The sequence below is a fragment of the Rhipicephalus microplus genome, chromosome 4 (genome assembly GCF_043290135.1).
Source record: "Rhipicephalus microplus isolate Deutch F79 chromosome 4, USDA_Rmic, whole genome shotgun sequence".
Taxonomy (NCBI): Eukaryota; Metazoa; Arthropoda; class Arachnida; order Ixodida; family Ixodidae; genus Rhipicephalus; species Rhipicephalus microplus.
The window spans coordinates 136,259,972-136,548,329 of NC_134703.1; the positions used below are offsets into that span (position 1 = coordinate 136,259,972).

Consider the following 288,358-nt stretch of genomic DNA (forward strand, 5'->3'; position numbering starts at 1 on the left):
AATCACTTGTTCTGACGCTTCTTATGTATAACTAACTCTTAATGGTGACCTTTCCGAATTTATTGAAAAGCCTTATATTCATAATAAGCCCTCGTCTTTGTCAACCGTCGCTTCAGTGCTCTACGCAAGTAATTGTATGATTGTTCCCCAAAATTCAATCAGTAATGCACCCTGCTTCTTCGATGTCTGTCTTTAACGCCCAAAAATAAACAACTTACTAATCCTTCACGAACAATTATTTTTGGTACTATATTTGCAAACAAAGAGTAAATAATGACTGAGATTGTGCCAGTTTATTTCACGTCAAATTTCTCACTGCGAAAAATTTGAGCTGTTGTGAGCCGTCCACGTGATAGCTTTGAAACCTATTCTTATATTTCGACCAAATTGAGCAATACACTTTCCTTGATTATGCAACGTATATGATCATGGTCATGTCTACACAGTGTCCGTATAAAGTTAAACAGGAGAAGTATCTTCGTTTTCTAGCATAAAATGGGAAATTTCAACGTTACTAAATGGGGTTTTTTAGAGCAAGCACGTTTAATTATTTATATGAGGCGTCGTACTCTGCCATAAAATGAAACATAATGAATAAATGTATATTCATTATACAATACTTCAACTAATCCTGTAATAACACAATGATTGCAATATAGTTCGCTTTTATCATTTCAAGTATCGCGAAGGTGACAAGACGCTTTGTCATCTCAATCATTCCTTACACTTAGAACATCGCACTACCGTTGTTTAAACTACAAAAGAGCGGCCCATCATTTCCCCTCGTTATTTATTTATCGTGTTCCACACGGCAGAAGAAAGATAAATAGAAATATTCTTTCTGTGTTTTAACGTTTCTGCTTCGTCTCATCTCCAAATGAACAAATCCGGACTGCAAACGGTGAACAGAAGTCGTTAATTTTATTGAGTCATCGTTTCATGTTTCATCGCTTGGTTATATTGTTTCAGATGACCCACTTTGCAACCTCTTGCGTAGAGATGACAGAGTGAGTACTTCACGCTGTCACAATACGAGCCTTCCCTGTGTGCAGCCAAAGGGCTCTCTCCTTAGACCCTCATTCTGAAAGAGAATGAAGAGGTGAGAGTAAAGCCCGTAAAAATCATCGTTATTTGACGAAAAAAAAATAACGCGTTAGCGTCACGAAGTACATGATTGATTTCGCAAACATTACACGCTCGTCTTTCGTCATCTCCTCCATCGTTCAGTGTTGAGCGGGTCACCACCGCAAGGAGCGTAGCAAGGCTACATGTTGCGTCCACGGCACAAGCGGTCACGGTAAAAAGGTAGCAAGTTTTCAAGGTGACATTAGGTGATCAGGTGTTCATTGAAGAATGTGCAGAAATGTTTTCCCTTCTACTACTCTCTTACGAGGCCTATGTATGTGGTATGGGCAAGGCCATGAACTCACCACGCTGTATGCCATCCAGTAAAGAACAATAACAGCGAAACTGTGGAGCTGGTTTAAGGCTTTTGGTCGGAATAGTATCAAAACGAAAGTTTCATTCGCTCATTTTCTGTAACTTGGTGTACTCAGTATTCGCGATCATTTCTACCTAATTCAGCTCAGAGGCCCTTCACAGATTTTTTCATGCCTGGAAGCGAAAAATCATGGTTAAATTCGGAGATCGTATCTAAAGACCGGGAATGGACGATCCGCCGGATATGAAAAGCAGTGCCCCTGACAGTGGCCATGCTGTGTTTTAGATGCGGAGCATCTTATACTCGCGCCTTGTAGTGCGCCGTCCGCGCCGTCCGCACCGCTTCTCGAACATTCGACAGCTGACGCGCGCGCATGCGCCGTCGCGCCGTCGCCCACTCTTCCACCATCTGTGCATCCCTTCCTCCTCTACACACCGCGCGCGCTTCACTCCTCCACCATCTGTGCACCCTTCCTCCTCTACACACCGCGTTCGACATCTACAATTCTCCTGATTCTCCAGTGGAAGCGCATGTGGCGTCGCGCTTCGAGAACATTCAACAGCTGACAGTGCATGCGCCGTCGTGCTGTATATATACTCAAGGTCGGCGCTCGCTCGCTCAGTTGCCGCTCGTCGGTTGGTTTGTACGGCGCGTCGACGTCCAAGGTCGCGGTGAAATGAATTCCAACGAATCCACAAACACAATGATCGACGTCCCTTCGACCAGCGCCGCCCTTTCGCATACGTGTGTATGTGTTCACTCATTTAACACCCCCTCCTACAACCACGTTAACCAATTTAGCCATCGACCCAAGTAAGTCGCAATTTAACACCCCATTTCACAACCACGTTAACCAATTTAGCCATCGACCCAAGTAAGTCGCACTTTAACACCCCGTTAACCAAATATATGGTCCGCATCCTCCTCAGTGTTCCCCCGAGGGAAGCTGCGGGCAATTTTTTTAGTGAAGAGGAATCACGGCTAGTGAAACCTGGGGGGAGGTTGGTGTAGAAAACCTTTCCTAAAAAAATTAAAGGACACTTTGGAAGTTCCTAAGTGTGTTCGGCGAAAGGATGTGGCCATTCGACTGACTGTGCCAAGTCTCTTGCTCATTATTTTGTCTGTTTTTTATTTGTTTCTTTTTGTATTTTTACACTCTCTCAGCAACGCCGCGATTCTTGAGAGAGTGTGAGTAGGAGAGGCCACAATCAGCACCATTTCAGGGCACGGACAGGCGGATATAAAAAGTTTAAGGTTTTCGATTTAAATTATGTGTGAGGTGCGATGTCTGTATAGGATGCATTTTATAGTTGGAATACTCTATAGGGCCTTGTACACTGAAACTTGTCCCGTTGGGAATGTCTCTTATACTTTCTTTCATGAACGGTCTCTTAGGTACCGTGTTTTCACCTAAATTTGGGTGTCCGCTTGCGATGAACCCCTTGCCTACTGTCTGGAACAGGCATTATGCAAGGCAATGTTAAACTTTAATATTAAACATGCATACACTTGCTCAGATGAATCTATTGCCTCAAAATGTTAAATGCAGCGTTAGCCAGAGACAGTACTTTGGCTATATAAAAATGCACGCTTCGAAACTGACGTTAAGAAAATGGAGTCAGTGAAGGAACATGAATTTGAGCATTTCAATGCATTTTATGTATTTGCTGCCACACCACCTTAGCGATTTTATTTTCATTGCCCCTGTTTTCATTGATTTTTTTGGTTTCTTTTCTTTTCATTGATAATTTTTGTTTTAATTGTCCTGGCCTTTTCTTTCATTTGTCCATCTCCATGTTCTATAAACCACGTAAATAACACAATACTTTCCTTGTTTGCAACACCACTCGTCTTGTTCTTTCCCGAGCAGATTTGCGACAAAATCAATACTTATGGTTCCCATGTGAAATTTGTGGGACCATTCATGGCTGTAGCAGCGCCATCAATCTGCTTAGTTTAACAGCTTCCATGCGGTTCGGTTTTCTTGACGATTACATAAAAATAAAATTGATACAATAATATGTGTACTTTATTGATTTACACCGGAGAACATGAGCATGTTGCAGATACTCCAAGAAAGGAAAGATACCGCGAAGGATCGAAATATATCTGCTCGCGAGTCGGCATCTGAAAACAGGCTCGAAAGGCGTCAGAAACTTTGAAAAGTAAGAGCCTGGCAACAAATATTCATACGGTGCGAGAATGCGCTCGGTAGCGCCACGGTGGGGCTTGATAGATGGCAGAGCGGATTGAATGTGCGCCCGTGCTTTCTTTTCCCGGACATCGACTGCAGTTGCGGCGGAGATGTATGTAGAAAAAAAGAAAGAACATACGAAAAATTAAAATTGAGAGGCTCTAACAATACGTGCGGAGGAATGGGCAAAGAGGATGGATGTATGGCGCCAGCTGGTTGGCGCACCCGGGGAAGAAAGGAAAAGCTACAAATCATCGAGAAAAATGACGACTCGCCGTATTCAGAATTTGGCTCGATATTTCATTGCTCGCGTATACCTCCGCGACCCGGCTCCCTACACTCAGAGAGCTATGTATATTTGCTTTTTGTCTCAATGTTTTGTTTTTTAATACGATGTGCTTCTCTCGTTATTTTAGTGTGCATGTCGGGAATAAAGGTTGGGCGGCGTTCCTTTAAAAAATGGCGATATCTTACAAGCTCGCGTTTCGAAGGCTTTACGAGTGCAGTTGCGCGGGTGTTTGCACAACCAGCACAGCGTTGGTTTATTAGAGAGTTTTAGAATACCACCCGCAATGCTTGTGGGTGTGTTGTTGCAGCAGTCTCCGCAACGTTGGTTTATCAGAGAGTTTGGACGTACGCAAAGCTTCTAAAGTGGCTGCTTGGGCGTGATTGCACGACGTATTGGAAGGAAACTTAGCGAAAAACGAGAAACCAGACAGAGAACGACAAGAAGGAGGCTCTATGTATGTGTCCTTTGTTTGGTTTTTCGTTTTTCTTGCTGTTTACTTTTAATACGCAGAGCTTGTAGGTGGTGCGGGTGTATAGCGGTAGCGTTCTTCACTTCACGGCAGTCCGCAAGAGCTTAGCGTATGACGCGTGTGTAACGGTTTCAAACGCTAACGCAAAGCGCAGCGTCATGCTATTCTAAAACACTCTATCAAAGTGAAAGGCTTAGATGCCTCATAAAACTTGAAAGATAACTATCGCCCGCTGGCCTTGGCGTCAGCACGACTGATGCCAAAAAATCACTGCCACATCCACTAAGTGAATGACGTTAGTAGAGCTTGCTCAGAGGAACACGGGGTGTTTCTTGGGGAGACCATTTCTGTAGGAAGGCTTGTAACGAGCCAGCGCATGTCGCGTACGTCAAAGGCAGCGTTGTCAGCCAGGTTCCATGGCGGGCACTGTACAGGGTTGGCCACGCCGATCGGCACGTTAACCACCGGCCTCTTTAGGCCATACTGGCCGCTGCCGTGAGTCAAATGCCTAACGCTCATAAATGGCAGACGTGGAGCTATCACGAATTCCTCAACGGGGTTGACAGCAGGCACCTAAAAAAGCGCTTGGGAAAATTTCGGTGCCCGTGAGTAGCACTCATCGTAGGAACTTGCCACGTGATGTCACGCTTACGAAAAGACGAGAACTAAATGGACATAGTCATGAGGAGGCGAGCGGGCGGGCCAACAAAAACCGACTGTTGGCACTAGTGGGTACTGTTGGAATTACCGGCGAGGTGGCCGGGGCAGCGGCCTTGAGCGGAGACTGGAGAAGTATACACTGACAACAATGGTGCACATGCTGGCAGCCGCTGGACAAGGCGCGAGCATGAGAAGCTTGCCGAGCAAGCTTCCAAAATCATAGCGTGATGGTTGCCATAATTTGCAAAGTCATCATGACGTCACATGGCGTCATGTCATCACATTGCGGCTAATTCAAAAGTGGGCCGATCCCAGAGGCACTTTGCACTCTGCAGGCTCTAAGCAGGCGAGGTGCAAACAGCATACGATGCATTTGATCTCGGAGGCATTGCAAAAGCGTGTTAGGTGCAGAAGGTTTTCGGGAGAGGGATGTGGGGTGTGTATCATTGCGTCAATCATGCGATCAGTATTGTTGCTGCCTGGCAAGAAAACGAAGATCTCATTGGCCTTCCAGTCACCTGAGGCAAATTAATAATAAAATTTGTGAGGCTGTTCTTTCTTTACAAAAAAGAAAGTTGCGGTTGCCATGAAACATCCGACCGTGTCATGCAACACTGCATAGTATTCGGCTATGCCTAGAGATGGCTTTGACTGATAGTTACAGCTATTATATGAAAATCGATGTCACGCATATGTGCGTAGGACAATCAAAAGTAATTGTGTATCATGTCAGCAGCCATTTTCTTGACTAAGGTACCAAGCGACACACCACGTAAGATTGGCAAGCGACACACGTAAGATTGGCAGTGGATGTCACTGCCAATCTTAAGGCAGTGGCATCCACTAGACTCTTGCACTAATGGTAGTCCTCGCGAAAGTTCGAAAAGACAATCACTAGTAGTTGCTCGCGCTTGCCTTGAACATAGACCGATGATAGCAACAATCGTTGTAGAATACCGTCCTGAAAAGACATCGTGGATGCAGGTGACGAAAGCATTACTAAACGTTCTTCAGGACCACAGATTTTCCCCGGAGGTTGGAGACCGATGGAGATCTTAGGATTGTGAGGAGTGTGACCTTGCGTGTGTGTGGGCTTCCTCTTCTGGCTTTCTCGCTCCAGCTTTCAAATTGTTCAATCACTTCTGTCGTTTAATGGTTGAATGCCTGTATGATCAGACTAGCTAGCAACCCCGCTATTCTTTCTCACTCCTGTTACTTCCTTCTTAAAGTACGTGAGATCTCATATATGATTTCTTTGACGAGATACTAAGTTCCTTGATGGGGACGGAAAACAAGCGCGTCTACCGCCACTCTAAACAACCACGATAAAGAATCTTCGAAATTCTTAGGTCATAAAAGCAGAAAGATACATTTGGGTGCCAACAGTGTGCATGAATTTGGCTATCACAAAAGTAAAATCACAGCGACCAGTGAAAGCCGATAAAATAATATTAAAAAAGTTAATAAAGTATCTTTGCAATTGAGGCCCGCATGTAAATTAGGTGATGGTCAGCTGTCATAAATAAATTTTGTGTTCGTATGGGCACAATGAAGCTGGCCTACTAGACCCTTCTCCATCATTTCAGGTAGCCTGCAGTGGAAGTCGTAGCACGAAGGAACAATAAAAGAAGTTCCAGCTTTGCCGCAAAGGCGAAGCAATGAACGAGATTGCAACAAATTGGAAGGTCAGCGCAGAATGGCAAGCAGATCGGAGCGTGCCCCGCGTTTCTCACGCACAAATAACGCGCAAAACGTACTCACAGGTACAGATTAGCGCGAATAAGCTTCTCAATTGTTACTTCGCTGTATCTCAAAAGCGCGCCCTTTTCGCAAACGAAGGCTGTGCAATGATTGCAGTGACCTTTGTACGCACCGGTAACTACAACAGCATCGTTCCGACGAAACCAACAGGCTACCGAAGACGTACGACTCTCCTCACTGCAAGATAAGGGCGCGTGATCGAAAAACACGATATCCCCCCCCCCTCACCCCCACCACCAAGATGCCCACAAACAGCGGTAAGCGGTATGTACGAATAGCTGGCCGTTTCAACGTTGAAGGAGGTACCTCTCGGTGGCTCAGTGGTAAACGCCTCGCATTCACGAGGTGGAGGTCTCGCGTTTTATTCCGTGCGCCGGAGCCTTTTTTTTTTTTCTGGGATCTTTTTTTCTTTTTTGCGTCTCTCTCTATATAGATACGCATACATATACGATGCATGATAGCAATGCCAACGCCGACGCCGGTGGCGAAATCCAGCCGAGAGTGTCCACATAATTGCTATCGCATTAAAATTGCTAGCAAAGGAAGGTTTATTCCGCAAATTCACGCAAATGCAGAACGCATTTACCTACTCCGTAGGTACTTGGAGAGAAATGAGGGAAAGTGATAAATTAAAGAAGATAGGTAAGAGGCCTTTACTAATCATATGCACTACCATTGACCGTAAAAGTGAGGTCAAACGTGATGAAAAAAATTCAGCAGGTCCCACGTGCATGGGAATCGACGTTATGCGAAGCATGCGGAGCGAAGGGGACCATGTCGGAACTTTTTCATTGAACAACACATCAAGAAATGATATGTACAAACGTTGCGCACACAGACATATGTTGAAAAGTTGCCGAGTTTATATAACTAGTTATTTGCACTTGCTCAACGGTGCCAACTAGGACATACGTATTATCAACACCAGAAGTTGATATGAAGCGCTTATGCTCGCGAGGATGCTTTCTGGCCCAGAACACTGCCACATAAATCAACATCTGCGCATGGCAACTAACCACAATTGACGTTAACCTGACGTGACGGATGTATGAAAGGAGCACATGTGTAATGTTTCTAAAATTGGATAGGCAGTACTACAACCACTGCTGACGTTTCACGAACATTAACGTCTATTTGAAAAGTAGTTCCGAGACCTGGCGTAGCTCTGTGGTAAAATGCTTCACTACCACGCAAAATGCTTGGGTTCAATTACAGCTGGGACCCTGACATTTATTCTTTGCATTCGTCGGGTGGACGCTACCGATTTCGGTTATTTTTTAACGCTCGCACGTTAAACTCGCCCATGTGTGTTCTCGTGTGGTCCTGGCAAACTAAAGGAGACGCGCTTGGACGCCGGAGCGAGCGGACGCGCGTCGCATGCGCTCCGCCGAACGTGTGCTCTCGTTGACCGGATTACTTCAATATCGTCGCCGGCACTGTGTCGGATCATCAAGCTTTAACTGTCCTGGGAACCGCACACCCTTCCCGAGGCTGTAGAGCATCTCCATTTTGCTCTATCGCCTTCAGAAGAACCCATGTGAGCGCTGAGCCGCTGGGCCTAAGCGTCGACCCAGCTCGCCTGTGCGAGTACGGGTGACTAGGCCTAACGGCGGGACCCCTTCCACAACAATATGGACGCTAGCACTGCGCCAACTGCTGACGTGACTACTACCGGATGCGTTCAACCTGCATTCAGCCCCAACGACACCCATGTTAACACGGAATCTCTCGACCTCGACGAGCTCGCCTCGGCAAGCGAAGATGAAGTTGCCGTGCACCATCCGACATCGTCTGCATCGCTGGGACCGGCGAGCGACACCGACGCCAACTGGAAACTGGCGATTTCCCGTCGCCAGCGTGAACGCCAGAAAAAATTCGACAAAGCTTGAGCGGAATTGATGCAGCCGGCCGGTCCTGCAAGCACTCCGCCCAGCCACGTCAACGCCGGGGCAGCTGCGGGTGCGAGCGCTCCTGCTGCGCAGGCAGACGCGGCCGGCGTCGCACCGGCGCGAACACCACCACCCATAACGAAGCCGCGCCAGCTACGACGGAAGCTGCCGCCGCTTCCACGTACGGACATAAAGATCATCATGCGCCCGAAAAAGGGCCTGGCCATTCGGAACTTCACTACGCATCAAATCTCCCGAGCTGTAGCACTGGCGGGCAATTCACGACAACATTGTACTGGTGATCATTTCATTATACGTACTCGCCCCGGGTCGAACATCATCATTGCCAGCACGCCACATGTTGAGACGGCCGAAATTCTTCGTCGGATCACCACCCTCACGCTTGAGAGGAAGACCTACGAATTCAATACCTATGTCGCGGCCCCTGAGGGCACCTTGGGGGGAGTTATTCATGGGATAGACCCTGGCACAACTCCGGAAGAACTCACCGCCAACCTACGCGTGCGCACGCAGGGAGTGACAGTGCACAGTGCACGAATGCTTGGTGCTACCAAATCTGCCGTGATCACTTTTGAAGGCCCCCTTCTGCCCCGATATGTACTGTATCACGGTGGGGAGGTGGCCTGCCATCCGTACAAGCCGACGCGACAAGCTTGCCAAGTCTGCTTACAACCGGGGCACCGCTCAGACGTATGCCCCACGCCAAACACTCCCGTGTGTCGGCAGTGTGGTATCCTCAACCCCGTTGACGGTCACCCTGTGCTCCCAAATGTCACTTGTGTGGAGATGCCCATCTAACGGGCACGAAACAGTGCTCTCAGAGACTGAAGGCCCCGCGCCCACGGCCACCTCCTCAACCAGCAGCGCCAGCCAGGGGTCGCTACCCCCATCGTAACCCACCCACTCCCAAACGTAGGTGGTTCAGCAAGGAAAACGAGACCTCATGCAGCCACTCCCGCTCACGCTCGAGGTCACAGTCCTTCCCGCCCCTCCCTTCTGTGGAACCTGGCCAACAGCAGCAACCACAGCAGCGACAACATCCGAAGAACCAGATGACCAAGGGGCAGCAGCAGCAGCTGCAACCCACCTGTCAACAGTCCCAGCACGCCTCCAGCAAGCATAATGAGAAGCCCAATCCCACTCCATCAGCCGGTGCCGACAATAAGGTGAGCTGGTCAGCAAATGTAGATCCTCCCATTGCTCCACTCAATACCCTGTCCACCGCATACGAACACCTTCTCGCGGAAAACATAAAACTCAAACAGGAGCTGGCGGCCGTCATGGCACGTCAAGCAAAGGACAGTTCTCAACTTCATGCCCTAATGGCACGTCTTGGATCGCCGCCCGACTCCCCCGAAACCCCCCCCCCCCCAACCTCCCCCAAGAGACAGAAGACCCCTAAAACGGCGCTATCAATTCCTGCTGCATCGGGCACCACAGTCACACGCGAAGAGTTACGCGAAATGCTCTAAACGCTCGCGCAGCAGCTATCGCAACAATTCAGTGCCGTATTCACGCAGTTCGGAGAACGCCTCGACTCTCTCGAGACACGCTTCGAGGCGCAAATTGCTGAAACAGGCGAAAACATACGCAGGAAGAGGGCCACTCGTAGCACGCACGCCACGACAGATCAAGGTTACCATACACTAGGATTGGAATCACATGCATCCGAAATCCTCGCTACCCCCGCATTGACACCCAGCGCCCTCACCCTCACTCCTACATCGGCGTCGCAAGCCGAGATTCCGATACCCACGCTTTTCCACTCAACGAATTAACCATGGGCAGCACAGCCAAACTCATTGGCGAACATTTAGAAGTCTGGCAATGGAACTGCCGCGGCTTCCGCAGAAAGCGGAGCCTCCTGCAACAGTACATTAACACACACCTTGCTCGGCCAGATGTCATAGCGCTTCAGGAGCCCGGAACGCCACCCATATTTTCAGGTTATGAGTCCTATAATAGTCAAACAATGGGCAAAGCGGCCATCCTGATTGACAAAGCGCTAACCGCAGTTGGCTTAGACAATATCCCAGACACCAACATAGAACATGTGATTGTGGAGCTAGTTCTCAGACAAAAAAAGAAAGGAGAAAAGCGAAGTATCATCATTGTCAACGTATATAGCGCCCCAAAGCAAAAAAACACTGATTTCGATGCCCTCGTCCAAGGTGCCTGCCGATTGGCCCAGGGAAAAGAACTCTTACTGCTCGGCGACTTCAACGCTCTCGACGAACGCTGGGGTTACAACCGTTCGGATGTCAAAGGCAAACAGCTTGCGGCTGCCACTGAAAAATTTCAGCTTGAACTGCTTACGGATCCTGCGTTCCCTACCCGCCCCGCCACGGTGGTCTAGTGGCTAAGGTACTCGGCTGCTGACCCGCAGGTCGCGGGATCAAATTCCGGCTGTGGCGGCTGCATTTCCGATGGAGGCGGAAATGTTGTAGGCCCGTGTACTCAGATTTGGGTGCACGTTAAAGAACCCCAGGTGGTCAAAATTTCCGGAGCCCTCCACTACGGCGTCTCTCATAATCATATGGTGGTTTTGGGACGTTAAACTCCACAAATCAATCAATCATGCGTTCCCTACCCGGATCGGCAACAGTGTGTGCAGGGACACTTGCCCCGATCTCACCTTCGCCCGTGGCCGTGCAAACTATAACTGGGACAACCTGCAGGAATCCTTGGGCAGGGACCACTTCATTCTCCGCACAAAAGTTACAGAGAGCGCAGCGCGTCGGTCTATTGGAGAAGCACGCATCACAAGCTGGGACGCCTTTCGTCGTGAGAGCGAATATTCACTCGACAGCCTCACAAGCCTCACCGACTGGTGCACCCAACTTAAAGAAATTCGAGAGCGTTGGACCACCACCAATAACAGAACACCTGCACTGCCGGAAGTGGACGGCCATCTGCTACATCTGTGGGAAGCCCGAAGGAGCCTCACCCGCAGATGGAGGACGCAAAAACATAACCGACGCCTCAAGCTAAGGATCGCCACACTCACCACTCAGGCAGAGCAGTACGCTACAGAACTGGCGCGACTCAATTGAGCCCAGTTTAGCGACTCTCTTCGAGGCTCATTGGGCACGGCCCGCACGTGGCACATTTTGCGCGATTTGATGGACCCACTCGCACAAAAAATGAGACGAATAAGTCAGTCATGCGCCTCATACACGCCTTTGAGGGTACTGACGATGAGCTGCTGGATCAAGTCCGGCGAAAATGCTTTGGCGATTTCTACCCACCCGCATCTCAAGCTGCGTATCGTGGACGTGCCAATGACACTCTCGACCGACCAATAACGGTGGACGAAGTTTACGCAGCCATTCGCAGCAGCAATCGCAACACAGCTGCTGGGGCAGACGGAATCACGTACTCCCTTATCAGGAACCTCAACGACAGCGCCGTACAAGAAATCACGGCGTTTTTCAATGATCATTGGCAACGTGGCACGCTTCCTCCTGAATGGAAGCACGCGGAGGTCATAATGATACCGAAGCCGGGCAAAAAACTTCAGATCGAAAACCTCCGACCAATATCCCTCACTTCCTGCCTTGGTAAACTCTTCGAGCGCGTCATCACTAATCGCGTGCAAGATTACCTCGAAGACAATGACCTTTTCCCGCACCCAATGTACGGGTTCCGGGCACATCTTTCAACGCAAGATGTACTGCTACAATTAAAAGAAGTCATTGATAACGCCCCCAGCAAGGAGAAAACATTATCTTGACTTTAGACATTAAGGGCGCATTTAATAACGTTAGCCGCCAGGCCATACTTGAGGGCCTCGAGGCCCTTCATTGTGGGCAGCGCGTCTACAGTTATGTTCACGCCTTCTTGTCGGACTGCACTGCCACAGTCGGTCTCGGCTCCATCCGATCAGATGTTATCAAGGTTTCGAACAAGGGCACCCCGCAGGGCTCAGTGATTTCCCCGCTACTCTTTAATGTAGCTATGGTTGGCCTGGCACATGAACTCCACCGCATCGATGGCATCCATCACGCAATGTATGCGGACGATATCACCGTCTGGGCCACGCGGGGGTCCCTTGGAGAAAAAGAATATAACCTGCAGCAGGCAGCCACATGCGTCGAACAATACGCGCAGGCACGAGGCCTGGCCTGTGCAACAGAAAAATCTGAGCTTCTACGAATTTATCGACGCAAGCTCCCACCATCGACGCAGAACAACCAAGGCTCCCGCCTCCAGGTTGTCCTTGCTGGCAAACAAATCCCAGAGAAATCCACCATTCGAATATTAGGCATGTGGGTACAGTCGAACCGCCATGTGAATCACACACTTTCCCTTCTCCGCACCACTACACTGCAAGTGGCCCGAATGATATCTCGGGTAGCCACTCGTCACCATGGCATGCGCGAGGAGGACACCCTGAAACTCATACGTAGCCTCGTGGTCAGTAGGGTGACATACAGTTTGCCCTACCAACGCCTCACCAAGAGCGAACAGGGCCAAGTAGACGCAATGCTCCGCAAGGCCTACAAAGCGGCACTCAAGCTACCACCGGGTACTCCTTCTAGCAAGCTCCTCGCATTGGGCCTACACAACACCTTTGAAGAACTTTGTGAAGCGCAACTCGCCACACAACTGCAACAGCTCAAGCAAACACTTACAGGCCGTGACCTGCTCCTACGCCTCGGCTACATCAGCCAGTTTCACGACGCAGCTCATCGCAAGCCCATTCCGGACCAACTTCGTGCCACTTATAAGGTCGCTCCCATCCCCCGCAATATGGATCCCCGACTACATCAGGGCCGGAGGGAAGCCAGAGTGGAAGCCCTCGAGCGAACTTATGCACACAAAAACACTACGTACTATGTTGACGCCGCCAACTAAGACCATGCAAACAATAAGGCTGTAGCCACAGTCGTGGACCACACACTCACAGAACGTACCAGCGCTTCCGTGCGGTGCCGCAACATCACCGATGCTGAAGAAACTGCCATCGCGCTCGCTCTCGCCCTCGGCTACAGACAACGAAGGTCGCTGACAGTTCTCACGGACTCTCAAGCAGCTTGCCGCAACTACCATCAGGGGCACATCAGCCAACCCGCTCTCAGCGTCATCATGAGCGTTACAGACACTGGCGAGCATTCCATTACACATCGACTCAGAATTTGGCATCGGATTATATGGACTCCGGGCCACATGGGACTGGAGGGGAATCAGGCAGCGGATAGGGTAGCTCGAGGGTATGCGAGCCGAGCACCTTCCAACTCCGCGCCTGAGGAACTCGTTCTGGTCCCTTGCGACTATTCGGCCATCCTAAACCATTACAGAGGACTTAGGAAAGCTTATTCGCTACCACACCGAACACTAAATAAAGAGGAATCGGTCAGCTGGAGGCAAATTCAAACCGGCACGTTTCCAAATTTGCACATCCTGAGTAAAATGCACCCCTCGGCATACTCTCCTATCAGCCCATGGTGTTCAGCTAAAGCCACTCTGTACCACGTCACGTGGGAGTGTCAGGCCATTACAGCCTTACAACCAGTACAAAATCCAACAGCGGAGCGATGGGAGGAGCTGCTGGCCAGCGAGAACCTGGAAGATCAATTGAGTCTGATCAACCGGGCCCGCAGAGCGGCTGCTGCAAGCGGAGCCCTGGACTAAGGGCCCCCCCACCGCAAGCCAAGCATGTCCGACTACTCGGAGCTTCTCCGCAGAAAACTTCATGTAATTAAATAGATAAATATGTTTCCACCACTGGCAAACGAAAATGTTATGCAAGAAATGAGTTAACGTGTTAAGAAGAAAATGCGGAAGGCCGTAGAGAACATAAAGAACTCCATGCTCACCAAATATAGCGAATGATTCAGAACATTCTGTTCTGTTTCACGGGAAAGCTCTATGCCGCTGCCCCTAGGTATCACAAATTCTGCTATGGCAAATGGGAAAACACCCTACAAAGGTGTCAAGAAAGAGAGGATGCACGACTCAGTATACAACGTACCCTCCTATGCGAGAACGATAACTAGCTCCACACAATAGCTAGTGGAAAGTGTAACCAAGCCCCTCTGCGGAGTGCAATTGAGATCGCGTGCATTAGTACAGCCACATGAGAGAATGAGAGAAGAAACTGCGTATGAGGCCCTCATAGATAAATTTTCTCATCGGTTATACCTTGTGTGAATTGGGAGGCCTCCTGCGGCTGGCATTATCGACGCACACCCTGAACATGGATACATGGCTGCGACTATGAAGGTATTCTCTAAAGAGGGGGGGGGGAGGCGCTCTGGTTGCCGAGCTGAGCAGACGTGCTCCGAATGAGCTCCGCAGTTTTCGCTAACTGTGCCACTTTAATTGCTTCCAATCGATTGGAAATCATCACTGCAGTGTCCGTGAACATCCCTGGACTCGATTCATACCATTTTTGGTCCGGCCAACCGGACGTTTCGTCAATTTTTGACCTTTTCTTCACTTGTGCGACGCTAGGCCTAGCGGACCACGCCTAGGCTTAGCACGAGTAGGGCCGGGGTGCGCAGCTGCGTCTCGGCCGCCCGGTCCGGCTCGACGCTCGACTCCTCATCGCCGAAGATGGCCTCGGCCTCATCGCAGCTCAACGCCGTTTCCCACAACCGTTTCGCGGCCCTTGCTACGGAAGACATGGACTTTTGTGCTAGCGGCAACGACACTACGACCACCGACACGATCAACGACCAAGAGGTGCTACGCAGCACCGGCCGCACCGCAGTCGCGGTGCGCGGCAACGACTTGCACCCAAGCGACATCGTGGGATGGAAAACCTCCGGAAGACAAGTAAGCCAACGACTTAATAAGCCCCAGCTTAACGAAGTTACCCAAAGCAGCAAGCCAACTCCGCAATTTAGTGAAGCTCAAGCAAAACGCATGGTAGTGAGAATCACTAAAGCGTCCCGCATGCCACTGAATTTTGCCGCGGGAAGAGCAGAAGATTGTAATACGACCGAGAGGAGGGCTATTCCTAGCGAAACTGGAAGCTGACATCGTAATGTCCGCAGTCATAACGGCAGCCAACGTTCCCAAGACCGCAGCGAAAGCGGATACGATCTGTACTAATCCCACACAGAACATCATCGTGATCAGATGATTGATTGATTTGTGGGGTTTAACGTCCCAAAACCACCATATGATTATGAGAGACGCCGTAGTGGAGGGCTCCGGAAATTTCGACCACCTGGGGTTCTTTAACGTGCACCCAAATCTGAGCACACGGGCCTACAACATTTCCGCCTCCATCGGAAATGCAGCCGCCGCAGCCGGGATTTGAACCCGCGACTTGCGGGTCAGCAGCCGAGTACCTTAGCCACTAGACCACCGCGGCGGGGCATCATCGTGATCAGCACGCCCGATGATGAACGAACACGTTACTACGCAAGCGTACGCTCCCTGTACATTGGGGGCCGTAGCTACGAAACGCATGCCTACTGCACCGCGCCTCACGGCACAGTGAAAGGAGTAATTCGTGGCATCGCAGTAGAGAACACTGCCGAAGATCTGCACGAGAATATCGTTAACCAAGCAAACCCGCAGGCCCTCGAAGCGCACAGGATTGGAAACACTACCTCGATCGTCATTTTGTTCGCAGGAACAAAGGTTCCCAACTACATAAAGTATGGCTTCATTAGAGTAAAGTGTGGATTATACAAACAACACCACAATGTATGCAAGACATGCGGCAAAATCGGCCATCGAGCCGATGTATGCCCCACGCCGGAAACCAAGATCTGCTTTAAACGTGGCGCGCCTAACCCGACGGCAGACCGCGCGGCGCCGTGCAAGCCACGTTGCAAACTGTGTAACGGAGCCCACGCCACGGGCACGGAAGGCTGTACAAACAAGTACAAGGTGCCCTTCGTAGTTACTCAGCGCAGATGGGAGTGCAGAAACGCGGCGTCAACGTTTTCGTCGCAAGACTTCCCGCAGCTGCCACCGCAAGAACAGAACGAAGCGCATCTATCAAAGAGAGGACGCAGCCGCTCGAGGAAGCGGGACAAAAGCAGGAGACAATCGGCGAGCCGCGGCAGAAGCACCGACGGCAAGCGCAGCGAAAACATGAATTACAACCGCAACCAGCAGCGACCGGGCAATGTGATAAATGGGGCTCAGGCAGTCAACCCGCAAGCGGCTAACCGCAATCCGCTCAACCACATAGCGGAAGCACAGGACAACACCATCCAGTCACTACGCAATGAAAATGACCAGCTCAAGCGATGCATCGCTGAACAGAGAGCTCAAATGCAAGAGATGAACGCTAAGTTGAAACAACTCATCAACGCACAGCAGCAGCAGCAGCAACAACAGGTGACTCCGACTCCGCCACCGCCACTGTCACCGCCGCAGAGTCAACCAAGACCCCCAACGCCAACGGAAAACAACACAAACTCAGCCATTGAGGTACAAGTCCCAGTTACTAAGGAAGCTAACAACGCAGAACCCGAAACGATCGACGTTGCTAGGACAAGCGAACCGGCACCCAAGTAGCGAGCGCTCGAATACGCGCGTGAACGAAGAGTCAACGCTAGGCTGGACAGCCTAGAAGAACGCCAAGATCGACTAGAACAGACCATGAAAGCCAACTACGAAACCCTGAGCCAAGTCCTCAAAGCTACTAACGATCGCCTCGATGCTACTAACGCACGCCTCGACACATTGGTGACACCCGTACATGGCATGCAGTCTACCATACAAGGAATACAGACGTAAGTTGGATTCACTAATACACGCGCTGACGGCGTCAGGACTAATCCCACAACAGGCCTTCACCCAACCGCAACAATGGACGGGACAACGGCTACAGGCACCGCTAACCACAGAAACAGAGCACAGACACAACAGCATCATCTCCTTATATGGCAATAGAATCCCAACGGCATACAGGGGAGAAAAGCATCGTTACAACAGTACATAAAACCAAGCACCAAGAGACCCGACCGTTATAATACTACAAGAGACGCACAGTGAAACCCCACCGACGTTACCGGGGTACAGATCCTTTGCGAAGCCCCCCAGCGCACGAACAGTTGGGAAAGGCGCAGGGCAGGGGGTTTGCACCTTGGTAAAAAAGAATCTAACTTCAATAGATCACGAGCTGCTACCCAACGGCGCCATCGAGCACAGAACGGTCGAAATCGTCACCGGGAAGCGCAAGCGCCATGAAAGCACTTTTATAATCAACGTGTACAGCAATCCGAAGCACTTCCAGCAAAAATTCCGCACCCTTGTGCACAAAGCGCAACAGCTCGCGGGCTCCAACGTAACCCTATTGTGTGGAGACTTCAACGCTCAACATACGGCATGGGGGTATCCATACACGACGGCGAAGGGCCACAGTCTCTACGACGAAACAATGGACGCAGGTTACCAATTGCTAAACGACCCCAACGCACCTGCGAGAAACGCAACGTCGTCGCAGCGAGACACAAACCCGGACCTCGCTTTCATAAGCACGGCCTCAGCACTGCGTGGAGTCCCGTGGCGGAACACAAGGGAGACGCTGGGAAGTGACCACTGCATACTCGAAATTACAATACCCATCGCAGAGAACACGCAAAGAGCACAGCAACAGCAAATCGTCGACTGGCACAAGTACAGAAAGAAATTAGAAGATAACGTTACGGAAACCATTGAAAACATAGAAGCATGGACCAACATGTTGAACGCCACGACCAAAGACGCCACTCAGACGGTAGAAGCGGAGCCGGAGGCTACGATGCTGGACAGCAGACTAGCGCACCTCATGGAAGCCCGCAACTCGCTGATACGGCGCTGGAAACGTCCACGCCACAACAGAAAGCTACGCAAACGTATAGCACAACTCAACAGAGACATCGAGCATCACAGCGCAGTCCTCTGCAGAAAGCAGTGGCACGCGGTGTGTCAAGAAGCGGACGGTCAACTACACAAAGGCAAGACGTGGCGCCTGCTACGCCACTTGCTCAACGATCAGACAACCAAGGGAGCTCCGCATTACATGCTGAACAAGACAATTCACAAAGCCGTCAAAGAAATGGGAGAGGCTGAGGTGCAACGACGCCTGGACGCCAAGTATCTCCCCGTAACGCCAACGGACCCACTCCCCAGCTACGAAGGGGCAACCAACGAGAGACTAGATGCCAACATCGAAGAATGGGAAGTGCGAGCGGTTCTGCAAACAATCAACTGTAAATCGGCATCCGGACCTGACCACGTCACCAACAAGTCATTGAGGAACTTGAACGACACGGCAATCGAAGCCCTCACCAAGTACTACAACCAGTGCTGGCGGACGGGCAAGCTACCGCAACAATGGAAGGCCACGAAAACGGTCTTGATCCCCAAACCGGGCAAACCACCCAGCATAGACAACTTGAGACCCATCTCTCTAATGTCGTGCGTAGGCAAGGTGCTTCAACACGTCTTACTCAACAGATGGCAACGTTATTTGGAAGAATCCAACATATATCCACATACAATGCTGGGGTTCTGGGCAAAACTGTGCACCCAGGACGCCATGCTGTTGCTCAAGAACGAAATTGTGGACAGACACTTTCCCACGTTGGATAACAGAGCGGTGCTCGGACTGGATCTCCAGGGAGCATTCGACAACGTACACCACTCGGCCGTCCTTCGGCAGGTGTCCCACTTCAACATGGGAGAGAGGACGTTCGCTTACATCAAAGATTTCCTGACCAACCGCACCACGCGGCTTGTGGCAGGAGAACTACAACTACCGCTCAAGCAGCTGGGGAGCACAGGGACACCGCAGGGCTCGGTGATCTCCCCTCTGTTGTTCAACCTTGTCATGATAGGCGTTGCAAGAAGATTGGAACGCGTTAGAAACACCAAGTACACGATCTACGCGGACGACATCACGCTGTGGTCAACGGGAGGAAGCGACAGCCAGATCAAGGCAGCCCTCGAAGAAGCCGTCGCCGCCGTAGAAGAACACCTACGACCCACCGGACTCAGATGTTCACCAACCAAGTCGGAACTGCTAGGGATCTCACCGCGAAGTGCGCGACGCCCGACAACGCAGAACATAAACGTGGTAACCCAAGACGGAACGCCGATACCGCACGTGCAGACGCTCAGAGTTTTGGGGCTGCACCTCCAGGACTTGAACCGCAACAACGTGACGGTACAGAAGCTCCACGCAAAGCTCTCGCTGGCAACCCGCCTCAAGAAGGTGGCCACGCGGTACCAGGGCATGCGAGAAGACAGTCTACTACGACTCACCCAGTCGTTTGCAGTCAGTCACATCTCCTACGTAGCGTCGTTCCACATTTGGAAAGCGGCGGATAAGATCAAGATTGACGCGATGATCAGAAAGGCGTACAAGACGGCCCTGGGCTTATACCCCCACACCAACGCGGAACGCATGCTCGCGTTGGGCGTTCACAACACGCTGGAAGAAATCGCAGAAGCCCAGCGAACGGCGCAGCATCACCGCCTGTCCCACACCAGGACGGGAAGAACGATACTACAGCGCATCGGAATCAACGCGCCAGCGACGTCTCCGGAGGTAGCAAAGCAGCTACGCCGGGACGTTCTCGAACGACTGAGGGTTCCACCCTTACCGAAGCACATGCATCCACAAGTACACCAAGAAAGAAGAACGGCGAGAGCCACGGCCCTCACAAAAGGTCACGCCAACGATCCGCGCGCGTACTACGTGGACGTGGCGAAGTATCCCCACCGGCCAAACACTTACGCAGCAGCAGTCATCGCAGCAGACACTGGAGTACTCACAACGTCGGGAAGCATACGGTGCATGTCACCCACGCAAGCCGAGGAGTTTGCAATCACACTGGCACTAGCGATCCCGGATTGCCGCACGGTCCTCAGCGACTCGAAGACGCAATAGCCAACTTTGCTACAAACAACGCCCATGGAACCACTGCAAGAGTATGTTCAACTATAGCAAGACCGGAAACCAACATTACCATCAAGTGGTTCCCTGCGCACGCCGGGGAGCTGGACGTGGGCCCGAACCGCAACGAGGAGGCAGATACGGAGGCACACGCGCTAACTAGCCGCGGGTCTCTGTCAACGCATTCCTCGGAGCCGCAACGACCCGATGCCGAAGACGGAGAGTATTTTATCACAACCTACGCCGACGTTCTGCAGTGGTACAGAACGAGCAGACGCCTCTACCCACCGCCTCACTGAGACCTACAACGCAGAGAAGCAGCCACACTACGGCAGTTTTAAGTACAAGCAATATGGACCCCCGTCTGGGCAAAGCACGTTTGCCCGGAGGTTTAAACCACTGATGTATGCCAACACTGCAAGAAGGCGCGAGACACCCAGAGATACCTCCTTTGGGACTGTGCACCACCGCCGGGTAACCAAGATGTAATGCCAACTGCCATAAGCAGCAAAATTATCAGCCGAGAGCCAGGCAATCAAAGAGACGTGGTCCAGCACGTGCTTAGAATCTTGGAACGCCAGCGGCCGAAAGCGGTGCCCCCACGGGTTTGACGCGAGTAGGTTGCTGCTCCGGGACGTCCGAGCACGCTAGTGTCTCGCTTCAATCCCCCTACCCCTTCCCCCTTTATGCCGGATCGTCAATAAAGTTGTTTCACTCACTCACTCTAAAGAAAAACCTTCATAGAAATCTTATTCACATTTTCACGTAAAATATTTTACAATAAAATTTGAGCCACCCGCAGGGCACGAGCAAATGGCAAAAGCAAGATAGCGCTGACCAACTGTCCCAAATTAAATGTTCTCATTAATGTTTGCTTCTGCAATTGATGGCTGGTCCCTACTTTTCGATTTCTAAAGACTGCAGATCGCAGAAGAAGCTTTCAGAGCAAAATAAAAGCTTGTTTTGTGTAATGCTAAACAAATAGCTCGTTATGTGCTGCTTCAGTACAAAGTGAACTATCGTGGCGCGACGGACGCATCTAGAAATAAGTGCCTTCGAGGAGCCCGGGTCAGAGTAAACTTGTATACGGCCTCTGAATAAATGGTGGCAAACCGAATCCATCTCAATCCAGCACTACTACCATGCAATACAACAGTGACGTAGCACTCATCTTTTCTTTACGTAATTGCACTTGCACAAAGGAAAGCCTATCGAACAGATGCACGCCAGCACTAGAGACAATTATGCAATAAATATGTATAACTAGCTTCAGTATATCCAGAGTCTTACAATACTTTTCACCTGGCCAAGAAACTCTGGCCGTTATTTTTAACGGGAACAAACGGGGACGTCACAGCCGCCGCCGTGAGCAACAGGTGGCTGATCTGTGCGTTTGGAAGGTAACTGATTGATATGTGGGGTTTAACGTCCGAAAACCACCATATGATTATGAGAGACGCCGTAGTGGAGGGCTCCGGAAATTTCGACCACCTGGGGTTCTTTAACGTGCACCCAAATCTGAGCACACGGGCCTACAACATTTCGGAAGGGAACTCGTGCACATAAGTAGGTGGTACCAATTAAAATAAATCGCCGGGCTCTTTTTATCGAGTTTACCAACTGAACGTAACAGTGGTGGAGAAGGCAAATAGGAGGAAAAGAACAGCAGGGAGGTTAACCAGCCTATAGGCAGCCGGTTTGCTACCCTGCGCAAGGGAGGGGTATGGGGGAGATGAAAGATTGAGAGCAGAGAGAGAAGATAGATAAACACAGCACATTCAGCAGCTCACGCGCGCACACTCAGTCATAGTCGAGTCTTGTCTTTCGCGGCGTGTGACATTGCTGTTACAGGCGCTTGCTCAAGTCTGTGTCGCGTAGGAATTTCAACAGAGCTTTTGTCGCCTTCTGTTGCAATGTCTTCTCTCGGGCACTTGACAGAATAGTGTCCACAGACATTTGGCTGTTGTTGATACGCACAAGAACGGACGCCAGTGACTGTCTCTGGATGTCATACAATGGACAGTTATACAGGATGTAGTGTAGCGTCTCTTCGCAATGACAGGCATTGCAGAAGATAGCGTTGTCGGCCATTCCTATGACAAAGAAATAAGATTTTGTAAATGCCACTCCTAGCCATAAGTGATGAAGAAGGGTGGCTTCTCTTCGGTCGAGCCCAGTGGGCATGCGGAGATCCATCAAAGAGGACAGGTGGTGTTGACGATTCGTCTCGTTGCTTTGTGGGCACCATAGCGTAAACGTGACTTCACGCGCAAGTTGTAGAAGAATGCTGGGTGCATCGGTCCGCGAAAATGGTATGGCTTCTTCTCGTGTTCCTTCAAGAGCTGCCCGCGCGGCAGTATTGGCATGTTCGTTCCCTATGACGCCGCAGTGACTTGGCAGCCACTGAAACGTCACATGATGCCATTTTTTGTGTGAAGTGGGGAGCAGGCATCGAATTTCGAAGACGCGCTGTTCGTACGGCCCGCGACGCAGTGATGAGAGCACAGATTTTAGGGCAGCCCTTGAGTCGCTGAAAATCGACCTTTTTGCGGTGGTTCCCGATTGACCGCACAAAGTGCAGCGCGCAAAGCAGCTATAGTTCCGCTGCTGTAGATGCTGTGAAGTGGGCAGTTCTAAAGCTGATGTTAACAGCTCTTGCTGGGACAACTCCTGCACCTGACAGTGCAGTGGTGAAGATTCACCAAATAACATAGCAGGTCAATGGTTTACTATCTCGAGTAGATAATTTTTAGCAATTATTCATCCAAGGCTGCCCCTTAAGTGGAGCCGTTTGTCTTGCACTCATACCTACACCCACGTTTCTTGAACCGGGTGGGCTGTTTAATGTCAAGCCTAAGTTTTTTTATAGCACCATCAACTGGTCTGCATGACCCACAGATTACCATCACTTTCACTAGACCAGGAATTAACATCAATTTCGCGAAACGTTATGTGGACCCTATCCCATGCTGGCATTCCGCAGCACTCAATATCTTGATAATTTTCTAGAACAAGCAAGCCAGAACATGAAGTTATCTTGGTACAAGCATAAGCAGCTCTTGAATGAGCATGCTAGATTTAGGTTCTGAGGGAAAGTTCTTGAATTTATACATGACATCTTCAGAACAGTGAGGAATCCAAGCTGCGAGATATTTTTTATATATCATTCACGTTTAGTGTCGAAGTGACGTCGATTCAAAGCAGGTGTTGCTATAATATATCCGACGTCGACTCACTTCCCCAACGCTCAAACTTACTCAATCGGATAGCTTACGGCGCAAACACGAAGGACGGAAGAAAAAAAAAGTAAGAAGAAGGGCAGACTTCACACTGAGGAGGGGTCGCCGTTGGCAAGACTTCGAAGTACGCCCTGAAAATATGGTGACAATGGCCTCTGGCAACTGCCTTTCTTGGACACAACAAAGCATAAATGATAGCCAATTTCATGTTTTTGGTACGCGCTGCTATAGGTCACACAGACACAGAACTTTATTAAGGTCCTCAGGAACACCACCAATGAAGGAGGTAGAGCAGCGGGTGTCACAGAACGAGCGCTAAACAAGAGCGCGCCGCCAAATCCTTGCGACAACGGGCGGCAGAAACGCCGCGAGGTAAAAAGAAAAAAAAAGAAAGCAAACATCCAGGGCTCCCGGGTGCGCGCTCTCCCCGCAGAAGCACGGCTTCGCAGACGATCCTCCTCACCCCACATCGGCGGCCCAGCAAGACCGCGATTTTTCTAGAACGAAGGAGGCGGGGTCAGACCGAGTGAATCATCCTCGGGAGAGGGCAGTCGAACAGTCTCGTGCCTCTCCCCAGCCTTCGCTGCGTATCGCGCCGACGAAATGACGAGAAACATCTGGAAAGTCGCGCGCAAGGTATTTAACCGAGCAGCCGAGACGAGAAATCAGGAGGAGACGGAAGTTAACGCCAGAGCGCGTAGGGATTCCGCCGTGTAGTCGGCGAAGGTTCTGCCCGTAGTGACAGAACAGGAGAAGACGGAAAGTTAGCGCCGGAGCGCGTAGGAATTCCGCCGTGTAGTCGGCGAAGGTTCTGCCCGTAGTGACAGAACAGGAGGAGACGGAAGTGAGCGCCAGAGTGCGTAGAGATTCCGCCGTGTAGTCGGCGAAGTTTTTGGTCCGTAGGGACGGCTCGAGCTACAGGCAAGAGCGTGGGTTTACCGCTATCGAGCGAAGACGCGGGCAACAGCTGCGTGTGTGAAGCCGACGGATTTCCGGCGAAGAAGTTTGAAGCTTGGAGAGTGGCCATTTGAGGACGCGAGGTTTCCTGGAAGAGAAACTTTGAGAACTACGGAACGACAACAACGCTGGACTTTGAGTGAGTGATTCTCGGAAGAGTATCATTCAGACTTTTGTTCCAAGGACTTTGGACTGAATAGGTTTTCTATCTCTTTAGTCCTTAAGTGTCTTGGTTGTTCAATGCATGCGACTGCATTGTAGTGCGTATTGTTGTCTGTGTCCGTTGTTTTGAGTGTGGCTGATTGTACTGTGTAGTACGTTGTCTGATTGGTGACGTATTGTATGTAACTATTGTGGAGTGTGCATTCTTGTGTATTGTTTTCGATCTGCCATTTTTGAGAATATAATATTTGTTTTGTTTATCAACTCTCGACTCTGACTTGTTCTTTGGTCCACAGCCGGCGTCCGCTGGCGCACCAATAAGGACCACTTCTAAATTGTCCACGCTTTCGTGGTGCGGTTCGGGGGGCCGATACTTCGGCTCTTGGAACTAGCCCGGCGATCGCCTCCCTAATAAACGGGACAGGTGTGACAATTAATCTGGCGTCCGCGACAGGACCTTTTGGTGCACAGTGTGTCCAAAGTAGTGAGAAAGAGCCTCGAGTTGTTGATAGTGCTATCGGAACGATTTTGTGTGTTGTTCAGTGTTCTCGTTAACGAGTGCAGGAGAGTGTTCCGATAGACTGATTTAGGCAGATACTTTTTGCACGCGGCAAGGTTTTATTTGCGAGTTACGAGACACAATGGATCTCGAAAAGTTAGTTGCTCTTGGTGAGAAGATGGGTCTTTCTGGCGCCGAACTACGGAAGTGGGTAAGCCAGAAGGAGAAAGAGGCGGTGGAGAGAGAAAGGCTGGCCGCTGAAAGGGCGAGAGAAGAAAGAGAAGCAAAGGAGCGACAGCTGAAAGAAGAAAGAGAGGCAAAAGAGTGACAGCTGAAGGAAGAACGAGAACAGCAATTGAAGTTGGAGCTGGAGCGAGAAAAGTTGGCAGCCGAAAGGGCGAGAGAAGAAAGAGAGGCAAAAGAGCGCCAGCTGAAAGAAGAAAGAGAGGAAAGGGAGCGGCAGCGGCAGCACGAGATGGAACTCGAGCGGCTCCGTTTGCAACAGCGAAGTGAAACTCCCGTCCAAGCTAGAGTTGAAAGCAGCGAACGGGAAGATCACGGCTTCCGCTTGAACCCAAGCAAGCTGCTCGTAGCGTTTGATGAAAGGAAGGACGACCTAGACGCGTACCTCCACAGATTTGAGACGATTGCGAGGAGCCAGAATTGGCCCGAACAGCAATGGGCAACTGCTTTGAGTACTTGCTTGACTGGTGAAGCGCTCAGTGTGTACGGTAGGCTGACGCCGACCGATGCAGCCAACTTTGCAAAGGTGAAAGCTGCTTTGCTGAAGCGATTTAGATTCACTGTGGAAGGATTCCGGGACAGATTTCGGACAGGAAAGCCAGCTGACGGTGAGACGGCTACGCAGTATGCCGCCCGACTTTGCCATTATTTCGACCGATGGATTGAACTTTCAGGGACAGCGCAGGAGTACGATGAGCTTAGAGAGCTCCTAATTAGAGAACAATTTCTTACTAGTTGCCACCCGAGCCTGTCGCTGTATTTGAAAGAGAGGAAGGCGGAGTCATTTGAAGGAATGCTTGAATTGGCTGATCAATTCTTAGAAGCGCAAGGAGGAACTAATTTGGCCAAGGTCAAGAAGGATTGTCCCGATGATTCGAAGAAATTGGCTCCCGAAGAAAAGAAGCGTGCACCAGAGAGCATTCCACGATGTTTTCTGTGCAACCGAGTGGGTCATCGCGCGAAAAACTGTCGAACGATCTTTACGAGCCCTCCGGCAGTAAAATGTTTTAAGTGTGGTCAGACTGGGCACAAAGCAGACGCTTGTCGGAACGGAGTGAGTCAAACTCACCAGGTATCTTGTGTGCAAGCGGCACCGAAATCTGATAATAATGCCGTCACTGATGGATTCGTAGAGTTGAAGAATGGGGAGAAAATTCCTATTGTGGGGGCTGTAATGTCAAAACAGCCAACCGGTGTTACGAAGGGAATGCCAACGCTTCCTGGAACGATTGCAGGCGAGAAGGTTACGGTGTTAAGAGATACCGGCAGCTCCACTGTTATCGTTCGGAGAAATTTGGTACGGGAAAGAGAGTTGACAGGCAGAACGAGACCGGTTTGCCTAATTGACCGTACGGTCCGGATGCTTCCCGAAGCAGAAATTGAAGTTGAAACCCCGTACTTCAGCGGGAAGGTTACTGCTTTATGCATGACGACCCCCCTGTATGACCTTGTCATCGGAAACATCGACGGGGCGCGAGGGCCAAGTGATCCAGAATGTTTAGGAGAAGACCCGAAGATAGAGCCCTCGCCAACACAGCGGCCGCGAGATACAGTGGAGGAACATCCCGTGACGGATCTCACTAGAGCCCAAGGTGAAGCTGCGGCGCAAGAGACAGCGAAGGAGAAGACGATCGTGTCGAATAAGTTCACGGGCCGAGCAACCGGACTGACGTCTGCACGACCTCAACCGACCGACAGTGTAAAGGAGACGGAGTTGGCCCGCCGGGCAAAATGTAGAGGCATGATCAAGCGGGTAAATGAACAGACAGGACCCGTCGAATGTAATGACGCGTTAACGGTGTCGGAAGAGACAACGATGGCTGAGACGACGCCTCAGATATCGTCGTTGGAAAGGGCTCGCCGAAAAAGAACGTGGAAGCACAAGAAGAGATCGAGCGAGCACCGCAAAAAGGGGCGCAAGCGCTGTTCGAAGTATTCAGGATAAGTGCTGAGGTCGAATCAGAATGTGTTGGGCAGTGCTGAGTGCCATATGTTGTGTTAATGTTCTTGTTATCCTGTGTCTCAAGTGTATGTCGAGTGAGTCAGTGTTCTGTGCGATGGTGCGATGTATAGTGTTGTATAATTGTTGTATAGACAGAACTTTGTACGTTTGTATTGTTTAGAATGTGTGATGAAGTGTTGTAGGCATGTACCTGTGGCTATATTTCATGTGTTGTGGAATTGAACTACAATGTACGATTGTATTGAGAAATATATTGTGAATGGGAAGTGTCATGAGCGACGGATTGTGTTACAGTCTGTGAGAATGTGTGGTGACTGTTCGCGCTCGTTTGTGTGGTTTTGAATATTATGGGATAATATTCTTAAAGTGGGGGGCAGTGTCACAGAACGAGCGCTAAACAAGAGCGCGCTGCCAAATCCTTGCGACAACGGGCGGCAGAAACGCCGCGAGGTAAAAAGAAAAAAAAAAGAAAGCAAACATCCAGGGCTCCCGGGCGCGCGCTCTCCCCGCAGAAGCACGGCTTCGCAGACGATCCTCCTCACCCCACATCGGCGGCCCAGCAAGACCGCGATTTTTCTAGAACGAAGGAGGCGGGGTCAGACCGAGTGAATCATCCTCGGGAGAGGGCAGTCGAACCGTCTCGTGCCTCTCCCCAGCCTTCGCTGCGTATCGCGCCGACGAAATGACGAGAAACATCTGGAAAGTCGCGCGCAAGGTATTTAACCGAGCAGCCGAGACGAGAAATCAGGAGGAGACGGAAGTTAACGCCAGAGCGCGTAGGGATTCCGCCGTGTAGTCGGCGAAGGTTCTGCCCGTAGTGACAGAACAGGAGAAGACGGAAAGTTAGCGCCGGAGCGCGTAGGAATTCCGCCGTGTAGTCGGCGAAGGTTCTGCCCGTAGTGACAGAACAGGAGGAGACGGAAGTGAGCGCCAGAGTGCGTAGAGATTCCGCCGTGTAGTCGGCGAAGTTTTTGGTCCGTAGGGACGGCTCGAGCTACAGGCAAGAGCGTGGGTTTACCGCTATCGAGCGAAGACGCGGGCAACAGCTGCGTGTGTGAAGCCGACGGATTTCCGGCGAAGAAGTTTGAAGCTTGGAGAGTGGCCATTTGAGGACGCGAGGTTTCCTGGAAGAGAAACTTCGAGAACTACGGAACGACAACAACGCTGGACTTTGAGTGAGTGATTCTCGGAAGAATATCATTCAGACTTTTGTTCCAAGGACTTTGGACTGAATAGGTTTTCTATCTCTTTAGTCCTTAAGTGTCTTGGTTGTTCAATGCATGCGACTGCATTGTAGTGCGTATTGTTGTCTGTGTCCGTTGTTTTGAGTATGGCTGATTATACTGTGTAGTACGTTGTCTGATTGGTGACGTATTGTATGTAACTATTGTGGAGTGTGCATTCTTGTGTATTGTTTTCGATCTGCCATTTTTGAGAATATAATATTTGTTTTGTTTATCAACTCTCGACTCTGACTTGTTCTTTGGGCCACAGCCGGCGTCCGCTGGCGCACCAATAAGGACCACTTCTAAATTGTCCACGCTTTCGTGGTGCGGTTCGGGGGGCCGATACTTCGGCTCTTGGAACTAGCCCGGCGATCGCCTCCCTAATAAACGGGACAGGTGTGACAGCGGGCCACTCATACGTCGGGGCGTGTAGGTCGAGCCTCATCGCCGCGTCACAGGCTCTCTGGATGATCTGGTAAAAAATTTGTAGCTCACTCAGAAGCGCTAAAAATATATTGTGCTACTAAGGCTCACTGGGACTTCCCAAAAATTTCTACTAACGGTCTCACTCAGACTCATGCTCACTCCAAATTGTCTGAATGACTCACCTAGAGCGAACCTCTGAAGCGTATTACTCCGCCGTACTCACTCACACTCACGGCTTCACATGGGCCTCGGTTAGCCTTTGTGAGTCAGCTCATAAGTCCGTACGAGTAAAATTAGCTTTTTCGATAATAGGGCCAATACTCTTCATTGCCAATATCTCTTACAACCGGTTCTCCACAGTACACCTTGTGTCCTTGTACATTCAAATACATATTACCAGCGCTTTCAATTCTAGTGAAGATATTTTTCATTCAATACTCAACTCCCACGAAACAATTTTAAGTAGAACTTCCAATACATCTGTTTGGGGAGTGGGGTTATAGCCTCCATTCCTATAACTAGCACAAAGCAAAAATACTGAGGCAGCGTTTGAATGCTTGTGTGCTAGATATGTGTGAATAAACATCCGTCGGCCACAAAAGGTCGGGCTCACTCGGATCTACTCAAGAGATCTATTGCGCTCTCAGGACTCACCTGGACTCAGTCTCTAAAAACTTTTCTGTAGCCACACTCACTCGCACTCAAACTGACTAAAGTATCACTCATCCGGACTCACTGACATTCGACTCATGGGTAAGTTTGCCGACCTACGCCCCCAACAACTCATCGTATCTGAGAAGGGCAGTGGGCAGGAAATGTGGTCACTATACCTGCAAGTAATCCATTCTACGTAAGGGCAGACCCCTTGTTGCGCACTCCACATATATATTGACGCCTGGTGCGATTCTCCCACGCAATATTTTCTGCGCTAATGGTACTTTTTCAAACTACATGACACTTTGCAGCATTAATTTTCGAATCGCTTTCAAGCACTGACTCGGATATTCGTGCTAGAACATATCCTTATGACGCAGGAGGTCTTGCTTAGATTCTCATTCGGAACGGAATGCAGGTTTTTTCAATCAAGTTATTTATTTACAACTATGTCGAATTTTTGCTCCCCAAGAACGCCAATCTTTCGCTCACAACCAATGATGCCGACACCGGACTTTTTGCGAAACGACCGCTGGCACGCTATTGCGTTCAAACTTAGCAAGGCTCGGCATGCATAGGCTGTGCCGTAATGTTCGGGAAGCTTCGCGATTGACATAATTCTGGTAAGATTACGCACAGGATGCGGATAGTCCGATTCATTTCAGAGCTTAAGCGAGCAGCAGGGATAACGCTGCAAGGTTCCATGACTGATGCAGTATACATACGACGACGCCTTTCACGATGATCGAATTACCAATGGCTGATGCGGCGATCGCAGCTATCAGCGCAGAGCGTGCAATAGGTGACCGGTAATATGGGCAATCGCAGAAAACTCTGGGATACGCCGGCTTCCGGTTCAACGCACCACGTGGGTTAGCGGAGACACGCGCGCATTTTTGTACCGCTCCGTTGAAAAAAGCCCCTCTCCGTGCAATGTCAGTGCTTTCGAAGTTGTTTTTTTTTTCCTAACCGCGATTTTGACGATGACAAGCTACGAAAGCCATGAACGGTAAGGAAAGTTCGTTATCTCACTAAAAAGATCTGCAATGCTTTTATGCTGTGCGGGGGTACTGTTAGTTTGGCTAGAAGATCAGTCGATACAGAAGACAGTTTTCATTGTATGATACGTTACTGCAGATAAACATTCACCATTTTGAAAATCTCAGGGGATAGAGATGACTGTGGCAGTATGCTAAGAATTCATTTCGGGATCGCTGCTTCGGCCGACATCGTCGGTCGATCGGTATGAAGCTTAATACTTACTGAGCGCGTTGAGATACCTTTTTTTTTCTAGGCTTCAGCGCACTATAATATGCATCTCTTAATCGAAGCCAGATGTTTATTTGAACGCTGATCTTGGTCAAGCTTCGTGGCATGGCGGCACATAAGCAATACAGTCAGACTTAGACGGCACCAAATAATCGAAATGCGGCGATTGTTTAACGCACTTCTTCCTTGAATTGCCGTCCTGGCGCACAGTTTGACCAAGATAAACGGAAATGGGCTCGTCCAGCACTTCATGTAAACTCAGTCTGGAGCGAAGGTTTCGCGTTTTTTGACATATATATGGGTGCAATGGCCAGCACTCATTTCGTATGGCAGGTAGATTTTGCCCACGCGTTCTAATATTGTTACAAGGTTTCAGCTGATGATAACAGGGCATAGTGGGACATACCCTAAAAGGGCGCCTCAAACTGAAAGTGAAGAGATGACGTTGTTAAAGATCTGTGTTTTGGCTGCGGACTGTCTACTGTTATTTCCACGTAACAATATTTTTTCTAAGCGCGCCTGCGCGACAAGTTCTTTCTCGATATATTATTCGCAGCGAATTAATACGTAAGCTTTTTATTAATGCAGAATACACATGTACTTGTGATAAAATAATGGTCTTTACACACTCTGGCTTCAACGTTCGGTACAAAAAGGCTATAGTTGTCGCTGTCGCTCTCTTCACAGCCACGGCCCACCTTATTTTTTTTTCTTCATGCCATGGAAATGAACACCTGCGGTTGCCTTTCACGCTCGAATTGGAGCAGCCAACGACTGAACAACTGAACGTATTTGATCAGGAGAAAGATAAATGGGTGACCGCGTGCGCGAATCCCAAATAACCTGAGGCTTGCGGCGGAGTGGTTCGCCATGGTCTACTCTTCTCGAACTGGAAGCCGGCAGCAGACGGTGTATCCCACACTCCCTCGCTCTTTTACTGGTTACCTATTGCTTGTACATTGACTTTACGTTTCTCGGGCACAATTTAATCCGAACAAAATATTTTGTCTGCTGCCGACTGCTGCCTTCTTCAACGTCACGACCACGTAGGAATTTATTATGTTTTAAAGAAAATTCTAACTTGTCTTTTCCTGTCATTTTGTTTTTGTTTTAGACTTCCTTTAATTTTGTAAAACCTGAACCGGTGGTGAATATGCGGTGCAATAAAAAAGTCTGAAATGTATCTTGCTACTTACTGCCCAAGTAGTAAATGGGGGCAGAACTGCAATGGCGTGTAAGTCCGGGGTGAAGGCCTCGTCAGGAGACATACGAGTCTCCTTTTGCCTTGCCTCGTGGACATATTTCATGTCATGTAACTATGTCCGAAATAAACTGAAACTGAAACTTCGTGCGCTGACAGCCCATTCGGCCTTGGTTGAGGGGCCCAGACCACGGCATATGCCAATATCCTCTCTTAAAGAAGAGCTCACCAAATATTTCTATGTGTGACCCTTTCACGACATCTCCCCACCCTCTCTGTAGATTGCAACCGGAAATAAATGTCTAGATAAATTTGTTAACGATTTGGAGCACTTTATACTCCAATATGGGAGATCATACAGCCATTCCGTGGGCCTCACACTTGATGAGGCCATGTCGACAATAATGACGTGCCTGGAGCTTAGACTCAAAACGACGACACAAGGTGCATGGCACGAATTGTGTTTAGAAAAAAATATTGAACGATTTTGAGTAGTTGGTACTCAACTATGGCAGAGCAGTAAGCCATCCCTAAATGCCTACTCCTACTGTCTATGAACCCAGTAACAACACATACTGCAGAGGAATGGTACACTGGAAAGGTTCAGAGCAGGCTCTCGTTATAGATAGGTGATTTTGTAAATACGACTAAATACTATTTAGTCCAAGCTGAGGTACACATACAAAGAGAGGATAATTTAAGTTTTATTGATATTTGTTATACAAACATCTCTCTGCATAAGGAGACGCTGTAGGTGCCGACCAGTGCGGACGCGCGAAGATCGGCTCCTGCTTTCAAGAATGCTTTCCTGTGGTATTCACGAATTTGTCGCCGAGTTTTTTTTTATTTATTTAATATACCTTACGGGCTCTCGTTAGAGCATAGGGTAAGGGGGGCTTACAGAAAAAAAAGAAAGAAAAATGAGAACGTATACAGTTGAAATATACAAATAAATGCAACATAACAGCGACACTAATAACAGTAAGAGAACAAGGAAAATACAGTCACCAAGTATATGCACCTCCATACAAATATCTATGAAATGATGCTAGATATAGTGAGAGAGTAGTTTCTCGCAGAACACGTTGTTGTTGAAAACACTAAAACTATCTCGTCGGGAAGATCATTCCACAGTGAGATTGCCTGTGGCAAAGCAGATAAGTTGAACGCGCGTGTTCTGCCAAAAATACGCTTAAAGCTGCGCTGATTTCGCATGCGTGCAGACATGCGATCCGGAGTGTGTAGAGAGAAAGCGCATGGATTTCTGCTATTAATGTACTTGTGAAACAACACAAGGAGGGCTATCTTGCGGCGGATATCCAATGGTTGTAAACCGATCTCGCGTTTAATTTGAGATACACTGCTGTGACATTGGTAGTTCTGAGTGATGAAGCGGGCTGCTCTGTTTTGAATGGCTTCGATCATCTGTATCAAATAGTTTTGATAAGGTGACCAAACTGGTGAAGCATATTCTAACTGTGGACGTATTAATGTTAAATAGGCTATTTTGGGGACGCTCGATGTGGAGTAATGGAGATTTCGACGTAAATAACCTAGTGTTTTAGATGCCTTGGAACAAATGGAAGTTATGTGGGAAGACCATGAAAGATTAGAGTCAATAATAACCCCTAGATATTTGTATGATGTGGTTCGAGATACTTCAATATTTGTAATTTTGTATGAAAAAGTGGAAATTGAGGTTTTTCGGGAAACCGACATTATTTTACATTTAGAAGTGTTCAAGATCATTAACCACTCATTACACCAACTGAAAACGAGGTCTAGGTCACATTGAAGGGCCTCATGATCAGAGGGAGATGTTATGGTTCGATAAATGACACAGTCGTCTGCAAACAGGCGTATACGAGATGAAATGTTAGTCGGAAGATCGTTGATGAAGATTAAGAAGAGTAGAGGGCCAAGGACGCTACCCTGCGGCACTCCTGAAGTGACTTCTGCGATATCTGAATGATGATAATTTGCAAATGTGAGCTGTTCCTAAATTAAAGAAAATTTCGAAGCCATGATAGCGTTAAGGAGTCCAATTTAAAAGAAGACAGTTTGGAAATCAGACGACAATGGGCGACACGGTCAAAGGGCTTCGAAAAATCGAGGAAAGCGCAATCTGTCTGTGGGTTCAGGTCCAAGTTAGTCTGTAGATCTGTCGTGAATTGAAGTAGTTGTGTATCGCAAGAGAAAGCTTTCCTAAAGCCATGTTGGGTGGAACTAAAAAAATTGTTTGATTCAAGATGACTGTAAATGTGAGAAGCAATGATATGTTCCAGTAATTTACAGCTGATAGAGCTTAACGAGATTGGACGATACTTTTCAACCTGATCTTTACATCCTGCTTTAAATATGGGAATAACTTTTGCGACTTCCCATTCCCTAGGAAGCTGACCGGTACACAAAGACTGTCTGAAAATGTGAAATATTATTTGAGAGGACGTGGGAATTGTATTTTTTAGTATCTTTGAATTGATATTATCTAAACCACTAGAAGTAGAAACTTTGAGGTTGTTGATTAGTTTAGTGATAACCTCAATGTTAATATCTACGGGTGCCATGAAAGGGTAATCAAGTTCCGGAAACTCAGGAATGCTAGATTGATCTCCCCGTGTGAAAACGGAAGAAAAAAAATGTGTTAAATGCAATTGCACACTGGTCTCCTGGGAGAGGTAATTTGAGGATGAGAGATTTTTGCCTTTCAAAGTAATATCTGCCACAGCAGAAGCAGGTGATAATTGTTGCCAAAATTTTCTGGGATTGCATTTTAATAATGATGGCAGGTCATGTTTAAAGTACTTGTCTTTAGCAGTGAATAACGCAGAAGTATAACTTTTAAGACATTCCTTATATGAATTCCAAGCAGAGGAATTTCAGTCCCATCGTGTGCCTAAGTTCTCAAAAAATCAGCAGATACCACCTTTGTGCTGGCGAGTGGACTTTTAAACCATTTTTGGGACATTTTTACACGACAACGCCATCGGGAGTTTAAGCCTAACCAAGGAGGCGACTGTCGCCGATGCGCCAACCCGGTGCCAACGTGACTCAACGCCCTGCGCGTTCGAGGACCTGCAACTGAGAATGGAATACCAAGTAGATGGAGAGGACATCCCTCCAGAAGATTGCACGGAAGACATGGGTTGGAAGGAAGCCGAAACGAGACGCTCAAGGAATAAGCAAGCCGTGGTTAGCGTTCCTGCTGCCAAGGGTTCGACTAAGGCTGGCATTGCGGGAGACGCTCGAGCCAGTCGTAGTAGCTATGACACCAAGCAGACAATCGTGCGAGCTAGACGCATGCCGCCTCTACCCAAGGAATTCAGCAAAATTTTGCAACGACCACGTGGAGGATTAAATATCTCGAGAATTGGCACTGGAGCCGTGGCAGACGTGATAGTACTGGCGGTCGGCGTCATAGAGGAGGAGGCTATGCAGGAAATCATCTGTTGTAACTTGCAGAACATTATGGTGGCAAGCACTCCGGACCAAGACAGAGCTTCAAGATACCTCAAGGTCAAGCAAATTGACATTGGAGGCAAAGTTTTCGAGGTTAGCGCGTACGCCACGGCACCCCACGATACTTGTAAAGGAGTGATTCACGGGATCCCCGTAAGCGATACTCAGGACATTTTGACCTGAAAGATTGTGAACGCAAACAACCTGCTCGCGCTGCAGGCCAAGAGAATCAAAGACACCGGGGCAATCATCGTAGCGTTCGAAGGACACAGGGTGCCAGATTCGTGAGATATGGACCTTCACATTTGCAGTGCTTCCTTTACCGCAAGAACATCGATATTTGTTACGTCTGTGGAAAGCTGGGACATCGGTCTGACGTCTGTCTGAACCCAGCTGTAACCATCTGTAGTGACTGCGAGATCAAGAACCCAGATAGCCTGCATCAGTGCAATACAAGATGCAGGCTGTGCCACGGTCACCATCCCACGGCAGACAAGGAGTGCAAGAACAGGTTCTTAGTGCCATACGTCGTCAGACGCAGACGTTGGGAAAGATCGCGAGCAGCCGCAGAAGCCCGGGACGCATCAATCACATCGAGTCCAGACATCAACAACAAGCAGCTTACTCCAGCCTACGGGACCCAGAGCATCCAGACTACACAAGAACAGGAAAGGCGGCCCCACTCCAGGGGGAGGTCGCGTTCCAGAAGAGGTTCTGGACCCAAGGCCCGCTCCCAATCACGGGGGCGCTCGAGTTCTCAAGGTCACCATCAGGGTCGAGATCAGCCTGGGCGGCACCTGAACGGCCAGCTGCCTGGCATTCAGTTCGAGATCACGGCTTCCAACCCGGGGAGGACGCCTGCAGTTACATCAAAAGGCAGCTGGGCTGAGCGAATGCGCAACGGCGCGCAAGAGGTGATGACAGGTAAGCTGCCAGAGAATGATAGAATTGCACAGCTAGAGCAAGAAAACGCGAGACTTACAAAATCTAATGAGAGGCTATCAGCTGAGTTAAAGGAAATAGAAATTCTTCTCACTAAGCTAACCAGCGCGCAGTCTTCACAGTCAATGCCTCAGCCAGTTGTTATCCCTGTGGCTGAAAACGTGGAAGACTCGAGAACCACAAAAAAGAGGGCAGTCATGGCAGAACACGTGGAAGCCAACCAAACAACCATGTCAGATACGAAAGAGGTCTTTGACACGCTCAGCAAAGTAGTAACCAATCTTATCGAGCAGATGGGTAGGCTACAATCAAGCGTGGCGGTACTGTAAGAGCATATGACTTTGCGCATTACAAAGCTCGAAGCATTTCTACACAACACAGCCAGGCCTTATGCACCAAACTCTCCTCTTCGGCCACCTATACTACTGGTACCAAACCTGTCGACAGGTGCAGCATCACGCTCTGGCCGCCCATGTAATAACCATGATGGCAGCGCTACGTGAAGCATTTCGTATCTGGCAATGGAACTGTAGAGGTGACCTTAAAAAGAAGGCAACCGTACAGCAGTATATCAGGAGCAGCCAAGAAAAGCCTCATATTATATTATTACAAGAGACTCTTTCACCGCAAGCAACGTTGCCTGGATTCCGGCCTGTATTAGGGGATACTGAAGGGAGGGGAGTCCGCACCTTCGTATGTAACAAACTAACGCACGTAACCCACGACCTGAAGATAGAAGCAGGCCGGTTGGAACACGTCATGGTAGAGATTGTGCCTGGTACCAGCAACCGTCACAGCATTTTCATTCTTAATATATACAGCAGTCCAAAGGAACAAAAGCAAGTGTTCAAGACGGTTCTAAAGAAAGCTGTTAATATCACCGGGGAATGTCCACTCGTCATAGCAGGTGATTTCAACGCCCCTCATCATACATGGGGTCACAAGTGCAACACTGGGAAAGGAAATCGACTTTGGCAAAGTGCCAGTGAACTTGATCTCACCCTAATCACAGACCCCAGCCTACCAACAAGGCTTGGTACATCTTGCTGCAGGGATTCCACCCCGGACCTTACATATGTAAGGCACATCAAGAAGGCCCAGTGGATGAACCTTGCTGTAGACCTAGGGAGTGACCACTGCATTCTTGCCACTACCTTCTCCGTGGAGCGTGAAAAGCAGAGAGAATTACACTTCACAGACTGGGATAAGTTCAGGAAGATAAGGATGGAAAGGGAACAAGATGGCCACAGACAAGGCTTGGAGCAGTGGGTCAAACAGATTAAGGAGGACATCAAATCCGTCTCCTCCACCATGACCACAAATTTCCCAGTTGAAAGAATGGATAGCCGGCTCGCTCATCTTCTTGAGGCAAAGCAAGCAGTACTGAACCGTTGGAAGGGTCAGCGCCTGAACCGAAGACTGAGGAAGAAGATAGCTGAAGTAAACAGGTCAGTCGATACACATAGCGCTCGCGTCTTTCGTGTCCTTTTTGACTCTGTGTCGTCGTTTTGTTCTCGCGCTATAACTACTGTCATGCCACACCAACTAGCCCAAGCTGCCACACTTGGGCTCTTGCGTTCGTGTTGAACTATCGTAGACCACCAAGGCGGCGTCTTGGGTCGCCATCGAAACGAAGAAGACGCAGCGCGAGCCACTGTGCCGTACAGCCCGCGTCTCACATAATTTTTAATTTGGCCACGGGTGGCAACCCGGGCGTTTGAGCCAATGCAGTCGGCGTATGACCCAGTTATCAAACGCTGCTTATCCTCCGAACTCAAGAGCAACCTACACAACGCCGCTTGGTGACCCAGTAACTTGGGCCCCCAATTCTTAAACTCTCTATTATGTGCTTCACTTGAGTGTACGCATTAACTTAGCGCAGGGTGCCCGAGCACAACGGAACTTTAACCTCCGTATTCAGAAAAGCTCCTTGACTTGAACTTGACTTGAAACCGCCATCAATGCAGCGCGTTTGAAACACGTCTGTGCGATTGTACTGCTTTGGCACGGCCTCGAGACCGCTCGTTCGAAACGCGTTTGTGCTGAATTGAAGTCGGTGGAGAGTCAAGATCAAGTCAAGCAGCGTTTCTGAATACGGGGGTAAGTCGACCCATGTGCTGCTTCGCATGCGAAGCAGGAGACCATGTAGGAAACTAAAAAAAAAAACATGAGTATACCTATTGTTCCCCTTAGTGAGAGATGGTGTAGTTTTTAAGTCGCGTAAGCTGTTATGTGCGCGCATTTTTTTTTTCCTGAGCAACAGAATAATGTGCCTCAAAGCATCCTCCCCCCACCCCTGCAATAGGCTAATGCCCACTAATGAATCCCTATGAAAAATAGATATCGAAACCAAAATGAAGCTGGTCGGTTATGGTAAATGTTGTATTGAATTTTCACCTGTTGCTTCAAAGAAATGCATATTTCAACGATTGATGTTCCCACTGACTTGCCTAGGAGATACTCCAAGATCCCTCTTGCTCCCAACAGAACTGTAGCTTTAATAAATACATAGGGCAGCACTGAACTTACTCTAGCCCAATGCAGTTGCCGGTCCACAGGTGAAACGTGTCACTTACGAAACTGAATGTCGAAATATGCGAGGTTATTCATCTTCCGAAAAGTTTCAATTGGGCCAATTTATCTCTTGATAGCATTGCATTCCCGTAATTTGTTAACATATTTTTATACTCATATCATATGATGTGAACTGGAAGAATGTAAAGTTCTCACCACAACTGCAGTGCGTCAAAGAAATTCAGTCTTTTCGCTCCAGCTCTAGCAGCGCATCAAATATTTGTCGCTTGTGCTCACTTCCTAAAATATACCATCGCATCGTGCTTCACGACCTGCTTGTTTTATCGCCGTTATATATTTCTCGTTCTTTTAATCTTTACTCTAATGTCATTCTATTCCTTAAAGCCCGAAGCATACTATAGTGTGATGGAAGTCTGGTAATTGTCCTTTTATTGACTATATTCTAATTCCTTTTCTCTTCATTCACTCTCTCCAGTAATGATGATCTTAGCATTGCGGTGCGTAAATAAATCAATCAATCACAAATACTAATAAATATATCTTTAGTATTGTTTTCACTACTCATTTGTGGTTTCAAAAGCAAGAGAAAAATACATATTTTCTCTGATTTCTACGTTAATGGCTACTAAATGTAATATTTATTGTATAAATATTCTAGTCATATTACTGCATTACTCTCACGTCACGGGATTGAATACCGACTGCGGCGGCTGCATTTCCAATGGAGGCGGAAATGTTGTAGGCCCGTGTGCTCAAATTTGGGTGCAAGTTAAAGAACCCCAGGTGGCCAAAATTTTCGGAGCCCTCCACTACGGGGTCTCTCATAATCATATGGTTGTTTTGCGATGTGAAATTCCACATACCTACTGTATTACTTCATTTAGCTTTAATTTAGGCAATAAACTTCAATGGCCGGGCTACTTTGGCTACATTTAGGTTGAATTGTGACTCGTTTCCGAATCTACCCAACGGCGACCCCTGCTGCGTGGCGTATCAATAATACGGTTTTCTTTTTCTTGCTATTGACAAATAAATAAGCGTACCTATCAAATGACCCCATGTTTCCAAATAAAAGCTAAGGCAGACCTTCAAGCAATATCCTGGCAATATCCATGGTGGGCAATTAGGGTGCCGTGCCATTGTACCTGATAGACAATATGTTTGATGATTGAAACTTGGCACGTTAATTTTCTTGCAACTATAATAGATGTTTCAATAAATGTGTCCACAATTTTACCAAATCAAAGAAGTGCAACATATGTTTTGTGCCTTTCCAACAAGGAGTTTCAATGTTTCACCTTCACTTGTTCTGTGTTTTAAAAAAAATTGGCAGATCGCACGTACAGTGAGAATCGACGATATGCGAAGCACGAATGAGAAATGCAGATATGCCACTTTAAAATCAGCACAATGTTACGAGGTGGAGGTAAATGATGGCGTACATGACTTCCGTGTCATGATTATCATGTTTGAATCTGTCGTTTACCTTCGTCGTCTATTCACGCCACGTCATACCAAATTCAGTATATGTGGATCCAGCCAAATGGCCGTGAGCACGCTATGAGCGTGATATGTTGTCATGTTCTTACATGACACGCGTGTCAGGATTATCATGTTTGCACCAGTCATACGTTTCGTCATCTATTGACGTCACGTAACAACAAGCAAAACGGCCGTGAGCGGATCACGAAGGGCCCAATATACTCTAATGTAGCGTTGTCGCACGCGCACGCTGGCCGCAGTAACGCTATACGTTAGCAAAACGCGAGCACTTAATCGTCTGACGGCAAGTGCGACCAGCGTCCGTCGGCGCGGCCCGATGGCAACCGGCGCAAAATGTGACATCCTGCATTTCGCGCTGATGCGTAAAGCGCGAGACAGACGTGCGGTTTTCTCTGCGATTCGGCGTGCGGTGCGACGATGCGACTGCCGGAGTGGTGACGATTCGTGACGTTTCGTGACGTATCATCGCGTCACACCGCCGCATAGCCGCTGCGGCGAGCATCAAACCGGCCAGAAATTTTCGTCGCAGCATTGCCCCACCGCATGACAGCAGCCAATCACAAGACGAGCAGACGAGTGACGTCACGCTGCTAGTGGCGCCATCTCCTTGTAGCCACTGTCATCACCCGTGATCCAGGCCAGTTCAAGCGATTCTATGGAGTGGTGCGAGCGTTGCTTTGCTGGCATCGCTGACTGTGGCGGCGTGACAAACGCCTAGTACATTTCCCTGGTGACGTGATATTATTTCGGATTGAATAAAGTGATGTTTGAAGTGTGCCATTTCTGCACGACAACGCCCGTTTTGAAACCGCTAGCGAGATCGGAGATCGTGAGCAGCGATGCAAGGCCATTTCGCAGGTAAACACGGCTACCAGGCGTCTCTGCGCTGGCTCGCTTCACTTCCACCTTTGCTCTTCACACCAATGTATGCTAACGCGTTGCATACGACTGCAAAGCTTAATAATGTTGTCGAACACAAACACTCGATGAAGAGCTCGCGTGTGAACGGCGTAGGCGATGGCCGGCGCCCACGATGCTAGGCCTACTTGTCGGAGTCGTGAATAATCAGCTGTGGCCGCTGTGGCGGCGTGCTTGTCGTTCACGAATGCGATTTATTATATATTTTAAGTGTGAATAAACTTTATAAGCGACCCCAAACCATCCACCGGCGTCGGCGGCGTCCGCAGTCTTCTCTCTATCTTTAAAAGAAAGAGGACTTGGCGGGCCGCAGCGCAACGCTCTACCGAATAAGCCACGGACGCGACGCTGATATCGGTGTCAGTAACGCGCCTTATTTCTTTAACGCCGCTGCGCGCGTCCCCCTCCCCCTTCGCTAGCTCCTCCGCTCTCCTCGCTAGCTGCAGCTGCGCGCGCATCCCTCTCTCTCGCGCGCCCGCCTTCTCTCTCAGTCTCCCGTCAAGAGCGGGTCGTGCGATGGATGTCCCGGAGGCAACGCTACCATCAACAACGAATGCAGTACAACCGAATGCCAGCACTGCACCCGTCGTTGGAGGTGACGGTACCGCGGTGGTTTCGCCGACGTTGGAAGACAAGGCGGCGCTGCGAAGGGCTCGTGAGACCGAACGTAAGCGGGCGAAGCGTGTAGCGGATGCCGAACTGCGTGCTCGCGAGGCCGAGTGCAAGCGGGCGAAGCGTGCAGCGGATGCCGAACTGCGCGCTCGTGAGGCCGAGGACAAGTGGGCGAAGCGTGCAGAGGATGCCGAACATCGCGCTCGGGCGAAGCATGCAGCGGATGGTGAACTGTGCGCTCGCGAGGCCGAGATGAGGCGTCAGCATCGAGCCGCGAACGCGGCCCAAGAAGCGGAACGACAACGCAAGCGTCAGGCGGAGAAGGGCGATGAAGGCCGGCGTCAAGACGACGGATTTTAACTTTACTCCCCCTCATAGCATCACCCCGTGCATTCGCACTTAACCATGTTCACCCTCGGGGAAATGCTTGGAAGTTTTTTATGGAACAAAGCGTGCCTGTGCCTTGTTGTTTGTTTTGAGCCTCATTACGAGGATACCAAGTCGTTCGACCCTGCATGGCGAGGCGCCGCATGGGGGTGGAGCCTGCCGCTGGTACCTCCTTCGCCCTCGTGTGTCCCGAAACGTCGCATGCGGCACGCCGCATTGCACGAAAAATCGCACGTCTGTCTCGCGCTTTACGTAGACAACATGCGTCTCCCTCGTTTCGTGACGGAGGGACGCTGGACGCGCAGAAACGCGCATGCGTCAAAGCAACGTCGTGCGGCTCGCGCCTGCGAGTATAGGGCAGGACCGGCGCCTGGCGTGGCAACGCTGGCGCGGCGCGACGAAATGAACGCCGGCGAACACGCACACCTCGTCACGTCGAAATGTATTCGCGTCTTGACTGTGGCATGTAGTCATGTTCTCACACGACACGCATCTCATGATAATCACGTTTGCACCAGTCACCTACCTTCATGATCTATCGGCGTCGCGCAATACCGAGTTTGGTACATGTGAAGCTAACAAAACAGCCGCGAGCGCACCATGACCCTAACATGTAGTCATGTTGTTACATGACACGCATCTCATGTTTATCATGTTTGCACCAATATCATACCTTTGTCATCCATTCACGTCCCGTACTACAAAATTTGGTATAAGTGAATCTAGCAAAACCGCCCCCAGCGCATCATGAGTGTAGCATGTAGTCATGCTGTTACATCTAACGCATCTCATAATTACCACGTTTGCACCAGTCACGTACCGTCGTCTTTCATTCACGTACCGTAATACCACATTTGATATATGTTACGCTAGTGAAACGGCCGCGAGTGGATCATGAGCGTGACATGTAGTCATGTTACAAGACACGCATGTCACGATTTCCATGTTAGGATCTGTCGCTTGTGTTCGCCATGCAATCATGTCATACCTTACCAGTTTTGCAACAAGCCATTTGAGCGAAACCACTGGAAGAGTTGCAGGACCATGACATGTAAATCATGACATTCATGACAAACTTATCATCATTTTCATGTTATGACTAGTCAAATATATTCTCCATGCAGTCATGCTATGTTATGGCAAGTTTGGTATCGATACCTATATTTAAAAGGCCAGGACAGCTAAAAGTCTTAGGCGGCTAAATAGATAGATAAATAGATAGATAGATAGATAGATAGATAGATAGATAGATAGATAGATAGATAGATAGATAGATATGCTCAAAGTCGTCGAAGTTCGCTAAGAAATGCTTCGCATTTAAAAATGTTTCATGATTTAGAGTACTCGGTACACTACCATGGGAGAGCTCCAAGACATTCCTTGGATCTCACACTAATGAGGATCCATACCATGACACCACTACACAATCAAACTTGTTTGTTTAGAAAAACCGTGTGCTTAGAAAAAGTTGTTAACGATTTAGAGTATGAAGTACTCTACTATGGCAGAGCATAAAGCCGTCCCTTTGCAATCCTATAGTTCCCGTTCAACTAATTGTGTTTAAAAAAAGAGGAAAACGATTTAGAGTAATATGGGTACTCTACTATGGCAGAGCATGAAGCCATCCCGTGAAGAGTTGAAACGAATGGCCAAGGTTTCAACGGCTTGTTTCGAAAATGGAGGTAACAATTCAGAGTACCGGGTATACTCTACTATGGGAGAGCTGAAAGCCTTCGCGTGGGCTTCCCACCTAATTACTGGCAAAAAAATTTTATTGCAGACACCTTGCAGCAAGTCAGTCGCGCGTGCTTCGAGGATTTCACACTAAGGATATACGCTTATATTCCTCGTTGTATAAACGAAACTTTGAACACCCCTAACTAAACTAACAAGGATTCTTAGAAGAGTACTCCGCCACACGAAGTATTATAAATGTACATGTCCGACTCTTATTTTCTAGTATGCCTAGAGAGTAACATTAGCGGTATAAATTGCGCTCCGTACTTCGCTCAGTCTGGCGCGGTCACGCGTCTATCTTTACAGACGTCGATCAGCACACGACTCACCCATATCAACCAGATAAACAAGACATGGCATTTAAAAAAGGGAAGCATTGGTTCAATGGGTCAAACAATCCTGGTGGGCCCGACACAGCAATAAGACAGTAAATACTAATCTAGTGTAATGGGCTTTTCTCAGGTAACTAACCTTCAACAACCTCGGCGGTGAGCATGGCATCTTTGCTGCGGTCTGGAGTTTCAGGTCGATCGTCGGCAACTGGCGCTTTTGGACTGCTGTGGTTGTTCCATAGAAGGCGGCAAAGCCAAGTTCAGGTTGCCAGCACACATTGGCCCCAGTGTGATTCCGAGTGAATTGCTCGTGTAGTCCAACAGACAGCTCTGGAAGAGTGGCGGCGAGAGCAGAGTGGCTTCGTCTGGGGCATGAACTTGAAGTCGTAGTGTTGTCGCAGGAAACGATCACGAAGGATCTGTGCGTGAATTCGCGTGCAGAATAAGACCATTCCGGAAGGGTGTCACATAGTAGCCTCACGGGCAGCATGCGCTTATTCATTGTCGAAAACGGCTTTTATAGCCAGGGGGAGAGAGGGGATGAGCGCACTGCTTGGTGCCTACGTGCGGCTAGTTGTGCAGTGAAGTGATAAGCGGCGCCGATGGCAGCAAGATCGGTTCAGCTGCTACAAGCGCTGTCCACGAGATGCAGGTGCCCGGAACGGAGAAGACGACAGCCCACAGCTCACATAACCGCAGCGTGCAACAACAATGGTGGTAAGCGTGACACTTTTGTTGCGGTGTCGAGCTTCATCTGTCATTCTTTTTAATTTCATACTGGAGTTACACGTTGTTATGCCAGCGAGTCCTCGTCAAACGTCCGTGCCTCTGAAAAAGACAATCTGGGTCAAGGCCAGCCCGCAGTCCGCCTGACGCGAACATCTCAACGGCGTGAACACGTGCGGCGTCTCTCTGGCCCACGTGCATTGAGTCAGCGGCGCACGTGACAGCGAGCCGGCGTCCTCGTGTCTGGTGGTCTGACGCATGGCGCGGCTACCCCATTGGAGGAATCTGCCCTGACGACCAGCGGCGCTTCTGATTGGACATTTTGGTTGGACCCGGTGTAAATAAAAGAAGCCCTGCGGCGCGTCGCGATCGGAGGTCCTATGAGAGAGGAGTCCCCATGTCGGAGAGCCGACATGTGTGTGAGTCAGCGGTCTTAGGCGAAAACTTTACCTATGTATTATAGAGGAGAGCTCGGCTCTTCGAGTCTCTGTCGGCCCCAGTGCCGAAATTGTAACGCCTCTGTATATATGCTGTACATAAACCTTGTTTAACTCACCGTCGTCTCGTCCGCTCGTCTTATCAGCTCTGCGCAGAAGCAGTCGCGGGCTGAGAAACATACGCTACCAAACGGCTGGTGACCTTCCCGGCGGAGTTGAAAGCAGTGGCGCCTTCGGGGCCGTGTTGACGTCGCCGTCTTTCGCAACAGTGGTGACTTCGGTGGGATCGGTCCGTCTTTCGTAACAGTGGTTGGCAGCTGCGGGATCGGCCGGCGTCAGCGACATCGATGCGGTGAGTGCCTGATGTTTTCCCCTCAGTTCACCAGACTACTCTAGCTCAGGTTGTAGTAGTTTAGAGAAGGGCTGTGTGAAGCATTGAAGGGAGCTTTGATCGTTTCAAGCCAAGTCGAAGCGCTTTGAAACCAAAGTTAATGCAGAGGGGGTAAACACGGGAGAGTTAAAAGTTGCTTGCGCGTCTTGCTAGTTGACTTATAGTGGGTACGGCAAGTAGATTCTTAACAGGGGCAAACAGCAAGAGGCTAGTGTGAACGATGGAGAACCTTAAAGTGAAGGAACTCATCGAAATTTGTGAGGAACTCGGCATTACTTTGGGCCGTGCGAAACGAAAGCAAGCGATCCTTGAGATCATGAAGGATGAGGGAGTGTCGGCTGAGGAAGTCGATGAGGCCTGGGCGGATATCAAAGCACGCCACGAGGAGGCCGAAATGCGAGAAGTTCGTGAACGTGAGGTAGCCGAGAGACAGGAGCGCCTCGAGTTGAAACGAATAGAATTGGCAATTCTACAGTGTTCGCAGGCGCCTAGCGTAGCTTCTCCGACGATTCAGGTCAGCGGTTTTAGAATTCGGGACCAACTGCCACCGTTCGTAGTAGGCGAGGACATGGCGAAGTATCTCGTCAAGTTTGAACACGTCTGTGAGCGAAATGCTTTGGAGCGGTCTCTTTGGGCGCGGAACCTGTTAGCTCTTATTCCCGGCGAAGTGTCCGACGCGATAACTTGCTTGTCGAGGGAAGCGTTTGAGAGCTATGACGAGGTTAAGGAAGTGCTCTTGAGACGTTATAAGTTGTCACCCGAGGCTTTCAGGCAAAGGTTCCGGTATGCTAAAAAGGGGAATGAGTCACATGTTGACTTCGCGTTTCGTCTTAAAGCCGATTTAATTGAATGGCTCAAAGGCGAAGGGGTTTATGACGACCGCGATAAAGTGGTGGAATGCGTTGCATTGGAGCAATTCTACCGCTGCCTCGAGGAGGATGTCAAACTTTGGCTGCAGGACATACTTGGTGAAGTACAGCTAAACAAGGCAGCAGAGTTAGCTGAGGAGTATTATACTCGCCGAAAGTTGCATAGCAGGGCAGTGCGCGTTGAAAAGGATGAAAGAAAAGAGGGCTTTTCAAAGAAACCTGATCAACGGAAACCCGCTCCGCACCGTAATTTCAAAAAGGACCCGTCTCTTACGAAAGACACTGTAGAGGAAGGGAAAACAGAAGCGGAAAAATCGAGTGAGGTTTCTAAACAACGCACTGATACCACACGGGTGTTTGAATCACGGAAGCCACTAATCTGCTACAACTGCAAAAAGGAAGGGCACATCGCGATAAACTGTAAGCAAAAGTTTGCTTTTGCAACAATTAGGGAATCGGAAAAGAACATGCGGTTGTTGGAGCCGTATATCCAAAAAATTAGTGTGAATGGGAAAGCGTGTCGGGCACTTAGGGACTCCGCGGCAACCATGGATGTTGTCCATCCTTCATTGGTGTCTCCGGATGACTTTACAGGAGAATGCGCGTGGATCAGGCAAGTCGCCGAGGTGCAGAGTGTTCGCTTACCAATCGCCACGGTTGTCATTGAAGGCCCGTTCGGTAAGCTTCGCACCGAAGCAGCTGTGTCTGCCGCGCTAAATGATCGTTTTCCTTATCTTTTCTCCAACAACTCGGAGCAGCTCCTCAAAGAGCAGGGCAAATCGTTCTTCCCCAGCTTTGCGTGCATGGCCCTCACGCGATCGCAAGCGCGAAAGCTTTCGCGGAAGCTTGACCTTGTTCAATGCGGTGAACTCTCAAGTGACCTTGTCGGCGGGTCGACGGAACCCCAGAAAGGAAAGTTTCTGCATGAGTCATGTGAGCAGTCACGCGAGCGGCCCGTCGCCGACCCGACCAGCGCGGTTTCCGGAGAAAGGGGAGACGACATGGCGCCATTGAGTCAGAGCGACAGGGCTGCAACGCTCTCGCCTGTAGCCGAAAGTTTGAGCGAGCTGCCGAGAGTTGATCGAGAGACGCTCATTCGAGAGCAGCGTGAGGATCTCTCGATTGAAGCGCTAGTGGAAAGCCAAATTGAAGCGCTAGTGGAAAGCCAGAAAAACGCGGCAAAAGTGCTGTCGAAGGAGCACTATGAGGAATCGGTGAAGAAGCGCGCTTTTGAAGTTGATAATCAGGTAATGCTGCTGCAGCCGTCCAAAAGGAACAAGCTTGATGTTGATTGGGAAGGGCCCACCAAAGTAGTATCGAAGCCTTGCGATACAAATTATGAAGTGAAATCAGGAAGGCGGCCGGACAAAATTTACAACTTGAAAGCAGTCGTAAATTTACTTTTAAGTGCTTCAGAGGAAGAGGGAGCGGAAGTTTTGAGTTCTAGTGAGGTAATTGAAGAGGGATCGAAAGTAATCCGGGAGCAGATAAGCCTGGAGCCTAGCTTCAGTGAAGGAGGACCTGAGAAAGAGGACCTGAGAAAGATTGGTTCCGAGTTTGAAGACGTGTTTTCGGACCGCCCCGGAAACACGAGGGTGATCGAACACGATATCAAGCTAAGCGGTGAGGAGTCAATCCGTAGCAAGCCGTATCGTTGTTCCCCTGTGCAACGTCGAAAGTGTGAGCCGCTCTTGGTGCCGCATAGGTATCGTCGCCTAAAAGTGGCCGGTTACTGAGGTGGAGCATGTTGCTCCACAGCGCAACTTTGACGTTCGCTATCAAAAAAAAAGGGAAAGCTAAACGCTAATGCAGGTGCATTGAGCAGTGCGTTCTAGCTAGTACCTTCTCAACCTTTCGGTTTCTCGCTGGCGATTCGGGGCAAAATTTTGACCTCATCACGACCTTAGCTGAGCGCTCTCGTTTAGAGTGATCTCAAGGGGCCAACTTTGTGGTATTCTAATTCGTTACGTTGTTGTACGTGAAAAAAAATTGAGTTGTCATTTTAAGAGTCTTGTGCCCCACATGTGCCTCTTGATGTAGAGGGAACAAAATTCCAATAAACACGTAGATAGGTATATGTTGTACTATACTTTGTCTGGTGTTCTGTCGGGTGACCGAAGGCACTTGCGTGTGTCGTGTGTTGTCTGTTGTCGATCCGTTCTTGGCAAGTTGCAGAACCATCGACAAGTGCTGAAACCGAAGATGGTCAGAAGAGACGAGTGAAGCTGGTCGACAAGTTGTGGCGACAAGCCAGTGGAGCTGGGATCCATCGTCAAAAATGGGACGTGTTCCCGGAACAGTCTGGAGCTGTATTCTCCCCATGGCCCTGGAGGCGAACCTGGAGGGACCTGGCGAACGAGCGCACCTGACATCCGAGCCCCGTGGAAGCAGCTCGTCTTTCCGGTGCATTATCTGGCGGCGGGGGTGCTGTTATGCCAGCGAGTCCTCGTCAAACGTCCGTGCCTCTGAAAAAGGCAATCTGGGTCAAGGCCAGCCCGCAGTCCGCCTGACGCGAACATCTCAACGGCGTGAACACGCGCGGCGTCTCTCTGGCCCACGTGCATTGAGTCAGCGGCGCACGTGACAGCGAGCCGGCGTCCTCGTGTCTGGTGGTCTGACGCATGGCGCGGCTACCCCATTGGAGGAATCTGCCCTGACGACCAGCGGCGCTTCTGATTGGACATTTTGGTTGGACCCGGTGTAAGTAAAAGAAGCCCTGCGGCGCGTCGCGATCGGAGGTCCTATGAGAGAGGAGTCCCCATGTCGGAGAGCCGACATGTGTGTGAGTCAGCGGTCTTAGGCGAAAAGTTGACCTATGTATTAGAGAGGAGAGCTCGGCTCTTCGAGTCTCTGTCGGCCCCAGTGCCGAAATTGTAACGCCTCTGTATATATGCTGTACATAAACCTTGTTTAACTCACCGTCGTCTCGTCCGCTCGTCTTATCAGCTCTGCGCAGAAGCAGTCGCGGGCTGAGAAACATACGCTACCAAACGGCTGGTGACCTTCCCGGCGGAGTTGAAAGCAGTGGCGCCTTCGGGGCCGTGTTGGCGTCGCCGTCTTTCGCAACAGTGGTGGCAGCGGTGGGATCGGTCCGTCTTTCGTAACAACGTACAAAAATTGCCAGCAGCTTCCCTCGGGGGAACACTGAGGAGGATGCGGAGCATATAATTGGTTAACGGGGTGTTAAAGTGTGACTTACTTGGGTCGATGGCTAAATTGGTTAACGTGGTTGTGAAATGGGGTGTTAAATTGCGACTTACTTGGGTCGATGGCTAAATTGGTTAACGTGGTTGTAGGAGGGGGTGTTAAATGAGTGAACACGTACACACGTATGCGAAAGCGCGGCGCTGGTCGAAGGGACGTCGATCATTGTGTTTGTGGATTCGTTGGAATTCATTTCACCGCGACCTTGGACGTCGACGAACCGTACAAACCAACCGACGAGCGGCAACTGAGCGAGCGAGCGCCGACCTTGAGTATATATATATACAATGCGACGGCGCATGCACTGTCAGCTGTTGAATGTTCTCGAAGCGCGACGGTGCATGCGCGTCCACTGGAGAATCAGGAGAATTGTAGATCTCGAACGCGGTGTGTAGAGGAGGGAGGGTGCACAGATGGTGGAGGAGTGAAGCGCGCGCGGTGTGTAGAGGAGGAAGGGATGCACAGATGGTGGAAGAAGGAGGAGACGGCGCGGCGGCGCATGCGCGCGCGTCAGCTGTCGAATGTTCGAGAAGCGGTGCGGACGGCGCGGACGGCGCGGACGGCGCACTACAAGGCGCGAGTATAAGATGCTTCCGCATCTAAAAGGGTGGCCGAGGGATGGTTTAAGTGCAGCTTATATTGTTTTCTTAAATTATCAGCTGCACAGCCCAGCATGATATCAGCAGCTGAGCACAATAGATGACCACTTATTGCCGACAAACGTGTGAGAGCTGTTAATAATAATATTACTGTTATTACTATCGTTATGGTTACTTTAAACGCAGAGCAATTCTTAGTCGCACGATTTCACACTTCGACATCGACGGTGCCCTCTCACTGCCACTGCGCATGCTCGCGTCTCGTGCCCAGACGCACATGCTCGGATTTCGCGCCGGCCCAGAAAAAAACCCGAAAAACTGTCGCTCTAGGAGACAACAAAGGATAGGACACCAACGGCCGTTCAGCAAGCCGAGCACGCGGAGAGGGGTTGCTTACCTTTCCCCGTACTCCTCTTCCACAAACGTGGGTGGTGTGTATATAAGCGGTCGAGCGCGCGTTCATAATTGTCACGAGCGTCATCACTTGGTTTTCGCTTGACTATACACTTTGCTTGCCTGGAGTAGATGCGATGGAAGCAGCAGTACTATACGGCCGCTGGGTTACCTTCTACTGCAGTATTGGGGCACAACCCAACATTAGCTTCCCTCCAGATATTGAAGGGAACGCTTCTCCTTCATTCAATAAATAAGAAAACTAAAGACAAAAGAACAAGCGTAACTACACCATCCCCAGTTACGCAGCATTTACGCGATACCCCAATCACTATGCGGCGCTTTGCTTGCGTTACCCCCATGGAAAGATGCGGACGTTTTCTTGTTTTTTTTAAAAAAAAGAAATTGAGGCTGAATATATTACAGAGCCTACCGTTATAGATGGAGTTTAATCAAAGCCACGTGATACTTTGTTGCTCAGGTCATGTCCCAATACAACTACTCTCTCCTCTGTGTATGCGAAAAATAACGTTATGAAAGGACAAGTATTCTGCGGCAAGCGAACTCATTGCTTTAAGATAATGTGGGCTGTTACGTTTGGCCCGGCGATTCGTCTGGCAGACGCCATTGTGTGTAAGCTGGTCTACTGGGGAGGCTTTCTATCCCTTCGGTGCCTAGTCTGCCAGACGCTGTCGAAGATTTCGGCAATTACCCAGACCTTGTGGCAAGCAAAGGCGAGTTCCTGCCTTTCAACTACGGACCCTATTGTCGTCCCTTCGAGCAGCAGCGGTGACTGATGGCCTCGGCGACTCATCTGGCGATGGGGAAGCTGTTGTGACCGGTGCTAGAACTGACAGGGGAGCAGCGCTTTTTTAATCCTCAATCACGTAGCCGACCGGCGGGCTGCCTATGCCCGCCAGGCATTGTCCCTGCTAGCCCGAGGGTGAGACGTCGTGTCGCCACGACGCCGTTAACCATTCGAGAGAGGACAACAAAGACAGCATCTTCCTTGGAAGAGACCGTGGCGGCCGCCGCAAATCGCCCCGCTAATTAAGCGAACAAATCGACGGACACTTTGATGTATGCTGTCAGGATCTTGGGACCTCTCGACTAGCAGCACACACACGACGAGGAAGAGCCCTGCTGGCGCCACCTTGCAGTGCAGTGATCACGACTCAATATTCAATATTGGATGTGCACGTGGGCCGATCATGCTCGTCCCCCTCACCTGTTGTGTGTGTGTGATTGGTGTTCCACTCAGAGAGGAGGAGCCCGACAGGGCTTAAAACGACGTTGCAGAGTGCTGGACGTCACTCTGAACCATGTAACGGTTCAACCACCACACTCTTGGTTTGTGAAACCACTAATCTTTCTTCGCCGTAAATAAGTGTAATTAGTGTCATAAACCTGTTTGTTTTCGTATCCTCTTCTTGTCAGCTTTCGTTTCCTCCACCCGGTTATACCACGCTACCACAAGAGACCGGGTAGACCCCTATTCGCTACAACTGGTGGCAGCGGACGGATTGCCATCATCACCGATCCTCCTTCCGAACCTTAACAGAGTGTGGCTGCACACTGAAGTTATGAAAGTTTATTAAAAGATACAATGTAGAAACATAAATATATATTGGGAGGGCCCACAGTGAAAACTGTCGAGGGAGCCTCCTAAAAAAATAAATAGGGTTTACAAGAATATCAGCGAACAGCGAGCTATGCATTTTATACCATATGAAGTGTGTCTATGGCAAAGGGGAAGACTAAACACAAAAATATCTATACGATAATCACAACGACAAATAGACAGATTGAAAAAGTAAAACAGAATAAAGTATAGGTAAATTCACACAAGAATAAATGGCACGTGCAACCAGCAAGGTGAAGACGCATCAAATATAGCCGAGCTTTATAGATAGGCAAAATAAAGCACCTAAAATGCACAAGAGTACGTCAGAAAACCTTCCGTAGAAAAAAAAAAAACGTAATAATTTTTATGCGTGCGACAGAGTGTTAGCTTTCATCTCATATTCCTCTTCCTCCTCAGAAAGTCGTGATGATCAATCGAATATGTAATATGGTTATCTTCAGTGCTTTTTCTTTAATTCGGTATTTAGTTCGCTATTGTGCTTCTTTTTCCGAACATTAGATGACGCCTACACGAAAACTGTACTGCACATAAGGGCTAATGAGTTTAGATAAGGTATAGTTTCTACGTGATTGTTTTCTTTGCTCCACTTCGACATAGCAAAATGTAGTTAACGAACCACATCAACTTTTAGCTTCACTTCGTTTTAGCGAATCGGGTATTGCCCGTTCTTGGACTTGCTCGTTCCTTTGAAATGTATTTTTATAACAAAGTCGCCGACGTGATCTGGAGCTTCATTTCATCAATGGCACCGCAGTTATTTTCTGCAGAAAAGAATGTAAGAAGAACAGCGCGATTTCGCTGCTGTAGCTTGGGAAACCACTCGAAGTGCAAGAAGCACAGCAAAAGGATCATTGAGCGGGAAGAAGCGCTGCTATGTGCTCGAAGCAGTAGGCGGACGTGCTGCCTTGATTGGTGCAGATTCGGCCTGGTGATGGATGGTCTCTCGGTAAGCGTTGAAGGGTGCCACCTGACTGACGACCCCGCCGTTATTGAGAGTGTGGAGGCCCGACTGGGAGGCATAGGCTGGCGGCGTAACTGATCGATGTTGGTACGCGCTACAACTTTTTTGGTGGGCATTAACAGCAACAAAAACGATGAAAAATAACAAAAAACTATAAATATTGGGTTGAGGGCTCCAGACAAGACTTAGAATTTACACGAAAGCACAGGCCAAGCGCAATAAGTGTTACATGTTAGGATTTGACGCCCCAGAACTACGATATGATTATGCAGGACACCGTAGCCGAGGGCTCCGTTAATATTGTTCTCCTGGTGTTTCTTAACGTACACTTAGATCCATGTACCCTTTAGAAGAAAATAAGAGCTGCATCTCACCGGTACTTACCTACAGAGGACAAACTTGGGAGATTGTAAAGAGAGTCCAACTTAAGTTGAGGACGACGCAGCGAGCAATGGAAAGGAAACTGAATAGGTTTAATCCTAGGGACAAGAAGTGAGCAGAGTGCATCAGTTAACAAAGGGGTGTTAAGGATATCATAGTCGAAATCAATAAGAAAAGGTCATGGGTAGGGCACGTAGCGCGAAGTCAAGATAATCGCTGGTCATGAAGGTTCACACACTAGACTCCAAGAGAAGGCAAGCGGGTGAGGGAGAGACAGAAAGTTACGTGGGCAGAGGGGATTAGAAAGTTTGCGGGTATAAAGTGGCAGCAGCAAGCACAGGACTGAGTAGACTGGTGGAACGTGGGAGAGGCCTTTGTCTTGCAGTGAGCATCGTCAGGCTGATCATGATGGTGATGATGAAATCTATGTATAGAAACCTTCAGAACTTTCCCTTCATCAAAGTGGCTTCGTCGCGGATGAAATGCAATCTCGTGACGTTTGGCTCAGCAGTAAAGCAGTAGATCGCGCACAGGGTTGGCGTAAGTATCGGATGAGGAGACGAATTCTTTAGCCATGATCACACAGTGAACGAAGCGATGAAAAAAATCATCCCGCCACGATGGTCTAGTGGCTAAGGTACTCGGCTGCTGACCCGCAGGTCGCGGGGTTGAATCCCAGCTGCGGCGGCTGCATTTTCGATGCAGCTGAAATTGATGTAGGCCCGTGTGTTCTGATTTGAGTGCACGTTGAAGAATCCTGGGCGGTCGAAATTTCCGGAGCCCCCTAATACAGATTCTCCAAAAATCATATGGTGGTTTTGGGACGTTATACCCCACATATCAATCAAATCATCAATCGAAGAGATGAATGTTGACAATTGCGGCTTTTACACTGCTGCTATGCAAAATAAGCACTGAATTTGTGTATCAATATAGGAAAGGAAAGTACACAATAGACATCTGTTTCTTCTTATAATACTTTGACGAATTCAGCATTTGGTTAGTTTGGTGAAGTATTTGAGACCTTGATATCTAAATTCTCGAGCCTTATTGTCTGCAATAGCAGTTTTGTAGAAGATGTGGTAAGGTACAGCCACTGGATGAAAACGCACTGGGTGTGCTTTTTGATCCTGTGGCAGTGGATACAGTAACATAGTGTGCTCGGTTCCAGGTAATGGTGGCATCTCAGTATAGACGAAATGCAGCAACACCTATATAATCGGATTCATATGTTCTTTACAACAGACACTAGATGTTCATAAATAATCCGAAGCCCTACAGTAGCACGTGCCTTATAATATTAATTTGTTCTTGATCATGAAACTCCTGAAACACTCCTGAAAATAAGTGTTAATTGGAACTCAATTTAGTAAATCAAGTTTTCACTTGTCGAGGTCCGTAGACCATGCTTTCGGAGCTGCAATAAATTTTGTATTCTCTGTCCAATGGTTGCTTATAGAATGCAGATCTGCTGTGGTACCGGTACTGTTTCTGTGGAGACCCACGCTCAAAATGATGACAACATAAATACTACATAGATTATGAAACTTTTGAGTAGGCTCTACGGTATTGAGTCTTTCAATTCTTGCGTTGAGACTAGTCATCCAACATTTTTGTTTATTTGTGACACAAAGCGCTCACACCCGCAGGCGATAAAACCTGTCAGGAGGTCAGGTGACCAAGGGGAGGTACGGGGAGACGAAATGCCCAGTGAGAGACAGGTGATCGACTGCAATGAAACCTGTAGCATCGGTGGCAGGAAAGAGGGAGTAATTATGGTCCCGTGTCGTCCACGTTGATTTCCCAAGGTGCCCCATTTGCCCCGCGGCCAGATTCAATTAGCCTCCCCTGCGCCTCTATGGCAGCCACATCGCTCTGATAGGTGGCGCCATGGCGGCTGTCTCCTGTGCCTAGCGTCACTCCGTAGAGTATTCAAATCGGCCGCCACCACAGCCGCGCGCTCGCCCCTTATTGCCCTCGCATGGCTTAATTAAACGAAAGGTCACGCAGCTTTCCTGTCCAGGCCACCAATGAGCCGTAGCTGCACGAACCCAAATATTCCGCACGTAGTTCCTGTTGTTCACAGAGCGGCCAATGTTTCAAAACCTAGGGTTGAGCTCCTGAAATGCTGTGCAACCTTTCAGAAGCCGTTTACCTGGGAAATTTCTACACGGGAAAACACCTTCATCTCAATAAAAGAACGTAGGGTGGGGCAGCGTCGTCACTGCAGTAGTGCTTACTTGAAGTGAACGTGAACCGATCGAGGCTCCGACAGTGCTGCAGAAATATTTCAGAATAAAATGAAATAAAGTGATGCCATTCAATGCGACAACGTACGGAACATAAAAAAAGGTGGAGATTTCACGGATTTTGGATTGTAGAAAAGGTAGCCACCTTTTCTACAATTCAATAGTCGTGAAATCTCAACAACGCTTTATGTATTTGCATGCTGGCAAGTCGAGTGCAATATATTTAAAAGTGACGCATGATTACTTCCCGAATTTCGACATACCATGACATTTTTGTACTTTATCATCACCTCGCGTGACTGCTGTGGAGTTTTCATTCTTCTATTCCATTATTTGAGGAATACGTACTTTTTTAATCCTGTCCAAAATATCTGTGTTCAGTAGCTAAGCGAAACAAGAAAGCTAACAGCCATCTGACCAGATAAATCTTTTATACTGACATAACCGAGAACAAAGCTCCCGCCAATGTTCGTGTGTGGCGTATCTGAAGATGGCGCACTAAACGCGAACTGCGGCAGCGAATTTGCGATTACGCCTTTTTTGCTACGGTCAATTATGCAGAAAATCACGTTAGAAGTTGCCGTTGTCTCTCTGCCTCGTAGTGGCCCGCTTCTGCATGCATTGGACGAAGCTCGCTGGTAAAAAGGGCAGTTTCTCCGGAATTTCCTCATGGATAAAATAAAAACAAAAACTGAAGCAGGACGAAGACGTCTGACAGGCGAACGCCTCATTACCCGTAACCGATGGCGCCCGCATCTAAATGCAAATTCGCAGAATGGGTCTTCCTTTCACTCCATCTGCTTGGAAAGAGCGATAGCTCCTTAAACGGCGTTGGTTCCCGCCTTCCCTTTGCAGCAAGTTTTTCCTCGTCTCGCCTTGAGTGTGCGCCCCGCACTTGAGGAGCCCCTTGTGCGTTGTATTTCCCGTGCCCGCTACGCTGATCTTGGGGGATAATTAACTTCCTTCGGGAAGAAAAGGTAAAGAAACAAAGGGACCTCTTGTACATCGATGCAAAGTAAAGGTCAACAACCTTGCTTTTGTTTGCGGGTACGTACGGGTGACTTGCTAGCCCTCTACGTATTGCCAAAGACCAGCATTGGTGTACAAAGCTCCTTGGCTGCCACGCCCTTTGGTCTTTTTTAAACGTAGATTTGTTCACGTGACTGTGCTTGAAGGAGGAGGTGAATATAGTATAAAGATGATTTGGAAGTGTAATTGCTTCTGATTTGCTTCCTTCATGACTCGCACGATTCAATTGGTAGACCGAAGACTGCAATAGAAGTGTGATTTGAGATCCCGTATTTCCTGACCGAGCTGCCTTATCCTACTCGGCATTACGCTGTTAAGATTCGATCACTACTCGCGGCACTTGGACTGTTCCATCGCTGTCTAGTCACGTTTTGCCACTATCCCCATTTTTTTCATCTCTTTTTATTTCTGCACTTTCTTTCTTAAGATCGTTCAATGCTGCTGTTTTTCAAGAATAGAGGAAGTCAAAACTAGAAGCTTCAAGTTCCCGAGCTTGTAGTGATGGACTTCTTACGTACTTCGGCGCAGCGTGTCTTCCGCCTGAAAGAAGGAGAATCTGGGCTGCAGTCAACGCATTCGGATAGAGGTAGGTGTATGTTAACGCATCTGAAGTGGGCGAAATGTCTGGACACCTCCACTACTGCATATTCGTATTGTATTGGCACGTAGGACTTCAGGTATTGTAATATCAAACAAAACACTCCTCCAAAAGCTTCTGGTGGAAACTGTAAGTTCATTTCATATAGTTTCAGACTTAGACAAGTTAGCAGGCCAATCATTCATGTACGTGCTAATGCTACAAAAAAGTTAGGTAACGGCGTCATTTGTTAAGTAACAGCATTCAAGTAATAGCAATCAAGTAATAGCATTCAAGTAGCATCATGCTTTTGTTTTTCTTTTACACTTGCAAGAAGCACACAACACAATTATAAACTGCGAGTAGTATGCGGCTCGAACTTTCTTTGCGTGAAAATACCGTTCACTTGTCCGTAGTTATCAGGCGTTTAATAATCTGGTAGCCAAATTTAGCTGAAAGAGAAACACATTACTATCCCTCGCTATCTCCATTTTGCTATTTTCTTTCCGTTGCGTTTGTCGCGCAACTACTCATAGACGCTTATAACTGAAGGAATTAAGAGTTACACACACCACACATGCCAAGGCAGGTGAAGAATAAGCGCCGTTTCCGTCCAGCTTCGCTCGTGAAAAAATCGACAGGCCGATAACAGAGATTGTTCCGAGCACCAATACCGCATGCGGGATTTTGCGCATAGTCCGCTAAAATGATTATGAAGTACAACGAGAAAGTTTCCTCGGGCTTCACTCCTGCATCTGATCCATCGATACCCCCTTGGTGTCCTATTTGACCCAAAGTGCATCTTAGTGTACCAGGGATCCGGAGGAAATCTCAGCTTTATCGCCCTTGCTGAAACAACTGTCTCTTCTTCTTTTGCACGAGAAATATTCAGACAGTGTACATATATATACCAATGGCTCCACGTACCACCAGTGTTCGTCAGGTGCAGTAGTCGTCCCAGCAAGAGGTGTTACCATCAGCTTTAACACTGACCACTTAACGACATCTACAGCAGCGGAACTAGCTGCTTTGCGCGCTGCACTTAGTGTGGTCAATCGGGAACCACCGCAACAATGGTCGATTTTCAGCGACTCAAGGGCTGCCCTACAATCTGTGCTCTCAGGACTGCGTCGCGGGCTGTACAAACAGCTTGTTTTCGAAATTCGATGCCTTCTCCACACTTCGCACGAGAAAGGACATCATGCGACGTTTCAGTGGCTGCCAAGTCACTGCGGCGTTATAGAGAATGAACATGCCGGTACTGTCACGCGGGCAGCTCTTGAATGAACACTAGAAGAAGCGATACCACTTTCGCGGACCGATGCAGCCAGTAATCTTCGACGACTTGCGCGTGAAAATGGTGCCCACCAAGCTACGAGACGATTCTTCAACACCACCTGTCTTCTTTGATGGCTCTCCGCATGCCCACTGGGCTCGACCGAAGAGAATCCACCCTTCTTCATCGCTTATGGCTAGGACTGGCATATAGAAAATCTTATTCCTTTGTCATAGGAATGGCCGACAACGCTCTCTGCGATGCTTGTCATTGCGAAGAGACGCTACACCACATCCTGTGCGATAGTCCGTTGTATAACATCCAGACACAGTAACTGGCGTCCGTTCTTGCGTGCATCGACAAGAGCCAAATGTCTGTGGACACTATTCTTTCAAGTGCCCGAGAGAAGACATTGCAACAGAAGGCGACAAAAGCTCTGTTGAAATTCCTACTCGACCCGGGCTTGAGCAAGCGGCTGTAACAGCAATGTCACACGCCGCGAAAAACAAGACTGGACTATCACTGAGTGTACGCGCGTGTGCTGCCGTATGTGCTGTGTTTATCTATCTTCCCTCTCTGCTCTCATTTTTTCATCTCCCCCATACCCCTTCCTTGCGCAGGGTAGCACACCGGCTGCCTATAGACTGGTTAACCTCCCTGCCGTTCTTTTCCTCCTATTTTCCTTCCTTTCATTTCATTGGCGCTTGTATCCAACAAGTTTCGAACCCAGCGACTGCCGGTACGCGGTTCTTGTCCAGTCCTCAGCCGGCCGATCGAGTGCTCTGGACAAGTCCGATTCCGTCTCTACTTTATTATTTGTACTTTCTTTCAATATTCTTACACTTTCATCGTCTGTTAAAGCATCGGGACGATGCCTTATAAAGAGGTAGTCTTTCTTGGGGGTCTTGAACGCAAAAAAAGTTTGCTCTTTCTGTCTGTACACTTGTATGTTTGTCCGCCCTCAACGGTACCTATAACGACACCAAACGTTACCCCAAACGGTGGACCCCGTCCGCAGCGCCCACCACTATTGCTCAAGTTATAGCGTTCATACTTGTACAATTGTCAATTGAAAAGCGATTGTTGCGCATATCCAAGGCACAATAACAATACGTAAATATTCTGTAGGTGTGCCTGTATACTAGAAAACACATACATAAGTAATTCTAAGGACCGTAGCGTTTATCACGCTGCGCTGATAACGCAACGCTTGCACGAAAAGGCTAGTGTTTCCAACGCTTTGCTAAGGCGACACGGTGGAGGCACCTACCCGCCGTTTTGCGTTCTACACCTTATCGCCTCGAATACAGGTGCGCACATCACGCACTTAGTTTGCTAAGATAACTGCCAGATAGCGCTCATGTCTCACATCTGACGTGACCCGATGTGCTCATTCGCCTCCGCTGCACGATCGAGGCACTCTGACGCAGCGCCTTCATATTACCATTCACCAATTTTCTTGCTCAGAACATCAAATAAAAATTTTCTTCACTCCCTCTAGACGCCAGACTATCGTGTAGATTCGGGGCCAATTTTTTGAGAGGGCGGCAATGCCACGTCCTTTCCTCCAGTTTTCTTATCACTCTGTTACGATGTACGCGATTCTCAGCGCAAACCGCGCTTACAGTGTTCGAGAAGCTTCATGGCTGCCGTAGATAATTTTGTTGAGATTACGCCCACGTCGTCAGCATTTCCGATTATTCTGGAATTGACGTTGCCGCTTGCGATAACGCTAGAATGTTCAATGGCAAGTGTATAAATGCCAACACGCTTCGCCACTTGTCTGTTGATCGACAGCCGACGCTCTGCTCGCCGCTATCAGCGCATGTGTCTTGGTGCAAGCTGACTTTCTTTTTACGTGGCCACAAGTTCGGTCGGAATAAACAGTTTATTATTCCACCTGCAGTAGGCTCCCTTCATCCACGTCACAACGCCGTGACAATATCAATTACAAGGACAAAACGTCCCTGATACTTTGCCCTAAGTGCGAGATGGCAGAAAGATATAGACGACTCCGCCATTCATTTATTGCTCTCAGGCCAGGTACACGTGCGAGTTCGGATTGAAGCGGATGATCGCTTTTACACAGAGGCTGCCATGTTGTCATAGCAACTACCGGCAGCTGCTTCTACAATAATCGCATGCTTCTCACGAGCTTGAAAATAATGAATAACAATAAATGGGGCTTTACGTTCCAAATCCAAGATATGATTATAAGATACGACGTAGTGGAGGGATCCAAAGGTCTTGAACAATTTTTGTTCTTCGTGCACTGACACCGCTTTGCACATAGCAAGGCACGCATGATTGCCAGTCCACCGTGGCGGACAAGGAATTATGATTAGCATGTCCCGAATTGCTTGGATGTAGCACGTGCCACACGAAAGTGTGTGGCTTGCTTACTCCATATAGGTTCCACCATGCTGTGACGAGCTTGTTAAATATAGATATGGACTTCTATATCGAGTATAGTTTTGTTTCGACTATTATGCAAATATTTATATGCTCTAGGTCATGATCACACTAGTGTTGCATGTGCCTGACGGATTGGTGGTGAACATATTTGTGCACAGATGCATCGAATATCTTAGTCACGAGAACAGTGATTAGTTCTTTTCTCTTGCGTTTTTCTTCTTTTTTTGTTTTGATCGTATACCGCAGTGGGTTGGTGTGCCTCGTTCTTTCTAACTCTTGTTGTAGTTAACTTTGCTGGATTCTAGTGTATTTTGTCTCTTTCATTATCTTTTTCTATACAAGACAATACTCTAGACACCAGCCACTTAGCATTTCTGTCCTCCTCCTTCGGTACGAGTTTGTCCGCTGTCCGCGCGAGTGCTGCGGCCTTAATAACGGCGCGTTGAAGCTCGGGGCAGCTTTTTATGGCTCCCTACGGTGCCACCAGCTGAGCCCACCAATCTTAAGAGCTTCGCTCTCCCCGACAACGACCCAGCCTCGTCGAAGACCCGGCAAACACCAGCAACAATGCCAGAAGGTCGAAACATTCGCTCACTCTTTACTTAGTCCTCTAACTTGTTTTCGAGTCTTCTTCCTGGTACGGTTTCTGGGCCTCTTCACGTGAAATCGGTAGCCCGTCGCCGTTAGTGCGGCGCGTTCCGAGAGGCCTTTAGGCATGGCAGTTTCTTCGGGGTGGCGGGAAATCTCGCGAGTTCTCGCGATGGGGAGGCTGATCCCCATGCTCGCTCGCTACCATTCTCCCTGTTTCGACTACGCCGTTTATTCCCTACGTCTTTATCGCTGGCAGCCATCGCTAGCTACGCCGCATTTCGGCGGCTCAGTGGTTCTGCGCCAAATAAATATCCGCCCACTTTTCTTGGAACCGGTGCCTCTCCTGCACAGTCGTTTTTCTCTCCCTGTTCGGAAAAGGAAAGCCTCGCTCCAGCCATCACGTCCGGTCTTAAGGACGGAAGCAAGGAATGAGGAGGGAAAGAGGTTGCACAATACTGCGTTTGGGTTTTCGTATACTTGGAGTTTATTTTTACTTGCGTCCGCTTATCAAAGTAGCTTAGCCCGCTAGGCTGTGCTCTAGATGTCATTTAACTCGATAGCGTTAAAGGGCTTGTTTCAAAGAAATTTTGATGTCGGCGTCGTTCGCTGTGCGCTAAAGGGAGCCTAGGTAGTGACTGAAAATTCAATACATATACAGATATATAGTGAAAATCTTGGGTTTTAGTGAGGACTGCTCCCAGCCTTTTTTTTGTGTGTTCTGCATGACAAGTAGGCGTTTTGCTATGAAACAATGCCAGTACTTGAAATCACTTAAAAAGAGACACGATGCGACTGTCTTGTGGTACGACGAGTTTCCATACGGCATATTATCTTGCATTGCAGAAGAATACCCTGTGCCAGAACATGCCAATTGGCGCAGCGAGTGTTTGGTTAAAGGCCCTCCGCAAAGCATCATCAAAGTGTGCCGCCGTGCAGGAGCGTGTGTTGCTTTACGAATGCATAGTAAGTACTTCGCCAATCGCAAAGAAAAGAATTAAGGCGCAGCGAGCCGTTCACAACTGCTCTTGCAGTAGGCATTTTTGGATAGTTTGAAGACAGATGCTGCGTCCTGATTTTGGCGCCCTCCATGAAGAGAAGTAAGGCTAGCTATTGAGAAGGCGATGTGAACGGCGCCTGATCGGCGAGTGCCATTCTTTTCTTGAAGGTGAAGTTCAAGCGTAATCCACTTTTTTTTTTAAAGTAATACCCTTTATGTGCTCTGCACTCTACCTGAGTAAACTTTCGTATGTTCTTGTAAGCTTATAATAAACATCTTATCCTTCAAGACAGCGAGTGCAACCTCAACAGCGAACAAATTATCGAATCAAAGGAGAACGTAGCATTCCCAAGAAAGATTTCACAATTGTTTGACAGACTCATACTTGCACTGTAGTTAACCATTCGATAATAAGTACCCTAAACAATGCACGCGGTACTCAGGCGTAAGGTGCGGGACAATTCAACGCACAGGGAAGCTGCCGCTACACTACGCCGACGACGGCGTCGTGGGCGAAGACCATCAGGGAAAAACTGCTCTACCGATAGAGAGATGTCATCCTCTATCAAAGAGGCTGACCCACAAACACCGAGCTCACTGAAGACGGATACTGCCAAACAGAAGAAAGGGACAGCAGTCGCACCTTCCGAACAGTGGCCCTCACTTCCACGAAGTCAACCAACTTCGGAGCTGATCAAATCCCGCCGCCCTCGACGACCCCTCAAACCAGTGATGCGATGAATGAAGATCAAGTGGTAAGCTTGCTGCAATCGCTGATGAGTACCATGCGTGCCCTACTGAGTAATATGAAGACTTCGGCTGCGGAGGACTGAAGTCGCACATGTCTGACTTTAGACAGTTTGTATTTGTGAACCGCTTCCCTATTATCATGATTTGTGAACCCAACCTGTGTGCTTCAATCAAGCTGTCAGGATATGAGTGCTTTATGTCCTCCACTCACAGAGACTGCAGCAAAGTTATTGTAATCATGCGCCATGACCTCGCTTACGTTCACCACAGAGTCTCGCCTGATGAAGGGAATCAGTATGTGTGTCTTACTGTGAAGAGGGATAAGGTTGCTTTCACAATTATCGGAGCTTACTTATCTCAATCAAGCCGCCTTGACTGTGAGCGCTTACGCGGTATTCTGACATCGACTCCAAGACCGTGGCTGATCACTGGTGACTTCAATGCCCACCATTTTCTATGGGGAAGCTCCAGGGACAACTATAAAGGGAAAAATATTGGTGTCCTTAGCCTCACAATACGAACTCTGCGTTTGTAATGATGGAAGCCCTACATATTTTCGCGGATCGGCCTATAGCAGCTGCCTGGACCTTACATTGGTTTCTCGCTCACTTACCAGGAAAGTGCACTGGTTTTCGGATCTGGAAACGCGGGGCAGGGACCATATACCAACTTACCTGTGTATAGAAGGTTTCACCAGCTCCAAGTCCTCAAGAGGTCTCAAATACACGGATTGGCCGAAATTCAAAATGTTGATGGAAGACTGCTGTAGCGACGGCTCATCATATAACCTAGAAGACTCGATAAAGCATGTCTTGCTGAATATCACGCATACACATTTGACTAGTCCCAAGCGCACCGATTTCGACATCGAGCTTGAGAAACTTCGCGCAATACGCCGTCGTGCAGAACGAAGGTACCGACGAACAAAGTGCATGAATGATTTGAGGCTGGCTAGACGCATTCAAAAGAAAATGTAGCGGCACATAGATAAACTGGCTAGGCGACGTTGGACATCCTTTTGCGAGTCGTTGGATACACGAAAGCCCCTATCACTGATATGGCGAGCTGTCCGAGGTCTTAGCATAACCTTGGGTCAGCGACACCCGTTTACATCTCTGGCACTTCACCTTCGCTGCAGAGAGATTGACATCGCAGAATCTTTCTGTAGAAGAATTGCCGGTTATTCTGATTTCACTGTATCAAGAACGGGAACTTCTGACAACCCACCGCCCTCACGTGATCCCCGTATGGAATGCCAGTTTGCTATGGATGAGCTAGAGGCGGCACTGGCACTGTGCAGACGTTCTTCAGCACCCGGACCTTACGGCATTACCTATCGTGCCCTTTGTAATCTTGGAGACAAAGCTCGGAAGGCACTCTTACGCCTATACAACGACTCCTGGCAGACTGGTATGGTTCCCCAGGCATGGAAGTCAAGTCGCCTCATTCCACTTGTAAAGGCTGGTAAATCTCCTTTGGATATTGCCTCATACCGTCCTATCGCACTTGCCAGTTGTGTGATAAAAACGATGGAACGAATGATTCTAACACGAATGGAGTGGTACTTAGAGCACTACGAAATCTATCCAGTATCCATGACCGGATTCAGGCACGGCCATTCGTGAATCGACAACGTTGTTGATCTGGTGACATATGTTCAACACCAGAAAGCCTGTAAGAGACTATGCGCCGCCCTGTTTCTAGACGTTAAGGGGGGCTTACGAAAATGTCACCTATGAAGCCATCCTTAATGCTTTGGAAAGAGTAGGTCTTGGTGGCAAGATATATATGTGGGTGTACAGCTACTTACAGCTGAGATCATCTTACGTGATGACAGCGAATGGCCCAACACCTGATTATTACAGCAGCCGAGGAGTTCCTCAGGGAGGAGTGCTAAGCCCTACACTTTTCAACCTAACTCTCATTGGTCTAGTCGAGTAGCTACCTAGCACTGTAGAACTTTCTGTCTATGCTGATGACATCTGCATTTTGACATCAGGTGTGACAAGGCCTTCAGAATGCTGCTACAACGACGTCATGCTACCTTCGTAAACAAGGCCTCGAGGTGTCCTGCGGAAAATGTGCAGAGGTAGCGTTCACGCGGAAACCAATGTCTACTTACAGAATATCAATTAATGAAGAATACATATCGTTCAGCAGAAGCCACAGGTTCTTTGGAGTCATAATAGAAACTTGTGGACTTCACACGTGAATTATGTGAAGAAGCGGCTGATCGCAACATGCCACATGTTCAAATTCCTTGCAGGAAAGAATTGGGGAGTGCCCATACCATCCATGCTACAACTGTACAGAGTGCTGTTTATCGTATTCTTACGGTGCAGCTTACCTGCATTATCTAACACCGGCAAGACCAACCTGGGCGCAATTCAGTGCATTCAAGCCCAAGCACTTAAGATATGCCTTGGATTACCCCGCAGTGCTTCAACGGCTGAAACCATTGCCATCGCTCAAGATCACTCGATAAAGACCAAGACAACGCGCATGCACCTCAGGCATTGCCAGGACCCCTTCTCACCACCTGGCGAGCCTAGCTGCTCAAAGGCCTCGCACGACATATGGCACTATTGTCTACAAGCATCGTTCATCGTTTGCTGAGACATACGCACCTGCATCAAAGCCACTGCTTCCTCCTTGGAGCTTGAGCCGGCCGCGAGTTCACTTAATGATTACAGAAATGAGGGGAAAATCGGACTTACCGACACATGCCCTGAAACAACTGAGTCTATTCCTACTGGAACAAAACTACAGTAACCACGTGCACATTTACACGGAGGGCTCTACTACGCCGTCTAGTTCAGGTGGAGCAGTGGTTATACCGTCACAAGGGGTAACTCGGTGTTTTAAGACTTCACATGTGACAACGTCAACGACGGCAGAACTCGAGGCTCTGCGCAATGAACTGGAATTCATCAATTCAGAAGAAAGACCAGGTAAATGGGCTGTCTTTTCTGACTCAAAACCAGCGTTACAGTGCCTGATATCAGTTCTCCGACGCGGATGCCACGACCAGTTGGCCTACCAAACCATGAAACTTCACCACCTTTTAATACAAAAAGGCCATGACATCGTCTTTCAGTGGTTACCTGGGCATTGTGGTATAGGCGGCAATGATTCTGAAGATCGTGGTGCTCGCACGTCACATAAAGGAGCGAACAGCGTTCTGATTCCGCTTTCAAGAGCGGATGCGGCGAGGCAGATTCGTCAACTGGCCCGCAGTCTTAAGGCTGGTGCACACCGGCGACTAGCAGCGGTCGCGCGACCATTTGCGACTGGTCGCAACCAGTCGCGAACGGTCGCAAATGGTCGCAAAGCGACTGCGTTGGCCAGTCGCTTCTTGACCGATTTTTCAGTCGCGCGACTGCAGTCGCAAAGCTGCTTAACCAATCAGCGATGCTCAATTTTTTTTTTTCATTGCGCTGGCTTCCTGCCGCCAGATACAAACGAGTGCGTTCCTCTAGGTCTGTGGCACCATGGCCACCACGGAATACTTGGCTTGGAGATGGCGGGCCGCAGCAACTCGAGCAAATTGTCGAATTTACGTGGTGGCATTCGCAAGAAGCTAAACACCGTCAAAGTAAAGAGAAAATAAATTGTGCACTGTCTTTTCCCCGTATTCGGAAACTTTTTTTTTGTCTTGAACTTGACTTGTCAGCGCATTCAACGCAGCGTGTTTGGAAGGCGTTTGTACTTCATTCCTTGGCAACGACTTAAGAATCCACGTTCGAGACGCATTTGTGCTGCATTGCAGGCTGTGGCAAATCAAGGGAAATTTAAGGATGGTTTCTGAATACGTACGACTCTTGGAAATACTCCTCGTCGTGTCAGCGCAGCTCTGAAGGCAGGCGGCTTGCATGGCCGGTCAATTCCCGCGATCGAAAGGATGGTCACATCCACTACCGGCTTTTTTTTTTCTTTGGAGGCATCTGTGATACCAGCGCTGACACCATGGCACAGTGCATCAGCACCATGAAATTGTCTTGTTCTTCGCTTGAATCGAACTTGACGCTGTTGGGAACGCTGAGCGAGAACGGACTCAGCTGGCGGCGATCAGCTGAACGCGCCGGTCTCAGGAGTTCTCGCTCATAACGAGATCCGGACGCGACTCTCCGGTTATGCGACTTCCGGTCGCTCGCATGCAGCCTCTGTCGGTGTGAACATCAGTCGCTTTTTGGTCGCCAGTCGCGAATGGTCGCGCGACCGCTGCTAGTCGCCGGTGTGCACCAGCCTTTACACTGACTGAGTGGAATACACCAAGCATACGACGTACAAAACTGCACGAGCTCGACCCTTCACTATACAACTCCGGCCTCCACCCAGCCTACATCGACGTGCAGCTTCGCTTCTCTATCGCCTTTGGCTGGGAGTTGTTTTCACGAAAGCCTATACCACGTTAATCGGAATTACTGACAGTGCGGCGTGCGATGTTTGCGGCACCGACGAAAATACCGAACACCTGCTGTGCCATTGTCCTCGATTTGCCTCAGAGAGACAAGTACTTGCCAACGCAATGCGGCGACTGCATGATCGGCCTCTTTCTGTGCAGGTGCTATTACAGCAACGTCCACATGCCTCGACAGCCCACAAGGCAGTGAAAGCCCTGCTGTGTTTTCTGAGATAGACAGGCGTGTGTGAACGCCTCTGACATGTGGTAGAGTTCTACACGCTGCAGTGAAATTACTGTGAGTCTCTCCCCCGCCCTTTTTTTTCTTTTCCCTCTCTTCCCTCCTTCTCGTCTTTCTTGTCCCCTTCCCTATTCCCCTAGTGTAGAGTAGCCAACCGAATGTCTTTCTGGTTAACCTCCCTGCCTTCTCCCTTTTGTTGCTTCCTCCTCCTCCTCCCTAAACAATGCTTAGAGTTGGGTCCTGTAAAACTGGCAAACTACTGTGAAACCCGAGACAATTTTCTTCCCATGCAATTATCGACGTACGCTTACTAACAAAAGTTACTGTGACTGTGTTTGGCAAGTTTAAAAGAAAAATAGATCGCATTCTTTTTTGGCCTACTAACATTGTTTCGCAATGGCAATGTACTGTTATATGATTGCTCTCCTGTTGAGAACTGAGCGATTGCCTCAGATTCAGTCCCTATCGCAATAAAAGATCAGAACTGCTGTTTTATTTGCATATTACGTTGTGTTGCTTTTATTACTGAGCTTTCCGTTTTTCTTGTAGCTTATTTACAAATATCTCATACCAGAGCTGTTTGTGGCCAAACATTCCGGAATGATGGCATTTTAAGTGACTATGCCGTATTTTCATATATGTTATGCAAAAAAACGAACCCTAAATAACGAGATAGCTATTACATGAAACTGGAAGGAGTGTGGCGAACAGTTAATCGCTCAGACTTGAGTAATTCGTCATATAGTTTCCCGAGATGGTTACTCATAACTGTAAATAATTACATGTTTCACCAAAATGATTTTATTACTGATTGCTTTTTGTTACGTGTGTAATGGACACTTTGCGAAAATATTCAAGGCGGTCTTCCCGTAAGGTAGTTCACCAACCAAAAACTCTCGTTCACAGACTGCTCATCTCGCTCATTGTGTCTTTAACTCTCCTAATTCTATTGAAGGCACACAAGTTTGAAGGCGCACGAAACGTTTTTTTCCCTCCCAACAACTACTGTGGGATTGTCCCGCTTCTTACGCACCCTCAGGCGTCGCATGGAGGACGACATAGCACTTCTCGGTCGAGAGGAAAAGGGAGAAGGTAAAAGGACAATGGGTGAGAAAAGTAGTGCATCAGCGAGATTTTTTTCGAAAAACTACCTTACGGGAAAGCCACCTTGCACATTTTTGCGAAGTGTTCAATAAACTACGAGAAAATGAATCTAGTCGCTTTCCTGAGTGCCAGTAGAGACAGAAAAAAGAGTGCCAACACCAACTTTTGTTCTGAGATGTGTTTCAATACCAGCAGTGTATACAATGAACTACCATATCTATGCACCACATGCTCAAGTCTCGTGCTGCTTATTCTGCTTTTTGAGTCATCCTTCAAAATGGCTCCCTGTCCTTGCAATAAGTAACATGACTATCACCATGGTAATAAGAAAATACCAATACTACTACTACTAATAATAATAACAGTTAGGCTTTTACGTTCCCCAGCAGTCATATGAGGCAGGCCGTAGTGAAGAGCTCCGGAAGCTTTGACCATCTGGTGATCTTTAACATGCACGGACATTGTGTAGTACAAGAGCCTCCAGCATATCGTCTCCATAAAAGCGTGACCAACGTGGCCGGGATCGCACCCACGACCTTTGTGACACCAGCAGAGCACTGCAACTGCTACAACGGCACTGCTTACTAAGTAACATTCGGTTTAGACAAATGAAGGGCGGGAAAGCGGTACATAGAGGATAGCTTACTACAGACGAAGGACGCCTCCAGAGGAGAACTAACCCGGAGGTAGTGGTCATCATTGCCAATGTTGATGAAATTCCCTCTCATCGCAGACTGCAAAAGCTCAAACATTACTTGGCATTTAGTACTGCGGTTGATCGTGTCCTTCTTTTTCACGCGTTTCTCGTTTAACTTTAGCATCCAAAGAAGCCCTATCTCCATTTGTTGTGGCAGCATGGATTAGGAGCAAGTACAAACCATGTGCACTATCTGCTGCTAATAGAATGCGAACCGCGGGAACCAGTTGAAATGGCGTGCCATCCCGTCATCACCATTAACAATAGCGCAGCTAACACTTCGGTTGGACAGCACTGCGCATGCCGATGGTGCGTAAAAATCCACGTAAAATGGTGCGCAAAAAGAACACGAATATAGACAAACGACCGGAGAACTCTAGATGGAAGTGAACAGCCGCAGGTTTTGCATTCTCTCACTGCCTTAATACTTCCGAACACCTGCGGCTTTCTTCGCTTTCTTTTGTGTGTTGTCTTTCTGATTTCTCCCTCGTCTATTCCTGCCTTTGTGGTTTTGCCCTGAGGGTGGCGTACTTCCGCCAGTCCATTTCTCGTCGGCGCCGCTATTCAAATGCGCGCGGAGGGTTCTTCGATGACTCCGGGCAGGCGTTTCCGTTTTGACGGCTCTTCTTTTCGAGTTCTACGCAGTGGCTAAAACCAAGTCTTGATAGAACATGCAAAAGCTGTGTTTGGTTGCTGTGGGGTGCTGCTGTGAAACTTATAAGGAGAAAATCAGGGAGCAATGCGCAATGGCGTTTCATGATTCGCAGGTGGCACGTGTGCTTTCGGCTGTGAAAAGCGTAAATAATGTTTGTTTCTTTTTTGTTTCACGTTCTCTGTGGTAGCCACTCGTAAAAATGAAAAAAAAAACGCAATAATTTACGAGGCACGCTGACCGAATCTCGTTTACCAAATACGGCAGCGTATGTTTCCACTGCTGACCCTCATTCCACGTACTTTATTCTTCGTTATATAGTAGTGACATTTCTCATGAAGTTGTCGTAGAACAGTAGTCGACGCTCCCAACGGCCACGTTTTTTGTATGCTGAGGCTACTGCCTTTAATAACAGAATCGCAATAAATCTGAGACGTGGTGATATCTATTTGAAAGTAGCATGTCCCGACCACAGTGTAGGCGTCAAAGTCAGCACATTTTAAGAAGACGCGGCGTTGCGCGCATAGCGTACCACAGTACGATGGCTTTTCTTTATTTTTCCGTTGTGTGTTCAGAAAAAGTATACGATTCAGAGTACTTGGAATTCTACTATGGGAGAGTCAAAAGCCGTTCTGTGGGTATCACTTGTTATAACGCCGTGTTGACAAAACTCTGCCAAGTAAGAGATCATGGAAGAGTATGTTCAGAAAACGTTGTTAACGATTTAGAGCTTAAAGCCGTCCCGTGGAACCATCGACTGTGACAGCCATGCATATTGCGGGTTTCAATGCACAGAAAGACGCGGGCGCTAGCGAACGTAAGGTAATGCGGCCCTAGAAGATCCGCCAACCCACGTGGTTGGCGGATCTTCTACCAACCAGTGTATGCGCCGTGTTCAAATCTTTGATGCTTTCGCCATCGTGGGCTCGTCGGTGATCAGACGTTTCTGATATTGCAATCTGATATTTTATATAGCTGACATATCTTTTCACGCTGCCGCATTTTGATTTTTTTGTGGATACGAATGCATTGAGGTAGTTGTCGCCTATTGCAAAGTAAGTGTTGCGCTGTTAGGCATGTATGAATGAAGATCCATTTACACGATGCTACAGAACAATAGAGCACTGAGCAATGAAAAAGAATGGAACAAGAAAATAAAGGTCAGAGCATGAGGATGACCTTCGAGAAAATATATCTATAGGTCGAGCGGTTTATTTCGACGCTTGGATCATCCACTTGCAGTGAGAACTTAACGGCTGCTGTACTTTTTTTTATCCATTCGCAAATCATTTATTTCAATCTAGGCTGCGGTACGTGTAACAAAACAAATAGTGAAAGTATCATTCTTCTCCAAAAATGTTCGTTACGCCTGCTAACTGCCTCGTTCCCCACGAATATGTCTTTTTAGCGTTGGATTTCCTTAAGCCATGAGTCGTGCGTCTGCGATGTATGTAGTAGTGGTAGTAGTAGTAGTAGTAGTAGTAGTAGTAGTAGTAGTAGTACGTATCCACTTCCAGAGCTGCACTAGAGGTGCGGCACGCGCACACTCTTTTGAATTGAGGAGGAAACCCAAGCACGGTAGTCATAAATAAAAAGAGCTGTTTCTGATGAAAAATCTGAGAGAGACGAATATAGGTGACTTAAATCTCTAATAAAGTTTGCCTTGAATTCGATGCTTAATAAAGAAACTAGTAACAGAAGGACGCACTTTGAGCACTATCTGACAAGAAAAGGTTGCCTTGTTAAACTCACTGGGCGTAGCCTCCTTGGTTTTAGGAAGATATAGCGAGGGTCAAAGTCTCTAAAAAAAAAAAACTAAAGTAGTCTCATTTATGTCAATTTGCAGGCTCCTCTCCCCTCACGTTCATAGAAGATAGTAAACGAGGCTAGTAGAGGGACTGTATGGCTCGTGGCCGTAAAGATGGGCGTGTGCTCATCTTTCCGTTAAAGCTCATCTGGGCACTGCGGTTCTAGGCAATGCACCCAAAGAGTGATTGGAAAAGAAAAATTCTGAAAAGTAACGGTAAATAAAACGATGTGACTTGTATATAAGCAAGTGGCATGTAGTGGCATAACACATCACCGCAAGCACGCAATACTGAATACGATAGAACGCCGTTTGCGTGCAGACGCGCTCAGCGGTGACGCTCTCTATGGCAGCGCCACTGCTGTCCGTGTAAACTCGGTGGTGCTAATAATCTGCAGCATGACGCACTAGCGTTTGCGAAGGCATCGCAAACGCCATATTGTTTGTCCACTTTCGCAAACGCGTGCTCTAGGAACCGACGCCACCGGCGTGTACCCTTTCAGCATACCAGAGGCAGGGCAGCTCGATGAACACACGGCGCAGAAGTGCCCGAGCTGTCCAAGCACCTGGCACATCCAGGGTGCCCGCGTGCTTTCGCATTCGTAATTTTCTGGTGGACACTCTACAGGCACTGCTGTGTTTGGTGGGAAAGAAGGCGGAGGTGAATGAGTGCGGTTGGCGCTACTTTAGTTTTTAAAGACGATTGTCTTCTTTGGGGGACCTTCGATGCTAAAATTTTGGTCTGTCTGTCTGTCTGTCTGTCTGTCTGTTTGGCCGCCCTTAACGGTACCCTAAAAGGCACCAAAGTGACCAAATGTTACTCCAAATGGCCGACCCATTCGCAGCGCCACCAATATTGCTCAAGGTTCAACGTTCATACTTGTGCGACTGTCAATTAAAAAAGCAGTTATTGCGCATATCTCAGGCACTATGACAACACGTCAACATTATGTACATGTATTTTATACTAGAAAAGACATACATAAGTAATTCTAAGGACAGCAGCGTTTATCACGCTGCGCTGACCATGCAACGCTTTCACGATAAGGCAAGCATTTCCAACGCTTTGCTAAGACCACACGGGGGTGGCACCTACCCGTCGCCTTGCGTTCTACGCCTTATCACCTCCGAGATGGGCGAGCACACTGCACGCATCTTTTTCCAGGATAACTGAAAGATAGCGCTCATGTCTCACGTGTCACGTCACTTGATGCGTTCGTTTGCCTTCGCTGAATACTCGAGTTACTCCAACGCAGCGCCTCCAGAATACCAATCACCGATTTTCTTGCACACAACATCAAATAAACGTTTTGTTTACTCTCTCCAGATGCGAGACTATCGTCTTTCGATGACATTTGCAGTGTAACATGTAGATACAGGGCCAATCTTTTTTGATGAACTTTAGCGAGGGTTGGGCCGCAGTGCCACGAACTAGCGGCGGTCAAATGTGGGAACTAGACACGAAGCGCAGGTCGTTAGAGAGCGTGCGCGTGCAGCTCTTCTTGTCCGGCTGTGCCACCTCTCGTTTAGTCCTTGGAATGTCCAATGGATAGCGGTACTTCTATACAATGAATATATGATGTAAAGTTACGAGATGGCGGCACTTGGAGTGTCAAATAGATGGATGAACGGACAGACAGATGCACGGACGGACGGCTGGACATACAGAAGGACGCGGGGATGCACGCAAGTACGGATGGACGCATGGACGGACGAATGCAGGGGCGCACGGACAGATGGACGCACAGACTAACGCACAGACGGTCGCACTAACAGACGCACAGGCGGACGGAAGCGCGGACAAACTGACGGACGCTTCGCCCCATTCACCATCATGCACTCTTTGGATATCCTTGCGAATTTTTAGGGGTGAAGCTTCTTAAGGCATAGGTCTGTAAATCCTCTGAGATATGTAGTTGTAGTAGCAGGTAGCCACCCCTAGTTTAGTTGTTGCAGTGTTCATTAAATGGCGGTACTTGTAGTTGATGAAAACACGCCAAATGTTCTAAAACTAGATGGTGGTACTTAAAATGTTCGCTGGACGGCGGTACTTGTGGGTGGTGTAAAGATGTGATGTGAGATGTTATAAAACTAGATGGCGGTACTTGTAGTTGATGATGAAAGATGCGAGATGTTATAATACGAATGATGTCACATATGGTGCGTGTACTTGGTGGAAAGCAATCGTTCGATTTAGTGCGGTGACGTATGCTAGGGAGAGAGTTGTAATAAAATTCGTTCGCTGTTGGCGCGTGGTCGGAATCGCCGGATAGATAAGGCTGCTGAGCGGCGAGCGCCAGGCGGCAGCATCGCGTGCTCACAGACAGAATGTCGCTGTGTGAGCCCGCGAGGCAGAAGCATGTTGTGAAGCTGCGCGCCACCACCGCCAAGATCCCGCCGCAGGAGAACACTAGGCCCAAGCGGCATGGCCTACACACACAGCGTTTCACACGACTTAAATGATGATCAACAGGGCGAATTACACGGAAGATTCACGGTTTACCGACGACTCCCTCCTGAGCTTCGCCCACACGTCATCGTTCACCCCGTGGATACGCTGTGATTTTTTGGTGTGCATAATGTTCGGATATTCCCAGAGTGCTATAAGGTTCACATCCATGCCTGTTAATCTATAAAAAATTAAAAAAGTACTTTCACAGTTTTTATGATACACACTTAGCAGAGACCTTCCATATAATCGTCGTACTGCTACGTTTGTGAGGCCAATTTGTCGGACTAACTATGGCGTACAGTCGATTGACAACCGAGTTGTTCTACTGTGCAACACGAATCCTGAAGATATCGAATACGCTAGGGAGACTAAAAACATAAGAAAATTAAGGAAGCGTGATACGTATGTAATAATATAAACCCACTTCAGTACTTGGGTGCATCTTCTGAAGTGGGGTAATATATGTAATATATTTAGTGTAATCACTTCTTCATCATTGTTTTTAATATTACACTCAATTTGTATGCATATCACTATATGTTAATAGAGCTGATAATGCCTTTTGTGTTTATCGCTACGAAACGGCTTTGTTTGAATACTTAAATGATTTTTTTATTGTTCTGTGTTCCTTGTTTACTTATTATTCGAATGCATGGTATTGAATATTTCTATGTACTGTATTGCTTCACTCTCTCCTTTTGCCCCCTTCGTAGAAATTCTGGGAAATGACCAAATCAATAACTAAAAAATAAAAATCACAACATATCCACGAGGTGAATGCTGATGAGTTGGCGAAGCTCCGGAGAGAATCATCGGTAAACCATCAATCTTCCGTGTGATTCGCTCCAGTCGATCATCATTTAAAGACCTGAGAAACGCTGTGTGTTGCAGGAATTCGACTCTCAGTGACGAGTCGTATATTCATTCCTATCAATGATCGAACTGAGATTCGCTCAGCGATATCCTCTCATTAACCTTTTGTTTCTGCTTCGCAAGCTTTCCATTAAAAAGCCCTGCCAAGGGCAAGTGCCCGTAGAAATACAACGATGGCCTATATATCGTAGACATAGAAGGGCGTGTGTTAATTAGGGCCAAAATTGTAACTTACTCTTCAGAATTAAATATTTGTCTGCATTTTTCTCACCGCAACGTTACAGCATTTCACTATTGTTTCACTGCTTTCCCACCAGCGCTTTGACTAAAAAGCGCTAATCAACCTCACTCATGCATCGTGGGCTGGTAACTGTTACACGCGACAAGAGCAAATTGTTAGACAATGGGAAACTATGAAATATGCCAACGCAACAGAAGACGCGGAAAGAATAATTAACAAGTACCTGAAATCTTAAAAAGTATTGCTGACGAACGCCAAGAAAAAAATTCAGCAGATCCCACGTGCCTGGGAATCCACTTCATGCGTAGCATGCGGGAGAAAGGTGACCCTGTAGCAATTTTTAAATGCGAAGCATTTCTTAGCGAACTTCAGCGACTTCGAGCGTATCTATCTATCTATCTATCTATCTATCTATCTATCTATCTATCTATCTATCTATCTATCTATCTATCTATCTATCTATCTATCTATCTATCTATCTATCTATCTATCTATCTATCTATCTATCTATCTAGCCACCTGCAACTTTTAGCTCTCCTGGCCGTTTCGGTAATGTTATGGATACCAAACTTGGTATGGCATAACATGATTGTATGAAGAGCATATTTGAGTAGTCATGACATCAAAATCATGACATGTATGTCAAGAATGTCATGATTTATATTTGATGGTCCTGCAGCTCTTGCGGTGGTTTCGTTCACGTGGCATGTTTCAAAACTGGTATGGTATGACATTATTGCATGGCGAACACAAGCGACGGACCTTAACATGAAAATCATTAAATGCGTGTCATGTAACAACATGACTTCATGCCACGCTCATGATGCGCTCCCGGCGGTTTCCTTAGCGCCACATATACCAAATTTGGTATTTTACGGTACGTGAATGAATGATGAAGATATGTGACTGGTGCAAATATGATAATCAATAAATGCGTGTCATGTAACAACATTATTACATGCTACCCTCATGATGCCCTCACGGCCGTTTCGCTAGCTTCACATGTACTAAACTCGGCATTACGCGACGCGAACGGACGTCATAGGGTGTGACACATCCAAACTTGATAATGACTACATGCGTGTCATGTAACGACATGACTACATACCACACTCATGATGCGCTCGCGGCCATTTTGCTAGCTTCAAATACGCCAAATTCGGTATTACGTGACGCCAGTGGGTGACGAAGGTATGTGACTAGTGAAAACATGATAATCATGAGGTGCGTGTCATGTGTGAACGGGACTACACGCCACAGTCAAGGCGCCAATACATTTCGATGGGACGCGGATCGCGTGCTCACCGGTGTTGAGACGCCAGGCACCGGTTCTTCCATATACTCGCAGGCACGTGCCACGCTGCGTTGCTTTCACGCATGCGTGTGTTTCAGCGCGACCAGCGTCCCTCCGTCACGAAAAGTGGGAGACGCAGCGTTTTCTGGAAATTCGCATCGGCGCGAATTTCGCACCGGTTGCCGTCAGGCCGCGCCGACGAACGCCTATCGTGTGGGTCGCGCCTGGCGTCAGACTAAACAGTGCTCGCGTTTTGCTAACGTAGCGCTGCTGTGCCCAGCGTGTGCGTTCGTCAACGCTACATTGGAGTATATAATTGGGCCTTTCATGATTGGACCCCACATACACCGAATTTGGTGTTACGTGACGTGAATGGATGACGAAATATATGACTGGTGCAATCATGATAATCCTGACACGCTTGTCATGTAAGAACATGACAACATACCACGCTAATAGCGTGCTCACGGCCGTTTCGCTAGCTCCACATATACTAAATTTGGTATCAATTGACGTGAATAGATGACAAAGGTAAACGACGCATCCAAACACGATAAGCATGGCACAGAAGTCATGTACGGCATCATTCAACTCCACCTCGTAACGGTACCCACTTTAAAGGGACATATCAGCCTTTCTTATTGATGCTTCGCATATAATCGATTCCCACTGTACGTGGGATCTGCCAATTTTTTATTGAGCGACTTGTCAAGAAATGGCGCTAAATAATGTACAAATGACGCACACACAGACTTATGTTAAAGAGTTGCACATGTTTATGTAACTAGTTGTTTGCACTTGCGCAACGATGTCATCTGGAACATGCGTGTTAGCAACACCAGAAGCTGATATTAAGCACTGATGCTCGCAAACATGCTTGCCCTGGACACCGCTACATGAATCAACTTCAGCGCATGGCAACTAATCCCATCTGACGTTAACCTGACGTGATGGCTGTACCAAATAGTCCATATGTAATGTTTATAAAATTGGTTACGCAGCGCTAAAACCGCTATTACCATTTCACGAAGATTAGCGTCTATTTGAAAAGTAGTTCCGAGACTTGGCGTAGCTCTGTGGTAAAATGCTTCATTGGCACACAGAATGCTTGGGTTCGATTACAGCTGACACTTGTCGGATCGATGCTACCAACGTCGGGTATTTCTTAAAACTCGTGCGTAAAAATTGCCCATGTGTGTTCTCGTCGCTCCTGAGCACGTACAAAGTGTCAATCACCTGTGGCACAACCCGCACCGGCGCATACCCGCCCGTAGGTATGTGCCGCTGTCTGATAGGAAGTGTTTGTCGACGTGTGTTTAGAAAGAGTGGATAACGATTTCGAGTACTTAGTACTCGACAATGGGAGAGCCTGAAGCCGTCCCGTGGGCCTCACAGTAGAAGCTCAGACGTTCAATGCATCATATTGACGACGTACGCGACGGGATTGTGACATTATTCGTGACTTGACATGTCATTATTCATGTCATTATTCATATCAACATTTTGACCTCCAAGGTGGTGCCGGTGAGAGATTTCTTCTGTGCGTTGTTGAACAATAAAAGATAGTGCTCCATGTACATGCCAATGGCTGCTAAGGGGGAATGAGAGACAGGAGCATTCGGCATTTAGTTAACGCGCACGCTGCGATCCCCATTAGCAGCTGTTGGCATGTACATTGAGCACTATCTGACAAGAAAGGGTTGCTATGTTATACTCGCTGGGTGTAACCTCCTTAGTTTTAGAAAGGTTTAACGAGCGTTGAGCCGCAGTGCCATGAAAACAATGAACTAGTATATACCATGAACTCGAGGTGGTTAAAGGTGGAAAGTAGACACGAAAGGCAAGCCGCAAGAAAGTAAAAGCCGAATTCTCCCGTCTCTCATTTCCTATTAGTAGCCATTGGCATTTACATTGAGCGCTATCTGACAGGAAAAGGTTGCTACGTTATACTCGCTGGGCGTAACCTCCTTGATTTTAGAAAGGTTTAGTGAGCGTTGGGCCGCAGTGCCATGAATACAGTGAACTAGTATATACCATGAACTCGAGGTGGTTAAAGGGAAGTAGCCCCGAAGCGCAAACCGTATGAAAGTGTGAGTGTGCCACCTCTCGTTTAGTCTTCGGAATGTCCGCTGGAAGGCGGTGCTTCTATATGGGGAATATATGATGAAAAGATGCGAGATGGGGGTACTTGAAGCGTTGAATAGATGGACGAACGGACACACTACTACTACTACTATAACTACTTATACTACTATTACTACTACTGCTGCTACTACTACTACTACTACCGCTGCAACTTAGAGTTTTATTGAACTCGTAATTTGCGAATAAACAAACGAAAAATCAGTGTATCTCCACGAAGTGAATAATACGAGTGCGCGAAGTGCCGGGGATCATTCGAGTTAGCGTGAATTCGCCGTGCATTGCCCACTCAAACATGAAAATGAGTGAGAACACGCGTGTACAGTACATACATTGCTCTATTATTTGTCGTATGTGGTGATGAGGTGCCGACTTCGCTTTACACGTATAGCAAGCGAAGTATACTAACTGTGACCGTCATCACCAGCAAACTATCATTGCAGCACAGCAAAGGCGTCAATATGGCACTTATCGTTTTGAATGTTGGTGGTTTTCGTCAAATCACTGCCAAACCACACGCGATCGCATACCATGCAGTTGTTACTGACACTCCGGTCAAGAAAATCAGGTTGAAACAAGCATCAGCGCCAGCAATCGACCGTGCGCTGTTTTGCCACCATGTACCACGCTCTCGCCGCCTCCGGGTCTGCTTGTGGGCGTCCAAGTGATGCTGCGGCTTCCCGTACATTATTCTCTCAGTCCGCTTGTTGTCTCCGTCGCCGTGCTGCTGCAGCTTCATGAGCCCTCAGCTCCGGGTCCGCTTGCTGGCATTGCCGTTTTTCTGCAGCTCAACGTGACTTAAACCTCGAGTCCACTTGTTGTGTATGTTGCCATGCTGTAGCAGCTTTATGAGCCCTAAACTGCACTTGCGCTTGAGCTGCCTCTCCACTCATAGTGGGTGCAACTGTCCATAACTGAAGAGAGAAAAAGAGCACTAGTCAAGAGCAAGCGATTCACCCGCGGGGCACCTCGGCGCCTCTACTGGACTCCATGCACAACCAGGGCGTGCATAGGGAGTGAGCACTGGCACTGCAGTGAATGCAGATCAGTACTACGGAAAACGGAGGGACAAGGCACAACCCCAAGGTGCTTTGTCCATCAAAAAAATTAAACAGGTTCAAACAGCATACACATTTCACAGATGAACACAATAATACAAATTTGCCTGTGTGTATTGAAAAAAATCTGATTATTAAGAGCACTATATACTGTACTCTGGGATAGCGAAACAGTAATTTTAGTTGACGCTCCTTGGTTATACACGGTGGTTCACATATGGCTAACCGTTCATGACAGGCAATGTTTTTCATGTCCATAGGTTCCGTACAGTATGTGTTTAGAATGAATGGGGAGCGCTTTAGAGCACCATACGCACTCGTGTGTATGTGTTTGCAAAATAACTTTTAACGATTCAGTGTACTATTAGGTAATGTACTCTGAGTGAGTGGTAGATGAAGTTGCATAGCAATGTTTTCAGATGTGTTACAAAAATTATCACTAATTATGAGTACTTGTTACTGTACTACGGAGAGCCGATATTCGTCCCAGTCGATCTGCAAGTAACTGTTTTTAGAAGGAGTGTTTCATCAATATGAATACTTCGTATTCAACTATGCAATGGCAGTGAGATATTCCTAAAAAATTGTGAAATCGTACGTACTGTGGGAATCGATGATAGGCGAAGCACGAATGAGGCAGCTTGATATGTCAATTTAAAATCAGCACAACACGAGGCGGGCGTAACTTATACCGTATAGGACCTCTATGCGATGATTATTAAGTTTGCATGGGTCACTTACCTTTGTCGTCGGTTCACGTCACGTGATACCAAATTTAGTATCATGTGACGTGATATGTGGAGCTAGCGAAACGACCACGAGCACACAATGAGCGTAGCATGTCGTCCTGTTTTACATGCCTTGCATATCAAGATTATCATGTTTGGACGTGTCATTGACCTTCGTCGTCCATTCAAGTCACGTAATACCAAGTTTCGTACATGTTGAGCTAGCGAAATGGCCACGAGGACGCTATGGTTGTATAGCGTGTAGTCATGTTTTTGCATGCCACGCATATCATGATTATCATGTTTGGACGTGTCATTTACCTTCGTCGTCTATTCACGTAACCTGATATCAAATTTGGTATACGTGGAGCTAGCGAAACGACCAGGAGCCCACCAAGAGCTTAATATGTACTCATGTTTTTCATGACACGCTTGTCATGATTATCATGTTTGAACATGTCATTTACCTACGTCGTCCTATACCGTCTCGTAATACCAAATTTGGTGTATGTGAAGATAGCGAAAGGGCAGCGAGCGCACCATGAGCGTGGTATGTTGTTATGTTCTTACATGCCATTCTTGTCATGATTATCATGTTTGCACCAGTCATGTATCTTCTTCATCCATTGAACTCACGTAAGACGAGCTTTGGTATATGTGAAGCTAGCGAAACGACCGCAAGCACACCATGAGCGTGGCTCGTAGTCATGACTAGTCATAACACGAAAATCAAGACATGCATGTAATAATTTCCATGTTACCCTATGCAAAACCACGTGATGCAGTACGCTTTTTGGCACTGGTACACGCTGGAAACACTGGGACACGCTTGTAATCACTGGCACTTCGCTGGGCGCTCTGGGAAAAAGCTGTGTCGCACTGGTATAGGGGCGCTGGCTCAACCGCTGTGACGCTGGTGCGCACTGCGAAGCTCTGGAAGCACTGAAATTTTCACTAGCAAGTGCTGGTGAATACTGGAGCACGCCCTGTTTCTACCAGCGCAGCGTGCACATTAATGTAGCGTGTGCCGTGGTATGGTTCGGTGTTGTTGAATATAAAACGCTTGATTAGACGGCACGCAAAGATGCTACCCTAACAGATACCGAGCATACGTAATGTTTGCGGCGCACGTATGTATTGCTGCAATTATAATGCTCCTTTTCCGCATATGCCCGCACATATATCGGCCATATTCGCATCATCCGTGAATTGTTGTAACGATTCCAAGTTGCAGTGTTTGTGAGCCTGGAGCTGCACGCCGCTCCTAACAGGGACGGGAATTTGTTTTTGCCGCATAGTTGACGAAACGTAATGAGATCTCTCGATCGCTTCGCAAGATTTCCCAGCGGAGGCGAGAAAAAAGCTGTCGTTTGATTCCGCCACACCGCACAGATGTATGTCTGGCCATGCTTATCCTTCTACTTACTTCTGGTAAAAGTTAGAAATGTTCCGAAGCTCATATGCAGAATCTTAAACCATCCCCATTTACTCACCGCGTCAAGAGTGGTCTTACCCATTGCAGTGCCCGCGAGAATTAAACCTGTCGTGCTGGCCACGTTGGTATATATGTTACCGGTACTTCTTGCTTCGCGTACACACAACTTTAGAGTGTGAGAATAACTGTAAAGTATAGTTTAGACCTCTATGAACCTAGATCAGCTATTTTGTCTTGTTTCGATGTTCGCACAAGGAGCGCTGACGATCGAACGTCGCGCCTTCAGCTACGCAGGCTGTCACCGAAAGCTGCCGGCCGCACTTGGGTACTTCTCTGACTTATATGTAATGCACGCAATTTTCAGTTGGTAATTTGGTACGCCTTCGTGAACTGACTCCCTGGTATACGTTTTCAGTGGATTGCAATGGTATTTCTATGGGTGTTTTTTTTTAATTGTCGCTATTGATATAAATGCATATAACTGTGCACTGGCACGCCCGCTGTATACTGCCATGGAGGCCAGAAAAACGGCTGTCGCTCGGCATCGCCACTCCGTAAATGCATTTCTGGCATTGATTGACCTTCCACTTACTTCAGGTACAGTTTAGGTAACAGTTAGGATCGTTGCAAAGCTTAAATGCAGAAACTTGAAGCATCGCAACTCAGCTGCTTCGACAGCAGCCTTACCCAGTGCCCCGTCCCTGCAAGGCCTATCCTGCCGCCCGCATCGGTGTACCTGCTGCCGGTGCTTTTCACTTTAAGTAGGCACAATTCTAAAGTGTAAGAATGACTGTGAAGTACAGTTTAGACATCGATGAACCTAAACCGACTATTTATCCGCTTGTGCCGTGCCCGCACAAGAAGCGGCGATGATCGATGTGTCGTGCTTTCAGCTACGTAGGCTGCCACCGAAAGCTTCCTTCTGAGCGCAGGTGACGGTACTTCTCTGACTCGTGTATGTAAAAACACGCAATTTTGAGTTGATAATTTGGTACGCGTTAGTGAAAAAACATACTGGAACTTTTTCAGCGGATTGCGTTAATCATTTCTTAGGCGGTTTCTTAGTGGCAGGTATCGATATAACTGCAAATATGTAATCAGGCCCACCGGATGTGTACTGCTACGTCGTTGCTTGCACGAAAAAACAACAACTCAATATTCACACGTGTGTGTTGATATCTACCAAACAAGACATTTAAATCATCTGTACATATTGACCAGTAGCAAGTGCGAGAACCGACTATCAAAGGGGGGAAAAAAAACTATCGGCAGCAACAGCTGACGATCCGTGGCTGCTACTCCAGTCCACTTGAGATTTTTCAGAGTTAAGATGTGGATGCTTGAAAAAAAAACTTTGCACTCTTGCTAATATCCGCACGTCATTTGAAGGCAGGAAGTTGTGCGTCACTGTTGAATCAAGACGTAATTGTTATTTGGAAAGGAATAACGTGTCAGTCTTGACTGTGCGAGTTGTAACATGAAGTTGAACGGCGCGTTTTCTGTTTGGATAAATAGTCCGTTTACAACCGCACATGCATGTTCTGGTGTCGCGTAGTGGGTAGCGTACTTGGTTCAAAATGAGGAGGTGGTAAGTTCAAATCCCATCTAGGACCATTCATTTATTTCCAGTGTAAATGCGCGTTATTTTACTTATATATTTATTTATTTATTTATTTCGAATAGACACTCCCGTTTTAACCCTGTGAAGCCATTTTGCGCAGAGTACTGGAACGCTGCCGCTCCAGCGTCCCAGTACCTGCGCTGGGAGGCGCTGTTACCAGCGCCATACTCGGCCCACAACCAGGAATGGCGCTGGACGCTGGTACCCAGTGGTGCTTGTTTTTGCAATAGGGTAGGGTCTGCCACTTATGTTCATCATGCATTCATACCTTACCATACGAGTTTTGCAAAAATGTCATGTGAACGAAACCAACGCAAGAACCCGCCGCGGTGGTCTAGTGGCTAAGGTACTCGGCTGCTGACCCGCAGGTCGCGGGTTCGATTCCCGGCTGCAGTGGCTGCATTTCCCATGGAGGCGGAAATGTTAGAGGCCCGTGTACTCAGATTTGGGTGCACGTTAAAGAACCCCAGGTGGTCAAAATTTCCGGAGCCCTCCACTACGGCGTCTCTCATAATCAAATGGTGGTTTTGGGACGTTAAACCCCACAAATCAATCAAACCAACGCAAGAGTCGCAAGAACACGAATAGTAAATCACGACAAAAATGACGCACCTTTCATGATTTTCATGTTGTGACTAGTAAAATATGCTCTTCGTGCAGGCATGTTATGCCATACTAACTTTGGTATTGATTCCATTTTCGAGACGGCCAGGAGAGCATAAAGTCGTAGGCGGCTAGATAGATGCGCTCAATGTAGCTGAGGTTCGCCAAGAAATGCTTCGCATTTAATAAATATGATTGATTGATCAATTAAAACATTATTTTGGTCCAAAGAAGACGCAGGGAAACCCCGCGCCACCCGGCTAATCCTACGTAGGGACCGTCAAGCCGAGCTTGGAGGCGTTTACGGGCACTCTGGACGGCCAGGATTTGATCGTTGAGTTCGGGGGTGCGTGAGAGCGCAGCTCACCTGTCCTCGCTGAGGGCGGGTCCGATGGCTTCACATTATTTGACTTATTCCAACATCCTACACGACAAAAACGTTAGTTGCCACAGACGTCAATGAAGGAGGGGGGGGGGGAGGTAGAAAAAGTGGGGAACGATTTAGTACCAGGTACTCTACTATGGGAGAGCATAAACCATCCCTAGCTATGGGAGAGCTTAATAAAGCCGTCCCCAAAAATGTGTTTAGAAAAAAATGTTGAACGATTTCGAGTACTTGGTACTCAACTATGGGAGAGCAGTGAGCCGTTCACAACTGTCGAAATTATATTGATGATAGAGCCTGCGAATGAGATTGTACCTTACTTTGATCACATATGTTGCAACCGTAGTCGCCACTCCAGTTCATAGCAGAAAATTTATAAAAAATACCTTTCAACTTTAGGAAAATTCAATATAGCTAAGTGTGACAATTACTTGAGTTTCTTGTTGCTTCGCGTCTTTTATTATATCGACAGGAAAGCTGCCTTTGACATCTCCGTAACCTCTAACTCTTCTTATTTCGGTGAGGCAGTCATCATCAAAGCTGCACGCCTTCGTTACTTGCTGGCTTACTGTAGCTCTACGACGAGCATCACTTCGCGAAACTTATCTGTCATAAGGCGCGAGCATTAGATGGCTCATGAAACGTGAAGAGAGAGAGAGAGAGAGAAATAACGTTTATTGCACCCGTCTAGAATGACGGGGGAGGAGGCTTCGGCCTCTGCCCCAATCATCCCCCTAGCCATCGGCCGGAATCCCTTGGGACTCGGCGGCGGTCAGGGCGAGACCGATGACTTGACGCTGTTCTTCGGCGTCACGGCTATGTAATAAGGCCTCCCAGGATTCTACGTTTCTACTGAAACGTGAAAGAATGACCGTCGATGTCCCTTGCAGTCGGCGTCAACACTACAGTGATAATCACTATTGACGCAAAAAAAGCATAATTACGAGATGGCGTCATCATGATTCCCTTATGTGGATATGTGACGTCAAATAAATCGGCGTCACGTGATGACAGCAGCAAATGACACCATCGATTGGTCGCAAACGGGCTGATCAGGGCATACTATAGTGAGAAATTGGGTGAAATGCACAAAGCTTGCAATGTTTCCGATCTATAGGGACAACGCGAAACCACGTTTATTCCAGAAAGCTTTTTGAGGGAGTCGCGAAGATCAACACATCGACTGAGAAAAAAAAAAAAACATGTCTTTCTGATTTGAGTCCTCTTGGGCGAATGCATAACGGACTCTGTGAAATTTTGTTCTAGAACTCAATGTGAAGGGCTGGATGCAATGCAGCGAGCTTCGTGGCTATCTAAAGCTGTACTTGGTCGAACATATAGTAGAGGACCGAAAATTCAGGAACATATTGAAAGAATCAATACTCAAATGGCCTTCTCTAGCTTACAGAATACGAGGGCTGCAAAAATCGGGCCGCGACAGCGTCGCTGCGTGTCCTATAAGACCATCTGCCGGCTTCACCCGTTGCCGTGTTTCACATTTTTTTTTTTATTCTTTATTATCCTCAACCCTCAGGCGTGCATCGGTTTACGCTATGCGAGTGAAGCGGACTGGGACAAAACGGAGCTGGTGCATCATTTTTCACTCGCGATGTAGTTGGTGGGCGAATTTAAGACAATACTCACCCAGCACCATCCATGGCAATGCGAAGAATTTTGCCTCTGTCTTCTGCTTCCATCGAAGCAGTAGACAGTGGGAAGTGTGGATGACTCGTTCATTGATCTAGGCGAGGCGTCGGGCGTCTGCATGAGCAGCGGGAAAAATCGACGAATGCGTGATTGTCTTTCTCGAAGTGTAGAAATGGGAGATGAGTGTACCCCGAAAACCAGCCCGGTGTCAGTCGACGGTGGCTTCTGTCGTCCTTTTGATGAAAGGCCCAGAATAAGCTTTTGTGTGTAAATGTTTTTCATTGCACATTAATTTTCTGACGTATTCGTTATAATGGGGAGTGGTGAAAATGAATTGCTTTTGCTGGGTTATTTAGCTGACTGCTAAATGCGAAGCATTTCTTAGCGAATATTGGCGACATTGAGCGTATCTATCTATCTATCTATCTATCTATCTATCTATCTATCTATCTATCTATCTATCTATCTATCTATCTATCTATCTATCTATCTATCTATCTATCTATCTATCTATCTATCTATCTATCTATCTATCTATCTATCTATCTATCTATCTATCTACGTAGCCAGCCGCCTATGCCTTTTAGCTCTCCTGGCCGTTTCCATAATGGTATCGATACCAAACTTGGTATGGCATAATATGACTGTAGGAAAAACATATTTGAATAGTGATAACATGAAAATCATGATATGTATTTCATAAATGTCATTATTTACATTTCATGGTCCAGCAGCTCTTCCGGTGGTTTCGTTCCCATGGCATGTTGCAAAACTCGTATGGTGTGGCACGATTACATGGCGAACACAAGTGCCAGACCCTAACATGAAAACCATGACTTGCGTTTCATGTACCAACATGACTACATGCATAGCTCATCATGTGATCACGACTGTTTCGCTAGCGTCACATATACCAAATTTGGCATTACGGCACCTGAATGGATGAAGATGGTATATGACTGGTGCAAACATGATAATCATTAGATGCGTGTCATGTAACAACATGACTACATGCCACGCTCATAATGCGCTGGAGGCCGTTTAGCTAGCCTCACTTATACCGAATTTGGTTTTATGGGACGTGAACGGATGACGAAAATATAATAATGGCGCAACATGATAAGCATGAGATGCATGTCATGTAACAACCTGACGACATGCTACGCTGATGATGCGCTCGCCTCCGTTTCGCTAGGTTCACACGCACCAAATTCGGTATTACGTGATGCGAACGGACGACGTAGGTAAATGACACATCCAAACATGATAATCACGACATGTCATTTATGTAACAACATGACTACATGCACACTGATGATGCGTTCGCGGCCGTTTCGCTCGCTTCACGTATCCCAAATTTTGTATTACGTGACGCTAATGGAAGACGAAGGTATGTGACTGGTGCAAACATGATAATCATGGGATGCGTGTCATGCGAGAACATGACTACATGCCACAGTCAAGGCACCGATACATTTCGTTGTGACGCAGTACGCGTGCTCGCCGCCATTCATTTCGTCGCGTCATGTGACACTATGAACATTTCTCCATCGTGCTTCGCATATCATCGATTTCCATTGTACGTGAGATCTGTCAATTTTTTAAATCTACAAACTGCTGCCCGCACTTGTGGCTTCTCGAAGGTAGCTGTGTTCCCGCGCACAGGTGACAAGTAACATATATCTTGCTTGGGGGCAAATCACGCGTGAATCAGCAACCAGTGTGACCCATTGTAAGATAACTAGCGCAAACTTGACTCTCGCAAACACTCACACGTCCACACGAGTAACAGACACTCACCGTCGTGTGCGTTACTCGGCTGGATGTGTGAGTGTTTCCGTCAATGTTTGCGAGAGTCAAGGCTGTGCTAATTATCTTACAATATGACGAATAACCATATGACCCAACAACAAGTTTTATTCAGTGTGACCGAGTCTACGTGGTCGGGTAAGACAGTTATCGCATTAGTCATTAAAATTCAGTTTTTGCTCTTGCACCTGTTGGAGTATTCCAAAGCTAATTATGTCTGGCTGGTATGAGAGACTTAAAAGCTGGAAGAATACAGCACTACACAGGACGAAAAGTGATAACATTGAAATCGATTTTGTTGTTGTATTAGTTAGTTATATTCACTCCTTGTAATGCAAAATAATATAAAAAAATACTTATTTTAAACTTGTATAAATAAAAACATGGCTGCAGCTAAGGGAAGTAAAACCACTCATTTGCAGCTTGACGAAGCTCACTTCGTCCCATACACATCTGTTGAGTGGTATACACGGCGCTGAAATAGCACAGACATGAAAAAAGGTAGAGAGAACAAGGAAGCAAAACACGATGCACAATAAAAATGGGCTATAATACAAGTAGACTATCTTTCTGGGCACATTCAAAGAAAGATGCGGCCACAAAAAGAATGAAAACAGCGGGCAGTGCAAACAATATATAAATAGGTTTTCAACGGAATTGAAAAAAGTTTTGTGCATCGAGGTGTGATAGAAGTCTAGCTTGTTAAGCAGAGAAGGCAATGTATAGCTTATAATTTGAAAGCCATAATTACTGTGTAGGTGAAGTGTACCGTACATCACTCGTGGTGTCTCGTATAGGGTAATAAATATAATGATGTGGAGGTTAGCGACTTCACATCAGGACAAAATGTCATATACCATCTGGGATTCGTAGAGCTGTAAAAATACTAGGCTCGTACATATCCGATAAGTGCATGATACGATATTTTGCAAAAAAAAAATGGTTCATATTGCGTTTTTTAAGCAACATCGGCAATCACTCTGAGCGCATCCTTCTGCAATATAATCAGTTTTTCTATATTGGTTGGTGTTGCATTTCTCCATATAAATACACAATATTTTAACTGTGATTCTAACAGAGAGTGGTACAATGTAAGCTTCATTTTTTTTTCTGGTAATAAATGCTGAAATTTTCTCAGAACGCCAACCGTACGTGCAAGTTCACTTTGAAGATGTCCAGTGTGTGTGAGAGAGAGAATAAAAATGGATAAAGGCAGGGAGGTTAACCATGGCTGAGCCAGGTAGGCTACCTTGCACTGGGGAGAGCGTAAGAATATAAGTTAAAGTGAAAGAGAGAGAGAGAGAAGAAAACAAATGTCACTCATGCCGTCGACAAAATGGCAGTTACGTGCTTAACATCACTGACGGTGAGTCACATGCGTGTTTTAATCAATTGAGCACATTCGTTGCGTTAACTTGTACACGCGGTTCCATGCACCCAAAATATTGCCGATGGTGAAGCCATGATGGTGTCGCTTGCGTTCTCAAGCAGCAGACTTCTGAAGGCTTGCGAGAACTGGAGTGATGGTGTCAAGCAGTTGCAACACGCTTTGAGCTGTCGGTGTCTGCACCTTGCTCAGCAGCACGCACATAGCACTGACCAGTGTGGTAACCATTCCGGTAAGTTGTCCTTCGTCCGTCAAGTTAGGAGGTATTGATGAAGTGTCTCTCACTGTCAAAGTCTGATGCCTCTAATCAGGCGCATGTATCTGTTTGGGCCAAGCGTCACCTGCATTGCTGGTAAAGGTATCATTTTTCTTTGAAACGGCTGCGTTCTGACTGGGCAATGAGGTAGAAGCGTCTGCTCCACTGCTAGCAGAAGCGCCTTTGTTCTTGGAACCGTCAGCGCTTGGCCAGAGTGGGGGAGTTGGAGGTGGTTTTGAACGTGCTTCGCGAGGCGACGAGGTTTTGGTGGCTTTGGTGCAGCGTCGGCGACGGGACCGCCGTTGCGTAATGGATGCAGCTGCTTCTCGGTATGAGATGTCATCTCTGGCCCTTTTCTGCAGTATTGTTAGCTCCTTTCGAATAAAAGGACAGTCCTTCGAAGAGGCATCATGTGGCCCATTGCAGTTTTAGCACTTCAGAGTCATGGCCTGGCACGTGTCCTTGTTTTTGTGCCCAGTGCATCTGGAACAGAAAGTAGAGTTTGTGCACACACCACTTACGTGACCTAACTTCATGCACTTTCAGCACTGAAGTGATTTTGGTATAAAAGGGTAGACTGCGTGTCGGAAGTGGCCCACTTTTACGTGTGATGGTAGTGATCCGCCCTTAAATGTAATTTTTACTCATCGTGGTGTCCCGATACGACATATACGTGTAATAATGACGCGGAAGCCGGCCTAATCAAGACTGGTAGAACCGAGTTGGTAATGGCTTCGGCAACATCATACATCACCCCTTTGCTCACTTCTTTGCCCAGCGGTATATGAGAGAGGACTTTCATCCTATTATGTTCTGTTACTTTCCGCCTAAACTTACTAAAAAAAGGCGCTTCAGAAGTTACTCTAGTTACAGTGAATTCGAAGGCGTTCAAGGTGTTTGGTTGTTTGTAGTTCTAGCAATCTGCTCACATTTTTTTATTCCGAGTAATTAAGTTGACCTATATATAAAAGATATACCTTCTGAGAACAGTAAAGTATAAATAGAAGTGTCAGAGAAAGGGAAACTTTAAGCAAGCTTCTTTTTTTGTTAGAATAGCGATAGGCAAGTATTGGCAACAATAGGGTAACGATGTAACGATAAGATGCTGTAGCTTAACATAGCAAGCCTACATGTTGCTTTTGCATTTGATACCTTCTTCGGTTTGTTGAGTTTCGACTACACCAACCAATCGCTTCCTCGCTTCTTACTCGGAAGCTTCTTTAATTCTGACTTCGGCTCAAAGAAACTCAGCAGAGCATTCAGCCGTGACTCGGCGCCGACGTTGTCGAAGCTTTATTTTTCAAAGGGCTTATAAACCTCATGAAGGAGCACTTTCGGTAGTTTAGGTGGGCTTTCTTAGAAATCACCTTCCAAGAACTTCGCTCCTAATTTCGCTTGACAAATGCTACACGTTGGTGTAGCTTTGCATCCAGAATGCACGATGACTATGAATTTCGTCCAGTTCGGAACAGAAACTAATGGTCTTGTCAGAGCCACTTTAAGCGACCACTTATTATGCGCCTGGACCGACATCGTAAAGGCGTTCGAGAACGCGGCAATAGCAGGGAGCGGACAAACACTTGAAAGTGAATTGAAACAGCCGTGCCGAATGGCGTGCAGTCGAGCCTTAGCAACAAGACACGTTTCGATAAATAATCGCACGTGAAGAACTCCGTAGTAACGCTGCCCGCTAGCCTAATGATCACTTGGAAGGGCTCTCTTTCGAACGCTTGTGTTCAGAAGACGTCGGGCTTTGACTCGCTAATATTGATCGTGTGATTTTTTCCCTTCTTATTTGTGATGCATGCAGCTCTTCCGCGAACCTCTTGTGTGCCCTTGAACGTGCCCGCCCTCGTGCGCGACTAGTGCGTACTTTGTGTTTCCATGTTTTTGTCATGTCATTTTACATGCCAGTGAAGGGGCTCTTTCGACATCGGCTCATCGTAGCGCTGCACGCTCACGCTTATCCCTTCGCATCTGCCTTCGTTCATCGCCTCGGCGAATGATTGAATGCTGAGGCTCGGACTACCCATTAATCTTTTTTTTTCTCTCAGTTTATTCCACATTGTGTCATTGTCCTGCTTATACGATTATCTTGACCAGCTGACACACTTCATTGCCTTAGATTACCTCTTTGTTTTCGCGGAGTCACCTGCAAGAAGAATGTTGTCCAGTTAGTGTAAAGGTCCTAGAACAATGAAATAACGGAGATATGGGGGTGAGTCTCTGTTATAAAATACTAACCGCGAGTATAAAAGGAATTATGATTGTGGCTTTATTGCATACCACACTTGATAACAAAACGTTCAAAAGACTATTCGCCACTTAGACGCAGATACTTTTGCGGACATTATGAGGTGGTACACTTAAATTACATGAGCAAGGTCATATGGCTAGCAATCGGCAAACACGACAGCAGTCGAGACATAAGGTACTCTTACAGAAAGGTATCTCTGGTCATTTATTACGCCACGTTCGGTTCCGTACATCACAAGGAATTGATCATGATATGTGAACACGTTCCAGCTCAGTGTACTCGTAATAGTAAATCAATCTCGCTCCTATATCCGTCAGTCAATGTGTGGCCTCTCTCATGCCTTTTATGGAGAATGTTTACAAAAACCCACTTACGATAATTGCTCAACAAGAACCGGAGCTTGTTTCCCTTGTTTCTTCCCTCCTCCCGAAAAAGTGAGCAAGCGTTGTGCCCCTCCAAGTAGCAGTTGCGAGCTTGCTTTCTCCCTCTTTGCTCTGTGTAGTTTTGTATCTGTGTATGCGAATCAAATATATATATATATATATATATATATATATATATATATATATATATATATATATATATATATATATATATATATATATATATATATATATATATATGTGTGTGTGTGTGTGTGTGTGTGTGTGTAAGTGTGTGTGTATGCGTGTTCGTGCATGTGTGTGTGCGTGTGAGTGTGCGTGTGCGTCAGTGCATGCGAGAGAGTGTGCGTGTGTGCGCGCGCGCGCTTTTAAAGAGAACTTTGATGCTCAAGCTGTGATGAATAAAGGAAAGTTCCTCAGACAGTTAAAGGTACACAATGCTCGGAATTTCAAAACCGTTTTATTTTAAAACATATGTCAAATAGAATACATGAAATTTCGGACCATTCAGCCCTGTTTTTGCCACGTAACAGACTCATTCGGGCAATTGCTAGTGAGCTCTTTCCTTATATTCATTGCAAGTATCAATCAATGCATCGACGTAGAAGTTCTACAACTGCATGTTCATAAAAATACATCACTTAGCATTTAAATTGGTGGAAATTTCAAACTGTTACGTGCATGTGCGCCAGGCTAGAAAAGTCTGTATTCATTCCATTTTAGGCCAGGACCCACATGATTGCTACGCGTAGATATGCAGCTTTTTATATCGTGTAAACGTTCGTCACCACCATCATGACTTTCAAGAGGGCCTCTAATATTCCATGCGAGTAATAGTTTAGTGGAGTGCTTCAGCTCGAGCTAACAGCAAGCTCTGGTGGAAGGTGGCTGCACCACGCACGTCACACATAAAATCCCGTGATTCGCCAGCACGCGTCAAATGGCAGGCTTCCTTCACCAGGCGTGCGGATTCTCTACAGTGTTGGTACACCTATTAGAATGAAGGCTTCACATTCGAGGGCTGTGAAATAGGGTGGTGAACCAGCACGAGAAACCTCAATAAACCTCAAACTGATTAATATTCACTTGTTACATTTAGCTGACGGAAACCCTTACTTGCAAGAGACTCTATACTTCTGAGGCAGGGATGTGTAGTTGCTCTTATGTGCCCACCGGTCAGTGGGCGTTCCTACTCAGTCACGACCTGCGGACAGCGCAGAAACACGGTTGTGGCAGAAGAGAGAGTAGCTTCTGTCGGAGCGTTAGAGCCTGCTGAATATCCTCTCTGAGCCTTGAACTCACCGAGTGGCCGGAACATACGCTACTGGATCGTACTTGGCTGCTCGCGTGTTGAATGCCACTCCCACAACCACGTCCGTTGCGTTAATTAAAACTCGCAGATCTCTCGCCACACGCCTGGGAGGTTAGGTCATTGAATAGGTGCGGGGTGCGTTATGTTTTGGCCCATCACGTGGTGAGCGCGAGCTCTTCAGAGTCCGCTTTGCCCACACGCTTTACGCCCGGAGAGTCGTAATTAGGCGTGTTCCTTTCCAACAGTATTGCGTTAGTTGTTCACCGCCCGCCGCACATGGTAGCACGCCGTGAAAGTGTTAATGAGCGAGAAAGGTAACAGCTCACGGTGAGTCTCTTGTAGCAGGTATGCGCAGCCCGTTTGTCAGAATTTCACATCCTTCTTTCGTCCCCCCAACTCACTTCAACTCTTCGAGGTCATTTTTGTGCGTGTGCTTTCGCAAGGGCGAGAACGCTTCCCTGCGCGTCTGCATGTGAAACCTGGAAGGCGCAATTTGAAGTGCCGAAGCGAGGAATTGCTTATCTATCTAAAGACAGTGCCGAAAAAATTCGACTGAAATCGTAACTTGTTTTGAAATGTAATAATTTGATAGAGGTCTAATAAACTTATTGCCGAGTAATAAATTTTAAATATCAGTAAATGATAAATGAGCATGTACTAAAGCGACAGATCACAAAATGGATCCTATATATCACAAATAAATTTCCTATCGTTACAGTATTTCCCTCCCACCGCCGAATACAGAAGTATCTATATTAAGCAGAAAACCTTCCCGAAAATGACCAACTGCTAACGGCATTTTTGTGCGTAAAAGATTGATGCTTGTAGAATATCCGAGAAGGTTGCTGACTGCTATGACCTAAAGTGGCTATGTCTCCAGAATTGTGAATATTTACATTTTATTGGTAAGTTCCTTCTTTCCTAAACAAGGAATGACCTCTCACATAAGGCGTTAGTCGTTAACATTATTTTCTGTTTCAGTAATTATTCCAATTCTAAATACCTTCTTTTAATTTTTCATATTTATTACTGCTTTAGTGTGCATTTGAAGATAGCTGACTTATGCGAGGCGTTTACATGTAAAGCTTAATACAGCTTATCTACCACACGCACACTCACATGCCCACAGGCAGATGACTGCGCCCTCGCAGAGGCGCATACACACGCGCGGGCGCCAGCTAACCTAAACGCGTTCAAACACGCATACAAAGACAGGATCATTCGAGCGCATACATTCACACGTGTGCGCAGACACACGCACACACACTGAAATATAAAACCCAATCAACCACTGACTGCATCATAATACTCTAAATAAATATATATAACCACTTCTCTGCATCTTGCGTACCTGTTCAGGATACTAACGGCACACTATGCGCTGAACTAGCACATTTGTTTAAGTCCCGAAAGCAGCGTGCCCGCTTAGGGCTCTCCCAACTGTACGGATCTCTGCATCCCAACCTTCAAATTCGCAAGGCATCCTTTCCGCGAAGCATCCTTTCGAGCTTGTTATTAGCCTTTCCTCCGGAGCCATGCTGCGCTGTTTCTCCTATCCCTGAAATAAAATGCGCTTAGCGTCGCTCCCCACAAAAGCTTTTCCAGTACTGCGAGCAGCATCTGCGCTCCGCCGGTCGAAAAATGGCGGCCACTTTAGTTTCCAGGTCAGCAGGCGCACGCCCGACGATAATTGAATCTAGGCGCTCCCGCGAGGAGAAACAACGCTGTGGCGCACATCGCTATACCGAGCTCGGTGGCCGCCAGCCCGTCAGGCTTTTAAGATTCGCCTTAGGCCGTTTTTACTTCTTACACAAGGGTAAGACTCTTGCTGTTCCTTCCAGTTGTTATTGCAGAAGTGACTACTTTTTAGGACGACGATGTTGCTCCCACAAAGTGAAGCATTGATAACAAAAATAAAAACTTCGTGCATCTACAATCGTCAACCTTTGCAGATTATGCAGCCGCATAGTTTACGACAAACTGATTCGTGCGAGCCCGCGCTGGCATGAACACATCACGTTCAATGGTCCCACATCCGCCTATGCGCTTAGGAGGCAAGTTGTTGCCATGCATGATAAGCCCTAGTGCGCGAGTGAAATCCCTAGTTACGGCGACCACATGCCGACGGAGTTAAAATGAAAGAATACACGCGTGCGGGTAGGTACACTTGAAGTACATCGAGGGGTCAAAATCGATGCGGAATCCCCTATACCAGAGTGTGGTTTTGGCCCGTAGTTAACTCCAACAGTTATCAATGACCCCGAACACTCGTTATAACAAGGTTGCCGTCTTAAAGCGAGAGCCATGCGGGAGTGAATCATGCGTTTTCTCACTTAACCGCATCCTTCAAACACGATGCTTCGCAATCCTAAACTCTAGGCGTGCGCATACATCCAGCTCGTATGAAGTGATCGGCCGTGTATGTGGTGTCGAAACTCGGCGTTAGTCGCAAATCACGGCGTAGCTAGACGAAGAGACAAAGGTCCTCATCGCCTGAGTACGCTTGACCGCGTGACTTCCAACAGTAAACGCACTTCGCGGCGGCGCGGCAATACGCAGCCAGCCAACTGCACCATGACTCGCTTTCTTACGCTTTTTTTCATTCATTTTACATGGCACATGGGGTGCCATATTGCGTGATGGCACTAAATATTGTCACGGGGTCGTGACAGGGCCGAAGACAGGAGACTTCGTGCTGGGATTTAACTGTTTATTTGGGCGAACCTGTGCCCAGTAAACGGAAGGTCCGATTACAGCAGCAGTCTTGCACAGATAGCAGTCTCGGACTGATAGCGGCGAACGGAGCGTCGGCCTTCGTTCACAACAACTGACAAGCGGCGAAGCGCGTCGGCATTTATACTCTTGCCATCGAATGTTCTAGCGTTATCGCTGGCGGTGGCGTAGGTTCCAGAACAATCTGTACCGTTCGCACAGTGGGCGTGATCTTATCGAAATGATCTACTACAGTCCGGAACCTTCTCGAAAACTGCAGGCGCGGTTTGCGCTGAGAATCGTGTGGTGTTTTGGGACGATAACGAAAACTTGGGAAATGGAACGTGGCATTGCCCCCTCTGAAAAAAGGCATCGTCCCGATGCTTTAACTAAAGGTGAAGGTACAATAATAATGCAAGAAAGTACAATGAATAAATTACGTTGAAACAATAATACAAAAAAACACTGTTTCAGTTTGTTAACGCGCATGAAACGGCTTGAGGCGCGCGACATGCACGACTTCAGGTCGCGATCGGCGTCGTTGAGAGTTCGTGATGCCGTCGGGGACAACCTCGTAATCAAGTGGGCCGAGACGTCGAACCACCCTGTACGGTCCGAAGTAGCGTCGCAGAAGCTTTTCACTTAGTCCACGTCGGCGTATCGGCGTCCACACCCAAACACGTTCACCGGGCTGGTATTCCACGAAGCGTCGTCGAAGGTTATAACGGTGGCTGTCTGTCGTCTGTTGATTCTTGATACGGAGAAGCGCAAGTTGTCGGGCTTCTTCGGCACGTTGAAGGTACTCGCTCACATCGAGGCTTTCTTCGTCGGTGACGTTGGGTAACATGGCATCGAGCGTCGTTGCCGGGCTCCTTCCGTAGACCAATTTGTATGGAGATATCTGCGTCGTCTCCTGCACCGCCGTGTTGTATGCGAAGGTCACATACGGAAGAATGGCGTCCCACGTCTTGTGTTCGACATCGACGTACATTGACAGCATGTCGGCGATCGTCTTGTTAAGCCGCTCGGTGAGGCCGTTGGTCTGTGGGTGGTACGCTGTCGTCCGGCGGTGGTTTGTTTGGCTGTATGCCAAGATCGCTTGAGTTACGTCGGCAGTGAATGCCGTTCCTCTGTCGGTAATAAGGACCTCCGGGGCGCCGTGACGTAGGACGATATTTTCGACGAAGAACTTAGCTACCTCGGATGCACTGCCTTTTGGCAGGGCTTTTGTCTCGGCGTAGCGGGTGAAGTAGTCGGTAGCTCCCACGATCCACTTGTTTCCGAAAGCCGACGTCGTGAACGGCCCTAGTAGGTCCATACCAATCTGCTGGAAAGGTCGGCAAGGTGGATCAATTGGCTGCAGAAGTCCCGCTGGCCTTGTCGGCGGTGTCTTGCGTCGCTGACAGTCCCGGCATGTCCTCACATAACGAGTGACGTCGGTGGTAAGACGTGGCCAGTAGTACCTTTCTTGTATCCTCGCGAGCGTGCGAGAAACACCGAGGTGCCCTGCCGTCGGATCGTCGTGCAGGGCCTGCAGGAGTTCTGGTCGCAGAGCTGAAGGCACCACAAGGAGGTACTTAGCTCGAAGTGGTGAAAAGTTTTTCTTTTGTAGAAGACCGTTTCGTAGGAAAAACGACGCAAGTGCGCGCTTGAATACCTTCGGGACTTCGGCGGTCCTGCCTTCGAGGTATTCTATTAGGGCCTTAAGTTCCGGGTCGGCCCTCTGTCGTTCAGCGAAGTCGTCTGTAGTTATCGTTCCCAAGAAGTAGTCGTCATCCGGGTCGTCGGGTAGCGGTTGGTCGACAGGCGCACGAGAGAGACAGTCGGCGTCGGAGTGTTTTTTGCCGGACTTGTAAATGACAGTAATGTCATATTCTTGAAGTCTCAGGCTCCATCGTGCGAGGCGACCTGAAGGGTCCTTCAAGGTGGCTAGCCAACACAAGGCGTGGGGGTCGCTCACAACTTTGAAGGGCCTGCCGTAGAGGTAGGGGCGAAATTTCGACGTAGCCCAGATGATGGCGAGGCACTCCTTTTCTGTTGTGGAATAATTTGCTTCTGCTTTGGATAGCGATCGGCTGGCGTAACTAATAACCCTTTCAAGTCCGTCAGCCCACTGCACAAGAACGGCGCCAAGACCTACGCTGCTTGCGTCAGTATGTATTTCTGTCTTGGCGAATTCGTCGAAATGGGCAAGTAATGGAGGCGTCTGGAGGCGATATTTAAGCTCCTGGAAAGCGTGTTCCTGTGGCGTTTCCCACTTGAATTCCACGTCGGCCTTGGTAAGTTTAGTGAGAGGATCGGCGATGCGGGCGAAGTTTTTCACGAACCGCCTATAATAGGCGCACAGGCCCAGAAATCGGCGCACGGCCTTCTTGTCAGTGGGCGGCGGGAAGTCGGCGATGGCGGCTGTTTTGCGTGGATCGGGACGAACTCCAGACTTGCTGATAACGTGCCCCAGAAACAAGAGCTCCTCATACGCAAATCTGCACTTTTCTGGCTTCAGTGTGAGTCCGGACGTCTTGATGGCTTGAAGTACAGCTTCAAGGCGCCGAAGATGCTCGTCGAAACTCGAGGAAAACACGACGACGTCGTCCAAGTACACAAGGCAAGTCTGCCACTTCAATCCTGCCAGTACTGTATCCATAACGCGTTGAAAAGTTGCAGGCGCTGAGCAAAGGCCGAAGGGCATCACCTTAAACTCGAAGAGGCCGTCCGGTGTTATAAACGCCGTCTTCTCTCGGTCTCTTTCGTCGACTTCGATTTGCCAATAGCCAGTCTTGAGGTCCATTGACGAAAAGTACTTGGCGTTATGGAGCCGATCAAGTGCGTCGTCTATTCGTGGAAGAGGATACACGTCCTTTCTTGTGATTTTGTTCAGGCGGCGATAATCGACGCAGAAACGTAGGGTCCCATCCTTTTTCTTCACTAACACCACGGGGGATGCCCATGGACTCTTGGACGGCTGGATAATGTCATCCCGCAGCATTTCATCAACTTGTCTCTTCATGGCCTCACGTTCTCGCGTCGAAACCCTGTACGGACTCTGACGGAGTGGTCTGGCATTTTCTTCGGTTATGATGCGATGTTTCGTGATTGGGGTCTGCCGAATTTTCGATGACGACGAAAAGCAATCTTCGTATTGCAGGAGCAGGGCCTTGAGCTGTTCTTGCTTATCGTTCGGAAGTCTGGGATTGACGTCGAAAGCTATGGGAGGGGCTTGGTTCCTCTGAGCAGGTTCCGCAGAATCGGCGAGGGCGAAAGCACTGGTGGCTTCGACAATTTCTTCGATGTATGCGACCGTTGTTCCTTTGTTCACATGTTTGTACTCATTGCTGAAATTCGTGAGCATAACCGTTGCTTTGCCTCCCCGCAGCTCTGCAATTCCTCTTGCGACGCAAATATTTCGGGTGACCAACAGATGCTGACTGCCTTCAACGACGCCTTCCAAGTCAGGTGATTTAGGAGCGCCGACTGAAATAATGACGCTTGAGCGAGGCGGAATGGTGACTTGTTCTTCCAGCACATTCAAGACATGGTGTCCTGACGGCGTGCGCGGTGGTAGTGCTTCTTCTGTGGATAACGTTATCGACTTTGTTTTTAGGTTGATGACAGCACCATGGAGGCATAAGAAGTCCATGCCAAGGATGACATCTCTCGAGCAACGCTGTAGGACTACGAAGTCTGTAGGATAAATACGGCCGTTAATGGTGACTCTCGCTGTGCAGATTCCTGCAGGCGTTACGAGATGACCTCCAGCTGTGCGGATTTCAGGGTCTTTCCAATCTGTCCTAACTTTCTTTAACTTCGCGGCGAACGACCCACTGATGACAGAATAGTCAGCTCCAGTATCGACGAGAGCGGTCACACTGTGGCCGTCGATAAGAACGTCGAGGTCGCTAGTTCGCCGTCTCGCATTACAGTTAGGGCGTGGCGTCGGGTCACGGCTGCATCGGCTTGTTCCGCTGCTTCAATGTTGCGTCGTCAGGCCACCTTCGGTAAGTGAGCTTTCGCCGTCAGGGCTTTGCCTGGTTGGCGTTGTGTTCGGAAAGCTCCGTCGCGGCGTCGTCATCGTCGGAGGATCTTCGGTAGTTCGTCGCACAGCAACCGCACCTGCACCGGTTGCTGCCCTTAGTTTCCCGGATACGGGCTAGGAGACCGGCCCCGCGTTGGGCCGGAGTACTGCCGGGGGTGCGGTGACATGCGGCGGATGGGCGACGGCGAACGGGAAGGACTTCGTGGTGTCCATTGAGTTCCTGTCAGGTAGTCGGCGATGTCACGTGGCCGTTCCCCTGGCTGCGGACGTGGTGCATTGACGGCGAAGCCACGCAGTCCCATCTGTCGGTACTGGCAACGGCGGTAAGTGTGCCCGGCCTCGCCGCAGGGGTAGCACAGTGGGCGGTGGTCAGGGGTGCGCCAAACGTCGGTTTTCCTCGGCGCACTGCGCTGGCCCGCTGGCGAACGGTAGGTCGTCGGTGGGGGTGGTGGCGGCGGTGGTGTCTGGCGCTGGAAGTGCGACGGGGTGGCGTTTCGGCGTGGACGGGGAGGAGCGTTGTGGCGCACTGCAGTGACGTAGCTCATTGTTTCTGGATCGGGCAGCGGTGTTTGGGGAATTCGAAGCGATTGCCGAACTTCTTCTCGCACAATGTCGGCGATCGAATCCACTTGAGGTTGCGCCGAAGGCAACAGTTTGCGCAGCTCTTCCCGCACGATCGCTCGGATCGTTTCACGCAGGTTGTCGGAGTCACTGGCTTGAGCAGCAGCGCATTCTGGAGTCAGGCGACGATTATACTGTCTGGTGCGCATGTCCAGGGTTTTTTCGATGGTGGTCGCCTCGGATACAAATTCTTGGACGGTGTTCGGTGGATTCCTCATTAGTCCCACGAAGAGCTCCTGTTTGACCCCTCGCATGAGGAAACGAACATTCTTCTCCTCAGGCATGTCTGGGTCAGCGTGACGAAGTAGGCGGGTCATCTCCTCTGTAAAAATTCCAACCTTTTCATTTGGTAGCTGAACCCGGGTCTCTAGTAGAGCAGCGGCCCTCTCTTTGCGAGCGACGCTCGCGAACGTTTGCAGAAATGCACCGCAGAAGACATCCCACGTTCGGAGCGTGGACTCCCGATTCTCTAGCCAGGTCCTTGCGGTGTCTTCCAGGTAGAAGTACACACGACGGAGCTTTTCTTCGTTGTCCCAGTGGTTGAGGGCGGCCACGCGGTCGTATGTTTCTAGCCAGGTTTCCGGGTCTTCAAACGATGACCCATGAAACGTTGGTGGTTCCCTGGGTTGATGAATGACGATCGCGGGCTGGGACGCTCCGGTTGTCATAGTCGCTGCAGAAGAGGTCATGGCCTTGGCTTTCCGCGCCTTGTCTTGTAGAAGCCCGTACTCCGGTGGGAGACCTTGCTGTCGGCGGCTTGTTCGCTGCTCTTGGTTGGCGTCGGTGTCTTCTCCGCGACGTGGGCTGGGTTCACGGCTTGACGGGGACGTCCGGTACATGAACGAAGCAGCACCTCCACCAGATGTCACGGGGTCGTGACAGGGCCGAAGACAGGAGACTTCGTGTTGGGATTTAACTGTTTATTTGGGCGAACCTGTGCCCAGTAAACGGAAAGTCCGATTACAGCAGCAGTCTTGCACAGATAGCAGTCTCGGACTGATAGCGGCGAACGGAGCGTCGGCTTTCGTTCACAACAACTGACAAGCGGCGAAGCGCGTCGGCATTTATACTCTTGCCATCGAATGTTCTAGCGTTATCGCTGGCGGTGGCGTAGGTTCCAGAACAATCTGTACCGTTCGCACAGTGGGCGTGATCTTATCGAAATGATGTACTACAGTCCGGAACCTTCTCGAAAACTGCAGGCGCAGTTTGCGCTGAGAATCGTGTGGTGTTTTGGGACGATAACGAAAACTTGGGAAATGGAACGTGGCAATATCACGGTGACGGCGAAAGTTCACCTGGACTTTGTACGCAGTTGCAATGAGTATAATTGGAATATTTTAGTGCTCCGAGATGAATTGAGTAGTGGCGGTGAATGTTTTACATTGGGCATGAGAACTATTCGTATATGTATTATAGTAACAGTGCGACGATTCCAGGAAGAGACAAAAAGGACAGCAAAGAGCGCTGTTGCTAGAAACAGCGCTCTTTCTTGTTTTTTTTTCTTCCTGAAGTTGTCGCGCTGTTACTAAAACACGACCACGACAAACCAACTTGCCTAAATCAAGCTCTTGTTTAAACATACTTGTATTGACGTCAAATGATGATTTCATCTTTAGATGCATACTTCTGTTGAAAGCCTTAAGACCTGTCGAGCAAATGGCTCTTAATAGAAGGAAACAACGAAAGAAACCTTGGCATAACCTATAAAAGTCGGGATAAAGAAAATGACCAGTTGAAAGGGGCTAGCTTATATAAGTGCTGTTATTCAAAGTAACACGCACATATTTTTTTAACGAGAACTGCAAACTGGAATGGCTCGTGCTACTCTACTAACAACTGTCAGCATTTACCGGAATTTCTCGTGTTACTACTGTCAGAGAACGCTACAGGTTATCCACACAATAGTGTAGATAAAGTTTGCCAAGAGATAGCATGCAACATCGAAATGCAGATATGAACGCATACGATGTTCCGCGCAAAATGACATCGATTCTTGTTTTCGCATTGTCTTTTCCTACATATCACATTCTATTTTATTTTTCAAATTTCGGATTGTCTTTTCCTGCATATCACATTCTATTTTATTTTTCAAATATAAATGCGAAGAATTTCTTAGCAAACTTCGCCCACATTTAGCGTATCTATCTATCTATCTATCTATCTATCTATCTATCTATCTATCTATCTATCTATCTATCTATCTATCTATCTATCTATCTATCTATCTATCTATCTATCTATCTATCTATCTATCTATCTATCTATCTATCTATCTGCCTATCTAGCCGCCTACGACTTTTAGCTCTCCTGGCCGTTTCGATAATGGTATCGATAATATAATTGGTATGAGATAACATAACTGTATGACGAGCATAATTAACCAGTCATAACATCAAAATCATGACATTTATGTCATGAATGTCATGATTTACATCTTATGGTATTGGTGCTCTTGCGGTAGTTTCGTTTAGATGAGATGTTGCAAAACTGGTGTAGTATGACATGACTGCATGGTGAACACAAATGACAGACCCTAATCATGATATGCATGTCATGTAAGTCGTGAGTCATGACTACATGCCACACTCATGATGCGCTCATGGTCGTTTCGCTAGGTGCGGTATACCAAATTTGGTATTACATCACGTGAATTGATGACGAAGGTATGTGACTGATGCAAACATGATAATCATGAGATGCGTGTCATGTGACAACATGCCTACATGCCACGCTCATGATGCGTTCGCGGCTGTTTCGCTAGCTTCACGTATACAAAATTTGGTATTACGTGACGTGAACGGGCGACGAAGGTACATGACACGTCCAAAAATAGTAAGCATGAGATAGAAGTCATGTTCAGCACAATTTACGTCCGTCTCGTAACATTGTGCTGATGTTAAAGTGACATATCAGCCTTCCTCATTCGTGTTTCGCATATAATCGATTGCCACTGTACGTGAGATCTACCACTTTTTCGTCGTTGCTTTTGCTGCGAGAAATCCAGCAGCCTGTGCTCTCCCGGTGAAGGAACCTCAAAAGAAAGAGCAGCGGCAGTTGAGCGTCGCGTGCAATAAATGGTTGAGCCCACCGGCGGGAATAGCCCGCCTGCTCTCTCAGATGCTGCTCTCTTTGGGGGGAGGGAGTGACGCTCTGAGCCACATTTCACGCATGTTTGCATAACTGTTCGCATTCAATTCCGCGAGATGTGGGCATAGCCCAGCCAAAATCGAGGCGAATGAACAGGAAAAACGTTCGGTGTGAGATGGAAGCACGCTCGCGCGATCGCCGACGCATGAAGCCGGACCAAACGGATCGAAATACGCTACTGAAAAAGAGTAGTGCGCTAAGAAAAAAGACGCTTCTTCAAACTATCTCGCGCGTTTTCTTTTTTTTTGTCTTCCTTTTTTTTGGAGCATAACTGTCTGCCTTTATGTCCCTAGGGTGTCCATGATAGAAGACTGTAGACTCATACAAAAACAAAGAACACAAAGACCCCAGGACACTGCAAGCGCCGGTGCTCTTTATTCTGCCTGTGTTTAGACACCTAGCGTCTCTTCCCATAGATCCCCAGCAGCTAGACCAGCTTTCTACCATTTTAAGTCTCTGAGGTGGTGTTCGACATGCACGCGCACGCACGAACACATAAAGGCACGCGCAACCAAATACGTATACGCGAATGCATATTGGACCATTGAACTAAAAAGGAAGCCAGAACAATTCCATCGTATTCAATGTATACAACAAAAGACTTCCACATGTGATTCTGGGAGGGCCCCTGTCTTGACACAACATAGTGGTTTTGGGGAAGTTACCGGGCTCCCTAAATTGTCCACGAAACCCACGACCCAACGCTGAAACCGACAAGCAAAACCTCGCAGGGTCCCTTGTTCAGTCGTCTCACACAACCCGATGGTTGAAGCCTGAGAACGAACAATACAGTCGGTCGAGCATATTAAAAACAATCGAAAGACCATGGCTTTCCCGTTGGAGTGATCTCAGCTGACTGTAGAAGGTACTATGTACATTTTTCTTTAGCCCTGCGAAGGCAGCCAACCCGAAGTGAATCAGCAGCCAGTGCTCCTTGAGGCACGAGGCTTTTGGACGATCATGTGTTTCTTTTTTTCTACCATATGCCAGATTTTCCCCACGTGATCCTTCTACGTTGATAGCTTTAGCCATAATAACTGCAAGCTTATGCATGTAATATTCAGTAAAATACCACTTCGGCGAACGCCAGTGAAGCGTATTGTTCGGTTGTATGAACTAGCGACCCTCCTTAGGCCTGAACTCCGCTGTCACCATCGCCGACATTGCCATTGAAGCTCCCTGCGCCTGGGAAGCACGCCGAGCAAAACAACAGGAGCGCTCCTGCTGCGCGGTGCAGCAGGTACGTAGATGCTCTGGCAGATGGCTCGCGCGCCACTCACTTGTTCAGTCGTTCCCGCCACTGAGCGCAGCAGACGGTCGCGGCTTTCCCCACCTGCTCCTCACCCCGTCTTCGTCATGAAAGGCGGCAGTGGGACCTATTATGTACCTTACTACGCCGAAGAGTTCCAAGTCAAAGACGTGAAAATTTCCTATTTCGGGAAGTTTTCCCGGCAAACGTCGACGAAATTTTCAGCATATTTCTCTGCACAGCAGTACTTATTCCCGGTCCCATCCACGCACCTACATACTATAATCAGACGTGTCCCGCGTACTGGCGACTTTTTAGATCATGACTAGCCCCTATACTGTGAATACACTGCACATTGTGGGTTCAAGTCTAACACCAACAAAACTAGAAGTCGCTCCGCGTAAATATCAGAGACAAATCTCAAAGTCTATTCTTGAGTGGTGCATGCACTAGAACCGAATACAGCAGGTGAAGGCGTACTGTGACCGCTAATTATATCGGTCGTCATAGAATAATTCAATCATTCCTTAAATGTTCTCCTATATCACGACGATTCCCTTTTTACCTTTGGCTCAAGATTACAGGTGGTAATTTTTCGAAAAAGGGGAAATCTCCTGCACGGAACATCACTGAGCGAGACCTGGTGCATTGTCACTTGCGCCCCATTTCTGACGAGCTTAGCTCATCGATTCTGTTGGTACACAGAACAACTGCTAGATCTTAAATCCTCCGTCAAAGTGCCATTGGACACAATGCTACCACGTTTGTGCAGCGCGCATTTCGATTCTACGAACATACATTGTGATACCATCTAATGACTTTCCCGTCATATTCATAGGATATAGTGCGGAAGTGTACAGAAGGTGCTTTCCAATTTCAGGACTACGTCACCTTGACTCTCACGTTCAAAGAGGCGCCACCCTACCTACAGAAGAGAACGCAGCCAGCATCTGCAATCAGGCAGAGGAGGAGGAGCTTTAGGAAGAAGTAAGCCTTGTAAAAAACTCACCAAGAATTTCAGCTAAAACAAACTTACATACTTAGAAAAAGCAAAATCCTTGGCTGCCCAGCACAGTGCTGTGCCTGGGGTCGTTTGTGAGAGCTTGTACAACATGGTAACTGAATTCCTGACCCCTGTGGTTCAAAGATCACCAATACTGCATATGATTACTACATTGTTTTCAGAATATGCTAACTAAGCAGAAATTTCCATTCAAATACGTCGCATTTGCAAGAAAGAAGGGTTCAAATTTCATGTCATAGACATATCTTTTCTTTGACCCATTATAACAAGTTGCAACATAGCTATATCAGTTCAGCGAACTTGTTGTAGTGGTCAGTCAATGACTGAGCTAAGGCATCGAAACGATGATTAAGCGAAGGATTGTCTGCTGTTACACGGATTACCACATCTTGGAGCGATGTGCATTCGTTATTGATGCTAGTGATACCTTCCTGCAAATTTGCCTCAAAACGAGCAGCAAAGGAGTCAAGCAGTGTCGTTATATCGGCTAGTGAGCTGTGTGTGAAGGGACGCGGCATTGTGTCCTGATTTGTGTGCCCTCTTGATATCTAACTCAAGCGAATCAGAAGAGGATGTGGTGTTGAGATGGCTGGGTGTGAAAGAAATGCTAGAGGCGGTGGGTGGTTGTGCACAGGAGGTTAGGATATAGTAGGAGTTGGGGTAGTTGGAATGGCACGGCTTGTGGCAAGAGTACTTATCTGGGCCTCCAGCTTCGCCATGCGTTCTCGAAAGGCGGCGGCTTCGGCTCGGGCTGCTTGATTCTGCTTTGGCTGCCGCTGCCTCCTCATGAGACTTGGCCAAGGCGTCTTGTAGACTGGAAGTCGCTGCAGCTGACGGTGCGTGCTTGGAGGAAGAACGGGGAGGGCCCTAGTCTTACTTAAGCGGCTCGGTTCAGGCTTGCTTGTGTTGGCTGGGTTGAGTGGGCCCCAGCGACAACTCAGGGAAGTTCTCCCCGTGTAGAACCAGTTCCTGTCGCTGCGTTTGAGGTTGTTTTGCCTGTTTGCGTGGCTGGTGAAGGCTGCGTCCTTCGCATGGTCCAGTGCCTGTAAGATGAGAGCCCTCTCACAGAATGCACTTAGGCATGCAAGGAGGTTCCTGGGGTGGATGTTGGATGCCACAACGTGGCCAAAGATTAGTCTTGGGACTTGGGCATAGGTTGTGACGATGACCCGGTAGTCTGCAATTCGTACAGGCATCCTAACTTCCGCGGTATGGAGTGTAGCGGTGAATGGCTCCCATGTATTTAATGGAATGTGTTTCCTAATTGGCGTCGAAGCTGATGAGAATAGAGTGCGTCTTTGGGCTCTGAAATGCGCCCACCATTTTTGAGCGCACGATAGACACCATGCTGCGTCTTCTGAAATAAAAAAAAAACTTCCCTTTGCTACCTGCACAACATTGTTATCTTTTCGTCAACGTTTTTCGAGAACCTAGAACGATTGGATCAAGTTCTGACGTGCCTTGCCGGCGTCGGTCTCAAAATAAACACTAAAAAATGTTCTTTCGCTAGCAAGTCTATCAAGATCTTCGGACACGTCATTAGCAAAGACGGAATTCGGCCCAACCCTGACAAGATTGCTGCGGTCCTTCACTTTCCGCGTCCTGAAAGATCGAAGGAGCTGCACAATTTCCTTGGCCTCGCCTCCTGTTTTCGCCGGTTTATTCACAACTCGCCTCCATAGCAGCTCTGTTACACCTGTTACTGCTTCCAATGCCCCTGTTCTGTGGTCTCAGGAATACAATTGGCATTCAACCTGTTAAAGGGGGACATCACGTCGTAAACAGCGCTCTGCTATTTTGACGAAGCTGCACCGACTATGCTGCATGCCGGAGCCACTCTTCTACAAAGCGACAATTAAGTGTTCCCTAGAGAGTGTTGTTGCATATGCCAGTCACGTACTCACCACTGTCGAGAGGTACTACACGATAACTGAGCAAGAGTGTCTGGCTGTGGTTTGGTTGGTGCAAACGTTCTGTCTCTATCTCCACGGCCGTCATTTCACAATCGTTACGGACCACCAGTGATGGCTTTCTACACTGAAGAACTTGTCCGGACGCTTGGATCGAAAGATACTACGCTTGCAGGAGTACGACTTTGACATAATATACATGTCAGGGTGCCTTCTGAAGGTGCAGAGGTTACTTTACATGAAGTATTTTCAAGATGACTTCAGGGTCTAAAGTAATGTTCTCGCAAGGATGTGTTAGGACGAAACGGTACTGTGAAACTGCTTTGTATTGTGTACTCCCACGTGCCACTACGTAGTTGAAAATGAATTGTGTTATTATTGTGATGAAGTGTGACTATCTGTATTCAGTGTTGAAGTTTTATATTCTTAACCCCCCCCCCCCCCACCATTGTAATGCCCTTTGGCGCTGCGGGTACTATGATAAGTAAATAAAGTCTGGCAGAAAACATCAAGACGCCTACGCTTTATCTCGTTGCTAGCTTCCTGCTCACCATATCCGCGATAGTGAGAGCTAGACTAGCACATCTACCGCAATTCATAAGCTCGCCTCAATAGGGCAACAATTTTCGGATGACGAGCCAACATTTTGCTCCCGGCAGTGGTCGGATCCATATTGCAAACGCTTTAAAGACCACCTTTTGGGAGCTTCTCATCCACCTAACGCGTGACTTCGTCATGAACTACAGCACTTTAGGCTGGACAATGAGGTTTTGTACCACCACATTCACCATCCTGACGGTCAGCGCTGGGTTCCTCTGCCTCCATGCTCTCTTTGACTTCAGGTGCTGGAAGCCTTCCACGATGACATGACTGCTGACCATCTTGGTTTTCAAAAAAAAAAACTCTTGACCGCATTCGGTGTCGGTATTACTGGTCTGGCCTTTCTTAAAGCGTAGCGTGGTACGTCGGTTCCTGCTCCCCATACCAGCGTCGTAAGCTACCGGCATCTGCACCTGCTGGACCTCTACAGCCAATTCCGTGCCCTTCAATGCCATTAAAAGTTGTAGGTGTCGACCTCTACGGGCCTCTCCCCATCACAACTACTGGCAAACGATGAATAGTGACTACCGTGGACCACCTGACACGCTACGCCGAGACGTCATCTGTCATTACAGGCTCAGCTGCCGAAGTTGCTTACTTCATTCGTCACGCCATAATCCTGCACCTTGGGGCTCCTTGTGTTCTGCTTAGTGATTGTGGCAAAGCGTTCCTATCACAAAGGGTAAATGAAGCACTGCGCGCTTCTGGAACTACTCACAAGACAGCTTCAAGCTACCACACTCAGACCAACGGTCTCACGGAAAGATTTAATCAAACCCTTGCTGACGTAATAGCCGTTTAAGTCCAACCGGATTACAAAAACTGGAATACTCTTCTACCATTCCTGACCTTCGCCTACAACACCACCATTCATCGAACAACTGACTACTCACCTTTTTACCTCGTTTACAGAAATCTCCCTACTACCTTTCTCGACGTCTCCTTCTTTAACAGCCATGTTAATTGATGTCTATCTTCTACCCAAGAATACATATCCCGCCTGGCCCAATCTCGCCATCAGGCTCGCATCAATACTGAAGTGAAACAGCGCGAGGGGTTGATCATCTATGACGTATCCCATCGCGTTGTGTCTTTCCGACCTGGTGACGGCTTTTGATACCTATACCCACTCATGGTCGCTGTGACAAATTCCAAGCGCGCTTCATCGGGCCATAGTTTTGGAGCAGACTTCACTGGTCATTTATCGTGACACAACTTGTCGCCCCAATAGACCACCGTTAACGCAGCACCGAGATTGTCCACGTTTCTCGACCTTTCACACGACGTTCTTCATCACTTTGACTTACGGCAGCCAGAATGTCCGCTTCCGAATGGGGGAAACAGTGTGGGCGTTCGTTATGTTATTCCGAATTGGGAAAATAGTGTGGGCGTTTGTTACTTACATCGTCATCATCCCTGCTTGAAGATAATCGCCATCATCCGCTTGTCTTTTTGTCCTCATCGCCACTGTGGGTCATCATCAATGTCATCATCCATGTGCAGGCTCTGCCCATTCGTTTTGCGAGGTCTTCCCTCGAAAATACGCTGTGGCAACCAAGACGTCATAATATTGTTACGAGGACATATACACACAAGCGATCTATTGAGCAACTCATAAACCTGAGGTGGCTACATATCACTGCTACTACTACGGAGGAGGGAACAACCAACGGCCTAAAGAGCTTCAGTCCTAAAATTGTAACATCAATCATTATTGTTTTTTCGTTCATCTGTTCATTCGTTCATTCGTTCATCTGTCCGTCCGTGCGTCAGTCCATATGGACGCTTGAAAGCATGAACGGTGCATGGAAACTTGAACAGAATCACGGGCGCACACACTCACGAACGCACGGAGGGATGGACGGACAGAAGCACGGAAGAATGAATGAACGCTTCGTCCCACTCGCATAATCATTCACTGTGTGGATATGCTGAAGCGTGGCACGCGCACACTCACGCGCTCAGTCGCGTGCCGTCCTCAAGTACAGCCATGGCTCAACCTACTTATTGATTGGAGAGAAATTCGTAACAAACATTTAAACATCTTTTCGTGTAATTTGATTACTTTGCTCTTGCTTGCATAAAGGATGACATAAAAGCCTAAATCTCTTTGCGCATTTTCTTTATCGTGCAACTTGTACAAGAATATGTTTCAGCAGACAGTGTAACTTCGCAGTTTAACCAGATTGAGCAAGCACGTTTTTCAAGATGACTCAGTCTAGGTGTGCTTTGCACCTCGCTTTATGAACTAAACGTTTAGCTTGTAATGTCGCCATAGTAGAGTACAAGCCACAAGCCACGCCATAAGCCACGCACAAGCCACGCCATAAGGAGCATCTTAGCGTCTCACGTCGTCGTTAGCGTCTCACGGCGTCTCTGGGCTGGCGGACGCCCGTCATGGCAAGCCAGCCCCCGAAGAAGGCGCTAGCCTTCGACGTAGTCGTCCCCGAGGGGACTAGTCCCGAAGACGTCGTTGACGCGACAGTCTTCAATAGTAGGAATCGAAGAAGTATACTGCGTTCAGCACTTTGGAGGCCGGAACTACCAAGTTACCCTCAACAGTGAGGCCGCACTGGCCCAAATCGTAGACGCGTCGCACCTCATCATCCGAGGAGAGCGCGTCGCCATCGTACCCCTGGGACCCCAAGTGACCCAAGTGACCGTCCTGTTCCTGCCGTGCCGCGTACCCAGCGAAGTCCTCGCACAAGCACTCTCTTCCTACGGGAAGGTGCTGCACATCACCAGAGGACTCATGGGATCGCGCCCAACCGTGACCACTGGGACGCGATACGTCCGCATGGAAATGAAGGCTTCGTCACCGGTGCCCAAATACCTCAAGGTCGCGGGCCATCGAGTAACCTGTGACTATAAAGGCATCCAGCGAGTGTGTCGTCGATGTGGAGACAGTGGGCACTTCCGCATGAACTGCACAGCTCCGCTTTGTGGAAGGTGCGGCGTTTATGGCCACGACGGGAAAGGCTGCTCGCTGCCGTGTCGCCGTTGTGGGGACCCGCATGCCACCGTGGCCTGCACCATAAGGCCATCGTATTCCGAGGCAGCATCCAAGGATTTCCCCCCCCCCCCTTCAACCAGGAACGCCATCTAAGAGCAAGTGCGACGATTCGTCAACGCGAGCCGTGGTAACCGACCACGACCAAGGTGTGCCAATCGCGACGCTACACCAGACGCCCACTGCGTTTCCAACGATTCCGGGCCTGGTTATCCCTCCAGGTACTGAAAACTTAAGTTCCCCGCGTCCCGTGGCCATTTCTGAGGAATCTCAGGCCAAGCCCTCGTCAGACAAAGCGCCTCGTGAGGACGGCGTCTCGGATGGGAATATTGCATCTGAGGCTCCTTGCGTTGCTGCTCTGTCGACAACAAGTTCAGGTGTCATTGAGGAGTCTACATCTCAAGACGACGACGGCTGCATCTACGAGGACTCCAACAGCACCGCGAGTGAAGCGCCCCTACAAATTGACGAAGACACCAGCTCCAGTGACATAAGCCAGGACAGTGGAGACATCTTTGTACCATCCTCGCTCAAAAACCCGGACACCAAACGCCACCGGATAATTACTCGTGACTTAGAAGCCCCCACCAGAGACAGAAGTCCCCTGCGGACTTCGACGCGATCCCGGAGGCCCCGAGCCTCCGGTGGATCGCCTGGCCGTAAAAAATGACTCTGTCACTTGCGGGGCATCGGCTCCCGCACCTGATAAAGGTACCCCTGCATTTACGTGATCCTATACTATGTTTTCATTTTCCCCATGGCTCTTACTCTAAAAGTTATTACTTTTAACGTTCAAGGTTTCCGAAATCCACAAAAACAGGCTGAGGTATTGGCTTTTGCACGTTCAGTGCACTGTGATTTGTTGTTCGTGCAAGAAACAAATTTTTTCAAGCTTTCTGATGTACTCGCTTTCAAGCGCGCGTTCAATTTTGATTGTTTCTTTTCGTACAACAGCACACATTCGACTGGCGTCGGAGTCATTATTTTTAACCGAGGCCTTTTACGTGACCATCATGTTTCCTTCGATGCCTTCGGGCGCGTGCTGGCGTTCGACTGCACCTTTTTCTCGTTAAAAATAAGATTTGTTGCCGTGTATGCCCCAGCGGCACGCGAGAACTCAAACGCGTTCTTCCAATCTCTTGATGCGTTTCTTTTAAATTCCCGACATGTGGTATTTTTAGGGGATTTCAATTGTGTCTTAGACTCACACGCAGACGTTCGAGGTCCGGGTCGCGGCCGGTCAAACTGGAATGCCAGAGAACTCGAACGTCTAGTGCAGCAATTGGCATTGAGTGACATTCATCAAAGTGTGCACGGCAGTAATTATGCATATACTTGGCGTCGAGCAGCGTCGAGCAGCCGAATTGATCGCGTGTATGCATCCCCGAGTCTCATTACCTACGTTCACGACACCGGGGTAATGTCATTGCCACCGACACCAGTATACATTAGCGACCATCGGCCGGTTATGTTCTCTCTCCGCCTGCCAGCTGGGACGCCAACGGTTCACAGACCATGGCGTCTCGATTGCCGCGTCCTCCAGGACTCTCAGGCTACGGAGAAATTATCCCGAGCGTTACGCGCATCGCTCATTGGGGCGGATGTAGCTGATTGGGATCGCCTCAAAGAACAGTGGCGGCATCATTGCAGTGCGTCGGGCAGAGGACTTTGCACCCGTATGTCGAAAGATGCGTCATTGTTAATCCAGAAGATACGCATTGCCAATCGAGATCCCAGTCCTTCCACTGTAATGCGGGCATGGCAAGAGGAGCTCGTTGAACGGTACGAGCGTATTATGCGCGCTTCTTCACTCTCGGCGGCAGCTTGGCGCTGTAGACGTGCACCCTGTGCGCACCCTGAGGTGTTAAGGTATGCACGCAGAGCTCTGCTTTGTCCACCAGGCTCGCCTGCCCACTCGCTGAACTCTATCACCCCAGCTGCTGCGGGTACGCGCGACTTTCAGGAATTCACTCCACACTTTGAGTCAATGGCTAAATCTGGTGCTAATGTCTGTTACCCAGGATCCGTTTCTTCGCATCCTCTGCTAACAGATTTACCACATGATTCCAACATGTCAAATGACGTCTTCCTATCACCGCCATCCGATGACGAAATCAAAGGCGCATTAGACGCAATGAAAAAGGGATCGGCCCCAGGGCCTGACGGACTCCCTACAGAGTTTTATGTACAGTTCTGGCCTATCATTGGTCCAACTATGTCACGCGTCATTCGGAAGTGTTTCCAAGATATTACACTTCCAACTTCTTTCCACAAAGGCCGTAAAGCACTAGTTCCCAAGAAAGACCCAATGTCCACGCGACCAGAAGATTGGCGCCCTATTACCCTGCTCAATGTAGATTACAAGCTCTTGGCTAACATTTTGGTGCGCCGAATCAGTCCATTTCTCGCAACATTAATCGCTCCCCACCAGGTCTGTTCTGTTCCGGGCCGAGAAATACACACCCATACGTGGTTAACGCGTGACATCATTCAATACACCATTAGCCGATGTGCGCAAGGACTGTTGGTTTCATTAGATCAAGAGAAAGCTTTTGATTTCATAGAACATGGTTACATACTAAATGTTTTACATGCATACGGATTCCCGGATGAGTTCATTGACCTTATCAACGCGATGTACAGTAATTTAGAAAGTACTCTTTACTTAGATTCCCGTGAGAGTCACGCATTTAAAGTCACGCGTGGGGTCCGTCAAGGGTGTCCCCTCTCCCCAGTGTTATTTATCCTTGCATTAGAGCCCTTCTTAAGGGCCGTTGAACATCACCCGCAGATTCGTGGCTTACCTCTACCCGGTAACACTCAAGTAAAGGTCGCTGCATATGCAGATGATATCACTCTATATGTACATATTGAACAGTCGCTGCAGCATGCTCTTGATACTTTCCATGATTTCGGTATTATCTCCGGTGCAAAGTTAAACTTTTCTAAAAGCCAGTATTTTTTCATTGGCAACCTCAGTGGTCGTATCAACATCACGTCGCCTTTACAGTGGTCTTCTGAGATTTCAATTCTCGGAGTTACTTTCACTGTATTTGGTATACAGGATAGCATCTGGTCATCCGCTGTACAAACTCTTCTAAATGATATCAAAGCAGCCAGGCACTTCGAATTCCCCCTCTTGGAACGCCGATACTTAACTCAAACGGTGTACCTAGGAAAATTTTGGTACCTTTGCCATTCTGTTAAACCACTGCTCCACGTCTGCAGGAAAGTGCAAAGCTGCATCAGTTCATTTTTTTGGTCTGGTGGCACACAATTGTTATCGCGTCCAGCGTTAGCTCAACCGCGAGATCAAGGCAGTTTTGCATTCCCTGACGTTTCCGTCGCGGCGTCTACATTGTGCCTCCGCACTCTATTGCGAATACTAAGCAATGATGACATGCCCGCTCAGACACTGGCTCGATACCATCTGGGGCCATCACTACGTGTCTTCTTGCCGGATAGCCAAATAAACAAAGGTCCCCAATCAACTGAATTACCATCTTTGTATCGAGCCCTTCTGACATTTCACCGACGTTTGGAAGCTACGTGCCCAGAGATAGAGGTGGCTGATTCTAAAGTAGTGGACACAATGGCCGCCCTTCTACGGCCCTTGGTGCCCCAGCATCGTCAATCTGTATTGAACCGCGCTTGGAAACCAATAACTGCCGCAGTGTTGCCAGGGCATCTCAGAGACTTTGTCTGGAGGTTGGGCTGGGGCTTGCTCCCCACGCGAGATCAGTTGCAGCGATGGCAGGTAGTTCGCACTTCCACTTGCCCCAACTGCGTCATGGTAGAGACCAATCGACATGCGACGTTTGAATGTGTGGTTTCCCGCCTTTTTTTGGCGTGCGGTTAATGCTGGTTTTCGGGGACAGGGTGTGCGAACTTTCGTGTCCAACGGCCGATTTCCGCGTAGCCACTTCTTCGCTCTCTTAATAGTTGCGAGGCTGTTCAGCCTTTGGAGAAACCGATATGAGGCCGTAGCTGCCAATTGCCGACGGCGTGCCTTGTGGCCGATACTTGGGAGAACGAGGCGAGAGATCCTCGCGTTCCTCTCCGAAGAGCTTTTCTTCCTCGGGGAGCAAGAGTTTCTGCGGCATTGGTCGTGCCCTTTCGTCAAGGTGGAACACGAAAGGATACAACTCATTTTTCGACCGACTTGGTGCTAAGCAGCGCCCGTTGAGTTGTTATATATGATTTCATTTGTTAGAAATTGTGTTTCATTTGGATCTATTGTATCGTTATACCCTTGTATCGTGATATCACATTGAATTTTTGTGTACATGTATGCCAACATAATCATGTATATTAGAGCAAATGTCTTCACTGTAACGTAGTGATGTTAGTCGTGAAATATAGATATGCCGAAGTGTATGTGCCCTGTTACTGGAATGGTATGAAGCCTTTGTGTTCTGTACATGCTGTAAATAAACTTTTTTTAACCAGTAGAGTACTCTACTACTCTAAATCGTTACCCACTTTTACTAACCCCCCTCACTGCGGTTTCCTTCGCGCCTAGTGCAAGGGGAGGAATCTCCCGCACGAACGCTTGCATAATACTTTCTGGGTACTCACCGGCGGCACTTGATGCACAACGGGCACCTCATCATGGGGCCGAAGTCAATAACATTTCCCGCGTTTTATGCAACAACTGTTGCATTTTTTCGTCATGTCCAGTCGAGCTTTCCTGGCATAGATGTTTTGAACAACCACATAGTTGAGGCAACTGCCGCTTTGTTGCTGCCATTGGTCCCCCCAGACCGCGGTTCTCGCTCTAGACGGGTGTCTTGGAGCACGTTAAAAGCTTTTTTTCTGCCTGGACACCTCCGGGACTTCATGTGGCGCGAGAGATGGGGTGTGCTTCCCACTCTCGACCGCCTCAAAAGGTACAGAATGGTCCAGTCAGCCTCATGTTCGAACTGCTCCCTTCGGGAAACAAATGAGCATTTCCTGAGGCATTGTGGCATTGCTCGCGTTTTTTGGAGAGCCGTACATGCCGGATTACGCTGCCTCAGAGTAAATCGCTTCGTTTCTTCCGGGCGTTGTTCGCGAGGTCGCATCGCTTGTCTTCTCATTGTTGCCGGCTCTTTCTGCCTCTGGTGCAGCGGGCCACCGCCGCCGCGCGCTCTACCAGATCCTATCTATTGCACTCGGAACTGCTGTCTGTTTTGTCGGAGGAGCTCATCTTCCTCAGTGAAGAGGAATTTCTTCAGCACTGGTCTTGCCCTTTTGTGTCGGTCTGTGACGGACGAGTTAGACTTGTTTTTTCACCGGCCTGGTACTGGTGAAAGAGCGAACACTTCACCCTTGGTCCAATCCTGGTGAACACTTGGTCCAATCCTGGTGAAGAGCGAACACTTCACCAGGATTGGACCATACCTGACGAAATTTGGAACCTTGTAACCATTGAAAAGCGATGATCACAGTGCTAGTATTCTTCATTATTTTAGCCGCAAGTGCCAAGGGGTTTCTTCGGTGGACAGTATTTCTCTCAAGCTCCGCCGGCCCGTCGGTGATGTGGATGTTTCTTATCACTCCTTTGCACGTATCCTGTGGTGCAGCCTCATAGGCGTTGATCTCATAATTGTAACCACCCAGTTCAATTGAACTTATTCTCACGTACCTCTCAGCATTTTCTCGCTCCGGTGTGCTCGCCCCCATTATGTTCTGGCTGACGTTCGGGCAGATGATGTCTGATGCCGTCTGATCCAAGCCCAACCCTGCAGCTTCTGTGATGGCTTTGACTACTTTGGTGTAACCAATCTTGCTAATATTGATGCCGCCACGTGGTCGTATGATAATCTGAAGTGATCCTTAGGCATGTAGGGCATGCAGGACACCCTGGTGACTCTGTTCTTTACCTGATTGCCTTTCTCAGATGTTCCAGACGCTGCGTCCGTGTTAGGCCTAGCTCCGGCTGAGTCTCCGCTAGCAGCGGATTTGGAAACTGCTGCATGCCACCCGTACTCTTCAGTACACTCATCGAGAGATATGCTCTCCCCGTCCATAATTACTTGCATGTCGAACTCGCGGCCACTCGCCCCCGACGAGCGCCACTTGGTGCGCGTCCGTGTGGTGTTGACCCGGCTCGTCGTAGGCCTACCTCAAGCACGGCGTTGTTGGCACAAAAAGTCTCGTAAAATGACGAAAAGTTCACTCACCACAGAAAACTGACGTAGCCTTGTTCTCCTCGATGTTGCGCGTTGATCGATGTAATCCATTCAATGATACACATTAATTAACTGGCGGAAACAGGTGCTGGGAGCAGGAGCTGGTATTTTCCTTCCTCACTGTTCCGCGCCTGCGACGTCTCTCCCTGCTAAGGGCTGCCGTACTGGGATCTCTATACTGCGCACTGCTGGTCTTATCAAGTGCAGATAGCACACAGTTATAGTCTCCAATTATTACAACCTGCCTGTCGATATCGCAATATCCATCTAGAGATTGGAAGGAAGCATATCTTTCGGATTGCACATTAGGTGCATACACAGTAATTACGCGCCATTTAAAGTGCCAGAAATACAATACTACAAACCTCCCCGATAAACTAGATGTAACAGATTCAACGACCAGCCCCTGTATCTGGCGGACAAATAAAGCACAACCGGCTGAGGAACCAATGGCATGACTTATACAAACACTGAACCATGAACTAAAAGGCCGCACCATGCTCCCAGTGTCTTGTTCACGTTCAACTTTGGGTTCCTATATAGCTCTAGCGTCGAGATCTCGCTCGACAACTAGTCGGTACAGTTGATTCTGTTTCTTTCTGCCAGCGAGACCCCGCACGTTAATCGAAGCAAAACGGAAAAAAAGCCTTCCGTAGCCATGGTACGCGGTTGACTGAAGATGTGAGCATGATGCTCACCTCCACCACTCAGTGCAGCTGAGTCTGCCAGCCGCATGCCTCGTTCCCCATCCGTACACGCACCCTCGATGCTACGAAGGCAACGACGTCGCCGGACGCCTGACCGGCGAGATAGTAGGCCGCGGGCGCAATGCCGATCGACACGGTGGCAATGCTTTAGATGGTGGCTCATCTACGCCAGAATCTCCTGCAACGCTGTTCTCGCCAACGTCCTGCAATGCCCGTTTGCCTGTTGTGCCGCTGGAAGCTTCCATCACCAATTCTTCGTGCACTTGTAGATTCTCTCCGATCACGTCCTCCATTATCTTACTTGCTTCTGATGTCGGCGTCGCTGTCACTAGCGCCGAGGGTTCCGCAAAATCTACCACCATACGCTCTTTTATCTATCTATCTATCTATCTATCTATTTATCTATCTATCTATCTATCTATCTATCTATCTATCTATCTATCTATCTATCTATCTATCTATCTATCTATCTATCTATCTATCTATCTATCTATCTATCTGCCTACGACATTTAGCTCTCCTGGCCGTTTCAAAAATGGTATCGATAGCGATAGCAAACCTGGTATGTCGTAACATGACTGTATGAAAGACATTTTTGACTAGTCATAACATGAAAATCATGACATGTATATGATGAATGTTATGATTTACATAACATGGTCCTGCAGCTCTTGCGGTGGTTTCACTCACATCGCATGCTGCAAAACTGGTATGGTATGACATGATTGCATGGCGAACCCAAGCGATAGACTAACATTAAAATCATAACATGCGGGTCATGTAAGAACATGACTACATGCCACGCTTATGATGCGCTCGTGGCCGTTTCGCCAGTGTCAAATATACGAAATTTGGTATTACGGTACGTGAATAGATGATGAAGGTATATGACTGGTGCAAACATGATAATCATGAGATGCGTGTCATGTAACAACATGACTACATGCAACGCTCATGATATGCTGGTGGCCGTTTTGCTAGTATCAACTATACCAAATTTCGTGTTACGGGACGTGAATGAATGACGAAGATATGATATTGGTGCAATCGTGACAAACATGAGATGCGTGTCATGTACCAACAAGACTACATGCTACGCTCATGATGTGCTCCTGGCCACGTCGCTAGCTTCAAATATGCCAAATTTAGTACTACGTCACGCCAATGGATGGCGAAAGTATGTGACTGCTGCGAACATAATAATCAGGAGATGCGTGTCATGTGAGAACATGACTATATGCCACAGCCAAGGCGCCAATACATTTCGACGTGACGTGGTGCGCGTAGTCGCCGGCGTTCATTTCGTCGCGTCGTGCCTGCGTTGCGACGCCATGCGGCGGTCCTATCATATACTCGCAGGCGCTCGCCGCACTGCGTTGCTTTGACGCATGCGCGTTTCAGTACGTCCGGCGTCGCTCCGTCACGAAAAAAGGGAGGCGCAGTTTTATCTGGGTAATGAATCGGCGCGAAATGCAGGATGTTGCATTTCGCGTTGCATGTCGCATTTCGCAGACTGTAGGGTGCTCGCGCTTTGCTAACGTAGCATCGCTGTGTCCAGCGTGCGCACGCGTCGGCACTATGTTGGAGTATATTAGGCCCTTCATGATCCGCTCGCGGCCATTTCGCTAGCGTCACACATACTAAATTTGGTATCACGTGACGTGAATAGAGGATGAAGGTAAACGACTTATCCAAACGTATAAACTATGACACAAAAGTGATGTGTGGCATCGTTCACCTCCACTTCGTAACGTAGTGTTGATTTTAAAGTTTCATATCAACATTTCTTATTAGTGCTTTGCATAAAATCAATTCTTACTGTCCGTGGGATCTGCCAATTCTTGCTGGCCTTGTCATGATTCTTTGCTTGTTAACTCAGTAGGATCTGGCAAATCTTTAACTGCTCAGATGGTTCTCAAAGTTGACGCCTCGTCAATGTTGATTTTTTATTTTCATTTATTCATATTGTCATTGATACATAACGGCGCAACAAGATATACATCTCAGCAGAAACGCTCACAGTGCTCATGGCTCAAAAACGAATGAAACTTGAGCCTACCAAGTTCACGCGCTGTTCATACGCCCTCTGAAGCTCCAAGTGATATCGCTGTCTCATTCAGTACAAAGATAGGAAGCAAAGATTATAAGGACCAGCAGCAACACCTTTATAAGAAATTTTTTCAAGAGTTTCCAAAATTAAACATAGAATATATTTTTGCTTTAAAACATTTTTGCCCGTGGCAAAAGTCCAATGACCAAATCATTTTTGGTGGTTTTTCGCTTTTGCATAGTCCAGGAAAGACACCACTTTTCAGGAATCTACTTTACAGCACTAAACCTTAGACTACGAAAAAGAAGAGGAGATTAGATTCTGCAACTAAAGCTTTAGATAAGCTACTCCGTTCATTTGGTAGCACGAAAAGAAATGTCCTTTGCTTCACTTGAACTACTAAAAAGTATGAGAATTTCACTCAAAAGTTAGAGGAAATAAAAAGGTGTACATTTCTGTAGTTGACCTCACTTTCAGGAGAACCTTACGTACAAGTACAGGCAATCTGGAATAAACCTCAAAATCTAGTGGAAGGGGTTATATATCATTCAATTTAGGTGCGACGTGAGAAGGTTAACAAAAAATAAAATAATACAATTATATAGGTGCCTGGGCCGAGAGAGGAAGGCAATTTCCAGCACAAGGGCCACAATTTAAAGCTAACAGTAACTTTGCATAGGTGCAAGAGCAAAATAGCAATGTCAATGGTAAAAATCGAGAGCGTCGTCTCACGGGCGTCATTAGACATTTGTGAGAAGTTCGCTTTACGTGCTGCCTAAGTGCAGCACGTGGAGCGATTGAAAGTAGGATGGGAATCAAGTTCGAGGAAAAAAACGGACTGACGCGAAAGAAATAAGGATTCACACAAGAAGTCCGACACACGCTATAGGCGACGCGTGGACCTCTTTAGCAGCACTTCGCCAACATTTGGACCCCAAAGTAAAGCTGTTTCTCTTCACTATATCTTTCTTACGATGGGAGAAAGAAAGAAGCATTCTTCAAGAGGCATAGTCTTTTGCCTTTTCCAATTGGTGATGTTTATTCTTGGTCTTGGAAAAATAGTAATAAAAGAAGTGGTGGGGGTGAAATTCGGCGGGGCAGATTGGTCGCGTTCGCTCTCAAAAGTGGACTCCAGCTCATGGCAGCCTCTGGGCTTGAGCGACGAGAGGCTTTGAACCGTATAACTACCACCCGGGGACCATTATAAGAGAACTTTCTTGAAGACAGAAAAAAAACTAAAAAAAAGAAACCTTGGCTGATTCGATACTTTCTTTTTCGTATCGAAATTTGAGTGAGAAAAGCAGAGGGCATAGCGAGCACCATGCCTCTGCGTTTGAACTTTCTCATTTCGTGCTGGTATATCCCAAAATCACATTACTGGGCAACGTGCAAGTCGCGAAGTGCAATATTACTTCCGTTGGGATAGTGAAGTTTTTAGAACTTGCTGAAGATTTTTCAAGGGCTAAAAAGACATTTAACAAAATTCCCTTGTCTTTAAAAGGCGAATGGCTAAGGGAGAAAGCGCAGGCAGAAATTTTTTCGTGGGGGAAGCACCTTCCTAATTACGGGATGGGGACTGTCGCTATATGAAAAAAAAGTGGAGGGGTAGCAAGGGCACAGTTGGCACCCCCTGGCTGCACCACAGCTGAAGGACCCAGTGAGTTTTGACGCTCACACCTGCGAATCATCTAGAAGGTGGAAGGTTTCCTCATGGAGAATGTGCCGCAAAGAAAAATTCCTACTTTGAAAAAATGTTATGCATCACGTGCCTATGTGAAGCCGGATGCACCTTCCTTGGGGCAGTTCAAGACGCTGACAAAATTTATGGAGATAGAAGGAGCCCCTGAAATCCCGGCTGAGAACAACGTTACAAAGAAAACTCTACATTTTGCGACCTTTTCGGACAACTCCTAAAACACATTAAATTAGGGTTTCTTCAACCCTGAAAACCGGGCCGGGCAATTGCCTGCAAGTTATGCAAGGCTAGATCCACCGGCTACTTAACCTCCTCCACCTCAACCCTGTTCTAGCTTCGAAAGCAGTTGTCCGACTCATAAACCGGTTTTTACACCCTAGTTAGCTTTTAGCAGAATGTTTCGAGAGTGGACAGTTTGAGTTTGCCCGCTTTCATGTTATCGGCTGTCACTGGTCCCTTTAAGAGGAGGCAATAACCAGGCTGATCCTAAGGACTGACGTATTAGCCCTTCGAAACGCACAAAGAAAGTGCGGACAATAGAGTATTGGTCCTTTTGGTGCGTCAGCAAATGCCAACTCTTGTCCAAAGAATGAGGAAGAGCCGAGAGTTGATAACAAAACAAAATCATACTTGTAGACATGACAAAACAAACAACACACAAACATGCACACTCAGCATTTATGAGAAACCATACAGCTCACATGGTACTCTGGTACATTCGAAACAACGGGCATAAAGAACAAGACGTGCTACAATGCCATCTCATACAATAACTATCCAAGCACGCTTATCGACTAGAATCTTCGTCGAATGAATTAAGTCCAACGTTTTTGGAACAAAGCCCAAGTGCTTCTCTTCCAGAGAACACTCACTCAAAATCAAGCGCCGGTTGTCCTCCCACTGTGTTTGAGGTTTTTCTTCCTGGAGACTCGCGCGTCGTCAACTGACCGCACTCAAATAAAGAAACTTCTTCGCCGGCAACAGATCGGGTACTCATGCGCTGCTATTGCCCGACACGCCTTCGCCCGCTGGCGTAAGACACACTCTCCATCTCCTGTTCTAACTCTCTCCGCCACCCGATTATATGCACAAGCTGCTCGGCTCTCAAAATTTTCAGGATTTTAGTCGGCACGCCACACATTCAAAGCTGCGGAAAGAGCAATATCTTTATCGTAAGTTCTGCGCACCGCGACTCACGCAACTCTAAAGCACCGCGGTCCTTCCCTTCTAGATTTTTCTACAGTTCTCTCGGTGTTAGGTCCAAGGACGTTCGTCGGCGTGGCAGCGGCTCTTCCGAGAGGGGGGGGGGGGAGGCGCCTGCGCGGCTTCTTTTGATGCTTGTTTCTTCGTTGCGCCGGTCTCTGTCGCGTCTTCTCGGTGCCTGGTTTTCGCGCAGCCGTTAGAAATTAGAGGTGCGAGCTTTCTTGAGAAATCGTCTGTGACAGTGGCTCAGGAGAATAAATTGTGGGTGAACGTATTGGAGTCACCAAATGGAAGCGCACCCATCAGTTAGGCAAATGCACAATCATACACTGAATTATTGTCGGGCTAAGTAAGCACAATATCCTTCGCTCGTTCCTGTACGGACCTCGCTGCGAAAACGTACTTTTTAATGAGTGGGAACACTTACCGAAATCGCATTTATAGAAAGTAAGATGCTGTGATAGTGTTTGGAGCCACCTTTAAATATTTAAATCAGTTTCACGCCTGGGCAATCAAAGAAGGTAGAGGAGCAGGCAAGCGAGCGTAAGTACTGGTGAACCCTAGATCCAGTTCTCGCTTCCCATTCTTCTTCATATTGTTTTTTTTTTCGTTTCTTGATCTCTTTCTATCTAGACAACTGTTCTTTCCTTCTCTCTAACATTCACATCAGTACTCCTGGCGCTCACTTTCCTTTCTCATTGCCTTTGTTAAAACGTTAGTAGAAGTTGATTATCCAATTTTTAGAGTTCAACGCAATAGCGATGTCCTGTTTCTAGTGCGTATTTCAAACACTCAGTGCATGCAACCTTTCCGAACTTGCAATGCACCTTTTTTGTGGGCTTGGGGGTATAGGCGCAGTGTAAACGTGCCTTTCGTCCTTTCGTAGGGGGTGACTGGCTTTGAACCTCGAAGTCATTACGATAATCACATGTTATCACGCCCAATGGCAATTTACGCTCGTACAATGCAATATAAAGGCATTATTTGAAGCCGTACTGGGAAGCATCTACATCGAACGCTTGTGTTTTGGTAGCATTAGCTACTTTCACTGCATTTCCAAGCACAGGAAATTATTTTCACTGCATTCACATGCACAGGCTTGGCTATGTGCTGGAATACCCGCGTCTCACGCAAACGACCCAGGTGCGATCGCTTCTTGGGCCCAGAATTTCTTCTTTTATATTTTATTTGCATCTGTATTGTATTTTTTTTGTCACGAGCAAGATATTGATTTTTCACTCACAACTAACGACGTCGACACTGACGCTGACACGCGAGTTTCTGCGAAACAAACTTATTTACACTGTTGTGTTTAATTTCATGGTTATTCTATGCTGCAGGCTGCTTCGTACATACCTGATTTCTGTGGAGCATGCCCGACGAGTATAATGCGGAAATGAATGGCCTTACCTCCATCTTATAGGACTCTGCTGTTAGAAATGTGCCTACCATTATTTTCTCACGCAGAACTATTGCATTCATCTGTCAATGGAACCTCATAGGACAGAGTTCAGATAAACTGTTAAAGTACCGGCAGTTCGGTATTTATTGTTGAAATGGTAATTATCTTGGGTCTTTTGCGAATATTACGGCATAGTAGGATGAAAGACAAATTTTTCAGGCGAAATGCCTTCTAATCCCAAATACTCAATATTTCTGAAATATTTGTCTGAAGCTTTACACGCACACAGTTCACCGAACTCTCATTTACTGACTTTTAGGTTATACGATATGGTGATCTGGTGTCACAGGGAGCATTCCGACACATATCCTCAAATCTGAGAACGTATTCACCCACCGCTGCTTTCCTATGCCCGTTAAAGAGCTGAAAAAGGCGGATGAGATCATTCTTCCGCAACAACTCACTTCTATTCTACTTTGCCCGACAGTGCTTAAGCATTTTGGCTCTTACTTTCTCGGCATCCGCTATTACTGTAAGGAGGTGGCTAGCACATATACCACATTGTATGGCCATACCAGTTAACCCATTAAGGACAACAAAAGAAGTACTGATTCGATTTTTTGAAATTTCGCATATATAACTGACTGCAATAGGCAACAACACGTGCACATTTTAATATATTTACGAGTTTTTGCAGAAGTTTTAACTTTGTACTTTAGAAAGTATGTTGAGCCCTCGACATAGCAATAAGAAAGCTAGTGAGATGCAAAAATGAATAGTACACTAGGCCTTTGCCGAATAAATATCACATTATTCTTGGATCATAGCGATAATCAAAGCCCCCACGCTTTATGAAAAGCGTAAACTTGTGCTTCTTGCAATACTATTCCAATATATTGCGCCACACCTGCATTTTCTTCTTGAGCTTTGTGAAAATGTCAGTACAAATAATGCAATGGCAAGCTCATGAGCTTGCCATTGCACTAATCGTACCGACATTTTGACAAATCAAGAGATCTATAGCACCCGCTGCAGTGGGTGCTACAGATCTCTTGATCCTTCTGTTACGTAAAACAACAATAGGTGAGTGTATTTCTATTATGTGACTGAAGAAAAATGAATAGTCAACATGTAAAAGCCCTGCTGAAACATACACTGCAGTTGCAGACTCTGTATGCATGATCAGCAGCCATTTCCACCCTCTGGGTAATGTGGGCCAGTACTGTCTCATGGATGAAATATTCATAGTTTATCGCAGCCTGGTCGTACAGCACAGGCTTTTCTATGACATGTTACAGCGGTTTACGAGAGTTCGCCATGACACAAAGTTTTCTTTTTCTTTTTGTTATTTTCAGTGGATGGCATCCTTGTTTATAGAAAACGTAGAGACTATACTGTGTTGTCATACGGTATCATAGTGACTGTGCTTTTGTCTTTGGCCTTTACGAAATAGCATTATTTTCGTTATCAAAACAGAACCAAATCTCCTTTTGTTCCATATTTTTTAGAGGCGAAGAAGCATGGGTCGGCTGTCCCTGATGTATGTAGTACGAAGCCACCTCGTTTCAGAATTCACCGCTGTGTGATAGTTGTTGGGGCAATAAACAAATGCAGATGCTAACAAACAAATGGCATCCACGTCGTTTTAGGATCAACAAGCAAAAGTAATGTTATATTTATGCTAGGGGGCGCTTTCATTTTAGGGGTGACGCTCCTTAGGCCGTGGGTCGTGCGTCCGCTATGTTTGTAGTAGTAGTAGTAGTAGTACTAGTAGTAGTAGTAGTACTAGTAGTAGTAGTAGTAGTAGTAGTAGTAGTAGTAGTAGTAGTTGTTGTTGTTTTAAGTATCCACCTCTTGTTTATTTGTTGATGGAGGTACTTCTCTATAATGAATATATTATGACGGATTGGTTGTAACGAAGTTCATTGGCCATGAGCTCGGGAACTAACAAGTGCAGCGGACCCGAAGATGAACAGGTGATGACGATTGACGGCTGTACAGATGAGTATGAAGCTCATAATAGTTGCTTACACTAATTTCCCCACGTGGAAGTGGCCAATCTGCCTGCTGTGGGCAGGTAGTCAAAGTGACGAGGAACGTCGTGTGAAAAGCTTCATGAGAGAAACGTGTACGACTTCGGTGCTGTGGTAACCGTGGTCAGTTGGCACGACAAAACGTGTCACGCGATAGTTGACAGGTGAAGTCTGCTCTAAAACTACACATGGGCCGATGAATCGAGGCTGCAACTTATCTCACAGACCAGGTGTGCGAATTGGTGTCAATAGCAGCACCTCGTCACCCAGCCGGAATGATACCACACAATGAGAGGTGTAGACGGCCTTCCCTGCTCGTAGCGTAGCTTCCGTGTTCATACGTGCGCGCTGTCTGCACTGAGAAAGGATAGAAATACATTCTTCGCAAGAGGACAGTGATGGAGCGCAATTGTTGGTAAAGAAAGGAACGTCAATAAAGAAAGTACGTGAACATCCGTAAACTAGATAGAACGGTGAGTAGCTGGTTGTGCGCTGAACAGAATTATAGGCGAAAGTGAGGAACGGTAGAAGTTCATCCCAGTTTTTGTGAGTCGGTTGAATGTGAACGGCGATCATGTCAGCAACGGTTCGATGAAATATCTCGGTCAGACCATTTGTTTGAGGATGGTAGCTAGACACCGTCTTGTGTGTAGTGCCAGAAACGCGTACAACTTCACAAAAAGCGGTGATAAGAACACTTTTTCATGGTCGCTTAAAAGCACGCGAGGAGCACCATGACATAGAATTATGGCCTGAAGGACGAAGTCAGCAACTTCCGATGCTGGACCAGTAACCACTCATGTCTCGGCGTAGCGTGTCAGGTGGTATACTATCCGTCTATTTCCAGCGCCGGTAACGGGAAGGGGCCCTTAAAACTCGACACTGACGAACTCGAAATGCATTGTAGGGCACGTCATTGGCTGTAATTGACCGGCAGGAGGAGATGTCGGAAGTTTGCGAAGTTGGCACGTGGAGCAGGATCCCACGTACCTCGCTACGCTGGTAGAAAGGTCAGGCCAATAAAAGCGGGTTTGAATGCGGTCGTAGGTTTTGTGAAGGCTGAGGTGGCCAGTAGTCAAATCGTCATGAAAGGCGTTAAGTACATGATGTCGTAGCGTGCGTGGAAGAACACGTAGCCAGCGTTGACCATCAGGCTGATAAATGTGACAATACAGCACACCATCCTGAAGCTTAAAGTGCTCGAGTTTTCGACGAAGCCTTGCATTGGGTGAGCCCGTAGCTCTTGACAGGTGGTCTATAATGCGCCTACAGTACGGGTCCGCCTGCTGGCGAGAAATGAAGGGTTGGTCATCGTCGATGGGTGGTTGGTACAGCGAGGCGAGCAAGGTAACAGAATTGGGAGTCACGTCTGCACTGGTGTTGTTGGAGATGGCAGCGGGACTGTCGAATAGAGCCGTAGGTATATGAACAACAAGAAAGAGCGTCCGCATCTTGATGTTTTCGCCAGATTTAAAAATATTCTCAAACCGATACTTCTGTATGTGTAAAATCCAATGACCCAAGTGTTCGGACAAGTCATTCATTGTCGAAAGTCACCATAAGACGTGGTTGTCCGTTACGATTGTGACTTGACGGCCGTATAGATGAGGACGGAACTTTTGAGCGGACCAAACCACAGCGAGGCACTCCTGCTCAGTGATGGCATAGTTCTTTTCGGTGGCAGTAAGCACTCGGCTAGCGCATGCGACGACCATTTCTCGTCCAGAGTCATCTCGTTCAAAGAGAACAGCGCCTTCAACGCAATCACCGCAACCACTGGCGTCGGTATGCAGGTACATACAGTGTCTGTATGTATGGGCGTCGGTGCCTGGCATCGTGTTGTATCAGTGTCTGTATCCTTGTGTTGTGTTTCATCGCGATGTTCCGTTGGGCTGTAATTGATGTCCACTGTTCGGGCAAATACATTTTTCTCAAAATAAATTATGCAAAATATATACAATTCACGAGCATTACAAGGTTTATTTTGTTGTTGCTAAAGCACAAGCACTACACTTTTAAATGCGAAGCATTTCTTAGCGAACTTCGGTGACTTTGAGCGTATCTATCTATCTATCTATCTATCTATCTATCTATCTATCTATCTATCTATCTATCTATCTATCTATCTATCTATCTATCTATCTATCCATCTATCTATCTATCTATCCATCTATCTGCTGTCTTATCTATCTATCTATCTATCTATCTATCTATCTATCTATCTATCTATCTATCTATCTATCTATCTATCTATCTATCTATCTATCTATCTATCTATCTATCTATCTATCTATCTATCCATCTATCTATCCATCTATCTGCTGTCTTATCTATCTATCTATCTATCTATCCATCTATCCATCTATCCATCTATCCATCCATCTATCCATCTATCCATCCATCTATCCATCTATCCATCCATCTATCCATCTATCCATCTATCCATCTATCTATCCATCTATCCATCCATCTATCCATCTATCCATCCATCTATCCATCTATCCATCTATCCATCTATCTATCCATCTATCTATCCATCTATCTATCCATCTATCCATCTATCCATCCATCTATCCATCCATCTATCCATCTATCCATTCATCTATCCATCCATCTATCCATCCATCCATCTATCTATCTATCTATCTATCTATCTATCTATCTATCTATCTATCTATCTATCTATCTATCTATCTATCTATCTATCTATCTATCTATCTATTTTTGTAAATCATGTAAATCATGTGTACACGCCACGCTGCTGTGCGCTCGCGGTCGCTTCGCTAGCTTCACATATACCAAATTTGGTGCTACGCGATGTGAATGGACTACGAAGGTACATGACTGACTACATAGTATGCTCATGATGTTTTCGCAGCCGTTTCGCTAGCTTCACATATACTAAATTTGGTATTACGTGACTTGAATGGATGACAAAGGTAAGTGACACGTCAAAGCATGGTATTCATATTATGCGTGTCATGTAAAATACGACTACATGCTACGCTCATGGCACTCTCGCGGTCATTTCGCTAGTTTCGCATATACCGAATTGGATATTAGGTGACGTGAATAAAATACTAAGGTCAATGACACGTCCAGACATGATAATCATGACATGCACGTCACGTAAAGCATGCCTACATGCTACTACGCTTATGGTGCACTGTCGCGTGTTTCGCTAGCTTCACATATGCCAAATTTGGTGTTACGTGACGTCAAGTGAACGACGAACACAAATGCCAGGCGCAACCACGATAATCACTGCATTTAACTCATGTACGGCATAATTTACGTCCACCTTATAATGTTCTACTGATTTTAAACTGACATATGAACCTTCCTTATTCGCTGTTTGCAGATCATCGATTTCCACTGTACGTGGGACTTGCGATTTTTTAAAATTCCTGATTAAGGATGTGCACTTTGTAGTGTACACTGGTGCATAATGTGTGATTCCGTGTGGACCTTCGAACCCCCAACAAGCCCAAGATGCCTTAGACGCTGCTATGCTCGGCTGCCTTGACTTTCCGGCCCAAAAAACCTTGGTCCAGCGTGCACGGACAGTGGTACGACAAATTTTTACTTGACCGTACTCTCCGTCTGGTAAAGTAAGGGAGGTGGCCCCCTTGAGGCTTGTTTGCTAAACAGCCTCTCTGTAAACAACAATTGAATAACCTCACCAGCTTACCACGACGACCACCTGCTGCCTGGACTACACATGCAGCTGTCTTATAGAAGAGTAGGGCTTATTCTAATAGTTTACATTCTTTCTTAACAAGCAGCTCTCAGGAACCAGAAGCACGGAAGAAAAAAAGAACAGGAGGAGCGTATCTAGCGTGTACATGCAAACTGATTAAGAAGGCACTAGCTTTTTGGGTTCCTGTTACAGTTCCGGCCATGCTCCTATTTCATTTTTTTCCCTACTGGGCTCACAGGATGCGCGGGTAGCTCCCCTGACGAGCAATGACGAATCAGCAAAGCTGAAGCACGGCCGGTCTACGCTGCATCTGCGTGCGCTTCTTTCCTAATGACCTTCTAATCTGTCGCGAAAACAATGGAATAGTTTCTGAGTATGCTCCGGCACCCGTCGGTAGGGGCGCAGCGACCGTCACTTTGCATTTCCTGCGCTGCGCCCACGGCACATAAGTGTTGCTCGATGTGATACTGCGGAATGGGGCTTCTCGACGAGAAGGGCGAGGGGAAATATTTAGGAAATCGGGGGTAGAGGGAGCATTGTTTTCTAAAAAAAACCTTTTTTTTTTACGGCTCACCATATTATGTAGGCATGCATGTGCTCGTGGATAATCAGGCTGACACTCAGTGAAAACGCGGAAGAATCAGCTAACGAGGAATATTGCTTGAGGCATAAAGCCCTGACAATAATCACTGAGAGAGATGTCATTGCATTCGCTCCAATGTCATGAGAAGTTGTGGCCGAGTATACGTGTTAAACTAGTGTTCAAGGCACTCAATTTCAGAGCAAGGGGCTCAGCTTCGAGCCTCAGCTCCTTGGAAAAAATATTGTTTAGTTTCATAGGGTGTTTTTTTTGGTGCATGGAAGCCGTGGGTAGTGAGGGTTTTTTGGAACACCACCATCTATACCTGGTCAGTCAATACAAGCTTTGCTTAAAAACAAAAAGGCGTGGTTAGTGTTTTAGGGCAACGTATTGAAAGCTAAATAGCAGAGTTATTGCATGGAGTACTTCAGGGGCCCTTCCTGTATTCATCCCATGCCTCGTGTCGTAGGTTGGCGTAATGCTCATTGCTATGCAGCTCCTAGCATAGCCTAGAGAGGGGGTGAGAAAAGAGAACGAGGTGGAGGAAAAATAAAGAAGGCGAGAAGGCAAACTGAGGAGCTGAAAATGAAATGGAGGGTAAATCACATAATATATCCATATATATTCATACATAGTACACTAAGGGATAAGAAAGGGAAGTGGGGGTGAAGAGAAGGAAGAAGGAGGGGGCCGTGTTACTTTACGATTTGTAACAGCACGTCGTATCATAACGAAATCATCCTATCCAAAACCCAAATTGTAGCTGATACGGGGAAGAATGTGACACAACAGATGCTTAATACCAAGCGATGGGAGAGATGCCTAGGTTGTTGAGGGGGAGGAGAGCAGGAATTGAATTTCAGGCATACCTTCGGGAGGTTATCTCGTGCACATCGGGGGTGTCGAAAGGGCCTCAAAGGGGCGCATTCTAATTTCACGGACCAGCGCGCACATTCGGGAAGCATTGCATCGGCGGTTAGAGTGACACAGATAGAAAACGTGCGAGGAGAAGGTGGCGAAAAGAAAGTGTCGTCGGTTTTAAGCCGTCCTCTACGAGTTTCACATACAGTCGTGAGCCGCGCAGTGGATTTCGGAGCTGCTGCGACGCGAGCGCACAGACACGAAATGTTCGCTCCAGCGCCCTAAAAGTGAGAGAGAGAACCTATTTGCTTTGTACTCTTCTGAACTTCGAAAGATTCTTGATTGTAAGAGGGTTTTGTATTTGTACGGTTATATCGAGTCACGGGGGGGGGGGGGGGAACGATTTGGTGAGGTAATGTGCCGACCGACGTGCTGATTTAGAAAAAAAAGTATATAGCTTGGCTGCATGGCAAAGTCTGACGCTACTCGCCGCTGCCGTGGCACCCGCGTTTTGCTAATAGTTGATGACAGGGCACAGGCAAGGACCCCGCCACGCGACCCTGCACTGTACTGCAGCATTAACAGCGAACGCTCGGTATACTAATGCCACGCCCTAACGACTAAGGCAAACAGCCGAACTGTCAGAAACTCTCCCTTCACGAAGATACACGTGTTCTATTTTTAGTTGGTACTTGCGATACGTACTTGCAGTGTTCCCTTGTTCTGAACAGTCCCTGTGGAACTCAGCTTGGGTATTTCAGCTATGGCATGTTTGACTGAAATCCAGGGAAGCGTACAGGCGTACTTGCCAGGAGGAGGGTTGATTCTTATCGAACGTGCTCAAAGGGGTCCACAAAACGAGTGTTGCTTGGCAAAATGCACTGGCGCCACACAACATGCTTCGAACCATGACGCAGGCGCCAGCAAAACGTGGAAGTGGTTGGCGGGGTTCCGACGGTAGCGTGGTGCAATAAACTAATGTGTTACGCCGCTTGATTCGACTCGCGAGCTTGTTGCTAATTTGGAGAAGACTATGCATTGCGTTGTAATCTACGAAAGTCACTCACGGTGTTTCGGTTGCCGATAGCTTTGTGGGTTTGCTCAAATGTTGCTTGCATTCCGATTCAAGTATTAGAAAATTGGAAGCGCTGGGAAGTCCATTAGCGATCCCGGTTGATCATTTATCTCTTACAGTTTTGAATTAGGTAATGATGCTGTCGGAGTTGAAGGAAGGACTCATTACCGCAAGTTGCAAGAGATACGTGCCTTAATTATCTAGCACTGGGAATTGCAGAAATTATCAATGTTAGTTGGCATGGTGGATTTGTTTTTTCGAGTGTTATATAATAGAAGTTCGGCAGTAAAGCCTCACTACAGGGTAATTTCAAAATTAGCAGATGTTGCCTGATATTTATATTTATTCTAATATTTTCAACATTCGGCAGAAATTGCTTACGAATGTGTTTTGGCGATCTTCTTTTTGAACAGCTAAAAGGGCTAGACAAGACTGGGTAACAGTACGAGAAGCATAAATATAAAGCTATTCATGGGTTTTTCATGGGTGCACCTTCGTGACAGTAACTATAGGTTTGTGATGAATACTTCCATAACAATATTCTGTTTAGAGCATCTGAGATTGCTAGTCAACTTGTCAGCATGGGCTACGGCGGAAATTTTTATTTCTGCTCTGACCAAGCATTGTATACGATAAGAAGTTAGGGCAACCGCAATAACTCTAGTGATGAATACTTGGCCAATTCTATGGCAGCTGTATTCATCTAAACAGTTGAAACATTAAGTGGTGACTGCCATACATCTAAGTAACCCACTATGCTATGAAACGTTGGCAGAAAATCAGCGAGGCTGAAGAAATGTGCCTTACCAAGACTACCGCACGTTATTTGTGCTTGTAATCAGAATGAAGGTACTTAAGCTATAAAAGTTGTAATGTACAGCGTAAAACCTAAGGTAACGAGGTAGTCTTTGTCTTACCAGTACTACACGTGTCAGGGTCCTTTTTTTTGCAAAATTTTCAGGGAGTTTAGCGGGAATACTTCTTCCTTCATGATAAGTTTCCCTTCGGCGGGCTTCACTTAATCAAAACTAGTAAGTTGAAACCTGCCATGGTGGTCACACTTTTATGAAAGTGATATCTATAGAGGTACGTGTACTGTGTATTGTGAGAGCCCGTTAAAAATTACCAGACGGTCAAAATTTCTAGAGCACTCGACTACGGCTTCTGTATAATCAGATCGAAGTTTTAGGAACGTGAAATTTCGGATAAGACTGCATAATTATGGGGGCGTGCCTCACAATCACATTACTTTTCTGATACGTAAAATGCTAGGCACTGGTGGTTGCAAAACTTTGCATGATGAAAACATTCTATTCATTCTGTATGTAAACGCGATGAAATTGTGGCAGTTGAAGTCTATTGTTGACAATAATGCAATAATAGTGTGGGATTTCACGTCCCAAATTCAGGATGTGATTAGGAGAAAGGCCGTAAAAAATGCGTTTTCTAGTAAAAGGCGCACATGCATAATATATGCGTGTTTTTATGGTGCCCCAGACATGTGCATTAATTGCTTATTAATATGACAATCGCACAAGCATGAACGCTCAACCTTGAGCAACATTGGTGGGCGCTGCGGATGGGGTCGACCAGTTTAAGTACTCGATGCTGTTAGGAGTGAACAAACAGACAAATGTACAGACAGACAGACAGACAGACCAAAATTTTTGCGTCGAAGGTCCCCAAGAAATATTATCGTCTTTAAAAATCTCATTGCATTTCGATCACCTGGGGCTGCTTAACGTAACCCTAAATCTAAGCACATGGGCCTCAAACATTATGCTTCATTGAAAACGCGGGTACCGACGCCGGGGTTAGATCTCGCGAGCAGCCGTTGAACTGTTAACTGTCACCACTATAATACCACAACAGCTTAAGTTCACTGTCAAAGACACTGCTTTCTGTAATTGGCAAGTGTGATGTAAACAACAAGCGCACCCAAAATAAAACGAGAAGAGAGAATAATTGTTACCGATACCTTCTAGACGGATGGTATTGCAACTCTCTCAGAAAAGTATATTTCCGTGAAGGAACTTTGTGTGCCGCAAAGGAGGGAGGAGGGGGGGGGTTGTTACTTTCAGCGGACTCAGCTGCGTTGCTTGTGGGCGCCGTCGTGTCGTGAAGGGCAATGTGCCACATTTTATGCGCATCCAACGACGCAGTGCTCACGGCAGCTGACGTTTATATCGCGACCTGCCACCCGCACGTGGCCTTGCGCTGAGTGAAACATGGGATATCGAGATGTCGTTGGTCGGTTCCGCTGACGCCAGCATCACGTTTATTCCGATTCATCCTGCCTAACTTCTGCTTATCTTTGCAATTCTGAACGTGTCGACGCTATTTGTGCCCGCAAGCGACGCAATTCTTTGGGCACTTCACTATTCCTTCGCAAACCGAACTGCCAACGCGTGCGACTAAGCACACCAGGACATCGCTGACGTTCAACCGTATCTTTATTGTTCTTAGAAGGGCAAACGGCCAAAGCGAGTTCAGTCATACAGTCGCAGCCGTCAAAACAAGGCGGAAATCTATGCGAAACCGAATGCGAACTTAAAGCTTCGTGCTGGAACAAGACTAACTGTGGAAGTTTTGGCTTTCTGCAAGATATTGACTACGCGGTAAGTCCTAACCTACGTGAGGTGCGACATCACTCGCTACGCCAATGTTTGTCTTTTCGCAAATAAGCAGGGTACCCGCTAATCATCGTTAGGAAGTTATGTGCAGCTTGTTGGCGCTGCAAGTGGCTGATGGCGATGAAAGAATTCCGGGTGAGCAAGTTGCGATGGGTGGGAATCATACCACGCACTCGTTGCGCAATTAGCATTGATGATGACTGGTTGTTACATTACTCTTCTTTCGTGCTTTATTACAAAGTTGAGGCACTTCCTCGCCCAACATGTCGTATATATAGATGATCTTGCAAGTGAGTTTCCAGCCCAAGTGTAACCTCCGTGCTAGCATACTTGAATGACACACAGAGGGTGCGGGTTCAAATCACATTCTATGTAGGGTGTATTTCTACCATTTTATTTTGTCATGTTTCTTGGTTGCTTTTTCATGTGTATCGGTTACAGCCCCGACGGTAACGTTGCTTGACGCATCAATGATTGCGAAAGAGCTGCGCTTTCAAGAGGAAGCGCGAAAGCCACGGCAGTCTGTTTAGCGCTTGTGCCTTTGCCTGACAAATTTGACCTGATGTCGTTTGTGATCGACGGCAGGCTGATGCCTTTCGCATTGTTCTCGCTTACATAATATACCTATAAAACAAGTTTCTAGAGCGGTAGATCTACGTTTTCCTCTAGATGCGCAGACAAGAAACCACGCGTGCCGTTGGCCTTGAAGTTAAGCCGGCACCCCCAAACTTGGCGCTATATATAGTTTCATTTTAAGGGAACATGTGCGCTTGTGGAACTTGCGGGCATCCTATGATCTGTCTGGAAGGATGGAAAATAACGATGATATGTGGGGTTTAACGTCCCAAAACCGCCATATGATTATGAGAGACGCCGTAGTGGAGGGCTCCAGAAATTTCGACCACCTGGGGTTCTTTAACGTGCACCCAAATCTGAGCACATGGGCCTACAACATTTCCGCCTCCATCGGAAATGCAGCCGCCGCAGTCGTGATATGAACCCGCGACCTGCGGGTCAGCAGCCGAGTACCTTAGCCACTAGGCCACCGCGGCGGGGCGGATAAAAAATAACGTGGATGTTCGCATTTATTGGCTTTCACCTGGCTTTAGAAATAAATAAATCCTCATAATAAGTAAACCCTCACCATCCATAATTAAAACTGTATTTACCCTATGCTTTGTTTATTTGTCTTTCGAAGTCTTTATTTTGTGAATTGGCATCGTGCAAAGCAGGCGAAAACTAGTGCTTAGCGCTTGTCTTGCCCCCCCCCCCCCCGGCGGTCTAGTGGCTAAGGTACTAGGCTGCTGACGTGCACGTCGCGGTATTGAATCCCGGCTTCGGCTGCTGCATTTCTGATGGAGGCGAAAGTTCAGTAGGCCCGTGTACTTAGATTTGGGTGCACGTTACCTTAAAGTCCACGTACGTGGACGACTTCTCAAAACGACCAGAAGTACAGTATTCAAAAAACCTTGATCAAATTCCTGCTCAGTGTATTTACATGGAAAGGATATCCTGAAGAGGTAGTCTGTGATAATGGGCCTCAGTTCACGTCAAAGCAATTTGTCAACTTCTTACAAGAACGAGTGATCCATCTGTCGCATTCGCCTGCTTATTACACGCTGGCAAACGCACCGGTAGAGTGGTACAACGGCACGTTCAAGACTTACCTCCGATTTTCCCGTCTAAGACAACGTCCACTGCGAACGGCTGTGCGGTATTATATCGCCGCATGCAAGTGTGCACGACACGTCACAACAGGAATGGCTTCGGCGGTGCTGTTACATGGAAGGCTGCCAAGAACGAAGCTTGACATCTTCGGCTTATCGCCTGGGTCCTTCGCAAAGGCACCCCCCTGTTATGCCTGCGAGTCCGCAGCGAACGTCCATGCCTCGGAAAAAGGAAATCTGTGTCAAGGCCAGCACGCGAGCCCGCCTGATGCGATGAACAACTCAACGGCGTCAACACGCGACGGCGCCTTTCTGTGGCACACGTGCAGTGAGTCACCTCAGCCCGCGAGCCCGTCAAGCAAACAACCGGCGCCTTCCTATCTGGCGGGTCTGACGCAATGCCTGGTGACGTCACTCGTCCTTGGGTGCAGCCACCTGCAGCGCAGCCTCTCCAGATTCGATGAGAAAGAATGACGCGGCCCAGCGGTGACCCCATTGGAGAAGTCTGACCTCATGACCAGCGGCGCTTCTGGTTGGACATTTTGTTATTCAAAGAATCCACCCGGTGCATATAAGAGAAACCCTGCGGCGTGTCGCGAGCAGCAGACCCCTTTGACAGCAGTACCATTTGAGAGCAGACCTATGTGTTAGAGAGGAGAGCTCGGCTCTACGGGTCTCTAAGCTGTCGGCCCCAGTGCCGAATTTGTAACGCCTCTGTATATATATGCTGTACATAAACCTTGTTTAATTCACCGTCGTCTCGTCCGCTCGTCTATCAGCTCTGCGCAGAAGCAGTCGCGAGCTGAGAAACCTACACTACCAAATAGCTGGTGATCGTGTCGACGGAGATCGGAGCAGTGGCGCCTTCGGGACCGTGTTGGCGTCGCCGTCTTTCGAAACAGTGTTTGCAGCGGTGAGAATTCGAGGCGCCCTTCGTAACGTCGTCGGAGGCGCGCTTGGCAACACCCCGCCGCCCCCCCCCCCCCAGTAGTCGGGCGGCAGAGAGCACGCCAAGCGCCCACCTCTTCCTGGTGAGTGTGACGTCGTGGCTGCCGAGAAGCGCACTGGCTTGCAGCCGCCGCACGCTCACACTCCGCTAAATATCCGGCTATCAGCTCGAAAATAGGGGAAGTAAGCTCTGTTTATAGAACAGTCGTATCATCCCAGACGAGTTTCGGTGTTTTTGTAGCATTTGCGAGATTTTGCTCAGTATCCATTTAACGTCTTCCTTGCTCGTAGACTTGATTATCAGAGACCATTATTATTTTTTTCATTTTCTCAAGGCAACTTTTTTTCATTACGTTCAGTTTTTCTTTTCAACGTTGTGCTGAGTCAAAGACCTTTTCAACGTATGCTCAAATTATGGGGCTTTTGAGTATTTTAACCTTTGATGTCAGTGCACTTAAGACCTATGCACATGGAAATAACTACGGTCTAGGACAAGACTGGCGACACGACCGCACGAACTGAGTGTACCCGGTCTCTTGCAGGCGATAGCGGCGGAATCCAAGAAGTTTCTACAACTTGCCTTCGGGGAAGTTAAGGGGCGAATGAACTTCTCTGCTCGTTTCTGGTAGCGAAAAATAAGTGTTTTCTTTTTCGTTATATCTCGTTTGTGTGTATCCGCCGCTATTACTTCCGGACGCCTTTTGGGAAAACAGGGACCTCACTTCCCCTCTAAACGGAAATGAACAGCCACGAACTTCAAAGTTTTAATTAAACGTGTTGTCTCTTTAAGGAAACTGCATTTTTTCTGCACTGGGTTCTATAAAAAAGAATAAACAGCAGCAACGAGATGACTTTTCTCCAAATTCACCGCAGTTCAACACTTGGAAGTCTGGTATCGGCGAATGAAAGGGTACTCGTTTCCGTGGCTTCCTGTTTTTAGCGCAGGAAAGACAAAAAGAAAAAGAAAGACGTTTATTTTCGTGCAACATTTTGACAATACTTACTTCGTGGCCCGAGAGCTTACGATCCTCAGGGCGACAAATACAGCAAACATGGTGGAACACCGTCGAAGTCACATACTGTTATTTCAGTGAACAACAGTGATGATGTTCGAAAAAGCAAATATCACCTTCCTTGGAGATGTATATCTGTGTGATTATAACAGAAATTGAACCTGAAAGAGACGGAGGCTTCGCTAATGTAACCAAAAGCACATGGTTGCACAAGAAGCTGAAGGAACAATTTGCGATAGTTGCTATTAACAAGACATGCCACTTACCCAAGTTACTGAACCTTACCATTTGTACGTGTTACGTGTACCTCTCTCTTTAGTATGTTGAACTTTAAAGATCTCCCAAGCCTTTCTTGTGTGCAGAGAAACATGAAGCTAATCGCGAATTGGTGAAACTGAATGCCATTCCTTTTTTCCATTCTTTATTAAATGGTTCAAATCAACTAGCCCAGTCATTAAATGCGTTGAGAATAGGCGAGGTATCTTAAACTCACCTTAGCTAGCTGGCCCCAGTCGGGAAATTTAGTCAAGCATGGTGATGATGATTGGAGCGGAAAAAGGTGGATGTAGGAGTAGTTTGAACAAAACATCAGGTATATAGTGCCATCAAGTGGAAGAATACGGCTCTTTCCACGCTCAAATGTGTTTCATTTCTGGCAAGGAATACACCACCTTACTTGATGTCACAGAACGAGCGCTCAAAATGGGCGCGCCGCCAAATTCTTGCGATAACGCGCCGGAATGACGCCGCGAGGTCAATTGAAAAAAAAGAAAACAAACATCTAAAGGCTCCCCGGGCGCGCGACGCTCTCCCCTCGGAAGCGTGGCTTCGCCGATGAACCTCTTCACCCCACAGCGGCGGCCGGGCAAGCACTGGAACGTTCTACAAGGAAAGGGGCGTATTCGGCCGGGTTGAGTCATCGGTCGGGGACGGCCCTCGTACAGTCTCGCGCCTCTCCCCAGCCTTCGCTGCGTATCGCGCCGACGAAATGACGAGAACCTTCTGGAATATCGCGCGGAAGGTATTTAACCGAGCAGCAGAGATGAGAGATCAGGAGAAGACGGTAGTTAGCGCCAGAGCGCGTAGGGTATACCACCGTGTAGTCGGCGAAGGTTTTGTCCGTAGAGACAAAGCAGGAGATGAAGAGGATTTCCACCTGAGGGGTGACGACTCGAGCTCCAGGCAAGAGTGTGTGTTTACCACTATCGAGCGAAGACGCGTGGCAGCAGCTGCGTGTGGGAAGCCGACGTGTTTCCGGCGAAGAAGTTTGAAGCTTGGAGAGTGGCCTATTGAAGACGTGAGGTTTCCTGGAAGAGAAACTTCGGGGGCTGCGGAACGACCACAACGCTGGACTTTGAGTGAGTGATTCTCGGAAGAGTATCATCTAGACTTTGGTTCCAAGAACTTTGGACTGAATAGGTTTTCTATCTCTTTAGTCTTTAAGTGTCTTGGTTGTTCAATGCATGCGACTGCATTGTAGTGCGTATTGTTGTCTGTGTCCGTTGTTTCAAGTGTGGCTGATTGTACTGTGAAGTACGTTGTATGATTGGTGACATATTGTATGCAACTATTGTGGAGTGTGCATTCTTGTGTATTGTTTTCGATCTGCCCTTATTGAGAATATAATTTTGTTTGTTTATCAACTCTCGGCTCTGACTTGTTCTTTGGGCCACAGCCGGCGTCCGCTGGCGCGCCAAAAAGGACCACTTCTAAATTGTCTACGCTTTCGTGGTGCGGTTCGAGGGGCCGTTACTTCGGCCCTTGGAATTAGCCCGGCGATAGCCTTCCTAATAAACGGGACCGGTGTGACACTTGAGAAACATTGATGCCGATGTACAGAATGACCGTAGACTGAAGGTCGAGTATTATTGATAGTTTTCATGGCGCGGTTGTAGGTTAACACAGGATGACTACCAGAAAACAAGGGGGCAACGCAGCTGTGTGTTTTGAGACCCCTGCAAAAGGCAGTCACACGTGTCGTTACCCTCGTTCTTTTTCTCTTTTACTTTATTTCCCGAAGTCTCTTTTCTAGGTGTACAGTAGCTGATGGACCGCGCATCATGCATGAAGAGATGCTTATACTGTTCCCAGCCTGCGGATTGTGTGAAATTTATAGTGTAAATATTTAGGTCGCTGTCAACATGCTAAAAAGAGGAGGGTGATTTATAATGCGAGCAGCACCCATCCTTTGAACAAGTACCTTCAGTATTGTAGAAGAGCTAATATTTGCATAATCTTTAACTATCAGCAGGTAGCTTGAGTACCTAAAGTAGCTTCAGGGTCCAAGTAATAAAATATAGCGGCTACTTACAAATTGCCTTGCCAAAACAAAAGTAGGACTTGGGAGAAAACGACCAGACACACGCAGCTGATTCGTTTGAGGTGATTATCGTCACCGTTGTATCGGTTCTTCCTGCGACACTTACGAAGAGAAAAAGAGGCCTTGGTAACCACATGCTCAGTAATGCTCGGAATGATACAACCACATTGGTTTTGCGAAGGTCTCCTCTTGTTTCCTTCATACGCATGTACTTTATTTGAAGGGAAAAAAACTTACTTTCTATGAGTTTCTCTTTAAGTGGCCACATCTGCCATGTTATCTGTGCCAAAATCATCCAAACCATCCGTTACTCCAGCTCTAAGGCATGCAGCATGTTGCTTCCGCAGCAATTCACCCTTTAGCACACACATCCTATCAACGCAAAACAAATCCTACGCGACAGTCAGTCGGCCCCTCACACATTTCAACGGCAGCGTAGGCGTAACTACCTTCTCGCGTGAGACAGATAACAAACAGCCCCCAACAATCACCCGGGTAGCGAGAGGCAACGCAGTCGTCGTTCGTTATTCGTTCGAAGGCCGCACGCCGCCACATTTGCAGAACGAGGGTGTGGCAACGAAGGTGGCGGAGAGCGTATAAGGGTATCGGCGTGACCACAGGACACGCAACTCGCGGGTAAGTGCGAGTGAATCCCTATATGCGGCGTGCGACAAACGGCCTCCATGTCGGGGTCGCCATAAATCGTCCAGGGGTCACGGCGTCTGCCCGTCACTCTGCCGCGCTCCATCGCACTGCTCCTGCCTCTCCAGGGGGACGGCCGGCCTTATTACTTCCAGCTCGTCGCCAGCGCCACTGGAGCGAATCTTCTATCTCTTGGCTCCTGTTACGACGCCCTTCCTTACGCTGCGGAGCCCGCACACACGGGAACCTTCTCTATATCTACGTTCGATTCCGCACTCGCCATTCCTTTTCGCTTATTTCCTTGGGATGTCATGTTAAATGATCCCTGATCGGTTCTTTTCCTGTCCAGGTTGTTGGTCGTCGGGCCAACGGTCCTACAAACGAAGACGATGATTACTCTCCATAAACAGAACGGCCACCACAGTGCCGGTAGTTCCGGCCGCGAGAGGTAGCATTAGGCCCTATGGCGGTAGGGCTGGGTAAAGCGTGGACATATCAGGGATATGTCACCCTTTTCTTTGCGCAATATGACTGCGGAGTTGCCGCGAGACACAATATCATACTAATTGTCTTATGAGATTTTATTCACCATAAGACTTTTGCCTTCCCTCTGCTTTGTGTCCATCGCTTGGAGTCCGATGCCTTTCTATTTGACGTCAGCTTCCCGCCATTGAAGTTCTCGGAGCATTGCGTAGACATCTGTGCAGCTCATTGTGGCTCCAGAACATAAGCCATTTTAGCGAAGCTTCTACACCATGTAAGATTGGTGATATCCGAAGGAGGTATTGCAAAATGAAGTGCCAGCCGTTACTTGTGAATTCGTTTTATTAATGAGTGATGCACGGAAGTACATGTGTAGTCTTTTGCCAAAATTTGATCAGCGAGGTCGAACGTCGCAAAGCTTACAAGAGGTTATGTCCTACCAGTAAGTGAAAGATGAACGGACAATCTGAGTAGGTGAAAATCGATTGGACGAAACCAAAAACCAGGGCCTGTTACAACAGTGGGTTACCTGACCGATGTTAGTTTGAACATACTATCCACGTATATGCCAGCCTCAATTCAGCTGTAATATAATTTATTTTGTTGATTTATTTTAGTTATTTACATATATTACCATGTAAATACAAGGCATTGCAGGGGTGGGCACAGACGTTACTCAAAAATGAGGCATGACATGGCACAAATTAGAATTTAAATGAACGCTAAACTGCCTGTGAAGTTGTTAGCCCTGACACGGTGGTATTGATAAAACGCTGTTCTCTCAAAAAGCAGTGGAAATTTCATTCTTGAGTTCTTGCATAACAACGGAACTAATAACGGGAACTGAAGACATGCAAACTTGTACAGGAGAATTTGAAAGCAACTATTGGCTTTGTATGCTCTAGTTTCGCTGAACAGTGGTTAATTCTGCCTCGTCAAGTTTAACTGTCACATAATAACGTGCTTCAGTGCTTGTACAACTAATCGAAAATAACAATAAAACTATTGCATTGATAAACTATTGCATCTGCTAGCAGCTTTCCTAACGAGCATTCGTGTGCAGCCACATTTTCGTTCCCTATTTAGAGCACCAGACGATACTACAGAGAAGAATGGATGCAAGAAAAGGGGAGCTCTGACTAACGGCTGAAATTTCGCTGAAGGCAGCAAACCTTTCATACCCGCTAATAACCAAAAAAAAAAGTTCAATCCAGGCAGTCAAAATTAGCTGAGTCCTCCTCTATGGCGTTTCTCATAATCCTATGATGGTTTTGGGACATTAAACTCCGCATATCAGTATAAAAAATGCACAAGGCACACGCGGGGAGAAAACGTTAGCGCCGGCAGAAAGCAGATACGTGTCAAATTTCACCAGGTAACCTTTTTTGTTTTGGGACAGGGCTACAGGGAGTGAGCTTATTTTGCACTTGTCCGGTTCTTGCAACCACACCTGCTTCCTCTATTTCTTTTGTTATGGCATTGCGGCATCTACCTGTGCCTGCAATCTGCCCACAATGATTCATAGGGTTGACCAACATTTTCTTTTGGTAGGTAATCTCTGCCGTGTTTGTCCACATGGCCACAAGTGGTTACGAGTTAAACACTGTAACGGTACTCTTTTATTCTTTGGTTGAAAGATTCTACAGTTCATTCTACATACTGCTTTTCATGCGACAACAACACTGAATAAATCACATTTGCACCAGAGAAACTGCTTGACACGGCCAAGTTAACATCCTCCTGATTGGCCATTCCAACAAATAACATATTTGCGCATAGAACACGGTTTTTTTTTGGTCTGCGAAAATTCTACTTCCAGATCAACACCATTTTGAGTTCGATGTTATGTGAGGCCCAATGAAGGGGGGGAGAGGAAACAACGTTTTTTTTTCTTTTTTTTTCCTTGTGATACTGACCACTCGCTGACATCTGGAGTTTTAAGGTTATGCTTGAGTTTTCGTGCCCAGAGATCATTACCTCGAAAAGTACCCAGCATTTATAAGGTGACTTATTGGTTGATCAAGGCTGTCTTTCCTTCTGTGGTCGGGATACTTTCAAATACACTTTCCATTGCACATTCAACAATGGCTCTCCTAACAAGTTTAAAAAGGCTGCATGGTCAAAAAGCAGGTTTTTTTATGTCGGGGCTCGTAAGACCACCATAGGTGACAAGGCGTCTAGTTAATTGAGAGATATAAGAACTTAATGGTATCATGAATTGATGCTTGATGTGTTCAAACCAAGGGTTCATGATGCTCAAGGAAAGGGTAAAATATTCAAAATGGTCACTCGAATATGAGGTTGCCAAAGGGCCAACATAAAAATCATCTTCAACAGATTATGTGATTATTAAAAAGTGAGCCCCGTAACTGTCTGCATCAGAGTTTGACACTTCAGCAGTAGCTCAAGAGCAAAGGGGGTGTTGTGCCACCGACAGGTTCCTCGCTCGGCAGCACGTCTCACGAGATCGAGCCCTGTTTCGACGAACTGTCTCCCCCCCCCCTCCCAGCGCCGCCTTCTGTGCAGGAGAACCGTGCAGTCCGGGGATAACGTCGTTTCCTCCGCCGGGCCACTTTGCAGTTCCGGGTATGGCTACATCTCCCCCTCCGAGCCCGAGAACTGGTCCGAGAGAATGGACCAAGGACGCTATTTAAGGCCGAGCCGGCCCCATGCTAGAGGATTTTTGCCCCCGCCGACGTTGTCGTGCTGGCCGGCTCTGTAAAACGACAACCTGCTTCAGTAAACGCTATTTTGTTGCTGTTTTTCAAACGGATTGCCTCCCTGTTTCACCTTCGGGCTAAGGCTTCAGCGAAGTCCGCTCGACGGCTCGCCGCTCTCCGCAACCGCTACCGTCGTGACAGAGCAAAATTCCTAACAGTGGTGGCAGCGGTGGGATATTATCAACACTATGTCAAAGGTTACTCAAACCTCGCTAGTCCGCTGACGGACTCTCTCCGCAAAACCGAGCCCACCGTCATTTCGTGGGACACAAGAAAAGAGAATGCTTTCAAGAGCCTCAAGAGCGCTCTCGCAAAACGACCCGTGCTAGCGGCACCGGACTTTTCTCAGAGTTTTATAATTCAGTGTGATGCCAGTGACCGCGGCCTAGGAGCAGTTTTGTGCCAAAAGGACGCCGAAGGGCACGAGCGGCCAGTTTTGTATCTCAGCAGAAAGCTCAGTGTCAGAGAGGAAGCTTACAGCACTTCAGAAAAAGAGTGCGCCTGCCTTGTTTGGGCAATTGGTAAGCTAGCATGCTACGTCTCAGGGTCGAGCTTCATAGTAGAAACTGATCACTGCCCCTTGACTTGGTTGCACAACATGTCGTCTAAAAGCGGTCGGTTACTAAGGTGGAGCCTGACGCTTCAGCACCATAACTTTAGTGTGCGCTATAAGAAAGGGAAGCTGCACACAAATGCAGATGGTCTCAGCAGAGCTTATTGAAGTGCAGCCCAGCTCCCTCATACAAATTGAGGCACATGCTTCTGGTTTGACGTGTTTCGCAAAATTTTGGCGTCTATTATTTAATTTTGATTTAAACTGTATTAACAATGTCGCATTGCACTAACAGATGTAATTTTGTTTGAAGTGTACTCTGATATGTTACCAGGAAGCCCAGCCTCTACCATTCTGGTAAATTGTTAAAAAAAATGCACAGAATTGGTTTTGGGCTGCTTCAGCAGGTTCCGACCCGCTCGTATGGCATTGGGGATGGTTTCGCGTGGCCTTTCTTGGCATCGGGACTGCGCAGTGTAATCACAGCATTCGTGAGGGCCAGCGTTTTGAGGTCTCTAAGGGATACGTTTCTCGTGCTTTTTAAAACGTACAATAGTAGAGACTCAATAGATCTCTTTGCTGCCTTGGTCTGGCACTATGAGAGACGTTCAGAGGGTGCTTGCTTCCACGAAAGTGGTTTGGCTTTGAGTTCAACTCCGTCGTCCCAGTGATTCCCTGCAGGACTCTGAAGATCACCACGGAGTGGCTACAGCCTCAACGGTCAACCAGCATTCCTCCTTCCGAGCCGCGCTGACGGCTCAAAACTCCGGATGCATTGTCTGGCGGCGGGGGTGCTGTTGTGCCACCGACAGGTTCCTCGTTCGGCAGCACGTCTCACGAGATCGAGCCCTGTTTCGACGAACTGTCTCCCCCCCCCCTCCCAGCGCCGCCTTCTGTGCAGGAGAACCGTGCAGTCCGGGGATAACGTCGTTTCCTCCGCCGGGCCACTTTGCAGTTCCGGGTATGGCTACATCTCCCCCTCCGAGCCCGAGAACTGGTCCGAGAGAATGGACCAAGGACGCTATTTAAGGCCGAGCCGGCCCCATGTTAGAGGATTTTTGCCCCAGCCGACGTTGTCGTGCTGGCCGGCTCTGTAAAACGACAACCTGCTTCAGTAAACGCTATTTTGTTGCTGTTTTTCAAACGGATTGCCTCCCTGTTTCACCTTCGGGCTAAGGCTTCAGCGAAGTCCGCTCGACGGCTCGCCGCTCTCCGCAACCGCTACCGTCGTGACAGAGCAAAATTCCTAACAGGGGTAAGGAGGGATTAAAAGGATAGGATTAAAATCTAAATAGATGAAGGAAGGAGACAGCGAGGCGCAGGGACAGCGAACGACAGAAAACGACGGAAGTAAAGAAGAGACAGGAAAGATGAACACGATCGCAAGAGTCCGAGGACGGGGCACCACTCAGCGAGAGCTCTTGTCGGCGGCAGGAGATGGCGTAGGGCGAGGCAGTTGGCCAGAGCTGTGCTGTCGTCGCAGATCACGGGGGCGCAACCGGTCGGCACGAAATCCAGAGAGCGAGTCCAATCAACATATTAAAGTGCTACAGGCGTTCGTTCTTCTATATGGGTTTTGCAACCTTATGTCACACAAGGCAAGAAACATATCGCTGAGAATCGGGGTTGACCATGAGCTAATCTGTTTGCCACCTCTTTAGGCATACCCTTCTCGTTTATTTTTGAATACGCAGAACAAAGATGAAGTTTCAGCGGTCCTTGGAAGGCGCTTGTAGAAATGCCACGTTTATTCTGATGGGTTACGATGCTACGTGGTTTACTAAGTGCCGCCATTATTGCCGCTCGCAAAAGGGCTAAATATACTTCTTCAGCTTTAATTTAAAGCCCGTAGGTCATCTTATTGTGGCGCTTGCTAAATTGAGGTCATGATTACTTCATCAGTTTTTGTTCTGGAATGGTCTGCTTGTGGCATTTCGCCTCGCTTTCAACGTTATGTACTTGAAAATACAGTGATGTTCTGGAAGTTCTGTCGAACATTTCTTTACTATAAAATTTTAGATGTGCCTAAGGGTTACACCATGTTTGGCCAATGTTGCCGAGGCTCGCCTGACCATGGTCTCTCATAGAATCATCTGTGTGAAATATCTGTGTGCGATACCGTTTACAGGACCTACATGTTCCGCGTATGGTTTTAAAAAGTTAAAAGGCCACAACGCCGTATAAAAACCGGCCCCTGAACACCCAACGATCAAACTGTGTGACAGAGTAGAAAATTAACAACAACAATAATAAAGGCTTTTACCCAGGACCAAATAGAATGTCACAAAAACATAGAAGACGCAAAGCAGAAGCACAAACACGAGCGGAATCTAAAACATTCGAAAACAACCACAAAACGAATCCGACACCAACCATATGGCAACCATACAAAATAGGCATTGAGCGTATACTGCTTGGTAAAGAGGTCCACGGGACAGCTTTCAGCTCTCATATAATAAAGTACTAAGTACTCTAAATCGTTAACCACCTTTTTCTAAACAAAACTCACATGAAATGTTGTTACCAGTTTGCATTAAACTTCCCTGTCTTAAAAAGAAGGGTATCAAAGGGTTGTCAACCAATACTAACAAATTAAATGAGCACAACACCTTAAGAACAACGGCATTAAGTTACCCATCAACGAAAAAAAAAGTTCTCAGAAGAAAAGGTTAACAATATCAAACGCTGTTACCTCGAATAAAACAGGATGCCATGAGTCCCAGATTCGATGCACACGGCTTCGCCCTATCATCACTATTTCCTTCGTGGATCTGCCTTACTTTTGTGGTAAGTTTACCTTGAAAAAAGAAACATTCCTCTTTCTCCCATTTTTGCTTCTTTATGTCGAATCACTGCTTTGTGAGTAATCGTTTCGACCAGAGAGCCGAAGTGGTACAGGGCCATACATTCATCATAAATTGGGATAGTAACGCGCTAATGCACGTGTATATCTGTTAACAATGGTATCGCACAGGTTATTGTGCTAGTGATCTTTCACGGTGTTATACTACCCAGCAATTCTTTGAACCTTTATCATGGTTATTTCAAGCACTTTGTTGGATTGGTTGCTTCCTTCGTCTCTAAGCAGTGATTGAACAGGGTCATTAGCCTTATCATGTCTCTAATGAGATACTGCCTTTCAAAATAAAATACATGGTTCGCTCGCGCTTAGCTATACCCATCAGCTTTAATCACGCAACTACGCAGGCGTTCAGTGTGGCGTGGATAATCACAACGACGCGCTAGAAGAGATTAGCGCAACGCCTGCACCGAAAGATTAGTAGTGAGCTGGTCTGAAAGGTGGGGCGGATTTACTTTACGGTTACCTCACGAACAGGGAGTGAGCGAAGGCTTAGGCTGAGATGTGATTTTCTGGGAAGAGTGTAATATATGCGCTCTAATGTACAGAGAATTCATTTCGATGGCTCTTTGCGGTAATTGGAAGCACCCGTGGGTTCATTCGGGGAGGTTTATTAGAAGCTTCACCCTGGTTTTTCGTCTTTGTCATCTTGAATATATTCCCTATTTCGTAAGCAGGACATGTGCATATAGATCCCGTATCTGAACGAAAAGTACTATAAAGTTTCTTAGAAGAGTGAAACTTTGGGCTAGTTGGTATTGCATGATGAAGAACGTACAGCGCGAACACAAGACGGGAATTAACGCACGGCTCAATGGTAGCAGTGTTCTGAAAACCTTCCGTTTTGTAGATGATTATCTTGTGATTCTCAAGCGCAATGCAGATAACTTTCAAGTTGCAACAAGTCACCTCATATCATTATTTAAAGAGTGCCTGTCGCCTCTGTGTATCACACATGAAATGCCAGAAGACAACAGCATTCGTTTTTTAGATCTCAGACTAACATTTGCCAATCAACATTCATGTTGGATGTACGAACCACGAGCACAAAAACCGTTGTTGCCGTACACATCGTCACACACAAAGTTAGTCAAGCGAAGCATTGTTCAAACATGTCTTTCCAACGCATTAGATAAATCATGTCACCACGTTGTCACTAGAAGTTTCTTGGCGCAGATTCGTCGGCTCGAAGCAGCAGGTTATCCACATAAGCTGCTCACATCGGTAGCGGAAGTAATTTACAGAAAAAAGAAGAAAAGCTGCCAGGAAAATGTTCAGCAGGCAAGCATGGAAACCGGTCGAGGCAAGAAGATTTCGGTCATACCATACATGCATAATATTTCACATCGTCTCAGGAAAATAGGGCAACAGTGCGGCGTTCGAGTGGTTTTTTCAGCACCTCACAAATTGTCATATCTTTCACGTGTCACCTGTCCTGTCAAAAAAAGGAAACGCCAGTGCACTACCAAGCATCGTAAGAAATTTCTAGATTGTTCACATAATGTCATTTATCGCATTCCACTTTCATGCGGGTGTTGCTATATAGGCCAAACTGGAAGGTGTCTAAATGACCGCCTCCGAGAGCACAAAAATAATGTGCGCAACGCCAAAGAAGGTTTTTTGGCCATTCATTGCAGTTCCTGTGGTTGCACACCCCTGTTTGAAGAAACAACAATCATCGGCAGACATCAGGACATGCGTACTCGTGAAATCATTGAAGCCGCTCATATCGCAAAAGAAGGGTCGCTATGCATCAGCATGGCTTCCATCGGGTTATCGGCCAAAGAATTATCTTTTCTAGAAGAGCGCATGTAACAATAACATGGAAGAATCTTTGTCATGCTGTAATTTTTTCAGTTTTCTTGTTTCTGTTGTTTTTTCCGTATATATTTTCCGCTTCTGTGTTAATAAAAATTCAGCAGCGCTTGTCTGTGTCCCTTCTTTAGTATTCCCGTCTTGTGTTCGCGCTGTACGTTCTTCATCATATAAAGTTTCCTTGAGAAAACAATTTCAGCAATCTATATCTATACTTTTTCGCACTTCTTCCTGCATGAATCCGCTGGCAAGACGATGTGGTAAGTCTAGCGCTACATGTTCCCCGGAAGACAGACAAAAAAGCTGCCAGGTAAAACTAGGGGAGTTATTCGTGTTTCTTCAGGTTCGCGAAATTAACAGTTGAGAGTAAACTTTTGTCCATTCAACTGTTACGCAATTTCGTAATTCTTATTTTTTATAGATGTTCAGTGAATTTTCACATCTTTATATACGGAAAACGTACAATGATCGTTTTATTGCATGGTATCGCCTATAAATTACTATGATTCCCCGCCGTGGTGCCCTAGTGGCTAAGTTACTCGGCTGCTGACCCGCAGGTCGTGGAATTGAATCCCGGCTGCGGCGGCTGCATTTCCGATGGAGGCGGAAATGGTGTAGGACTGTGTGCTCAGATTTGGGTGAACGTTACAGAACCACTGGTGGCCGAAATTTCCGGTGCCCTCCAATACGGCGTCTATAATAATCATGGGGTGGTTTTGGAACGTTAAACACCCCATATCTATCTAGGTACACAATTAGGCGCTAGAACGAAGTGATTGCTTTCCCACTCGTGTTTTCTCTGGGCTTGGCTGCATGTATAACTAAAGCTTACAGAGCTTCGACGGTAGGTCTGATTTAAATTCTCACACTGCGCTGGAGCGTCCTGCAATCATTTGTATTCTCGGGTAAAAGTCAGAGCTGCACACAATACAGAGTGTTAAAAAACTTTTGCGGAGTTGAGACAAAAAGAAAATACGGTTTTTTAGTATGGCTGAAGGTATAACTTCTTGACTGATCAGAATTAGACACACCACGACGACACATCACTGATGTATGAATCTTCAGTCGGTGCTTTGGGCTAAGGAGTCCACGATTTTCAGTGTCCCTTCTTTTCCAAGGCTATTCATGAACTTCTAGTTGTCTGGCCTTTCCCAAGAGCACTCGATAGACTCTCATAAACCCACTTGTATGGAAACCTCTTCAGAGATAAAGCACTTCACATTCTAAAAACTGACTGGCTTGCTTTGTCTGTGGTCCTTTCGCTTGCGTGCACACAAGGACTTGCGAAATGAACGAATCGATTGAAAGAGGGAAATAAGAGAGCCACTGAAAGAGAGCCCTCTTTCCGAATCACGTTAATTAACGTCGGCGTAAGACGTCGCTCCTAATTGATCTTTCCAGGGAATCGTCAGAGAGTGAGGAGAGAGAGAGCGACAGACACGAATTGGGGGACTGAGGAACGCACGGAGCGGGGGGCTGCTCATCTGATGGTTCCGTAAAAATGCGGACGTGGCGTGTGCCTGCACAGCAATGTACGTCTTTTGCGGCGTGGGGGCGGAAATCGGGTATCACTATAATAACTCTCCGAATTTCATGCCCTCCAGCTTATTTCCCTTGGGAGATTCGTCGATGTAGCATGGCGTGCACGAGCACCATGGGGCTGCATTCGCGGGTTCTTTCACATTGCGGTGTTTAGATTGCATACTTATATTTTCTTCGCGGGAAGTTTCTCACGTAATTCATCTCGTTCCCATTTGTCTTCATCCATGGAACTCTGCGGTGCTCGAGTGCTCTCGCCGCAATTAAACGAATGTCATTTTGTTTCCGTGTCGTCGTAATTAGCGTGAGAGCTGATTTAGAGGGAGTGATGGCGCTGCACGCAAACCGAGATGTATGGCCCCCTTGGCAGCTTGAGTTCAGAGTCGCTCTTCCCTCTCGCTTTTCGTGATTGGAAACGCGAGTTAGCGCATACATTACCACCACGTACTGTCCAGAAACACAAGGCATTTAAGCTTGCTTGAAGTGCCATCCTTCGGTTGCTGGTTCAAGACAAAATGTTCGGTCACCCGCCGCCAGGCTACCCGCTTGCCTGTGCGCACGCGCCCGTGTTTGTGTGTGTATGCGCGTGTGTGTTTGTGTGCATAAACACAAAGCCACGCACGGCATGTTTATTTATATTGGCACTACCATAATAGCTTTCTATGAAAACTATAAACTACGTGGATTTCCAGAATACTACCATGTGGTATTTTTCGGATGCTGTGAAGTCTGTGATACCAGGATGTCTGCCATCTTCATACGTTACCCTAGGCTGCTGAACTCTTTTTATGAAGTTTGGATTGCGCAGGGTAGCTTTATATCACGTAACTCACATGCACTTTTTGATGTGATGAATGAAGAATTTCAGACATCGTTTTATTTGAAGATAATACTTGAATTTTAACCCTAAACATTTGTCCATAATGATGATAATCATCTTGCTTAGTATCTTGCTGGACCCGATAATTCTGGAATAAAGCCACCGTAAAGTTTCCTTGGTCATGCAGAAAATATTCATGAATTCCAATCGAATATTCCATAAAGTTGGTAGATTTCTTTTTCTTTGTGTGTTTGTGTTCGAGGACGGGCCCTTAAGGAGCCCAATAAATAAAATTTTGCGTGGATGTTCTAGAAAGACAGGTGTAGTTGTTAGTAACTATATATACTTAACTGATTATTTGTCTCCTATGTCATAGTTAAGTTAGCTATCGGTAGAGGTAGCTTTCGTGGCAGCCAGTATCTATCAATATTTTTAACTGCAAGATATCAGCAATAGATTATTTTCTGTCGGCACTGAAATATTCCAACCTGCATGAGCGTGGAAGAATTATCATAAATGAAAGTTTGCCTGTATCAGCCTCCGATCCATGCTTAATCACTATATGTTCAAAGCATCTGATGATCTTTTTCTAAAAAAAAAAGGGGGTGGATTCCACGTGGACTAGCGGAACATGTGCGCTTGTGGAATAACTTCAATTTTTTTAATTATACTGGTCCCTGGAGCGTAACGGCAATACAAAGACGTAGCGTGGTTTATTAGGCTTTATGCTTCGTACAGCAAAGAACAGATATGTCAATCTACGTAACCCACAGATGTTTGTAAAATGCAGGAGATGATTGAGAGTGTGGTGTATTCAACCCAAAGACAGTGGTAGGCTATTAAAAGGGCCTGCTAAAAAGTGAGAAAATTTCAGTATTTTAGGGAACTCTCACCTCTACGAACGTCAATTTAATGAAAATTTTATATACCTGACATATTTTCTTGTGCATGCTATGCAAATCTTTCAGTTAAGAGAATTTTATAATCATAAACACTTCAATAAAACGACTGATCTGTGGACCCAGGCTCATTTATCAGACCTATTCAATGCAGTTTTGTGCTCTGCCGCAGTGGCACTGTTGATAGCTCCCCCCCCCCCCCTTCCTACATCGCGTTTGTCGACAGCACCATAGAGACAAAGCGGCCGTGAGGGGAATGAAAACGTGCCACGTTCACTTCAGTGTACGTGCTCACATCTATCAGATTTGTAAATTGCTTCAGCTTTCATTCTAAGCCAGAAAAGGAAGAATGTGACGAAAAAGTAATGACTGAGAAAGGTTTAAATCTTGGTATCTCTAGCCTGATTGATATGTGGGGTATAACTTCCCAAAACCACCACATTATTTTGAAATACGCCCTAGAGGGGGGCTCCGGAAATTTCGACCACGTGGGGTTCTGTAACGTGCACCCATATCTGAGCACACGGTCCAACAGCCTTTTCGCCTATTAAAAATGCAGCCGCCGCAGCCGGGATTCGATCCCGCGACCGGCATGTCAGCAGCCGAGTACCTTACACACTAGAAAACCGCGGCGGGATGGGTCTCTAGCCTAGGCTGTAGAATGTATTAGAAAGTTGTAAGAGTTTGTTTCACCATAAACAAGCTTTGCAGAAGCAGTGCACAGAAAGGTAGACTTTCTTTGTGCTTTGAGGGCGCCAGTTCAAATGAAGTAACAAAATTATATTTGAAACAAATTGCATTTCACATGTTTGACTTGATTCCTGCTCTGCCCAATGCTGTTCCGCATAGTACAGTAGTGAATAAAGAGATGAGTGAACTTTCAGAGAAATGAACTATTTGCTTGGGCCTTTGAACGTCATTCAAGAAAGAGTTCACTGTATTTATTATATTCTAGAAGATTGATCACGCATCACTTCCCTGCTTCCCTAGATAAGCATATATACGGTCAATCAACCAGGGACCATTTTGCAGGTGTGGTGCACGATACACATGGTCCTACTAATGTGGAAGCTATTACCACACATACCTTATGTGGTTTTCTTACATTCGCGTAACGTGATGTGTCCATGTATGTAGACCATGACTTGGTACGTAGGTGTCGTTACAAAATAAACGAAAGAACCTACGGTTTCAATGATCTTTCAAACAAGTTACCATCGTTAAGCACAATGAATTACTGGTACGATGAGGTAGCAAAACCATCACTAACATGTCACGTTCGCGGTTGTAAATCCGTAGCTTTATGTTAAAGCTAGTAAATATAGGCAATTTAGCGCTTATAGAGTCATTAAGAGTTGCTGTCACTAATTTCTTCACGCTTGAAGTAACAAGTCTTTTACCAACTTTCAGATAGATTTACTACCGCAAAAAGACGAAAAGCTTAATCTAATTTAAGCTTTCTTCGTTTGAACTGAATCCATCATTTGTACTCGTGCGCTTTGGCGCATTCCATGATCAACTTCTATTCAAAGTTGACATCAATAGCATCTAAATTATTGCGTAAATAATATCAAATTATCTCTTATATAGATACGGTTCACCTAGTTCACGTGAATTTTCGGTCAGGATATTTTTTTTTGCAAATAAACGAGATGATAATTTTTACCCTAGAAATGTCTCTGTGCCCAAGTCATGCACCATACTTCAAACGGTCATAAGGAGCTCGAAAATGCGTTTCTTTTATCGGAAACGTGTAAACGTCATTCGGCAGCTGGCCTTCGTTCGTCTCGCATCGATCATTCCACCGCAAATCATACGTTCCGCATCATTTTCTGCCCGAGAGACGACGAAACCGTGTTTGACCGGAGAGGTCGGGAGCGATATTGAACGCAGCCGTGTTCGTTGTCGGTCGACTTTCATTCCAGAAGCAGCAGAAAATCTTTTCGGCCACTGATCTCGCCACGTGTGACACGAAGTGTAACTTAGTCGACACCTCCGGACTCCATCAGTGGCGAGAGAGCGAAAGAGAAGGAAGCATAAGCGTAAATCTTACGCTACTCTACCGCGGCTCGACTGAAACGGTGAAGCGAGCGACTGAAAACGACGTCGAAAATGACTCGAGGCAGTTCGCGAAGCGGGTGGCCATCGATTTGCTTTGAACTTCGATTTTTTTTTCACGCCAGAGCGCGCATTTGACCCGAAGCGGCTAGGCATGTAGCATTTGCGGACACGTAGAGAATGTTTCCGGGGGGAACATAACGCCGGACCGGTCGCCGAATAACGGCACTGACCGAATCGGAAAGTCGCTTGGCTGAATGCGTTTCTAAAGCGAGATGTCGTATAAAGAAAGTGTAAAGTAAAATAATAAAGTGCGTGCAGGCAACGGCTGGAAAGCTTTACACTAAGCTCAGATCGGTTCAGCGAGATCGAACGTAAAATGCACGGAGCTCAAGGCATCGAATGGACTGAGTTCGTGAACGCGCGATTTTCCATTATCCGTGTGGACGCCCGCTACTTGTTCTTTGACTTACTTGGCGTCTGCTTCCAAGAAGTTGCCTTTTTTTTTTGTATTAGGGTGCTGCACACTTTGAACGTGTGCCTTCTTCGCCATAGGCGCCATGTCACGTAATATTTTGGATCTTAACGATATTTGTTTGCCCTCCATAAGACTATACGACTTAAACATGTAGTTTGTTTCAATGACCTATGGATGATCGATACGCTGAAAGAGAGCAAAAATAACGTGACCATGAGCGATAGTTCTCTTGTACTACACCTGACATTGTTTCTCAGTAGAGTACGATGATATATAGCGTAACAAATATGAAGGGATGTCCAAAAATAATTCTACACAGAAGATGCAGTTAGGAATCTCCCTTAGCTGTAAGTAAAAAAAAAATGGCAGCATATCTACCGAGGTAATGATGGATAGTAGGGCGAAGAATCCGTCCGTTCATTCGTTCTTGCTTTCCGTCCATCCATGCGTGCGTCTGTGCGGCCACCCGTGCGTCCATTTACCCGTCCGTGCGAGCATCTGTTTGTGCGTCCGTCCCTGCGTTCGTCCATGCATCTGCCCCTACGTCCGTTCATGCATCCATCCATACATCTGTCTGTGTGTCCGTTCATCTATCTGCCACCATCTCGCCTCTTTTCTTCATATATTCCCCATATAGAAGCACCGCCATCCAGCGGACATTCCAAGGACTGAACGAGAGACAGCACACGCACACTTTCTCACGGCTTGCGCTTCGGGTCTACTTCCCACCTTTAACCACCTTGAGTTTATGATATGTACTAGCGTCACCCCCGGAAAATCTTTTCAGGCCTGCGCCCAGCAATCTGACGTCATTTCCGGCCGGCCGACTCTCGGGGAAGCCGCAGCGGCAGCGAGCGCAGCGCGGGCGGCGGTGGTGACGGTTCGGCGGCGTGGTGTTGACGGTGTTTCGCGTTTGTTGCTTTCCGTTGTTGTTTTGCGGCAATTTCGTTTACGTGCGTGATGCTGGAGTGATGCGACAATGCCGAATAAGTGTTGTGTACCCGAATGCACCGGCAACTACATAACAGGAAAGAAGATACAAGTGTTTTCCTTCCCTAAAGACGCCGACGCTCTCAAACAATGGCTACGCGCCATTCCTAGGAAGGACTTCGTGCCGACTTCGTGCACTAAGGTAAGAATTTGAGATGCTCCTGTTCTTAGCTTGTCGTTGCTTGTTCGGGTAGAAATCACCTATGATGGGAAATACTTGAGCGTGTGGCCGCCGGGCCTCGCGAAGCGCTGACGCCAGCAGCGTTCGCAGCAAGGATGGTCAGCTGCGCTTTGTTCACTAACAGTGCCGTGGTGTCGTCCATTCTTGCAAGCTCTCGGTGGAAGCGCTTCGTGGAGTGCGGTGACATCACGCTCCCGTGTTTCCTTTCATGTTGCTTGTACCGCTTAGCGCAGCGCTTTTATTTAGATGCTTGCGAAACGTAGGTAGACTTTGTTTTAGCTACACGGACTGTAAACACGGTCATGCAAACGGGAGCGCATTTTTTTCTTTTGAGAAGTGGCGTCTCAGACGTTCTTGAAACGTTTGTGCAGGTGTGCGCGGATCATTTCGACGCTTCATGCATCGAGAAGACGACATCGTACACGGATCCAAGGACTGGGAGAGTTATTGAAGTTGCACTCCCAGTACCACGGTTGCGTCCTGGATCTGTCCCAACGGTATTTCCCGGCTGTCCGTCCTACCTTTCAGTACGAGACAAGAGCACGAGAGAAACCCCTGACGCCAAGAGGAGCCGACAAGAAGCCTCCCAACTCGCCCGTGCTGTAGACGAGTCGCTGGCGTCATATGAAGCGGAGCAAGAACGAGACCGGTTTTCGTCCCTCGAAGAACTAAGGGCTCGCCTGCAAGGGGTGTCAGTGTCTCCGAATTGGACTATGATTCATAAAGAAGAGTGCTCCATGTTTTTGAACATTATCGACTATCGTGAACCTTGTTTGAATGCGTCATTGACCGTGTTTGCAAACCTTGAAGTCTGTGCCTGCTATCAAGGTTCACCAATCAAGAACCTTGGTAGCGCTGTTGTACCAGACTCAGTTCAAAAAGTAAGTTCCTTGTTGGAAATTTTGAACAACCTGTCGATGCTGTCTGAGGAGCGCTGCACTTATCGCCACCTGGCTCAAGCAATACATTCCCTTCTGGACAAATTGGAAGCCAGCATTGATGAAGGCAAGAAAGAGACTGTGAACTTTATGAAGAAGCAGCTACTACTCCTTTCTGCAAAGCGCATTCAGTATAGCGCACAGGTGATGGTCTTTGCATGCATCTTGCGTACAATATCACCACATGCCTACAAGTTCCTGAGAAGCACAGGTGCACTAACTTTGCCCCACCCAAGCACTATTAGAAAAGTGTGCTCGTCTATTCAAATGTGCCCACAAGTTGATTCTTCTGACGACACTTTCCTTCAGTATGTGTCTCAGAGATTCAAACATCTGCAGGCACATGAACACACTGTGACGCTGATGCTAGACGAGATTTATATCAAACCTTGTTTAGATTACAAAGGTGGGAACATATGTGGTGCAGCAGTTAACTCCAACGAAGCGGCCACATCGGTGCACGTGTTTATGATACAAAGTTTGCTGAGCGCATTCAAGGAGGTGGCGCACATTCTTCCGGTAAAAGCCTTACAGGGTGAAGATCTTCATTGCATGCTGAAGAAGGTGATCTTGGGCTTAGAAGAAATTGGATACAGGGTCATAGCCGTTGTCTGTGACAATAACTCGCTGAACAGGAAGGCAATGAAGATGTTTCTGCCAGAACCAAAGCTTAGCCCTGTTTACCCGCATCCGGCAGACCCAGATCGGCCGTTATTTTACGTGGTGGATGCTGTGCATCTATTTAAATGCATAAGAAATAACTGGCTCAACCAGAAAAATGCTGGAACTTGCTTTTTCTACCCACGCTTCGAGCTTTCGAACAATGAAGTTCATCCCGAATGCAAGATGACTGCTTCATTTAAGCATTTGAGAGATTTGCGTAAAGAGGAGTCACCCCTGCTTCTGAAGTCTGGGTATGGCTTGACGTCAAAAGCTCTAAATCCAAGCAGCTTTGAACGACAGGACGTCAAACTCGTACTGCAGGTTTTTAATCCACACGTAGCCGAAGCCCTGGCCGCTCGCAAGGGTCATACTGATTTTCAACATGCTACAGCAACCGCCGAGTTCATCAAAATAATTCTTCGTTGGTGGAGCATTGTCAATGTAAAGACACCTAGTAAGGGCTTCCATCACCGTAATGTTTACGAAGAGCCCATGTCAAACCACACAGATGACCCAAAGGCAAGCTTTCTAAGCGCTTTTATCACATGGCTCGATGTGTGGGAATTTTATAGGCACGACACCGGAGTACTTACCCAGGAGACATTGAGTGCCTTGAGGCTCTCTGCTCAATCCCTTTTGGCATTGGTGAAGTACTGCGTTAGTGAGCTTCACTTTAAGTATATTCTGCTAGGGAAAGTCCAGACGGATACCCTCGAGAGTCGCTTTGGACAGTACAGGCAGATGGCTGGTGGGCAGTATCACATATCTGTTCGCCAGCTTTGCGAAACCGAGGGAAGGATTCGCCTTCGAAATTCCCTTCCAAGGATGAGCAACGATGATCTCAGAGGCATCGAACAGACGGACAGTGTCAGGGATGCGGGCACTTCTTTTAGTGTTCATGTTAGCGATGCTGACCTTGATGAGCTCAGAGCACAAATGCCGGTGATTGGTTATGTTGGTGGGTATTGTGCACACGCTGCAATGAAAGTTCTCAAGTGTGAAAGCTGCCAGAGGCAATTGGTCGTTACCCGAAATACGGCCGAAACAGGAAAGGACACCCATTCTTTAATCGCACAACTGGATCGGGGTGGCCTCAAATTTCCTTCTGCTCTTGTAATCACAGTAGTTATGTACACAGAGGTTGTAGTTAGAAAGCTCATGACGGAAAGTACCTCTACCCAGTTTCTCCATGGGCCGAACCAAAAGAATGTCGTTCGGCAACTTACACTGGACTCTCTGCCAAGGCTTGAGGACATAGATACGTGTGAAAACGGGCACACCTACGAGCTCCTCATCACATTGGTTGCAAACTGTGCAGCAAATATAATGCTCAACAACTTGTGCAAGCAAAGGAACGATCTTTTACGCATTGAAAAAGATCAGAAGGCGAAAAATAGAAAGGCCCGAATTTTTCTTGGAAAGTAATTTTCCAAGCGTCGCGTCTTTCTCTTCACATTTATTCTTGTGAAACTGCACAGAGTGTATTTGATTGCATGTCATGACTTCATTTCCTTGGTATACTTCTGCCTTATGTAAAATGAGCCTTGTTTCCAGTTTTGTATCTCTTTACAAGTTGTTAGCTTTTAAAAGTGCTGTACTTTTTTCTTTTTTTTTAACTCGAACTGCCTCGGTGCCTACTGTACCAGTTGTACAGTCCGTTTTGGTACCTAAGCTGTGTACACTTTCCTTGTGCACTCTGTGTACAGACATGTTGTGCACTGTGATTTGTTTTTTCTTAGATTTTTGTTTGATTTTTTCCCTAGGACATGCACCTACCTGTGGCAGTACAATTACTTTTCTTTCAGTCATTTATCATGCTGTGGACCACAATTTAGTCACCAGTGTTCTTATGTATTGTATTTTTTGGCAAGTGTTTGAACCTGATACCTTGTGTTGCTACTGCTACTATGATAAACGAATGGTATGTTTTCCTCTAACGTACAATTTAAATGAAAGTGTGCTTTTTCTGTTCCAAAGCTCGGGGATGTTTTTGCTGTTACAATCTGTTTTGTTTTGAGTTTTATGTGGCAAGATATTGTGTTTTGTACTTTTGGCATATTTTCAGCATTAAGGGCAACACCTTGTGTTGCCTGTCGTCTGCCTGGACCGAGAACAATGCGCACTGTGATATTTGTACAGACGGCGTCTGGCTGTGATAAATAAATATGCATTATTCCATTCACGATATTCATTATTTCTTGATACCTTGATAAGTTCCCCAACCGCGGTGGCTCAGTGGGTAAGGCGTAGCGCTGCTGAGCACTAGGGCGCGGTTTCGATACCCGGCTGCGGCGACCGCATTTCTGATGGAGGCGAAAAGCAAAAACGCCCGTGTGTACGAGATTTCGGCACACAATAAAGATTCCCAGGTAGTCAAACTTGATCCTGAGCCCTCCCCTACGGCGCGCTTCATCGCCTGCGTTGCGTCGGCGCGTTAAACCATACAATCAATCGATACCTTGATAAATCGTGCGGGCATGGTGTCAAGGCACCTCGCCCGAGTCGGTAGGCGTGAAGGGCGCTCGCGGCAAGCGCTCGCGGCTGGCGCAGCCACCCAGCGAAGGGCGGCCGGCCGGCCGGCGCGATGTGACGTCGTCGACGTCACGTCACGTGACGCGCAGGCCTGAAAAGCTTCCGGGGGTGACGGTACTAGTTCACTGTATTCATGGCGATGCGGCCTATCGCTCGCTAAACCTTTCTAAAACCAAGGAGGTTACGCCCAGCGAGTATAACGTAGCAACCTTTTCCTGTCAGATAGTGCTCAATGTACATGCCAATGGCTGCTAATGGGGATCGCAGCGTGCGCGTTAACTAAAAGCCGAATGCTCCTGTCTCTCATTCCCCATTAGCAGCGATTGGCATGTACATTGAGCACAATTTCATATTGTTCAACAATGCACAGAAGAAATTTCTCACCGGCATCAACTTGGAGGTCAAAATGTTATTCTTGTTACATACTACAACGGCTAGTAGGGACGAACGGGTGCCGCTATAAGGGGCATCGCCCCTAAAAAAATTGGCGCACGTGTTCTGGCAGCGAAGCAGAAGATCTAGACGAGTATCAGCAAAGCACTCACAGGTTTGCAAAATGAACCGTCAATAATACATGCAAGCTAGGTCGCCAACGAGAAGTTCTGATACCTGCTCCGCACAGAGGGCGCTTTTGAGAATTGGCCTTTCTCTCCTATGCAAGTTAACGCTTATGTGAATCTCATCATTAGCTCAACGTGCTGGGCAAGGTAGATAGCCTTCTGCTGGCGAAAGAAGTGCGCTATTTTCGTCAACTGCATTTTTCGCTCAGTTCGTCCAATCTCTGCGTGCATATGTCCTATAGGGTATATATAGGATGTTTGGTGCATGCGTTTGAATATATTGTAAGGCATGCGCCCACTTGGCCAACTATAGAAGTTCTAAGATAAAAGCTTGTATTGTAGCCGAGAATTGCTCGTCACGTATTTATTTATTGATTTATTTAAATAATTATTAATAAATAATTTATTTATTTATTTGTGAGACTTACTCTCACTCATCAGAGTTGTCGCAGAGCATGTCGGCAAAGTCCGTGCTTGTGTTCCGGTTGAGAAGCAGGTCTTCTAGAGGAGGACAAAATTAGAACGTGCCGGTTCAGGATAACCATAATTTCTGTTCGCTTGTCATGGCCCAGCGCTCGGCGTGAGAAGGTTCTCCATCACAATAAATCTACAGTGTTGCTACGCCTCGCCACCATTACTTTAATGCAAGCAAACTGTGCATTGGCATTATATTTCAGCTGGTTTCAGTGTGCAGTTATGTTTTTTTTGTTTTGTTTTCAGATTGTTCATTTTTCGGTACCGTTCAGTATTATTTTTTTTCGCTGCAGAGCTCATTGATATGGAGTAGCCGAGACAATATGTACCTCAACGTCTCCAGAGCAGAACAGTTGAAACAAAACAGAACAGAGCATAAATTGAGCACACTTGTCGTGGCTGCCGCTATTTTCACGTGTGCAAACAGCGCCATTGCACGAATACCTATCGCAATTCGCATCTAAAATGAACGACCAAGCACCTATGTGAATGAGTGTCCTTAGCTGGGCATTTCAAGTAAACTGAAGTTACAAGCCTCTTTAAATAGCTATCACTTTCATGCCGGTTTTAATTCTTTTCATGAAATATTCACTTCCTAAGTTCATTTCCTTATTTTTTATCTTCCTTTCAAGGGGTTATATTTCTCAGTTTCGTCGAGAAAAAGGGTTTTAATTCAAATCTCTTCTTACTTGTCGAGATGCAGAATTAAACAAGGAACCCTCTGCAAAGATCCTCGGCTTCCGTTAGTCTATCACGTGATAAGAACCGAAGCCTTTCTTGTTGTCGTTGCCAAGGTAATCCTGCGGTTCCGATTTGGTTGATTTGAAGACAGTCTTTGCTACATTTAGATTTCTTTCTTCCCCTTTCGCTTTTCTTGGTAGTGTTTCACTTGGCTGAAGCCATTTGTTTTGATAACGGCGAGCAAGTAAACCACTGTTTCTTCCGTGAGAAGGGATGCGGGCTTTTAGGGGCAAAGCTACTTAGGGTGTAAGTTGTCCGCCATTGTAACCACACCCAGTACCCGGAGCACTCACGAGATGGCAATGACACTGCGGCACTCACTTAACTCTTATGAGTAGGAGACAGACAGACAGACAGAGAGGCAGACAGGCAGGCAGGCAGGCAGGCAGGCAGCCAAGCAGGCAGGCGGGCGGGCGGGCAGGTGGATGGACGGACGGACGGACGGACGGACGGATGGACGGACGGATTGACGGACGGATGGACGGACGGATGTATGGACATACGTACTTCTTTGATGATGTACTGGAGAAAATTCATGAGGCTTCTGCAGTGTTTTATTGATGAAACCCAGGCGCTTCGCTCACTCATGATCATTCAATCCGTGGATATGCTGTGATTTTTTGTTATTTATTTTTTTTGCTGAACGGCCGTAAGTGGATGGTGTGGCACGGCGCGCTCGTTGCGTCGGAAAAAAGAGCAAATTAGTATTTTCGAAACACACCTTAAAGTTATAGTAATTTTTTCGAGACTCGGCAACGTTAAATCACATTTATTATGGCCACCATTTTCTTTGAAAGTCAAAAAATAGTGTTATGCATCTTTTATTTCTTGAAAGAAGCAATGGCTATCCATTTCTACGCTTGTTATAGCTCATTCATAATGCAATACAATTCTTAAAGAAGGAGCCTCTTGAGGGCATCAACAAGCGTAGCGAGTGAGCAACCTCTGTTACTACCCTCATCTTTTTTTCTTGACGCTTCTCTTATAATGTAAAAAAAAACGAGCCTGTTGATTTGATTACTATGCTTGGAATTATTAAAAAATGGCGTACATGCCGTAAATAGACGCACCCCACGTGCTGGAACGCTCATCGCAAACCCACGCATCAAGGAGAATGTGGCTGCGGCTGGGAGTACCGCTTACATAATAAATGACAATATATGTCAGTGTCCCGCTGTTTCGCGACGCAGTTTGAGTGATTTTCGTCAGCAGTTTGTACATGCAGGAGTCTTTCCTAGCTAGAAGGTGGTGCCTCATCAAACGACAAAAAAACTTGCTGCTGCGTTGACGATTCACTTTTAGGGCTGAGTAGTGGTATATTGGAGGATGCATGCGTGCCTTCCCGAGAAGTTTAGTAGTAATCAGGTGAAAAAATATGACTGGTTTACATTTAATCAATCTTCACGGGAACGGAGTGAGTAAGCAAGCAAAGAAGCCCCGGGGCGGTCAAGATAGCGGATGAAGTGTTTTTGAACAACATTCCCCGCGGGTCGTTCACGCCATCCATCACGTCGAAAAACAAACAAACATTAATTTGTCCTCCTATAATGAGTATTGATGTTTTTAGTACTATTTTGGTATTCTTTCAAAAATAAATACGAAAATGTTTTAGCAGGGCACGACATGCTTATCAACTTCCCTGGTACTGACGCATTTGCACATGAATAAGTAAATTCCCAGAGTATAATTATGTAGCAATCGTCCTATGTTTTTCAGATATCATGCGTTCAAAGTCGCTCATTCCTGACACTTTATAAGTATTGTCTTCTGTTTGTGATATTCAAGAAAGAAGCAGACTCTGGTTCGAAGCCTTATTTGAGTGAATTTGTGCCTAAGCAAAGAAAGGACACACTTTGAGCAACACACGCCATACACTTTATGAGTGAACAGAGCCTCTGTAATCAATAATCTGATCATCGGCTGAACACATCGTCTTTTAAATCGTAGCAATCGAAGTTATATCGATCTCACAGAGACAACAATTGGAAGAAACAATATACGCAGGAAAGAGCGCTGACTTTCAATTAAATTTATCGAATGTGCTCCAGCGGCTATTATACAAAGTGTACGATGAGTGCGGTATAAGTGTTCTTTTGGTGCTTGTTATGCAAAGGTAATAAAAAATGTAATTACCGAAGCTGTTTTTGGGTTGCCCTTCATAAGTCATATGAGCACAAGGGGAGGTTAGTCTAACAAACCAGACTGAAATATTGAAAGATACGAAAATCTCCGCAGAAAGTAAAACCCAACAAAGCAGGACAAAAAAAACAAAACAAAATCATCAAGTACGATTGCATACTATACCATACGTACATAAGGTGTATCCCAATTAAAAACAATTGCGACGAGACACGATATCGGCTTGTTGTTTTCCACCCTGTGCAAGCTTTCAAAAACGTTTGTCCTAAATAGCAACATGACTAGTCGATCACGCAACACTCGTCTCAAGAATAGGCTCACTGAATGCCATTTTGAAGTTGCCTATGAGGTGAAGTAGACATGTGAAAAAATATACATAGGATAAACGGAACAATGCCTTAAAGACGGAGTGTTGATTTGCTATAAAACAAGGGTATTGCTTACTTTCCCGCACTCAATCGTGGAAGATCGAATTCAAAGAACGTTCCTAGCGTGACTGCGCTCTCTCTGTGCATAACAAAAAAAAAAAGCGAGCTACACCTACTGAATAATAGAATCATCACAGGTCAACATTGCGCTGCTTTCGCTCAACAGGTTATTCGTTATTTATGAAAATCTCTGACGGCTTCAGCTTTTCGCCCTATGTGGCAGGGTCGTTCCGTCAATGTTACGGAACTAAGGAATTTCTATACCGCTAAGAGAGCTTCAACGCTATATATATATATATATATATATATATATATATATACATATATATATATATATATATATATATATATATATATATATATATATATATATATATATATATATATATATATATATATATATATATATATATATGAGATCTAACAGACAGTTATGCCAAGAAATGTACAGGGGAAGTTATTAGAACCAATGGAATGTAAGTAAGAAGAAAAAAAAGTGGATGAAAAAACAACCAACCGTGAGCAGGAATCAAACCTACGACCTTCGAATAACGCGTTCGATGCTCATCGAACGCGTGATTCTGACGAAGGCTGGTCCACCTGCTGAAAACGTTTAGTAAAGACGCTTCCGGGAAAGTTTCGTCGTCTCTTTCTTGCATACAATACGTCGGGTCCAGCGTGAATGACGTTCAAAGAATCTGGTATATATATATGTGTGACGCTATAATGAATGGGCGACGAAGCCTGGCTCATACGCCATGTTTATTCCAAAAAGACTTCTTCCTTATCTACTTCTACAAACCATCGCTACCTTCATACGTCACATGATTCCAACTCCCCCGAAAGCATTCCCGAGCTACAAACTATCAAGCATGAACAGGTGGTGTCTCATCATGAGAAAAAATATCACAAAATAGAGTAGTTCCATGTAACACGGCAGTTCCATGCACTTGAACAAAAACATTCACAGGGAAGGCAGTCCAGTGAGATCTAGGAGACCTCAGGTGGGCGAGGTTGGCTGTTGCGTTCTGGAGAGCATAACCATGCATTCGACGTGGAAAATGATGATGACACAGCCTGGATAGTAGCCATGCGCAGCAAGCACGAGCTTATGCTGATGGCTATGCCCCTGAGGCGCCGAGAAATGCCACTGAGGTCCCTCTCCTTCACTACAATCGCCATCCGCAGAAAAAGGCGCCATCCTGGCGGATTAGGGAGAAGAAACGACTAATGAGTCATAGTATAGCTTGAGGCGAGAGACGTGGACAGTGTCGCGGCCGCGGTAGCGTAGGTCTGTGGATGGGATGATGGGCTCCACGATATAGTTGACGAGTGACGTTTGCTCTACAACGCGGTATGGCGCGAAGTATTCGGGAAGAAGTTTTGCGGAGCGGCCAGGTGCGGTAGCAGGTGCCCGAAGCCATACCAAAAAACCAGGTGGAAAGTTTGAAGCCGAACGGTCCCCAGTCAGGCAGGATTGCTGCTGCCACTGGTCCTCAGTAGAAAAAGAGTGGGCAAGCTGGCGGCACTCTTAAGCATGTCTGGCAGCTTCGAGCAGAGCTGTACTCTCCGACTCATCAGGTTTATATTGAAAAATAGTGTCTACTGTATTGGAAGGTTCTAGTCCGTATAGAAGAAACTACGGCGAAAACCCAGTAGTAGCTTGTAAGGCCGTATTATACGCGTAGGTGACGAACGGGAGAACTTGGTCTCATTTGAATGATCAGAGGCGACGTACATCGACAGCATATTGCCAAGAGTACGGTTGAAGTGCTCCGTCATGTCATTTGTTTGAGGATGGTACGCTGTACTTGTGCGGTGCACGATTCGGCATTCGTTGAGTAATGCCTTCAAAGCGTCAGAAAGGAAGCATGGCCTCTGTCACTTGAGAGCTCGCGAGGGGCACTATGACGCAGAACGAAACGTTGCAGCAGAAACGTTCCAACGTCCCGAGCTGCGGCAGTCGGCAGCGCGGCTGTTACGGCATAGCATGTCAGATGGTCTATCGCAACAATGATCAAGCAATTACCAGCTAGAGTTGATGGTAGTGGTCCGTAAATGTCAATGCCGACGCGATCAAAAGGTCGACTAGGACAAGGAAGAGGTTGTGACGGGTAGACTTGCCCGGTAGGTAACTTTCGTCGTTGGTACTGAGCACATGAGCGAATGAATTTCAGCACGTAGTGATACATGCCACGCCAATAAAATCTGAGTCGAAGCCTAGCGTATGTCTTGAAGAGGCCTGTGTGGACGCACTGTGAATCAGCGTGAAAAGCTTCGCAGATAACAGCTCGAAGATGGTGGGGTATCACAAGGAGACAATGGCAACCGTCGGAAAGGTTGTTGCGTAGATAAAGATGATCATCCCTTAGGCAAAAGTTGCTAGCCTCGCGGCGGAGAGCGCGAGACGGCGAAGGCGCGACAGGATCAGAAAGAATGCTTTTAGGCCACTTATCCTGGGATCGTTTTGTTGTTCCACCGTCATGTTGCGCAAGGCGGATGACGCAAGTGCACGCTCGAGGGAAGAGAGGCAAACACCTTCATCTGATATGGGTGAGCGAGAAAGGGCATCAGCGTCCGTGTGCTTACGATCGGATCTGTAAATAACACGGATGTTGTCCTCCTGAAGTTGCCTTCATGGGAACTTGCCAGTATGCAGACCGTAAATCCAGCGAATAGAAGTATTCTGCTCCCTGCAAACAGTCAAGGGCGTCGTCTATTCACGGTAGCGGGTAAACGTCTTTACAGGTGATCTTGTTTAAGTGTCGGTAGTCGACACAGAACCGAATGGAGCCGTCCTTCTTTTTAACAAAAACGACCGGTGACGCCCATGGACTGTTAGAAGGCTGTAGAATGCCTCGCTAGAGCATGCCAGCAACCTGGTCGTCAATAACACGGCGCTCCGACGCTGAGACTCGGTATGGACGCTGCCGTAGAGGAGTATGGCTTCCTGTGTCAACCTTGTGAGATATTTTCGATGTGCGACTGAGGCCAGAAGCGTGGCTGTCAAAAGAAGTGCGAGAGTTTTGCAGCAGGTTGACCAACTGTCTTCGTTCTGAAGAAGACGTTCCGACATCGATGGAGCGGTGGAAAGTGTCAAGGAGTGACTGGTCAACTACAGAGTCAGAAATGAGTGCGCTGAGGTCCGTAGAAAGTACACTAGACGGAGCGTCAAAGATGTGACGAGCGTCGATCGGATGCACGTGACCGAGACATTCATCTCTGAATAAAGGTAAAGACCCCGCTAGCGTATTGTACACGAGCGTCTTCGTGACGTCATGGTGGAGAGTAAAGAGAGCGATGGGCAATGGAAAACAGTTGCGTTCAATGAACAGGGCAGAGGGCATCAATAGAACGTCACCGTAGGAAATAGCGTCACACGACACAGTCACCAGCAGAGCAGAGCGTTGTGGTACGGTGGTGTCGTCAGAAACAGGCAGTTTATAATACGGCAGGGAGGCTTGGACAGCGTCAAAATCACGAAGTGCAGGCAGCTCAAGTTCAATGCGACAGAGTCAATGACGGCATTATTATTCGCAAGGAAGTCCCAGCCGAGTATCATGTCATGGGAACACGAGGGCGAATTTAACGATATACACAATCCCTTCGATGATGACTCGTGTGGTACAGGCTGCGAAAGGCGTTACACTTTTTGCGTTAGCCGTTCTAACGGACAGGCCTGATAATGACGTCAGAACATTGCGGAGTTTGCGGCACAGGTTGACGAAAAGGAAGAATAGAGCGGCTCCAGTGTCGACAAGCGCCATGACAACGATACCATCGACTGACACTTCAATGACGTTAGCTGGACAGGGGCGAGGACTTGTGCATGGCGACGGGGACGCAATTCGTGCCTCGGGAACTGTGGCCGTTAGTTTTGCTGGTCAGTGGGTCCGGAACAGCGATGCATAGAGGAAGGCGAACGTCGAAGTGGAGATGGGGAGCGGTGGGTGTAGACGAGTGGACGATCAAAAGGAAAGGAAGACGAAGGAGGACTTGACGGCGTAGAAGAAAACTGAGGGTCGAAAGAGGGCATTCGTCGAATGTTCTGAGCAGCCTGGCAACGACGACAATAACGCGCCGCGTGGCCAACACCGCCCCAAGCAAAACACATCGGACGGTTGTCGTACGTCCGCCATTGACGCCGAGTTGTGGCTGGGGGGCAGAAAATTGCGGCCGAGGTGGTATCGGCATAGGCGGCGGTGAATAGGTCGGCGGCGAAAAGGGCGGCGGCGAATACATATGCGCTGGCTGGAACGCAGGCTGTCGAGGTCGAGCAACGGCCTCGGCGTACGTGAGGGGTGCGGCGACTGGCGGCTGTTCACGGGCGGGAGGAAGAACTTCTGCAACCTTGTCTTGAATAAAGTCGCGGAGTGTAGACGTCAACCTGCGCGGTTGATCGGGTACACAGGACATCAAAGAGAGTTGACGAGCGACCTCAGCACGGATGAACTCTTGGATCTTGGGGAGAAGAGGGGCATGGTCTTCTCCTATGCCAAGGGTGGACAGGCTGGACAAAGAGTCGTTGAGCACCGAGGTACGTCGGGTGGAAAGACGTTGCCTGCGCAACTCGTCAAAACTCTGGCATAACTCGGTAAGTTCTACGGCAGTGCGAGGACTCTTAGAAAGCAACATTTCGAAAGCATCGTCTTCAATGCCCTTCATGATGTGCTTGATCTTAAGCTCTTCAGACATCGACTCGTTGACTCGCTTGCAAAGGTCAAGGACGTTCTCAATATAGCATGTGAAATTCTCACCAAGCTGCTGGGACCGTGTATGCAAACGTTATTCGGCGCGGCGTTTGCGTACCTCGGGCCGTCCGAAAACTTGTGCGAGGATCACTTTGAAGACAGACCACGTAGGAAGTTCCGCTTCGTGGTTTATGAACCACAGCTTGGCCACGTCCGACAGGTAGAAGGAGACGTAGGCCAACTTGGTGGCGTCATTCCATTTGTTGTGAGTAGTCACTCGCTCGTACGTAGAAATCCAGTCCTCAACGTCCTTGTCTTCTGTGCCTGAGAAAACAGTGGGATCTCGCAGAGGCAGAGAACGGGCGCAGAGGGCAGTGAGTAGGCGGTGCCGGTGGAGGAGTTGGAGTGACGCTTGCGTCGGTAGGTATCATTATTGGAACATAAAATGCGATTCCGAAGCTCCAGGTTGATCGAAACCAAGCAAGCTCCACCACTTGTAACGGGATTTATTTGCAGAGCAGAAGGCAGAAGGCGAAGCAGTCAGCAGCGTCAGGACAAGCGCAGCAAGCACGAGCTTATGCTGATGGCTATGCCCCTGAGGCGCCGAGAGATGCCGCTGAGGTCCCTCTCCTTCACTACAATATATATATATATATATATATATATATATATATATATATATATATATATATATAAAGAAATAAAGGAGCACACATACGAAAATTTGATAGTTGTTTACTCTACGTTTCGGCTGTGGCACGGCCGAAATATATATATATATATATATATATATATATATATATATATATATATATATATATATATATATATATATATATATATATATATATTATGGAGTCTTGGTTTGGAAGACCTTTATTAGGCCCGAAGAACCGGCAGCCGACAGCTGAGACGATCGGACCAAGATGATGATGCTACGCGACAACGATGGGGATGCATGAGCCACACATGATAATGATGATAATGTACCGGTGAAGAGGATGCGTATACTAAATGCCCACATCAATTCCCCCCACGTGAAAGCGGCCAGCCTGGCCGCGGCAAGTCAAGGGGACAAAGAACGTCGCATGAAGGGCTTCATACGGGAGACATGGACGACCTCTGTAGTTCGATAACGGCGATCTGCTGGGGCTACAAGTGGCGTCACGCGATAATTCACTGGTGAAGTCTCTTCAAGAACTGTGTACGGTCCAATAAACCGAGGCTGAAATTTGTCGCACAAACCAGGTGTGCGAACAGGCGTCAAAAGGAGCACTTCGTCTCCAGGTTGGAAGAATACATCACGATGCGATTCATCATAAACTAGCTTTCTGTCTTCCTGGCGGGCTTCAGTGTTTATACGAGCTCGTTGGCGGCACTGTGCGAGTCGTGAAACGTATTCCTCTGAAGAGGATGGAGATGAATTCACTTGGCAGGTAAAGAAAGAGACGTCCAGGAAAGTAGTAGGGGAGCGTCCATAAACTAGGTAAAATGGCGAGTAGCCGGTTGTTCGCTGAATGGCCGTATTGTAGGCGAAAGTGACGAATGGGAGAACAACGTCCCAGTTTTTGTGGTCTGGTTGAATATAGGCGGCGATCATGTCAGCAAGAGTGCGGTGGAATCGCTCAGTGAGGCCGTTAGTCTGGGGATGATAACTAGAGGCAGTCTTGTGAGTTGTGCCGGAGGCCTGAAGAAGTTCGTTCACTAGTTGTGAAAGGAAGGCCCTTCCACGGTCACTGAGCAACACACGTGGAGCACCATGACGCAGTATAATGGCTCGGAGGATGAAATCGGCAATCTCAGAAGCTGAACCTGTAGTAACGGATGCCGTCTCGGCGTAGCGCGTCAAATGGTCAATGGCTGTTACTATCCACCGGTTTCCAGCAGCACTGACTGGGAGGGGGCCATAAAGATCGACGCCTACAACTTCGAATGGTGTGGCTGGGCACGGAAGAGGCTGTAGTTTACCGGCGGGAGCAGATGTTGGTAGTTTTCTACATTGGCAGGTAGTGCAGGACCCGACGTACCGAGCTACGCTAGTGGTAATGCCTGGCCAATAAAACCGACTTCGAAGGCGATCGTAGGTTTTATGGTAACCAAGGTGACCAGCAGTCGGATGGTCATGAAGTGCCCTGAGGACTTCGGACCGAAGTGATCGGGGTAGAACGGGAACCCAGCACTGACCGTCAGGATGGTAAATTTTGCGGTACAGCACCGAGTTGTCCAGCTTAAATTGCGAGAGCTGGCGACGGAGCCTTGCATTAGGTGGACGGGAACTGCCAGTGAGGTAGTCTATAATACGTCGACAGTATGGGTCAGCCAACTGTCGAGAAGGAAAATCGTGCGGGTCGTCCGAAGGCAGCTGGTCCATAGAGGCGAGAGAGGAAACCGCCGTAGACGTGGAATCCGAGGGCGTGTTGTGCGAATTGATTGCGGAAACCCCGAGTGGAGTCGCTGGTAGTGGGCAGCGAGAAAGAGCATCGGCGTCACTATGCTTCCTGCCACACTTGTACACGATCTCAAAATCATATTCTTGGAGGCGTAGAATCCAGCGTCCGAGGCGTCCCGACAAGTTCTTGAGTGTCGAAAGCCAACATAAAGCATGGTGGTCGGTCACAATGGTGAAATGGCGGCCATGCAGGTATGGACGAAATTTCTGTACTGACCAAACGATGGCGAGGCACTCCTGCTCGGTGATCGTGTAGTTCCTCTCGGCTGCGGAGAGGACGCGGCTGGCGTATGCAACGACTCGCTCTCGCGAAGAGTTGTCGCGTTGCAGGAGCACGGCTCCTAAACCGCGGCCGCTAGCGTCTGTGTGCAGGAAGGTCGGTGCATCATCGTGAAAATGAGCAAGTACAGGGTCGGTCGTGAGGGCACTCTTCAACCTGTCGAAAGCTGATTCACATTCCTGAGACCACTGAAAGGGCATACCGGAAGCAAGTAGCTTATGAAGTGGTGCGGCTATGGAGGCAAAGTTTTGTATGAATCGCCGAAAGGAAGAGGCGAGACCAAGGAAACTTCGCAAATCTTTTGGTTTGTCAGGGCGAGGGAAGCGAAGCACTGCAGCAGTTTTATCAGGGTCTGGGCGAATTCCGTCCTTGCTCACAATATGACCGAGTACCTTGATAGATCTGCTGGCGAAATGGCACTTTTTGGTGTTAATTTGAAGACCAGCGCCCGCAAGACAAGTCAGGACCTCGTCCAAGCGTTGCAGATGTTGAGAAAACGTCGATGAAAAGACAACAATGTCATCGAGGTAACATAGGCAAGTCTTCCATTTCAGGCCACGCAGCACGGTGTCAATCATGCGCTCAAAAGTTGCGGGCGCATTGCATAGACCGAACGGCATAACATTGAATTCGTATAGGCCGTCCGGCGTTGCAAACGCAGTTTTTTCTTTATCATCTTCGTGCATGGGGATTTGCCGATAGCCTGAACGCAAGTCGAGGCTCGAAAAGTATTCAGCACCCTGTAAGGAATCTAGGGCGTCGTCGATGCGTGGCATGGGGTATACGTCCTTTCTAGTGATCTTATTGAGTGCTCGGTAATCGATGCAAAATCGTACGGAACCGTCTTTTTTACGCACCAAAACCACTGGAGACGACCAAGGACTGGTTGAGGGTCGGATTATCTCCCGTTGCAGCATATTGTCTACGTTTTCCTCAATGATTTTTCGTTCGGCTAGGGAGACGCGGTACGGACGACGATGCACGATGGATGTTCCGTCTGTCTGAATACGATGTGCTGTAGCAGTTGTCTGACCCAGGCTGGATGAATGAACGTCAAAAGAGTTTGCATGCTTTTGCAACAAATCAAGCAGCTGCTGCTTCTGTGAGTCTGTCAAGTCCTTGTTGATGGCTGCTGTAAAGGCCGAGGAAGCAGCATGATCTCCAGGATGGCCTTTAGAGGAGGCAGGGGTAAGAGGCACGACGCACACAGGCTCCAGATCGGCAACGCAGGCGACAGTAGTGCCCCGCGGCAGTAAAATTTTATCTGGTGTGGTGTTCGTAGCAGCGAGGACAGCTGATCCATCGTTGAAGCGAGCCACACCTGATGCCAGAGCTATGCCTTTATTAAGGCAATACGGTGACGGAGTGACCAAAATGTCCCCAGAGTCGACGTCGTACGACAAAACTGTCACTAATTGATGTTCGTTTGGTGGTAACTCGATGTCTACTGCAGCGATGAGTCGAAGTGGCCTGTAGGTTTCGTCGTTGAGCAAGTGGTTCGTGTCAGTAAGATGGACGACACGTTGTGCACAGCAAATAGCCGCAGAAGCAGAGGAAAGAAAGTCCCAGCCTAAAATGAGTTCATGGGAGCACGGGGATAGCACAGCAAATTCTATATGATGAAGAATTTCGTCGATTAGTACACGGGCAGTACAGAGAGCGGAAGGGCGAATCATTGTTCCCTGGGCTGTAACCAGTGTCGGTCCATCATAAGGCGTCGTGACTTTTCGAAGACGGGCACACAAATCAGCACGAATAACAGAAAACGCAGCCCCAGTGTCCACCAAAGCATCAATGTCCACTCCCTCAACTGTGACCGCAATCATATTGTAGGGGCGCGCTGGAGGAATTGGAGTCTTGTGTTGGAATGCAGTTTGTCCTCCAAAAACTGCATCGCTTAGTTTTCCGGACGCCGATCAGAAGTAAGGGAAGCGGGCTGAAGAGGAGAAGAAGAGCGACGGTAAGGCGACGGTGAACGGCGTCGGGTTGATCGGTGACTACTGCGCAGTTCACCCGATGCTGGCGGAGATGGAGACCGACGCGGCGGTGACGAATAACGGCGACCCTGGTACAAGGCTCCTGCGGTATAGTCCCGTTCGCGTATGTCATACCCTCGGCGCTCGTCTTGCTGGCGCTTGCGGCAAAAGCGTGCAATGTGACCACGATAGCCGCAATAATAGCACGTAGGCCGAGTGGATCGATGAGGAGGGTAGTAGCTTGCGCTAACTGCACCAGGAGAGAGAGAAGTCAGAGGGACAGGTGACGGCTCACGCGGTGGTGATGAAAAGCTCGTGGGAAAGCTTGTGGGAGGTGCGGCAGCAACCGCCGCGTACGTTAGTGGCGGGGACGTCGAGCTGACGGTGCCTGGTGGTGCGGCGGCGGTGTGCGGGAACGATGGTAGAGTACGAGAGACAATGGGCTGCAGGTTGGCCATGTGGGTCATGGACGTGAGCTCTTCCCTGATGACATCCCGCAATGACGTTGAAGAAGGCTGAATGGTAGATACTGATGGTAGTGTGAATCCCATTGATTCTAATTCTTCGCGTATTATCACCCTTATCGTTTCTCGTAGGTTTGGATCAGTCGTAATACGGGCCGCGTCGCTGTCCGGTTGTAGGCGCATCGACTCAAGTTCTTCGAGGCGCTGACAGGTTGTCGCAACGTCAGCAACGGTAGCCGGATTTTGGATTGCAAGGGCATTGAATGCGACGGGTCCAATGCCCTTAAGAAGCTGGCGTACCTTGTCTAACTCTGTCATTGGGGTGTCAACCCGGCGGCAAAGTGAAAGGACATCCTCGATGTAGGATGTATACGACTCCCCGATGTGCTGTTTCCGAGTCGCAAGAGCTTTCCTTGCGAGAGCTGAACGGACAGCCGGTGTGCCAAAGACATGGCGAAGCTGATCTTTGAAGGCTGACCAGTCGGGGATGTCCATGAAGTGGTTGAGGAACCACGTCTTCGCGACACCCGTGAGGTAGAATGACACGTAAGCGAGTTTGTAGGTGTTATCCCACCGGTTAGCAGCGCCGACCCGTTCGAAATCGTCCAGCCATTCCTCCACATCTTCCCCGCGCATACCAGCGAAGGGATGGGGCTCACGCTGGAGGCTGTTAATGACGTGGAAAGGCGCGGCACGCGGTGGCGGAGTGGGAACGGCTGCAGCACCGACCTCTTCTTGGTGCGACATATTTCCGGACACCTGGCCCAAGCGGCGACCTGAACGTAGCTCCAGGGGGTAGAGTGGTCGAGAGGATGGCGGGGGATCCAACAGCACGCTCCACCACGTATGGAGTCTTGGTTTGGAAGACCTTTATTAGGCCCGAAGAACCGGCAGCCGACAGCTGAGACGATCGGACCAAGATGATGATGCTACGCGACAACGATGGGGATGCATGAGCCACACATGATAATGATGATAATGTACCGGTGAAGAGGATGCGTATACTAAATGCCCACAATATATATATATATATATATATATATATATATATATATTTATATATATATATTTCGGCCGTGGCACGGCCGAAACGTAGAGTAAACAACTATCAAATTTTCGTATGTGTGCTTCTTTATTTCTTAACTATATGCCGATACCACTATATGCCGATAGCACTATATGCAATATATATATAGCCTATATATGCCGTCTTCTTCTATAACTATATGCCGTCTTCTTCCCTACAGATAATCTTACCCGGACCCAGCATTACTTTTGTTGTTATATATATATATATATATATATATATATATATATATATATATATATATATATATATATATATATATATATATATATATATATATATATATATATATACTTATTGTATTGTATTGTTACGAGCAACCTAGTTATTAAATTACAGATTATATACAATGGACCGTTCTCGGCGAACAAGATGGCGACAGTTGATCAACAACCAGCAAACGACGTCGTCTTTCTCTTTCAGCCAGCAAGGCTGTGCCGGCTGTTGTGTATCAATATATTAGGGAAAAAAAAAGAGAAAGAGAAACACATGAAAACAAAGACTGAAACTCTCAAGGCAAACTAAGTACTTCAAGAGTGCATATAAAGGAAGACAATCTTGAGAGGATGGTCTCTCTACCAGCGCACAGCAAAGTACACGAAAGGTAAAACTTTACTTTTTTATGTGGTTAATTCATTGAGGCAGTGTAGACGAGGTGTGGTTTCTTGTACCTGGCGTTTTTAGGCAAAGTTCGTTGTGTCCTTTTTGCCATTATTTTCGGCTCCTTCAGGTGGTGTACGTGGCAGCAAGAAAGCCGACTGGGAAGTTCGTACTATTCCGCCCTCCGAGAACACTATATATAGGCCGTGTACTAACTGACTGTTGTCCTCGGCTTTGAGCAGTGAAGTGTTGAGATATTTCTTTTTCCGAACGAAGGATTCATTGCACGCGCGATATTTGCGGCTGTTTTTTTTTCTCTCTCTCTCCTTCCTCATGTGCGCTGCAATAATTTTTGTAGTCAAATGCCACCGATAACCAGGCGCTATGCCGAATACCTAGAACCACGCCTGCCATAAGGGATCACATTGGATCTAGGCAGCTCCGTTCACAAAACCTTCGAGGTTTGATTACGGCTGTCAGTTGTAGTATCGAAGCAGGTGGTGCCTCGCCCTTTTAACGACCCCCTCATTTGTCGTCGCGTGGGAGCGAATCCCCAACATTTCCCAATCTCCCTGCAAGCTCGTAAGGGAACCGGCCAAAATGGAACAGCTCTTCGTACTCTACGAGGTTTTCCCACACGTTCTCTAACAACATGTGTTGTGCTCACACCCCCGTATCTGAAACGGGTTTGGGCAATAGCACTGCAGTGACCCTTTTATTGCCAGCCTGTGTTACGAGACGCACCCCGTATTCACCCGACTCCGTTTGAGCCTTCCGGCAGATTTCTGCCTCGTGAATCCTGCAGATAATTTTCTTGCGTTCTTTGAGAATCGTCTTGCTTTTCTCTAGTGGCTTACAAGACCACTACGCTAGCATGCTATTTCGATCTATGCGGTGGCTATTCTACTCTAAACGTTCATGGTCTCCTACGCTGCGCGTTCCGATCTCATAAGTGGGCGTCAGTGCGACCAGCTTGGCATCTACACAGTATGTCTGGCTATCTTGCGAAATTTCCGACAGCCAGTGTCTACGTTAAAAAAAAAACTTCACCCAAAACTTCTCACTTCTCACTTGCTTAAAGGGCCACTCACCAGGTTTGACAATTTTGAGCTGACAAGTGCAATGCGTAGACGAGGCGTTTATGATCACGTCTGCCGAATATTGCAACGCTACGCTCCGCGGAAATGGGTCGAATTTCAAGATGAAAGCTGCTCCCCCTTCCCTCTGCCGGCGCACGCGTAGAGAATGAGGGCATGACGTGGGCGCAGGAATGGCCCTACGTACACGGCAATGCGGTGACGTTGGTCCTCTACGTAGACGACTCTGCTCTGACGTTGTCAACAGTATACCATGTGACACAGCAAAAATTGTTTAACACAACATGCTAGTTTATGTATTTGTTGCTTTAAGAGATGAATAAAGCTTGAAATAAATAATGAGACGCAATGAAAAAATTGTGCGCGTTTTTCTTACATTTTTTTCCCGTGAAATGCTACGAGATGCGGGGCCAATGTGCCAGCCTTTCGCATGCGTCCGGGTCCCCGCGGTCAGCGCATTGAGCAGACGACCGCCGTGGAACGCTCCTATGCGTTCGCGCACTCATTGTGCTCATCTACTCTACCGCGTCTGTGCCAGCGTTTCCAAACCATCTCGCAGAAAAAGGCAGAAGACCACGAAATAACGCTGGTCAACAAAACAACGCTCCTCGCATGCTCGGGGGTTCGACTTGTTTGGGCACATCATGCGCACGTCACCTCATGGTCGGATGCTGGAGATGGTTGGGAAGAGATTTGGCTTGCGAAGGCTACGCGGAGGAGCGGCGAGAGTTACGAGCTCACCTCCTCTCATTCTCGTTTGGCGCCGCTTCAAAAAACCTGTTTTATCCGCACGTGAAGATCCGATTCAAAAAATTTTTGTGGCAAAATGTTCCTCCTCAGATACCCAACAACTTCCATGGTCTAACTAAAATTTGGTATGGGGCCTGGTGAGTGGCCCTTTAAATGAAGCTCTCCCTCGGTTAACGTACCTGCCTTTCCTGTCAATTTCTCTCTCTCTACATTTGTCCCTTTTAGTAAAATAATGCTAGACAGTTCATACAGAATAGAGATTGTTTATTTTCATTCACTCTTCCTTCTTTTTGTGCTGGTTTTGTAATGTTCGAAGTGAACTGCATTGCTTCAAGAAAGCTGCCAATGGCTATCTGTGTTCCTCGCATCGCCACCATGTACATCTCCTTCTCGTCAGTATTTTACACTCGTTCAATGCCAAAAAGTGCTTCACCTGAGCAATGAACCTCCTTAACCAATGCGGATTGCTTTTTTTACATTAATATGCACATTTTTGTTCAGCATTGACAGTTTTCTGAAAACACTGCCTCTCCTTACAAGACGTCTTATATCTGAATTCACCCTATAAAGTTATGCTATCTTCGTGTCGTGTCCTGCCAGTATAGTACAAAATATTGTACCGACAGTAGCACCGACACAAGTGCTCCTTAAATTCTTCTCCCGACAAAAACGTTTCAATTGACTTCTAGTGGAGCCCATCGGAAGTGGGCTCTTTCTTTTCTATATTTCTTAGTAATTATGACCCATCTTGTAAATTTGGCGAATATTGCATAGGGCTCCACCTGCATTGCGCTGTAAATGGCACAACTACGTACAATGTAGCTTCAAAGTATTCAGCAGCTTCTTGCAATAGGCCTACTGTTTCGTCTTTGACTGTGATTCATTATCGAGCATGATTTCCTTCTCAAGAGGATTTCTCGAACGAAAGGAACCTCTCTAATTATTGCTCTTTTCTTTTCAAGCTTCAAGTTTTGACACGTACGTTCGCTTTTTCTTGCCTGATACGTTTTGGGGCGTACGTAACAGTAACATAAAAGTTTTTATCATTCGAGGAAAAACTGGCGTTTTCTTATATTGAGGAAACGATCGCAAGAACCACAAACGGGTAAATCACTAGCATTTACATTTTGTTTCTTCTATTACCTACAGTGGATCACATGGTTATTCCATTTATTTACATAGCTTTCTGAATAATTTAGAGCGACTTAAATCGCCGTGTTCATGAATATAATCAATATATGAACACCTTGAAATCAAAATTTCGAAAATAATTTAGCTGATAGAGCATTCACAGCCAACATTGCATTACTTCCTTCCTTTGTTCTTAGACAAAAAGACCGCCGGAAGTTTCATTAGTGTAGAAATAAGTCAACGTCACTGGTTGTATATATGGTTCGTATTGTTTCTTCAGAAGACCTCTACGGAAGCTTTGTGTACTGATAGTGATACATAGCACAGTGTTGGTATTCTGTTTCGAGCATGACTAAAAAAATATAGCGAGGAGTTACCTGATGCTTCAGTAAACAATAAATACAGATATCCCTGCTTCCATAATTGTGGTTACTTCAGCGCTTACAACAGCAACCCTCGTTATCTAGAACACAATCTTTACAGTGTCGAGACTCCATACACCGATGAGGACTAAAAAGCCGCGCATTTTGCCGGGTGGGCCCAATCGGGGGGAGGGGGGGGAGTTATCGCGTGGATGTAGCGGATTTGGGTATGGTTTGAGAATGCCAAATTATTACTTCGTATTTTTATCTTTATTTATTGGATGAAGGAGAAGCGTTGCCTTCAACGAGTGGTGGGACGTTGATGTTGGGTTGAGCTCCACAACTAATTGAGAATACTGGTATTTCCATGGCATCTACTCGAGTCAAGCAAGGCGTCAAGTAAAGTGAAACCCAAGTAAAGACGCCTTTAATTGAATTCCAAACGCGCGATTAAGTGCCTACATATACGGGGTGGTCAGCAAGCGGTTGTGCAGCGCGAGCAGTCGGTTTTAACTAGCAGACGCTGCCTGCGTCTGCCTGGTAAGGTGAGGGAGGAGGTGGAGGTCGAGCGACACTTGGCGCGATCCACGAACATGCGCAACGAGACACAAACGCGAGCATACGCAATGGGGGTTTCGACTATACATCGCCAACGCCAGATTTGCGAGAAGGTGTCAGTATAAAACGATCCGCATTTAAAAGAACAGTATGCCCCTCTTTACAAAGAAAAAATGAAGAATTTTCTTAGAACTCCTTTCATTTAATGCTCACGAGTCCGGTTCTCATACAACAACTCAAGGCTGTCCAGAAGGCCCACGATGCGGTGGTGAGGCTTGACCTCCCCGTCCAAACGTGGGTGCGGCCCGCGATCCTACCCCTATAAAACGGGGGTGGAATCCTTCAGGACACCAATAAAAGTTTTTCATCCATCCAATTAACTAATGGCGCATAGCGCAAAAATGATGTAAAGAGATGTGAACTACGTCCAAGTCATGGTGTGCCCTTTATTGTTTTTCTGACAAAACGTGGCCGAAGGTGTACTGCCCAGTTGCTTGCGAAAAGGCATCAGGACTAAAGGGAAAAGCTTGTCAATATTCTAACCCCCACTAAGACGATAAAAATTTTTTTTACAGCCCCAGGGAGGATAATACATATGTCAGCATGGCCGAGCTCCCATGCAGATTCAGGTAACGTTCACTGCGTGATGTCCCATTACACTGACAAAAGATAGACAGTAAGCTCAATACGATTGCGTTCGATATTCAATAAATTCTTTTTCGTTCTAGCAAGGGCATTTGTGTACGCTCTTTCTATAGACTATTCTTGTGTCTCGCTGACTAGCAAAGTGAAATATAGAATCAGTCATTCGCACTTTGAAGTGAGCACCAGCTGACACTCGGCTCTCATGAATATAAGGCACGCCAGCACTTCTTCATGTACGCACTTGTCTACGAAGTCACAGAAGAGCCAGAGAAATTGAATGTCTTCCGACAATGATAGACTTATTGGATCGCACTGCATATTCGCAATTTCGCCTTTTGTGAGGCCAGCCGAGCTTCGCTCGTGCGCATCCACTGTGTTTTTTTTTTTGTCTTTCATTCTGACTTCATCACCGTGCAATTTTCTCCCGGTGAGCACAGAACCTTAACGCACCGTCGAAGTCTCGGTATGGCAGATCCTTCCTCCTGCTTGAGATGTCAGCGGACAAGTATTAATTGGTGCCCGGTGCCCTGTACTTAACATTCTCATCCTTCACAGCATTCCGTTTCGCTCCTCTGCCTCCTCCGTCACGTGATCTGAGGCATTTGCTTGCTATTTCACCTTTACTTTGGCTTGAGAGTCACGAGTAAAGAATAAACGTTCAGCACGCCATGCGAGTAAGAGCAAAAGCTTATACAGACAAGAGGGTGGAACCCATCCTTCGTAGTGAACAAAAGAATGACGACGGCAAAAGCCGGGACTCGGCAAAAGACCAGCGGCTCCTTCTTTTAATTAAAAATGTTGTGCGTTGATTTTGTGCAAGCACCCGGCATTTTTCATCTATTTTTGTTTTCTAAAGCTTGTAGAGTTGTTCCTTTCGTTGAGAAGTGAAACATTTACTCCCGTGCCTTTATCATGCAGGTGTCTCATCGGATAAGAAAAAAGAAGTTAGTTTTTTTTCCACTTTTTCTTTGCGAACCTTTCATTGATTTGAAGCCTCTGTGTTCGTGCAGACGGTGTGGCGCGTTGACCTTTTGTGGCTGTGTGAAAACACCCTGAAATAACATTGTTTGCAGAGATATTGTCGCCAAGCGCTTGTATAGTTGACCGTGTAGCTTGTTGCAGCTTTCACGTCACCATATCTAAGAAGTTCGTGCCTGTTTTTTTTTTGTCAATCAAAATCCGAAAACGCGTCTGGCTGAAGTTTAGTGAAAAATTAATATTAGAACATTAAGCGTAATTTACATAGTATAATCTTGCTATTTTTACACAATGTAGCTTGTGCTATCATAATACATTTTGTGCCCACCTGTGCTGTTGAATTGTTATCATTAAAGGTTCCTATAGCGCTACAAAAAGCAGCGTCATTATGTCTATCACTTTTGCTATTTCTATTCTACTTTACTGTTGTTCGAAGCATCAGAAAGAAATGAATCCATGGCTCCGTGAGAAGAGACGCGTACTATTTCCTAGAGACGAACGCATTTCGTTTTTTTTTGGAGGTTCAGTGTAATCAAAAGGCACTTCTTCTAAAAGGATATGGTTAAAGGAATTCAAAGGAATGCTGTGAAAATGTAGTGATTCACCTGAAGCAAGAAATACTTGACTTGCAAAAAAAAAAAAGAGGCTTGAAAACATGGTTTTCTAAACCGTTTACCTTGTGCGAAATAATTGAGCCAAAAATTATTTTCTTGTATATGAAATTCCCCTAATATAAGATTGCTTCGCATTTCCTTCCACCCTTTAATTTTGCACGTTTGTCCTTAGTCATTTTACTCACATTACCAGATTGATCCAGCATAAAGTTCACAGATGCATAACCTGGAGGAAATCTTTTAGACAAGCATGTGGTGAGCATTTGTCAGTTGGTGAAAACTAAGTATAAACATAAATTTAGAAGGATTTAGTAAAATGTGTAGGGCTTGACTCTTGGAGGGTTGATGCAGTTGAGAAAATAAAGTAATGCTTTCTCATGTACTGCCACGTCCTCCCAACTTTCCGACTCACAGATGTACTCAGAAAAACGCACCAAAATGCGATAGTAAGGTGGCCACTGCATCGGCTTGTGTAGGTTTTCGCGCCAGCTTGCCCTGCTACAACAGCCTGCGGTATTACAGCCCCTTTGAAGATGGAGTGGCAGGCGCTGGTAGCGTGGCCACTGTCGGAAAGAGGCTGGATTTGGGAGCATGGATCATGGGCGATGTGATTTATGTGCCGCGTAGGATTCCGCTGTTTCGTCCACCCGGTCACGAATGCGGCGCGGCACGTGAAATCTGGGATAAAGGCTGCGCTTACGTAGCACTGAGGAAAGTGAGAAGCTGTCAAGCTAAATCGAAAGAGATTCTCTTGCACCCGTTTCCTTCGTTTCATCTCTCGGCTCGCTTTCCACTCCCGCACGTACAGACTCATACACGAAAGAAAAACCGGCAAAATGGCACATTGTGGAAGTAAGGATTTTCCTCCATTTTTCACCATGTTCTGACAGAGTTTTGACGCGAGAGGATGTTTTGTGGGGATCGAGTTTGGGGAATGGCGGAACAACGTACCAACAAGATATGTGAAAAGATTCAAGATGTATTGGAACTCTTCATATTTGGCTTTGTATGTGTAGTGAAAAGCAGTGCTTCATATTTGACATGGCAGTCTCCATAAAAGAAGATTGATGTAAGAACACTATAAATACTAAAATATCATAATCTACCTAAGAATATCATTTATTTTAGTCATTTGGATAGAAGAGGCTTTGCAATCAACCAGTTTGAATTCAGCCAATACTTGATCAGTATCTTCTGCAACCATCCTTTGGTGTGCACGTAAACTGAACCACTACTTGGTCATATATAAATAAATCTCCCTTAATTTTTTTGCCTAATTCATGCCTTGAATTCATATTTCTTTTTTGAAGAAGCTTTGCTTTCCATGTGTTGGCTAATACTCTTCATAACTCAAGCACCAAAATAAGTAAAAAAAGCATTTCTGCAGCGTAACTGAGTCCAAATTAGAGTGGCAGGCAATCACCTTGAAACAAATTCATTTCATACAGTTCTTATAAAATTTCGTTATGAGACACATCTGTCAACAAAGCGATATCTAGGCAATTTATTGATAAAAGAAAAGTAAATCCACACCGTACTCATGCCAGTAAAAAAATTGTTCTTCCATTGGAATTTGTAGCTACTTTTTTGCATAACCGCCAGATGCAAAATTGTACTACGAAAAAACAAAACAGACGTAATTGTTTAGGCCTTTGTACTATGCGATGCCTGTGCATCTTAAAGAAAACCAGACAGTAAATATTTTCGTAGCCCTTCACTTCGGCGTCTGTGATGGTCATAAAGTTTTTGAACGCAATGCCCAAGATAATATTATTATTTAAAAAACCAGTAGGTAGCTCTTGAACATAATAATTGTAGTTTCTCGTAACTACCAATGTTTGGACAAAATAATTACAAGAAATTGCCCTGAATGAAAGATATAGCAGGTTTCTTTGATTATCGCAAGTATCGGAGCCTTTCAATTTTTTGCGCCATTAGAAACAAGTTCTAACCCCAAGAGACGGCACAGTATTTACAAGCTATCTGTGTTAACAGCAGCTTTTTTAGTAACCACCGGCCTATAGTAACGTAAGGCCAACCATAGGGATCAACCGGTGTCCGTTCGATTGACGACGACGTTGGAACATATCTTGCAACAGTGCAAAAAAAAAAAAGCATTATCTTCGTGTTCTGCCAATCGACACATGATATCAATCTTCAAGCTTCATAGGCAGTAAATGACGTCAATTTTTTCTACATTTTTTTTCAAGATCGACAAATCCTGTCATACACACTTGACTTTAAAAGAAGAAAAAACAGAATAACTGTTACTATTGCGGCAGGAGATCCCGGACCAGTAGTGGGTGGCTTTATGATTGGAAGTCCTGTTCTGTACTACCGAGAAATAATTGGTACACCAAAGTGTTTACAGACATGCGTTCACCTAAAACGCCAAGAAAGAAAGACGAACGTGCTTTAAAGCTACAAGAAGTAATTCCGCTCTTTTCAGGAGGCTACAATGTTCCTTGATGAAAGATTGCAGCTCTAGGGCCATGCTTCGTCATACGAAACACTGCTGTATTTTTGAGACAGGACACGGCATCGTTTTTTTTTCTGACTTTGCTCAAAAAAGTGGTTGTAGTTCACTGTGGACGGCTTTCTTGAATTGTGTTTTACAGTGCACCCAAGGAGACATCTCGAAAGGACAAGATTAACTTTCTGAAGAACACGTTTTGAAGCTAGTGAAGGAAAACAAATTGCCTACATGCCGAAAGAGAGACTACACGGACCGTGTATGCCTTCGCAATGTTTGATGTTTCAGGACTTGTCGGCCTAGATTACTTTTTGCGAAAGACATCTCGTTGACTTGCTCGAAGGAAAGAAAAATCGCGAAAGGAGGCGTGACACGTGTGTTCTACCATGTTCCTTCGGCCTGGTTTTATTTACCTTATCAGTGAAAGCATGCGCTCTCTCTTTCGGTAGCTTTTCCTTTTAGGGGCGAAGGTCATTAAAGCGGCACCCGTTCGTCTCTCGTAGTCGTAGTCGTAGTGTGTAACCAGTGTTACATTTTGACCTGCAAGGTGGTGCCGGTGTAAGATTTCTCCTGTGCTTTGTTGAACAATAAAAAATTCGCGGCTCGCGCGTTAACTAAAAGGCGAATGCTCCTGTCTCTCATTCCCCATTAGCAGTCATTGGCATGTACATTGAGCACTATCTGACAACAAAGGGTTGCTACGTTATACTCACTCGGCGTAACCTCCTTGGTTTTAGAAAGGTATAGCGAGCGTTGGGCCGCAGTGCCATGAATACAGTCAGCTAGTATATACCGTGAACTCGACGTGGTTAAAGGTGGGAAGTAGACACGAAGCACAAGCCGTAAGAAAGTGTGCGTGCGCTACCTCTCGTTTAGTCCATGGAATGTCCGCTGGATGGCAGTGCTTCTGTATCGGGAATATATGATGAAAGGATGCGGGATGGTGGTACTTGGAGTGTTGAATAGATGGACGAACGCACACACAGACAGATGCACGGATGGACGCATGAACGGACGCAGGGGCGGATGCATGGACGAACGCAGGAACGGACGCATGAACAGACGCACGCACGGACGGGCGCATGGACGCACGGACGGTCACGCAGACGAACGCATGGATGGATGGAAGCGAGAAGGAATGGACGGACGAATGCTTCGAACCACTCTCCCTCATTAACTCCGTGGATATGCTGCCATTTTTTTCTTGTCTCTTCTTTATTTTAGGCTTTCTTTGTTTCAGTAGCGGTGGGAACATATCGTTCATTCGTGGGCACATCTTGTTCGCAAAAATGTACGAAAATTGAGACCTATATATATGATTAGTAATAATTACATTGATGCACATATATTACGGTTAGTTTACTCTTTAACAGTTAGTGAATGTTAAAGGCAGACCAAAAAATATAAAAGTTGGGCTGTTGTATAAGCATCTTATGCGATCTTCGGATGACTCCGTCCTTCGCACACTTCTTGTAATATATAATATATTATGCGTGCATACAATCTCTGCGACTCTCATTGAAAATTTAACGTGAAATTTGAGCAGCGTCCCGGGCTGTCGTTTCCCGTAAGACAAGTTAAACGAGAAGTCATCATCACGTGATGATGCCCTCATATGACGTTGTTGTGACGCCACAGGGTGGTACAATTCGTGACATCGTTATGAAGTCACCGTGACGTCACTGGACGGACCACCACACGATGACATCATCACATGACATGGTAGCTTGCTCAAATGTTTGCCGATTCTAGATGCAGTACAAAACCACGTGAGGTGCCTGCGATCCTGGCAGCAGTGGAGAACCGAGTTAGAGGCGGAAAGATTTTCCTTCGCCGTTATTAACGGGGTGGGGGGGGGGGTGAAATAATTTTTGATGAGGAAATGAAGATATAAGTGCACCCTCAGCTTTCTCTCAGGGAGGACACCTCAGCAGTAGTGCACGGGGGAGGGGGAAATCGCAAATAAGGAAGTAGTGGCAAAAAAATAAAGAAAGAAAGAAAAAGTAAAATTAGATGCGTTCTCGCAGTCCACTGTCCTCCAGGTAGTCAGAACGCTCGACAGAATGATTTAGACACTTCGCTTCGGGGCCACTTATCCACATCGCTTATTCATCTCCCCCAATGCAAGGGAAACAGTGTCGTTATTAAGGATGTTGTCGAAGTGAATGGTAGACGCGCTGTTTGGTGCGTCAGTTTCTGTTTCTCCAGCTGAATTAAGCTCATTTCATCGCTCCACAGCGATTGCCAGCCGCCACTTTTCCGAAATTTCAAAGTGGCTAGGGAATATTCACAGGAAGAGCTTGAATTTGCCTATTTCAATCAACCCGCTATAACCATAGAGTAAAAAGTTAATTCTGTGAATTTCTATAGTTACTGACATAGGTATTGTTTTTAGGCATCTGCAGATGCCTTCTTCCACGGGAATGGTAACGCTGCAAATAGCACGCAGATACCTCCTATCTGTCTTTTTTAAAGAATATAAGACACATTTCTTAAAACACTCTGTATATATAGTAAAAAGAAGATGTAAAAACATACAACTGACGCCGATTCCTATCTCTACTTTCTTTCGGATGCTCCCGTAGCAGTGTATTTATTGATACCCGTACCAACTTTTTGTTTTACAATTGATATATGCGCTGTGGATTCTGAACCAATCTTTGCCTTTAGTCATTCGCCCTCGCAGTGTCTTTCTCAAGAAGATTTTCAGAGACGTTCAAGTCGCTCGTAGTAGACTTTGGGCGTGTTATTCAAAGGCGAAAAAGTGGTGTAGGGGATCGACACGTCTGCAGTATTGTAGCGTGTCTTCCTGCTTGACTCTTACTGTATTCTTCTTTGACCAACATCATTCTAGTATGCATCACTTGCTTCTTTCGCCTCTGCAAACGATCGCGCCGGGTCTTGTTTCTAGAAGAAGCCCTCGAGACGCACTTTCCAAGATCCTCACTTCTGTTCGCCTCCCCATATCGCTTTCCCAGACTGTCCATTCCCTTATGCCCCCATTCTCTTCACCACTTTTCGCTCATTGTTCTCCGAGTACGCGTCGCTGATTGCAACGGAAGCGATGCTTCACAGAGAAAGATGGCAGAGGCGGGCAAGTGCGGGACGTAAGACGCCAGCGCGAGCATAGGGTTCCCCGAACCGAAGAAAAAGATGGCGCGGGGTGAAAATGAGGCGCCACATTGTCGCGCCGGTACTCGGCTGAACGTCGCGCGGCCTCCCTCGGTGCCATCATTTTGTTTCTCTTCGTCATCCCGCTTATCCGTTTACACTTGGCCGTTACCCAGCTAGGCGACAGGGCGACAAAACAGAGGCTTGCATCGTTTGTCACTTGCGGAACAGTTGCTGAAGACACTTACGACTTGTCGTCCGGCGGTCTCGACATTTCGAAGTCTCTCTCTTTTCTCTCTACTCTGCGCGCATCGGTAGTTCGCGAGTCGTTGATGCGGCCATTGGCACTTGCGCGCGCGCCTTGAATAATTATGGAATGAAAAGTCACTCGAATGGAGTTTGCGTATTTTTCATCTTTGACCTGATCTCAGAACATGTTCGGCGGTCTTTCATGACCAGAAGTACCTTGGCGAACGCTTTCGGCCAAGCCTCTCAAGATAAATTTATAACTCCTAAATTTATAATGGGAAGTGGAGAACCCTTGATACATAGCCGTCTGCATGAAAAAAAAGAATAGTCAAAATTGAGAAAAAGCAAGTCTTCATACTTTTTCGTCGTGATAGTGGCAGCTAATTTCGTGATTTTTTGAATTCTCGTGCAGTTTCATGGTGGCAGTATGTGTGAGCAGTAAACCCCCATCCTGCCTAAAGGTCTCAAATGTGGATCGTACATTTAAAGGCATCATACTTTTTCTAGTGGGGCTTTGCCTGATTATACCCACGGATGTAGCTTAACGACATTTATGAGCAAAACATATTGATATACAATATATACATTATTTTACCTAACTTTGTAGAATAACGGGAGATAGACTTTCGACCTCGAAAATGCCATGCCACATTTTTAACTAACACAGACTCTGTTGATCTGCGAAAATTCTAGGGGGCCCCTAAACAAGGACTCGTCGACTCTCGAAACCTCTCGCAAAACATTGGTGCCTAACCGAGGGATGAAATTTGCGGCGAGGTATTGAAATGCGATTTAAATATTCCTCAAATATGCTGGTGTTCTCTGCCTAGTCACGCCGCAAAGCGACCAGTTTATTTGAATACCCTCAATGTACCGAATCACGATTATTTAGTACTAAAGTCTTATATGCCTCATGAAACACGATATCTGACAGTTGGCGTCCCGTTATGGCGGCGGTTGGTGTCCCGCAACATCGGGAATTATAAATTATAATCATAACGCGATGACGACACCATTTATTGTGACGATGACATCACAGATCCAAAGTTTGTGACCTCATATTGAAGTCGTTATGACATGATGTGAAGTCATGTCCTATGATGACGTCATCAAACGATACCGTAACTTGGTCCAAGGTGGTGCAATCACAGAGGCAATGCAACAGCAGGTCAGGGGCCTCTAACCTTCGGCGGCAGTGCAAAGCGAGGTTAGGTCCAGAAAGCGATCAATACTACGACTGAAAAGAAAACAATGTTGGCTCTCGCCTTGCAGTTGTCCTAAATGAATAGATAAGCCATTTTGTAAGCGTATATTAAGACATATTTATTTTATTTTTAACAGTAGGTTTCTGGTTTAGTGTGAAACGCAAGCGAGTGGCACTGATTCGTGATCACATTGCAATTTTCAACATTTTAAAACGGCATTTCGGGATATGGTATCCAAGTAAGGGCGCGCGTTTGGTCACTAGATCAAGATGGGTGTGATGAAAACGGAGAAAAAAAGGGCGTGTTATTGTCAGTAAGACAAACCTCGCGTAGCAGGAACTAGCTTCGAAATCATTGTAGACAGCATGATGGATAAGCAAACACCCAGAAAGGACATCACTCAAAGCCTTGTAAGCAACGCCTGACAGGTCGTTTATCTCACAGGGAATATATTACCAAAGTAGGCCGCTGACTGCACGAGGCAGTTCGCATGCGCGAAGGCGACTGACTTTGTTTACTCTTTCGTAATGCTTGTAGGACAACTTCATGTCACACCATTGAGTCTGCAGTTAACGACAGCCTCTTCATCATCTATAGCAGGAGGTCTATGGCACTGAAGCACCCAAGCATCTGATGTTTTAATATTATTTGCCAGTGTTGCCATGCTCTATCACACTGAGACAATGCCCCATATTCGTAAATAAACTTTAAGTCAACTAGCCAATATGACCTGTAGACAAGGGTAAAAGTACAATTTACTATAATGCTTGGCAGGCGTCGGTTATATGGCCTGTTGTCTAAATTGAATAAAAATTGGGGCCCCCTAAAGTTCGCCTTTGAGAGTAGAACGTGATAGTGGTCCAAGCCACTGCAGATTGCATGTGAAGTGCACAGGTATTCTCGCATTGCACGAACGCTAGCTTCGGTGCACTAGAAATATGGGCAGGGCAAGAGCAGCGCAGCCTCCACTGCACTGAAAAATTTAGCTGCACAATGTGTAAGCCCACCAAGGAGAAAAACCATCGAAAAAGTCACTCAAAGATTAGAAGCGCACCGTTCGAGGGCAATATATTTGACACAAGATTTACGGGTGAAAGCGACATGTTGTGCATGTGTAATAAGGCACCATGTACTGTGAAAGCAACCGAAGCTGAGAAAGAATAAAGTGCCGGCAGCAGTTTTGAACGCGGACACTGTGAACTATAATGCTTAGTAAAACTCGTTCTTCACGAAGTGGCCAGAAATACAAATAAGAGTATCGGCACACAACAGTCACCTTTTCCTTTTATGGGAGTTGTTCGGTCACTCAGCTGATGGCAGCCCCTCGACTGGTGGCTCTCTGAGATTCAAGCGTGCGTAGGAAGAGGCGCCCTCTTGCTTCAACTGTAGTCGGGCTACAAAGACGTGTTCTGAAAAGCCTGTACACATTTTAGATCCGGCCGTGCTTCAACACATCCTGATCGATAGCGTTCGTGTTTGGTGAAAAGAGTTTCGAACTGAATCCTGCAACCCACGTGCGCTCAAGGCCGAAATATTTTTTCCCTTTCAAGTAAGATAAACTTCTTCAAAATTGAAATAAAAAATTGGCCCCGTAGATGCATGTAATCTGCAAGTGTCGTCGAAAGACGATAGCCTTGCGTGTGGAGAGAGCGAACAATTTCTTTGATGTTCTGCGCAAGAAAATCAGAGAATGGAATTTTGGAGGCGCTGCGCTAGAGGGCCTTGAGCGTGCAGCGGAGGCGAACGAGTGCATCGAATCACGTCATACCTGAGACATGAGCGCCACCTGGCAGTGTTCTTAGAAATGGAAGCACGTGGCTCTGAGACGGGTGTGCGCGCCCGTCTCAGAGGTGATATGGTGTAGAACGAGAGGCGACGGGTAGGTGCCACCACCATCGCGTCTTTGCAAAGCGTTGGAAACGCTCACCTATCCGTGCAAGCGTTGCATGGTCAGCGCAGCGTGATTAGAGTCACGGTCCTTAAAATTACTTATGTATGCCTTTTCTAATAAAAAAAGCACATGCAAAATATACACGTGTTGTTATGGTGCACCAGACTTGTGCAATAATTCCTTATTGTAAGACAATTGTTCAAGTATGAACGCTCAATCATGAGCAACATTGGTGGGCGCTGCGGATGGGTTCGGCCGTTTCAACTACCCGGTGTCGTTAAAAGTAGACAAACAGACAAATTTACAGACAGACAGACAGACAGACAGACAGACAGACAGACAGACAGAAAGACCAACATTTTTGCGTCGAAGGTCCCCAAGAAAGACTGTCGTCTTTAAAATGTGCTGATTCAGAGGCCAAAGCTGCTGTCCGAAACCTGTCTTCATTTGTTCTGTTTTATATCAATACACGTGGTGATAGGAGAGATATAGGGCTTGGAATTATGGCGACCCACCACATGCATAGACGAATGCATGCTAGACGTCGGCACGTTGTGCCTCACTAGTGTGGTACTGAAAAGTGGTGAAGAGGCTGATTTACGGCCACGTCAAAATGTCCAAACATACCTGTCTTTAGTACCTCACAGCTACACGAATAACGCAAGACGGTGTTGTTTCGGCACTCCGATTGCCGTCCTCTTTCGGAATTTAAAATGTGAAGCATTTCTTATCAAGCTTCGGCGACTTTGAGCGTATATATCTATCTATCTAGCCGCTAACGACTTTTAGCTCTCCTAGCCATTTCCATAATGGTATCTATACCAAACTAGGTATGGCATAACATGACTGTATAAACAGATTTGACTAGACATGACATGAATATCATGACATGTATGTCATGAATGTCATGATTTACCTCTCATGTTCCTGTATCTCTTGTGGTGGTTTCGATCACACTGCATGTTGAAAAACTGTTATGGTATGGCATGATTGTATGGCGAACACAAGCGACAGACGCTAACATGATAGCCATGAGGTGTATGTCATGTAACAACATGACTACGTGCCACGCTCATGATGTGCTGGCGGCCGTCTCGCTAGTTGCACCTATATCAAATGTGGTATTACGGGACGTGAATGGATGACGAAGGTGTGATAGTGGTACAAACGTGATAAACATGAGATGCGTGTCATGTAACAACATAACTACATGCTAAGCTCACGATGCGCTCGTGGCCGTTTTGCTAGCTTCACATGTACCAAACTCGGTATTACGCACCGCGAACAGACGACATCAGTAAATGACAGATCCAAACATAATAATCACGACATGCGTGTCATGTAACAACATGACTACATGCCACACTCATGATGCGCTCGCGGCCGTTTCGCTAGCTTGACATATGCCGAATTTGGTATTACATGACGTCAATGGAAGAAGAAGGTGTGCGACTGGTGCAAACATAATAATCATGAGATGCGTGTCATGTGAGAACATGACTGCCACAGTCAAGGCGCCAATACATTTTGACGTAACGCGGTGCGCGGGCTCACCGGCGTTTATTATGTCGCGTCACGCCGGCGTTGCCCTGTCAGGCACCGGTATGGTGGCTAGAATTGGGAGGTGACGCCAACGGGAGCTCGGAGCCGCTCCTTCGTTTCGAGCAGCGCGGCGGTGGCGCTGTCGGCGGAATGGTGATGCTAGTTACGCGCGCGCGCCTTGAGCGCGTGGACCTTTCAAAGATGCTGTTGCTGAAGCATGATTCAGATAAATTGGCGATTCAGATAACTCACTGTGACGATGGCTGATAGAACGCCATTTCAAGCATTAAAAGAAATTGGCTGCCGCTGCAAGACTTCTGTGACGTTGAATCTGCGCAAATTAAAGCTTTCGTTCGCATATCCCTGCAGTGTTTTGGAGTGCAAGGGGACGGCGTTTTTTTAAAAAAAATATTACCAAAGTTCTGGGCGAGGAAAATAAAACAAATATTTATTGCACATCATATTATTAGGAAGATCTATTGCACATCATGGAATACAGGGTAAAATAAAATAAAATGAAAAAATACGCACATTTACATACGCTCGGGAGTAGTTAAAAACATTGAAACATTGCACACAGACAGCGCATCGCTTGGCACTAAGTAATAAGAGGCATACAATCACTTTCCACTCGGCAAAAAAAAAATCAATAGAGCTTAAAGTTACAATATCAAACTCAGAGCACGCGTCTAAGCTTCAGCAATTTCATTCTTTCCTGCTTAGCGTTTCGTTTGCTGTTCTGGGCTTTCACATGAAAGTGGAGCCTAGTAAGAACATAAAACTTGATAATTTTGTTTGTGAGGGACATACTGTGGTCAGGGCAGCCAACAAGTGTAAGCTTTCTTAACTGCAAGAAGGAAACCAAGTCCATGATGCTGTCAGGTTTGACTTCTGTAACACTGAAGCAGTGGGTAAAAGTGTTCTCGAGAGTGGTCACGAGTTCATTGAGCTTGACTGATGGGTACAGCAGGCCTCCTCGGTCAACAGCAGAAGTGAGGGATGCTGCAGCTGGAGATGGATCGTTCTCGCCTTGTAGGAGCTGCTGGCTGCACTCTGCACATTTGGTGCTTGCAACGCTTTTTCTTGCCACATATCCAGCCATGTAGAATATGAGTCTGGCATCGCTGCTTTGCACGACCATGTCTGCATGCTCGGTGCCGTGGCCGTATTCATTGAGCACTTCATGTGCTTCGGCAAGGTTTCCTACGTCAAGAAGCTCGTCTAATTTCCTCCGAGGAGTGAGGTCCTTTCCGTTTTCAGCTCCCAGCAGACTTCTCAGCAGTCCTGAGGACACATTGCTTCCTTTCGGTGGTTTTGCCAAATTCTGGAAGCTCAAAGTGTTGACCGAGATTAGGAACTGGGAGGCAGTCGGATGATCATTGCATCCAGACATTTGTCGGACGATTCCAAACAGCCTCTCCAGGGGGTCCTGACTCAAGTGGCATGTCATCATATAGCTGAAGTTCAACTTCATCGTCAGGTAGCGGAGAAGGTGTAGCGTGCTTGATAAGGTAACACGAAGCCCCTCGGCTGTACTGCGGCTTAGGAAACCTCCGGAGCCAGCAGCTGTTTCCCAATCGTCCAGGTAAGTCAAGAAGTTTTGAATGCACTTCTCGTGCATCCCTCCAGGCTTAAGTGCACCCGAACTGCACCTTGAAGTCATGGCCTCAATGAGCCTTCTCATTCTTTCCACAAAGCTGACTGTCGCCGCTGTGCTCCCATGCTTTTCTTCGATGGTTGCATTGTACAAGAAAAGGCCTCTGAGGACTTCATCACTGTAAAGCCGCACTGCATAATTTACCCTCATTTTCTCAAAGCCATTGGGATGCACAACCGATTTGCTAATATGAGGCATGGCTTTGAGAGTCGTGTCATGCTGTTCATCAAGCTTCCGGGCACAGTCAATAGGGTCAACACTGGCATGGCCTTCTGGCAGTTTCACGCCCGTTCGAACAAAGGTGTTCCTCACACATTTAAGAAGGTGTGGGAAGTCCGAGATGAAGTGCAGAAAACGTTCTGGGTCTGTAGGGTGCTGCCTTCTACATACTGTGTTTTCTTTCCTGCCGTGTATGCCGAATGAGTGCCACATGCTTCTGTTCCACGCAGCTCCATCAGTGGTGATAAAGTCTACGTGCAGACCGGCGTTTTCGCTCATGACTACTGCTTCGAGGATTATTTTGCCTAACGTCTCGGACTTCACATTGCTGCGTGATGCGAACACACCAATAATCTGGTGCCACGTGCCTGTAAAAGGCACGAACAATACTACAAGGCCATGGTCACATGCTACGGAGCGCTCACTCTCTGGTGTGAACTTCCCAAGGTCCACAAAACCTTCGATGGTGCCATCGGTTCCCAAGCTCAAGTGTTCAGATAGCTTAATCTCATCAATTAACAGCCCACCATGGCGCTGGAACAAGTCCATAGATTTTGTTTTTTCCGCCACAGCAGCAAACACTTTTTCGCTCAGGCCGAATCCACTCCTGTAACGCTTGAGATATCGACGTAGTGATGTTCGAGAAGGCAACGCCATGATGTTGTTTTTGCGTATATGCTCATAGAGGCGTGGGCTTTTCATGGACATAATAAGGCACTCTAGAGCCCATTCACTTTCATACTTCATCCCTTTCGTGGATTTTCTTTTAGCCGCAGCAAAGCACGCCTTGACTTGTTGCTGCTGCTTAATGGGTAGGGCCTTCACCGCTTCTTCAAATGCTGTAGAATCATTCCGTGCATTCTTTTCTTTCATTTGTTTGATGAGTGATTTAGCCTGCAGGACACTCAGGCGACTCCTTTTCGCTTGCGCTGTTCGCAGCTTAAGCCTGTATGAAAGCTTTTGGGACTGGGCCACATTTTTGCCTTTTCTTCGCCTGTAGGACTCACGATTCAGGAGTAGTCTTCTGAGGTGCTTGCATTGTGGGCAGGCTTTTTCTGGCGTTGGAGCAACCCCACGGCAAGATGGGCTGAAGGTTCTGCCATCAAAAGTCTTCTCCTTGTACTTTAAATTCACTCCAAATTCACCAGTTTTACCAAACCCTCTGCATGGTATCATGGAGTCGACGTCGCGAAGCAACTCTTCTGCCATTTCGATGTCGGTAATGTCAAGGGTCTTTATTTTTGTGGCTTGCACAAGAGCTGTCGCTTGAAGTTTGTTTTCATCTGATGTCATTAGCACATACTTGTCAATAGTCAACTTGTCACCATCTAGTGCGCAAACTGTAAACACCGTGGCGTTGTCGGCTCCAGCAATTAGATGTCGAGCCCAGTAAGCGCTGGGAAGACCACACTTGCGGACGTCGGGAATTGCGGGCACATTCGGAACAGGTATTTGGTTACTGTCGCTTTCTGTGCTGTACGAGCCAGCTGTCTCCTCGCAAGCAGACGTGCTTGGTTCCTGACGCCGAATTTTCGATGGTAGGCCGCAAGTGGATGTTCTTGACGTCCTTTTCTTCGGCACTTTCTTTGAAAGATACGCAGGAACATTTGGGAATATGGTTGGCACCGCGTCAGATTTCAGCACCGGTTTCCCTCGGGGAATCTGAACAGTTTCGCCGTTTATCACATGCGTGTAAAAACGCTCAATAAACTGCTCGTCGAAATGAAGCTCACATAGCGCCGACTTCACGTCCAACGACTTGTCGGCACGGGGTACGGCTCGTTGCCAGGCTTCGAAGAGGGCAGGGTCTTTGGGAACAGAGAAAAGAGAAGCACGCTGACCTTGCTCCCTCGATGACACATAGCCGCTCGTGCAGCCAGGAGCAAAGCAGTGGCGTTGCCTCGCTTTCGTAGTGCTGGAGTTCATCCTAAGGTCGGCACTCACACTGTCATGTCAGCAACTAAATACATTTTGCCATAAGCGAGACATCAACGCGGAAAACTGCACACACCCAGACACGCTTCCAGAGGCGAACCAGCGAACCCAGCGGCGAGTCGACGAGAGAGCGCGGAGCGCGCGCTTCGCCCGCATCACTATGCCGACAGGAGCGCCGTGGTGGCCGTCGCGGCGGCGCTTGAAAACGAGGATCGCGCGCGCTCGGCGAATATGCGGGCGCTGGCGTCACCTCCCAATTCTAGCCACCATAGCACCGGTCCTGCCATATACTTGCAGGCGCGCGCCATGCTGTGTTACATTGACGCATGCGCGTCTTAGCGCATGCGGCGTCCCTCCGTCACGGAAAGAGGAAGACGCAGTGTTATCTGGGTAACGCTTCGGCGCGAATTTAGCGCCAGTTGCCGTCGAGCTGCGCCGACGGACGCTGGTCGCGCCTGGCGTCAGACTAAGGAGTGCTCGCGTTTTGCTGACGTAGCGTCGATGCGCCCAGCGTGCGCGAGCGTCAACGCTACTTTGGAATATATTGGCCCCTCATGATGTGCTCGCGGCCGTTTTGCTAGCTCCACACATACCAAATTTGGTGTTAATGACGTCAATGGATGACGAAATATATGACTGGTGCAAACATTATAATCCTGACACGCGTGTCATGTAAGGACAAGACATCATACTACGCTAATAGCATGCTCGCGGCCGTTTCTCTAGCTCCACATATACTAAGTTTGGTATCATGTGACGTGAAAGATGACGAAGGTAAACCCTATATTCAAACATTAAATTCATGGCACGGAAGTCATGTACGGCTTTTTCTACCTCTACGTTGTAAAGTTGTGCTGATTTCAAAGTGACAGATTAACCTTCCTTATTCATGCTTCGCGTATGATTAATTCCCACTGTACGTGGGGTCTGCCAATTTTTTTTCACTTCGCTTCTTCACGACCCTGGCTAAAATACAGCTGACCTCGAATTCAATTAACTAGGTGGTGAGCAGACGTCAATCACAGATTCGAAGAAATTCGGCGTGTCCTGGAATCTTAGCATTTTAGTTCTTGGTTTTAGCCTTTACGTCGACAACTAATTTTAATCCTTGCCACACGAAAACCTCTTGTCCTATGTCTGTGAAAGGCAAGTGAGAGCAATTGTTTTAGAACTAATGTGGCATCTCTGTTGTGGAGTGTGGAAGTGGAGGTTGCATTCATGCTGTTGCTGAACCCGTATATGAGGTCTGCCGTGGTAAAGTGGTGGAACGAGGTGGACGCGCAAATGTGTGGCGTACGCTTTGACCTTAGCGTGGGCCTCTATAGCTAGGAGCGCCATATCTTGGAGCAGAGTTGAACGGGATCATGTTTCACTCGAAGCATATCCAGGTATGCTTCGAGTAAGCGCATCCAGGTATGTGTGCAATTACCTCGTGGTTCTTATTTCTTGACGGTGCGTTGGTGTTTCGGTTATGATTTTTTATGTCTTCAAGGAGAGAGGGTCAGCCCTCAATTTCATGTTCAAAATTCACGCGTGTCATTCACATTTCTTTCTCTTGTTTTTCTTCATCATGCACGCCAACTGGTCCAACAGCCTATTCGTTGAGCCCTGCCGTGTCTGACCAGAATAGGCTTAAGAAAGATGCTGGAGGGAAGTCGGCGCTCTATAACCTGAACGATAACTTGGAAATTTTAGTAAGAAGACAATAAAAAAAATGTACAAGGCGTGACAAAACGAATTGGGAAGTTGTCCGAGTAGGTATTCAGAAGAAACTTATGCTGCTTGTTAGTACGAAAATAGTTATGGACTCAGTATATAAATGAGCTGTTACATTAAAAAAAAGACCCCTTTCGCGTCGCTATGCGGCAAAGTTATCATTCGCTTTTAAAAATCTGCGACATCTGAGCCATGTCGAGGAACTGAGAAAAGCTTTTAAAATTGACCACTTCGTTGCTTCCGTTTCGGATTCTTCATGGTCCCGAGGAAGACATAGGCAGGATAGCATCGTGAGCTTGCGCACATTGTGGGCTTGAATCCTTTTATCTGAAAAACTAAATACATGTTTTTCTTACTTTTAAAATGAACTTAAAAGCATGCCTTCAGTTTCGACGTTAGGAGCTGGTACATGAGGTTACTGGAAGTTTTCTAGAGTACAACGCTCGCGACCTCGAAACCGTCTATAGCAGAAGGAAGCAAATACCCTTCGCGTTCACTCAAACCGAAGTTTCCCTTCAGTCATCTGCACTACGAGTTGGGAGGGTTCGGTTGTAGATCACTAGTTATTGCGGTTGTTTTAAGTGTGAGAATATATAGAAATACTTTGTTTTCACACCATAGATTCCTTTCTTTCCTTTTAGAGGCCAAGCTCCTTATAGCGGCACCCGTTCGTCCCTCGTAGTCATGGTAGTAGTGTGTAATCAGTCTTACATTTTGACCTCCAAGGTGGTGCCGGTGGGAGATTTCTTCTGTGCGTTGTTGAACAATGAAAAATTCGCAGCGTGCGCATTAACTAAAAGCCAAAATTTCCTGCCTCTCATTCCACTTTAGCAGCCATTGGCATATACATTGAGCACTATCTGACAAGAAAGGGTTGCTACGTTATACTCGATGGGCGTAACCTCCTTGGTTTTAGAAAGGTTTAGTGAGCGTTGGGCCACAGTGCCATTAATACAGTGAACTAGTATATACCATGAACTCGAGGAGGTTAAAGGTGGAAAGTAGACCCGAAGCGCAAGCCGTAAGGAAGTGTGCGTGTGCCACCTCTCGTTTAGTCCTTGGAATGTCCGCTGGATGGCGGTGCTTCTATATGGGGAATATATGATGAAAAGATGTCAGATGGTGGTACTTGGAGTGTTGAATAGATGGACGAACGGACACGCAGACATATGCATAGATGGACGCATGAACGGACGCAGGGGCGGATGCCTGGACGAACGCAGGGACAGACGCACGAACAGACGCACGCACGGATGGGTGGATGGACACATGGACGGTCACACAGACGGACGCATGGACGGACGGAAGCAAGAACGAATGGACGGATGAATGCTTCACCTCACTCTGCATCATTCACTCCGTGGATATGCTGCCAATTTATTTCGTTCTCCTTGCACATACAGATTTTGCTGTAATAGAATCTTTGGTTCGAAGGGAAACAGAATCCAGGCCTACAACATGGCAATTAAGTGCACAAGTTCTACCCCACAAAGCCAGACGACTGCGGGAAGCTGCTTCGAAAAAAAAAAACAGAGCATGCTCACACACACACACACACCCCTTAACAGAAATACACTCTCACACTCAAACACACACACACGCGCACGTTCACATTACATGAATATTATGTAGTGGAGCGAGGCGTCCTTACGCACGTAATATTAGGGGCGAAGCTCTTTAGAGCGGCACCCATTCATCCCTCGTGGCCGTAGTAGTAGTGTGTAACAAGTATCACATTTTGACCTCCAAGGTGGTGCTGGTGAGGGATTTCTTCGGTGCATTGTTAAACAGTAAAATATAGTGCTAAATGTTTATGCCAATGGCTGCTGAAGAAGAATGAGAGACAGGAGAATTCGGCTTTCAGTGAACGCGCACGCTGCGAATTTTTCATTGTTCAACAACGCACAGAAAACAAGAAAGGGTTGCTACGTTATACTTGGGTTGCTACGTTATACTCGCTGGGCGTAACCTCCTAGGTTTTAGAAAGGTTTAGCGAGCGTTGGGCCGCAGTGCCATGAATACATTGAACTAGTATATACCATGAACTCGAGGTGGTTAAAGGTGGGAAGTAGACACGAAGCGCAAGCCTTAAGAAAGTGTGCGTGTGCCTCCTCTCGTTCAGTCCTTGGATTGTCCGCTGGATGGCGGTGCTTCTATATGAGGAATTTATGATTAAAAGATGCGAGATGGTGGTACTTGGAGTGTTGAATAGGTGGACGAACGGACACAGAGACAGACGCATGGACGGACGCACGGATGGCTGCACGGACGGATGGACTCATGGACTGACGCAGGAGCGGATCCATGGACGGAACCAGGAACGGACGCACAGATGAACGTGCGGACGCACGAACAGACGCACGCACGGACGGGCGGATGGACGCATGAGCGGCCACACAGACGCTCGCATGGATGGACGGAAGCAAGCACGAATGGACAGACAGATGCTTCGCCCCACTATATATCATTCACTCCGTGGATATGCTGCCATTTTTTGTGTCGCAGATGGCCGAACTTTACAGTGAACGGTTATTTTAAAAGCTCATCCATTACAAAGCACTCAGACATACTTCATCACCGTCATCACCAAAAACGTGAACAAGTGGCCACTTTTGTCGCTTCACCTGTTGTTTTACGGACGCGTAGTGTGCCCTTCATCAACTGGCAATGGGAAGAATACAGTGGGCACTTCACAATTGTAGGACAGTTTGATTTCAATGGGGAGGAATAAAAAGAAAGGAGGGAGCATTACGTCACATGAGTGAAGCCCACCTTATCGGCCCAACTCATGATCAAAACTTCAAAGTTTGTGGTAGCCTTTAGAACTCTTGTAGCTATTCCGTCTTTGAAACGCATGAGCCAGCCAGTCTGCGCCGAAGCAGCGCATTTCTATTAAAAGCTACCGGGTGCCATACTCCGAGGTATCGGAAAGTCTCGTTTACTGCATGATCTCATGGGAAAAGGTCACGTGTTCGGCCGACTTTGATGTCTTCAAAATGGGTTGCCTTGACAAGGCTGGGTGCGCGACGTCATGCTTCCTCCTGCGTTTTTCCTCCTGCATGAAATTCAAGGTCACCCGCACAAAAGTTAATTTTCTTGCAGCAAGGTCGAGGCCAAGGAAGGGATGAAGAAGGAAGGAAGGAAGCAACAAAAAGGAGAAGGCAGGGAGGTTAACCAGAAAGACATCCGGTGGGCTACCCTACATTGGGGGATTTGGGAAGGGGACAAGAAAGATGAGAAATAAGGAAGAGAAGGGGAAGAAAAAGAAAAAGGAGAGACTGACAGTAATTTCACTGAAGCGTGAAGAACTACACCGCATGTCAGAGGCTTTCACACAAACCCGTCCTTCTCAAGAAACACAGCAGGGCTTTCACTGCCTTGTGGGCTGTCAAGGGATGTGGACGTTGCTGTAATAGCACCTGCACTTTTTCTAAAAAAAATGTGGTGACTAGATTATTGGTCTCTTTTTGAGACCAAGGAGAATTTTTTAAACCTCCTTTGCATCAAACAAGAAGGTTTTCTTTAAACCTCCTTGTTTGAGACATTCACCGAGAAACGAAAGTAGGCTCGCCTTTCGGAAGGCGATGCGCATGGTGCCTGATCGCGCTATCACCTGCAACTCTCGAAGGTGAAGCTCAATCGTACCCCAAGATGTGTACTTCTATTATAGGACTGCTACCTGTGCTATCAAGTATTCTTACAAGTTCACAACTTAAATATTTTCGCCAAAGCTAATCAAACTATTCACAATTGCAACACAAAGTGTGTGTGTGTTTTATAATAATATCTGAGATTTTACGTCCACCAACCACTATATGATTACGAGTGACGCCGTCATGTAGGGCTCCGGAAATTTCGACCGTCCGATGTTCTTTAAAGTGCGCTGAGCTTGCACAGCGCGTGGGCCTCCACCATAATTGCTGAAATCTCACCACCATCAGAATGCGAGCGCCGGGATCCAACCTGCGACCTTGAGCAGCTGATGTTTGTGTTTCATGTGTGCCTGTGTACGTGCTTTGAATGAGTTAGTTTTTTTTTTGCCCAGCTGTTTCCTAAACTGTTAATTATTCCATTGCCTATTTCTTTTTAAGACTCCTTTTGTGTGGCGGTAGATATAAGTGAAAGCGAGAAAAAAAAGAGAAACCATTCCGCTGTGGCTGCCCACAATGTGAGGAAACCCTATTATCGAGCCTAATGACGCGAGAATGCAGACGGAGTCCAGGTGCCCAAGCAACTGATGCAATTCGTCAGTGCCATCTCGAGGCGGTCGCAGTTATCGATTCTTGAACGGTGCCTCTGATTTATTTTTTGCTTCTTCGTAGCCGCTGCCACGAACAGGGAAAACCTCGCAACAGAACAGCGTATATGCGGCAGCCACTGATATTACCCATTTTGTCAAGTTTGTACAGAGGCATCAATGGGAATAGCTAGAGGTGTTACGGGTTCATGATATTCGCGTTTGTCTCTTGCGGCTTCAAATGAGTCATGAACTTGGTGTTTGTGACATCACGTAGTTACTCCTCATTTTTCACGAATGAAATCGTGTGCGATCTATATCGAGAAAAGAAGAGTGGGAAGGCTTAGATTTATTTTTTGTTTAGTATTGTATCCGTCTCTATAAGTAAAAAAAAATTAAAAATTGGAAGAAGACAACCTTTTTTCTAGACGAATGGAAACGTCCTTCTGTATACTGTTCAAAACGAAATAATGAAGAGACTGAAGAAAAGTGCATTGTACAACCATCATTGCAAAGTTCAATAGGAGAACACCAGGTGAGGGGTAAGCTGCACAAAAGAAAGGTACTTTCCAGCAAAGTCGGGCTAGGATAAAGATGGCAGAAAAAGCAGACCACGCTCGCTCTCACCCCAACCAGACTTCTACTGCCTTTTCCTCGCCGTGGGAAGGGAATCAAAGAGACAGGCGTCGACACGTGATAGTGGGGACGCTTTCAGAAGGCATCAAGCTGGCTTCCGCACTTTACAAGTAAGGTTTTTTTTTTTATTTCGACTATTATGTCCTCAACACCCGTTTATAACCTAATAAGCTCTGCTCTTTTCTTGTGCCTTAGGGTTACACCTATGATTTTCCTTTTCACTGCTCGCAGGGTCATCCTCAACTTATGCTGAACACTTTTCGTGATCCTCCAGGTTTCTACTCCGTAAGTAAGTACCAGTTAGATCCAGCTGTTATACACATTCCTCTTAAGAAATAGTGCATGAACAGAACAAAAAGAAGAGATACTCGTCTCTTATCGAAGAAATCGACCTTTGCGTTTATGCAATGAATGGTATTCTGACGAGTATCATTAAGGTGTGTGCATTGGAAGTTGTAGCTATGGGTAGTTAGGCAGGACACCTTCCCAGGAGATGAAAAACCTCAGTAAAAAACCATCAAAGCAAGAAAACCTCAAACACGAGGTTTTCATGCTTTGATGTTTGTTGATGGGACCATATAAAACTGGCAAGGCTTTCGAAGTTGATTAATAAGCGTAAGGTATCCGATAAAAGAAGGTATAACATGGAGATAATTTAACATGATTTAAAGGACGGAAGAAGCGTCAAAGTGGTGAATAAACTTGAGATAGGCAGTACCATATGTCAGCATTGAGAGAGAAGGAAGGCAAAGTGCATATATCGATTACATTGTTAAAAAAACGGAGTAGTTTCACAGAGATCTGTACAATAGCCGGGACTAAAGATGCGAATTGCGAAAATACATGGCAAAATTGCGAGAAAAACTGGATTTCTTCTGTTATTTCGGCACAGCTGCAGAAACTGGCCAAAATTTCGTAGGGTAAAACGTACAGAAATAAAGCTTAGACAACATCCAGCGTTTCATTTGAAACCAAAACGCCACACTTGATACCAAAACGTCAAGGGATGGCTGACCACTCGCCATCAACATAACATTGTCAGCTCTAGGGTCAGCTTAGCTTGAGTATGTATACTATAGCGTAGTTTTCTCGTTCGGTTGTGGTCGCGTAGGGGGCGGTTTGTGATGTTTGGTACACGTTATTGATTACTTTAGACCTTACTCCGTAAACTTCTGTAACCTGTGACACTTTTGCGACCTGTGGCGGAAGTGCGCTTATAAAGTCGGGTGCAAGCAGATTCTGCAATGGTTGAACCAATTTCGGACGTGTATGTGTACTTCGTGGTCGGGGAGACCGTTGGTGGGAAATGGCAACTGGCTGTCTTTGAACACTGGAGCAGCAGCGACGTTTTTTCAAAACCAACATCTTAACATGATCAAAAAAAAAAACTACAGATGAAGCCAGTCATATATGACTGGCTTCATCTGTAGCTTATTAGTGGCTTCGGCTATGAAAACATTGATGAAGATGGTAAAAAGATGAAGTTCAATGTATCATTCAGAGTCAGTATACTGACTCTGAATGATAGTTTGAACTTTATCTTTTTACCATCTTCATCAATGTTTTCATAGTAAAACCACTAATAAATAGAAATTTCTGGGTTCTTTATTCTAGCTTCCGTAATAATTCTAGGAAGCCACTCCGTTTAACAGAGAGCTAATTGAGTTCGCAGTGATGCTTCTGGCCTGCCTAAGATCTGTTAAATGCGGTATTGCTTTGTCAAAAGAAAGAAGCATTTTCTTTTTGTTATTAACAAAATTAAAATATTTGCTTTTGACCCTTCTCGATAAACAATTAGCATGCGGTAATAAACTATTGCCACATGCTAAAAATTATTCTTTTCCATTTTCTTAATGTTAAAAAAGAACGTAAAAAACTGCTTTTTTTTCATGTGCTACGAATTTCCGGGACTTTCGCATCTCTAGCCGGGACAACCACGACCATAATGTAAGAACTAGCAGTCCCCCGCTGACATCCCAACACTAATGAAAGAAGAAGACAGAAAAGTCTTGGCGGGAACGCAAAGAGCCAAAGCTGATAGTGAGGATCAGGCAACATCACATGTGCAGAAAGACGGAGGACAGATTGTGTTAGAAAAAGTCGCCACCCTATTTAAAGAGTGTCTCCTGACGAAAAGGGTACTAACTAGAATCTTGGAAGAATCCTAACATCCACTTAATCCGTAAGAAAGGAGATGACAAGTACTTGAAGAATTACAGGCTGATCAGCTTGCTTTCTGTCGTATACAAGCCATTTACAAAGGTAGTTGCTAACAAAATTAAGACAGCATTTTAATCAATCGGCCCAAAAGATTAAGCAGGATTTTGTACAGGCTACTGAACAATCGACCACATTCCTACTATAAATATTGGTGATAAAGAAATGCCCAGAATGCACACAGCGACTATACATAGCCTTCATAGATTACGAGAAGGTATTTGATTAAGCATATGTATCAGCAGTCATGCAGACACTGTGGAATCAGGGCGTCGACGAAGCACACATATATATATATATATATATATATATATATATATATATATATATATATATATATATATATATATATATATATATATATATATATATATATATATATATATATATATATATATATATATATATGGTATATGGCACAACGGGAGCGTTGTCAACAAGGATAAATATATTTATTTCCCAACAGTTTCGGGAGGGGTCCTCCCTTCATCAGGCGATAACTCATCCCCTGATGAAGGGAGGACCCCTCTCGAAACTGTTGGGAAATAAATATATTTATCCTTGTTGACAACGCTCCCATTGTGCCATATCCCATACCTTCAAGAAGACTAACCGGCCCATTGAATTATTACTCCCACAATATATATATATATATATATATATATATATATATATATATATATATATATATATATATATCAACTGCCACCACACCATAGTGGTCCAAGAAAAAGGAGAGAGAATCCCAGTAAAAAAAGGGTGTCCCAGCAAAAAGGGTCCCCAATGCTATTTACCGCGTGCTTACAGGATGTTTTAAGGGGCCAGTCAACAGGCTCCGATACGCGCATGAAAAGCTCACGCATTTTCCCTGCGCGTTACCAACCTCCTTACACGCAGTGACGTCAACTCGACGATCAGTGACGTTGACTTCATTACTCTTTGCTGAGACCTGGTTTAGACCAATCGACGAGCTTTGTGCTACGTCAAATTGCCGATGGCCGAGTTGACGTCACTGCGCGTATAAGGAGGTTCGTATCGTGCAGGAAAAATGCGCGGGCTTTTCCTGCCCGTTTCGGAGCCTCTTGATGGGCCTTTTAAAAAGGTCTAAAATGGGAAGAATTAGGATTAAGACTTAATGGAGAGTACCTCAGTTACCTGTGTCTCGCCGATGACATTGCAATTGCTGATTAACTTTGGGGACGAATTTCAAATATTGATTACTGAATATGAGAAGGAGAGCAGAAAGGTAGGTCTTAAAATAATAATGCAGAAAACGAAACTAATGTACAACAACCTCGGAAGAGAAGAGCGCTTCGAGATAGGTAGCAGTGCACTCTATATTGTACAAGAGTGCGTCTACTTAGTACAAGTAGTAACCATGCCGCTGAACGACGAGATTGAAATACCTAGATGAATAAGAATGGGGTGGACCTCATTCGGCAAAGATTCTCAAATCAAGCTTAAGGATATATCATATTTAAGTAGCGGTGGTTCGCCGAATAGTGAGTACTGAAATTTTGTGCTGTAGTGATTGAACGTATTTTTTTCTCCACAAGGCCTCAAGGCGTGTGTATCAAACAAAATTTTTTGCATATTAGTAACAGCAGTTCAGGTGAGTAAAACCGTACTGAGTAACAAAATGATTTTAGTAAGATATACAAACAGGAGACCATAGGTACAAATTAACTTATATCACTGCGGTGTTATCAAAGATCGGGAAAATAAACAAAGAGAAAAGGGAACACTAAAGTGTTTGGAAGATCCCACGTATCTCTAGAGAGAGAAGGAGAGAGAAATAGACAGCAAAAGCAGGGAGGTCAACCAAGCTTGGCTTGGTTGGCTACCCTACACTTGGGATGCTGTAAAGGAGAATAATAGAAAGGAAAGAGATAGAAAAGAAGAGGAGTAAGAAAGAGAAGCATGAACACTCAGCTCGAGACTACACAGCAGGTCTCACACTGTTCTTTCACAAGGGCTCATGGAGTACGGTGGTTCTTAAGAAGCACAAGAGGGCTTTCGTGGCTTTGCGCGTATGGGAAACCGTCGACCAAGGTCCCACGGTCTTTTTTTCTGTAAGAGGTTGTGAATCTAGCTGATGAAACTTGGCTTCCATAATACGTCGTTCAGGCTGGTATGCTGGGCAGGGGTACATAATGTGCTCAAGCGTCTCCTCGCAGCCGCAAATGTTGCATGCCGAACTGCTCGCCATTCCGAGGAGACAAGAATACGCATTCGTAAATGCCACGCCCAACCTGATGCGACACAGCAAAGTTTCAGCGCGTCGTGGGAGCCCGGATGGCAAACGAAGTTGCATGGTTGGGTCGATCTAATACATGCGCACGCTAGAGAGGTTCAGCGAATTTCATTGCAGGAGAGTTATACGGCAAGCAAGTGATTGTAGTCACCCAGCAGCGTCCGTTCTCCAGAGGGGCATGGGCGCACCTATGTACGCCCATACCATTCTTATTCTTGAGAATAAATGTTATGCGAAGCGTGTGCATAGAAGGTGACTATTGTATTTTTCACTGAATGTACCATTATGAAGAAAAACTAAAAATTTTTGAAAATGCACGCGCAGACATACGTTAAACCGGCACAAATGGTTTATAAAACCAGCTGTGTATGGATGCGTAACTATCCCAAGAGAAACATGGATATAGGCAACACCAGAAGAGGTGAGGTGGTATGATGCGCTGGTGCTCGCGAGGATGGTAGCCCAGGACACTGCTACGTAAATGGATTTCAGCGGATGGCACTCAAAGGGTCCCCGAAGCGGTTTTTTAACATTCCGTTTTTGATTATACCACAGCTAGAGCAAATCATCGGCACCATAATTCAATCGAAACACCTGTTATTAACGGAGATACGAGTACGAAATGGGTACCCATTCCTCCGTTCCGCCTTTCTCCCTCAACTGCCCTCAACTCTTCCTCCGAGCGCTCGGGGCAAAGCTCCACCTTAACGGGGCCTGCGTCTAGATGGGGCGTGAGATATACGCTCAAATCCCTCCGCCCATCCGATATCGGCAGTATTTGCTGCGAATTCCACAGCCAATAAGATCAGCTGGAAATGATGACATCAGTGGGGCAGAGCGTGTCGCTTAGTGTATGGGTGGTTGAAAACGTGTTTGGCCGAGTCACAGCGATCTGGAGCGATTCGCAGCTTTGAAGCGTTGTAATAAATTACAGAGTTTACGCAGAGAGCTCAAATTGGTCTCTAAATTACCTTCAAGACTTGGCCGACCTGCCCAATTTGTTTGTAAAAAAATTGTCAAAATTGTTTCAGGGTCCCTTTAACTACAATTGATGTTCACCCGACGTGACGAATGTATCATCGAAGCAGGTAAGTGATGCTTAAAAAATTAGCTATCCAGAGCTGCAACTACTAAACGTTTCAAGAACATTAGCGTCTATTCGAAATGTGGTTCCGAGACCTTGCATGGCTCTGTGATGGAATACCCGAATTCCACGCAGAATGCTGGTGTCTGATTCCGGCTGGCAGCCTCACATTTATTCCTTGAATTCGTTGGGTAAATGCTGCCAATGTCAGCTTAATATGGCGAAGCTCCTTAAGCAGTGGTTCGAGCCTCCGCGAAGTATATAGTAGTAGTAGGTAGCCACCTCTCGTTTTGTCCTTCGAATGTACAATGAATGGCGGTACTTGTATACGATGAATATATGATCAAAAGATGCGAGACGTTGGTACATGGAGTGTTCACTAGATGTATGGATGGACGAACGGATGCATGGACAGCCACACGGATGGGCGGAAGAACGGACGCACGGACGCACGCACGGATGGACGCTACGGACGGACGCACGGGTTGACGGAAGAAAAAACGAATGAATGTACGGTAGCACGAATGGACTGGCGCACGCTTCGCCCCAGTCATCATCATTCGCTCTGTGAATATGCTGTGATTTTCAAAGATGGTAGTCTTTCTTGGGGACCTTTGACGCAAAAATTTTGGTCTGTCTGTCTGTCTGTCTGTCTGTCTGTCTGTCTGTCTGTCTGTCTGTCTGTCTGTCTGTCTGTCCATTTGTCTATTTGTCCACTCTTAACGGTACCGGGCACTCTAAACGGCACCAGCGGTTATACCAAACGCCCGACCCAATCCGAAGCGCCCACCAATTTCGCTCAAGATTCAGATTTCATACTTGTGCAATTGCCAATTAAAAACAAATTACTGCGCATGTCTGAGGCTCCATTAGAACACGTGTATATTCTGCATGTGTGTATATTACTAGAAAAGGCATACATAGGTTATTCTAAGGACTGTAGCGTTTCTAACGCGGCGCGGACTATGTAACGCTTGCACGAAAAGGGAAGGATTTCCAACGCTTTGCTAAGGCGACACGGTGGAGGCACCTACCCGTCGCCTTGCGTTCTACACCTTATCGCCTCTGAGACGGGCGCGCACACCTTTTTCAGAGCCGCCCGTTTTGTGTTCCAACATAATTGCCAGATAGCGCTCATGTCTCACGAGTGACGTGAGTTGGTGCGCTCGTTCGCCTCCGCTGCATGCTCGAAATAATCTAACGCAGCGCCTCTACAATATCATTCACTGATTTTTTCGCGCAGAACATCAAATAAACATTTCGTTTAATCTCTCCAGACGCAACAATCGTCTTTCGACGACATTTGCAGATTAACATGCAAATAAGAGGCAAATTTTTAATAACGCTCACGCGTTAAAGTTACTCGTGTCAGTTTCGATCGTTTCTGGGTACATATAAACGACCAATAACCTGTTGCACATACCCACAGGCGGGTATGTGCACACGTATCGCGGAAAGGGCTTACCCCGTACGTGACTGAACATTAGCATTATTTATGACCTAACCAGTAAGTCATATTCGTGAAGCTATCTTACCCTCCAATACTAATTTCGATTAACCCCCCAATGGGCGATCACGAAAAGACATAGCCATAGATAGATAGATAGATAGATAGATAGATAGATAGATAGATAGATAGATAGATAGATAGATAGATAGATAGATAGATAGATAGATAGATAGATAGATAGATAGATAGATAGATAGATAGATAGACGGTCGAATTGCCTGCAGTACGCAAAGAAATGCTTGGTATTAAAACTCACCAAGCATGCACACAATGCCAAAAGTAATAAAAACAAGTGTTCAAAGATTTTGAGTAAGATGTGCTCTACTAAGGGGTAGCTTTGAGCTGTTCCAGAATAATTTAAATGTCGGGCTTCCTTAAGCATAAAATAGTTACCAAAAGGTGTTCAGCGATTTTGAGTACTTCGTACTCTACTAAGGGAGAGCAGTGAGCCATCCCGATGAGAAATTAGAATCTTGAAAAACACCAAACACGGCACCATAGACAAATATGCCGTCTCTGGGGGGGGTTAGAAAAAGGGAGTAACGATTTAGAGCACAGGGTACTCTACTATGGGAGAGCTTTAAGCCGTCCCGAGGACATCACAACCAATAAACCAACTGGTTTAGAGGTTATACAGCCATGGAAGCTAATAGCTTATGTGACATCCGTCTCTGAACCACTGCCAGCAATGTTGACAAAAAAGCAAGCACGGCATGATAAACTCCTTGGAATCGGGTAATAAATTGCGGCCTTCTATATTGTTCTGGCTAAGAGGCCTTTTGTTTTATTCTTGTTAACTTTTCGTTCAGCCATATGCTTTGTTTGATGTGTGGTTAAATCTAAATTTTTTACAATATTGTGGCCTTTTTTTCTAGTTAACAGCCTTTTCATACCTTCCTAGTTTTTGACAGATGTTTCAGTTTGTTCTAAGTCGCTGGTGCTACATCTGTTTTAGACTACGGCGGCTGGACGAATATTGTAAGGTTCTAAGGTGCTTTGACCATAAAATAGCCCTCCGACGCCCGCTGCCTTCGCCCGGCTGTAACTCCGCGTTGGCCACTCACGACTTTCCCCAGGTAGTACAGTGCTGTTCAATAACTTTAACATGCCGCGAGTAGATTACCTTAGCACAAATTAGGTGTCCGATCAGTCACACCCTGCTGGCTCTCACATAACTATTTCTGGTTCCACTTTCAATGTTATCCACTACACTAGCCACAAGCGTCTATGACCCCGAGGGTTTGTTTGATCATTAATGATGAACGTTAGTTGTCAGGATGAAGGTGTACAACTAAGCGTCCACGGGGACTCATCCACGTTAAACTGCACTATAACTATCGAGCACCAATAGACATTGCGCAAGCTCTCTGATCAATGTACAGTAAACATTTAACTACTTCTGTAAAAAACATATTTTACTTTTGGGCTGTATCGAATCCTATAACAGAGGTATAAGCGTTATTTTTTTCATGTGGGTCCAATTGATTTTCAATGTAGGTAAACCGAACTTCTGCTTTATGCGAGGCTTGCGAGAAAGGATTGCGCGAGCCAAGTTGCTCTGCTCGAACAGGCCCAGTGAGCCGCAAACGCCAGTGGGGTCCTGGACTAGGAGATCCACCCACCTTCTTCTTAATTCCCTCTATATATAGTGCAATAAAGTTTCTACTACTACTGCTTTATGCGAAGTTATTTTCCTTAGTCTGGGTGAAGTACCTTCCAATTGACAAGTTCAAGCGTGACGTCATCTTTGGTGGTGTAGGTTTTGTTTTCAGGGACTGCCAGTATTTTCCGCTTCATGGAGCTTTTTCACATGTAAACAGTTGGCCACCCGTGGGTGCCGCATCCCACAACATTAACTTATGCATGCGCTGGGTTAGCTATGGTGCGTCACATAGCCCCACGGGGCGAAGGTATTTCAGTATTTCTACGATACCTCACCCTAGTAGTCTGTTGCTCAGTAACACTGATGGCCACATTGGTATAACTTGTAAGCATGAAAAAGGAATGGTAGAGAAGGCAGAAGGTTAACCAGACCAGGAAAGCCGGTTCGCTACCCTACATGGAATAACGGGAAGGGGGTGATTGAAAAAGCTAAAGAAAATTGTGGAAACAGGGCCTAGCATAATACATATCACAGCACACACACAAACATGTCCATCACGCTCGCGTGGGACGAGATGCCGCTTTCACAGCCACTTGTCGAAATTAGCTTTCTTTAGGAACTTCAGGAGTTCCTGCGCCGCCTTCAGCCGCGATATCTTCTCAATCAAAAAGAGACGCCAGTGACTGTATGTAGAGATGATTTACAGGCCAGGCACACAGGATGTGGCGTAGCGTCTCCGTGCAACGACAGACATTGCAGAGAGCGTTGTCGGCCACCCTAGTATGAAAAGAGTAAGATTCGGTGAATGAGAAACCTAACCAAAAACGATAAAAAAATGTGGCATCACTCCAGCGGAATCCGGTTAGCACATGTATCTTCTTAGAAGGACACAGGTGGTGCTTATAAATGGTCTGGTTGGTCAGGCTGCTTCGTGGGCACTATATAGATACCGTGACCTCCCGTGCAAGCATCCGAAGAGCGCTGGCAGCCTGAGATCTGAAAGTGGTATGCAATATTGCTGTGTTCCTTCAACAGCTGCCCCAGAGGCATCATCGGCGTGTTCATTTAGAGTCACGCCGCAGTGACTTGGAAGGCACTGTAACATCATGTGGTGCCCTCTCTCCTGTGCTATATGTAGACATTGAATTTCCAAATTTCAAACACGAGCTGCTCGCATGACCCACGACGTAGTGCTGAGAGAACACATTGTAGGGATGCCTTTGAGTCGCTGAATATCGACCATTGTTGAGGTGGTTCCCGAGCGGCGAAAAAAGTGCTGCACGCCGAGCAGCTTGTTCCGCACTTGTCGACGTCGTGGAATGGGCAGTCGTAAAGCTGCTGGTAATATCTCTCGCTGGAACTACCACTCCACCAGATGAACGCTAGAGGCTTGTTGAACAACCAGTATACATGTGTGCTTTGTCCGCATACCTCTCGTACAAGAGAAGCATAGACAGTTGTTTCAGCACAGACGACGACAGGTCAGATTTTTTAGGGGCGAAGCTCCTTAAAGCGGCACCCATTTGTCTCTCGTCGAAGTCGTAGTACGTAACCAGTCTTACGCTTTCACCTGCAAGGTGGTGCCGGTGGGAGATTTCTCCTGTGCGTTGTTGAACAATAAAAAATTAGCAGCATGCGCATTAACTAAATGTCCAATTCTGTCTCTCACTCGCAATCAGCAGCCATTGGCATGTACATTGAGCACTATCTGACAAGACGTTATACTCGCTGGGCGTAACCTCCTTCGTTTTAGAAAGGTTGAGCGAGCGTTGTGCCGCAGTGCCATGAATACAGTGAACTAATATATACCATGAACTCGAGGTGGTAAAGGTGGGAAGTAGACACGAAGCGCAAGCCGTAAGAAAGTGTGCATGTGCCACCTCTCGTTCAGTCCTTGGAATGTCCGCTAGATCGCGGTGCTTCTATATGAGGAATACATGATGAAAAGATGCGAGATGGTGGTACTCGTAGTGTTGACTAGATGAACGAACGAACACACAGACAGATATATGGACGGACGCACTGATGACTGCCCGTACGGATGGACGCTTGGACGGACGCAGGGGCGGATGCATGGACGAACGCAGGGACGGACGCACGGATGGACGTGCGGACGCACGAACAGACGCACGCACGAGTGGGCGGATGGATGCATGGACTGACGGAAGCAAGAACGAATGGAAGGACAGATGCTTCGCCCCACTATTTATAATTAAACCTGTGTATATTCCACCATTTTTTTTTCTGGCACACTTAGATGCACTGCTCGCCTTATGAGGCACCAAGGGGGCATCAATAGTTTAAATGCAGTGTTGAAGCCTGAGGAAAATTTGTCGGCGCCCTTGACAATAGATTTAGAAAACTATGCTTGGAGCCTGCCTGAAGTGGCGAGGTGATGATAAGGAACATGTTCAAAACTTCTGACGTGAGTTGTGAGGACTTCCACCGTAATGTGAATTTGTATTGAATGGTCATGAGCGATCGTAGTAGTTGCCTCTGTTGACGCACATCTGTGCAAACCAAGGCAAATCTAAGCGCTTTCGCTCATACTTCCTACAGAACCCTAACATGTGTTCTGAAAGTATTTTTCAGCACAGGAAGGCTGTAACTCGGAAAACCAAGACAATGCTCTCTGTAGAGTTCCACCATTGCCTCTACTAACATTCTCTGCCTCTTTCCTGCCAAAAAGCGAACGACTGGCAAATTGCTGTCCGGCTCTTCATGTAGCTGAGAAGTGTGGCAGTTTGGGCTACATTTTATGACATGGTGATGGTTATAGTGCGAGAATAGAACTTCTTGTGTCTTTGTCGTCGTTCTGTTCTCGCGCTAAAGCTATTGTCTAGAAATCTGTAATTTCTGGCACAACAAACGTACTTCCCGTTGATTTATTTATTTATTTTATTTATACATACTGCAGCCCTATTCAGGGCTATCGCAGGAATGGGACGTTATATAATACTAGGCAACAGGTAAAAAATACAAAGAAATAATACAAATTGTGAAGCAAGTACACTCATAACAAAGCAAAAGTAAAAATGAAGTTAATTACGCGTCAGTAAGATATTCATCGACAGCAACTATGAAGTCGGTTAGTGGTAAGGAGCGAATGCTACCAGGCAGGGTATTCCACAGTTCTGTCGCACGCGGAAAAAAACTGTATTTAAAAGTATTAGTACGAGCAAAGAAAGGTGTTACATTCAAAGCGTGGGAACTGCGGGTACAACTATCATCAGTAAATGTGATGAGGTTACCATGACCAAGGCCGGAGGAGGAGTTAATGATTCCGTATAAAAAATTTTAAAGCTTCGTTTTGGTATCGCGAGAGTTGTGATGGGATGTTTATGATTGAAGGGCTTTGGTCGGCGAGAAGTTGCGGCTATAGTTATGAAAAATGAAACGGATAGATTTTCGCTGAATGTTATCTAGCAAGCTTATTTCACAGTGTTTGTAAGGGAGCCAAACTACGGATGCATATTTGAGAACAGGGCAAATGAGTGATTTATCTAAAAGCAGTTTAGTATCTCGAGAGGCGTTAGGTAAAGTGCGGCGCAAATAACCTAACTTTTTAGCACTTTACGACATACATGATCAATGTGGCTAGTACATGAAAGGTGTTCAGTTAGAATTCATCCTAAATATTTGTATTGTGAAACTCTATTGAGCTGGGTGCCACCTAGAAAATAGTTAAAAGAGAAGGGGTTGCGCCTATTGGTAAAAGACATTATGACTCTTTTAGTGCAGTTAACGTTCATTTGCCACGTGTCACGCCCGTTGCTAAAAGACGTGAGTGATTGCGCGAGATGGTAATGATCGTCAATGGAGTTGATAGTTTCATAGAGGACGCAATCATCTGCGTAGAGTCTTATTTTAGATGAGATGCTATGAGGTAAATCATTAATGAAAAGTAAAAATAATAAAGGGCGTAGAATGGATCCCTGAGGAACACCGGATGTGACGTCAATGGGAGATGAATCTGTCGAGCTGAAAGAAACGAATTGTGAGCGCGAATGAAGAAAACAAGCTATCCAAGAAACAATGCAAGGGTTATAGATTGAGCTGGCATAAGCTGTCATTGATTTGCGAGTTATTACCACTAGTGAACATTTTTCTGATGATATACCGAGGCCTAGTTTATACAAGTGGCTCGCTGTCAAAGTTGCTGCACTGAATTCTAAGGACGCATGACTGTCAAAGTCCAGGCAGAGATGTCGCCTGCGTATGTTAAGGTGGCAGTAGACAAGCAATCAACAAGACCACCAAGTGCGAGGCTGAATAGCGTTAGACTGAGAACTCGAGGTTGAGGAACGCCCCTAGTAATATAGCGTCGCGCAGTTCGGCCATTGTCTGTTAACACAAATATTGAGCTTGCAGCAAAAAAAAAAAAAACGAACTCTGAATCCACGAAAAGCTGTGCCACCGAGGACAAACGCTGTAAGCACATCGAGAATGGCCTCACGTAATACGTTGCCGTATACGCGCCTTTCGCAGAGTGTATTCCGTGATAAATACTCTCACAACACACAGGTGCACAATACACGGGTGACATTCCAGTTGGTACACCAGTATATTGTAACATGGCTTTTCTCATTCAATCGCAGGTTTTTTCTATCTCCGACACATTCATGCGCAAACATAGAAATTAAGTAAACTTGTTCACCACATTCCCCCCAATTGACTAAATATACTTGATTTCTATCTCTTTATCAAACACATACACATACACCAATTACCTAACTAAACTTGTTCTCTTTCTTTACCTTTACTGCGTTCGCACAAACTACACTGATAAAGCTGTGCGTCTCAGGTGAGTACTCCGTACATACGGTGTTTTGTACATTAGCGCTTGTTCGTTGACCAAGAACAGTAGCCCTGAAAGCGCATTGCACCAGCCTTCACTAATGCCGGCTAATTGCCCAACGATCCTTTAATGCAATGGAGGACGCGCCCTGTACCACGTCTTTTGTGGTCCTGGTGTTATTTTCTTTTCTTTGGCGCATTCTTATTGTTGTAATTACGCAGCTAGTGATTGCCGTCCACTCGTGGCCGACTTGTTCTGCGGTCGATAACGCCGGCTGGCCAGTCGACCGCCTCCATGTTAATGGTGGCTGCCCGTCGGCGGACGCTGCAGCGGGCGTGTGGGGCATGACAATATCTTGTTGCATCGAGGTACTGTTTAGGAAACTGCATACTGAATTTCTCAGTCATGTTCCTGTCTTATGAGTTTATTTTCATTCAAGTTCCTTGCAAACTACGAGTATGCAGAGATTGTCAAGGCTGAAACAGAAAAAAGTTTACTGGCATTAAAATAAAAAGAGAGCTAAATAAATTGGCCACAAGTATTGCTGTAAATCCCAGTTATCAAGATGAATTATTCAAATAAATCAACTCCCTAATAGACTTCGTCTTGTTATATTTAAGGAAGGTGTCAAAGCGTAGAAAATAGTATAGCAGAACAGCAGAAAAGCAGGAACATTCAACACTTCGTACACGGAAGTGTGTGCCGTATGATCCATGTAATTTTTTTGTTCTGTTGTGCAGTGATGTTCACGAACCATCTATGCCACCTGAGAAACACTCAGCTTAGAAACTAACTAGTGGAGCAAGCATTAGAGATATTTTCGTGCCATTTCACAGATGGCATCCAACGATATCGAGTTTTTTTAACAGCTGGTTTCCCCGAACATAAAAGTAGTCGCTTTCTTTCAGGGGCGAAGCTCCTAAAAGAATGGTCCTGTCCACTCTTTGTATGTATGTACGTGACCGCCTATAGTTCCACCTTTGTCAACTGCCCACTACTTCGTCCTTGCAAACATGCCGCTACGCCGCGTCACCGATGCACCACTTCACCGACCACAAATCAAATACTCTTGAAAAGTAGCCAACATTCAATGGAATATTGTCGAGTACTTGTATCCAGGTGCGCGTTAAAGAAGCATAGATGATTCCACTGGGACATGCAGTGATATACAGTGTTTGCAACATCTTTGATGATGTAGTGGGCGATATTCGCGGATAGTTTATGGTTTAGCGATCAAGCTCTCCAGGGCTTCGTCCCACTCTTCATCATTCACTCCGTGGATAAGCTGTGTTTCTTTTTGTTTAGGAGCCCATATTCATCAAAGAATATGTATGAAAAAAATGTCCTCAACTCAGTCACCACATGATACGTGAAAGCTATGGAATGTGATTATTTGTACATGTTGGCCCAGCACAAGTAAGCAGGGCAGGCCAGTATCGAAGATACATGTATCTGAGATGCTATCTTAGATACTATTCGCGTATCTTGTATCTGTATTGCGATACGTTTCACACAACGAGCATCTGTACATGTGCTTTTGTTTCATTCGATTATGCATTTTAATAACATTCATATTCACTTATAACATCATAACATTGGAACAATTATATTCACATAAGTTTACTCATCAGCCGACGTGATTTGAGAAGCAAATATGTAATAATGTGGGCATAAATTGAAAATACAGCACAATACTATATGCAGCTGCTTGGTAAAAAAACATATTAAGTTTGAGTTCCCACTTTAATGAGAATATTTAGGACTCTTCTTAAAAATCTGAAAAAGAGGGTTCGAGAAACATTGTTATGTGAAATGGTACCTTTTCTTATTAACGTCCTAATGAGCCATTTTAGATAATTTTCAATAATCATACTTTTTTTGTCTAGCCCTATTATGTATAGGTTGACGATACTTGATGCTTAATTGCCGTAGCAATTAGGATCTGTATAGCGCATCTCAACTTATTTAACCTATATGCTTCAAACATAGCGCCTTTTCTATTTTAAAATTATTTCCCTTTTTTGTCCTCCCTGTTTTATTTGACTATTACTAATTGCCAGGTAATTGTTGCTATAGGTGGCCATAGCGTGAATAGCAGCGTTTTCCCGCGACGACTTCAGCAACTATGCTGGTACACCCTCTTATTATTTTTTTTCAATGTGGTGTGGTCGGGTCTAACTCCCAAAAAGCTTATCACCACTCTCCGCAAACCACCCGCAATGTTGTGTAAACTTCGAGATTTTCTGTAATTGCGCAGCTATAGGGTTACGCGCAAATCCTGCTGTAGTGGCCGCATGTCAAAGTAGGCAAAATGGTACAGACTCATGCATACTATAGTTAGACTTGATTGCACGTTAAAGAACAATACATGGTAAAAATCCGGAGCCCTACCCTTTTCTCATAATCATATTGTGGTTTTATGACGTAAAACTAACCATGATTATGGTTACGATTACGCGCAGTACGCATACACTTGTTCATTCATCAGCTTACGCGTGCGCCAGTGATAAAGCTTGAAGGTGCGATCACTGCTGAATAAATACAAGACGCGTTCTGCCGATTATCAGATTACCGAAGGCCGACGACACTTATTGCCGCTATCAGACTACAGCGCGCTTTGCTTGAACATTGAATAACTTAGTTTTCTGCACACAAGTTAGCAAATTAGTCAGTTTCATCTAGTGACTGACGTTTTTCTTCCCGGTCACCACAACGTGACAACCCAACAGGTCTGTGGCGTTTCTGAGGCACTCATGTCCTCTCACTCAAGAAAGCTGGTTGCACATTGGTCAGTATAAAGATAACAAAGGGTTTAAGCCGGTAAAAGAAAAAGAAGAATGAAAGTACTAGCAGCTTTAACCGCTTTCTGTAGGCTAGCCTAAGCACAGGATGTTCTTCAAGAACGTCTCTACCGACGTTGTTGCTGCTGTACACCGGTGATTCGGTATTGCTGGCTTGTCTTGTATGAACGAAACTATACACCGGTATTCGCGCCATCGTGAGAAGGCTTCTTATTGAAGCTCGTGTGATTAGACGGTAATCCGCTAGCTGGTCGGCAAGTTCAGCAGCGAGTCCAATTAATTACAGTTTTTACAATCGAGAACTGCTATCACTGTGGTGTCTCCAACTGTGTTCTATTAGGCAGCTAGATCAAACACTAATAAGCTCTTCGGACGTAAACTAATTTACTTTGGGAGAAGTTCTGATATACTAACAAACATTTTATTAAAATGAAATTGGGCACATTGGAGAAATGTTCCAGCCTTGTTTTCGTGCACAGGCGTTCGCTAGTAGACTTTGGGGGTCTATAACAGCATATTTACGAATGTATAAAATTATTTTATGCAACAATTGGCAAGTATCGTATCGGATACTACTTTGCGGCAGTGTCTTGTATATGTATCTTGAATACTTTTTGATTTATTGATCAATATGTGGGGTTTAACGTCCCAAAAGCACCATATGAATATGAGAGACGCCGTAGTGGAGGGCTCTGGAAATTTTGACCTCCTGGGGTTCTTTAACGTGCACCCAAATCTGAGCACACGCCTTGAATAATTTTTGAATAAGTATCTAGTATCACATCGCGGTATTATTTCAAAGTATCTTTGCTCAGCCCTGCAAGTAACAAACATTGTTTAGTTACTAGATCACTTCTCCTCACGTGTGTCTTTTTGTGCCCACGTTAACTGCGTTAGGAGTAGCTACTGACGAGAAAACTATGTGCCCAATATATTTAAAAGCAGAGAAGACGCAGAGAGGGCGCAGTTGTGTCGGTGGTCGAAAAGTCCCGTTGCACTAGACCATCATGATGTCTCCATCATTCATAAAGGAAGCAGACAACTATCGCGAAACTTAAGCCAGAAACGAAACCAGAGGACAGTTTCACCAGTTTATATTCATCAGCAGGGGGCTTGCATTTATATCAAGGCCTTGATGCATCCCTTTGAGAACCCCCACGACAAGAACTGTAGAGTCTCTGGCAAGAATGTTTGAGCAAACACGCCTAAAGGAAAGTGAGGCTCGTCAGCTACTGCATCTTACACACGTTCGGCGTGAACCTGCAAGCGCCACAAAGGAGCCTACGTTCGAGAGCCGAGAGCAGCCCTTTTCTGGCAAAGAAGGACGCTGCGGTGCGCGCGCACTATGTTAAAACTGCACGCAGTGGGTTTCTATAATTGTGGAAACTGCTTGGGATCCTTTGTGTCGGAAGACACACACACGAGTTTTCCAGTGTGGTACATTGTGGGAATGACTGAAGAGCTGGATGTGGGCCGTACGAGTGGCCTCACTTATTGAAGAAGACTAACGGAGAAACGCTTTGTATGTGAACGAGTACGAGAGACCTCCATGCTTGGCCATTGCCTTAGCCCCCCGCAGTCCTTCTTCTAGCACTCTCGAAAGATGAGACCAAAGGAATGACCGCAGGCGAATCGAACGGGGCTTGAAAGCAGACCACGAGGGAGTACGTTTGTCAAATTCGCCCTCAGAGCATCACCACAGCGAGCTGCTCGGTTTGCAGCGCCGCTTGCGGTACGTGTGTTCACTCCTTCACAGGAAGTTGTGGTTTGACCCGGTTATGCCGAACTCAAGCTTCAAGGTTGTTACCTTAGTTTCTGTAGAAACTTGAGCGTTTAGCGTAAACTGCCTTTCTCATTTATGATGTGATATTCGGGGGGGAGGGATGGTTAAAGCAACTCGCTGATTAAAGAAGCAGCTTCGCCATCGAGTGGAGCATTCATTCCAGGAATTGTAGTAAAACATTAAAAGTAAAAACTACAAGAACAGCCTTTGTTATTCATACTTGCTGTTACATAGTCTTTTGCAGTTTGCTCGATGAAGCGACACTTTTATCGCAAGCACAGTCCGTGCTTCGCGGGAACTAGTCATAGCCAAATATATTCTAAGGATAACGCTCACATATACAGGCTCATCTTCCTGGCATGCAAATCATCTAGCACAAGTTTGCAGCTGTTTCATCTGAAGTTGTTTATCAGTAGTTCAACTTTATTTTCGTTAGGTACGTGGAAATTAATGATTGATTCGACGACATTGTATGCATTTAGAAGGCATGCTAGACAGTATTTACTGTATTTAAATATTTATTTATTTATTTATTTATTTATTTATTTATTTATCATAGTGACTTCAGCGCCATAAAAAAGTACAAAGGGGGAGGGGGTTACACTGTACATGATCGGTAAAGGCGCATCTGCTGGTATCAGGCGGAGTAATAGTAGCATAGTATGCCTAGGCCTCCTCCCCACTTGTTACCTGATCTTATAAGCATTTTGGACATGTATTTTTAAATAAATAAATAAACAAATACATAAATAAATAAATAACTAAATGTCTGTGGGGATGTTTCTTTTGGCCATGATAGTTTTGTTTCCGATGAGCTAAGAAACCTTTGCCATTTTTTTCACTTCAATAAAACGTATGTGCCAACAATTAGGGCTGCGAAATAATTATTACCTCTTGAGTACAAGAATAAAGATCGGCAGCCTACAAATGTTTTCTGCAACTGGTCTCGTTAGAAAACCACGCCTATGACTCGCTGTCAGAAGCTCCCACAAGCAATATGCTTCATGGCAACGCTTTCAAATTTATTTTACACTCTAAGCATTTCTTCTTTCTAATAAGCTCCTTTAAGAGTCTCCAATGAGCTTCCTATAAGGCCGCTATACTGCATTCCTCTTCAAACAATTATAACCAAGCTCTACGAATACGGTTAGAATTCGAGTGCGATACGACAGCCTGTGGACGAGCGCAAGATAGGAAGCCTGTGGTTTCTCGCATTTTACGAGCCGCTGTCGTTTCTCTTCCTCATCCCTTCCTGAAGTTGGGCCTCCTCGGCATCCTCGATGTCATTAGGCGTTCGTCTCCAGATGGGTCCGCGCCGTAAAAGGGTTCAGCCTCTTCACCTCCTTCTCTTCTTTCCTCACTCGTCGGAAGAAGCGTTGCAGACGCAGCAGACGACGTCCCTTCAAAATGGCTTCCCTCTTAGCGCGGTGTAATCCTTTTCAGACTTCCGTGCGCGTACTTGCTTTTTGTGTGCATGTTCCATTTGCCTCGTTTCTAGGAAAAACCTAGTTAATCCAAAGCTCACGACAGGAAACTGCAGTCGTGCTTTCCTTCTCTTTTCCTCGGTTTGTCTCGGTGTGTTGAGGGTGAGATGAAGAAAGAGGAGTGCACGTGTGCGTCTGTGCATCGTAACTCACCGAGCGAAGCCTCCGTGGCACCTGAGCCGCTCTCTTCTCGGGTTTCGAACCCCGCGTTTTCCTCAAATCCTTCAAAATCCTAATGACGAGTACTACACGCCTTGCGGTGGCGGGGAATGAAACATAGAGAAACGCTTCAAGGGAGACTGCTCGGTTTTGCAGGAATAATGGGATTTACGGCTTCGTTTTTTCCTCGCGATGTCTTAAGATTTGAAGGCGATTTGTCGGAACAGCTACGTTAAAAAACAAAAACAGAAAAGGAGGCTATGGAAACAGTTTTTTGGAGTTCCTCCTTTTATTCGCACTTCGCATTTCGCAGTTCACCCCTGCTCTTTGCTCATGAAAAAGGGATAATTAATATTAACATTGATTGCTTTTGTAATAGGAATAGGTGAGATAAGTTTATACTGCATGGAAAGTATTTTGTTGCAATGGATCTTTCAGAGATGACTGTTGGCGCTTGAATAGTTTGTTCAGGGGTCACGGTGATTAACCATCTGTTTTACCAGTGGGGTAAAAGTGTCGCGAGTAGTGGTTGATAAGGATTCATAGTTGTTTCGTTTGGATCTCTCAATCAATTGTCTTGCATTTCCCGTGTTTTCGCGGTTCTTGTTTCCTTTGTTTGTCCTCGCGTTGCTTAACCCGATACATTATTCTGAAGTTTTCGTGTTAACTAATTATTTCATGGCTAAGAATTTTCCGTACTTAGTCCCAAAATTAACCAGGCGATCAGTGAGTGTGTCTTAAAAAGCGGTTGATAGGCGATTCAGAAGTACACCCTTAAAAAATGGCAGATCCCACGTACAGTGGGAATTGATAATATGCGAAGCACGAATAAGAAAGGTTGATATGTCACTTTAAGATCCCCACATCGTAATGACGTGGACGCCAATTATGCCGTACATGACATCCATGTCACGATTATTATGTTTGGACGAGTCATTCACCTTCGCGGTCTATTCATGTCACGTTTCATCGAATTTGGCATATGTGGAGCTAGCAAAATGGCCGCAAACACGCTATGAGCGTAGCATGTAGTGAAGTTTTACATGGCACGCATGTCATGATTATCAGGTAAGAACGTGAAATAGACCTTCTTCAACCATTCACGTCAGGATATGCGGAGCTGACAAAACGGCTGCCAGTACATTATGAGCGTAGCATGTATTCATGTTTTACATAACACATTTATCAAGGTAACATGTTTGGAGTGTCAATTACCTTCGTCGTCTATTCACGTCCCGTGCTACTAAATTTGGAATATGTGGATCTAGCGAAATGCTATGAGCGTAGCATGTAGTCTTAATTTACATGACACGCATGTCATGATAATCACGTTTATGCGTCGTTCATTCTCGTCACGGAATACCAAATTTGGTATATGTGAAGCTAGCGGAACGGCCACGAGCGCATCATGAGCGTGGTATGTTGGTATGTTGTCATGTTCGTACGATGCGCGCATGTCATGATTATGATGTTTGCACCAATTGTATACCTTTGTCGTCCACTCACGTCACGTAATACCAAATTTGGTGTATGTGAAGCAGGTGAAACGGCCACGAGCGCATTATGAGCGTGGCACGTAGTCATGCTCTTACATGACACGCGTCTCATCATTATCATGTTTGCACCAATCATATACCTTCGTCATTCATTCACGTTACGTAATACCAAATTTGGTGTTACAAAGCTAGCGAAACAACCGCGAGCGCACCATGAGCGCATGACATGTAGTCCTCTTCGTACATGTCATGCATGTCATGATTTCCACGTTAGGGTCTGTCAGTTAAGTTCGTGATGCATATCCTACCATACCAAATTTTCAATATGTCATGTGAAAAAAAAAACCACTGAAAGAGCAGCTAGACCATGTCATGTAGTTAGTGATGTTCATTACATACATGTAAAGGTTTTCATGGTATGACTAGTCACTTTTGCCTGTCACACCGTCATGTTATTCTATACCAATTTTAGAATTGATACCATTGTCAAAAAGGCCAGCAGAGCTAAAAATCGTAAATAGCTAGCTAGCTAGCTAGCTAGCTAGCTAGCTAGATAGATAGATAGATAGATAGATAGATAGATAGATAGATAGATAGATAGATAGATAGATAGATAGATAGATAGATAGATAGATAGATAGATAGATAGATAGATAGATAGATAGACAGCCAGATAGATAGATAGATAGATAGATAGATAGATAGATAGATAGATAGATAGATAGATAGATAGATAGATAGATAGATAGATAGATAGATAGATAGATAGATAGATAGATAGATAGATAGATAGATAGATAGATAGATAGATAGATACGCGCAAAGTTGCCGAAGCTTGCTAAGAAAGGCTTCACAATTAAAACGAACACAACGGCTTTACATTGTCGTAGATCATCACAGTGCATGTGATGTGAGAAATACAGTCATTGTTATTGCAAATATTGATTGAGCTAGTGATTTTTGCTACAAAGAAACAAAGTAATGACACAGAAAAGGTGAGGTGATTTCAAAGCCAGAGCAAATAACCATTTTTCACTGAAGTGAGCTGCCTCCTGCTGTAGCGAACATTGACGACGTATACTAATTGGAATTTTTAATCAAGAAGCACGAAGCTAGAAAAGAGATTGAAAACGGACATTTATTACCACTTAAAACTTTTTATCACATCCGAACTTTCACCCACGGTGACGTTCATCAAAGGGCCATTCAAACAGCACTGACTTTTTTTACACCCTCCAAACAAGCTCGTGCATCTTTTGTGCGCCTAACCAATCTCCTTCCACGCGCAGTGACGTCAACTTGGCAACCAGAGACGTTTACTTTATTACTATTTCTTGAGGCTTAGTTTAGACCAATTGACAACCTTTGTGCTGCGTCACGTCGCCAATCGCCAAGTTGACGTCACTGAGCGCGGAAGGAGGTTGGTCACGCGCAGGAAAAATGCGTGAGCTCTTCCTGCGCGTTTCGAAGCCTGTTAATTGGCCCAACAATAGCAGCAAAGGGTAAAATTATTCGCTCGATAAACACAATTCTACTTGACGATATCACTTAGGAATGCTTTCTACGAGTTCTCTCACGCAAAATGTTGAGCGAGGATGGGTCTGGTGGGGAATTAGGCATGACGGATAGTTATGGAATCGTTACTTTGTGAAGCACGCAAACGTTAATGGAACATCAGAATGATTTTACTACCTTAGTGGCGAATTGTGCGCTTATATGCGTGTATAAATATTTTTTTACCGTTACACCAGGCAGGGCTTTGCTGTTCTCGTCGGTCAAAACAGGTATGAAAGAATATAGGAGGTAAACAGAAGATCAGGAGTCTTTGGTCCAGCTTTCGGCTTTGTTTATACATGAAAGAGAGAATGATGGTGTGAAAGAGAGACAGGAAAGACCGATAAAAACATTTGCGTCTTTCAAACTTGTCTAATGATGTTGGCCTGTAGAGCCTAATGGTTTCCTGCAACACGTATTCATGTACCAATGAAATGAATTTATTAAAGCAGTTTATTTCTTGACAAATTCACCCACACAAAGATTTTTAGAATTCGTCGAATACATGTGGAATTACGAAGATTTGTCACCCGCTGCAATTACAATCTCTCTTTTCTCGTCCCTATGAAAACTCTGGAAGCTAACCAGTGAGGAATGACACAGGTAAAAAAAAAACGTCCCGCGCTCCTTGCGACTTTGAACTCGTTTTTTTTTCTTTGATATCCGAAAGCACAGCAATTCAGTGTGATCGTGCGCGCACATGAGGACAAGTCGCGGCCTCCCGTGGCAAGTTCAGTAAGGGCTGACCGCGCCAAGCCTAAATCAGCCAATGACTGATACCGTGGCTGTGACGAGTGAATTATGAGCTAATTTCATAATTTGTGCAAATAAGTAAAAGCAATTTAAGCTCACTTTGGGAATTTATAGTGAAGTCTGGGCAACGTGCTGTGCTAGTATTGGCACGCGTGTTCTCGGGAGCATCGACTACCGATCGGCAGTGTTTTGTAACCATGTGCTTAAAATGTTGCACGGCCCAGAATCGTCATCTTGGCATGGACGCACGCTTCCTTCGGAGCCGGCGTATTGATAGAAAGACTGATCTACCTGCCGCTACTTCGGACCATCCTTAATAAGCGTAATTACGTGAGCGCCATTCAGGCTGGTTAATCTTTTTAACCCTATTAAAGCGACTTGCATACAGTATATATGGTCGGGCTACAGTGTGCGGGCGTAAGCATGTGTTCACCACTCGCCTAGACTCAGAAACGGGCAGCGGAAGTGCCATCGCCGACCGCTTGTTTCCATGAAGGGGATCCGCGGTGACGCCTGTCACGCTTTTAGGCGGGGCCTGCAAGAGTAAGCATTTACTATATCTCAATACAGGATACTTTAGAGAAGGCGGAGGCCTGGACAACAACGGGAACGCTTTGTTTTTGGAAGGAGCCAGGGCTCCTATCCCATCTGCTGCCGCTACCTCCTCCACCGTGACCGAACTTCGCGTTGACAACGCGGCTGTCGTTGCAGTGAAGTGGGGTGGGAATGGCGCGCTTTCTTTCCTGGGACCACGCCACGTGCTGCAAGTCGCCTCGGTTTTCGTGTGTTTTACTCAATTGTGGTAGCTAGACCGGAGGCTGAAGAGAAAGATCTGCCTTGTCGTTTTTGAAAAATGTAGTGCTTATTCAGTCACTTGAAAGAACTTCATATGCCATCATGGTACACTAATTGAGGTTTCTTTCTTTTGCATGGGTGAAGCTCTTAAAGGGCTAGCCCCGCCCGGCGTTCAGTGATATTCTGGCGTCCACAATGGTATCGCAACACCTGCTACACAACTGTGAGAATACCACCTGAGCTGCCATCTATCCGTCCATCCGCTCATCTGTACGTCCGTCCCTCCAGCCATCTGTTCATCTGTCGGCCCCTTTGACGTTGATATTACCTACTCGTAGTAGCTTCACCTACTCGTCATCATTTACTTCGTGGAGGTGAATCTTTTTTTTCTTAATTGAAGGGTTGTCAAAAATGCCCAACATCATAGGCATGCGCACGGATTTCCTTCAGGTTGGGTAAGGTTCATCATAGTGCACCCTCCTCTGCCCGCGGTCTGCTAGTAAGTGAAAGTTTGGGCAGGCCCCGAGCCCTACCCCCTCTTCAGTAACCTGGGGAGGCGGCCACCAAAACCAGTGTGGTTCTCGAGCTGTTACTTGAGCCAAAGGAGAGTGAAGTTGAAAATGCTATCATCCACTGAAGAATTCAGCATACATCCTAACTTTATGCGATGTCGCAGATACAGTACGCGCAAATGTGTAGTCATATTACTAAGCAAAAGGCGTCAAATACAAGAGGTCGCTAAACGAACAATGCTGGTCTCTGTGTTAGTGTGACCTGAAAGCACGATTCCGGCATTTAAGCGGAAGCAGTAAGTGATTGCATGGTGTTTTTGAATACAATAGACTTTCTTGAGGCCTTCCGACGCAAAGTTATTGGTCTGTATGTCTCTCTATCAGTCTGTCTGTGCATTTGTCTGTTTGTTTGCCCTTAACGGTACCAGAAACGGTGCCAAAGTGGCCAAACGATACTCCAAACGGCCGACCCCATCTGCAACGCCCACCAATATTACTCTAGATTCAGCGTCCTTGTGTGATTGTCAATTAAAAAAATTGGCGCGAATCTACATGTTACAGTGTAAATGTCCTAGAAAGACGATAGTCTCGCGTCTGGAGAGAGTGAACGAAACGTTTATTTGATGTTCTACGCAAAAAAATCGGTGAATGGTATTCTGAAGGCGCTGCATTAGAGTGCCTCTAGCGTGTAGCGGAGGCGAACAAGCGCATCTAGGCACGTTAGACACGAGCATCATCTGGCAGTCATTTTATTTATTTATTTATTTTCACCAAAACAGATACAATGGCGGAAAATGGGGAGACGGCAAAAAGCTTCGAAAACGAAGGCGTGCGTGACCGCGGAGAAAGATGCGCGCCAGTCTCGGAGGTGATTGGGTGTAGAATGCAAAGCGACGGGCAGGTGCCACCACCGTGTCGTTGGAAACACCTTCTTGAGCATCGCGTTGCACTGTCAGCGCAGCGCGATAAATGCTACAGTCCTTAGAGTTACTTGTGTGTACCTCTTCTAGTATAAATGCAGACATACAATATATCGACGTGTTGTTATGGCGCCTCAGATATGCGCAATATTTGCTTTTATAATTGACAATCGCACAACTATGAACGCTAAACCTTGAGCGATATTGGTGGGCGCTGCGGATGGGGTTGGCCGTTCGGTGCCGTTTGAGGTATCGTTAGGACGGATAAACAGACAAATGTACAGACAGACAGACAGACAGACAGACAGACAGACAGACAGACAGACCAAATTTTTCCGTCGAAGGCGCACTAACACAAAGGATGGCAACGAGACTACAGGATAGTGTATCATCATTTCAAGCAGTAGTACCAGAATTTAAACGATGGAAACCTTGAAAACCACCCTGGACGCTGCCACTTCTCAACGTTATCCGTGAAATAAAGGGCATAGAGAAGAAAGCAGATATGGCACCTCTAGTAGCGGCACAGATGGTACATCATCAGTTTCATATAATGCATAATGATAAAACGAAGATATATACAGATGGACCATGCACTGAAGAAGTGTTTGCATGGGCGGTCTTTATACCCGAGATTCAGAAAAAGAGAATGTACAAATTATCGCAAAAATCTTCATCGACGACAGCAGAATTGATGGCTATCTTTGGAGCAGTTAAGCTTATCTGCGAGAATTCTGAGCCACGAAAGTGGGTGATATGCACGGATTGCAAACCTGCTCTTCAGGTAATCATGAATGCGTGATCACTTTAAAAAATGGTGAAAGAACACAATGTATTACAGAAACGGTGGAATATGCCCCATCGCAGGGTCACAACATCGTATTACAGGGGATACCCAGCCACATTGGAATAAAGGGAAATGAAGAGGCTGACAGCTTCGCGAATAAAGCATTGAAGGAAGGACGGGATTGCGCAATCCCTATGTCTGGGGCGTATATTCGACATATTATAACGCTAGGAGCTAACCATTGTTCGATGGAGAAGTGGTTTGATAGCCCTAAATCAAAGGAAACAGTACTTTATGAAGTTGATCCACACAGAAAATTTTCCATAGCGACAGACCTGCAAAGACACCTAAAGACATTAATCCACCGACTTCGATTGGAAGTAGCATACACAAACAGCTTCCTGCACAAGATACATCGATTCAACTCACCGGAATGCCATTGTGGTCATGCAGAAGAAAATGTTCGCCATATTCTTTTAGAGTGCGTTAAATACGGGAATGAAAGAGGAAAATTAAAGAACAAATTAGCAAGTTTGGACAGGGGGCCCCTCATAATAAAGAAACTACTTGGACCATGGCCTGAGATGCATCTCCAGAAAAAAGCAATAATCTTCCTGACAGACTTTTTAGTGGAAACCGGACTGGACAAGTGCCTATTATAGAGAGCCAGAAATTAATATATATATGAAATGTGTTGATGCATATACTGACAGTATAAAAGGAAGGTATGCGTGTAAACAGTTTATGACTGTGTGAACTGCTCTAAGAAAACTGTGTATTGGCATGATATTTGAACTGGTTTCAGTGTGCTATTATGTTTTTTTTTTCGTATTGTTAATTTTGGGTACCGTTCTGTATTATTTTTTTTTCGCTGCAGAACTTCGGGATATGGAGTAGCCTAGGCAATATGCACCTCAACCTCTCCACAGCAAAACAATTAAAACAGAACAGAACAGACAAAAGGTCCCTAAGAAAGAATATCGTCTTTAAAAGCAATTATTGCGCATATCTGAGGCACTATAACAACACGTCAATATTCTGTATGTGTGTCTCTTACTAGAAAAAGCATAAATGAGCAATTATAAGGACCGTAGCGCTTTATCACGTTACGCTGACCAGGCAACGCTTGCACGAAATCTCAAGTGTTTCCAACGCTTTGCTGAGACAACACTGTGGTGGCACCTACCCATCGCCCTGCGTTCTACTCCTTATCACCTCCGAGACGGTCGCACAGGGCACGCGCGCTTTGTTTTCTAAGATAACTGCCAGATAGCGCTCACGTCTGACGTAAGACGTGACTTGCTGCGCTCGTTCGCCCCCGCTGCACGCTCGGGCACTCTAACGCAGCGCCTCCAGAATACTATTCACCTAATGCCTTATCCTAATGTGCCATTTAGATATGCGAATTCTCTCTCTCAAGATGCATTCGAAGGCTACCTGATGCATACTGTGCTTCATCGTGCCACGACGCATACGTCGGGAGCACTTTTCTAAGCTACTTATCAATCGAGATGCCCGGCTACGTCACTGTGAAGGCCAAGCGAAAAATAAACTAAACAATAAGTAGAACACAGAGGGGAAAACAGCTGCACACCATTTCAGACCATTTTGGACAATTTGCGGTCCTTCAGAAACTGGGGGGGGGGCAAGCCTCCGAGTCATACCGGAAAACGACGGGCAGTAATGACCAACTTCCGGCCTGTGTGGCGCCTCTCAACATGTTGGCGCATGCCGGGCGCGTGCTAGGCACCCCGCAGGGTTCTGCGTCAGTGCCCACTGAAAACTGAGCAGCGTCTCTAAACGTGTGCCAGTAGCCAACTTAGAAGTCAGAAAACTCAATATACGGCTTACACTTATCCCATCTAGACCGACATTGTTCGCAATAAGTGACTATGAATTACACGACCCAATGAAACAATACCGTCGAAATAGATGACTGATAGATCAATGCTGCAGGTTATGTATACGCTGTACAAATGCCTACAAAAGTAGCCAGTAAATATACTGCACACCATGTAGTAGCCGTTTTGCTGTCTATCTTCTATTACTCACCACACTGCACGCTTTTTCTTCTGACTTCGCTCCGTTGAATAGACAAGACAGTGAGGAGGGGGCAGGAGACTATCACAGTGTGCTTCCCTATTTCCGGCTTCTAATTTTAGCCCCGTCACGCTCTCTTATTTTCCATCCGTTTGCCGTTGTTGACTTCGTCACCTTCGCACCCTCTTGTTAACACTTGTCACTGTGCTTTAGATAGGCTTCAAAAGCCACACATTGGGGAAATAATTGGGGAAAAAACTACAGGATATCCACAGAGGGAATAGTGGTGAGTGGGGCGAAGCGCTGGAGAATTTCATCGATAAAACGTCAACCATCCGCGAATATCGCCCAACACATCATCGAATGCGTGACAAATGCTGTATATATTTATAACAGAAACTTTATTGTTCGTAAGTGGTAGCTAAACGTCGCTTCCGTTTTCCCTTGAATATAACAGATTTATGGTCGTTGGTTATCGGCTTTTATGGTTATAGTTGTGGATCGGTGATTCGGGGCGCAGTGGGATGCTTGCAAGGACGAAGCAGTTGGCAGTTCTCAAAAGTGCAACTATAGGCGGTCACGTACAAACAAGAGAGGAACACAGTGAGGCAAATCTATGATTCTTTAACATGCACCTGGGTACAAGTACACAATTATCTTGCATTTCATATTGGCTACTTCTCAACAGCATTTGCTTTGAGGTCGGTAAAGTGGTGGGTCATTGATGGGGCGTAGTGGGTTGTATGCAAAGATGAAGTAGTGGGCAGTTGGCAAAGGTGTAACTATAGGTGGTCACGTACATACATACAAGGAATAGACAAAACTATTCTCCTAGGGGCTTCGCCTCTAGTATTATAAGCAGTAATTCGTTTTGCCTGGCGTTAAAGGAGAAATCGTGCGTAGGTGAAATCCCCTGTATACGTACGACAACGTCCTGGTTTGATCAATCGTTAGATTACAGTAATTTTAGGCCATTCACTTTAGGTCGTTCTGATTTTCTTGAAGCGATCAAAATTGGTATTGCGGAAATGCACTTTTGAATATTTTCTATTTTAAAGGTTGTGAACGCTTGGTAAGTTATACGTATTTGTTTTTATTTTATTTTTATTTATTTCAAAGTACCTTACAGGCCCCATGGGGGGCATTGAGTAAGGGGGGCTATACATATTGACACACCTCGATGGGCGCATGAAGAGGAAGAGGTGGAAGCGGTCTGGCTCACGAGCAGCTCGGTCGCCGGTTTTCTGGCTCTGAGCTGTACCGATCTCAACCATTTCCTGTAAATAAACGCGTTCCTTCGTCACAGTTGTGGTGGAGGTGCTGGGTAAGCCAGCTACTGTCAAGCGAGACCGGAGAGCAGCCGTCTACTAACGACGGAACCGCAAGAGCACGAGCTTCGCCGCAGCCGTCGACTAGCGGGCTTGCCACCACTACCTCAAGATATGAACTTGGACGGAGACATCCAGCAGCCGGTCGCGAGGGCGCCGTCTTTCCACTACCGAGAGCCACGCACATTTACAGGAAAACCTGGCGATGACGTTGAAGAATGGCTCAGCCACTATCAACGGGTGAGCCGAGCCAATGGCTGGAATGCGGCCAGCCAGTTGTCCCACGTGGGTCTATTTCTCGATGGCAGTGCTTTAGTGTGGTTCGAGAATCACGAAGACACCTTGACAACATGGGACCAGTTTATGGAGGAGATCAAGAAGTGCTTTGGCGACCCTGCGACGAAGAAGAAACGTGCAGAGCAAATGTTGTCGCAGAGAGCTCAAGCTTGTGGTGAGACATGCAGAACCTACATTGAGGAGGTACTGAAACTGTGCAAATGTGTGGACACCAACATGACGGAAGAGGACAAGGTGGGCCACATTCTCAAAGGAATTGCGGAAGACGTCTACCACTTCCTTATCGGCAAGGAGAGTCTTGAGTCTGTGGCCGATGTGATTGGGCACTGCCGAACGTTTGAGGCCCTGAAGACTCGCCGCATCACTACGAAGTTCGGACGCCTTGCCAATGTTACGACCGTCGCCACTGTCGATGTGTGCCAAGACTCCGTGCCTACCGACCTTTCGTCAACGATTCGCCTCATTGTACGTGAGGAACTTCGTCGTCACCTTTACGCGCCCTTGAACGCCCGAGAACCACCGTGCGATACACCGTCCACAAGTATCAATGCTACGAGTTTCGAGGAGCGCAGCTATTCCAACCGCGGCCCTCAGCTAAGGGCTCCACCACCGGCGTCTTCTTATGTAGAGCCGCCTTATGCTCCCCACAGTCGTTACGGCTACAACAGCCATCCACCTCCTTTTGCGTCTCAGTGGGAACAGAGCGCCGCGTACCCTCAACATCCAGCGACGTTCCCTATGCCCCGTGAACGGCCCGTCTGCTACCAGTGCGGTGTTCGTGGACATATCGCCCGATTTTGCCCAATGCGACGTAATCCACGTTCGACATTCCCTCAGAGATCCGCGACGTTTGCACAACGAAGCCAACGGCCTGACTACACCTACTGGCCCCCCAACCCAACTGACGAGCGGCACGCCTACCAGCCGATCAACCGGAGTGATTCGCCCGGATCTGTGCGCAGCTTAACGCCGCCCACCACCCGTCCACCTCGGTCACCATCTCCACGGCGCCGGTCACGAATGTCGTCTCCGCCACCGGGAAACTAGCCAGCGCGGCCGACGGAGGTGAGGTCGCTGGACGTACCGATTTTCATCAAAGAATGCCTCCACCAGTTTCTATGCTTCAGAATAAGGTTCAGGTACTTGTTGACGACGTTCCCACGATGGCATTGATAGACACTGGCGCAAGTGTTTCCGTGATGAGTTTAGTTTTTAAGCAACGACTAGGCCGTAAGGTTATGTTTCACTGGGACAAACCTGCCACATTTCGGGCAGTGAGCGGCGCATTCTTGCGTCCTGTCGGCGTCTGCACTGCGTCTGTTAGTGTTGCCGGTAAAACGTTCAAGGCGGAATTCACAGTACTGGCTCAATCAACGCATGACGTTATACTTGGCATAGACTTTTTGCGAGAGTGTCGTGCGACCGTGGATTGTGGAGCAGGTGAGGTTCTGTTGTCTACTCTTGCCCAGCAGCCTGATTGTGAGAAAGGTAACCTCACTGTAGCTAAAGATGTACTTCTGCCAGCGTGGTCCACGGCCAGCGTACAAGTGACCACTTCGGAAACCAACTCGAGTTTGAATTCACGTGACATAGTGATTGAGCCGTTGCCTGTAGCTTGTCTCAAAAAAAACATCTTTGTACCACGATGCATTGTATCTCTCGCAGACGAGACGGCTCAATTATGGGTGATAAACAGCTCACCCGAGTCGGTTGTACTACCGGCTGGTATGCGCCTTGCCCTGTTCGAAAAGCAGAGCAGCACCTGCATTGGAGCTTTAAGCAATCTTGAAAGGGCGGGTCCGGAAACTTCTGGTATGGAAGCTGAATTTTCAAAAATGGTTAGCAAGTCCATTTCCTCACAGAAGCGCAAAGACCTGGTTGCACTGCTGGCGAGACATGCTAAAGTATTTGATTTTGCACGGAAGGTGCCTAGGGCTCAGATACCGACCACGCGCGCTCGTCACAAGATCGATACTGGCTCTGCTCATCCTCTCCGACAAAAGCCCTATCGCGTGTCCGTGTCCGAACGCAAAGTTATTGCTGAACAAGTTGGCGAGATGCTAGCCACTGTTGTAATTCAAGAATCGTCAAGTCCGTGGGCTGCGCCTGTTATTTTGGTAAAGAAAAAAGACGGGTCCTGGAGGTTCTGTGTTGATTATCGGCGTCTCAATTCTATAACCAAGAAGGACGTGTACCCCCTCCCCCGCATTGATGACGTAATTGACTGCCTTCATTCAGCTTCCTACTTTTCTTCGGTAGACTTGCGATCCGGGTATTGGCAGATTCCCATGGATCCAGTTGATAAAGAGAAGACGGCTTTTGTAACGCCAGACGGTCTATTTGAATTTAATGTTATGCCGTTCGGCTTGTGTAATGCTCCGGCAACATTTGAACGCTATATGGATACCGTCTTGAGAGGCCTTAAATGGGAAATTTGTTTATGTTACCTGGACGATGTGGTTATTTTTGGACGAACTTTTGAAGAACATAATCATCGCCTTGACGTTGTTCTAACATGTTTGGAGAAAGCCGCCTTGACACTGAACTCAAAAAAATGTCGTTTCGGTGAACGGCAAACACTGGTTTTAGGACACCTTGTGGACAAAGCTGGTGTTAGACCGGACCCGCAGAAAGTGGACGCCGTCAGCAAGTTTAAGCAGCCACAGTCTATCCGCGAGCTACGAAGCTTTCTGGGCCTATGCTCTTATTTTCGCCGCTTTGTACCTAATTTTGCTGAAAAGGCCCAGCCACTGACTGACTTGCTGCGCAAGGACGTCCCTTTCCACTGGACACCAAATTGTGAGTCAGCGTTTAAGCAACTAAAGTTCGCTCTCACTTCCGGGCCAATACTATGCCACTTCGATCCCTCTGCTTCCACGGAAATCCACACCGATGCCAGTGGAGTTGGTCTCGGCGCGGTGCTTATTCAACGACACAACAATGCTGAACACGTCGTCGCCTATGCAAGCCGGTCCCTGAGCAAGGCAGAGCGTAATTATACGGTTACCGAATTGGAGTGCCTCGCCGTCGTTTTCGCCGTACACAAATTTCGCCCCTACATCTACGGTCGTCGTTTCTCAGTTATCACAGATCATCACTCTCTTTGCTGGTTGGTGAGCCTACGTGATCCATCTGGTCGACTTGCGCGATGGGCCATACGGTTACAAGAATTTGACTTCACGGTCCGCTACAAGAGCGGTAATCGCCACGCAGACGCTGACTGCCTGTCACGGCTTCCTCTACCAACGACCGAGTGTGAAGCTGATAATTTTGACGATTTTATCACAGCTATTGACTCTCATTTTCCTGACATCGCGGCTTTCCGGACAGCACAGCACGAGGATCATTGCTTAGATCACCTGTTTGCCTCCGCGAATGACCCGGCCAGTTCAAGCTCTTTTGTAGTCCATGACGCCGTCCTTTACAAGAAGAATTATTCTGGCCAAGGCGCCCGTCTGCTTCTGGTAGTTCCACGCACTCTACGTCCCCAAATTTTTCGGTTCTGCCATGACAACGCAACCAGTGGGCACATGGGCTTCGCCAGAACGTTTCATCGCATCCAGCAAAGGTTTTACTGGCCCAAGATGCGACGCGACACAGAAAAATACGTAGCGGGTTGCGAACAATGTCAACGTCACAAGCGTCCCACGACTACATCACCCGGACTTCTCCATCCCGTACCACCTCCTAGCTCTCCCTTCGAGATTGTTGGTGTCGACCTTCTAGGTCCGTTTCCGCGTTCAGCCAGTGCCAATCGATGGGTCATCGTGTGCGTCGACCACCTGACGCGCTACGCAGAAACTGCGGCTATACCTACTGCAACAGCCTTTCACGTGTCGCAGTTTATGCTTCGGCATATCATTCTCCGTCATGGCCCTCCACGAGTCGTCATTAGCGACCGGGGACGTCAGTTCGTCGCTGACGTCGTTGAAGAGATCCTACGCCTGTCTGCCAGCCAATTCCGCCACGCAACCCCGTATCACCCCCAGACGAATGGCCTCGTAGAGCGGACCAACAGGACGCTAACGAACATGTTGTCAATTTATGTTGATGCCAAGCACAAAAACTGGGACGAAGTACTGCCCTATATCACATACGCCTACAACACCGCGAAACACGAGACAACAGGGTACGCGCCCTTTTTCCTGCTCTACGCCCGCTCCCCCCGCAGTTGCCTCGACACCATTCTGCCTTTTACGTTAGATGTGGAAACATCGGTTGCCGAGTCACTATGCCGCGCTGAAGAAGCCCGTCGCGTCGCACGCCTTCGAACCATTGCATCTCAACAGCGCTCCAAGACCCGGTACGACGCCCACCATCACTCCGTTGCCTACACAAAGGGTGACCTGGTGTGGTTGTGGACACCTGTCCGCAAACGTGGTTTATGCCAAAAGTTTCTGGCCCACTACTCCGGACCATTTGTAGTCATTGACCGTCTCAGTGACGTCACATACGTCATCTCCGGCGTCACAAGCAATGGTCGGCGCTCTAGCAAGACACAGCTGACACACGTCGCGCGCCTCAAGCCATATCACCACCAACCTTCCTATTGACTCGCCCAGTGGGCATCGTCTGCGAACGGGGGAAATGACACACCTCGATGGGCGCATGAAGAGGAAGAGGTGGAAGCGGTCTGGCTCACGAGCAGCTCGGTCGCCGGTTTTCTGGCTCTGAGCTGTACCGATCTCAACCATTTCCTGTAAATAAACGCGTTCCTTCGTCACAATATATACAAATAAACTGAAAAAAAAATATACAAGACAGTCAATTGAGCAAGGGGCAATACATATAGACACCTCAAAATGAAAAAAAAAGTACAAAAGAAACAATTGAGTAAGGGGCACAATACTTATATACATCTCAAACTAAAACAAATACAAAAGAAACAAGTGGAAAATAATAAGTCAAACAAAAAAATTGCCCGCAGCTTCCCTCGGGGGAACACTGAGGAGGATGCGGACCATATAACTGGTTAACGGGGTGTTAAAGTGCGACTTACTTGGGTCGATGGCTAAGTTGGTTAACGTGGTTGTGAAATGGGGTGTTAAATTGCGACTTACTTGGGTCGATGGCTAGATTGGTTAACGTGGTTGTAGGAGGGGGTGTTAAATGAGTGAACACGTACACACGTATGCGAAAGGGCGGCGCTGGTCGAAGGGACGTCGATGATTGTGTTTGTGGATTCGTTGGAATTCATTTCACCGCGACCTTGGACGTCGACGCGCCGTACAAACCAACCGACGAGCGGCAACTGAGCGAGCGAGCGCCGACCTTGAGTATATATATAGCACGACACGACGGCTCATGCACTGTCAGCTGTTGAATGTTCTCGAAGCGCGACGCCACATGCGCGTCCACTGGAGAATCAGGAGAATTGTATATGTCGAACGCGGTGTGTAGAGGAGGAAGGGTGCACAGATGGTGGAGGAGTGAAGCGCGCGCGGTGTGTAGAGGAGGAAGGGATGCACAGATGGTGGAAGAGTGGGCGACGGCGCGACGGCGCATGCGCGCGCGTCAGCTGTCGAATGTTCGAGAAGCGGTGCGGACGGCGCACTACAAGGCGCGAGTATAAGATGCTCCGCATCTAAAAGAACCAACATGTACAAAAGATACACGCATAGTAACCGTGGGCGAAACACTGCATTTCCTGCGCATGCAGCGGCCACAAGGCAGAATCCTCGTGCACATGAATGTGACAATCACAAAAATGAACCAATACGGACCAATTAATTATGATACGGCATCTACTTGCTGAGGCATGTGAAGTGGCTTCATAAGATATGACGGAATGTGTCAAAGTTTGTCTGGGATGCATTGTCGTCAGGCGAACTGTTCCACAGGCGGATAGCACGTGGAAGTGCGGACTGATTGAACGCGTTTGTTGAGCCGTATACACGGGAATAGCTAAGATGATTGTGTAGCCTACGTGAAGTGAGATATGGGTTTTGCAGAGCAGTAACGGTGATTCGGGAAGAATGGGTAATTTTATGAAAGAATGACAGCAGGGCAATGTCGCGACGAATGTTCAAGAGTGGGAGTGAAAGTTCCTGTTTGATTTGTGATATACTAGAATGCGGACTGTAGTTATTGGCAATGAAACGACTTGCTCTATTCTGGATTCTTTCCAATGAGTCAATTAAGTATTTTTGACGGGGAGACCAAATCGAACAGGCATATTCTAGTTGAGGGCGAACCAGTGTCAAGTAAGATAATTTGCGAATGCCTGATGGTGCAGCTTTCAAGTTACGTCTCAAGAAACCTAGTGATTTCGAGGCACTGGCAGAGATTGTCGTAATGTGGTCGGACCAGGATAGATTAGGTGTCAGTATTACGCCCAAGTACCGATATTGTGTTGCAGTCGATAGAATGGAATGATTATTACTATAAGAGAATTCGGATATGCTAGGTTTACGTGTGAACGACATTACTTTGCATTTTGAGACATTTAGTGTCATCAGCCATGCACTACACCAACCATTAATTACGTCGAGGTCGTTTTGGAGTGACAGGTGATCTTCACTGTTCTTGATTGGACGGTAAATAATGCAGTCGTCAGGGAACACCCTGATGCAAGAAGAGACATGTTGCGGAAAATCATTGATGAATATGAGGAAAAGTAATGGCGCGAGTACACTGCCCTGTGGTACGCCTGAAGAAACGTCAGATAGGGAAGAAGACAAATTGTTAACTGTTGTGTATTGCTGACGATTCGACAGGAAATCGCGAAGCCATGATAATGTACGGGAGTCTAATTTCAGGGCGGAAAGTTTCGATATCAGGCGACAGTGTGCAACCCTGTCAAACGCCTTCGAATAGTCGAGGAACACGCAATCAGTTTGATAATTATTGATTCATTGATATGTGGGGTTTAACGTTCCAAAACCACTATATGATTATGAGAGACGCCGTAGTGGAGGGCTCCGGAAATTTAGACCACCTGGGGTTCTTTAACGTGCACCCAAATCTGAGAACACGGGCCTACAACATTTCCGCCTCCATCGGAAATGCAGCCGCCGCAGCCGGGATTCGAACCCGCGTCCTGCGGGTCAGCAGCCGAGTACCTTAGCCACTAGACCACCGCGGCGGGGCAGTTTGATAATTATTGTCCATATTTGCATGAAGCTCTGTGGTAAATTCAAACAACTGAGTCTCACACGAAAAGCCCTTTCTGAAACCATGCTGATTTTTGAAAAAGAAATGATTGGATTCTAGATGCCTGTAAATATGTGAAGCGATGATGTGTTCTAGAATTTTACAACAAATACACGTAAGGGAAATAGGACGGTAATTTTCGCATGAGGTTTTATTTCCACTTTTGAATATTGGAATTATTTTCGCCAGCTTCCAGTTAGACGGTATCATGCCTGTTTCGAGAGACTGCCGGAATATATGAAGTAGTATTTTGCTTGTGACCGTTACCGTATTCTTTAGCACCTTTGAGTTGATTCCATTCACGCCGCATGAAGACGACAACTTAAGATTATTTATGGCTGTAATTATGCCTTCTAATTGAATATCTATTGGTTCCATAAATTGGTAATCGAACTCAGCTACGTTGGGTATGTTGGTACTGTTCTCTTTCGTGAAGACAGAAGTGAAAAAGGAATTAAATGCTGTTGGACACTGGCTAGCTGTGAGAGGGACGTTGTTGCAGTCATGCAATGAGATGTGTTGGTTTTCGCTGGAGGGGTTTATGACTTTCCAAAATTTAGCTGGGTTGTTTTTCAGTAGTGTGGGTAGATCATTAGAATAATACTTTTCCTTAGCCTTACTTAAAGCTGTGCAATATGCTTTTATGCAGGTTTTATATTTAAGCGAAGAAGAAGAACTCCCCGAGCACTTAGCATTACTGTAAAGCCGTTTTTTCTTATTCCGCATTCTCAGAAGCTTTTTATTGAACCATGGATTTGATTTACCATTGCTAATTTTAACCAGTGGAACATGCTTGTCAACTAACGTACACAAAACTTGCTTGAAAAGTAGCCAGTTCTCTTCTACGGATCTATTGTGGAAACACGGCAGGAGAGTGTTTTCGGAAAAGAACCTTTGCTTTGTGTTAATTGCCTGATAATCGCCTTTATTATAGTCCCGAATTTGTTTTGTATGTACACCGGCTACGGTAAGGGGTATGTTTATATCTACTTGGAGTAAATTATGGTCACTGAATCCGTCCAGGTAATCTGTATTACGTATTGTTTCCGGAGCGGTCGTGAGGATAAGATCAAGGGTGTTCGTACCACGTGTAGGTTTCAGAACAGTTTGAAAGAGGTTGAAATCTAGAGTTAAGTTAAGAAATTCAGTTGACATGTGACAGGGTGATGACAGTGTGGCCCAATCAATGAGCGGAAAGTTGAAGTCGCCTAGTAAGTAAATGATATCGGCTTGGAAAATTTCAGAAGCGTTGTTTATACTGTCACGTAGCATATTAATGAAGGAAGAGTCCGAGTCCGGCGCACGATAGCAGCAACCTACGAGGATTTTGGAGGAAGGGACTGTACAAGCTACCCAAACTATTTCGAGGTCAGAATTAGTGTTGATAAAAAATGAAGTAATGGTTTTCCTTATGCCGACCAGAACACCGCCTCCTCTTTTACCAGTGCGATCACACCTGTAGATTTGATAGATGCTGGCTGAGGTGAATATTTCGTCGTCACTGACAGCAGGATTTAGCCAAGTTTCCGTGAATGCCATATCAGATTTACTGTCATCCAGAAAAGCAGATATCAAATCCTGCTTCGACATAATGCTGCGTGTGTTAGCGATTGACAGCGACAATGAGGTATTAGCATGTTTCGGTCGTTGATTCTGCACGCGCGTGCAACGCTGTAGCTATCTGACAGATTCGATAACTATGTTCGTCGCAGAGTCATAAATGTATGTCTTTGAAGCGATGCGTAGCTTGTCCACAGAGAGCTTATACGCACTTTTCTGCGTTTTCGCGAATTCAATCAGCTTCTTTCGAGACAGCCGAGTTTCCAGTGAAAAATCTTCTCCTATGGAAAATGCGGAACCTTTTAGTTTGTGTGCAGACGACAGGATTTGTTCTTTATCCTTAAAGAAGGCTAATTTCGCTATTATAGGTCTCCGCTTGTCTTCTGTATATTTGCCTATTCGGTGCACACGTTCAAATTGCCGTCCCGTCAAAGTGATGCCTAATTTCTCTGAGCAGAAGTCGATTATTTTCTGCTCAGATTTTGCCCAGTATTCCTTAGGTTCATCGTCCAGTCCAAAGAAAAGAAGGTTAGAGCGCCGTAATCTATTTTCAGAGTTGTTACACCGCGACGAAATTTCTGTCACTTGGCTTGATACTGTACGCAGTGCATTGGCACTTGCCTCGGTTACACCTGTGTTATGTGGTGACGTGGTAGTGCTTTCCAGGGCCGCGACTCTAGCCATAAGCAACTGAATTTCCTTGGTGGCTTCAATATGCTTCTCTTTCAGAGCTTTCAATTCGGCTAGTAAGGTATCCTGGCTTTCTTCAAGCTTCCGTATGGCGTCTAGAGCTTGAGAAAATGTGTCGGCTTCAGTTTTCGTCATAGGGCCCGGGTTAGATTCCACGTCACCGGCGAGAAGTAACAATAAAGAGCAGAAAGCGCGGCACTTCACAAAAGAAACATCTTTCATGCGCTGTATCTTATCTATGAATTCGGGTGGGCACGACACCGCAACTAGGACATAATTACTAGTTCTGTAGCAAATGGCACCTTTCAGATAACTAACCTGTAAGAGCAACCATTGTAAGCTTGGCATGCTTGGCGCGATGTCGTGCCCGAAGTGGACGGCTCCTGGCTGGCTTATGAATCCCGCGCCGTCTGTGCCACCACCTGGTACCGCGATTCCAGGTTGCCAGATGGGGTAGTTTGTTCCCACCGGAATTGGCGTGCGGTTTGCCGAAGCAGGCGGCAGCTGAAGAGGGGCAGCGGGCAAGTCACAATTCGGATGGAGATGTACGGAAGGCACCATCCACGAAATGGCAGCCTGTAAGAGCAACCATCGTAAGCTTGGCATGCTTGGCGCGATGTCGTGCCCGAAGTGGACGGCTCCTGGCTGGCTTATGAATCCCGCGCCGTCTGTGCCACCACCTGGTGCCGCGATTCCAGGTTGCCAGATGGGGTAGTTTGTTCCCACCGGAACTGGCGTGCGGTTTGCCGAAGCAGGCGGCAGCTTGCTTGCTGATTTCAATTAAGCTTGCTGATTTCGATTGTTCAACTGTAACATCTTTTGTGAGCTGGTAACATGCCTGTGGGAGCGGCTCAGTGCCCTTGGAATGCTGCATACTGTTCAAAGCGTGCCTAATTAGCGCGTAGAGGCGGAGTATGGTAGCCTCTGCTTGAACAATACTTTCGCAGGTTATTGAAGGAAATTCAGGAGCGAGGGATAGCCTTTGAGGCTACTCAAGGATAACCTGCACAGAAAGACAAGAACGGATGAATGAAAAGGAGGGGAAATGTTTTCGTCGTTTCCAAGCATGTTCAGCCATTTATGGTGCACTTGATCATAGATATGAAAGAGGTGGGTGATCTTCCAAAAACTAGCTACGTTTCTCTTAATTGCCGGCCTCAGTATGACCCGTAGTAAACCACAGTTTCAGAAAAGTTTCGTGCACGTTGTGTGTCATCTAATTGGCTCGGAATGACGTGAAAGTAGAGATACTCAAATATATTGTACAGAGGGTAATGTGTATGATGAATGAGGCTGCTCGACAAAAAATCCTTAATGAGCGGTGATCATAAGTCCAGGATGGTGCATGAAATAATGCTGAGAGCTGAGAGGCAGGGGAAATAATGATGATAGAAGAAAACGTGCTGAAGGGACAATTATAGCGGTATAGAAACGAGACAGAGGAGAGTGTGTGCGGCTGATGACAATCGTTGCCACAATTCTCCGAGTGCCTGATAGACCAGCGTGTCGTTCTCTTTCCAAGTGCGAAAGAAGGTTCATTGACCATGCCTTCAGAACTGTACATTTTTTCTGCTCCATTAAAGGTTTCTAGCCGCTGGTCACGTTTTCTCGAGAGCAGTCTCCAAGTGGAGCCCCCCGAATTACACAGATCACCAGTGGCGTCTGTAACGTTCCCTGCAGAAGCCATACTGTTTCGGTGGTCGTTTACTTTTTGGTGATTGAATGCGAGCAAGAATTACATCTGATTGTAAACATGGATATCTGTAGTATATACAGTGAAACTTCTGTGCGCCGCATATTTGGGTTAGAAGTATTGTGTGCTTGCGCTCACCAATTCTGTGGTATCTGGAGTTGCAGTGACAAATACGGGCATTGCTGGAGCAACTTTGAAGACGACGGTTGTTGTGACTGAGGCTCGTGCTGCTTCTGCCGAAACGACTGGCTGCTGTCTCGTTGCTGTCCGGCACATTAAACGGTTGGCTTACTGGGGTGTCTAAAAGTATTCTTTCATTTGGTGGATGTTCTGGTTTCTTCAACCTGGAACTCCAATCCCGGACTCTACCTCAACCTCCTGCCTCGCCAATGCCTGACGACATGACTCAGCCACCAGCAGCCCTAATCCCATCTGTTACCTGTACCCGAACGCCATGACAGCGAGATCTGGTGATTTTCACCGTGACCCACGACCAAGACGCTGAAGTTCGTCCAAGAAGTTGCTAGCCAATTGTCTCTTGCGCCCTACGTTCCGACCAGTGCTCACACGCTGGCCCCAACACTCCGCAAGGTAATCGAAGAGCACGTTTCTGACGCCCTGCCTCGCACATACCAGCCTTCCCTTATCTCCGCACCTCTGACTTACGCTGAGGCCACAAGACGATCGTCGCCATTGCTATCCCCCGTCACGAATCCTGCTCGACAGTCCCGTCTCCTATGCGTAGCGAGTCCGCTTATCCGTCTGCACCCACCTCCTTTTCGCGCCACCCGCACAGACGTCAACTAACCCTAAGTGCACCGGACAATAGGCCAGTCTGCTACTACTGCCATCTCCCCGGCCATCTAGCATATGCTACTGCCGTCTTCGTGATTACAATCCAAGCGCTGGTGAGGCGAGTTACATATCTTATCGTCCCGAGCCACCACAGTTGTCTTCCTTCCCCACCACGTCGGATGAGTCACCGCCGCGTCTCCGCGGCTTCCGCTGAGATCGGTCGCCGTCACCACGGCGCCATTCTATTTCTCCTATGCTTCCTCTATCGCCACCCACTCGAGGCCTTCATTTTTACCCGCTAATTAAATAGTCGTGCTCATTGTTGGTGTACCTGCGCAAGCGCTTGTTGATATTGGTGATGCCGTGTCCGTGCTTAGTGGTGAACTGTGCCGCAAGCTGAAGAAGCTTACGCTGCCGCTTTCCGACGTCTCTCTCCGCACGGCAACTGCGCATCTCGTCCAACCTTCTGTGGCGTGCACAGCTCAACTGCACCTAGAATATTTTGTATGTAGTTGAATTCGTTCGCACGACATCATCGTTCGCACGACATCGAATTTTCGCACGACATCATCTTGGGCTGGGACTTTTTTTGCGCTCACCATGATGCTCGTTTGTTGACCGGACAGTCCCGCGATCTTATGCAAGCCTTGGCAGCTACATAATGTATATGTTGCACGTTAAGAAACCCCAGGTGGTGGAAGTTTTTGAGCCCTCTCATTACAGCGCCTGTCAAAGTCATATCGTGATTTTCGATCATTGAACACCACCACTTATAATTATTGTCACGTGCTCTTTGCTGCATGCTCGACCCGAGAGTTCCAACGAGATTATTCAGAAATTTTCTGAGTCAGCATACGCAGTTTTCTAAGGCTTACATGTAGAGGATGGTACTCGTCGGTTGACAAACACGGATTGACTTCCCCGGTCCACATATTCTTTACACAACGAGAAAGAAATAAAAAAAACCTACCTGTAACGCATCCGGGTAGAAAGTCGCCCATATGTGAAACAATGATATTAATAATAATTATTGTTATAGTAATAATAATAATAAAGCTATCGAGATTCCACGTCGCAAAGCACCAATATCCTTCTTAGATACACCGTAGTGGAGGGCTCCGGAAGTTTCGGCCATCTATTCTTTAACATGCACTTCAATTTAAGCACGCGGGCCTCAAGCATTTTCACCTCGATGGCAAATGCGGCCATCTCGGCCTGGATTTCATCCCGCGACCTGCGGGTGAGCATTCGAGCACCAAGACCACTACACCACGATAACCCCTAACCTGTATATCACACAACCATCAACCATTGACCACCGTGACGAGTAGAATATTATAGTGGGTAAGTTGAAGAATAGAAAATAAATATCTATGATACGGAAAACAAACAAGGAAATAACTAGAAGACAAAGTAGGAGTAGTGCATAGCACTTGCACCTTCTGCCGTCTACAATTTTTGGAAGGGCTCATATTGTCAAAGGCGGCCCGGGCCAGCACTTGTCAAACTATCCGTACTCACTTATGCCGATCAGCGCTGTTTGACACCCGCATAGTGGGCCAAACTTCACTGCACTACACCGAGCCGGAAACGTAAGTTCGCGTGCCAAGTTCATCCATTACATTTCTTGCTAGCTTGGGCATGATTTCAAACCAATTGGGAGTCACTGTCACGAGGCCGCCGACCGAGGTAAACAGAAGAGGGACCGATAGTCTTTTTCTGGTCCGGACACGGATTGTGTGGGTAGCTTATATCGACAAGCAAACAACACAAAAAAACTCGGCAGATCACACGTATCTGAAAATCGACTATATGCAAAGCACGCGGAGGGACGGGAACCACGTTGCATTTTTTTATACAGCAACACGTCTTGAAATGACGCTAAATAAGTGTAAAATTGTTGCACGCACAGACATATTGTTACGGTGCACCATCGACAGGAGCAAGCATTGCACGCACAGACATATTGTATGCATCATCGACAGGAGCAAGCATGGCACTTTGCGAAGATGAAGAAGACGCCTGTGCGTTAGGCGCTTGCGCGAGAGGCAACCTAGCCATCTTGTTCGGCTGCCGATTCTTGGTGGACGCTATCCTATAAGCCTATAGATCTCGCCCCGTCACAATATGTTGAAGAGTTGCAGATGTTTATATAACCAGCTGTCTGCACTTGTGCAATGATGCCAACTGGAATATGCGTATTAGCAACACCAGAAGCTGATATTAGGCGCTGGTGCTCGCGAAGATGCTTGCCCTGGACACTGCTACATAAATAAACTTCAGCGCATAAAAACTAACCCGAATTAACGTTAAGCCGACGTGACGGCTGTATCAAAAGAGAACATGCATGTGTATAGTTCATAAAATAGAGTAGGCAGCACTGCAACTACTATTGACGTTTCGCGAAGATTAGCTTCTATTTGAAAAGTATTTCCGAAACCTGGTGTAGCTCTGTGGTAACATGCTTCATTGCCACGCAGAATGCTTGGGTTTGATTTCAGCTGGGTCCCTGACATATACCTTCTTTGGGTCGACGCTACCGATGTCGAGTATTGCTTAACGCTTACGCGTTGTAATTGCCCATGTGTGCTCTCGTCATTCCAGGGTAGATACTAAGTCTCGATCACCTGTGGCACATAACCGCATACCAGTGGCACATACGCGCCCGTAGGTATGTCCCACTGTCTGGCGGAAAGTATTTGACGACGTAGTGACGGGATTGTGACATTATTCATGCCTTGACCAGCGCGTTATATTTTTCAAACCATGTTACCCTCCCATGCTTGTTTTGGTTCACGCGAAGTTAAGGGGGTGACCACGAGAGCACCCAAACGTAAGCGACTAGATAGATAGATACGCTCGAAGTCGCAGATGTTTGTTAAGAAATGCTTCGCATTTAGAATACTGTTGTCGGAAGTAAACCTTAGCCGGGAAAGTGAACGAACGATGCTGCTGAGAGACCCGCGGCCAAATTGTATCAACGGCAGTCGAACGCACCCAGCATCTCATTAACATTTTCATTTAAAGCATTGATGTATCACACTGACCCATGCCTCTTCGGAGCGAATGCATGCATCCTATCAGGCGGGAGTAGCTGTCCTGATCGGGGATGCTAAGCAGGTGCTGAAGAGGTGCGGTAGCTTGAGGCATGGCATCCGAATGTGAGGAGTGCATTCACACGCTGCTGCCAGCAAGAAGAATGTATTGTGGACAACTCGCGGCTTTATTTGAAGGGCTGTTGAATTACCTCTATATAGGTTTCTCGGCAGGAGCCAAAGTTTACATTACGAAACTCATCAGCTTCAAATGAGTGCCTCAATGAGATTTTCGTAGGCGCACCCCTATCACACCAATTTATGTGTGCCCAGAATATGTTGCGTGGACTTTCATTTCGAATCAAGACGCCGCTCAGCACTCGAAGCGACAGTTCTCTGGGCGTACACAACAGTACGACCCCCTGCTGGTTTCGAGGTCCCGCAACCATGTGCTCAAAAGCACCGTGCGAGGGAATAGGGCCTCTTGTACGTACGCGCAGGTGCCTGTTGGTGCCTGCTCGTACGCACTAATTGGCGATTCCCGACATTTTCTCTTGTTGATCCATCGTCTGTATTGTATTCCTTATCTGTATTTGAAATCGTTTTCCTAGTCGCATGATTCGCTTAGAGGCTTGCTTAAAACCTCAAATGCCCTTATTACGGGCAAAGGACAGTTTGACTATGAGGAGTCGATTGTGGTTTGCATAAAAGCAGAAAGTCGATTTGGCGCACTATCATATCATGTGATCAGTGAACCTAGAAGTGGAATTAAATTGTGATACTTCACTGACGTGAAATCTTTACAAGTCTCACGTGTGAAAAATTGGATGTTCGGCATCGGCGTGAACAAGGATGGTTATGAAAGTCCATGGCCAATAAGGGCGTCATAACGACGTCACCAGGTGACATCAGTGTTTCGTCAAACATGAGTCAGTTTCGGAAGTCATGCAACACCCGGTGAGCTCAGGAGAGCTTCAGTGGGTGAAGGAGGGAAACGAAAAATAAGAGAGGCGAATCCCCACGCCCTGTGGGTACGAGTCTGATGCGAAGCAGCTGTCCACTGATTGACTATGCTGCATATGTGGAATCTGAGCGAAACGTTACGAGGTGGATCGGCCTGTTTTTGTAAGCTAGTTGTTTTGTGCCCCCCCCCCCCCCATGGGCTGGGGAGGAGTGGTGAATACACTGGCGTTTAAAAGGTAACTAATAATCTGACGTTAACTAAGCATTATGAAATCGAAGTGCACTTCATAGTACGACGATGTATTGCAGCAATCTGGGAAGGTTGTAAAACTGAATGCCGTCACAATCGAGTTCATACAGGGATTAAAGGTACCTCTACGTCGGAACATCATTTTTAGCGGCATTCATTGGTGTATGAATTGGCCACGGCACAACGGTTTGGGTCAAGGAAACCGTGGGCACGCTCGCGGGGCCAAAAGGCGAACGATTGTCGGGACTTAATCCTATGCGCTTTAGCCGACAGTGGCCTCATTTTAATTAAACGATTAATTCATTCGTGGAGGAAACATAGGCAGCTGGGATCTCGTGGTGAGATGCTCTCTACGTGGGTGTCATCGGCAGTTACAGGTCTAACCGGCTGTGCTACAGGGGAACAGCTTTAAGTAATCCATTGCTTGCGCTATTTAAGTGCTATTTGTAAGAATTCATGTAAAGTCGGCTGACTGGAATAGCTAATGGAGAATTCAAGGAACTTATTCACATAAAATGAATAACAGAACGAAAAGCCCTGGACCAGCACAGTAGCATCTATGTAATGCTCATACGGTGGCACTTCTCACTTGCCTTTCCCTTGTCGTTAGACTTGTGGTAATATATGCAACAAGAAGACAGTCAGGCTGTGCCTCTCACTACGCCACCCTTTGTAATACATATACCCCGCCAAGGGAGAAAGAAAATAGGAGGAAAAGAATAGCAGGGAGATTAACTAGCCTATAGACAGCCAGTTTGCTACCCTGCGCATGGGAGGGGGATGGGGGAGATGAAAGATAGAGAGCAGAGAGGAAAGAGAGATAAACACAGCACATTCAGCAGCACACGCGCGCACACTCAGTCATTGTCCAGTCTTGTCTCTCGCGGTGTGTGTGACTTTGCTGTTACAGCCGCTTGTTCAAGTCCTTGTCGCGTCGGAATTTCAACAGCACTTTTGTTGCCTTCTGTTGCAATGTCTTCTCTCGAGCACTTGACCGAATAGTGTCCACAGACATTTGGCTGTTGTCGATGCACGCAAGAACGGACACCAGTGACTGTCTCTGGATGTCATACAACGAACAATCACAGTGGATGTGGTGAAGCAACTCTTCGCAAGCACAGGCATCGCAGAGAGCGTTGGCGGCCATTCCCATGACAAAGGAATACGAATTTGTAAATGCCACTGCTAGCCATAAGCGATGAAGAAGGGTGGCTTCTCTTCAATCGAGCCCAGTGGGCATGCGGAGAGCCATCAAAGAGGACAGGTGGTGTTGACGCTTCATCTCGTTGCTTGATGGGCACCTTATATAGTGAAAACGTGATTTCACGCACACGTCGTCGAAGATTACTGGCTGCATCGGTCCGCGAAAGTGGTATGGCTTCTTCTCGTGTTCCTTCAATAGCTGCCCACGCGGCAGTATCGGCATGTTTGTTCCCTATGACGCCGTAGTGACTTGGTAGCCACTGAAACGTCACATGATGCCCTTTCTCTTGTGAAGTGTGGAGAAGGCATCGAATTTCGAAACCAAGCTGTTCATACGGCCCGCGACGCAGTGCTGTGCTGTGGCCCGCGACGCAGTGCTGTGGTCGCAGCGCGACGCAGTGCTGGGTTGTTGCTGTGGTTCCCGATTGACCACACAAAGTGGAGCGCGGAAAGCAGCTACTTTCGCTGCTGTAGATGCCGCGGAGTGGTCAGTCCTAAAGCTGATGGTAACACCTCTTGCTGGGACAACTACTGCACCTGACGAACACTGGCGGTTCGTGGAGCCATCGGTATATATATATATGTACACTGTCTGAATATTTCTCGTGCAAAAGAAGAGACAGTTGTTTCAGCACGGGCGATGAAAGCTCAGATTTTCTCTGGATTCCTGGTTCACTAAGATGCACTGTGGGTCGAATAAGACACCAAGGGGGTATCGATGGTTTAGATGCAGAAGTGAAGCCCGAGGGAAGCTTCTCGTTGTACTTCACAATCATTTTGGTGAACGATGCTTGGCGCCTTTCAGAAGGCGACAGTGCAAGGTGATGACAAGGAGCACATGCGAAGTGTCTGATGTGTGTTCTCAGGACTCCTACAGCAATGTGAGTTTGTATCAGATAGTCCCCAGCAATTGCAATTGTTGCCTCTGTTGACGTACATCTGGGCAGACCAAGGCACACTTTCAGTGCTTGGGCTTGTACTGCCTGTAGAACACGAACATTGGTCTTGCAGGTATTGCTAAGCACGGGGAAGCTATATCTCAGGAAACCAAGAATAAGGGCTCTGTAGAGTTCCGTCATTGCGTCTACTGACATCCCCCGCGTCTTTCCTGTCAGAAACTTGAACAATTGGGAAATAACGATCAGGCGCTCTTCCTATAGGCCACATGCAGACTCCAACAGAGGTCCATATCAATAATGATGCCCAGAAACCAGTGAGTTCTGGCATAAGAAATCGGTAGCCCGCTGATTAAGATGACACAAGGGGTCATTGCTTTGCGATTGAAGGCCACCAGCGCGCATTTGTCTGGTGATTTGGTGAGACCTTGTTTTAACAATCATAGTTGCTGCTCTTTGAAGCCTGGAACGTATCTGAAGACGTGTGACTGCCGAAGTCTAGACACACATGTCGTTTGCATATATTGAGATTTTAAGGGTACTTGGCAAGTATTCAGCAAGGCCAATTAGTACAAGATTGAATAGCGTTGGGCTAAGAACTCCGCCTTGAGGAACACCCCTGGAAGTATAGCATCGCGTAGTTGGGCCATCTTCTGTTAACACAAAGAATCATCTTGCAGCCAGGTAACTCAAAATCCACCGAAAGACTCGACCACCAAGGCCAACCACCGCAAGAGCTCCCAAAATGGCTTCATGTAGTATATTATCATACGCTCCTTTCACATCTATAGTAGAAACAAAGCTGTAAATAGTCTTTTACGGGATCTGTCGTGCTGAACGTACGAAACTAGATCAACGACATTGTCAATGGAAGAGCAGTCGCGTCGGAAACCAGCCATGAAATTCGAATAAATCTTGTAGTATTCAAGATACCACTCTAGGCGGCCTAGTATCATTCGTTCCATTATCTTCCCTACGCAGCTGGCCAGTGCTATTGGGTGGTATTAGGCGAGTTCGAGTGGGGATTCGCCCTGCTTCAAGATGGGTAACAAGCGGCTTACTTTCCAGTCGTCAGGAACATTGCCGTCCTGCCACGAGATGTTGTAAAGGCTCAACAGTTCGCTCCTTGCATCTTACCCAAGGTTGCACAAGGCTCGGTACGGAATACCATCTGGGCCCGGAGAAGTTGAACGCCTGCAGAGAGCTAGTGCCGCCTCGAGCTCCTCCATTGTAAAAGGGAGTTCCATGTGGTAGTCACGAGAACGGGGGACGTCACCACTCACTGGAGAATCTGGTCGAGTGGCTTGGTTGGCGATCTGGGTACAGAAATCTTCTGCGACATCGATGGCTTGCCTCCCTTGAAATAGCGCGAGCGCTTTGAATGGAAAACGCTGTTCCGTAGGAGGACGCAGACCTTGCACCATTTTCCAAATGTGTGAGAGTGGCTAGCGAGGGTCTAGTGACTGGCGAAACGCTGACGCTAATCTATATATGTGACGCCGAATCTTCATTTGCATCCTACTGGCTACCCTAAGATCGTGAATTGATTTTGTACGCCGATGCCGACGCTCCGCCAGGCGTCGAAGTGCTCGGAGTCGCTCCAGTTCTATGTCAATGTCGTTTCATGTGGAAGATATGGTCGCCGGGCGAGTGGTGTTTTGCATTGTGCTCTTAATTGTTTACTCTAACCCAGATCGTAGGCCATCACTGCAAGCATCTTTCATGTTAGATTTGAAGTTGGTCCATTGGACTGCGCGAATGGGCGTCCGTGGACCACGACTAGACAAGCCTTTGATGTTAAGGTAGATTAGAATGTGATCACTTCATCGTGTCTCAACATCTGGAAACTGCTTGACGTATCTCGCGAGGGAGTTGGAGACAAAAGCAAGGTCGAGACTGCTGCCGTATGTCACCCCTCGAAGAAAAGTGGGGCTACCGTCGTTCAGGAGAGTAAGGCCATAGTTTTAGGCGATGTTTGCTAACCTGTGTCCTTTTGAATTTTTCCGCTTACTTCCCCATGCGTGATGGTGCGCATTGAAATCACCTATGATGGCCCATGGTGCAGGACACACTCTCTAAGTATTCGCAAATATCCCGGAATCGAGATTATTCGACGGCGATAAGTAAACGCCTATGAGAGTAAACATGAGTTTGTTCTTTGTCACAGTGATGCAGACATACTGATTGTCATTGTGAGGCGCAATTAGTTGCACAACATACGTTAGTTCACGACGAACAAAGACGATAATTTTCTGTACGTACCGTTTGTTGAAGACATGACAGCTTCGTACCCCGAAAGTCTTATAGGTTTCGACGAATTGGGTTCACAAATGATGATTAGTGGAAACACGTTGGTAAACACAAACAGACGAAAATCTGAAAGGCGTGATTTTAGTCCTCTGGCGTTCCATTGGATGACGGATGCAACCTTGACTTCTTTACGAAATGATGAGGTGTGAGTAGCCATCTTCCTAGTTGAGAGATTCAAGCACTGGGCTTAGGGCGTCCAATACTCCAAGTGCGCTTCGAGCAGATGCTGTTTTCATGTCGACTAATATCGCTCGGATGGCTTCTATGAGGGAACGCAGCACCGAGATCACTTGAAGATCGGTTTTAGGCAAATCTTCCATGGCTGGAGATAACTCTGGTGTGGCCGCAACCTGCTGAGGTTCCTTGGCAGAAGAGCAGGTCGGGAGCGTGGGCCCTTCCTCCAGAGAAGGGGGCTTCTCCGTTTCTTTCGTATAGAAGTGGTGGGTCCTTTCATGGCGCTACTGGGTGGAACCGCTAAAGAGTGCCAACTCTCATTTCGAGAATGTGCCTTCTTTGAAGACTTTCGATGATGCCGACATCGACGCCGACACCGGACTACTTCGGCTGCCTCCCTGTGTGTCGAGTTGTCTCGGGTCAATTGTTTGAGAACCGCGCGCTCCTTTTGGATTCGTGGACAGTCTTTCGACGAGGCAGCGTGAGAGCCGCTGCAGTTGGCGCACTTCGGAGTTGACGTCCGACAGGCGTCTTCGGCATGAGGATCCTGCCCACGACAATCATCTTTTCACCCACTTTTTTTCACATTTACATTACAATTCGGTCTAATATCTTCCCCTATACTTTCCTTGCCATTATTGTCTGATAGAGCTCATTATTATTGTGTAAAACACAGAAAACTAGCCCTTAAGTATACACTTCTTTCCTTAATTAATTAACGAGGGTCTCGTACTGGCAATCTAAGCGCCTTTAGGTTGTATACGAGGGACTATTGGTCAGCTGCCCACTCGTAATAAGTTCACGTGCTACGTGATGCCAAACAGGCTCATAAAGAGTGTGCCACACTCGCTGCGATGGCTACTAGTGGCGCTGACTGACACTCCCACGTTTAAATTGACATAGATACCCAATAAAGTGGCTGGGGGGATAGCTGTCGTGGTAGCTCAGTGGTAGAGCATCGAACGCGTTATTCGAAGGTCGCAGGTTCGGATCCTGCCCACAGCAAGTCATGTTTTCACCCACTTTTCTTCATATTCACATTACAATTCAGTCTAATATCTTCCCCTATCCTATACTTTCCTTGGCATTATCTTCTGTTAGATCTCATTAATATTGTGTAAAACACAGAAAAACGAGCCCTTAAGTATGCACTTCTTTCCTATATATATATATATATATATATATATATATATATATATATATATATAGTCGAACCCCGCTACAACGAAACCGACGGGGCGTGGAAAAATTTTGTTGAAGCAAAAATTTTGTTCTAGTGAAATCGGAAAAAATATAGCCTATATGAGCTAGCAAAACAAAGGAACGTTTATTCTCAAAATGAAAAAAAAAATCCGCTGCTTCCTATTATTTTTCAGTAACGTCGCGACATGATTTTCGCCCAACTTAGCAACGCCGTGGTGAAAAGCAAGCTGAAAGAACGCCTAAAACCGCCTTCGTGAGCGAACCAAACTGTTGCATTAAAACGTTAACACCAGCAGCTGTCCGCCGTCAAAAGTATCCGACCACGCCGAGATGGAGGCGGGGTATCGCGGAGCGGCGAATTTTGCATTATTCTATGCCATGCCATCCTTATCATCCATCACTCGCGGTTATCTGATGTTGTTGATAATACGGAAGAACAGCCGCTATGATTAGTAGCCGCACTGGCCAAGCGGTAACATAATGATAAGCATCGGAATCTGAAGAGGCATCGTCCCACAGTTGCACCCAGTAGCTGCGTGACGGGAAGCATGAACTGAGCGACTGAGCTTCAGCTTCGTATCGTCTGCGACTGGAAAAAAGCCAGTGGCAAAAGCAGGGAAGTCTCATTGCCATCGCTATTGCCCAATCTTGTTGAACAGCGGTGGTCTCTGGTGGTGCCAACGCGTGTTTTAATCTTTGTTGACGCATGTTTAGGCTCTGAAAATGCATCGAAATGTTAAATATTGGGTTTACTGCATAAAAATAGGTGTCTGAGCCTGGTATTGCATCGTACGATTTCGTTGAAGGGGGACGATCGAAGAAAAAGTGTTTGTTGTGGTGAAAATGTTTATGCATGGACTCTTATAGACTGCTGACGGGGAATCGTGAATTGTTCGTGTTAGCAGAAATTTCGTTGAGGCGGCATTCGAATATATATATATATATATATATATATATATATATATATATATATATATATATATATATATATATATATATATATATATATATATATATATATATATATATATATATATATATATATATATATCGCATTGAAACACAATGGCTGCATGAGTGTCTTCAGGCAGACTATTTCTTATAAAGGAACGAAGGTTTGCTTTAGCGACACGTAACGCCAATATTATGGTAAGAAAAGGAAAGAGCCTCACCAGCAACTGCGTTTATTCTCACGTTAGAGGCATACAAATCTTAATCCAACGGGCTCACAAGGGCTAGATATGGGTGTAATAAAATCCACCTACTGCCCCCAATATAACGTCCATCGTGGCACTTAGACGTAGCTAAGCAGCAGGTCATCACAGAGTATGGACATGACGTTCAAGGAAGGCTACAATTATCTCTTTTCTTTCTCCTGCGCACTGCGCTTCGTACTGTTTCCGCGCGTCAGGTGCCGGTCACGATAACGAAAACGAGAATGAAGTGACAGGAAGTCGATTGGGATGGTGGGGGATATTTCTTCGTTCCCAAAAGAGTAGCTTGCCCACAACAGAGCGCAGGAGCGAATTAGCGAGATGTATCGAAAGAAACAAATGAATAGAGGAATAGAGAGAGAAGTTGAAGGTGAATGGAAAATAAGGAAGAAAGAGAGAAAGAAAGAAAAGAAGAAAGAAAGAGAGGAAGAAAGAGAGAAAGAAAGAAAAGAAGGAAGAAAGAGAGGAAGAAAGAGAGAAAGAAAGAAAAGAAGAAAGAAAGAGAGGAAGAAAGAAAGGAAGAAAAGAGGAAAGAAAGAAAGAAAGAAAGAAAGAAAGAAAGAAAGAAAGAAAGAAAGAAAGAAAGAAAGAAAGAAAGAAAGAAAGAAAGGAATCATGGATCATGTCCTTCGCGCGAATCCCCGTCCGCTAGGCGCCAAGCCATCCAGGTCTTCCAAGCCAGGGCTGATAAGAAACGCGGGTCTGCACCGCTTGATCCACGGGCCTAGAACGAGACGGTCGATGTGGGGCTCCCGCTTTGTTGGACGCGAAGAACGAGAAAAATAATAACTACCAAACACAAAGGCGCGCCGATATGTTGGTACGCGCTGAGGCTGCGTGAGTTATAACAGTGTTGACAGGATCGATTAAGAAGCCTCCTCGCTGTCAGCCCAGGGTTTATATGCTTGTGCACATCTCGCTTGCGGGTATCGTCTTTGAGGCCGAAAGAAAGTGCGGGGAAGTGCGTGGATATAAATGTGCGACGACGACGAGTGCGATTGGAGGGATAAAACCTTCCTCATCGAGCTCGCGTGGTATGAGTACGCGTGTTTTTACTTGGCGTATAATGTCGTACATTAGAGGGGCATGCCTGCTCCGATAAGAAATTTTTCAGGTGCCTAGAACTTCATTAGTTTTTTTTTTCTCTTTCATTACCCTCTATTCCTGTCTTAAGAAGACCAGGAAGGAATGTTTAAAAATTAATAGCGATGCGAAAGAAAACAATGTGCTTCTTTCGCAAAGCTCCTTAGGGTGTGGGTCGTTCGCTCCACTGTAGTAGTAGTGTTAGTAGTAGTAGTAGTAGTAGTAGTAGTAGTAGTAGTAGTAGTAGTATGTAGCCACTTCTAGTTACCTTCGAAAATTGCTCACTGGATGGCGTTGTGTATATGCCCTTTGAAAGAATATCACTAGATGGCGTTAGTGGTTTTTGCGTAGTGGACAATTTCGTATAGTTGACCAACGAACGTACGGATGGACAGACAGACAGACAGACAAACACAGGAGAGACAGACGCACGGACGGATGAATATATGGACGCTTCGCCCCTGTCATCGTCATTCACTCCATAGATATGCTATGAATTTTTTTCACAGTGTTTTACAGGGCCTGTGACGTATATGCATAGTGGCTGAACCTCCCTGAATGAAAGACCCCTTTTTATTGACATATTCTGAAACTGCCGCTATTTATCTTGATTTTTAGGACACTCCACCGTGAGTAGGCAATCGTGAGTGCCCTTGAATTTTACTTTCTTTGAATATACAAAATATATTGATATGTGGGGTTTAACGTCCCAAAACCACCATATGATTATGAGACACGCCGCAGTGGAGGGCACCGGAAATTTCGACCACCTGGAGTTCTTACACGTGCACCCAAATCTGAGCACACGGGCCTACAACATTTCCGCCTCCACTGAAAATGCAGCCGCCGCAGCCGGGATTCAAACCCGCGACCTGCGGTTCAGCAGCCGAGTACGTTAGCCACTAGACCAGCAGGGCGGGGCTCGAATATACAAAATACTATACACCGTATAAACTATTGGGGTATTTTTTTTAGGTATAGCATAATGAGCTACGTTGCGACTGCAATTCTTCGGTGTCTCGTACGATCTCTAAATAATAAATATTTTTTGCATCATTTCGCTTGCGCCTGTCGTACGTTCATGCCGTTTTAAATGGGCGATAATCGCGAAACAATTCCTGAATGAAAGCCCAAGAGGCAGCATTACGCATTGTCTTTTGTTGATCAAGCGTCTAGCTTCATGCGCAAGGACAAGTGGTAACTGCTTATAATATTTTGTGCTTTGTTACTTGGAATAACTGGCTTGCATATAAGTTTCATTTGGGACGCATTTAGGGTTCCGATCGCGAGCTGTTATGGTTTTGCATGGCTAGATCATTGATTTTTGTGTAACTCGGCTGAACACTAAAGGAATTCGTGCAGAGGAACACACAAAATCTTGTTTTCGCTGTCCGATTGCAAAAGAAAAAAGGCTCAGGGACCAGTGGGTGCTAACTTTTAAAACAAAACATTATCATGAATTGTAAGTGACTCTATACCATTGCACAAAAACTACACATGCGATGCTTAACCGACTGAGCCACGACTGCGGTTTCTCCGCCATCTACTCTACGGGGTATTTTTGTGCGTGTTTTTTTGAACGTGTGAGCCAGCGTCACTATTGATAATGGTTGAGAATGTGGATACTTTCTTTTTCCGTAAAAGTAAAAGCCTTAGGTGTTTTATCAATAGCGAATATTGGCCGTTGGCGTCGGCGGTGACAAGACGGGTGATACAAAAGAATCCACGCATCTCCACGAAGTGAATCCTGACAAGTGGTTGAAGAAAGTCGGATATAGTGTCGCATATGTTTCCACAGTACCTTACGTTACCCAATCCTTGCACGCCTGATATATTGTAAATGGAGTGACATAAAGTGGCATAAAAAATCGACGACAAAACTAGGTCCTAATATCAATACTGTCTACGTTGATGTCACTGACTAGTGAGAATGGTTTGTGCTGGTGTTTTATATTCCTCCGTCACAATTACAATTTATATTAGTCTACCAGTACACCTTTTTTGTATATGTGTCTCACATCACCGTCCATTACCCGTGCGTTGCCAGAGTGTTTCTTACGGCGTACTCGTGACGAACACCGAACAAGCATCGGCCCTAAGGTGATTCGATCCTAAAAATTAAGCTCCTTCAGTGATCCGTGAGCTGTGATAGCATCACTGTGCCAAAGGTTGCATTGTGCTTATTCTATCTCGCTTGTTCGTCCTGCTGAAGTCATTTTCTTACTCAGTGCAGTTGTACTCACCTGAACTGCTGTTACCACTATGAAATATACTTTTCTGTGTTTTCGACCGTGAGCGCTGCCCATGGTACTATGCATTGCCATTTACATCGTGCAAGGCCTATGACAAATTATGCACTTTTTGTTGTTCAGCCAAGTCTGGCCAATAAGCCGAACGATTCCAATTTACCTTGCAGCTGTACTTTTGCTGACAGGAAGTGTAGAAGCACTTTCTCAAGAAAGAGTATAGTGCGTAATACGGTGCTTTTTACATAATCGTATTTGTGCGTGTGTCTTTTTTTTCTAAAAATATGCATTTCTTATTCGAGCTACGTCAGGCGTCCTTCGTGATCCGTCAACCGCCCTCTCTCATAGCAACAGCTGCGAGTGCGCGTGGCCCTAGCAAACCGAGCACCCACCATGTCACGTTTCAGCTTCGGCAGCTGTCAGCAGCAGCTGCGGGCGTGCGCGTTTATCCTCACCCCTAGCAACCGGTGCATGTGGTGCGGAAGAGCGTGAGAAAGGGTAGGCTTAGTGCTTCGCCGCTCCTTCACTCACCGTTCGCTCTCTCTTCATCCTGCACCCCGCTTTCCCGTCCACTTGCGCCTCACTCAACATATATGTAAACTGGTAGCGTTACATCCACAGAAGCCCATGGATCCAATGGTCGGTGGCTCGTTGCCACTGTCGCCATCTGTGTGAGGAAGGGGCAACTAACAAAAAATAAATATGACGTCACAACCGGAAGCGTTAAGGACGTCGCGCATTTGCCCTATATTGCGCGAGCTTGATTTTTTTCTTAGTTGCTGACTTGGCACGTGCCTTTATTATTACGCAATATCATTGCGGCATATTAATGTCTCGCTAATTGCATGCGAGATAGAAAAGAAACAAAAATAGGAAAGATTAGGGAAACAAAGTTGTTTTATTGGCCAAATCATGTACGCGCAATATGCACGAGAAACTTCGCAAAGGCATTTGTGAGACAACTGTTCACGAGCAAAATAGCATAATAGTTAGAAAACTCAAATTGCCCAATTGTTGAAAACCACTAAAGTGAGACAGCCGCTCTGAAAATATAGGTTCGGCAGCCGTAGAGTACAGCGTCTTAGTCTGTCGCTTTCACAGTCACCAAAGGCGAAAGCACGCTGGCCGTGCACCAGTGAAAGAAGTCGGAGGTCACCGGTACAGTGCCTAGAATATATGCTAGGCCCTATAGTCACAGGAGCGCTATCTACACCAACTGCGAGCTAGTTGAGTTCTCAAATGCACATAAACAAGTAAACTTCTGAACGCACGCACGAAACCACCACGGAAAAGTGAGCGATGGCTCGTTGACCTCTTAATGCGCCAAACCTAAGATCACGCCGAACTAAAGACAAGCTCTGATAGCATATCGCCTGGATACGCCTGCACATCCGTTGGCCCATGTTACCAAGCTGCCTGCATGAGCCAGCTGTTTCTGAAACTAAACGAAAAAAAAGTGCGCTCAACCACATCCCTAAAGTAATCTACATTTTTTGCAACAAATAAAATTAGAACTATTGAAAAGGAACATTTAAATATTTTTTTTTGTTTTCGCTATTTATACCCCTCTCACCTAGTCACGCTTCAATCGTCCCGCGGTTGTTCATGTCTGTCGCAATAGTTTTCAGACCACTTTTTGTTCCGACTTTCGCTATTTATTTAGATTGACCTTGCCTCACTCTCGACCGTGCGCTGGCGGGGTGCCTCTCAAAAATATCCAGAAATGTGTGCTTGAGACGCCGCTGCGAAACACAACGAAGTGCCGAGATCGCTGTTTGTTTTGCTGATTTCATAGTACAAAAGGCGAAGCATTTCTTAGCGAGCTTCGGCGACTTCAAGCGTATCTATCTATCTATCTATCTATCTATCTATCTATCTATCTATCTATCTATCTATCTATCTATCTATCTATCTATCTATCTATCTATCTATCTATCTATCTATCTATCTATCTATCTATCTATCTATCTATCTATCTATTTATCTATCTATCTATCTATCTATCTATCTATCTATCTATCTATCTATCTATCTATCTATCTATCTATCTATCTATCTATCTATCTATCTATCTATCTATCTATCTATCTATCTAGCCACCTACGACTTTAAGCTCTCCTTGCTGTTTCGATACTGGCATCGATACCAAACTTGGTTTGGCATAATATGACTGTACGAAGAACATATTTGATTAGTCATAACATGAAAATTATGACATTCGTGCCATGTAATAACATGACTACATGCCTCGCTCACGTTGTGCTGGCGGCCGTTTCACTACCTTCACTTATACAAAATTTGGTATTACAGTACGTGAGGGGAGGACGAAGGTATGATACTGGTGGAAACATAAGATGCGTGTCATGTAACAACATTACTACATGCCACACTCATGATGCGCTCGCGGCCGTTTTACTAGCTTCACATGTACCAAACTCGGTATTACGTGACGCCAACGGGCGACATAGGTAAGTGACACATCCAAACACGATAATGACGACATGCCTGTTATGTAACAACATGACTACATGCCAAACTCATGATGCGCTCGCGGCCGTTTCACTAGCTTCACATGTACCATCCTCGGTATTACGTGACGCGAACGGGCGACCTAGGTAAACGACACATCCAAACATGATAATGACGACATGCCTGTTATGTAACAACATGACCACATGCCAAACTCATGACGCGCTCGCGGCCGTTTCACTAGCTTCACATGTACCATCCTCGGTATTACGTGACGCGAACGGGCGACATAGGTAAACGACACATCCAAACACGATAATGACGACATGCCTGTTATGTAACAACATGACTTCATGCCAAACTCATGATGCGCTCGCGGCCGTTTCACTAGCTTCACATGTACCATCCTCGGTATTATGTGACGCGAACGGGCGACATATATATATATCGAAACGTTTATTTGAAAAAAAAACAAGGGAAAAAATCGATATGGGAGCATGTGGGTGGGGCCCCTATTCCAGGGCTCCACCGGCTTTAGCGGCCCACTGCGCCTGGTCGAGGAGCGCTAGTTGCACTCCCATATCCTCGCTGGCAAGCAAAGTCTCCCACTGCTCCCTTGCGGAAATTTTGCCGGCTATTTGCGGTGAGTTAATTTCGGTTTGCCTTTTCCGACAATCCCACGTTATGTGGGCGAGAGTGGGCCTGCCTCCACACCACGGACAACTATCGCTGTACATCGGAGGGTGAATAGCATGCTTCAACGAAAAATTTGGATATATGTTAGTTTGTATACGGCGCCAGTCATAAGATTTCCGGCCGGGTAAAGCTATGTGTGGTACACTGTACCTTCGTCGCTCAAGCCGTTGGTTTTCAAGGATATCTCGCGGTAAAAAGGCGCTGTCGTCGGAGTGGTAGGCCGCTCGGTTGGTTAAAGCACGAGCTGTGCCGTCCGCTCTCTCATTTCCAATGAGTACTGCGTGACCCGGGCACGAGATGATAGCATGGTCCTGCGTTAGGTCTGGTCCTTATAGGCGAATGGTGTTGTGTGGTAGTCTTCCCGTGAGAAAGAGTCTACATGCGACCATGGAATCGGTGAGAACAAGGGACGATCGTCCCAGAATATTCTTAGCTTTAATAGCAAGTGCGATAGCTAAAGCCTCAGCGTTATTCGCGGACGCGGATCGTGCCGTGGCGCAAGTCATAAGGCCTTGACCCGGGGCCGCTCCTACGACGGCGAGCACGTACTTGTTCGTGCCGCATAGAGCGACATCTGTGTACACCGTGTCCGGATTGTTCCCGAATTGCCGCTGTAACTTGCGAGCTCGTGCACTTCTACGACCTTTGTGATATCGGGGGCTCATGTTTTTTAGGATAGGGTATACTAGAATCTTTTCACGTAGCTGTTTAGCCATGGACTCCAGTTCCTCTCCCGCATACAGAGGACGAGCAGGGTAACCTACACGGCGTAGCAATTTTCTCCCAGTAGCGGTTAAGTTAAGCCTCTCCCGTTGGGAAATGAGCACCGCTGCGCGTAACCCCTCATAATGATTGTGTATACCTATGGCTTCGAGACGTTCTGTGGACGTTCCAAGTGGTATACCGAGAGCCGCCTTGTACGATGTTCGTATCAACGCATCTAGGGCCTTTAAGTCAGCTTTATTGATCTTCTGGAAAGGAAGACTATATGTTATATGACTGAGGACAAAAGCCTGAACCAGCCGGAGCGTCTCAGCTTCCTTGAAACCTTTTCAGTGATACGTGACTCTATAAATCATACGGGAGATCTGCTTCACCGTTATTCTGAGGGTTTTTATTGTGTGGTCCACTCGCTTGTTGCTTTGTAGCCACAGTCCGAGGACTCGCATTTTCTGTACCTCTTTTATCTTGTGGTCTCCTAGAAAGAGGTTGACCGGCTCTTGAATGCGGCGGCCTCTGCCTCGGATTCTAATAAATTCACATTTATCGGGAGCACAGCTCATTCCGCTCTGATAAGTGAAGTCGTCAACAGCGGTCACTGCGTCTTGTAGAATTTGCTCTTTTTGTCCCAAAGAGCCACTGTTGACCCATAGGGTAATATCATCCGCATAGAACTCGTATCCTAGCCCTGAAAAGCTGTCTAGTCTTCTTGCTAAGCATCTCATGCCGATGTTCAAGAGGAGAGGAGATAGTATCGCCCCTTGTGGTGTGCCTCTATTGGGCATAGGAAACGGATCTGAGCGTGTATTGCCTAGGCCTATTGTAGTAGTGCGAGAGGTTAGAAAAGAGCGAACGTAGTCATATATCTTTTGCCCACAACCGATGTCATTTAGCTCAGATAACATGAGCTCATGGGACATAGTGTCAAATGCACTTTTCAAATCAAGAGCTACGACGAGATGTTCTGCACCAACCGTGGTATTCCAGAGTACCTCTTCCCGAAGTAGAAGGAAGACGTCCTGCATTGACAAATGTTGGTGAAATCCAAACATGCTTGTTGGGAAAAGGTTCCAATTTTCAATGAGAGTCGTGAGACGTGTGTGAATCACCTTTTCGAATAATTTGCTAAGACAGGATGTTAATAATATTGGTCTTAGATTTTGCAGGTCGGGTGTTTTTCCTGGCTTCGGAATAAGAATAATTTTGGCTTCCTTCCAATGTTGAGGAACCACGCCCTTCTCCCATACATGTTCATTAAAATACCGAGTAAGTTGTTCCAGGTGTTCATCGCTCATATTCCGAATCATCACGTTTGTTAGCTGGTCAGGTCCGGGGGCAGTATTGCGCTTTGCTGCTTGCACGGCCGCGAATAGTTCTGCCTTGGTGATCGGTGCGTCGAGCACTGCGTTTTCCTGGCCTTGGTATGCTCAAGTGCACGGGGGAGTTGTGAACGAGCTTATGTACTTGTCTCGGAGCTTAGCTAAAAGGGCGTCATCTGTTACTGGGAATTCCCCACCGAGCTTCTTAAGAGTTCGGTAACGGGCGACATAGGTAAATGACGCATCCAAACACGATGATAACGACATGCGTGTTATGTAACAACATGACTACATGCCGAACTCATGATGCGCTCGCGACCGTTTCACTAGCTTCACATGTACCAAACTCGGTATTACGTAACGCTCTGCAGCTGGACTGAAGGTCGGTGTTTAAAGAACACCCGTGCACACTGCAGTGTAAATGCACGTTAAAGAAAACCAGTCGGTGAACATTTTGAGAGTGCTCGACGCGGCATCTCTTATAATTGTACCGTACTTTAATTGCGTAAAACCCCCGACATTACTACGACTGAACGCTCTCCGATGGAAGAGAACATCATACTTTGAATGGTCCTCATCTTAAATCCATAGGCCTTTATATGCCCGCCCAGCCATAAAATATGACTTTTCAATTTACCATCTGGTCTCGATGTACCGGTCACCCTTAACCGAAGAAAAAGATGTACTTTTAGTGACGATGCTCCTTACAGTCTAGGGCAGTCCCGCGTCTCTCCGGCGTAGCCAGCGCAACATATTCACAGACAGACAGACAGACAGACAGACAGACAGACAGACAGACAGACAGACAGACAGACAGACAGACAGACAGACAGACAGACAGACAGACAGACAGACAGACAGACAGACGGACGGACGGACGGACGGACGGACGAATAGATGGACCCTTTGGCGCACTCATCATCGTCATTCGCTCTGTGATTAAGTGGTGACTTTTGAAGTGAAGGCGTTTTTCAAACATTTCGTACCAATGAATGAAAGCCATTTGCAGGAACCGGAAAGCCGACAAGGAGCTCAGCCATTAAGAAAATTGCGACTATGTGAACAATTGTTTTGGTGCTCATCGGATACATACTACGTTCAAGAGACTGTCAACGAATTTTCATCGCTCCAGTTTTTTTACAGAGCAACAGAAAACTCGCCCTAAGTAGCGTTTGTAGTCGTAAGCCTGATCACAAAAAGACGTGTTTATTTTATAGGCAGTACTTTTTTTTTTACCTGAAAAGTCCCAAAACCTTTCGTAGGTGTCCTACAGTGACGCTGTCAAATAATAGCCAAGCGGATACCCCTTTTCATATTAGGGTCAAGGTTCGACTTCCACAAGAGAGAATGAACGGTGGTAGATTATGTTCATATCACCATTTTAGACTGTTTTGGAAGATAAAGATGAGGTACAAAATTATGCAGGTCCCACGTTCTGCTGAATGGAAACGAAGGCATATCTGCCCGGTTTAAGTTAGAAAGTATCAAAACCATGGAAGTGTGCAGAAAGGGGGGGGGGGGGGGGGTGGATGAGCGCGGCACAATATCAATCCCGTACATTGACATAATAGGAAAGTCGGCGCAGCGACGAATCTTCACTCCCTCCTGGAGGGAAACCCTTCACGTGCCTTTTATTATATTAAAAATAGTGCTTCATTTCAACAATAATACACTGAAAAAAAGTAGCTTACACCAATAAAAGGTCACGCGATCTTTCAAAAGTGCACCTGTGCTTTTTTGCCGCGAGAGGAGCCAAAATAAATCTTTACAGAAGAAATAAAAACATAAATCCACACGTATCGAGAAAAAAAGGAGTTCATTCTAGACAATGCCATAGACAATTCATCTAGTCTCGAGGTTATCTCAATTCGTCTTCTGTGTGGTTGTCGGTCCCTTTAAGCCGTTGCACACGAATGCTTGGATGGAGTTGAGAGATGCTCTCCGGATGCCGAATGATAGCGAGGTTTAAAGGAACGCCGCAACCATTGAATTTTCAGCACTAAATATGCACGCTCACACAATGTATAGAGAAATATCAAAAAAGATTCTGCAAGAAACGTTTGAACAATGCCAGCTTTTTTTTTAAGCTCATTTCAAAAGGGCAACTGAGCGATTGCTCGTTACAGAGCATACAGTGCCCTAATGTTTGATTTTGTTTCGTTAATCCTATCCCTGAAGTTCTGCACTCTTGTCATAATTTTGTAGACGCTATTCGGGTGTTACGCAACTCGCTTTGCACGTTTTATTGCTCTGCTGTCATCGGTTGGTGTATTATCGCAAATGCTGATGGACTTGTTTTCAATGCTCACGTCGTCGTTTCACATTTTACCGCAAGTTTTATTATCGTCGGTTTTATGTGCTTTTGTTGTGTATTTTTTATCTGCTGGTTGACTGAAGCGATATATTTTGTAATATTGTAGTGTGAAGTACCCAGTTCGGCCGTCGCTCCCAAAAAGCAGTCGGCAGTATTAATAGATAAAAAAATAAAAATGTCCCTTTTTCTCTAGACACCGTGCTCAAGACCCGATACAGTTGCACGCAAGTCTCCGTTAATAAAATATAATGTGCGATAAATCATTTTCTTGTTTCCGTGTTCGAACACATAATGAGTACCGACCGCCCAACTATATCAGAGTGCATAGTACATGAGGTTGTCTCCCTGTCTCCCTTTTAATTGATTGAATACATTGTCATAATTAGTGCCGCATCCACCCACCCATAATCTGCAGCTGGTTTTAACTATGTGTGATGTCGATTCCTAAAATAAACAAATATAGAGGAGATGATAGGAAACTAAACAAAACAAAAAAAGTAAGACATGAGGACATCCGTGCTGTTCCAGCGGCTAAAGCTGTTTTACAGTGGGCCCTTCACGTCTTATGGTCACTGGTGGTATATCTTTGATGTTTGCACTCCCGGTCCATATATGTGCACGTTGAGCTTACAAACGAAATAAAATTCAGAATATTATAGTCACTAAAACAGTAATGAAAACTACAGAAAAAAATATAATAAATGGTCACAGATGCTTGCTTTGTAGTTTTGTACGCGAGTTCAAAGGCCGCCATTTTTATATATAGAAATATTGCGAAGTGGGAACGTCGTGAACAGCGCAAAAGGTGCTTCATATATCGCCGAAGGTATTGTGTTTCAGCTGTTAACAATTCGGACTCGTGCATAGGCTGGCCTACAGCAGAGGCCAGCCTTTTGTTTGGATAGTTGGAGCGTTTCACCAGCGAACGCGAAGAGGCAAGCGAAGCCCTCGCTATACCCTTGCACCATTTCACAGCTTCACAATGACGCGTAAAGGCTAAAAAAATATGCCAAAAAAGAACATCTGAGCTCACGAGTGCTGAAGAGCTTGTACCCGACGAAGAACCATCTCCCGCGTTCCTCCACCATGCAGCTGTTAAGGAATTCAGGAAGTAGTGGCCGGATCTCCAACTGCTCCACCCGACGACCCCCCCTGTCTCAAGGGACGCCTCTGCTTCCTTCTCCGAGAATCCCCATCCCCTAATTTCCTACCTTCCCTGTTCCATCAGTGGGCCGGCGATAAATCCCCAGGTGGCACGAGACACGACGGGTGAAACCCGAACCGAAATTCACTGGACTCCTTTCCATCTCATACCCTCTTGGGAGGGTAAGTGCCTGAGGCAGTGTGAAAAACTTGACGTCAAACTGGCTAGCTGTACTCGGGAGAGCGACACAAATTAAGGAGGCACGTCGAGTTCCTCAGTCGACGACATTAGAATGCTACTGCGTTCCTCGAGTGCCGCTCGCACCCTCCGAGACGGTGGAAGTAGCTTAAACTGCTTCACGCTGAGTTGGGGAGGCTGCTCCGTGGCGCAGCGTTTGAACCGACTGCTGTGGTGTTACAGCTATAGGCGAGAACCCAGACCGTCCTGTCTTGTGTATACGCTATGCCAGCTCTTATATCGCCCTCTCCTTTGACCTCTTTGCAGGTGGGAAAGGAATTGGGCTGGAGGTGGGGCGAGGGTCTCGTTTACAATTTCGATCGAAGAGGTGACACATCCGTAGGCAGGTGGAACTCAGCTCTTCAGTTGTTGGCCTCTCTCCCCCATCTCTCTCTCTTTTATTTCGTCTGACCTCTCTTGGTTAATCCAAAGTCACTCGTCGCCCTTGGAGGGCCGTACGCGTCTAGCCACTGCCACAAAGTAGCCGTTCAACCACAATGAAGCAAAGCGATGGTTTAAGTGGGTTGAAAGTTAGCCGCCCCCGTTTACGACATTCTGGGCTTGCTTCATCTTGTGCAGCGCTGCATATAATCTGAGAATCGTGCCGACTAAAGCAACCTGTGTGGCAACTGCTTTACTTTTATCTTGGTTATTCGTTCTTTTAACTACGATTTTAAGTCCACCGGAGCTCCTATCACGTGATGAATTATTCATGAGGCCCTTCATTTATCACTTGTACTCTTGTTGGTGATGGAAACACTCTTTCTCTTTTTAAGCCTTGAAGTGTCTTCATTTTTTAGTCGAATTTTCATGTTGAGGTTCTTTGCGTGGCACTTTCTCCGTAAAAGATTGTGATGCACTTCTAGCCCTCTGTTTGGCCCATCCCCTAAGCACCTGAATGCTTCCTTTCACAGCGCTTGTGGACTTGCGTGCCTACTTTGACGATCTCTCGCAGGCCAATTTATTTTGAATTGTTTTCCTGTTTCAGCCCGTCCTTGAACTTGCCTTGCGAGGAGAAATTGCGTACTTGTCCGCCAGTGCCAACTGAAAGATTTCGCCACAGGCGCATCGACAGCGTCCACATGCGCGTGTCATGTTACAGAAACTCGAAAAATTGTTCACCTTGCACACGCGCACAAGATCACGCGCTATTTTTCATAATCAAAGTGAAAGTGGCTATACCCGTCACCGATGGAACTTCAGGATGGAACTACAGTAAGCGGATACAAACTTGTCACAATTAAAAAAATAATTTTATGAAAAGTGGTAACAGCCCACACGAAAAAAGAAGCCCCACCCACGCTAGCCTATTACGTTTACACATTCTGTCACCTACACCATATGCATGCAAAAATTTCTTCACGCAGGGCAACGCGCGTCTCTTCCCAAATCTCTTCTCTCAGCGTGCCGGTATCCGCATACGGATGTAGTAGTGTGCTGGTCTTTCCGCTGAAGATGTTTACTGCTTCTTTTTTTTTTTCTATATACCTGCACACACGGATGCGTTCTCATCCTCAAAACTATGACGCGTGCCGTTTTGCCTGTTTCTATTGACCGACACACTGGCGCCACTTGGCTCGAGTGTCTTCACCGCTCGAGCGTTACTGTCTCTTGTGGCGGCTACAGTTATTTCCTGACCGCCGTGAAACGCCCACGCTCTCCAAAAGAAACAGGTTACTGTCATATCCGCGCTTGCTTTTGAGTGACGTCAGACACGATTGCCGGCGGAGTCGGCGCTCTCCCGCAGTCTTTTCATCCTGCTCGCTTTAGGCGAACATCATTTTTGGTACGGAGTCGCATATTTGATGTTTTACCTGTAACGCCATGAATATTTGGTCTCTTGGGGAGCCCTTTCTGACAGCCTTCTAGCCTGGCAGAAAAGAAGCGAGACCTTTTGCTTCGTAAGGAGGGAACAATACTATCAGAAGAGTACCACTAAAATAGATGAACATGCCCTTGTGTAGAAAAAAAAAGAACAGAAGACAGTGAGCTGGTTTTTCACTGGCTCTTATATGTATTGGCTCGCATCAACATGGAAGCGAGACACAGCACCTCCAAACCATATGACGTCTTGGCTTTGACGGTGTTTATTAGAGGCCAGACCAAAGAAAACGAACGGGCACAGCGCGCAGCCACATCATGATAATGACACACAGTGACGATGAGGACAGAGAAACAAAGGGATGATGGTGATAATGATGGTGCACAGTTGAGGAAGGAGTAAATAAGAAATTCCCCCAATACATATAGCTTTAGCGGCGGAGCTCCTTATAGCAACACCCGTTTGTCCCTCGTAGCCGTTGTAGTAGTGTGTAACAAATATAACATTCTGACCTCCAAGGTGGTGCCGGTGAGAGATTTCTACTGTGCGTTGTTGAACAATAAAAGATAGTGTTCAATGTACATGCTAATGGCTGTTAAGGAGAAATGAGAGACAGGAAAATTTGGCTTTTAGTTAACGCGCACGCTGCGAATTTTTATTGTTCAACAACGCACAGAAGACAGGCAAGGGTTGCTACGTTATACTCGCTGCGCGTAACCTTCTTGGTTTTAGAAAGGTTTAGCGAGCATTGGGCCGCAGTGCCATGAATACAGTGAACTAGTGTATGCCATGAACTCGATGTGGTTAAAGGTCGGAAGTAGACACGAGCGCAAGCCGTAACAAAGTGTGCGGGTGCCTCCTCTCGTTCAGTCCTTGGAATGTACGCTGGATTTCGGTGCTTCTATTTGAGGAATATATGATGAAAAGATGCGAGATGTTGGTACGTGGAGTGTTGAAAAGGTGGACGAACGGACACGCAGACAGATGCATGGACGAACGCACGAATAGACGCAAGCACGGACGGGCAGATGGACGCACGGGCGGCCACACAGACGCACGCATGGATGGACGGAAGCAAGAACAAATGGACGGACGGATACTTCGTCCCACTATCCATCGTTCACTCAGTGGATATGCTGCCATTTTTTTCGTCATCGTACCATTCCACAAAATCTGTGAAATATGTGCATTCACGCAAAATACACCACTTTAACTTGAAAGGAGCAAACCATGTTAGAAACTGTAAAAGTCATCAGTGCTTTTCTCTATCACTACCTCCTCTTAGTTTTTTTTTTAACCCAACTCTTACTCAGTGAACCTCCCAGAGGGTATTTATTTAGATGTTTGGTCAATCATAGGGACATTATTCACGTGTACAAGTCACCGGTACAGCCGTGAAAAAGCGCCTTGCATGCTTCTTCTCTCAGGCACACAACTGGTTTCTCACGCTTTGGAGGTCACCTTTATGCCACAAAAGACCGAATAAATATTTTGCGACTCTACAAAAAAATTAAAAAAGTGAACGCGTGATGTCACGTGTCGAGTGTTGCAGTTACGCCGGCGTGCGCCTTACTGGCTACACACTCGTCATTCTCTGGGCTTTAGGTGCGTTGAATTGTAGATGATCCCAAATTACCCCTAGCTGTACACAGAAACGGCACCGCCGTATGGAGTTCGCACCCTGGTTCGAAAATACACGAGCGTTCTTCTTGCGCTGGGAGTGCTAGCAGTCGTTCCTATATAAAATCTGCTCGAATATGTGTGGCCATGGTGGTGAAACTCGGAGAAGCGCTGCCAGACGTAAATGCCTTCAGCCCACAAGCAAGGCAGGCGAGCGAAGCTTTCTTGCCTCGCGAAAGGAATTCCAAGCTCTGCTCCTTTCGTTGCTTCGCGGCTGCCATCTAAAACGGAAGAGCGGGTAAGTATTCACTTGAGCATGCAGTTAGCTCTCATCCCCCAACCCCGTCGCCATCATAGCTCCCGCCTCGCCACCCCCCCGTATAGCCGCGCTACGAAAGTGATTGCGAGTAAGACAGCTTTAGGAGAGGGGGCCTTGACGAATCTGACTTTCTTTTTAGCCGTCGGCGCAACTTATTTTCTATTCCGTCTACAGCCACGTTAAAATGCTCCGGACGACCCTCCCGTGCAATGTCTTTTACGCGCGAGGTGAGCTTCGTCCCACGCAGAAGTCGCATCGCCTGTTTTCTTACTGATTTAATTTCCTTCCCGAGAGCTCCGGAATGTCCATGCGACTCTTTGGGGGTCAAAAAAAAAAAAAAAAAGATGGAGTGCGCTGACATGCGAGCGGAGCTGGGTCTCCCTGCCGGCCTTCTTCACTCGGCGTGATGAACCGACGCGAGGGGGCGTCACACTTTCCACGCCACTGACCCTGCAGCGAGGAGTTCGAGAGAACTTTCGCGCTAGGCTTAAACGCGTGCACGTTCGCCGCCCCCGCAATCTTCGCGTAGTTGTTTGCTGCGATGTCCACGCACATTTGCGACTGCGCGTGCTTCTATGTGTGTTTGTTGTTGAGGTGGTAGAGTAGGCGTGTGTTCGTGCCTGTGTGTAGACTTGCGCATGTTATTCTTTTGGGGCGGGTTGTTTATTCGAGCGTCCGCGCTTCTTGTTAAGTTTCTTACTTCGTCATGCGAAACTAACGCCTATTTGCTATTAGCTTAGAATGATTACATGATTGGACCCAGCAATACGACACGAGACCCAAACAAAAGTGGTGGAACTGAAGGTGCAATGAGGGCCGCTTGGCGTGTTTAGACAACTCGTAAGCGCAGATTATAAGGTGAAACTACTTCAGTGGCCGGAATTACAGTGAAGTCGAAGCACCGATTCGGGTGACCCAGAAAATGATGGTGGTCAAGCAATTAGCCACTTGCTCACCCCTGCCATGTGTATAAGGACCCTATAATGAATTGTTGGTTCCGGCACTTTCGTCTGTCAAACGAATCGTGAGGTTTTGTATGTCCTGGCGTAAAATTTAGGTGGTTGTGAAACACCCAATGTATTGGTGTCCATGCTTGAAACACGAACATGGACATATAGACTGTTTACTGATATTTCTGGGAGTTTACGAAGGTCTAAAAATATCATACTGGTTATTTAGCTGTAACTGGCCACAGACCCTGATATAGACAGCCCAAGATTGCGATACTTAAGAATGATTGAAAGCTATTACATTTAACGGGACTATACCTTGCGTTGATATAGTATCATATACCCGTGAATCTTTCTAGTCTGCTTGTAACGCTCAGTGTGACGCGTTCCCGAGACGCGGGAACAGCAGCAATTAGTTGTTTCAAGCAAAACATAATCGCACATAACATCGCACGCTTCCCCGAAGATATAGCAAACAGATGAGAAGGAGTGATGGAGGCCCACTAAGAATGTTGCATCGTAGCTCTGCCCTTCATGTCTCCCAGCTGACCGCCGATGCAGGAATGATGCGAACAAACTGGACTGCGCACGAGTGTGCAGTGGACGCTGTAATCTAGCCCCTAGCAATTATACTGTTGTTTTGTTGTTAATATTGTTGTTCTGCTTTTTTACTCATGCCGTAATAAGAGGTCAACGCATATCATCTGTTGAGTGTCGGACGAGCTTGGGAACGCAAGGACACGCAGTTAACCTCCGGAACCACCAGCGCCTGCTTGTCGTTTGGACCTCGTTTCTCGTAGCACATTCCAGTGACTTCAGTGAAAAAAATTATTTCTTGGGGAACAAGTATTGTGACGAGTTGAATTTGCCCAATTACTGTGGCGCACACGCGTAGAGTTTTACAGCACATAGAAAGGCCAAAGTAGCAGCTAGTTGGTTATATATAGTTGACTATTGCGATGCGCTGTTTGAACACGAAGAAAGACACCATGAAAACGTCAGGTGGACTGCAAAACGAGTGCGAACTAACCACCCTCTTTCTTTTCTCTTGTATATAGATGCTAGGTTTCTTCTAGAATGAACTATATCCATGTGTGCCACTGACGGTGACACAAACAAGCATCTTATCTCTCATGGCGCGCCTCAAGTTGGAGTCCTTAGCCTAACATTTATTATTATCGTACTTGCGGGCATAGTACAAAAGCTAGGTTGCAAAATCTCAATATCTCTGTACACAGATGACATCTATGTTAAGAACGTGAGTCTAGCGCATTTGCAAGTACAAACGAAGCTAAACGTGTGGTATCCACCACGTCCAAATCTGCGGACTGCAACTGCCACTGACAAAATTGCAACCCTGGTTTTCGCGAGAAAGTTCATGGCTTGCTTCCCCATGGTGTTGAATTGGAATGAACTAACTTCGCTAACTCACCCCAGGTTCTTCGGAGTTATTATGGACCATGATTTTTCTTGTACCAAGCACATCCCTGCGCTAAAATAGTATTAGACAGATTTGTCCAGGTCATTTTGGAAAATCATGGTGACTATCAAAATTATCTCTACTACAACTATACCGCGCACTTTTTGTTCGATACCTTCACTACAGTGCTCCTGCCCTCTTCCGAGTTTGCGCATCTGTTGTACGTACACTAGAGAGTGCTCAGGCTAGTTCCCTAAAATTTTGCTTACAATACATCGATGTACTTTTACATGGGGCCCAATTGTAGAAGGACATGCTTGTACCGTTCGTGTTTGTCTTCCACACGAGCCACTGCGAGTAAGTCTGGGTTTACTGACATGCCATCGATACCATCTACTGGGAGAGCTTATTAATAGAAGGCGGAAGGCTGCATACTGAGAAGCTGTTATGTCGCACCTACATCTGCTGCATTCGAAATATGCACTACATGTAATATCGAACATACCTCTCTAGACGATGCTTAAGCCGATCACGTGACTTTTATTCTCTGGGATAACAAAGAAGTCAAAAATACCAACTGCGTGACGCTAGCATTACGTTCTGTCGTATATTGCCTATATGGGTGGATATACGGTGCATATTGTTTCTGATGGCTCTGTCATGCGGACCTCCTCAGGAGCAGCCTTCACTGTACCTCAGATGGAAATTAGTAAACGCTTCAAAATAGCACACTGGACATCGTCTACTGCCTCTGAGCTGACCAGCAGTCCGATAAGCTGCCTGTTACATTTTACAGGAGAGTACCAAAGGGGCATTATTTCGCTACTCTAAGCCACGCACTTCAGCTAATTAGCAACTACATAAAACAAGAAACCACACACAGTCCTCTGGCATGCGACTTAATAATTGCATTGAATTAGGCATCTCAATGAGGACATACCTACGCGCTGAATTGGATTCCCAGTCACTTTGGCATAGGTAGGAATGAACAAGCTGACGCAGAAGCGAAAATGGCGCACACCAGCAGCGAAGGCCTACAAATTCACTGTTCCCAATATGACACACACACTTTGCTGCCTAAAGGTTTGAAAACATTTGTAATTCAACTGTGCAATCATCCTGATTATCGCCATGCGTGAATTTACAGGGTTCACTGGTCGCATTTTTCATTATCCGTGCCGACTAACGAGAGACCAGGGAATGCTACTTCATAGACTGCGGCTGGGTGTTGTATATACATGACGATACCTACGCAAGACTCGACAGGAACAAAACCCTTACTGCAGTGTGGGTCACACGTCAGAGGCTATTTGTCACATTCCGTGCGTGTGCCCTCAGTAGGTGGTCGGGAGACAGACCCTCAAGTGCCTCACAGATCGTCTAGACTGCCGACCCTCTTTGGAGTATAAGCTTTCGGATGCTTGAGAACGTATAGATCCCACGCAATGCCGCTTAAAGGGCTTGCTTACATTTCTCAGTAAGACAGGTTTGGGTGCTCATCTTTAGAGCATGTGCTAATGTAGCTATAGTGTACAGACCTTTCTGCGTGTCCTACCCCGCACGGGACCGGGTGTGCTGTGACTTATTGTGCTATACCACAGTTAACGCACATCATGCGTCCCTCTTTCTCTTCCTTTCCCCTTATATCGTAAGCAGTATACAAGTCCTAAAGCGGCTTTCCAGGCCAACCTCTTCGTCTTCTATTTCTGTATAAACATCTCCTCTTCATACAGGGCACCGCAAATGTCAACTTTTACAACAGAGCTGTTATGGTAGATGAGTGAAAAAGATGGAAGGTGAGAGAATGACAACAGACAAAGAAAATGAGAGGGCTGGTAGATATACGGAAAAAAGAGAATAAGAAAAAAAAGTGGAAAAGGAGAGAAAAAAAACTGCAAAGATAAAAAATGGCAGATAACAATATGGACACTGAGGGAAAGAGGCACACTTAAAAGAACGTCAAAAAATAGAGCAAGCAAAGTAAAGAATGTATACTTAATCAAAGGGGGAGGGGGGAGAAGACAGTTGATACAGTAAAAGCTTAACCAGCCAACGACCACACTGCCAGCTCTGCTGTTACCAATAGCCTTGCGTGTCATAAGGCTTGTTGTGATTATTTATTCATTCATTTGTTCGTTTGTGAGTTGGCTTGTTTGTTAGTTTTTATCATATAAGTATGCACTACATTACGGAGCTCTCATGTACGCGCCGCCTCCGGAGGTGGCGTACATGAGCTTTAAAAGACACCTGCTACTTCAAAATTTGAATGGTCACCGTTCTATTAAAAACTTTGTCATTTTCACAAAGTTGAACAGTGTAAAGCTGTAGCTTACCTAAGTAGCTGATTAGGAACGAATAAGCGAAGTTGGGTACAGTACAATGTCATCCACAGGAACGTCACTGTGACGCAAAATCTATCCAGAGGTAATTGTCATTTGCCTTTCATTACATTGTACTGGCACACAAAGGGTCCCCAGAATCGACCCTGAAGCAGGAACTGACAGAAGAACGGGAAAAGAGAAGATCACTTGACGTATCCCGTCATCACGGTTAGCTCTCAGCAACAGCCGTCTTCAAAAAACATTACGCGCAGAACAGGTGGTGTACTAGACACCTCTTGATTAGGCTGTTCGCGCGGGAAGGGTGCGAGTGGTCCGGACTTCTAATTAACGTAATGAACACGGATGCAGCGGTCGCATCGGACGCCAAATAAGGTTTATTGTGCAGTAGCCACACGATTTTTGTATTCAGGTTCTCTAGATCAGCACGACCCTTTCTTCATTGAGATGCAAGGACCAAAGGCCCGGAAGCCAACGGCTTCTAACCCCCTCCTGCTTGCGGCGCACTCAGCACCGGTAAAATTTAATTGAACGCAGAGTAAGGCTATATACCTCACCGGTGTACGCACGCTATACCGTGTACGAGAGGTAGCTGTGGAATCCACGTGTTCGCCACGAAGCTGGCGATAAAAGAAAGATGTAGCTGCTCGTGAGTGCACACATTATTTCTCTCTCACTCTCTATTCCTCTATCAGCTGTTCCAAAGTGCACCCGTGTGCTTTCATGATGGCAGCAGCTCCTCGTGCTCGCTGGAGGACCAGTGGCCAACCCACTAATGAAGCAATTCCATCGAAGTAGTTGAACAACTACGCACGCCAACAGCACGCTGCGCCTTCCTTGGCCACTGCACGCAGCGCGCTGTTGTGTGCTGTAGGCATGCAAACAAGCAAGTCTACAGCACACAGCACGCTCACGCGCTTGTTAAGGAGTGGTTGCTTAATTGATTGCTGATGGTGATGACTAAAGAGACAAGGTTTACGCACCACTGAATACTAACGGCTCATCATTGTACTATCGCTCAATATAATTGCAAAACAGCTGAACATTACTGCCCTCACAGCGATAAGTTCAGATTATGTTATAGGGAAGGTATACGCAGGCAGTGCTATTGGATGCTTAGAAGAGCAGATTGTTGCGCTAGTTGTTGATACGTGATTAGTCAGAAGAGCTCGACAAAATGTTGGCCAAGACAAAAAAAAAAGCTGCAGGAAACATTTTGATATAAGTAGACAGGCTAAGTAACGATTGCTGGAGCTAAGAACATTGAACAGACGAGCTGCTTAAACTTGTTACAAAATTCTGTATGATACCTCATTGTGGAATCGGTGCTCGTGGAAATAAAACGGGCTACACATATGCGCAAGTGCACTCAGACATTCAAATGATAATAGGCAAAATGAAACTGTTGGAGAACAGAAATATTACATTATCTACGATATAGTTTTATCTATATCTAGTTCTTTTCTTAATTACCCCGTAACCGCGGTTTAACGTTGTGCTTTAATTACGTATAGGCTGCAGAAGCACTTATTTTCCATTTATGGATTTCTATATTAAGTTCCGTGTCAGCCTGAGACGTAATATCCTTTGGTGCAATAGTTCGTCGTTACTGTGCATATACAGTGGCACCTTAATGATACAATATGTACGCGAGCACTCATTTATGTCCTTCGTCATTCGCGAACAACCAAAGGAGAAGCGGGAACAGGTGACTTCTGCTACTTGAGGCACGGCAGCGCATGTCCTTTATTCAGTGGCGTGGCCATCAGGGCCTCCCGTCGTTTGTCAGTGTCACCCGAAGGGTGGTGCAATTTGGCCACGTTTCCGTTGATGTCGCGTTTCGTCTGATTAACGCTGATGCCGCCATCACCAGCGCGTGCCCCGTGGGTTTGCCTTGTGAGCTGTGGGTCATACGCTGGTACACTCTATACATTGGCTGGAACACTGGTCGAGGATGACGCCACCAATAAACACCTCTTCCCTGTAGGCAGTGTAGTTGTGAGAACAGTGGTTAATGCTTTCACTGTTTGGAAAAAATCGCGAAGGTCACTCAGACTCACTCAGAAATATATTTTGCCTCACAATTACTGAAATATTACTCACGTGAACTCACTCAGACTCGCGGTTCAATCTGAGTATGAGTGAGACGGAGAGAATTTGCCTATCTATGTCTTCAACTGAGGCACGTGTCACGTTAAAATCATCTAATGTGTCAACTACACTCTAAAAAAAGAGCGAGTAAAAAGGGTGTCTTTTTTTCCCACAACAATAGCCGTCATCTATATTGCGTTCCATCTTTGCGCTATCGCCCCACGCCCGGTACATTCCGGTCACGATCGACATGCCCATTATCAGGGTTACATTGCATTCTCGATAGGAAAGTGGCCAGCGCTGAGTTTTCAAGAAAGGAAGCGCACGCAAGCCTGATAACGATTATTGTTGTGGGACAAAAAGACACCCTTTTTACTCGATATTTTTAGAGCGTATACTTGCTTAATTGACAGTGAATAATAGTATATACTGAAAAGTAGTAAGGCTGAAGTTACAGAAGTTATTGCTGCACAGGAAGGATCAACACGCTGCTAAAGCTGTCAACTTGGTTATGTTGTGACAAGGCGCGTAGACAGAAATTTTTCTAGGCAGGGGGGGGGGGGGGCACGCACCTCTTTGATTTCGGAGGGGGAACCCACTAGAAGCGGTCATTTTTTCATCTTTATGCCTTGACCAAAAAGATTTCAAGGATTGGGAGAGGGCATGGTCTCAGTGGGCCACCGCCTGGTTGCGACCAATAAACTCAAAACCGGAAAATTCGTGAGCCTAGATGTTTCCTCGTACCCCTGCTTATTCACTTACGGGCTTCTCGCGCTGTTTTTTTTTTTTTTTGGGGGGGGGGGGGGGGGGCTTCTCACGCAGTCAGGCGTCTGCGCTCTTCGCACGCGAAGTCAACGTCAAGGCCTGAATTGTTCTTTCTAAAGTTGAATTAAATATAATGATTACCAGAAACGTGTTAATTAAGCCGTCAATCAAGATCACGGCCGTTATTTGTGTGAAAATATTGTAGGACGGAAGAGTTGACGGCTGACCTACTAATTACAACTACCGAAAGTAAACGCTTATTTTATGTATTGATCGAATTCAAACACCCCGGTCGACGAGACGTAGAAACGACACACTGGCCAAGCAGGTAATTTCCTCTTTCTGTTGATTGATTGATTGATTAATTGATATGTAAAGTTTAACGTTCCAAAACCACCATATGATTATGAGAGATGCCGTAGTGGAGGGCTCCGGAAATTTCGACTACCTGGGCTTCTTTAACGTGCGCCCAAATCTGAGCCCACGGGCCTACAACATTTCCGCCTCCGTCGGAAATGCAGAAGCCGGAGCCGGGATTTGATCCCGTGACCTGCGGGTCCGCAGCCGAGTACCTTAGCCACTAGACCATCGTGGCGGGGCCCTCTTTCTGTTATGCCAGTCCGGAACTTCACGAGACAAATTTTACAAAAGGGCGCGTCGATGAATGGTCTGGCACGGAGCGCCTTGTCAGATGATGATGTCACCACATTATGATGTCACTTCGCCAAAAGTGGGCCAATTGCGAAGGCACTGCCAATCTACATGAGGCGCCCAAAGTTTCGAGTGGTGCTGATTTTGGTTGCCATGCAAAAGTATATTCGTCGCACAAGAGTTTCAAGAGAGGGGAGATGGTATGAAAAAAAAGATGGCTTTTGCCTCTTTCGTCGTCATAGGCAAATGTCGTCACAGGTCGTCATAGGCAAATGCATAAGGAACCGTGCCAACTGTGGGAACAGTGGCTAAACCTCCGAAAGAGATGCCGGAGCATTAAAGAGTTTTATTTGTTCTTGTAACTTGACTTGTACACAAAGACACAGAACGAACAAAACAAGTAAATGAAATCGCACACATCTCTCCATACAGTGAACTATTAGTGGTATGCGAAGCAGCCATGGCTCGATTTAGAGTTCTGTGAATAGGTGCTTTTTATTCATCATTGTAGACGTTCATGATTGCGCACAGCAGCTTTGTGAACCCTCACCTCCCCCGCACTCATTCTCATGTCTTCATTCATACTACTATGCTGTGTGTGTGACAGAGAGATGAGTAAACACTTTTTAATATACAAAGCAGCGTAGCGCCCTTGGCGGTCTTCGTTCGCACGTCGTAGTGGAGCGGGCGCTCTACCACAAAGTCATATAGGAGGAATAAGTGCTTTTATTATACACAGCAGCACAGCGCCACTAACGGTCCATACTTATAGAAGAGCACGTGATGGTGTGGAACCAGTGCTGTACCGCAGATCAATCTATTGGGCGCTTCTAGTATTAGCGTGGCTACGACGACAAACAGGGGACAAGCTCCCACCACAAGCTGCTTCACATCCAAAAGAGTATACATTTCCAAAAATGAACACTAAGGCATCAAATTAAATCATAATTATAAGATTATTATTCAAAACAAATATAATATTACTATTATTATAAATACATATTATATTCATTTCAGCATAAACAGGAAAGAGCACAACACTGGAGAGGCTACATGGGGTTAGCAAAAAGCCTCTAACGACTTGACAAGCACTAGCACACCATTTACGTAACCATACAAGGCAGAACAGCAGTGAAAAATAAATCAGTGCAGATAAGAAAGAACATATAAACAAACCAATGGCTTATTGGTACAATTCTGAATTTACATTTAGATGCCAAGACTAAAAAATATGGCAGCATATCCACGGGGTGAATGATGAGAAGTCGGGCGAATCATCCGTCCGTCCATCCGTTCTTGCTTCCGTTCATCCATGTGTACGTCTGTGTGACCGTCCATGCGTCCATCCGCCCATCCGTGCGTGCGTCTGTTCGTGCGCCCGTCCCTGCGTTCGTCCATGCATCCCCCCTGCGTCCGTTCATGCGTCCATCCATGCATCTGTCTGTACGTCCATTCGTTTATCTATTCGACACGCCAAACACCACCATCTCGCATCTTTTCATCATATATTCCCCATATAGAAGCACCGCCATCCAGCGGACATTCCAAGGACTAAACGAGAGGTGGCACACGCACACTTTCTTACGGCTTGCGCTTCGTGTCTACTTCCCACCTTTAACCACCAAGAGTTCATGGTATATACTAGTTCACTGTATTCAAGGCACTGCGGCCCAACGCTCGCTAAAGCTTCCTAAAACCAAGGAGGTTACGCCCAGCGAGTATACCGTAGCAACCTTTTCTTGTCAGATGGTGCTCATTGTACATGCCAGTGGCTGCTAATGCAAAATGCGAGACAAGAGCATTCGGCTTCAGTTATCGCGCACGCCGCGAACTTTTTATTGTTCAACAAAGCACAGGAGAAATCTTCCACCGGCACCAGCTTGCAGGGCCAAATGTAACACTTGTTACACACTACGACTACGACTACGAGGGATGAATGAGTGCCGCTCTAAGGAGCTTCGCCCTTAAAATCGTGGGGGCTGAAATCGTACTTACTTCACTAGTTATGGCAGCCTATATAATTTTTTTAGTTGGTGGTATTAGCCGAAGAGTTGAGATCGAGCCTGTGTCAGGAAACAAATAAGTGTGTGGAGGTCATAGATTGTACGATTGTATGGAATGTTCCACGTGTGACTGCTTCGTGTATCGTATATTTTTGCAAGTGGAGTTAGGGTGGTGGGTTCCTCACAATCAACACAAGTTAAAGAAACGAACAATTAAAGTGATTCCTCACGCTTTAGAGGTTAAGACGAACGCATGCGTAATCTAGAGTGGGAGTTTCGTTAGTACAGAATAGCTGAAAACTTCAGTTATTTCTTGATAACTCTGAAGAAAAGTGGGAGCTACCATCGAAGGAAAGCCTCTTTGCCGTTTCTTACTATCTGCTGCGTGTCTAGAAAAAGTTTTTTTCTGTATTGGAAAATCGGTACTTTTCTATGGGAGACGAACAAAATCGGCAGATCCCACGCACAGGGGGAATCGATGATATGCGAAGCCCGAATGAGAAATGTTGATATGTCACTTTAAAATCAGCACAACGTTATAAGGTGGAGGTACATCATACCGTATATGTCATCCGTGTCATCATTATTATGTTTGTATGTGTCGTTTACCTTCGTCATCTATTCACGTCACGTGATAGAAACTTTGTATATGTGGAGCCAGTGAAACGGCGGCGAGCACGCTATGAGCGTGGTATTTTGTCATGTTCTTACATGACGCGCGTGTCCGGATTATCATGTTTGCACCAGTCATATATTTTTTCATGTATTGACGTCACATAACACAAAATTTGGCATATGTTGAGCTAGCAAAACGGCTGCGAGTGCATGGTGAAGGGCCCAATATACTCCATTGTAGCGTTGACGCGCGCGCACGCTACGTTAGCAGCGACGCTACGTTAGGAAAACGCGAGCGCTCTACAGTCTGACGATAGGCGCGACCGGTGCGACCAGCGTCCGTCGGCGCGGCCCGACGGCAACTGTCGCCAAATGCGACATGCTGAATTTCACGCTGATGCGTTGCCCAGACAACACTGCGTCTCCCTCTTTTTATGACGAAGGGACGCCGGATGCGCTGAAACGCGCATGCGTCAAGGCAATGCAGCGCGGCGCGCGCCTGCGGGTATAGGGAACCGAAGCTCAAGTAGAGTGTGCTAGAAGCTTTTGCTCAAGTTTGCGGAGTGATGACAACGCCGCGCCTGGCCCTGGCGGCGAGCTCCAGAACACTTGAGGAGAGACGCGGGAGAGGCCGCAGGCGAGTGAGTGGGTTTTGCTGAAACGGGAGCGCGTGCAACAGGCGCGCAACGCGTTCTGCAGTCGGTGCGGGGAAGGCGCCGTGCCGTCAGCTTAGCGCGCTAAAATTAGATTCTCGCTGTGCGAAGTGCCTCTCCGCGATGAAATAAGCGGCTCCACGGAAGCGTCGGCGAGGTCCGAAGTATTGTGTTGGGCTGCCACAATGCAGAAAACACCAAGGAACGCTCTCCACGTGTAAATCTGTATCAGTTTACCATCTAGTCACAGCTGAACACAGCCGCGCTCGCGAAAAATAGAGCAAGCATGACACGAGAGCCGAAAAAAAGACGAGCACTTCAACTTGACTCGTTGTTATTAAACTTAGCTTGCTGCTTCGTGGCGACGTCAGCGGGTCAGGAACGGCACTGAAAACATCACTCTAAAACATCTCGAACATTTTAATGCCATGACCGTATAACTTTAGCTTTTATTTATTTTTTCAGCACGCCGCGAACGTTTTCACATCCTAGTACTCGGCTGTTACTACTAGATACCACATCAAGACAACAAATGTACGATTTCCACAAACGTCAGCACAACACATCGATAGAATACGCGGCTTCATGTGGGCAGAATGAGACTTACCTCGAGACATACGTCGTGCGCAGTATTATCAGCGAGGACCGAGAAATGCATTTCGCAGTTATTCGGGTGTCCTCCTCTTCCGTCATCTGCTCCACATCATAAACTTGACTAACGAGATTCACTCCATTTGCGCGTACGGATTCCGCCGTGTAGTCGGCGAAGGTTTTGTCCGTAGAGACAAAGCAGGAGACGAAGATGATTTCCACCTGAGGGGTGACGACTCGAGCTACAGGCAAGAGTTTGTGTTAACCGCTATCTAGCGAAGACGCGTGGCAACAGCTGCGTGTGTGAAGCGGACGTGTTTCCGGCGAAGAAGTTTGAAGCTTGGAGAGAGGCCAATTGAAGACGCGAGGTTTCCTGGAAGAGAAACTTCGGCAAGGTTTCCTGGAAGAGAAACTTCGAGGGCAGCGG

General features: G+C 46.7%; 1 long non-coding RNA gene and 1 pseudogene across 1 annotated transcript; one reads left to right on the top strand and one right to left on the bottom strand.

Annotated features, from left to right (window-relative positions):
• Positions 1-901: 901 nt before the first annotated feature.
• On the bottom strand, positions 902-139,271 carry LOC142814622 (uncharacterized). Its single transcript, XR_012894991.1, has 2 exons — positions 139,205-139,271; positions 902-1,081 (listed from the first exon to the last, which is right to left on the bottom strand). It is a non-coding gene; the product is annotated as an uncharacterized LOC142814622 (long non-coding RNA).
• LOC142813999 (uncharacterized) lies at positions 15,283-17,208 on the top strand (annotated as a pseudogene).
• Positions 139,272-288,358: the final 149,087 nt, after the last annotated feature.